At 40.8% G+C, this 252,422-nt stretch overlaps 4 protein-coding genes across 7 annotated transcripts; 3 read left to right on the top strand and 1 right to left on the bottom strand.

Moving 5' to 3' along the window:
• The first annotated feature begins 16,082 nt into the window (after nucleotides 1–16,082).
• Nucleotides 16,083–29,479, top strand: c4h16orf87 (chromosome 4 C16orf87 homolog). Of its 2 annotated transcripts, XM_080186949.1 has the most exons (5): nucleotides 16,083–16,319; nucleotides 17,538–17,637; nucleotides 23,266–23,448; nucleotides 24,605–24,715; nucleotides 25,936–26,023. In XM_080186949.1, the coding sequence occupies exons 1-4, from the start codon at nucleotides 16,251–16,253 to the stop codon at nucleotides 24,679–24,681; spliced, it is 429 nt and encodes a 142-aa protein (XP_080043075.1). In that variant the 5' UTR covers nucleotides 16,083–16,250; the 3' UTR covers nucleotides 24,682–24,715; nucleotides 25,936–26,023. The 2 variants fall into 2 exon arrangements, with proteins under 2 accessions (XP_080043075.1, XP_080043074.1); XM_080186948.1 differs by lacking the exon at nucleotides 24,605–24,715 and having other exon boundaries at nucleotides 16,084–16,319; nucleotides 25,936–29,479.
• A 72,114-nt stretch (nucleotides 29,480–101,593) lies between these two features.
• Nucleotides 101,594–145,523, top strand: mylk3 (myosin light chain kinase 3). 2 transcript variants are annotated; one of them, XM_080186946.1, is made up of 13 exons: nucleotides 101,594–102,391; nucleotides 108,269–108,362; nucleotides 112,864–113,347; nucleotides 120,698–121,170; nucleotides 121,288–121,393; nucleotides 122,841–122,934; nucleotides 124,862–124,971; nucleotides 126,467–126,608; nucleotides 131,788–131,858; nucleotides 136,314–136,442; nucleotides 139,942–140,094; nucleotides 141,483–141,615; nucleotides 143,827–145,523. In XM_080186946.1, exons 1-13 carry the CDS (start codon nucleotides 101,813–101,815, stop codon nucleotides 143,890–143,892), a joined length of 2,634 nt encoding a protein of 877 aa, XP_080043072.1. In that variant the 5' UTR covers nucleotides 101,594–101,812; the 3' UTR covers nucleotides 143,893–145,523. The 2 variants fall into 2 exon arrangements, with proteins under 2 accessions (XP_080043072.1, XP_080043073.1); XM_080186947.1 differs by having other exon boundaries at nucleotides 102,073–102,391; nucleotides 141,486–141,615.
• Nucleotides 145,524–150,857: 5,334 nt separating this feature from the next.
• orc6 (origin recognition complex, subunit 6) lies at nucleotides 150,858–186,770 on the bottom strand. Of its 2 annotated transcripts, none has more exons than XM_080188101.1 (7): nucleotides 186,613–186,770; nucleotides 179,199–179,328; nucleotides 176,379–176,542; nucleotides 160,653–160,742; nucleotides 154,590–154,702; nucleotides 154,416–154,487; nucleotides 150,858–151,427 (listed from the first exon to the last, which is right to left on the bottom strand). In XM_080188101.1, the coding sequence occupies exons 1-7, from the start codon at nucleotides 186,675–186,677 to the stop codon at nucleotides 151,300–151,302; spliced, it is 762 nt and encodes a 253-aa protein (XP_080044227.1). In that variant the 5' UTR covers nucleotides 186,678–186,770; the 3' UTR covers nucleotides 150,858–151,299. The 2 variants fall into 2 exon arrangements, with proteins under 2 accessions (XP_080044227.1, XP_080044226.1); XM_080188100.1 differs by having other exon boundaries at nucleotides 150,859–151,430.
• Nucleotides 186,771–187,012: 242 nt separating this feature from the next.
• vps35 (VPS35 retromer complex component) lies at nucleotides 187,013–244,602 on the top strand. Its single transcript, XM_080186945.1, has 17 exons — nucleotides 187,013–187,116; nucleotides 194,790–194,888; nucleotides 204,451–204,547; nucleotides 208,918–209,041; nucleotides 209,682–209,864; nucleotides 215,832–216,045; nucleotides 217,317–217,400; nucleotides 221,950–222,059; nucleotides 222,207–222,303; nucleotides 225,451–225,599; nucleotides 225,761–225,968; nucleotides 228,573–228,728; nucleotides 234,112–234,234; nucleotides 236,618–236,797; nucleotides 237,116–237,355; nucleotides 238,097–238,240; nucleotides 241,374–244,602. Exons 1-17 carry the CDS (start codon nucleotides 187,114–187,116, stop codon nucleotides 241,551–241,553), a joined length of 2,391 nt encoding a protein of 796 aa, XP_080043071.1. The 5' UTR covers nucleotides 187,013–187,113; the 3' UTR covers nucleotides 241,554–244,602.
• The last annotated feature ends 7,820 nt before the right edge of the window (nucleotides 244,603–252,422 follow it).

The following is a 252,422-nucleotide window of genomic DNA, read 5'->3' as shown; positions in this document are numbered from 1 at the left end:
CAGAAGAGATTTACTGGAGTGCTAAAAGCAAAATATTGTGGATGTTGCAAATTTGAAATAAAAACTGAAAATGCTGAAAAATTTCAGCAGGTCTGGCAGTATCCATAGAGGGAGAAAGAGAGTTAACGTTTTATTTAACGATAATTATGTGGGAGATGAGCAATTTCAGTTGTGTAGAGAGACTGGAGCAGCAGGTTGTTTTCTTTGGTAAGAAGTCTCACGATACCAAGTTAAAGTACAACAGGCTTATTTGGCAGCACAAGCTTTTGGCGTCTCAGGTGAGTGAAAAGCTGTGTTCATAAACAGGGCATATACAGACACAAACCCAATTTACAAGATAATGGTTGGAATGCGAGTCTTTACAGGTAATCAAGTCTTAAAGGTACAGACAATGTGTGTGGAGGGAGGGCCAAGCACAGGTTAAAGAGATGTGTATTGTCCCCAGCCAGGGCAGTTAGTGAGATTTTGCAAGCCCAGGCAAGTCATGGGGGTTTCAGATAGCGCGACATGAACCCAAGATCTCGGTTGAGGCCATCCTCATTTGTGCGGAACTTGACTATCAGTTTCTGCTCAGCGATTCTTCTTTGTCGTGAAGGCTGCCTTGGAGAACACTTACCCGAAGATCAGAGGCTGAATGCCCCTGACCACTGAAGTGTTTCCCAACTGGGGACTGCTGTCGTAGCATCTGCATGGCCTCCCCAATGTACCATGCCTTGGGACATCCTCTCCTGCAGCATATCTGGTAGATAACATTGGCCGAGTTACAAGAGTATGTACCGTGTACCTGGTGGATAGTGTTCTCACGTGAGATGATGGCATCCATGTCAATGATCCCGCACGACTTGCAGAGGTTGCTGTGGCAGGGTTGTGTGGTGTCATGGTCACTGTTCTCCTGAAGGCTGGGTAGTTTGCCGCAGACAGTGGTCTGTTTGAGGTTGTGCGGTTGTTTGAAGGCAAGAAGTGGGGGTATGGGTTGGCCTTGGCAAGATGTTTGTCTTCATCGATGACATGTTGAAGGCTCCAGAGATGGTGTCGTAGCTGTCATCAAGTACTTCCCCAGAGCGCAGAAGTTATGACATCTTCTCCAGAGTCTTCAACATGTCACGATGAAGACCAACATCTCGTCAAGGCCATTCCCATACCCCAACTTCCTGCCTTCAAACAACCGCACAACCTCAAACAGACCATTGTCCACAGCAAACTACCCAGCCTTCAGGGGAACAGTGACCACAACACCACACAACCCTGCCACAGCAACTTCTGCAAGACATGCTGGATCATCGACACGGATGCCATCATCTCACATGAGAACGCCATCCACCAGGTACACGGTACATACTCTCGCGACTCGGCCAACGTTGTCTACCTGATACGCTGCAGGAAAGGATGCCCCGAGGCATGGTACATTGGGGAGACTATGCAGGCACTATGACAACAGAAGAATGAACACAGCTCAACAATCACCAGGCAGGAGTGTTCCCTCCCAGTCGGGGAACACTTCAGCAGTCATGGGCATTCACCTCTGATCTTCGAGTAACGCTATCCAAGGCAGTCTTCACAACACACAACAACGCAGAATCGCTGAGCAGAAATTGATAGCCAAGTTCCGCACACATGAGGATGGCCTCAACTGGGACCTTGGGTTCATGTCACATTATCTGTAACTCCCACGACTTGCCTGGGCTTGCAAAATCTCACAAACTGTCCTGGTTGGAGACAATACACACCTCTTTAACCTGTGCTTGTCTCTCTCTCCACTCACATTATCAGTACCTTTAAGACTTGATTACCTGTAAAGATTTGCATTTCAACCATTATCTTGTAAATTGAGTTCTATGCCTTGTTTGTGAATACAGCCCTTCGTTCACCTGATGACTCCGAAAGCTAATGCTGCCAAATAAACCTGTTGGACTTTAACCTGGTGTTGTGAGACTTCGTACCGTACTTACCCCAGTCCAACACGGGCATCTCCACATCATGTTTTCTTTAGAGCAGAGAAGTTTAAGAGAAGGTTTGGTATTAGTGTTCAAAATCATGAACAGTTTTGTCAGGTACATCTGAAGAAATTGCTTCCAATGTCAGAAGTACACAGATTTAAAGCGCCAGGCCTTCATTTAACATCTCAACTGTCATTGGAAAGACAGCACTTTTATTTATTTATTGACCAGCTGTTATTTATTGTACAGCTTTTGGCAGTGGTCGTTCTTTCTAGTTGGTGCCCTCTATTGCTCACTAACAGCATAGCAATCTAAAAAGTCAAGATACAATATAGGCAGTCCTTGGATTTATGACACAACTGGCTCCTGATAACCACATCATAAGTCAAAATATCAAGTCGGAACTGATTTTTCTGTAGGTATAGGTTAAAAATGGTGATTGGTTTGTGAAGACATTAATGTCCTGTTCTTCAGGTTTTGCTGTGTATCCGCTTGGCGGTGATGGTAAGCCACTTGTCTAAAGCTATTTGTCAGCCAACTGCAAGAGATTAAATCACATGGATATCCTAGGAAATAAGCCTAGCGCAGTGTTTGATATTTACTATGTTTCTGGTGTAAGTGTCTGTCTAAACTAGGCACACAAAACCAAGACGGGTGGCTCTACTGCTCCCACTCACTTCTCCCTGTCCATTTATCATCCTGTCTGTCTTTGTCCCCATACCTCTGTGCTGTAAGGCCACAATTTTTACCGGAAAACCGAAGGGAGGTTTCACTACTTTCAAGGCCTTTTTTGGAGTCAGTGAGCTAAAAATTTAAAAGATGGGCAGCACAGAATGCCATAACACATTGTAAAACCGAAACATGGTAAAAATTTATAAATGTCATAACTCAAACATCATAAAGTCATGGATTGCCTATACAGTAAAGATATTGACCAGAGTTTGTTTATAAAATGTAACCATTCCACCATACGTTCATAAAATCACAAGATAAATAAAAGCAAGGAAAACAGTGAAAGCAAGAAAAAGAGTTGTATTTTATTTAACAAAATTCTAATTTTATTGCATCATCTAACTATATATTTTTATATTCATTCATGGGACATGAGCATTTTGTGCATTTGCATTGTTCCACCTGAGGAAAGTGAAGATGCACAAAAAATGCAGTCTAAATTACTTGAACCCTCTAAGCAGCTATTGTCCTCTCTCCGCCCCAGCCTACTTCTGTTTAAGTTGATCATTCATGTTTAAGTGAAGTCTAATCGTCTCTTGGGTTCCCTATATGTGAACCGATGCAGTAAGTATTAATGTAATGTTCAATTGTACGTTGAATTACAGCTAAACTCAATCCTGGCTGGCCAGCATTAATTGCTCATCCCTACTTGCCTTTGTTCAGAGCGCAGTTGAGAGTCAAGCATATCATTGTGGATCTGTAGTAACATGTAGACCAGACCAAGTGAGGATGGCAGATGCGCTTCCCTAAAGGACGTTATTGAACCAAGTCAGTTTTTCTGAAAATGGTTTCATAGTCATCAGTAGATTCTTAAATCCAGATATGTTTTATTGAATTCAAATTCCACCATCTGCTGTGGCAGGATTTGAACCCAGGTCACCAGAACATTAACTGAGTTTCTGGATTAGTAGTCTGTTGTCTAGCGATAATACCATGAGGCCATTGCCTTCTTTACTGAAGAAGGTACAGTAGATGGGTGCACTTTCACTGCCTTTTACCTCCACGCTAAACATGTTACGCACCCCCTAGTTCGGGGCTTGCTTATTGTTTGTAACCATCTGCTCTTTAAATTTCCCCAAATAGGCATGAAGGAGAATAAGGAAGGAAAATAAATGACCACTCTTGAGCTTTCAACATCAAATGTCAAAGCCTGTGCTGAGAACCCCCAAAAATAAAGCAAACCCAAAACACACAAACTCAATCATTGTCTCTCCCCCGCCAGGAAAAATTATGCATATAAAATACAAGAGTAGATTCACTATTGCACCCCTGTTTATTTCCAGATAAATATTGGACAGCTGAGTTCAACTTCTATAAATGTAAAACATTCAAATTCCTGAGAGTGATATGTGGAAGTGTCTACATCAGACCCAAATTCTGGAGATTAATTTCCTGGCTCCTCCAAATTGCATCATTGCTTGAAATACTCATTGAAATAAGATGATTTCTTATTTACTGGAATTTTGAAGCTTGTTAGTCATTTTATCTTTGGTCATGCAGAATACAAAAATTGCATTTGCGTTGTTCCACCTGAGGAAAGTGAAGATGCACAAAAAATCCAATCGAAATTACTTGAACCCTCTAAGCACCTATTGTCCTCTCTCCACCTCAGCCTACTTCTGTTCAAGCTGATCATTCATGTTTAAGTGAAGTCTAACAGTCTCTTGGGTTCCCTATATGTGAGCCGATGCAGTAAGTATTAATGTAATGTTCAATTGTACATTAAATTACAGCTAAACTCAATCCTGTTCTCACTCAGCGAGTTGATAATGCTATCCTCAGTGCACTTAACACTGCTCAACGAAATATAGAGGTTTACAGCACAAGAGGCATTCAGTCAGTCCTGATGGTGCTATTTCTTTGATAGAGCAGTTGTGATTAGTCCATAACCCTGCTTTTTGTTCATAATCCTTTAAGTTATTCATCCTCAAATACCTGCTTAACTTGCTTTTTAAATTATTTAAAGAACCAGCTTCCACCACCTTTTCAAGTTGAGCATGCTAGCTCCTCACAACACTGAATGAAAAATTATCTCCTCATCTCCCCTCTAGGTCATCTGCCAATAATTCTAAATCTAAGACTTTGGTTAGTGACCTGTTTGTGAGAATGAATTTTTTTTCTCTATCTACTCTATTGGCCCATCTCATCATTCTGAAAGACTTTACTCGGACAACGTTTACCTTTTTTTGCCTCTCCCTGTAACTAAAGTCCCTCATCCCTGGCAACATTTTCATAAACCTCCTTTGTTCCCTTTCTAAGGTCTTTACATCTCTCCTAAAGTGGCCAGATTCATATATTTGACTGCCAACACTTTGCAGTATGAGACACAGAAGTCTGTCACTTACAGAGTTTCTGATGTACTTAACGTTCAGTTACCCCAAGTACTTGGCACCTGTGTATACTTACATGGCAGACTCATTAAAATCTTAGTTTTGTTGCAAATGGAGCGCTGGACAGTGATAAGCAGATGTAAGTTAAAGTTAAAATGCTCATATAAACAGAGGTAGCCCCCTTGTCTTCAGTTGGGTTCTTGCTCTGAAAAGTACATTGTTGTTACTGGCATATCTGTGTTCAATGCTGTCATTAAAAAGATAATAAAATTTATTGAAACTTTGCTGGTCATGCTAACCCTGTTTCCGAAGTTATTGTGCTGACTTGTAAAGAAGCTTTGGCTATTCCTTAGGGAATATCTCTCTATTTATAGGTTCTGGAACTGGAGGAGGAAGGCATGCCAGACAGGTGTGATTGTTCCTTAAATATTTAATTAAGACTTGTACTTACATCATCATTGTTGTGTACAAGCTCAGGCTATTGTTGCTGAACATGTCTGAAGACAAATCATACCTAGAATAAGATTCCCAGAGAAACTGTGCAGCTTGAACTGGACAACACTTTTATGATAAAGACAGCTCACAGTGGTTGTGAAGGTTACAACTGTGTTTTATTGAACAGGTTTTTTTTCCCCAAAGAACCATAGAAAATCTAACACATCTCCCTTAACTCTCCGAGCATAGTTGCATCATGCAGCAACTCGTCAAGCCTCCTTTGACGGCACCTTCCAAACTTGTGACGTCTACCATTAGAAGGACAAGGGCGGCAGATGCATGGGAACAGCACCACCTGCAAGTCATATCTCTCAAGGCTACGGGCTAAATGCTAGTAAATGTGATTGGGTGGGAGGTCAAGTGTTTTACATGTGTCAGCGCAGACTTGGTGGGCTGAAGGGCCTCTTTTGCAGTGAGTGATTCTATGATTCTAAGCCACATACCATCCTAACTTGGAACTACATCATTGTTCTTTCATTGTCACTGGGGCAAAATCCAGGAACTCCCTTCCTTCCTAACAGCACTGTATGTGTATTTGCACCGGTTGGACTGAAGCAGTTCAAGAAAGTGGTTCACCATTACTTTTTTAAGGGGAATTAGGTAACAGCTTCGAGCCTTGCCAGGAAGCACAAGTCCAAGAAAGAATTGAAAAAGCTAATTCACAATATTTACCAGAGCCAGTGAAAAGAAACAGCAGGGAAGAGTGCTCAATTCCCATTAGGAACATAGACATAGGGGTAGGAGTATGCCATTCAACCCTTCAAACCTGGTCCACTAGTCAATCAGATCTTGGCTGATCTGGTTGCAGTCTCAACTTCACTTTGCCGCCTGCCTCCCATAACTTTTGACTCTCTTATCTGTCCAACGCTGCCTTCAATAAATTCAATGACCCAGCTTCTACTGTTCTCTGAGAAAATGAATGCCACAGTCTAAAAGCCCTCTGAGAGAAAAAAAAATTCATCATCTCAGTCTTAAAAGGGAAACCTCTTATTCTTAAACTGTATCTAATAGTTCTAGTCTCTCCCATAAATGGAAACATCATCCTGGTATCTACTCGAGGAATCCCTCTCAGGATCTGATATGTTTCAATAAGATCACCTCTCATTCTTCTAAACTTCAATAGGTATGGGCTCAACCTGCCCAACCTTTCTTCATAAAATAAGCCCCCAATTCCAGGAACAAGTCAGATGTACCTTCCCTGAATGCAATAATATATTTTTTACAATTAAGGAGACCAAAACTGTCCATAGTATTCTAGATGTCATCTCAGCAAGGCCTTAAACAGCTGCAGTAAAACTTTCCTACTATTTTTATATTCCATCACTCTTCCACTAAATGCCAAGATTTAATTTGCCTTCTTAATCACCTGCTGTGTCTTTGTGATTCATGTACCAGCATACACAGGTCCCTCTGAACCACCAAATCTACAATTCTTTCTCAATTTAAATAGTCTATTGCTTTTCTATTCTTGCTGCCTTGTCAGACCCTTGACCAAGCTGATTCCGTGGAATGGCAAGGTGGTAGAGTTCCAGCCATAGAGTGCAAAAAAGGCCATGCAGCTCATCAAGTCTGCTCCAACAATAATTACCACTAAAGTCGTGCTAATCCCATTTTCCAGTACTTCTCCTATATCTTTGAACATTTCAAGTAATCATCCAAGTACTTTTTAAAGGTTGTAAGGTTTCTGGCCTCCAACAGTTCAAAGTCTGACAACACCAGGTTTTAGTCCAACCTATTTATTTGATAATATACTCACAAGCTTTCGAGGGACACCCTCTTCGTCAGGTGAATGGAGAGTTCTGGCCTCAGACAGAGCATATAAAGCACAGACAGTTTAGAGATTACTGATTAGAATGCGAATCTTTACACCTAACCTGCTGTTCAAGACCTGAAGTGGCTGATAATGTGAGTGGAAGGAGCACTGATCACAGTTTAAAGAGGTGTGTATTGTCTCCAGACAGTACAGTAAGTGAGGTTTTGCAAACCCAGGCAAGTCACGGGGGTTACAGATAGTGCGACATGAACCCAACATGAACTCCAACAGTTCACCAATTTTAGAATCCTATTTAACCTTGAGGCGAGATTTAGATTACATATTTCTCGCATCATGAGGACTGCCTATTTCCGCCTCTGTCGCATCACCCAACACTACCTCTGCCTCAGCTCATTTGCTTCTGAAACCCTCACCTATGCATTCCTTACCTCTAGACCTGACTATTTCAACCCACTCCTGCCAGGCATCATTCCTTTCACCCTCCATTAACTTGAGATCATCCAAAACTCTACTTCCATATATTTACATGCACCTGTTCATCTATCACCCTCTGCTTGTTGACCTACATTGACTCCCAGTCAGGCAACAACTAAATTTTAAAAATTTCATCCTTGTTTTCAAGTCTTTCCATGGTCATTCTATGTCTCTGTAATTTCTAGCCTCATAACCCTCTGAAATATTTTTATCTTTGCTCATCTAGTTCTGTGACATCCCTGATTTTAATTGCTCCACTGTGGTGTCAGTGCTTTAACCTCCTCACACCTACATCTTTGAATTCCTCTTGCTCAGTCTCGCTACCTCTCTACCTCTTTTTTTCTTCTTTAAGACATATCTTAAAACCTAGTTATTTAACTGCTCTAATATTATGTTATGTGGTTTAGTGTCAAATGTCACTGTGAAGCACTTTTGGATATTTTATTATGTTAAGTGAGCCATATAAATATACGTTTTTTTTGTAATGAACAGGCTCTATCATAGCATACTGCATTACCTGCTGCTACAAAGTCATGCACCATGACAGATATGGCCGCAGCGAAGGAGTCAGTTATCGAAATGCAAGAAAGTCAGCTATCAGGGGCAAAATTATAGGAATTATTACAGAACAGTTGAATGTTGTGATGGTGGAACCATAGGTTTCTATAGCAAATCAAGTTAAACGTGATGAACATCCATCACCAATGTATGAACATTTTTTAAAATTTGCAGCATGCACCATTTTATCCATTAAAACTTAAAACTGAGAAATTGCGTAGACCATGAATTGGGCCAGATGCTGTCAGTGCCTTAATTCCTGAATCATATTCTCATGCCGTAAAACTTTGCCTCAGAGCTACTAAACTGTAAAATTTATCTCATATCCTAGTTAAAAGCAGAAGTGGATATTTTTTTCTACAGGAATTTATCTCAAGAGAATGAATAATTTAGTTTTTCTGGGCTTTTGCAGAAACTGCATTAAATGTTTACTGCGTACTACCTATTAAAATTAAATTAATAATGTACATTTTATACTGCACCATTACCACAAAATGTCCTAAAGCACTTCAGAAACAATGAATTATTAACCTAAGTTGCACTGATTGTTATGAAGACAAACGGCATGGTGGTACAGTGGTTAGCACTGCTGCTTCACAGTGCCAGGGACCCGGGTTCAGTTCTTTGCCTGGGTCACTGTCGATGTGGATTCTGCACAATCTCCTCTTGTCTGTGCGGGTTTCCTCCAGGTTCTCCGGTCTCCTCCCACAGTTCAAAAGATGTGTTGGTTAGGTGCATTAGCCATGCTAAATTCTCCCTCAGTTTACCTGAACAGGCTCCAGAATGTGACGACTAGGGGATTTTCACAGTAACTTCATTGCAGTTTTAATGTAAACCTACTTGTGACACTAATAAACTTTAAACTTTTATATTCAATGTGTTCATGGTAACCAGATGATTTTGGTAAAACATTGGGTCAAATTAGAATGGTTGATTTAGTATATGTGGGTTTAAATGTGTATGTTTAAAACTACATTAACATTAATTAAATAAAAGCATAAGCTTGTTTAGAGTCATAGAGGTTCACAACATGGAAACAAGCCCTTCGTCCCAACTTGTCCATGCCACCCCATTTTTTTAAACTCCTAAGCAAGTCCCAATTGCCCGTGTTTGGCCCATATCACTCCATATCATCTTACCCATGTAACTGTCTAAACGCTTTTTTAAAAGACAAAATTGTATCCACCTCTATTACTACCTCTGGCATCTTGTTCCAGACACCACCCTCCATGTGAAAAGATTGCCCCTCTGGACCCTTTTGTATCTCTCCTCTCTCACCTTAAACCTATGCCTCTAGTTTTAGACTCCCCTACCTTTGGGAAAAGATATTGACTATCTAGCTGATCTATGCCCCTCATTATTTTATAGACCTCTATAAGATAACCTCTAAGCCTCCTACACGCCAAAGAGTTCCAGTGTACCGAGCCTGTCCTTATAACTCAAGCCATCAATTCCTGTTAGCATCCTAGTAAATCTTTTCTGCACTCTTTCTAGTTTAATAATATACTTTTTCTAATAGGATGATCAGAACTGTACACAGTATTCCAAAAGTGGCCTTACCAATGTCTTGCACAACTTTAGCAAGACATTCCAACTCCCGTAGTCAATGTTCTGACCAACGAAATCAAGCGTGCCGAATGCCTTCTTCACCACTCTGTGACTCCACTTTCAAGGAACTATGAGCCTGAACCCCTAGATTCTTTGTTCTATAACTCTCCCCAATATCATACCATTAACTGAGTAAGTCCTGCCCTAGTTCGATTGACCAAAATGCATCACCTCGCATTTATCTAAATTAAACTCCGTCTGCCATTTGTCAGCCCACTGGCCCAATTGATCAAGATCCCGTTGTAATCCTAAGTAACCTTCTTCACTGTCCACTATGCCACCAATCTTGATGTCATCTGCAAACTTACTACTAAATGCCTACTAAATTCTCATCCAAATCATTAATATAAATGACAAATAACAGTGGACCCAGCACCGATCCCTGAGGCATACCACTGGTCATGATGTGGACATGCCGGTGTTGGACTGCGGTAAACACAGTAAGAAGTCTCACAACACCAGGTTAAAGTCCAACCAGTTTAGTTGATAGTAAACCCACGAGCTTTTGGAAACGCTGTTCCTTCGTCATGTGTGTGGAAGAAGATGCAATCATTTTCAGATAGAAGTGCCAACTGGATGATGTTTCTCAGCATCCTTATGAGGTCCTCGGCATCACAGAATCCAGTCTTCAGTCAATCTGATTCACACTACATGATATAAAGAAATGGCAGAACACATTGGATACAACAAAGGCTTTGGGCCCTGAACACCATCCTAGCTGTTGTACTGGAGACTTGTGCTCCAGAAGTACCTGTGCCCTAACCAAGCTGTTCCAGTACAACTGCAACACAGGCACCTGCCTGATATTGTGGAAAATTGCCTTAGTATATCCTGTCCCCTGAAAGCAAGACAAATCCAATCCAGCTAATTACTGCCTACTTGCCTGGAAGAGTACAGTGCCAATTCCACACAAAAAGCTCAACACTTTCCAGATCAAAGCAGTCCACTTGATTGACAACCCCTTTACCACCTGAAGTATTCACTCCCTCAACCACCTGCACACAAGTGGGACAGTGTGCACCATTATACAAGATGCAATGCAGCAACTCACCAAGACTTCTTGCAACTCACTGAGACTGGCAAAGTGCCAGTGCCCAGGGGGCACCTTGGCATAACCCATTGGGCATTTGGCAGTGCCAAGGGGGTGGGGCATATGGGGGCAGGGCATATGGGGGCAGAGAATAGCAGGTGCCTGATGGGGATGGGGCCTAGAGGGCGATTGGTGGAGTTGGGGGGTCCTGCTGTCACTCTGTATTGGGGTCGGTCGGGGCAGGAGAGAGGCTAATGATTGAGCAGGGAGTTGGGGGGTGTGTGCTGGGCAGGGCAGGGTGGTCAGTCTCATGGGGTGGATTTGCACTGCAGGGGGTGGTGATCATTACTCACAGGGGGGAGGGGGCTGGAGATCGGGGCAGGCTGGAATGGGGGGGCAGGCTGTTGGGGGAGGCTGGTTGTTGAGGTTGGTCTAGGAATGGTTAGGGGACTATGATAGGGCTGTGGGGGAGTTGGGAGAGCAGCATTGTGCGGATCCCAGGCTGGCCAGTGATCTGAAGGCTGATGGTTCAGACAGTTTAGAGCCACTGCGCATGCTCAGAGGCCCGCTGGTTTCAGCCTCCTGAGAATAGGCCTCACCCCCTGAAATCTAATGATATTCACGTTGGTGGCCGCTGCATTGCACGGAGTATGGGAGATTCTGGTGTGAATTCCCACTAAAAAGCAAATCGTGAATTTTTCCAGTTTTCCCACAGATTCAACAATTAGAATTTTTTTGGGAGAATTCTGCCCAAGATGTTTCCCTTAGTTGGAGTCCCAAACCAGGAAAGATCATTTTAAAATAAAGGGGAAGTCACTTAGGATGAAGATGAGGAGAATTTCTTTCCTCAGTGCGCTGTGAATCTTTGAAATTCACTACTCCTGAAGCTCAGCCGTTGAGTATGTTTAAAGCAGAAATTGGCAAATTTCTAAAAGCCAATGACATCAATGGGTGTGGGGAAAGAAACATTGAAGTGGATGATCAGTCATGATTGTATTGAATGGTGGAGCAGGCTCGATAGACTTAATGGCCTCCTCCTGCTCCTATATTCCTATGATGATTTTTGTCTTATGTTTCATCAATTTATTTGAAGAGTTGAGATGGAAAATTGGATGGGACCTATTCCATTGGGTCCCTTATCTTCCTGACAGCTAGTGATCTTTCAGCATCATCAAATATAAAAGCAGTAATGAGTGACACTTGCTGCCATTACCATTTTAGCAACATCAGGCATCGATAACATTAAAATTTTACAGGTAGCCTGTTATGTAACCCAATTGAATGATCTGCTTTCTGCATGTTAAAACTGAAGTCTTTTGTTATAAATACAGTACGTGCGTGAACTTGAGAAGCACTATAGCAACACAAATGCAAAATATATGTAACCGTCTCTATTTGAAGGATGCCAAGTGTATATACTGAATAACTGGCAATTAGTTGCAACCATTGTGTTGCTGCTTATCAGAATCAGCTGTCATGACTCTTATTGTATGATTCTCAAACCTTACTTGAAAGTTCTCACCATCAAATTGTACTGCTGTCAATATAAATGTTAATTTTTGAATACAAATGTAACCTGGTTAAAATTGTGCATTTTCTAAGAATAGCTACATAAGTGTCAACGTTTTTAATTGTTGAGCTAAAATATTTGTTTTTCTTGTTCTCATTAGATCATTGAAGCCTATGCTGCATGTTAGCATTCTGTACATTGCAGAGTTTTACCATAATGCATACCTGAGCAGTGATCCTAATGCTGTTGTTACCGAATATCTTCCAATACCAGTGCATAAGATACACTACCTACCCTTTGACCTATTCCTTTCCTATTGTTCAGGCCCTAAATTCCCTTTCCAAGTGAAACAGCAGTTTATTTAGGGTACTAAGTGTAAATGGTGGTCTATGGGTCTACCTACTGCTCTACTGCCAAGTTCTTGCCATGTGGATGCTTTCTTTTTGGCAAATTTTGCATTCTTCACTCCTCCATCTTGCCATCATTATCCTTGCACAACCATCTTTTGTCTTTGTCTTGAATCAATATCACCTCCTTTTGGGAGTATTACATTTGTCACTCCTGTCTTCCTCCACCCTCTTTCACAGTTCTTATCGTTTTTGCCCACTTTAAACTGCCTTTGCACTTGTCTAATAACTGTTCTGCATCTTTAACAAAGTGACTGACCTGAAACATTCATAATAAAAACAGAAAATGCTGAAACTGTGACTCAAAACATTAACATAGTTTCCCTCTTCACCATTGCTACCTGACCAATTGAGTGTTTCCAGTACTTCCTCCTTTTATTTCATATTCGAGTGTCCACAGTAGTTTGCAACTTTTTCTTGTGTGGCTGCTTTTGTTTTCTCCTCCCATTTTTTTGCTGTTCCTTTTCAAATTATATCCATCTATAATATCTTGTCTGTCCAATGAAGGATCAAAGTCTGAATCCTTAAACTTGTTTCCTCCAACTGCCACCTGAATGTTGACAACATTTTCTGTTTCTTACAGTTCTGATGCAAGGTCACCTGAAACTCGCCTCATACACGCTGTCTGACCTGCAGAGAAACTCTAGCTATTTCCTGGTTTGATTTTCTGATTTAATTGCATGAATTTTCAGCAAATGCAGTTTTCTCTGTTGATTTTGAACTCGGAGAACAAAGATGTGAGAGTTAGGTTGATTGGCTGCATTACATTTCCCCTTAGTACCAGGAGGATTAGCTAGGGTAAACACGTCAGGTTCTGAGAAAATGGGCTGGGTGGGATTGTGTTCAGTGCAGGCTTGTTGGGCTGAATCCCCTTTTTCTGCACTGTATGGATTCTATAATTCTCTCAATCACTGGTGGCAGCACCTGAGCATGAATGCAATACCTATACAGCAGAATACTGCAGTACAATAGATAGAATCAGACACTTGAAAGAAGATGTAGCAAAAAGGGGGCAAATCTAATACGTGTAATATGATAATATGTGGCATCTTACATTAGCATATTAGAACATAGAACATAGAACATTACAGCGCAGAACAGGCCCTTCGGCCCACGATGTTGCGCCGACCAGTTAAAAAACAATGACCCACTAACCTAAACCAATCCCTTTTCATCCATAAACCTATCCACGGATCTCTTAAACGCCCCCAAACTAGGCGCATTTACAACCGCAGCAGGCAGGGCATTCCAATCCCTCACCACCCTCTGGGTAAAGAACCTACCTCTGACATCCGTCCTATAACTACCCCCCCTTAATTTAAAGCCATGCCCCCTCGTGCTAGCTTTCTCCATCCGAGGAAAAAGGCTATCACTGTCCACCCTATCTAAACCTCTAATCATCTTATATGTTTCAATAAGATCCCCTCTTAGCTGCCTTCTTTCCAGCGAAAACAACCCCAAATCCCTCAGTCTCTCCTCATAGGACCTCCCCTCCATACCAGGCAACATCCTGGTAAACCTCCTCTGCACCGTCTCCAAAGCCTCCACGTCCTTCCTGTAATGTGGGGACCAGAGCTGCACACAGTACTCCAAGTGCGGCCGCACCAGAGTTGTGTACAGTTGCAACATGACGCTGCGACTCCTAAATTCAATCCCCCTACCAATAAACGCCAAGACACCGTATGCCTTCTTAACAACCCTATCTACTTGATTCCCAACTTTCAGGGATCTATGTACACATACACCTAGATCCCTCTGTTCATCCACACTATTCAAAGTCCTCCCGTTAGCCCTATACTCAACACATCTGTTATTCCTACCAAAGTGAATTATCTCACACTTCTCCGCATTAAACTCCAATTATACATATTATACATAATATGTATACATATTATACGTAAGTATAATATATGTATTATATGTAAGTGTATACATATACACTTATTATACATAATAAAAACAGAAAATACTTGGAAAACTCAGCAGATCTGGCAGCATCAGCAGAGAGGGAAACAAAGTAATCAAGGACCCTACGCACCCCAGACGTACCCTCTTCCACCTTCTTCATCAAGAAAAAGATATGAAAGTCTGAGATCATGTAGCAATCGACTCAAGAACAGCTTGTTCCTTGCTGCCATCAGATTTTTGAATGGACAATCTTATATTAAGCTGATCTTTCTCTACACCATAGATACAACTATAACTGACTATGATCAGAATTTTCCTGTCCCGCCTGCCATTGGAATCGTAGCAGGCCGGGGTGGTGGGGGTGGGGGAGGGGTGGGGGGACCTCAGGTGGGAATTTCCGGTTTTGGGGCGAGCGCCACTGGAAAATCCTGCCCTGCATTCTCCTTTCCTTCTCTCCTGTGTACTCTATAAATGATATGTTTTATCTGTATAGTGTGCAAGAAACAATACTTCTCACTGTACTCCAATACATGTGACAATAATAAATCAACTCATATTCAAATCATATTTTAAGGGAAGGCAATGGCCTAGTGGTATTGTCACTCAACTATTAATCTAGAAACTCAGCTAATGTTCTGGGAACCCAGGTTGGAATCCCAGCACAGCTGATGGTGGAATTCAATAAAAAATGTTTGGAAGTAAGAATCTACTGATGACCATGAAACCATTATCGATTGTCGGGAAAAACCTATCTGGTTCACTCACATCCTTTAGGAAGGAAATCTGTCTTTATCTGATCTGGCCTACAAATAACTCCAGAGCCACAGCTAATATTATGCAATATTCCCCATGCCTAAAGCTTGCTAAAGATCCAATAGCAATCCGAGGTGTAGATTTTAAAAAAAACTAATTCGTGTCAGCAGCGAGGCCACAAGGCAAAACAAAAATCAAAAATGTGAGGCCAGTGTTTCTGAAGGATGCTCAACTGCCCTTGGTCAATTGGGCAATAAATGCTGGCCAGCCAGTGTCGCCCACGGTCTCACCAATGAATAAATCTCAGTATCCCAGTGACAGTAATCAATCAAATCATGTTCAGGTGAAGGTTGCGAGTCTGTGTGGCTCTTTTTCAGGGTTTTAATCTGAGCATGTTACACACAATTAGAATTAACCTCTCATCCTGCAAACTGGAGAGATAACGCAGCGGGTCTCAGTGAAACAGAAGGTGCTGCAAGAGGTTTCCGGGTCTGGGATAGGATGTGTGCGCGCGCGGGTGCGGAGGCGGGGACGGGACGCGCGCGCGTGCTGGCGGCCCCGGGGGCGGCGCTGCGTGCTGGAGCGCGCTGTGGGGCGGGCCGCCGCTGCTGGTGCTGGGCTGGCGGGCCATGGCAGCCGGATACATTGTTACTGTGGAGTTGTAATGAAGTTCCAGTGGAAGTTTTTATCGCGGACAGCCCCGGTGGATCCCAGCCCGCCGTCAGAGCCCGAAAATGGCTACAAATAAGGCCAAGAAAGTTACAAAAATGGCAACGAAAGCATGTCCGGAATGCGACCAACAGGTGGGATAGCTCAGACCGGGAAACATTTGGATATGTTTCTCATTCAGTTCGCGTTTATCGCTCAGGATTCCAGGCTTTCTTTGTGCGAGGCTTGCATTATTGAGGTTGTCTCTTTTAATTTTGAAGCATCCTTCAGAAACACCGGCCTCACATTTTCGATTTTTTTTTTGCCTTGTGGCCTCGCTGCTGACACGAATTAGTTTTAATTTTAATTTTTTTAAAAAAATCTACACCTTGGATTGCTATTGGATCTTAAGCAAGCTTTAGGCATGGGGAATATTGCATAATATTAGCTTCTTTTTCTCTTTCCCCCCCCCTCCGTTTTTATATGGTCACGTATTCTATGTGGAAAATGTAAGACAATAAAAGGATGGCATTTGAGCTGGAAGTGATTCAGCCATGAGCAAACGTCTTTCATCTGAAAGTGATTAAAATGTTTCGGCGTCAGCCGAATACCAGATTTGCAAAATTACATATTACTTCCACGTTGATAAATAGCCTAAGTCGCGGAGCCGTAAATAAACTTTGAATTGAGGGGGGGGGAGACATGAGGTATTTTCAGACTTTCTTCCACATTGAATTTAATCTTTACTATCGTGGCATATCCAGTGCAGGCAGTTTCTCTTAAACATCAATACGGCTAAAGTGCTGACGAGTTGCCAAAAGGCTTAATCACAACGGAGACATTCATAGGTTTAAGCCCAGACTTTCCAAATACACATATATGTATACAGAGAAAGAGCGTTTGAGTTTAAATTGTGCCGCTGTCTTGTATTCACGATCCTGTCGATTTAAGTCTAATGAGTTCGGTGGTGTTAATGTAGTTTTAGATTATGTCGGCGCCCTGCAGTAATTGTTTTAATGTAGGAAGGACGCCAATTCTTAGAAACATTTGCGTAAAGAGATGTCAGCCCGTCATCAAAAGGAAAATGCAAAAGACTGCATTCTTGGCAAACTGCCTTGCCCAGTATATAATCTTTCTATCGTTGGAAATTGCCTTTTTTTTAACAAAAATGAATCGGTTATATCGTAATCTTTTTAATGAGTTAGCTATTAAAAAGTACAGGAATTGTTGAGCGGTTTTTTTCAAATCAGGTTGCATGAAAAGGAAAATGAAACGTCCACATACGTGAACGTGGTCCTATCCTTGTGATTAAACTGTTTACTGCCTTGGACTGCAGAACAACGTCATCTAATTTCAACTCTTTAATTTTTCAGATTCCCGTTGCCTGTAAGTCCTGCCCCTGTGGATTCATTTTTATAAGTAGAAGACTACTGAATGCGAAACAGTCTGAGAAATCCCCGCCACCTAATTTAGGTAAATGCTGATTTTAAACTTGTCAGTCTGCTGAGCTGAATAACCAGGCGGGGTTATGGAAGCATAGGAATGAGTGAGCTGCACAAATTTATCATCCCTCTGTCCTTCGATTACACATTGACTTCTAACAAGGAGACAAAAACCCCTTTAGTAAAGGTTTGATCAAAGCACAATGTGCCCTTCTGGTAAGGTGCAGTTATCCTCCCTTAATGTTCCTGAGTCTAATTGTGAACTAAATGAACATTTAAGTTTTAGTTATTGTTTGATTAGGAAACTGCACCATATATGTCAGTTCCCAGCTGAGAGTTTGAAGTGCAGTTCAGAAAAGCCCAGTCATTATATGATCATCTTGCATCACCAGCTACCATACTACTGGAATTCTCGTACTGCTGCTTATGGCTAATTGATGATTTGTACCATAATTGTGTGAGTAATATAGCATGTAATGAATGTGTTCTCCTACCAAAGGACATTTAAAGTAACGAAAGTGTGATTATTAAATAAGCACAATCTTGATCGTTCACCCTTTGGTGCCCATCTACAAGTTGTTCCTTGGCAACATCAAACACAATGAGTGAGCTTGTACATATGCACTGACAATACCTATCTCTGTCTCCATGACCTCTTTCAACTGCTTCACTGCCTCTGCTTTCAGACTACTTATTCAATATCCAGGCCTGGATCAGACACTGTTTCCTCAAGCCAAACATCAGAAGGATCAAAACCATCGCCATTGGCTTTCACTATAGTCTCCGAATCCTTGCCACATATTTCACCTCTCACATTGGCTACTACCTCAAACTGTTTGCGAACTTGCCTTGTTTTTAGTCATGAACTACGTTTTCTCTGTCACAAAGACCCCAATCCTGCCTCTGCTGTCGAAGCCAACATTCATGCTTTTTCATCTCCAGACTCAGCTATTTCAATCTGCTAATGGACTGCCATGTTTCACCCTCCAAAGCTACGGCAAATCCAAAACTCTGCTTCCTGTTTTCTATCTTGTGCCAGATCTTCCTTGTTCATCAATCTGGTGTACGCTGACCTAATTTCTTCTGGGTGCTAAACTTTGCCAACTTAAATTCTTGTCCTGATGTTTAAATCTCTTCAAATAAATCGCCCCTCACTATCTCTATAAAATGACTTCAGCCCTACAGTCATTTGAGAATTTTTCATTCCTCCAACTCTAAACTCGTGCATTCCATCCTATTGTCTCAATATTGGAATCCATATCTTTAGTCAGCGAGATACTACATTCTGGAATATTTCCTGAAAATTTCCTCTCCTCCATCTTCTTCCTGTTCTTTTAAGATCTTCTTTAAATTTACCTGTTGACCAGATTTTTAGACTGACTTAATATCTCCTTTAGATTAGTGTCTGATTTTGCTCTGGGTGATTGTTTATGTTTTATGTTAAAGATGCAAGTTATTATTACCAGGGAATATTAAGTTTTGAAATGTTCGAAGGTTTCACTTGCAAGTCAATGTGTTCAGCACTGAGCTCGCACCAGGATTTTGTATCGGTTATTGTAAAGTATGTTAGCAGTATGCTGTATGCACACTTGTTCTGAAAAAATAATAATGGATCTCCTACAGTGTTGTAAATTTGGTGATGCCCTGTATTAAAATGATGTCATATGATGTGGTATGTATTGTTCTTTTACTGAGATGGAAGTGCTTCAAATGGCTCGTTTCTTTACAACCAGAAATGCTAATTCTTTTAAATCATGCTTACTCGGCTTTTGTTGCCCAATCATGTAACTTTGCAAATTGTGAAGAACTGGTAATTTTCAGTTCCAAACCAGATGAGCTCCACCATAAAAGTAAATAATATTCTCCAGAACAAAGTGCCGCATCTTGCATTCACTGATGCAGTCTGTCTCTCACTTTTTCATTCAGTTATGCTTGCATTTTCTTTCCCTCATCAGTTCAGTCATGTTAATTCTCCTTATCTCTAGTCATGAATGGAAAGTAAGGCAGGTGGTATGCAAGACTGATCAGCTACACGTCAGAATGTAATTGTTCCAATTTGCCTTGGCCTGGCGCTAGTGGAGACCCATTTTCACCCCTACCTCTGTACTTTGTAATGCTCTTATCCATTTATGGGATGTGGGCTTCACTGGCTAGGCCAGCATTCATTACAGCCCCGCCCCCCCGCTGCTAATTGCTCTTGAGTGATCTACTGCCTTGAACTGCTACAGTCCCTGAGGTGTAAGTACACTCAGTAAGAAGTCTCACAACGCCAGGTTAAAGTCCAACAGATTTATTTGGTAGCACAAGCCACAAGCTTTCAGAGCACTGCCCTTTCATTAGGTGGAGGGGCAGTGCTCCCAAGCTTTCAGAGCACTGCCCCTTCATTAGGTGAAGGGGCAGTGCTCCCAAAGCTTGTGGCTTATGCTACCAAATAAACCTGATGGACTTTAACCTGGTGTTGTGAGACTTCTTACCCCATTCCAACGCCGGCATATCCACATTGTGTAAGTACACTAACAGTGCTGTTAGGGAAAGAATCCAGGGTTTTGACTCAGTGATAGTGAAAGAGTGGCAATATATTTTCAAGTTAGGATGGTGAGTGAATTGGAGTGAAACTTTCAGGTGGTGGGATGCCCATGTATCAGTTGCCCTTGATAGGTGGTAGAGGTCATGGATTTGGAAGGTGCTATCTAGAGATACACTTAAGGAACTCACCAAGTATCTTATAGATGGTACACTATTCTGTTGCATACAGTAAGCACCAGATGTAAAAGTAAATGGTTAAAGATGGTAGTGGAAGACCAATGCAGCACTTTTGTCTGTTAATCAGTGCAACAAATTTAAATAAACATTTAGTTTAATTTAAGGACTGAAAAAAAGGATAGAATAAAATAAGCCTTTTGACCCAACCAGCCCCTGTTTCTCATCTTCCATGCGGGCAGTAATCCTTACCTTGTGTCTCCACTCATTCTTCTTTCCCTCAGCTACCTATGTACCTTACTAGTTGAGCATGTCTCAACTTCAGTTATTAAGACTAGCAGTGCGTTCTCTCATTTCACTATCCTCTGTAAAAGAAAAAAACTCTGTTCTTGCCCTTAAATCTCTCACCTCAGATTCATCTGCCTTTATTATAGATCCCTCTCAATTACTGGAAACAACTTTGGTTACTCTGTCCTGTCCCTTCATACCTCTAAATACATTTATTTACCTGCCTCTTCTAACAAAAATAGCTTTAATTTTTCAAATCTTAATTCATATTTGTACTTTTCTCATCTTAGTCTTTATCCTAGTATACCTGTGCTTTCTCCTCTCTCACTGCTTTTCTGCCTCTGTTTCTCTTCTGCCTCATTACCAAATTTCAATGCTAGTAAGTGAAAGAGGGTGAAGAAATTCAGTTATTACTCATTACATCCTTTTCCTCCTCTGGAAGTGCTCCTGTGTCATGACCATGCTTGAATGGCCTTGCAACGGTTTAATGTACATTCACCATTATGTTGCTACTCTTATCTTGTATCTGAAGGATGGAAGGCCAGTCTAGGTACTTCACATTAATAAGTCATCAGGTGACATAGGCACGAATGAAGATTTTAGCTGCAGGATGGCTAAGGTTGCCAAAAGCTACATAACTGATATCTCTTTGATCAGAAAGATACAAAGGATGATTTTTGGGTTGATGATTTTCATTCTTTCATTACTGGGTTCAGAAGGATGTATGTTTAATGTTATTTGGTTTGGTAGCCTCTGATGGTGTCCCTATATATTGGGATGACATCATAATGAAAATCATCCAATGACTTTTGGTAAATACTTGAATGGTAACATGATATGACAGAAAGCGCTAGTGTTTACTGAGTTATTAGTGATCTCTACATGTCCAATTGCTTCATATATGACCTACTACCGAAGGCCTTACTATTTATTAAAACTGTGTCAGAAGGTCCCAGTGCTTCAAACTCATTAGGATTAATTACTTATGGTGAACTGGAAGGATGGATGTTTGGTCCTGCCTTTGGTTTAAACACGAAAGATAATGTGGTGGTTCCTGGGGTCTCATTTTCACAGCCTTATTCTCAAAATGGTCTTGGCTGCTTCTTTTTCTTTTGAGTCCCATTCTTCAATATATTTGCCATCCTTTCTCAAATATCTTTACTTGAAGATAGAGGTATGCCTGTTTACCTATTATTAGTGAGCAGCAATGTAATGTTATCACGGTATTAGGATTAGTCTCATTAAGTGCCATAAAATATGACATACACACCTTTTAAACTGCCATTGGCTACCTGTAGATTATTATTGGGTTGATTGTCTCTATTTGCAAAAGCACAAGCAGACACTTATGGTGTTTATCTATTTAGCATTTATGTCAATTGAACACAATGTAGATAACACTAAATTCTGGAGTAACCTGCCCTTTGTATTGTTCACTTTTTTGGAGCAGAATGTTGCTGCCTTCAGGTGGTCCTTCGAGAACTATAAACAATGACACATGCAATTCTTTTTGGAGTTGTTTACTTGGATGACCTAATTCACGTTGATTGCTAAATGCAACTTGTTTAGTATTTAAAAACCTAGGACACTGCACAACTCTCTTGAGCAGTAGTATTTTTACTGGAATCCTTTCTTATTAGGATCTTTACAATGCAGTTCCTTGAATGTTGCAGTTATTCCAAACTTCAAATGGTGGCTGTTTAGTTCTTTTTTTAATCTGTCATGCACCACCATTCAGTTGCATACCTTTGTAAACATTGCTGAATTATGATGTGAGCATTGATGCACTCCTGGGAAGTTGAAATTATTTTTGTGCAGGAGTTGAGCTCTCAAGGCATAGCACAAGACAAGACTTATGTGCGTTCTTCAGGTGAGGTTAGAAGACAAGATAACTAGATCAGGGTGTGCAGATGTTATTGCATCATGGATTATTTTTAAAATTTGCATTTTAAATTTGTGTCCACATCATATGATGGAGCTATGTAGCTTGACATGTAATTACAACCTCCTGCCAGTGTTGGTGCTTCTCATCGAGGAGAGGTGACGTTTACAGTGTGACAAGTTTATAAAGGCAGTATCCATTACATATGTAAGTAAAGGCATCTATAATGGAAGTATGGCAGGAGATATACATGGCTGTAAGATTTTAAGATATATAGATTATCAAATGTATTTTTAAATTACTGTAGTAACACTGCTCTAGTAAATATGTCATGCAAAAGGGCAGGATTGGCAGCATTAATCAATCACTTCAAATTTGGATTTTTTGGGAATGGGCCAAAAATCTGTGTGGTTTAAATAATTATATCATCTTCTGTTCCTTTACTTCCTTTTATAGTCCTATTTTTAACAAGATTATGGTAAGTGAGATTCTAATCTAGCGTTTGAAATTTGAAACCAAATTCTGAAATTCTAAAGGGAATTTGCTGCATTAGCAACTAGCTTCAAATAATTATTGCTGCCACCATGGTTGTGTTTACATGCTATAGGCAGAGATGGCATCTGAATTCAAGACTGATCGTAACAGGGCAGCTTTGGTTTTGGAAAGGACTTGAAGCTATTATGTGACTGAATGTCACCTTACATGCTTCATTTTAATGGAATGTAAACGTTAGATTATTTGCTATACAACGGGTCTGATAGGATTTAACAAACCTTTATTTTGTGATAGATAACAAAGCAGCAGCTAAGAGAAGGAGAACAGAAAGGGCACGGCGAGAGAAAGCAAATTCTCCACTTACCAAAGATTTGGAAAACAGGAAACGTCCCAGATCAGACAGTCAATCTGAGCAGAGTCGGCGGCGACGAGGGCGACCCAAGACCACCCCTAGCAAAAAACACGATGATGAGAAAGGTGAAAATACTTGTGATTCTGGGTGTGATGGGAGGTGTTGAAGTTTGCAGACAGTTCAATTCTCTACTGTTGGATATGTGTGGACATGCTACAATTGGTCTTGGTTAGGGGAGGAGAGGGGCTTTAAAGAAAATCTCACCAGGTTCTGCCAGTCTCTCATAAAGAATCAGTTGTGTGAAAACCTGTGTTGCTGTAGGAATTGTGAGACAGCAGCTCAGGGAGCAGTGTTAGAGGATGGGTGGGAGGGGGGGATTTTTTTCCCCCTTTTGTGAGTAGTGTTGTTTAACCTTTTCCTTGTTTAGCTGTTATTTTCTGAAGTTGTTGGATTGTATGTGCATGAAGCAGTTGCATCCCAGTATCATTATCATTCATTAATGGGCCTGGGAATTAAGTGCCAGCAGGTAATTTGAGTAGGTAAGGTGGGAAAAATCAGAGGTGAGCTGATCTGTCTTGAGATGCCCACAGAAATGCAATTTCCATCAGGATAGTATCATTGGATAGTAATAATGAGCGAGAGCCTTGGCTGATATTTTCTTTGTATCTATCACTAGAATTTTGAGGCCAATTATAACATGTTTTTGTTTCCCTTATAAAGGCTGGCCAACTGGGAATTAAATCATTGGATCATTGTTCTGTTAAGTTTCTGTGTTGGTAATTCAGGGGGTTCAGTGTAACTCTTTTCATAATTAATAAATATGCAGTGATGAGAATTGGATGTAAAAGTTATCTAATCTGAAAGACTGGCAAAAGCCACTTTTTGTTTATCAGAATTTTCTACTAATTCCGAGACTGCCCCGTGTGTTTTGCCAAAATAAATATTGAGTTGCACTTGTATCAGTGAAAACTGCTGAAAATGTGCTGGCAGTTCAACTGCTTTGTATGGAAGCCATCGTTATTAATAACTAATCTCTTCAAGTTTCTTGTGAAAATGACTGTGATGCATTTCAGTTTTTAATGTTTTTCACCTCCAACAAAAATGAAGACCAAGTGAGTTGGAAATTTTGAAAACGCTTAATGTCCTTCATTTTGTTTTCCATTCTTCCAAACTGTGTTTATAGAAATTAATGTGTACTAATTACATTTGGCTTCCTTTTTCCACTAATAAGTGGTTTGTAAAAATCCAAACTTTGTGACAACACTTTTCCTTTTGTGAAAGGGCCCATGATGACTCTGCAGCCATTCACCTTTCTTCTCTCTATCTCTGTGGAGAAACACTTGGTCTCTGCTTGGTGACGCTCACTGATCCGTTGTGTGGAGAATTACAGGTGTATGTCTGTATCTTTTTTTAAAATTGCAAAACAGATTTGCAGTAAAAGATATACACTTCTCATTACTATAAAACAATTTGAATACGTAACCACTGGGCCAAGCAGTAACTGACGAAAAATCCATAGGAATGTTGTTGAGAAGCTCTGTAAAAGTAATGGATCTTTGGAATTCTTTGGGAAGTGCTGATGAATAGTCAAATATCATCAATATCTCCAGCACCCTGTCGTCAATATTAACTTTTTTGTCATTAATTTCATTGTATACTACATAAATTAGCATGAATACAGTGTCATTCCCCCCCCCCCCCCCCCAAAAGGGAACTGCACGTGTGTATATTTTCACATCTGGGATATAAACTTTCTAAATATGTTTGCCCCCCATTTTGTCTGAATCACTGTTCTGACATCCAGCGGGTATTTTTGCATAATGTAACAGTGAGCCATCTCCTTTTGGCTTGCCCGGCAAAAATATCACGCTAAAGTCATACGTCAAATAGTTAAAAATGTTAATAAATCCTAAAATAGAATTGGTGGTTTTATTTTTGGTATATATTCATGACATGCAATTGCATGTTTTCTGTCTAAAAATGTTTGGTTTTCACATGAATTTCTAAAAAGGTTCAGCTGTTTTTAGTAACATTTATAAAGATGCGATTAGAATGGAAAACATCTAGGCCTGATGTTGCCAAACATTAGTCATTCTTTAATACTGATTCTTGAGTACAATTTTGTAACTGGAGTATAAAGGAAACATCATACTCAAACAAAAATTGAAGCCCAGAATTCCACCACTATTAATGAATGTGCAAACCCTTGAGTTGTGTAATGCTGCATAAAAGTATTGTTTTTCCTTGAGCAGTGCCAGGGGAATGTATAATCCTAACCACATACTAGCCCAGGTTTTTTTGTTTTTTTTATTTCCTTTTAATGAAACCAGAGAACTTTTTTTCAGTTACAGATGGAAAAGAAAGAGAGCAATTATTTAGGAAGTTTCCCACACTGATTGAATTCACAATTGGCCTTCTTTCCTCCCCCACATAGTTGATGGAAGTGCTTTGAGCTCTGGCAATCTGGTTATTAATAATGTGATTCCGCACCATTTCTTTTTTTTTGAAGGGTGGGGTTAGATGAAGTTGATAATGTAAGATTTAGATTGTTGGAAAAAAACTGCATTCCTTTGGACTTGATCATTATTTACTGTATTTTTTTTCTTTTGCAGAAAGACAAGAAAAAGAAGGTGATGTATATGCCAGTCTTTCAGATGAAAGGGCCTTTGTATTTTCAGTGGCGTTGGCAGAAATAAACAGAAAAATAATCAATCAAAAATTAATTCTTTGACAAACTACGCTAAAGTGAAATACAACCACAACTCAGGACTCAACTCTTGCACAGTTGTTTCACCAAAATGGATCTCATACTGTGACATTTTGCAGCATTATTGTGGATGCCTGAACCACCATTTTATCAGACTCCTCTACCCTGCTGAATTGCCAGATGACCATTTCTTACAGCAAAACTTTTTGCGGTGATGCTTGTGGACAAGTGGTGGCTTAAATGTGTACACCAAAGTGGAAGAAGACAGTTCTTTCTTTAAATTCCAATCTCAGATATTTTGTTTGTATAGAAATAATTGTTATGTTGAACAAAGGAGTGACATATAGATCAACGTATTGTTCAAAAAGCAGGGGAAAATGTGTGCAACACTTGGTTTACCAATCAACTTCAACAAACGAGCAGGTTATGCCAGGGAAGGGAATGAAACAGTTCCTGTGGTGTATTTGGAAGGACTAGAAATGATTAATTCCTGATCCAAATGCAAGTTTCATTCTGCATTTCACCTTATTTATGACATTGATTGCATACAGGTATTATCTATTCTGGTCTTTGTAATTAGTCTAAACACTGCAAATAATGATCATAAAATACAACAATAAAAGTGTTAAGTTTCATAAACCTTGTTCCATTCCCAATTTTCAGTATAAATTATATGTTTTAAATGTATAATTTGACATCTTTTTAGCAAAATCCCAGAATGATTTTACATGTGGTCTGTGAATTTTTGGAGATATTTTCATGTAATAAATAGATAACATTTACGTATAATGTAAGTGAGCGTGGCATCATTAGACTATTTGCAAGAGCACTGATATGGGAATCTCCTTTTGCTGACTTGTGAATCACTTTCAGTTCCTACTTGTCATACTTGTATCATAGGAAGGTATATTATTAGTGAAATAAGTAGATACGTTATGGGACTGTGGTGATGTAATAGTTTAAGTTTATTTATTAGTGTCATAAGTAGGCTTACATTAACATAGCAATGAAGTTACTGTGAAAAGCCCCTAGTCACCACACTCCAGTGCCTGTTTGGGTACACTGAGGAGGATTTAGCATGGCCAATGCACCTAAACAGCACTTCCTTCAGAGTGTGGGAAGAAACCGCAGCACCTGGAGGAGATCAACACAGACATGGGGAGAATGTGCACACTTCGCACTGACAGTGACCCAAGCTGGGAATTGAAGCCAGGTCCCTGAGGCAGCAGTACTACTACTGTGCCACTGTTAGTTGCAATAGGACATCACCAGATGGTGTCACATGCTTCATATATTGTTAAAAATATTGCACTTATCTGGCCCATGTTTTATATTTATGGTTAAGACTATATTAATTTGTGTTTTACCTGAAAGCTACACAGAGGTCATTATGAACTTTGATCAAGTTGCATTTCAAAGCTGATTTTTGTGATTCTCAAACTTATAATTTTAGTGGGAAGAGTGCATTAGTTCTTTGTGCAGATGAACATTTGAGAGTACAGTGACACATGTTTGTTTTGTTCCTGGAATAGTTTAATATTATCAGATGAGAATATAAAATGTGGAATAAAATAAATTCATTTAGCTCGAAGTGCAGTCCTTCTGTGGATCAGTTTCACCTGATCATCAACTTTTTTGCAACTATTCAGTGTCAGTCTTGGCTCAGTGGTAGAGCTCCTTCCTCTGAGTCAAAAGACCCAGGTTTTAGTTCAGAGTAAAATTCCCCCAACCCAACCCTTCATTGAAAGATGTGCTGGTTAGGTGCATCAACCCAAACAGCCATTGGAGTGTGGTGACTAGGGGAATTTCACAATAATTTCGTTGCAGTGCTCATGTAAGCCTTACTTGTGACTAATAAATTAACTTTAACTTTAACTTTAATCATCTCTGCTTGAGCCCCACACAATTTAAATCGGATTCTCAATGTCTTATGTCCACAATGGATTCAATTGTGGGGCATCATAGGCAAAATTGTTTGGTTTGTTTTTATCTTTCCAAGGGGTGGCTCTAGCGAGAAAACCAGCGTGCAGCGCCCTGGCAGTACAGCTGACCCTGCTCACCAGATACTGCAGCACTTGGAGGAAAAACATGGTACAGGTGTCTCTGATGCCAGGGCTTGATGAAGCTGGCAACGTTGTCTCCACAGAGCTTGGATCACCCATTAAGGATATACTTCCCCCAACACACATACGGGACAAGGCCCCACTCCCTCGCCATTAAGGAAATATCCTCCATGTAAGCAACAGGGGTGAACTCCTTGTGCACATAAGGGGACTCTCCCTAATTATGGGAACCTTGTGGTATCACTGGTGAGGTGTGGGTAAAATCGTGAGGCAAAATCTTGCTGGTGAGGATCTAATTTTCCAAATCTTGGGAGATTTCGAGCAGCATGGTGGCACAGTGATTAGTACTGCTGCCTCACAACATCAGGGACCCAGGTTCGATTCCTGGTTTTTGGTCACTGTCTTTGTGGAGTCTGCAAGTTCTTCCCATGTCTGCATGGGTTTCCTCCCACAGTCTGAAAGACATGCTGGTTAGGTGGATTGGCCATGCTAAATTCTCCCTTAGTGTACACTGGAGTGTGACAATTAAGGGATTTTCACAATAACTTCATTGCAGTGTTAATGTAGGCCTACTTGTGACACTAATAAATAAACTTTAATTTTGTGTTCATGGCAAATGAGGTGTAAAATTTCCCCCATAAGTAAGCTGCTGCTTTTCTTAGAGGGCCATGTATGCATAATTTCCAGCAGGGGTCTCTCTACAGTGGCAATTTGGTACAAATACAAATTATTTTTTGTTTTTCTAGCTAGAAGCTACTTGGATTAATTATAATCATAAGATAGTAGAACCAGAAGGAGGCTATTCAGCCCACTGGATTTGCATCAGCTATTATGAAGAGCAATTCACTTAATCCCACTTCCTAGCTTTTCCCCAATACCACTGTAATTTCTCTAAGTACCTTCTGAAAACCACTTTTGAATCTGTTTCCACCATCAAGTCAGGATATACTCCAGATCCTAATCAATCATTGCATTAAAAATGGACAAACTACTCACCCTAGGCTCGGGTTTCACTTCAAAGATTCTTCATGCAGCCTCCCATCCATTGACTCTTGTCTACACTTTCTGCTGCCTCGGCAAAGCAGCCAGCATAATTAAGGACCCATGCATCCCGGCCATCTTCTCTCCCACCTCCTTCTTTCAGGAAAAAGATATGAAAGTCTGAGGTCACATACCAACCAACAGTTTCTTCCCTACGGCTGTCAGACTTTTGAATGGACTTATCTTGCATTAAATTGATCTTTCTCTACACGCTACCTATGACTGTAACACTACATTCTGCACTCTCTCATTTGTTCTCTATGAATGGTATGTTTTGTCTGTATAGCACGCAAGAAACAACTTTCACTGTTAATACATGTGACAATAATAAATCAAATCAAATCACCTGGTCTCCAATGCTCCCCTCATTCTAACATTGATATTCCAGTGGAAGGGACTGTTTGATAATAAAGGCTGGAATTTTCTGGCCATTCGCGCTAACAGGATTGTCTGATTCAGCTGCAACAAACAGAGCTTTGGCTGAGCATTAAATTGTCCATTCATGGTTGCAGTAGCAGCAACAAGGCATCAACAGCTGGAAAATTCCAGCCAAAGTGTGGAACTCAGGCTGATCTTTCCCCTTTAGGTCTGAGGGGCTGTGAGCAACTGTGGAGAACCTTTTCCCTGGCTAAGGTGAACTCATGGTAAAATTTTTGGGGAACCTGGGTCCTTTCTATTCAGTTCAAAGAATTACAGTAATTGTTTGTTGCTACTCCAGCTGCGATTGGCTCATTGGATGAATCGTGCCTGGAATTTAATTAGTTGTATGCCTGCCTATGTCATTCTGTTTAAACCCTTGAATCATTAGAGTAGTTTCTTCAATTAATATTTGATTTTCATGTGAACTCAGGTTTACTAGGCTGTATTCCAGGGTGTGGAAAAAGGTTAATTACTGAGTAAATTCCATATTCCTCAGTGATGTATCAAACACATCTCATTCGTGGTAAAGTATAGGCATCTGTATGACTGATCATGGAAGATTTATGTAATTGCATCCATCTGACATGTTTTAAAAGCCCATGATGTTGAAGTGTATGATTTTCAATCAGATTACATTGAATTGTACACTGAGTCTCATTTGGGCTTCCCTAAAACTTTTGCAATTTAAGAGATTGTGTTCTTGAGCACATTTGATGGGTTGAATTGATAATGTACAATAGGATATGCGCAGAAGATGGTGTTGAACATTGTGGTGAAACAGGGATTACTTTACAAAATCACACTTCATTTTCAAAACTCTTAAGTTTTCCATTCCATGCATTCCACTCAAAACTGGGCTTTCCAGAACTATGTATGCTGTTTTGTACTTTATTAATTGAAATTAAGCCAGGTGACTCAAGTTATTCCAGGAAGGTGAGCACATTGGCCTTTATTTCCTGGCAATAATTACTATTTTCTGTGGAGCAATTGGAACTACTGGGCTGCCACTTGGCAATGAGTGAAACATCCCTGATTGCATTAGCCTTTTTTTGATCTGTTAAAATGTATTTTATTAATTGTCATTTGAAAGAGCTGCATATTTAATAGAGAAAACTTTTTTTAATTTTAACTTGGTTGATTCAAAAGCACTGAACAGTGCCCTGTACACCGGAATGCCTTGCAGCCTTGAGACTCGACTTTTGGCAAATTGGTTGAGAATTAAGCATATTATTATTTCAATTTGATAAGTCAGGAAAAATAGGGGATCTTAGTAAATTACCAAGAGTAGACCTAGACTGGATGTTAGGCTGCTACTTTTCCAGAGAATAGTAGACATGGCTAGTCCACGTGATGAACACAAATTTGTTGTACATATTCAAGGAAGAGATGAAACTCATTCTGGGTGGGCTGGAGATCATATTGTGTAAGAAGCAGATATCCTGTAATATGAGAGTCAATGTAGTCTCCTGGACTAATTTTGATCGTCTAAAGAGGGTGAAGAGTAATTTTCCAGATCTTTCTTTCCCTAAATGATATGGATTTTTAAAAGAAAGTCTACCTCTCCAATGGGATTGCATGGTCTGGGTGGAGCGGGGAGTGGAGGTTGGGGATGATGTTCTGTATGATGATACATGGGACCATGGCTGTTTGAGAGCAGCTGGTCTTTTCCTATTTAATATTACTGTATGTTTGTACTCTTCCTAAAATAATATGCGCAGAGCTGGATATTGTATTCTAACTGTGCCTTAAAGGATTTATGTAGGCTTAGCATTAACTCTTTGATTTTGCATTCTCTGCAGTGGTGTAGTGGTATTGTCATTGGTCTAGTGATCTAGGGTAATGCTCTGGGGACCTGGGTTTGAATCCCACCACTGAAAATGGTGAAATTGGAATTCACCAAAAATCAGGAATTAAAAGTCTGATGATGACCTTGAACCAATTGTCGATTGTCATAAAACCCATCTGGTTCATCAATGTCCTTTTAGGGAAGGAAATCTGCTGTCCTTACCTGGTCTAACCTACATGTGACCCCAGACCCACAGCAATGTAGTTGACGGGATGGGCAATAAATGCTGGCCCAGCCAGCAATGCCCACATCCCATGAACAAATAAAGAAAATAGAATCTCAGTTTTTTTTAATTTGTGAAGCATTGTGAGTGGATTTTAAAAGACTCCCCATGTGCCCTTCCAGCACCCATCTCAAACATGTGTGAGTTGTTCAAACAGAGGAGCAAAAAGATGTTCTCACTTCGACAGTGAATGGTTGGCAACTATGAAACACACTTCTAATTCTTTCACTATTTCAAATACCGAAAGCCAGTCAAGTCAGATTTATTCTTACTTTTCTATTCCTTTGTATGTACTTACTTTCAAATATCTCTTGGGTATTTCTGCCTATTTTTGTACAGCCATTAGACACTTGAAAGTATCCAGATACTGCATCACTCAATAATAAAGATTTCAGAGTGATCTGAGAAAGGAATGTTCTGTAAAATGGAATGAAACAGTTGAACACACTGTCTCTGCTGCAGGGTTGACACAGCTCTTCTGCAGCAGGTTATAATAGATTCTAATTTAGCATAAGCTTTTTTTTTGCCACTGCCAATTAGGCCTTTACAGTGTGTAACACTACCATAGGTTAATAATTATATTCATTTCATTGATCAAGTGAAATCATTTCACACTGGAATGATTTTATAAGGAATAACAACTGAGTGATTATGGTTTGTACCACTAGGGAAAGGGGATTTTGCATTAAAATTGCTGGCCTCATTATGGGGGCCTAATCCTTGCAAACAGATTAGAGGATGAAAGTGCTGGAGGAGGTATTGTTGCTGTGTCCTGTGCAACAAAGCCCTGCAGTGTTTGTATTCAATTCACATGTCTGGACTCCTCTTACATTCACTGTAAATTAGGAAACTTTCAATGAAAATGTTCCATTGCAGCAAGTTGTCTACTTAATGAACACACGAAAAGGGCAGAAAATGGAAAGAGTGCTATTCAAAAAGAAATTGTCTTTTTTTTAGAAGGCATGTAATGTATTGGATCTCAGCTGGTAATTCTAACTATGTGGTTTTGCTGTAGAAGTGAATGTATATTGATGGGAAGTTATGAAATCCTTGTTAATGATATGCAAAGTAACTCAGATTGTGGCTTCAGGAAAATTGTGTACTTGTAGCTGCCTGATATTGCTTTTTCTGAACCACAAAGTTATTAATTATTTTCAATCAGGAATTGTTGATCCTTATTAAATATAATTGGCTTGCTGAGATAAGTGATTTAAAGGACTGGCTCATTGAGTTGTTGAACTATAGTGGTATAAGAGACTAACAGTAAATCTACGGACACAACGTTAAACTTTGATACAGTACTTGGATTCATAGGCATTTACAGTACCAAAGGAGGCCATTTGGTCCATCATGTCCATGCCAGTCAACGAAGATCTGGCTACATTAATCCCTTTTCTAGCACTTGACCCATAGGAGGTTATGGCAGTGTAAGTGAATTCCTAAATACTTCTTCAGTTACGAGATTTCTGAATTAACCACCCTTTCATATGGAGAATTGCAGACTCCTACCATCCTCTGGGTGAAAAGGTTTCTCCTTAATTCTCTTATGCCCCATGCTTAATGACCTCTCCATAACGGAAAAAGTGCGTTCCTACCTATGCTGCTCTTAACCTTCGCTGTTCCTAGGACATCAGTCCCAGCCTCTATAATCTTTCCTCATTGCTTAGATCATCCAGCCCAGGCAGACCCTGGTAAATCTCCTCTGCACCCTCTCCAATGCAATCACATTTTCCTATAATGTGGTGAGTGTAACTGCACACAGTACGCCTGTTGTGGCCTTCCCAGCATCTTATACAATTCCAGCATGACCTCCCTGCTCTTGTATTCTATGCCTCAGCTAACAAAGGGTTATTCATGAAGGCCTGTCTTCTTAACCTTTCCCCTCATCTGAGGTGTGATGATCATCAGGTTAAATCATCACCAGTCAGCACTCCTTCCTAAAGGGAAGAGCAGCCTGTGGTCATCTGGGATTATGGTGGCTTTACATTAATAAAGATAAGTATCCTATCTGCTTTCTTAAACACCTGCCTGCCCTGCCACCTTCAGGTATTGATGGGATATGAACTCCAAGGTCTCTCTGACCTGCAATATTTTCCAGGGACCTATCATCAATATTGTAATCCTTTGCCTTGTTAGCCTTCCCTAACACTTTTCCAGGTTAAGGAATAACAACTGAGTGATTGTGATTTGTACCACCAGGGAAAGGGGATGCTGCATTCCCAGATTAACATTTGTCACTGTTCTGCCCACTGGGCCAGTCCATTGATCTCCTCCTGCAATCTGTGGCTATCCTCAGTATTTGCCACCCTACCAATTTTTAAGTCCAATCGTCAATGTGCACCACAAATAGCAAGGGTCTTAGCACCGAGCTCAGTGGAACCCCACTGGAAACAGACTTCCAGTTACAGAAACATCTCTCTATCATCGTCCTTTACTTTCTGCTTCAATATAAGACACAATATAAATTAAAGGGTACAATAATTCAAGTGGTGCAGGAGTGGAGGGACCTGGGTGTACCTGTGCATAAGTCATTGAAGGTGGCAGGGCAGGTGGTGAGAGCAGTTAATAAAACACATAGTATTCTGGGCTTTATTAATAATGAAATAGAGTACAAGAGCAAGGAGGTTATACAAGACACTAGTTTGACCTCAGCTGGAGTATTGTGTACAGTTCTGGACCCCACCATATGAAAGATGCAAACATATTGAAGTGTGTGCAGAAGAGATTTACAAGAATGATTCCAAAGATGATCAACTTCGGTTATGAAGATAGATTGGAAAAGTTGTGACTGTTCTTCTTGGAGAGAAGGCCAACAGGAGATTTGACAGAGATGTATAAAATCATGAAGGGGCTGTATAGAGTAGATAGGGAAAAAATGTTTCCACTCGTAAAAGGATTAAGAACAAGAGGGCACTGATTTAAAATGATTTGCAACAGAAGCAAATGTGATGTGAGAAAAAACTTTTACACACAGCGAGTGATTTAGGGCTGAATTGCACTGCCTGGAAGCGTGGTAGAGGCAGGGTCAACCAAGGTTTCCAAGTTGATTATTTGAATAGAAACAATGTGCAGGAGTACGAGGAAAAGACAGAAGAATGGCACAGAATCAAAATGCTCATCTGGTGCAGATTTGATGTGTTCTGCACCATAGCAATTCTGAATACCAGTTGGAATTTGGAAATATTTCAATCTGAGGCTGAAACAGCCTTTTTTCTCCTTTGCTTGAATTAATAACCAATTTATAGTTTTCGTTTATGGTGAAGCGATGAGAAACGGTAGTTACGTAGCATATTAAAACTGCACCTTATTTTTTTTAAAAGCAATTGATGACCACAGATTCTTAAAGAGAATACAATAGCATCCTTCAGTTCTACCAAGTAACATAGATTAGTGATACCAAAGCTTAGCAATCCATTGACATGCATTCATACTAGGAACCTGTTCTCGTCACTCATTCCCAAAACAGAGCTGAACTCAGTATTCAGTGCTCTGCATTTGCAAACTACCCATTCCTTCTCTGTCAGCATAAAATGTCACCCAGAAGATGCATTTGTGACATAGGGTGCTGAAAATCAATTAGAAGTGTGGCATCTCATTCCTTCAGACTTTAATTAGATATTTTAAAAATCCATTAAAAATAATCTGTCTCATTTTTCTCTCTCAATCAATTCCCTCATTTCATTTTTGTTTCTATACCTGATTTAATATTGAATGCACTCACTGTAATTTACACTTCCTTCTAATCCTTGCGCTGGTTATTTCACAATTCTTCAGTCTGGTTGCTGCCATCAAACTTTTGAATGGACCTACCAGCTATTAAGACAATCTTTTTCTACTCACAATGACTGTAACACCTTTTTCTGCACACACTCCTTTACTTCTCCCCTACGTACTCGACAAACGGTATGTTTTGTCTGCACAGTGCACAAGAAACAATACTTTTCACTGTATCCCAATACATGTGATAATAATAAATCAAATCAAATCAAGTTAAGGAGACACATGATTGCTTACCTGTTTGCTCAGGCCCTATTTCCTTTGCTGCAATGTTGCCAACTCATGCTCTCAGCAACTTGCTATGCAAAAAAACTTTTTAAATCTAAGCATGCAAGGACATGTCTAACCGATGGAAGACATTATTAGTGATCTTATGACAGCAAATTAAGGTCTAATATATTTTTGACGGAGCAGCTCTTTGAACCCTCTTTAAAATGGTGAGTTACTAAATTCAGTCATAGTCTGGGGAGATTCTGAGTGGAGGTACATGTAACAAGAGGGCAAGAAAGAAAATCATAAGAAAGCACTACACTGTGCTGGCTGCCTTGTGACACTGGTCCAGGCCCATCAACCAGAGTAGGAAGCTCATTGCCCAGTGAGGGGATTAAATGTTATCCTTTACTGCATAAGTAGGAGCTGATTGCTTGACATCATTTATATCAATAATTATCCAGGTTGAGTTAATTAAAATATTTCTAACTTCTTCAAGAATATTTTTTCTCTCCTTTTCCTGTTTTTTTTCTGTCAGATTTGCGCAGGCTCATGTATTTCATATGATTGTGAAGTGGGCTTGTTGTAGTTTTGACTGTATGCGAATGTAAACTCTGTGATAATGACTTGGCAGCTCATTTTGCATCTCTTCTGATTTTATTTTTCTTTGCTTAATTCACCACACACACAGTCAAAATTAGCCTCAGCTCCAATATGAATTTTATTTTTAGCCAGCAGTTACTCAAAGGAGTTCAATGAACTACCTTATTTCATCATTCCTTCTTGTGGATGGCAATAGATAATATTTGCTCAACATTTCCCTGCAGAGAGGGTAAAACTGTGATCTCAGCATTGCTTTTGCACATGGTGTTATATACTGGGGCACAAACAATGTCCTTCTTGTTCTCAAGCATTTTCTCAATGTTATAATTAGTGGTGTGCTGAAGTACATAGCAAATTAAAAAAAGGAGAAATATTTTGAGCTAGTCAGAACCCTCCTCATTCCTAGCAATTTTATATGGATTTTTAATAGTATGGGGGGGCGGGGAATGTGGTTAATGTCATTGCAAGCTTGATGAGCCAAATGGCCTCCTTCTGCACTGAAGAGGTTCCATGATTCTATGATTCTATTTCTTTCATGTCTTAGTAGGTAAGGTCAAGAAGGTAAGGGGTACTTTCTTTTCTTGGCCAAGGCCTAGAGTGCAAGAGAAAGGGGGCTATGCTGTCTAAAAGACTAGTTAATCCACAGCCAGAGTACCATGAACAGTTTTAGTCATCACTTAGAGAGGTTACAGTGCAGATTTATGAGGCTATTGTCAGGAATGAGAATTTTAGCTGAGAGGAAAAATGGCGTTGTTTTCTTTGAAACAGAAGAGGGGTTTAATTGTGGCATAAAATGATGAAGGGCTTAAATAGAGTGGATAGAAAGGATCTATTTCCCTTAAGAGAGGTCAGTAACAGGAGCCAAAGATTTGAAGTAATTATTAGAAGGATTTGAGGGGATTTGAGCCGACTTTTTTTTCATCCAGAGGGTGACAGGGATCTGGAACGCACTATCTAAAAGGGTGGTAGGTGCAGATATCATGATTGCATTTGAAAAAAAGACACTCAGGCCAGAATCTTACCACCGCTCACACTGGTGGGGATTTCCCATCCAGGCACAGAGAACAGAGACATAGAGCACAGGGATCTCGCTGCAGCAGGAGCATGGCATGAATGGCAGGCAGGTAAGATTTGCGCCCCTTGAATTACTATAATCTACATGGCCATGAACCAAAAGCTGGAAGGTGGGATTAGGTAGCATGACATTTTCTTGGCCAGTGCCAACCAGACGATGGGCCGAATGGCCTATTTCTGTCGATGTTTCTTGATAATAATATTAGTCTTTCCATTTAGTAATGTGCTTGGCAAATCCCTGCTTCACAATAAAATGTTTTTCTTAGTATTAATTCTTTTGAGTTGGAAGACCCTCTGTGTCCAATTTTTAATTGAAATGAAAATACACAGTATCTCGAGCAATGTTTAATTTTAAATGTTCAGTACGAAAGAAAGGATTACAAGAGAGAGGCCTTGTAAAGGGGATAGAGAAAAGGAGAATGAATGTAAGCAGCTTGCCCTGATGTGACAAATTGTCTGTCTTTCATACAAAAATTAATCAAATAACTGACCATGTGATAGGGCATATCACATTTATTATGAAGTGTAAACATAGTTGTACTCTCTTTCTCCCATTCCCTCCGACCAGTAAGATGATTGCAAACCAAAATGATTATTACATTTAGTGAAGTAATGGGAACTTACACTAAGGAAACAATATTTTAACTTGAGCCGAGAGCTATTTAAGTGAAGTGCCAGTTTGATTGATGTAGCAACAAATTTAGATTATTAAGAACCTGAGATCTTTTAAAGTGCTATAACACTGGAAAATGATGGTTGTTGTATTATTAAAATGCAGACTTTGATCATTAAAGTGTTGCGTTGCATCTTGGTATTGTTATGCATCTGAATTTAGTGGAAAGAGTGGGAGTAAGGTAGTGGGCAGTGACATTTTACAGCAAAACAACACTCTCACTTAACGTACATTGCCTTTTGTAGTGTTAATTAGTCTTGTTTTCACTTACATTGGCATTACTAACTGGTTTTACAGTAGAATAAAGCTCTTCATATGCAATATTAATAAGGGAAAAAAATGGAAGAGGAAAGTGCCCAGCAAGAATGCAAAAGGATATAACGAAGCGTGATAGGCAGACGGACCCAAATTATTATGTTTGTAGCACAGAACCGATTTTCACTGAATCATAGAATCCCTTCAGTGCAGAAGGAAACCATTCAGCCCATCAAGTCTGCACCGACTCTTTGACATAGCATCTTACCCAGGCTCTAACCCCATGTATTTACCCCACTAATACCCCTGAGCCTACACATTTTGTGACTCTAAGGGGCAATTTACTATGGCCAATCTACCTAACCTGCACATCTTTGGATTGTGGGAGGAAATGCAAACTTCACACATACAGTTACCAGAATTGAACCCAGGTCCCTAGCGCTGTGAGGCAGCAGTGCTAAACACTGCTGCCCTGTAAGATACAAGTGAAATTGCCACTGGTAAAGCCCCCTCCTCTTTCCCCACGCAGAATAGGATAACCCCTAGTAAACAAGATCACTAGCCCAATGTGAGTACCGCAAACTCCTGAACACCACATGCTCTCTTTCTAAGTAACAAGCCAAGGCGCAGGTCATTGCTGATTTCACTGTTGCCATTACCACAAAAAAGAGAACTGAGTAGAAAAATAAGCTGAGGAAGTGTACTGTGGTATTTTCTTTTCCTTCCTCCTCCAAAGATGCTGGCTCATTAAAGGCTATAGTTTAATGGGTTCAAGTTGTTCCTCCAGTACTTTAACAAAATGGCAGTCTCTACATGTGCACCCAGATAATGACTGTCAACAATTTGTCCTATCATTTGAGGCTTCTTTGCTAAGCATGGTTCTGCCCTTGTCATCATAGGAACACTTTCCAGCAGCAGCCACTTGCTAGCAATTGAAAACAAAGCCCTGGCTCACAATCTCTCCTCCATAGACCAAAGCCAGTGAGGTTAATTGTACAATCCCCAAGTTGTCCTAGTTGAGATTTGTTAACTCTCAGTACAGGGGGTCGGAGGATTTATATATCTGGATTTGTAAATCTGGCTCACCAATTCCATTTATAAATTGAGCCTGCAGGGAAAACAATCTCGGCTTCTATTTAGATTGCAGCATATGAAGCAAAGTCAGAAACGTTTTACAAAGTTGAAGGGAAAGATCCTTTGAACATGGTTTTGCTGATCTAAACACCTCATTTGGATTATTCTCCAAAATCTATACAACAGGACTGACACAAAATATTTTTCTAATTATAACCATGACATCCAAAAATGAGGGGAGAGATCTCTCCCCTCTATTCTGTTACATCTTTAAAGAACTCCTGCTTCACACAGCAGCTTGCTGTTTGTTTTGTAGCAGCTTATATTATCATAGAGTCCCTACAGTGCAGAAGGAGGCCATTTGGCCCATCAAGTCTGCATCAACTGCAATCCCACCCCGGCCCTATCTCCGTAACACCATCATTTACACTTGCTAGTCCTCCTTACACTAAGGGGCAATTTAGCATGGCTAATCAGCCTAACCCACACATCTTTGGAGGGTGGGAGGAAACTAGAGCACCTGGAGGAAACCCACACAGACACGGGGAGAATGTGCAAACTCCATACAGACAGTGATCAGAGCTGGGAATCAAACCTGGGTCCCTGGTGCTGCAAGGCAGCAGTGCTAACCACTGTGGCACCATGTTGCACCATTGGTAGCCTCAAGAGGGCAACATTTAAAATACTGCAGTTCAGGTCTGCAGGAGAGTCTACTGAAACCTATCACTGGAAACTGATGCTGGAAATAATCACTGTATTTTTACTAACACAAGAAACATGGTTGAGGGGAGCCAAATGGTCCATTTTAATTCATTCATCCAGAGCAATCTCATCAATGGACTCTGGGGTGGTTCTGGCAGATTGGAAAACAGCAAATGTGATGCCACCGTTTGAAAAAGGAGGTAGACAAAAGGCAGATAACAATACACTGGTTAGCTTAACTTCTGTAGTAGGGAAAATGCTTGAATCTATCATCAAGGAAGAAATAGTGAAACATTTGGTTATAAATTGTCCCACTGGTAAGACACGGCATGGATTCATGAAGGGAAGGTCATGTTTGACTAATTTGGTGGAATTCTTTGAGAACATTACATGTGCAGTGGACAATGGGGACCCTGTGGATGTGATATTTCTGGATTTCTAGAAGGCATTTGACAAGGTGGAGCACCAGACTGCTGCATAAGATAAAGGTGCACAGTGTTACAGGTAATGTATTAGCACGGATAGAGGATTGGTTAACTAACAAAAAGCAAAGAGTGGGGGTAAATGGGGATTTTTCTGGTTGGCAATCAGTGACTAGTGATGTGCTCCAGGGATCAATACTGAAATCAACTTCAAGTCAGACTGATGCTTTAGACATATCAAAGCTTTGAAAGACGTGCTGGTTAGGTGCATTGGCCATGTTAAATTTTCTCTCAGTGTATCCGAACAGGCGCTGGAGTGTGGCGACTAGGGGATTTTCACAGTAACTTCATTTCAGTGTTAATGTAAGCCTACTTGTGACACGAATAAATAAAATTTATATCAAAGCAGTCACTTTAAAGTGTATTTACCTGCTATAGTTTCAATAATTTCATAATGCACCAATGCATTCCTTGCATAAACATTATGAAATAAAATGTACTATGGGATCTAATATATATTTGAATGCATATGACCTAAAGTAATGCGTAAATGCATTTATAATATGTGTGTATTAATACATTTACAAAATATGTCTATATACATGTACATTCATGAAATAAATGTGAATGTACACTTACATACTAAACAGATGAATTTCATAAAAGTTATATCTGAATCTATGAATAATCCACTTTCATAAAGTAACTACAAAGGTATACATTCATATTTTTGAACTGATTTTCACTGCACTAGTAATCTAAATATCAAGGCTAATGTCCCAGACACAAGACAGCACCATCAGTATCCCTGAGATGGCAGCACAATAAGATGCAGTCTGGAGAGAGTTGCCCTGGGAGTCCTCAATGATGATTCTGAACCCCATAAAGTCTCATGGCATCAAATCCAAAATGGACAAGAAAGCCTCCTGTTTGTTACCACCTATTGTCCCCCCACACCCCAGCCCCAACCCCTTCAATTGATAGATCAATATTCCTTCATGTTGAACGCCACTCAGAGGAAGCACTAAGAGTGGCAAGGGCACAGGATGTACTTTGGCTGAGGGGCTTCAATGTCCATTACCAAGAGTGACTCAATAGCACCTCAACTTACTCAGTGTCATAGAGTGGGATTTTACAGTCTCTTCGACCCAAGATTGGAAAATCCCACCAAAGACCAATGTCCGCCCCGATTCCCATGGTGGGTGGGATGGTAGAATTGAAGCGACAAAGTTTTGCAGCATGGAAAGAGGCCCTTTGGCTCATTGTGTCTGCATCAGCCAACAAGCATCTATCTATTCTAATCCCGTTTTCTAATACTTGGTCTGTAGTCTTCTTTACTATGGTACGTCACGTGCTCATCTAAATGCTTCATAAATATTGTTAGGTTTCCTGCCTTTACTACTCTTTAGTCAGTGAATTCCAGATTCCCACCACCCTCAGGATGAAAATGTTTTTTCTCACATCTCCTATAAATCTCCTGCCCTTTAATTTAAAGCTTTATTCATAGTTATTGAACCCTTTGCTAGGGGGAAAAGTTCCTTCTGTCCCTCCTAATATCATATACCTCAATTAGGTCCCCTCTTAGCCTTCACTGCTCTAAGGAAAACAACCTCAGCCTATCCAGCCTCTCTTGATAGCTGAAATACTCCAGCCCAGGCAACATCCTGGTGAATCTTCTCTACACCTTCTCTAGTGCAATGATTTCCTTTCTAAAGTTTGGGACCAGAACTGCACGCAATATTACTGTTATGGCCTAACCAGCATTTTATATAGCTGTATCATAATCCCCTGCTCTTATATTCCATGCCTCAGTTAAAAAAGGCAAGTATCCCATATGCCTTCTTAATCACCTTATCTACCTGTCTTGCTGTTTTCAGAGATCTATGGAAGTGTACACCAAGGTCCCTCAGATCCTCTGTCCTTTCTAGGGTCTGACTGTTCATTGTATATTCCTTTGCCTTATTAATCCTCCCGAAATGCATCACCTCACACTTTTCAGGCTAAAATTCCATTTGTCACTGTTCTGCCCTCTTACCAGCCCACCTTTATCACCCTGTAATCTAAGGCTTTTTCCTCACTATTTACCACACCACCAATTTTTGTGTCACCTGAGAATTTACTGATCACCATCTAGATCATTAATATGCACTACAAACAACAAGGGACCCAGCACTGATCACTATGGGAGACGACTTCCAGTCACAAAAACAAACCTTCGACCAACACTTTCTGCTTCCTGCCACTAAATCAATTTTGGATTCAATTTGCCAAATTGCCCTGCATCCCATGGGCTCTTATCTTCTTCATCAGCCTCCCAAGTGGGACCTTGTCAAAAGCCTTACTGAAGTTCATGTAGACCACATCAACTGCACTGCCCTCATTTACACACCTAGTTACCTCCTCGGAAAATTCAATCAAATTTGTAAATTTGATTTACCTTTGACGAAACCATGCGGACAATCCTTAATTAATCCTTGCTTCCCCAAGTGGAGATTAATTCTGTTCCTCAGAATTTTTTCCAATGGTTTTCACTGAAGTTAGACTCACTGGCCTGTAATTAGTTGGTTTTCCCCTACTTCCCTTCTTGAATAGTGGTATCAAACTAGCTGTTCTCCAGTTCTCTGGCACCTCTCCTGTGGCTAGAGAAGATTTGAAAATTAGTGTCAGAGGCTCTGCAATCTCCTCACTTGACACACACAGCAGCCTAGGATACATACTGAGCTGGTCAAATCCTAAAGGATGCAAAAAGGTACAGTGGCATCATAAAATATATATGCAAATGCAATTTCATAAAATAAATATGTGAATGTATATATTTATAACATATGGAAATGTTTGTGTGCTTATACATTCATAAGCATTTGCAGCCATCTTCAGTGACAGGACTGAGGAGGTACAATTTACTTTTTCACAACAGACAACAGGTAATGGCAGGGCAATCTCTTTATAAGTTACAAGTCGCTGCAAGATCTCCTAATACATTGCTGACAGACATGGGGTCAGTTTATAAGGTGACACAAGTTCTACCTCTCCACCACCTCTCTGAACCCCTCTGAACCCTCTCTGTGTTCTCTGATATCCAATCATGGACGTGATTTATTTTCTCCCATTGAAACGGTAGGAAAATGAAAATCATCATCCTCTGGCCAACCACCTGCTGCACACATGTTGCATCCTTGTTATCAACTAAATCCTCCTCCCTGACACTGTCATGGATTATTTGCAAACTCGCTTCTGCTGCCACAGCAGGTTATATGTTGTACAAGTACATCCAATGCTTATAGTACATCACCACCAGAATCAATTATTCCAGTGTTTATCTGTCTGGTCTCCCATTATCCACCACCATAAACTGCAAATCATCTTAATTCTGCTGTCTGTACCCTATCACTTTGACTTCTGCCCTGGTCAACTGATAATGGCTCTTTCAAATTTAAGATTCTCATCACTGTGTTTTAATCATTCCATAAACTTGCCTCTCTTTGTGTAATCCTTGTACAATGCTGCCTCTGACAAACTCTCATGTCCCCGACTGCAACTTCTTGCGTATCCCCCACAATTCTCTTTGCTCTTCTATGTGCAGCCATGATTTCAGTGGCCTTGGCATTGCATTCTGGAATTTTCTCCTAAATTCCTCTGTCTCTCCATTGACCATCTCCTGAAAGACACCTTGACTAATCTTTTGGTTGCGCTGCCCAATCTTTCCTTTTGTGCTACTGTCCCTATACCACTATAAGCATTTTAGAAAGTCTAGTGGCATCAAAGGCAGTGTATAAATTCAAAGCTGTAAGGGCTTGTCTACTGTTTCAAGTTGGGCAGAATGAATGTTGTTCCTTCATTTTCAGACCACTAGGTGGTGCATATTGTACTATTAAACCAGGGAAGAATCAATCTCATTCTTTAATTAGATGTTTAATGGAAATTAAATGTACAGTTTATTAGCTTTAAACTCCTTTGATTCTTAAGGGGTTTATTTTGTAGCAGTTAACTAAAAATTCCATGCTATTTTACCAATGTCATTTTCTTCTCTCAATTGTATTAATTGAAATCCACAAATTGCAGTGAAGACTAGGCTCAACACAAGAACATTATAAAGAATTTAAATAACAATGGTTCACATAAAGCAACAAATAATGAGAAATAACAAGTTGAATGGGAATTTGCAAGCAAGCAAGAATTTGCAGGAATATTCTTAAGGAGAGCAGGTCTGAATATTTGCAACAGGCAATGCTGCCACAAATTACTTGTGCAAGCTAGGTGATTTATTTTTAATTTTTTGCAACTAGGGCGAAAATGTGCTGAATTTGAGTTTTGGCGCAACAGATTTTTCAGGCTCATCCTGTCAGTTCTGTTTCAAATTCTCGCAAGTGAAAGGAGAAATGCTGTAGTTGTGTTTTTCAGAAAGCAAAATGTCACTTTATGGTATTTGTGCCAGAATATTTCTCATGGGAGGCATGCCAACTCCATGTGAAGGAATTTGAGCTTTGATTGCAATACTAAACAATTGTAGAAAATGATAAAAGTTTTATTTTGTTTTTTGATGATTTGTTATTCCTGTGCCAATGCTCATTAACGCTGGAACGAAGCATATTTGACATGAAATCATGCTGTTTGTTTAAATCAGGAAAGTGTAGCTGGAAGGTGATTCATTGACTATTTCTCTAAAGAGATAAATCACATCCATGCCAATTGTACATTTCTGATAAAACCCACAAACTGACCCTTCCATTCAGTAAAAGAATTAACTTTAATTATTTCACTGACAGTGAATGACAACTTCAACATGTTGCAGAGCAAATCTGATGACCAATTTCGTACTCCTGTAATGTCACAGACCCTAGGCCAGCTGGTCGAATAAAGCCAGCAGACAAGGAGAGAACGTGCAAACTCCACACAGATAGTGACCCAAGCTGGGATGTGCAGCCCACGGTTTCTCAATAACTAACTGTGATGTTCTCTGAGTTAGTTAAACTCCTCACTATGATTTCACATTCCTACAATCAGTCTTTAAAAGTGAGTTAAAAAATACTGAATCAGCAGATTGCTAACATGATAATCAGAAGAATGGTACATTAGAATGGAGACTTTGCCTCATATCTACTCAAACCATCTCAGTTATCTGCTAGATATTGTATATCTGATCACTTGTACATGTAAGGCAGCTCAATGATATAAGAGGAATCACACAAACAACTGCATAGAAATTCTAACATGGCGTTAAGTCATTTGGCATGACTAATGTTGGTGTTTATCCTGTAGATAAACCATAGTCTTAATAGTATTTGTCCATCCTGTTTTCAATTCCTTTATTCTCTGTTCCTTTAACCATGTAAGAAATCATTGTATTGCTATAGTTCCAAATCAATTAAGTAAATTAAACAAAATTGAAAAATGAGAGAGCATTTGCAATAAACACATATGATTTTTTTTTATTTTCCTCATGCTTCCTCCTGAAGGCAGTTATCCAGCCTCATCCAAGTGTCAGTTTATCACATATAATTGCCATTAGATGTTCACCAAATTAAGCCATCACAAGCAAGTCAATCACCTCAGTTCCTCAGGGTCATGTTCTAAGCCCAACTATCTTCAGCTGCTTCATCAATGACCTTCCTTCCATCATAAGATCAGAAGTGGGAATGCTCACTGATAATTACACAATGTTCAGCACCATTTGTAACTCCTCAGAGACTGAAGCAGTCCATGTCCAAATGCAGCAAGACCTGGACAAAAAACAAGTGACAAGTAACATTCATGCCACACAAGCAATGACCATCCCCAACAAGAGGAAATGTAACTATTGCCGCTTGACATTCAATAGCATTACTAACCTGAACTCCTTATTACCAACAACCTAAGGGTTATAATTGACCAGAAAATGAACTGAACTAACCATATAAGCACTGTGGTTACAAGAGCAGATAAGAGGCTAGGAATCCTGCAGTGAGTAACTCACCTCCTGACTTCTCAAAGCCTGTCCACCATCTACAAGACACAAATCAGAAGTGTGATGCAATACTCTCCAGTTGCCTAGATGAGCACAACTCCAACAACACTTAGAAAGCTTGACCCTGTTGCAGGACGAAGCAGCCCACTTGATTAGCACCCCATCCATACACATTTATTTCTCCGCCACGACACACATGGCAATAACGTACATTATTTATAAGATGCACCACTGCAACTCACCAAGGCTCTCAGGCAGCACCTCCCAAACACACGAAGGACAAGGGCGATAGACAGATTGGAGTACCACCATTGGAAGTTCCCCTCCAAGTCACTCACCGTGCTGCCTTGGAAATATATTGCCAGTTCTTCACTGTCACTGGGCTAAAATCTTTGAATTCCTTAACATGTGCCTAGACCACATGGTCTGCAGCAGTTCAAGAAGGCAGCTCAGCACCACTTTTTCAAGGGCAGTTAGGAGTGGACAATAAATGCTGGCCTAGTCAGCATGCCCCACATGCCTTGACTGGCGAGCATAAGGTGTTTCTTCCCAGATATGATTCAATTGACCCACCAAGAATCTTTTGTTGAAATAAACTTTATTTAACAACAATTAAAGTATAACAAAAAGAATTAGCAAACTTTTACCAATTTAAATACTTAAACATGATAAGGTATAATTATTAACAGCTATCTATATCTATAGTTCCAATTTAAGCAATATCCCCACAGACATAAACCTTTCTTCAGAATCAATTATCTCAAAAACTGATATGCTCACGTGGATGCTAGATTTCCAAGATTTTAACACCTTGGACAGAAACAGAAAGACACCTGTCTTCTAACTCCCTTCTCACAGTTTCCAGAGGAAGTTTTAGTTTCAAGCAGCAGAACTTCAGAGAAATAGGCCTATTTACTGGCAGATTCCAGGCTCCAAAACCAAAGAGAGAAAGAGACAGACAGAGAGCAATGTCTTCTCTCTACAGAGCCCGAACAGCAATTAGTCCACATTAAAACAAACGTTTTAGCAATTAAGATCAATTATGCTGCAGTAGTGACAACAAGGACTACAGGTACAGATAAACTGTCACCGATAATAAAATAAACAGCTGAAACAAATCCTGCACACAACATAAGATCCAAATACATTTCTTAAAGGAACTTTATCATCATAAAATACACATTAAGAAAATGACTTTCTATAAGTTGGTAACATTTCTAAAGACCGGCACTTTGTATCACTTGGCACGGCAAATATATAAAAATATGTAAAATTTCTCACTTTACAATAATGTCAGATTGAATAAAACACTTATAGTTTGATTTAAATTACATATGTGTAAAAAAATACATCAATAGGATTTAGTAAATAAATAGTTTCTTTAATATTGGGACTGAATTGGCATGAAACAAGAGAGGCGGTAGGCTTTTCACCACCAATAAACTGCTTTTCATTCAGCTTTTATAACCAGTTCTATCTTGGGAATCTTTAGAATTGTTATTGCAGGGTTTTTTGAAACTGTAGCCTTAGGTGCATACAATTAGTGAACATACTGCACCATATAAATGACCATGGGCCTTTTTTTAAAATCTAAATTTAAAGTTAGTATGTAAATTGATTTATGAAACACATGAAAAGCAAGTTAGGATATCACTTGTTATAATGAAGGGTACAGAAACTAACTGTGGCAAGATACAACTTAAAATATAACATCACTCATCCAGGAGGGACATCTATCAAATCTCCCATCAACTTTGTTTGTTCCCAGGAGAACAACCCCAGCTTCTCCAATCTGACTTCATAGCTAAAGTCTCTCATGCTTGGAATTATTCTGGTAAATTTCCTCAGTACCTGTCAAGGACCCTCACCTTCCTAAAGTGTGGTGATTGGAACTGGATGCAGTATTCCAGTGTTGGTCTAAGTAGAGTTTTATAAAAGTTCAGAATAACTCCTTTGCATTTGTACTCAACACCTTTATTCATCAGGCCCAAGATTCTACGTGCAATGTTAATTTATCTCTCAATAAGGCCTAAAGCCTACAAAATTCTATGCACATGAACCCCCAAGTCTCTGCACACTCTTTAGAAATGTATAAAATACTTGTTAGGCTACAGCCAGAGTACCGTGTGCAGTTCTGATCGTCACACTGTAGAAATGATGCGATTGCACTAGAGAGCGTGCAGAGGAGATTAACCTGGATGTTGCCTGAGATGGAACATTTTAGGCTGGGGCTGTTCTCGTTAGAGCAGAGAAGGCTGAGGGTGGACCTGATCAAGATGTACAAAATTATGAGGGAGATAGGAAGGGTAGATAGTAAGAATCTTTTCTCTTTAGTAAAGGGGTCAGTAACCCGGGGGCGTAGATTTAAGATGAAGGGTGGGAGATTTAGTGGGGACTTGAGGAAAAGCTTTTTCAACCAGAGCATGGTGGAAATCTGGAACTCACATCCTGAAAGGGTGGTAGAAGTCGGAACCTTCACAACATTTAAGACATGTTTAGATGAGCACTTGAAACGATATTGCATTCACTGACTACAGGCCACACGCTGGGAAATATGTTTAGAATAGATTGGTGTTTGATGTCTGGCACTGACATGATGGGTTGACGGCCTCTTTCTGTGCTGTAAAACTCTATGACTCTAAATGTGAAGTTACTTTTATATTCTCTCTCCATATGCTTTCTGCCAAAATGCACATCTTCACATTTCTCTTAGTAAATTCCACCTGCCACTGTCTGCTCACTTTGCTTGTCTATCAGTTTCCTTTTGTAATTAATGGTATCATCCTCACTATTTGTCACATCTTCAAGTTTGGTATCATCAGCAAATTTTGAAATTTTACTTTATATTCTTATATCAAAGTCATTTGTATGTATAAGTGGTCATATAATTGACCCTTGGGGAATCATACTGCATCCCATCTTAATAAGAACATAAGAACATAAGAAATAGGAGCAGGAGTAGGCCATCTGGCCCTTCGAGCCTGCCCCGCCATTCAATAAGATCATGGCTGATCTGTCGTGGCTCAGTTCCACTTTCCCGCCCTCTCCCCATAACCCTTAATCCCCTCTCTTATCAAAAACCCATCAACCCGCTTCTTAAAAATATTTAGCGAGGCAGCCTCCACCACTTCAACGGGCAGAGAATTCCAGAGATTCACCACCCTTTGAGTGAAGAAGTTCCTCCTCAACTCCGTTCTGAACCGCCCCCCCTTTATCTTGAGGCTGTGCCCCCTAGTCCTACTGTCTTTTTTGAGCGGGAAGAGTCTTTCCACCTCTATCCTATCCATCCCATTCATCATCTTATACGTCTCAATGAGATCTCCCCTCATTCTTCTAAACTCTTCCACTCTGAAAAACAACTAAGACTCATTATTCTGCCCTTAAACCATTTTTTTGTCTAAGTTTGTGCAGATCCTCCTACCCCATGAGCTTCAGTTTTGTTAGCCAACCTTTCTGTGGCACTTTGTCATACACTTTCTAAATTCCATATAGACAACCTCCATTTCATTCTCTTCACCACCCACCCTGCCATGTTACTTTGTTTAAAAAACTAATTATATTCATCAAGTACCCACCTTGTACAAATCTGTGCTGGCTTTCCTTAATTGATCCTTAATTGTTTAATTTCTTAATTAATCTCTCCAAGTGCCTGTTAACCAATTCCCTTGTTCTTGTTTCCAAAATCATTTATGTTAAACAAACTGGTGTGTTGTCACTAGGAATGTCCTCATAGCTATCCATAACCACTACCATCTCTGCTTCTACTAATACTTTAGACAGCATCTTCTTCCTTAGTAAACAGCAATACAAACTACTCATTAACTATTCTAACCTTTCCCTGCACCTCTGATTATGTGACACTCACTTTACCCCTAATGACATCTTCCCCACTACCCCTACCCCCTTTACTACCTACGTGCTGTTTACATGCCAGTCAAAGATTTCACAACTTTTATTTATACTTGCATTTACAAAGATAAAAAATTTAAAATGGAGGCATTGCTTAATAGGAGCCTATGTAGGTCAGCGAGCACAGCTCTTGGGTGAGCAGATTGACTCCAAGTTTACAGAGGGTAGAAGATGGGGGGGCTGACCAGGACTGTGTTGAAATAATCACATCTCGAGGTAACGGAAGCAGAAATGAGAATTTCAGCAGCAGATGAGTTGAAGGTCAGAGGTGGATAATTTACAAAGGTGAAAATAGGTGCTCTCAGTGATGGCACTAATTCAAAAACATAAAAACATAATAAGTAGAAGTAGGGAGTAAACTAAATGGTTCTTTGAACCTGCTCTACCATTTAGTACAATCATAGTTGATCATCTACTTCAACTTCACTTTCCTGCCCACTCCTCATATCCCTTGATTCCTCGAGAAATCGAGAATCTATTGATTTCAGTCTTGAATATGTCTCAATGTCAAATCATCCACAAACCTCTCAGGTGGATAATTCCAAAGATTCACAACTCTCTGAAGAAATTTCTTCTCATTTCAAAATGGCTTGGCCACTCAACCTGGCTCTTAAGGAGTGAAAGCAAACCATGGTCCAGAGCAGAGGAAGAAGTCTCACAAAACCAGGTTAAAGTCCTACAGGTTTATTTGGTAGGACAAGCTTTCAGAGTGTCACTCCTTCTTCAGGTGGGAGCACAGGAGCAGGGACACTAGGGGCCAAGGGAAGCAATACCCTAACCGACCACCAGATGGTGGGCAACCATGCCAGCAGTGTGGAGTCAAGCGACCTCACAAGTGTGATCAACGTCTGCCAGTTTCAGCACAGTGTTTTATTTGCAACTGCATAGGGCACTTCAGAAAGCTATACAAAGCTAACACAACCAGACACACAGACGACTCCAAGGTGACTTATGAGGTTGCGAAACCACACCAAGAAGAAGTGAGGTCAAAGATCAGGGGCTTTTGTTCTGGAATGTGGACATCTCCATTAATAGTCCTCTCACACACTTTAAATTGGACGAGGGAGCCAGTGATAAGATCCTCTAGGACAAGGAACCCTGGCTGATGACACAAAGCTTAATGCCACTCACAACATAGCTGTACAGAGGAAGCGGCATCAAACTCTTGATGCTCGGCAGGCGATACTCAGGTACAAAGACAAAAGAGAGTGTTCGCTGTTCACACAGTTCACTGAGTGCAGCCAAGAATGTTCCTTTTCAAGCTGAAAAGTCTATGTTGACTTGAACCTCCTGCAGAAAATTGATGCATCAACCAGCAAGGGCCTGGGTCCAAATTTAAAAGGAAGTTCCTGAAACCATTTATCAGATTCAACAACTGAAGATCAAATCAAATCAAATCAAAAAAGATCATATATAGGTCTACATTGAGGGACGATGCTAAGACTGTGTGCCTGTTGATGCCATGAAAAATAGTCAGTTCACTCATGAAGCAAGCGCAGCAACAGCTGGATGAGATGACAAAAATGGAGTCACTCCTCCATCACTTAGCCAAATGAATGATGTCCCAGGATGGTTCCAGTCCCAAAACCAAACAGGTCAATTAAAAAAAATTAAAGTTTATTTATTATTGTCACAAATAGGCTTACATTAACACTGCAATGAAATTACTGTGAAAATCCCGTAGTCGCCACACTCCTGCGCCCATTCGGGTACATTGAGGGAGAATTTAGCATGACCAATGCACTGAACCTGCGCGTCTTTGGACTGTGGGTGGAAATCAGAGCACCCAGAGGAAACCCACACAGACACAGGGAGAATGTGCAAACTCCGCACAGACAGTGACGCAAGCTGGGAATCAAACTTAGGTCCCTGGTGCTGTGAGGTAGCAGTGCTAACCACTGTGCCACTGTGCCGCCCTTTATCTGTGTCAAGTTGACACAGCTCAATAAATTTGTGACAAAACAACTCCACCTGATGTCCTTGGTAGATGACAGTATGATCAAATTCCCTAAAAGCATAATGTTTTCAAAGTTAACAACAGCTTTTGGCAACTTCCACTGGATGGAAAGTCCAGATTGCAGACCACATTTATCATCCCTGTAGCAGATTTTGCTTCAACCCCCTACCGTTTGGATCATGTCCACACTGGAAATCTTTCAACACATGTTATTTGCCATTTTACATGGTTTGGAAGATGTCATTCTCCCATATAGATGATGTTTGGTCGATGGCATGACAAAAGGCTCACAGCAGTCTGGGAATGTTTGCAGGGCTGACACTGAATGAGAAATACAAATTCTCCAAGCCCTCTATTCGGTTCTTTGGACACATTGTCAACAACAATGGCATCATGGCTGATAACAAAAGCTATCAGCGGTTTCCCAACCCTTTCCTCGAATCCAGAACTCTGGAGATTCTAGAGAACAGTGATTCAGCTGTTAAAAAAATTACCCAAAACAGGTCACAGAATCCTTGCAACACCTTCTGAACAAAGATCAGACATGATGCTAGGATACGCACAAAGAGACAATGTTTGGTGGCATCATAGCCATGCTGTTCTCAACTGACATCCTGACGCACTATCATCCATCCTTGCCCACCACCATAGCAGCAGATGCTTCATCACAGGCCTTGGAGCAGTCTTATTTCAGGAACAACTGGACGGATGTCAGTGGCCAATGCGGCATCCAGAAAACTGTCAGACACAAAGACAAGATACATTGTGATTGATAAAGAAACTCTCACAGTCTTGTGGATGTGTGAGATTTTTTGAACTACATTATCAGCCTGAAGGTCACCATTGGAGCAGACCATGAGCCACTGGTTTCACTACTAGTGAGAAGGAGTTGGTAAAGGTGTCACCCCGGAATCCAGAGATCCCGCCTACACCTCATGAGGTTTGTTTACAAGATGGTATGCACTCAGTGAAAATAAAACAAGGGCAGACACACTTTCCAAGTCCACAGTGTGCCTTCCAACTAAACATGGAAGAAGCTCAAATCATACCCCCAGTTAGTGAGGAGACACCTCCGGCTATCACAGGAAAACTTCAGCTATTCCATCAGGAACAAATGCAAGATGAGGAGTGGACCCTCTTCCGCTGTTACTGTCAATAAGCATGGTCATGGCAGAGGCACAGCGATGAAGACTTGTTTTGAACAGTGGAAGCTGTCACTGACGATCCACTGGTACACAACCAGTGGTTGGTTATTCCATCCTCCCTTTTCCTGGATATCCTCAAAGAAATGCACCCCAGATACCTGGGCATTACCAGATGCAGGACACAGGCTAAATACACAGTGTGATGGCCAAGCATTTCAAGATGTGGAGATGCCGCTGTTAGACTGGGGTAAGCACAGTAAGAAGTCTCACAGCACCAGGTTAAAGTCCAACAGGTTTATTTGGTAGCAAAAGCCACAAGCTTTCAGAGTGCTGTTCCTTCATCAGGTGAGTAGGAATTCTGTTCACAAACAGGGCATACAAAGGCACAAACTCAATTTACAAAATAATGGTTGGAATGCGAGTCTTTCCAGGTAGTCAAGTCTTAAAGGTACAGATAATGTGAGTGGAGAGAGGGTTAAGCACAGGTTAAAGAGATGTGTATTGTCTCCAGCCAGGACAGTTAGTGAGATTTTGTAAATCCAGGCAAGTCGTGGGGGTTTACAGATAATGTAATATGAGCTCAAGATCCTGGTTGAGGTTGTCCTCATGTGTGTGGAACTTGGCTATCAGTTTCTGCTCAGTGATTCTGCGTTGTGTGTTGTGAAGGCTACCTTGGAGAACGCTTACCCGAAGATCAGAGGCTGAATGCCCGTGACTGCTGAAGTGTTCCCCGACAGGAAGACAACACTTCTGCCTGGTGATTGTCGAGCAGTGTTCATTCATCTGTTGTCGTAGCGTTTGCATGGTCTCCCCAATGAACCATGCCTCGGGACATCCTTTCCTGCAGCGTATCAGGTAGACGACGTTGGTCGAGTTGCAAGATTATGTACTGTGTACCTGGCGGATGGTGTTCTCATGTGAGATGATGGCATCCGTGTCGATGATCTGGCACGTCTTGCAGAGGTTGCTGTGGCAGGGTTGTGTGGTGTCGTGATCACTGTTCTCCTGAAGGCTGGGTAGTTTGCTGTGGACAATGGTCTGTTTGAGGCTGTGCTATTGTTTGAAGGCAAGAAGTGGGGTGTGGGCATGGCCTTCGCATTTCAAGACATTGAAGAAATGATAGTGACCCGCCAGGTGTGTGCACAACACAGGCAGGAACATAGGGAGTTCTTTATTTCCAAAAAGTTCCCACCCAGGCTTGGGGTGTGGTTAGGCACTAATTTATTGTCTTCAATGGCAAATCTTACATTCTTCTGATGGATTCTGATGAAGCAATTGCACACAGCAATCACAGAGGCAGTGCTGAGAGGCAAGCATAGAGACAGCTCCTAGTTTAGAGTTGACACTATATATATGTACATAATTATGAGTAGTTAATAAACACGTACTGTTAAACTGTGCTTCAAAGATGTCCAAATTAGGTTGACAGGCCATGCTAAATTGACTGTTAATGTCAAAGGGATTAGCAGGGTCAATATGTGGGGTTACAGGAATAGGGCCTCGGTGGGATTGCTGTTGGTGCAGGCTCGAATGGCCAAATGGCTTCATTCTGCACTGTAGGGATACTCTGATTCTATGATATACAAGACTCAGAACCCTGAATCATGAGACCTACTGAACTACCCACATCTTACAGCAAGAGCTGGGAAGGCAAATTGCGTGGTCAGCACTTGTATAATGAAACATCTTCCATTTGTTAAAAGTTGTTGAATCTTAAGATGTTATTCTCTTAGTAATTATCCAGGATTTCAATTTCCTTCCACAACAAAAGTTACATGTTTCTAACTGGATGATAATGAAACTTGGGGTGTGGTCTGTGATAGTAACATTATCAAATGTTGTATATGTAAAGGCAAGCAACTGCATTTTGGTTCAAATATTGCTTCTGCCTTTATAAAGTTACAGAATTCATTTGAACTATTTGTCAGATTTTCCAGAGTAGGCAGAAAGGAGAGTGTGAGAATGAGGAGCCATGCAAAACACCATGAAATACAATGAAACTCAATGCAGAGACAAGTGATAAGCTTGGTGCAGCATCTGACCCCATTCAATTGTTAGCCAAATGGATGTGCAGTATATGAGGTGCATGGTCTTTTGGGGCAGCCTTCTCATCATTGCTCATTCCCATGGAAGCACAGCAAGCTCATTTGGCAAGAAATAATGTGTCCAAGGATCCCGAGGGATATCTGTGGACAACATGCTTACACTCTATTGAATAAGGATCAGACTTTCCTCAGCTCATTCCTTCCCCTTCTACTATAACTCCATGAAGGCGGGAGGAATTCTCCAGAGGAATATCCATTGTATCGGGTTCAATTGTAATGGGAAGTGAAACTCCCTTGATGTTTATTCTTTGTCATTTGTTTGTGGTGAAAAGAAAGAAAGTAAAATGTGCAATTTATTTTTAGAACATCAGCGGTACATTGAACATAATAGCTTGTTAGCCAAACATAAAGTAATCTAAATGGCAATAAAGCCCAATGTACCTTCCCAAACACCAGGGACATTTCATAAAACGTTGGCTTAAATTGCTATCAAGAGCAGCGGGGAACATAAAAGGAAGTTATAAATGAATAAGTAGAAAAACATATAATGCACATCAGTGACATTGGTGCTGCAGCAGTCCCACCCAAATGCAAGCACTAAGAAGGTGACACAAGGGACACTGTGAAGTCAGCAGTCTTTTAAAGTTATATTCCATTACTCAGAAAGAAATGAAGTTGATGCTAATTTGGCAGAAGAAATAAGGTCGAAAATAACATGCAGAAGAAAACCATCTGATACCTTCCAGACCTTTATCTTCAGTGATAATTATAGCTACGGCAAAGTAACTAAACTCAAGTGCATACCGTTTAATGTCAAGAGAGGGCACATTGCAAGAATCACCATGACAAGTTCTGTGATGTGACTGTGTACTGCAAATTCATTATTTAATTTTGCACCTTCAGACTGAAATCATTTCTTCAGTTGTGACTTTGAGCAAGTTTAATTAGTTTCCAATTACAAGTTGCATAGAACATATATCGAATCTACATCATAGGAAGGCATCGTTCCAATGATCTGAAAAATGAGCAAATCACCCAGTAGAATGTTTTGAGCAAGTGGCGTATTGGTAACATCATTGAGTTAGTAATCTAGAAGCTCCAGGCTAACGCTCTGGGGTCATGGGTTCAAATCCCACAGTGGTATCTGGAGGAATTTAAACTCCAATGGCTCTTAGAGTCTGCTATACCCAAAAAGGAATGGAATTTGGTGAGAATATTGCACGCATTTTGTGGGCATAACAATGACAAATGACAAATTTAGCAATCACAGCTCACACCCAATTTGCACATGTATTTAGTTGTCAGCACCATACTTAAGACAGTCCCAACAGTTGCCTAAAATAGACACTGGGCTTCTTGCAGACATCATTGAGAGGCCTAATGCCTCCTCAGGAACCCCAGGAGAAAATTGACACACAAATTTCCATAAGCTTGCCGTTGCCCAACCAGCCATCACCAGGAGGTAATTTTGATCAGTTTTAATGGAGCCAGAACAGCACCAAGAACCCCCAATAAAACTCATGTGAGGAATCAGAGGGAAAGCTCTCTCAGCATTGAAGTCGCACCTGGCTCAAAAGAAGATGGCAGTTGTTGTCAGAGATGCATCACCTCTGTTCCTGGTCTTCACTGCAGGAGTTTCTCTAGGCAAAGTCCTAGACCAGGGATCTCCATCAATGGCCTTCCCTGCACCATGAGATTAGAAACAGGAGCTTTCAGTGATGATTGGACCACATTTGGTCTCAAGGCTGGATTCCACTGGATTCAGCAGGTTGCACCCAAGCACGATCTCAGCTCTCTGGTTGTTCTGAGCAGAACGCTTCTCCTGGGCTTTCCTGAAGCCAAATCTCAGCTTGCTCCCAGAGCTTCTCTGAGCCTGTACTGCCTTTAAAGGGACCATCACCACAGAGCCACACACCCCTGAGCAGCACAGAACTAATGGCCACACTTCAAATACATGGAGCCAACCCTCTAGCTCCTGCTGGGCTTCCCTAACCCAGCTGCACAGAACTAGTAACCTTCTGCTGCCACTTCAGCTCCAGGCTAAAACTTGTCATGTGGGCTCATTTTTTTGCCATATCCTATTTACCTGGTTGTTGTTTTTGCTTCATCTTTCACAGATGTGCAGTCTGTCCCCTTCTGCACTTGTGTCAATGTTGGCCCCAATCTCCATTGAAACATGCCAATCACTGACAACAGGAGATACTCTTGCTGTTGCCCCCACCCCCCCCAACTCCATTCTCTCCACCTGTGCTGGAGTCTTGGGTATGTGGAGAGTTGTTGCCCTTGGTGTCCTTCCCAAGAACCCACAACACTACAATACACACTCCCACACAAAAGGCTGTGAAATTCCAAGCATTTTGCTTTAAACTAACTCCCTTCATTTGTTGGTAGCCTTTTGCTTGGTGCTGGAACATTAATCCATGGGCAGTGAGTTCATAATGACAGCATCACATCATACTGTGCCACTGAATTCAGCAAATCTGATAAACTGTGGCCTATCACCAGAGTGTAAGAATAAGCTTGTGGGGAATATCAAAACTGACTGTAAAAGTTTCTATATGTATGTGAAGAGAAAAAGATTGATGAAGACAAATGTAGGTCCCTTACAGTCAGAAACAGGGAAAGTTATAATGGGGAAGAAAGAAATGGCTGACCAACTGAATACATACTTCTGTCTTCAGAAAGGAGGATACAAAAACATATCAGAAATGTTGGAGAACACAGGGTTTAGTGAGAGAGAGGAACTGAAGAAAATCAGTATTAGTAGAGAAATGGTGTTGGGGAAATTGATAGGATTGAAGGCTGATAGATCCCCAGGGCCTGATAATCTACATCCCAGAGTACTTAAGGAAATGGCCGTAGAAGTAATGGTGCATCGGTGGTCATCTTCCAAGATTCTATAGACTCTCAAACAGTTCCTACAGATTGGAGGGTAGCTAATGTAACCCCCTTATTTAAAAAGGGAGGTAGCGAGAAAACAGGAAATTATAGGTCAGTCAGACTGACGTTGTCAGTGGGGAAAATTTGTGAGTCAATTATCAAAGGTTTTAAAGCAGGGCACTTGGTATACAGCGGTAGAATCAGGCAGAGTCAGGATGGATTTATGAAAGGGAAATCATACTTGACAAATCTATCGGAATTCTTTGAGGATGTAATCAGTAGGCTTGATAAGGGTGAGCTTGTGGGCTTTCAGAAGATTTTTGGCAAAGTTCCACATCAATCAGTGTGTAAAATTAAAGCACATAAAATTGGGGAAAGTTTATTGAGATGGTTAGAAAACTGGCTGGCAGGCAGGAAACAAACAGTAGGAATAAACGGGTCATTTTGGAACAGCAGGCAGCGACTCATGGGTACTACAGGGATCAGTGCTAGGATCCCAGCTATTCACAATATATATTAAAGATTTAGATGAGGCAACTAAATGTCATATCTCCAAACTTGCAGATGATACAAAGCTGAGTGGGAGGTTGAGCTGTGAGGAGGATGCAGACCTGTTTTAGTATAATTTGGACAAGCTCAGCGATTAGGCAAATGTATGGCAGATGCAATATATTGTGAATAAATGTGAGGTTATCTACTTTAGTTGCAAAAACGATAAAATGGATTATTGTCCGAAAGGCTATAGATTGGAAGATGGGAATGTGCAACGAGGCCTGTGTGTCCTCATACAATGAAAGTAAGCATGCAGGTGCAGCAGGTGGTAAAGAAGGCAATTGGTATATTGGCCTTCATAGTGCGAGGCCAATATGAAGGCCATATTAGGAGCAGGGATATCATTCTGCAATTATACAGACCACACCTGGAATATTGTGTGCAATTTTGGTCTTCTTATCTGAGGAAGGATGTTCTTGCTATAGAGGGAGTGTGGAGAAGATTTACCAAACTGATTCCCGACGTATGAGGAGAGATTGAGTCAGTTAGGATTATTTTAACTAGAGTTTAGAAGAATGAGGGGAATCTCATGGAAACCTATAAAATTCTAACAGGACGAGATCCCCAGGGTAGATGCAGAAAGGATGTTCCTGATGGAGGGATGTCCAGAATCCGAGGTTACAGTCGAAGGATATAGGGTAAACCTTTTAGGATTGAGATGAGGAAAACTTTCTTCAGTCGAAGAGTGGTCAGCCTGTGGAATTTGCTACCACTGGAAGCAAATGAGGCCAAAACATTGTATGTTTTCAAGAAGGAATTAGAGCTCTTGGGACAAAGGGGATCAAAGGATATGGGAGGAGGGAGGAATCAGGCGATGTAATTGGATGATCAGTCATGATCATACTAAATAGTGGAGCAGGCTTGAAGGGCTGAATGGCCTACTCCTGCTCCTATTTTCTATGTTTCTGTGAAAGACTATTACCATGCTCTGGACATTCGCAACAATCGTTTAGAAAAATTCTGTGGATTAATTAAGGAAAGCCAGCACAAATTTGAGAATTGATTACAAGAGTAAGGACGTTATGCTTCAGTTTTACAGGGCATTGGTAAGACCGCATCTGAAGTACTTTGTATATCATTGGTCTCCTTATTTAACAAAGGATATAAATACTTTGGAAGCAGTTCAGAGGTTTGCTGGGTTAATACCTGTAACAAAGAGTAGTCTAATGGGGAAAGGCTTCGACAAGCTAGGTTTATATTTACTGGAGTTTGAAAGAGTCAGAGATGACTTAATTGAAACATATAAGATACTGAGGGTTCTTGACAGGCTGGATATGAAGGGGATGATTTCTCTTGTAGAAAAATCTAGAACTCGGGGCTACTGTTTAAAGATAAGGATGGCATGGTGGTACAGTAGTTAGCACTCCTGCCTCACAGCTCCAGAGACCTGGGTTTGATTCCTGGCTCATTAAGAGAGAGCATTAACAGCTTTGCCTGCTGTGAATAAGGGAGGTGACCCCTCTAAGTGGACTAGTGGACAGTCATCTCGGAAAAGATTGGGACCTGACCAATTAGGACCATAGTTTGCAATGAAACTGAATTGCAGAAGTGCTGTTGCATTCCAGTGGAAGCCATTGGCACAATATTGTGTTCAACCCTTGGCAAGAGGAAGGAACCTGAAGAATACTAAAATATAACAGCAACAGCCTAGTGATTAACAGACTTATTCTGGTGCCAAGGTAATTAAACTTCACTCATGTGCAATGTGTTTGAAGTTTTCTACTTGTTACAGAGAACAAATAATATTTACTTTGCTTTTGCCGAGTTGAGTTTTCACAGCCATTTGTTTTTGTACATCTTAACCTTTTGTAGTTGAAATGAGGTTTATCAGGTTGAATTGCAACTAGTTTGGTGTATTATATATGAATTATTTTTCTTCTCCATGATTGCTGTCAGACCAACTTTGGGAGCTGCTACTGTGAATATCAGGCGTGTTCCTACAAGAATTGCAGATTGGTTTCTTACAATCAAGTTTTGTAGTTGTGTGTACATCCCATTAAACTTGTTGACGCGTGCCTCTAAAAATGAACAATTTCAGTGTTAACTGTTGCCAGTTCTTACTGACTGTGTTATCAAGCCCAACCTGGCATCAGCTCCCTGGCTTCTCATTCCTATTGCAATGGTTTTGTTGACACGTTGATTGTTCTATATATAAAATGGTATTAGATTACACAGACCTTCTGGTTTCTATTTCCTCCCAGTACTGAAATGTGTTCTGCCTGCAAAGCAGTATATGAATGCTTGCTTGCTCACTATTTCATGACCTTATGGAGGACACTGAGGCTTTGATATTAACAGAGAGGATGGTGGTGGAGGGAGCCTGACCCCAGCCAGAATACCCTGGTGAGTTCAGAGACAGAGTGCAGGGATTCTGGCAATTTTAATGGATGGACCACACGCTTATTATTTTCCTGTTTCCTCAATGGCAGCCAGTCACGTTGACATGTTGGCTGCTGGCCACTAAGATGCACCAGTAACAGGAGGCTGCTACTGGAGACCCATGAGATAGTCCTCGGCGATTACATGAGGTGGAAGTTCGATTGGTGGGACTGAGAGGAGTAGGGGAGGAGGGAATCTCTGATCATGACAGGGAGGAAGAGAGGGAAATCATAATCAACAGAGGCAACAGGGGGGACCATGCCTGAGGAGTTGGAGGAGCATTTTCCCATCTGTTGGTAGAAGGACAGGGTCTGGGGCAATAAATAATGAAGGAATGAAGTTCACGTCTTGGTGTCGCTGAGAGTTGAAGCTAATGTCCTAAATTTAAAAATAAATGGAATTGGTTTTTTTTATTGAAAATTTTTGGGCAAACTTTAATGTCCTTCCTCATGGCAAGTTTGGAGTTGGGGGAGACATGTAATCAGGTGGGAGGATGACAGTTCCTATCTCTGCCCTGATTAAGTCTGTGCTTAGAAAGTTCGAGATGGACTTCCACTGCCAATAAAAATTCTTAACTTCAAATCTTTAACCCACTGCCACTGATATTCATCCACCGGCAGGTGGGGACTGGCCATGCAGGACAGAAAGCAAACCTTATTGGATTGCTTGAGGGCTTTCATGTCATTCTCCCCACACTTAAAGATATTTTAAATGTGCCTGATCAAGGGATCTGGTATTGGGAAGGGGGTCACCCCTTGAGAGCCACTTTCCCAGAAGCTTGCTGCCGACTGCCCTCAATCCTCACTCCCTGGTGATCCTCAGCCCTATAATCCCCCTCCCACCATCACTCCCCTGTGCTTGGGTCCTTCATGATCCTGAGCCACAGGATGGTGCAATACCAGAAGCAGCCAGTGCCTTGGCTGGCAGTGCTCGGCGGGCAGGACTTTGGCCCTCTGGGGTCCTTGGTTGCAGGGAAGGCCTGCCACTGCCCAGCTAAGTTCCTGTTGGTGTTGAATGTAGCTGGGGCCTTCCCAAAAAGTGGCTGGAGAACTGTCGAGTAAGTTCTGCCCTTTGCCTGTGTCTTTGTGCTATGAATTTTTGACCCTGAATACTGCCTATGAGAACAGGCTGGCACTTTGGCCATCGCTGTAGTTTTTGCTACTAATACACCATGTCCAGTTGGAAGGAGATGCAACCTCATGTAGCCCATCTCTTTCTGATTTTTGGTATTTTGTGTTGGTACTGCATTCACCAAATCTGTGCCTACTTCACAACCACAATTGTCTAATTGGATAAGTGAGAAGTCAATCAAAATGATATTTAATTTATGGTTTTATTTATACTTGAATTCTGATTCTCCTTTACCAACTCCTCAGCTGAATGCGCTAACTCACAATGACATAGTCCCACAGCCACCACTCCCCTATGACATCTTTGATCATGTGGCCAATCTTCACTTTTGAATCAAGGTAATGGAAGCATCACATCCATGCCCAAATCCACCCTCCTGTAACTTGCATGTAGAGGTCGGTTGGCTTGGTTGGTTAGATGGCTAGAGAATGGTTCAGTGTTGTGCCCAGTAGAGGCATTTGCGGAATCATTCATCTTATTGTTTAAGGATGGTCCAATACTCAACTAAGAAGTTCCCAGACTGGCCATCTCCAAATTTCATGCTGGGGCAAAGGAAAGATTGAAAACCAATAGTCACTATCAATTTCCCATTGTATCCCGATAGCCTCCACCATCAACTAGACTGAGTGGGTTTCAGATGTGTTAACTCAGAGGTCATGTGATAGAAGCTGGTTTCAGGAACTGCATTCTTTTTATCCCAGATCCGTCAGAGACATCAACCAGTTTGAGAACCAGACTCTGAAACTAGGTGTAAATCATCAAGCAGCTGACATACTTAACTTCTTCTAGTTCCAAAGTTCACCTGAGAATCAACCTCCCAGATATTCGATGACAATAAACCTCACAATTTGTTGTGTATCCTTTGCTTTTCAAGACCTCACTTTAACTTTAAATCATCAAGCGACAGGACTGCCATGTGGTGTGCATGTGTGTGTGTGTGTGTGTGTGTGTGTGTGTGTGTGTGTGTGTGTCTGTGTGCGTGTATGTGTATGTGCTCATGAGACTGTGTGTAATGTTGCATTAATTTGGAGTGTGTGTGAATAAATAACCTTCTTTAGTTTAAACTTACAAAAGCTTGCTGTTGAATTATTTAATTGGAACACACACACCATTTTCACGCTTGTTTGGCACTTTTGGTAAGATAGCCCATTGATCTTAACCAAAAGACATCTTAATCTTTTAAAAAACTTTTTTACTCCATCCTTAAAGTTACTCTGCGTGGACCAGGCAAACCCAAATCTATTCCTTGCTTACTCCAAAAACCAAACTCAAATTTCAGTTGAAGCCAATTCATGGTCCCCATAAGAAAGAAAAACAAAATCCAAGCTATCAAGATAAGGCATTGTATCCTATCTTTGGCTTGATCTGATACTTGATCTTAGCCAAAAGGCTGTGAGTTTGAGGCCTATAGAGCCCTTACTAAAAAGGTAATTCAGCATAAATAGGAATTTCCTCCTTTGTGTGGCCATGACACTTTTGAGCCATTGTGGGAGCTTAAGTCACATTTCAATTGTTAAGGCTTTTGTTGTTTGAAGCAAAAGACAAACATGGTAATCACATGGCATGTAGAATCTGCACAAAGTTAAAGGCTATGTATCAGATTAGACATTTGCATTGCCAACATTTGCCATGATTCAGGCAACTGGCTATTTAGTGGATAATGGAATTTAGCAGATAATTGGCAATCTTCAAATTCAGTTATACATATGATTCAGCAACATCTTAGATAGGAACAAAGACAAATTTGATAACAATACCACAGATTATTTTTTCTTCATCTGTTGGATAGATTAATGACAGGAACAGTAGGATGGTGTTACTGGACTTAAGACTTTGTTCTGCAAAAGTTCCTGTGGTAATCAATGATATATGTCCTAATGACCTGTCTTTCTGATACTAGAACAAAGCCTCAAGTCCCCTCTCATCAAATCCCTTCGTATGAATTTTTAAAATATTAACTCCCGGAATTTACTTTGGCAATTTGGTTTTATGATGATGTTGCAGAGAAACTGAAAGAGTCAAAGGCCAGGTTTTCTAAAAAAAAGTGGTGCTGGGAGGAATAAATTCCACTGAAAATAAATGTATTATTTACCAGCTGAATAATGTCCACAGTATTAATCAACATTAATTCATCATAAATCCTTTTGTTCTGTAGGATTGCATGTTAGAAACTTTGGATGTTTTTGTCTAACTGATGGCCTGGGCAATTCATTTAAATTACTGGAATGACATACACCCACCCAGTTGGTGGCTCATATTACAGTCATTCCTAGGGCAAGAATACCTCAATTCAAATATTCGCATTTCACTGTTCTCTCCTTCAAATGTCACAGACACGTTCACTTTGAGTATTGTCCATATACCAGTGCCTGTTGCATTCATCGTTGGAGTGGATTTACTTGCTTAAATCAGAGTTTTGTTCAGCAGTTTATAATTTCTAGACCTAATGTATATCTTTGATTGTGCTGTGTGTTCAATTTGTTCTGTTGGATAATAAGTTCCATATCATTATTTGCAAGCACTAGCAGTTTAAGCCCTCCATTTTAAATTTCATTGACAACATCAGGGTTAAGTTCCATTCTTTCCCCTAAATTGTTGAACTGCAATAAATGGCTGAGGCAATGGGGTAGGTTTTAACCATCGACTGGTTAACTGGTGATCTGTTGCCAAGTTGCCACTGGGTGGCTTGGTACATTTTGTGGGTTAAGCCTCATTAACATTTATGTTTTATAGATATATTTATTACTTAATCAAATTTTAATTTTCCCAGTTGCCGAGATGGGATATAAATTCATGTCTTCAGAGCAGTCGTCCAGATGTCTGGGTTACTAGTCCAGTAACAATGCACTATGTTACTGTCCCCATAATCAGTTGAAACATACATGGGGCAGAGTTTTACCTTCCCCTGTCAGTGGGTTTGTAGTATGGGTCGCCGTCAAATTTCTTGTATGATCTTCCCACTGGGTACCCGCTGACCCTGACCTCACTGAAATTTCAGGCTGGGAGGACGAGGCCTGGGCCAACTCACCCATTCTTACCCCAAATGAGGCCCTTAAGTGGCCATTTATTGACCACTTAAGGGCTGTGTCATAATTCTGCCAAGGCCAGCCTTCCATCACCAAAAACCCTTTAATGATAACACAAGAAAGAGTCACACTCGATATTTACAGCACGCAAGTCAATACCCGGGGATCAACAGAATACTGGTCTGGATTGAAGCAGCGGGTTTTAACTCTCCTGCTGTTCACTTTCCTTTGGGCAAGCCTCCCTCCTCCATGGCCTCTCTGCAACAACCCCCCAAATCACCTTCTGCACTGCCCCCCCAACTGCCGCCTCCCCCCCCACCCCCCACCCTCCCAAGCTTCATCTTTCCATCCAACCTGAGAACCCCCCTATCCCCAGAACTAACTGGTACTAGACTCCTAGGATTTAGGCTTGTAGTCCCAGTCCTGTTCTGCAACAACTGCTGCTGTAGGGATTAGGGAGCCTCTCACCATTCTGATTGTCTGGCAGCTCCAGATAGGACTTCCTCCTGAGTGAGGGGTGGAGGTTCTGCCTCCCGCCAATAATTAATGCACGTTGGAGTGTTAAATGGCAGCGGGGTAGGCAGTATCAGCAGGGATGTGTTCTCTGCCAACTCCCCTCCGTTGATGGATAGAGCCACCATCCAAAAAATCCTGGCCGTGATCCATTTAGGTGGTGAAACTTTCAACATTTTTCAATCACCAGTTGTAATCTGGATGTTTTTAGTGTGCTGTGCATTACTGCAAAATTGCACATGGAGGTACTAGCACCCTATATTCAGGCAGAATAGCTTCACTGGGAACATAAGAACATAAGAAATAGGAGCAGGAGTAGGCCATCTAGTCCTTCGAGCCTGCCCCGCCATTCAATAAGATCATGGCTGATCTGTCGTGGCTCAGTTCCACATTCCTGCCCTCTCCCCATAACCCTTAATCCCCTCGCTTTATCAAAAACCCATCAACCCGCGTCTTAAAAATATTTAGCGAGGCAGCCTCCACCACTTCAACAGGCAGAGAATTCCAGAGATTCACCACCCTTTGAGTGAAGAAGTTCCTCCTCAACTCCGTTCTAAACCGCCCCCCACTTTATCTTGAGGCTGTGCCCCCTAGTCCTACTGTCCTTTCTGAGCGGGAAGAGTCTCTCCACCTCTATCTTATCCATCCCATTCATCATCTTATATGTCTCAATGAGATCTCCCCTCATTCTTCTAAACTCTAACGAGTACAAGCCTAGTTTATTCAGCCTCTCCTCATAGCTCAACCCCCTCAACTCCGGTATCAGCCTAGTAAACCTCCTCTGCACTCCCTCCAAGGCCAAAATATCCTTGCGTAAGTGCGGCGACCAAAACTGCACACAGTACTCCAGCTGCGGCCTCACCAATGCCCTATACAGCCGCAGCAAGACCTCCCTACTTTTATATTCAATCCCCCTCGCTATGAAGGCCAGCATCCCATTCGCCTTCCTGACCACCTGCTGCACCTGCAGGCTGGGTTTTTGCGACTCATGCACAAGGACCCCGAGGTCCTTCTGCACCGTCGCCTGCTGTAGTTTTTCGCCACGTAAGTAATAGTCCTTCCTACCATTATTCCTACCAAAGTGGACCACCTCGCACTTGCCAACATTAAATTCCATTTGCCAGTTCCTGGCCCATTCGCCCAGCCTATCTAGATCCTTCTGCAGACTCTCCACACCCTCCGCGCAATTTGCCATTCCACCAATCTTGGTGTCATCAGCAAATTTCGACACAATACACTCGGTTCCCTCCTCCAGATCATAAAAGAGTCATCTGATGCTGAAACAGAGAGACAGCTTGTTTTATAGGGCTGTCAGCATGATAAAATGGAGAAACTCTCGAGTAAAATTGTTCAGAATTCCTGGCCTTAGGCTTTGTTTTGGAAAACTGGTTTGGAAGATAAGGAGGGGGCCAGCCTTGACGACAGCTAATGAATGAAAACTAAAAAGTCAGGATAAGTGGATCATTGTTCCAAAATACACAGGATGATTTACTGAAGAGGATCTGCCAAAAACAATTTTAGGATTGCAATGTGACTTACTAACAGGATGGAATACAACGATAAATTCTCTGTCCTGGCCACTATGTGGTAAATCCCCTTGTGGGGCAAGTGGCTACTCACTAATATCTAAGCAAGGCCTAATTTCTCTATTATGACCAGAAAGGAAGGATCTTTCAGTTATCACACATTTAAGATCAGGAATTAACCCAAACAAATTATTTGTACTTAAATTCCTTCATGTGCTTTCTGATGGTGAAAGCAAGCTTAGATCAGTCTCACAGGAAAGAAACATCAGAGCTGTAGATATGAGTTGATGCACTTAAGCCATGCAACGTTTAGACAGAATTTTTGAAATGCCAAATGAAGTGCCTGATAAGATGAAATACTTGATGCGTCACATTAGCACCAATCTAGTAAACATCCATCATGAACTCGAAGAGAGTGGCTTTGTTATAGTTTGCTGTCTGCCTGTAAAAGCTTATGAATACAAAAGGAATAATGGAAATGCTGTATAAAGACTCACAGTTGTACAGATCTATTCGACTCAGTACAGGAGGATTTAATGTCTCTGATTATATAAAGAGATTTGCGGTAAGATTTTCAAAGTTTACACTTAATTAAAAAGAAATAGGATCAAGTAAGTAAGCCTGTGAAAGAGAATCAAATGTCTTATGCTGAATGAAAACCATTTAGAAGTGTAGAATGATACAATCATAAATCTGATGATTTAGCTTGTACTATTTTCTTTAACTTTATTTGATAAAAGAGCCTCTGATCAGCAATGCAGGTCAGGATTATCCGATGGCGTTGTTATATTGCATTAATAAAATACATTCACATATTGATTTAAAATAGAAATGGTCAAGACCGAAAGAAAACATGTTTCAAGTTTCAATCAATGAAACCTAATTAATGCAAACTAGACAAAGATTATGGATTTAGTGCGAACTTTGTGAAAACCCAGCAACTGCTAAATTGGTCATGAGACTTGTAGAACGTACAACACTGATTTAAATATTAAAATGAGGGTTGTTTTCCTTTTTATCTGACTAAGGACCTGTTTGCTAAGTTAGTGTTTAGAAGCTCCAGATTCTCTGGATTTTAACCTCAACAGGAAATTAGTGCTTTACCAGTCTGGAAAAAATGCGTCAGAAGAACAATTTAAAGGGATATTCATCTCCATGACCCTCTGTATGAACCTGATAAGCCAGTAGAGAATGTGTTGATGACTTCTGATTAACATCTGCATCTTACAAATAGCCAATATCACTCTCATGGGGCTGTCTCTCTGCACCCTTATTCTGGATAAGCATATGAAAGTGAGGAGATGCTCCCTGCCAATACTCTCCTTCATGCTTTGTAAGTTGGAGGACAACCTAGCACCCAGAGTCAAGTCTGGAGTTCTGTCAAAGCTTTTAAAGTTGCCATCAAAGGTGCTATCAATGTGAGTTCACATGCAGCGTAGATAGAGTTGGATATTCACTCTGTGGTGAACTGTAAGGTCTGATTGCCATGCATGAAGCCTTCAGTTGGAGTTGGATTTCTCCATTATCTCTATCATTGTGTGGAAGCTGAGAAGCAGGCTGTCCAGTTCACTTAAACATTTTTGCTTTATAGCCAATAGCTCCTTTCTGTAGTTTGGATCCTTGAGGTGATCATCCCTGCTTTCTGCTGAAGGACTAGATTGAGAGGTTTCTCTCCAGCAAGTTGTTTCCTAGAATGTCCTAGCTACTTCTTCAATCTCCTGCACACTTCTGCTCAGTAGTCTTGATTTTCAGAGCTGTCCATGCTAACCTGTTTATGCTAACCTCTTAACTTGCAAGGTTCCACTTTCTGAACCGCTGCTTGTTTCAGTATAGTTAACTAACACAGGATCCTCTGGAGACATATGGAGAAGTAGCACTGATTAGGGATGTGATTTATGCGTGGAAGTTGTGGTCATAGCTGAAGCATTAAATGAATACTTTGCATCTGTCTTCACCAAGGATGAAGATGCTTTGCATCTGATAAAAGAAGAGGTAATTCACACACTGGAAGGATTTAGGAACACGGGGGCAGTTTTAAAATTGTTAAGAGGGGGGTTTTGGATAGGCTGCCTCTACTTAAAGCTCCAATGACACCAGGACTGAGTGAGATGAATACAAGGATACTGAGGGCACTGAGAGTGAAAATTGCATAGGCATTGGATCTTCCTTAGACTCGGGGCTGATGCCAGAGGACTGGGGAATTGCAAATGCGACACCTTTGTTCAAATAAAGGTGTAAAGTTAAGCCCAGCAACTACAGGCCAGTTAGCTTAAACTCAGTGGCAGGGAAATCTAGAAACGATCGTACAGAACAAAATTAATGGTCACCTGGGCAAACGTGGGTTATTTAAAGAAAGTTAGCAAAGATTTGTTACAGGAAAATCATGTGTAACTAACCTGCTGCCTCTCTTTTGAGGCATCTTTTGTAGTCGGATGCTCCTGGAAAGGGGACATGCTGTGTGCTTGAGACCTCCGGTGGCTGGTGGGTTCCGTAGGGGCACATATATTATGAGCCTCGGTAATGATATTCCGATTGAATATATTACATTTTCTTTGAAAGTTGTGTGTTTTGTTGCAGCATCATTTAATTAGTTAATTAGATTATATTTGCTTATTTCTCAGAAGAGCATATAATGAAATACTTACTGACACTGGTGTTGTGTTGAAGAGTTAAGAGCTTTACAGGGGTGGCATGGTAGGACAGTGGTTAGCACTGCTGCCTCACAGCACTAGGGACCTGGTTTTGATTCCTGGCTTGGGTCACTGTGTAGAATCTGCATGTTCTCCTTGTGTCTGTGTCGGTTTCTTCTGGGTGCTCCAGTTTCCTCCCACAGTCTGAAAGATATGCTAGTTATGTGCATTAGCCATGCTAAATTCTCCCTCAGTGTATGTGAACAAGTGCTGGAATGTGTGACTCTGAGATTTTCACAGTAACTTCAATGCAATGTTAATGTAGACCTGTTTGTGACTAATAAATAAACTTTATTTATAATGTCTCACTTTATGAAGAAATCTCAAACTGAGTAACGATTGACTTCTGGTCTTCTCCTTCTTTGACTGGCTGTGAAAAACAACAAGGGTCCCTGAATCTACATGATCAAGCATATCATTGGATTGCGCTAACCATTTTGCCTTGGGATTCAGCCAACTACAAATTCAGGCCCCAGTGTATCCTGCCAATGTAGTGCAGCAATCAACAAAGCCAATAAAATGGTGAATCACTTAGCCAAAACAATGTTTTGGGAGGAATGATGACTAAAATGTTGGTGCATTGGTCAGACTGCACCTTGAGTATTGTGTCCAGTTCAGCTTGTTGTGAAACAAAGGAGACATGATATAATGTCTTCAATTTAGAAAAAACATCTCCAAGTATTTTACAACGTTGTAACCAAAAGATGGCTTTTAGTCTGGAAAGAAAATGCACAATGTATGATTTCATAGATAGTTCATAAGATATAGGAGCAGAATTAGGCCATTCGACACATCATGACTGCTTCGCCATTTGATCATGCTGATATGCTCCTCATTCCCATTCTCCTGCCTGCTTCCCACAACCCTTCAACCCATTACCAATTAAAAATCCATTTAACTCCTCCTTACATGAGGGAAAATTACATTTCCTTCATGTAATTTCCTTTTACATGAGGGAAATGTACTCACTGTCTCAGTGTCCACTGCTCTTTGGGGTAGAGAATTCCACAGATTCATAACCCTTTGGGAGATATAGTTTCTCCTCAACTCTGTTTTAAATTTGCTACCCCTTATCCTAAGACTATGGCCTCTCGTCCTAGAATGCCCTACAAGAGAAAGCACCACTCTACATCTACTTTATCCACACCTTTTATCATCTTATATACTTCAATTTGATCTCCCCTCATTCTTCTAAATTCCAGAGAGTATAGGCCTAACCTGTTCAATCTCTCTTGATACGACAAACTCCTCATCTCTGGAATCAATCTAGTGAACCTCCAATGAACTGCCTCCAATGCCACTACATCTTTCCTCAAATATGGGGACCAAAACTGTGCACAATACTCCAGGTGCAGCCTCACCAATGCCTTGTATAGTTACAACAATACTTCCTTACCTTTATATTTATCCCTTTAGCAATAAATGCCAACATTCCATTCACCTTCTTTATTTTCTGCTGAACCTGCATGCTCGTTTTCTGTGACTCATGAACAAGGACATCCAGATCCCTCAGCACTGGAGTACCCCAAAGTCTCTCCCCATTTAGATAATAAGTCACCATCCCATTTTTCCAACCAAAAGGCATGACCTCACAATTATATGATGTATATAAGATGGTGTCAATCTGAAATATTATTTTAAATCAAATTGTAGGACTAGGATAAAGAGATGGAAATTCACATGCTAACTGTTATCTGTAGGACAGATATCAGAACATTCTTCTTTATGCAGAGAATAATCAAATCTTGGAACAGACTTCCAAGCAGTTACTGCATGCAGTGTGAATGTGGTGAGACAACAGTTTTCAATTGTTTGGTGGAAGATGCTGACTTGCAGTGTGGTTGTGTGCCAAGTTCCTCAAACCTTCTGACAAAGACCTTTGGTAGTGAGCCAAAAGAAAAAACTGCAGAAAATTGTGTAAAATTTCAGGTCTGAGATCACATCGTAACAGAATGTCATTGGGCACAGTAACTGGAAATAAATAATGGTTCGTCCTAGGTTTCGTTACATCGCGAGTAACGTGATGATGAAGTTGGCAGAATTGCTGCTGCTATCTGGAAAAGAAGTACTGCCCAAAGGGACTCAATATATGTCATTTATTTCTCCACATAGGATACACTGGCTCATGTTAAAAATTATTAAAAAAGCTGTGAATGCCAGAAACTTTAAAATAAAAATAAATCTTGTTGGAACTGTACAGCAGTTCTTTGGAAGAGAAAAAGACAGATTCATGGCAGTTAGTTTTAACAAATAGCGCTGTCAGCATATAATGAACATCCAAGTTTCATATATTCAGAATTTTAAACTTGCGTGCACTTCATAGACAAAATCTTGCTGTTGGCAATTTTTTCCATGATTTTCACATTTGTAGTTTTAAAAAATTCTCTAAAACAACCAATGGAAATTTGATTTGCTGTAATTGTCACATGTGAAGGCAGAGAGGCGGTAAATTTAAAACTGAGATGAGAAGGAACCGCTTCTCGCAGAGAGTGGTGAGTTTGTGGAACTCGCTGCCGCATAGCACAGTGGAGTCTGAATCCTTGAATGGTTTCAAGGAGATAAATATATTTCTAATAAAAAAAGGAATAAAGAGATGTAGGGTACAGGTGTGGAGGTAGATTTGAGACCAGGGAAAGATCAGCCATGGTCTGACTGAATAGCTTGAAGGGCTGAATTTGCCTACTTCTGTTCCTATGTAATTACTTGTTCCTTGTAATTACTTCCTATGTTAGGGGAAAGTATTTCACTCAGAGGGTGGTGAGTGAGTGGAATCGGCTGTTGTCGGTGGTGGTAGAGGCGAACTCACTGGGGTCTTTTAAAAGACTTCTGGATGAGTATATGGGATCTAATGGCATTGGGAGTTACAGATAGTTCTTTGGCTTGGTAGGTATAGATGTGATCGGTGCAACTTGTGGGCCGAAGGGCCTGTTTGTGCTGTAGTGTTCTATGTTCTACGTACATTCTCCCATCAATGGGGGTGTTTTAGTCTATCATGAAACTCCTCATGACTTCTCCTGCTCTGCCACTGTTACATTAGTGGAAATGCCACCTATGTACATAAAAGCAGGGGCCAAAATTCTCCCGTCTCACCCGCTGCAAGAATCGTAGCAGGGCAGGACCAGGGTGGACCTACCGGTCTCCCAGCTTGGGTGGCAATTTCTGGTTTTAGGGTGCGCGTGGCTGGAGTCTCTGCTGAGGCTCTGGGAGTGGAGTGGGTGAAGTCTTGAGGCAATTAACCTTCTCATGTTCTCGCCAATTCCATTCCTCAAATTACATTCCATTCTCTCCAAAAATGGTATAAAATCAATCTTAAACAGGAATTGTTTAAAATAATCTGACATTTATAATAGGAACTAAAAGATCTTTGAGTCTCCTGCTTCAGGTATCTCACTCAAAACTTCTTTCACCTCTTCCTTCCCCAGGCACAATGCCTCTCAAAACCTCACAGAGGGCATTCCCTTCCTGTCCACAAATCTTACTTCCTGTTTTTTATGATTTTTATTCATGTTATTGATTCAACATTGACCACTGGAAATTGCTATGTCAGTGTCTTCCATTAAATTTTACAGGATCAACTGCCACAATCTAGCTATAGCATGGTTCCATGGAGGAAGGTTCTTGAAGCCTTCCAACTCTCTCAACATCTTGTATATAAAAAAGACAACATTTAGGTTAGCTCCGTTGGCTGGATGGCTGGTTTGTGATGCAGGGTGATGGCAACAGCATGGGTTCAATTCCTGTACCAGCTGACGTTATTCATGAAGGCCTGCCTCCTCAACTTTGCCTGAGATGTGGTGATCCTCAGGTTTAAATCCTCACCAGTCAGCTCTTCCTCTCAAAGGGGAGAGTGGCCTATGGTGACTTTACCTTTTGCACTTATCTTATAAGCTTTAATCACTTCACCTGCGGGGATCACAATTGTTCCCCACCAATGGGGACCAGGCATCATGGCCTCACTGGTGGAGCCGGAGGTCATTGAGGCCCCCCATTGAGGCTGGGGGGGCAAGTGCCCCTTGAGTAGTTACAGCCTGGCATTGTCAGTCTGGGATTCTGACAGTGCCAGCCTGGCACCCTGGCACTATTCACTAGGCACCGTGGCATTTCCAGCCTGGCACACTGGTAGTACCCATCAGGCACCACCAAGTGAGCAGGGCCCGAGGGGTCAGGACCTCATAATAGCAGGGCTAAGTGAAATACAGCCAGACGGGGGTGGGGGGAGGTGCTGGTTAGGAGCATTGGCCATGCTAACTTCTCTCTCAGTGTACCAGTGACTCGGGGATTTTCACAGTAAGTTTATTGCAGCGTTAATGTAAGCCTACATGTGACACCAATAAATAAACTTTAAAATGTGCTATGCATCATAGATGGCAGGCTGATACAAACTAAATCCACCACTAGTATCCAAAACCATGCTGAGGTAAGTTTTGCATGGATCATCAAATTTCTGACAAAACCCATCTTTAATGTTCTCCAGTTTATAATGTCAACCTTCAAAAGGTCTGCTGTACAATAAAATATGTGGCATAGATCCAAGGCATATGGTATACGTTTTGTACAAATTCATGATGATTTTAATATGTGTGACATAATGTTTCCTCATTAAGCTGATCACTTTTTACTAAGTGCTGTCACGAATAATAAAAAGCTTCAAGAGATTAAACCCTGAAATGGCCATTTTAGAAAATATGTCTTTAAAAACTAAGATCAGATGAAAATGGAAAACAATAATTTGCAGCAGACGTAGCAAACAGAGCAAGGTCCCAAAGGTAATGTGAGGGAATGCCCTGAAATCTGTACCATTTGACAGATATGCATGACATGAACCTCCTGCTGTGGAGGTGTCATTCTGAAACATAACACTTGATGAATGGGTTTCTCCTGTTCTGCTGGAAACATACCATACAATAAAGATGGAAAAGAAAAGGGATAGCGTTTAATGACATATCCCACTATGGAATGATCCAGGCAGGCAACAGACAGCCATGTTGTGAGCAGTAAAATAAACTGGACAGCGGTATATGTGGGTCATGGGTTTCACTTTCCTAAACAAGTAGCACTGTTATAAGAAAAAGTAAACACTCATGAAGAAATTGAGAAATTCAAAAATTACCAAAGAGATGATTCTATTGAGGCCAATTTATACAAAACTATCTCAAAAAAGATCTCAAACTATCTCAATAAGACCCTTGTCAGGCCTCATTTAGAGTATCGTGCGCAGTTCTGGTCGCCTCACTATAGGAAAGATGTAGAAGCTATTGAGAGGGTACAGAGGAGATTTACAAGGATGTTGCCTGGACTGGGAGGCATGCCTTATGAAGTTAGGTTGAGGGAGCTGGGACTCTTTTCCCTGGAGAGACGAAGGTTGAGAGGTGACCTGATAGAAGTTTACAAAATGTTGAGAGGAATAGATAGGGTGGACTCTCAGAGGCTATTTCCCTGGGTTGAAATGGTTGCTACGAGAGGACACAGATTTAAGGTGCAAGGAGGGAAGTTCAGAAGTGATGTTAGGGGTAAGTTTTTCACTCAGAGGGTGGTGAGTGAATGGAATCGGCTGCCGTCAGTGGTGGTGGAGGCGAACTCGCTGGGGTCTTTTAAAAGACTTCTGGATGAGTATGTGGGGTTTAATGAGATTGAGGGTTATAGGTAGGTCTGTAGGTTGGTAGGTGTTGATGTGATCGGCGCAACTCGTGGGCCGAAGGGCCTGTTTGTGCTGTAGTGTTCTATGTTCTATGTTCTATGTTAAAAAAGCCAATCATTCATAACCATTAATTAACTCTTTTGCACTCAAAATTCACAAAAAGATTTTTAAAATTCTTCTTGTGCTATAAGTGAACAGCTTTACTATTCAAGCTTTATTTCGATGAAGTGGAAATATCACTGGATTAGTAATTCAGAGGCCCAGAAAAGTTTTCTGGGGACATGGGTTCAGATTCCACCACAGTGGTGGAATTTGAATTCATAAATAAATCTGGTATTGAAAAACTAGTCTTAGTAATGTTGGAGATGGCCCATGCCAGACACTCAGGTAGTTATAATGTTACTTGTCACTTATCAGAACAAGCGTGAATGTTGCCCAGGGCTTTCTGTATAAGGAAATGGACTGTTTCACATTATAATCTTTGCCCTAATACAATGCTTCAGTCCTGAGCACAGTAAGTGCTGTAATTATTTTCCTGGCAGTGTAATCCTGACTAGTTAATTCTGATATTCGTGATGAAATAATCAAATGGTCTTCAGACGTGTACCCACGCTAAGAAGAGCGTGGAGAGTTTAGCTTTAACTATGTCACACAGAAGGAGGTATGCAAATGATTATCCAAATAAACAGCAAATTCAAGAGGGAACTGGACTGTTTCATTTTACCATACGACGCAGTTAATGAATAAGAAAGAAAATAATACTGATTGAACTTTTGAACTGTGTTTCCCGTCTGCACGTGCAGAGGGACCTCAGGGTCCTTGTGCATGAGTCGCAAAAACCCAGCCTGCAGGTGCAGCAGGTGGTCAGGAAGGCGAATAGGATGCTGGCCTTCATAGCGAGGGGGATTGAATATAAAAGTAGGGAGGTCTTGCTGCAGCTGTATAGGGCATTGGTGAGGCCGCAGCTGGAGTACTGTGTGCAGTTTTGGTCGCCGTACTTACGCAAGGATATTTTGGCCTTGGAGGGAGTACAGAGGAGGTTTACTAGGCTGATACCGGAGTTGAGGGGGTTGAGCTATGAGGAGAGGCTGAATAAACTAGGCTTGTACTCGTTAGAGTTTAGAAGAATGAGGGGAGATCTCATTGAGACGTATAAGATGATGAATGGGATGGATAGGATAGAGGTGGAGAGGCTCTTCCCGCTCAGAAAGGACAGTAGGATTAGGGGGCACAGCCTCAAGATAAAGGGGGGGTGGTTTAGAACGGAATTGAGGAGGAACTTCTTCACTCAAAGGGTGGTGAATCTCTGGAACTCTCTGCCCGTTGAGGTAGTGGAGGCTGCCTCGCTAAATATTTTTAAGACGCGGGTTGATGGGTTTTTGATAAGCAAGGGGATTAAGGGTTATGGGGAGAGGGCGGGAATGTCGAACTGAGACATGACAGATCAGCCATGATCTTATTGAATGGCGGGGCAGGCTCGAAGGGCTGGATGGCCTGCTCCTGCTCCTATTTCTTATGTTCTTATGTTCCTTTAGGTAAGTAGGAATACTTGTCAAGTGCTCAATCAGCTGAAATGTTCTGGTATTTTGGCTTTTGACATAAACCTAGGGCACTCCATTCAGAATATAAAGGAGCAAAACTGGTGCAAATAAAAATCTGTGGTCTTCCATATGCTGGGGTTAAATGGCACTGTATGATTAGGAATATTTTTAGGTGTCAGAAAACAATGACATGTTCGTGAATGAAAATTCCATTTTCAGATGTGACACGCTCAGACCTACGGCTGATTAATTGCCAGATGAGAACACAACAGCAACTGAAAAATACAAACATGATTTTAGTTTTTATTTTGCAACCTAAAGCACTACCACCTTATTTTACTGCATACTTGGGGTGGTACAGACTCTTTATCTCAGCTGGATGACTATATGACTATATCCAGCTATCATCACTCTCCCTGGCAATTATCTGTGGCTGAGTTTGTTTTTTTGCCACCTTGTTGTCATATTTGACCCCAGGATGATCTTCCAACCACAGATCCGCACCCAGCATCAAGATCACCTATTTCCATCTACTTTTGACTTCCATCCCTGTCTCAACTTATCTCTAGCTGAAACTATCATCCTTTTCAATCTCTCGCCTTCACTTTTCCAATGCATTCCTGGCTAACCTGCCACATTCTACAATTCATAAACTTGAAGACATCCAACGCTCTGCTACCAGTGTTCAAACCAAGTCCTGTTTATCTGTCATGTATATTTGATATCTGCTTGCTGACCTACATTGGTTCCTGATTATGTAATACCTCAATTTTAAAATTCTCACCCTCGTTACCAAATCCCTCCATCGTCTCACCCTTCCCTCTCTCTGTCATCTGCTCCAGTCCTGTAATGTCCAAGATATATCTGCTCCCCATATTCTTTCCTCCTGAGCATTCCCAATTTCAATCTTTCTGCCATTGATGGATGTGCCACTTCATCCAGAAGTCCTTCACTAAAACTCTCCACCTCTCTACTTCACTTCCCTTTTTTGAGCCACAACTTAAAACATACCTCTTTTGCCAAGTATCTGGTCATCAGCCCTAGTATTTTCTTTGTGCCACCTTCAGCCTTATAACATTCCTGTGAAATGCCATGGGATGTTTTGCTATGTTAGATTTGCTTTAATTTAAATTTTCTGAGGACATGGGTTCAGATCCCACCACAGCAGCTGGTGGAATTTGAATTCATAAATAAATCTGGAATTGAAAAGCTAGTCTTAGCAATGTTGGAAATGGCCCATGCCAGACACTCAGGTGGTTTATAATGTTACTTGCCACTCATCAGCACAAGCATAAATGTTGCCCAGGGCTTTGTCTATGTGGAAATGGATTGTTTCACATTACAGTCTTTGCCCTCACACAATGCTTCAGTTCTGAGCACAGTAAATGCTGTAAAAGATGGCAGTAACTACATGTGCAGTAATTATTTTCCTGGTAGTGTAATCCATTAATTAATCTTGATATTTGTAATGAAATAATCAAATGATCTTAAGACGTGTACCCACACTAAGAAGGGAAAAGAGAAAAGAAAACAAGCTGCAGCAAACGGAGAATTATGTAAGTAAAAATGATCTAATTCAAACAGAATATGAAACTTCTCATGTACTACTTCTGCATCCATATTTCACTTTTACATTTGTGGAAGTTCAAGTTTTGGACCAAGCTCTTTAAAAAATTATAAAAAGGGGAAGAATTTCTCTTCAATTTCACTTAGAATCTTAAAGGTATTTATTTTGATGAGTGTTTAGTAATTTGATTTGATTTGATTTATTATTGTCACGTGTATTAGTATACAGTGAAAAGTATTGTTTCTTGCATGCTATACTGACAAAGTATACCATTCAGAGAGAAGGAAAGGATAGGGTGCAGAATGTAGTGTTACAAGCATAGCTAGAGTGCAGAGAAAGATCAACTTAATGCAAGGTAGGTCCATTCAAAAGTCTGATGGGAGCAGGAAAGAAGCTGTTCTTGAATCAGTTGGTACGTGATTTCAGGTTTTTGTATCTTTTTCCTGACTAATGAAGGTGGAAGAGACTACGTCTGGGGTGCGTGGGGTCCTTGATTATGCTGAGTGCTTTTCCGAGGCAGCGGGAAGCATAGACAGAGTCAATTGATGGGAGACTGGTTTGCATGATGGACTGGGCTTCGCTCACGACTCTTTGTAGTGTCTTGCATCTTGTCAGAGCAGGAGCCGTACCAAGCTGTGATATATCCAAAAAAAAATGCTTTCTATGGGGCATCCGTAAAAGTTGGTGAGAGTTGTAGCAGACACGAATCTCCTTAGCCTCCTGAGAAAGTCGAGGTGTTGGTGGGCTTTCTTAACTATAGCGTTGGCATGGAGGGACCAGGACAGGTTGTTCGTGATCTGGACACTTAGAAACTTGAAGCTGTCGGCCATTTCCACTTCATCACTGTTGATGTAGTCAGAGACATGCCCCCTGCTGCGCTGCCTGAAGTTGATGATGATCTCCTTCGTTTTGCTGACATTGAGGAAGAGATTATTGTTGTTGCACCAGCTCATCAGATTCTCTATCTTTTTTCTGTATTCCATCTCATCTTTGTTTGAGATCTGACGCACTACGGTGGCATCATTAGCAAACTTGAAAGTCGAGTTGGAGAAAGATTTGGCCACAAGGAATCTATTCTAGACCTTCATATTGACCAGTGAGGTTAGCTTGCTCAGTGAATGTAAAATATCCCATGGCACTATTTTGAAGAAGTGTAGGGGAATTATCTCAGTGTCTTAGCCAATATTTTACCAACATCACAGAAACAGCTTATCACCACTATTACCACTCATATTTGCTGTTTGGGAGGTTGCTGTATGAAAATTGGCTGTCAAGTTTCCTACATTAAAACAGTGACTATGCTTTAAAAGTAGTTCATTTGTTGTAAAATACTTTGAGATGTTAGGGAATATGAAAATGGGATATAATTTCAAGTCTTTTTCTTTAGCAAAGTGAACCCCTTGCTTGGGTGAGTAAATGACAGTGATGAAGTTCCTCAGGCAGTTATTCAGACATGTATGGACTTCAATGATTAAGTTAAAGTTTATTTATTTGTCACAAATAGACTTACGTCAACTTTGCAATGAAGTTACAGTGAAAATCCCCCAGTTGCTACATTCCAGCGCCTATTTGGGTACACTGAGGGAGAATTTAGCATAGCCAATGCACTTAACCAGCATATCTTTGGAGTGTTGGAAGAAACCGGAGCACCCGGAGAAAACCCACAGACACGGGGAGAAGGTGCAAACTCCGCACAGGCAGTGACCCAAGCTGGGAATTGAACCCAGGTCCCTGGTGCTGTAAGACAGCAGCGCTAATCACTGTGCTATCGTCCCATCCTACAATAAAATGTAAGCTTTTTTGGTGGGGGTGGAAAGGGGTGCAATTAGGAACTCCCCATTTGATTCCTCATCTAAATACTAATTATTCACTTCCATAGTGTAGCAATAATAAAAATCTCCAAGATGGGCTGTTGAAAATCAGTAGGAACTTTTGTGAATAATTTTGAAATAAACTGCAATAGTAAATAAAATGCGGTTATATTTGGATTTCTAAGATTTTGTTCACATTCTATGTCTTCATTATTGTGTTAACCCCAGTACATTTGAATTTGTTAATGTTGTTATAATGTGCTATACCATATATGTATGGCTAAGGTGCTATGTAGAACTTCAAACCTCCACACAGTGTGCACTTTACAAATGCCAGTTGCTGCTGGCAATCTTTTTCAAACTGTAAGAGGAAGTAGTTTTCAGTTTCCATTATGTACATTGTCAGCAATGACTTAGTCCTCCAGACCCTGGCAATTAGGCAAACTGAGTCAGAGAAGGATACAGGACAGGTTATTTTAAAGGTAATTAATTTTTAGTTACATATTACCAGGAATCTCAAGAGTTTTCATCCTTAAGCTGGATTGATTTTATTTTTGAATGAAGGATGAATGAAGTACATTTATATTTCTTTCTCAACACAAGAAAATCATGGGAAATGAGTCTAAGATTTACAATAGTTCACTCTGTATCAGGAAGGTAATCTTTCAAATTTCAAGAGTCAGAAAAGAAACTTCTATTTGACAAAGAACAGCAGATGATTTGGTTCCTTTATGTCACAGCTTAAATTCAGGCAGAGCAATAAGCACAAGCGGAACTAAAGTAACTTTGGCTCCATATAGGTCAGGGGTTGTGTGTTCAGGGGAACATCCTCATGTTCAAGAATCATGGACTTAAAGTAAATAGTGTTCTATGATAATACTGTGCCTTAAGAAATGTATGCATATCATGTTTCTTGTAAGGGATAAATTTAGAATTCAGATCTGTTTTTCAGGGTGCTGATTTGTCTAGCAAAATCTTTGAAGTATAGCTGGGACTGCAGGATAAGTATTCATTTTGGATCTAGAGTGTTTGTTTTAAGCTGAGATAATGCATTTGTGCTTACTTGGGTCTTCCTGGGAGTTTCAGTGTAGAGTTTTGATTAGGTTGATTGACAGGGTCAGAGTCATGTTCTTAATGGGATGAGCTAAGCTTGCAGGGAAGAAATACTGCTGCAATTCTCCCATTGCGACTCACAACTTTCCTGGCAGGTGGTGGTGGGAGATGCGCATTACCGGCCTTGTACCGGGATTTGCGCATGCGCCTGGAATGTATGCACATCTCCCAGAGCTGGCGAACGGTCATTGGTCAGACCACGCTGGAAACCGGTGGGAAGGCAGGTAAGTAATTTGAATCTTTTTAAAATGTATTTTAAATATGTTTGAAATATGATTATTGGGAACATCTGGGTCCTGATTGAATCTCCCACTCTGCCAGGAGTACTTCATTTCTGTGGGGTTTACACTAGCTCCCCACGTTCGGGAAACTAGCAGGAGACCCATCTGAAATGAAGGGGGGAGTAATCAGGGCCCCTCAGGAGTGGATGGCATGGTGCCCCCTAGCCTTGGCACCCTGGCAATGCCAGCCTATGCCTTTTGGCACTGCCTAAAGGGCAAAGTGCCCATGTCCAGGGGGCAACTTGCACTGTCCATTAAGCATCAGGCAGTACGAAGGGGGCAGGGCCTATTGTAGACAGGGCCTAGGGGTGATTGGTCGGGGTGGTGGTGGGGGTTCCCGCTGTCACTCTGCAGACAGGATTGGTCTGGGATGGAGGGAGGGCAGCGATTGGGATGGTCTGCTGGGGAGGCCTGACTTCGTGGGGGGAGTCTGACCCTGGGGGTTCAGCGGGGTCAGGGGCGATTGCCACTGCTGGGGGAGATGGGCTGTGCATCAGGGCACTCCAGGACAGGGGGATCAGAGCTAGCCCGGGAATTGCTATGGAAGCCATGATTGGGCTGTGCGGGGATGGGGGGGGTGGGTTTGGTGCTGGAGGGTCAGCACTGTGGGGGTCCCAAGCTGGCCAGTGATCGAGCTGGCCAGTAAATGGGGAGTCTGACAGATTGGGTCCACTGCGCATGCACAGAGTGCCAGAACTGTCAGATGCTGGCGCAAATAAGCCACGCCCCCAGGTTTTTAATGAGATTCATGACTGGGACCTCTGCAGTGCACAGAGTGGGGAGGTTTGGTTGAGAAGCTGAACTTAGAAAACAGTTGGGATTTAGAACAGTTTTCCTGTCAATTCAGCACTTTTGGGAGGATCACGTCCACTGTTTCAGTTTCATTTTAAAATATAAGCAGTTGCTACTTGGGCTACCAGTTGAAAACAGGGGTGGGACCTTCTGTCTGCACTGGTCCCAAAGCTGGAAAGTTCCACCCAAGATCAATGGAACTTTGTATAGTCCCTTCCTCACCCACTACAAATCTCATGGTGGGGACAGGTGGGTGGGGGGGGAAGGTTGGAAAACTCCCCCCTCAGGTGTCTCTCTGTCTCTCCACAGGGATTCTGGGAGCTCCAGGGATGTTAATCTAAGCCAAGCAAGTATACCTCTGTTTTGCTAACTAATTTTAAAGAGGAGATTAAATCTTTAAGAGGACTATTGTTAGAAGTGGAACACCTAGTGATAGGTTAGCAGTTAGGACTTGTATCTTGTCACGTTTAAGTATTGCTTGATTTTTAAGGGTTAATATAATTAATTTGTTATATTTAAACTGTGTAGTTCAATAAAATTTGTTTTGATAAATCTTCCTCGTGTGTCAGTAGAATTGCACCTGGAGTGAAACATTTTATCTTCAGGCTAATGCCAAAATAGTTGGGGTTTAGTCTGGCTTCATAATATACCTTGGGGTGTCTGACTGATATCCTAACAATTCTGGGAAGATGCTTTAAATTAGAAATATCACTGTCTATAATAAGATGGATATTTTCATGTATATTTATGATATTTTCTTCATTGAGGCAGCAAATTCATTTTTTTGAAACTGTGAAAATTATTAGATTCCAATAATTGCAATACTCAGATCCACCAAAAATTAAAAGTAGAATTCAATAATTTCTGCTAAATAATGAGATTTTTGCTGGTGAAATAATGCTCTTACTGTATCTGCTTCCCCCAAGCACAAACTGTAATGTTAAAGAGTTTAAGGAATTTATAGTTGCTCATTGATTTTCTCCAAAGGAAAACCACAGCCAATCAGAGTCAGCCTGCCAACCAATCTGAGTATAAATTGTTGTGATCATTTGAAATTTGGCATCTTTAGGAGGTGATGGTGAAGGTGAGGGTGGTGCAGTGGTTTCACCACTCAACTAGTAAACCAGAGACACAGGATAATGCTCTGGGGGCCCAGGCTCAAATCACACCATGGCAAATGATGGAATTTAAATTCAATAAAGCATCTGGAATTAAAAGTCTAATGATGTCCATGCAACCATTGTTGAATATGTTAAAACCTTACATTGTCCAAATTATAGACTTCTGAGTTTTGAATGTTCCTATCACATATTAAGCTGATCTTTCTTTTCACCCTATTGGTAACTGCAACATATATTCTGCATCCTATCCTTTTCTTCTCCATGTACTCTATGAACGGTATGCTGTCTGTATAGCTCACAAGAAACAATACTTTTTACTGTATCCCAATACATGTGGCAATAATAAATCAATTCAATTCAATTCAATGATGTCCTTTAGGGAAGGAAATTTACCAACCTTACCTGGCCTGACTTACATGTGACTCCAATCCACAGCAATGTGGTTGACTCCAAAATGCCATTTAAAATGGCCTAGTGAGCCACTCAATTGTATTCAACTGCTCCAAAGAAATCAAAAGGAATGAAACTGGATAGACTACGAGGCATGGACCGAGGCACATGAAATGACAACAGTAAACCCAGCCCTGTTGTCCCTGAAAAGTTCTTCTTACTGCCATTTGGGTATGTCCCACTGACACTGGCACAATGGGTATATAGTCAGGAGGAAATTGCACTGGGAGTCTTCAACATTGACTCTGGACCCATAAAGTCTCATGACATCAGGTCAAACATGGAAAGGAAACCTCCTGCTGATTACTACATATCATCTCATATACCCTCAGCCAAATAATCAGTACACCTCCATATTGAACACCACTTGGAGGAAGGACTGAGGATGCCAAAAGTGCAGAATTTTCTCCGGGTGGGGGATTTCAATGTTCATTACCAAGAGTGGCTTGATAACTCTCTCAATTTACACCCATTACTTGAGAGAGTGTAAATTGAGAGAGGTAGATACTCAGTGAGACTTTGGTGTCCTGATGCATCAGTCACTGAAAGTAAGCATGCAGGTACAGTAGGCAGTAAGGAAGGCAAATGGTACGTTGGCCTTCATAGCGAGAGGATATGAGTATAGGGATAGGGACGTTTTGCTGCAATTGTATAAGATGCTGGTGAGGCCACACTTGGAATACTGTGCATTGTCTTGGCGTCCTTATCTGAGGATGTCCTTGCTATAAAGGAGTACAGCAAAGGTTTACCAAGCTAATTCCTGGGATGGCAGGTCTGTCATATGAGGTGAGGTTAGTCCATTGGGACTATATTCACTGGAGTTTAGAAGAGTGAGGGGGGGGGGGTCTCATAGAACTTTATGAAATTCTAAAATTCAGAAAGAATGTTCACAATGGTGGGAGAGCCCAGAACTAGGGATCATAGTTTGAGGATAAGGGATAAATCATTTAGAACTGAGGTGAGGAGAAATTTATTACCCAGAGAGCGGTGAATGTATGGAATTCACGAATACAGGATGTAGCTGAGGCCAAAACATTGTGTGATTTCAAGAAGAAATTAGACATAGCTCTTGGGGCTAAAGGGATGAAGGGATATAGGGGATCAGGATATTGAATTTGATGATCAAAATGAATAGTGAAGTAGGCTCAAAGGGCTGAATGGCCTACTCCTGCTTCAAGTTTCTATGTTTCAAAGATAGTACCACCACAGATCGAGCTGGCTGGGTCCTAACTGGCATTGCTGTCAGGGATGGAACTGTGACAGGTGGTGTGGGAACCCACAAGAGGGAAAAACATATGACTCCATCCTCATCAACCTGCCTGTTGCAGATGCATCTGTCCATGACAGTGTCAGTATGAGTGACTACAGTCCTTGTAGAGGTAAAGTCCAGTCTTCATGTTGAAGATGCCCTCCATTGCGTTGTGTGGCACTACCACCATGCTAAATGGGATAGATTTTGACCAGATCTAGCAACTGAAGACTGGGCATCCATGAGGAGATATGGGCCATCAGCTGGAGTAGAACTGTACTCAACCACAATCTGTAACATCATGGCCCAGCACATTCCCAACTCTACTGTTACCACCAAGCCAGAGAATCAACACTAGTTCAATGAAGAGCACAGGAGGGCATGCCAGGAGCAACACCAAGCTTACCTAAAAATGATGAGTAAAGCTGGTGAAGCTACAGCACAGGATCACTTGCATGCCAAACAGCATAAGTAGCAAGTAATAGACTGATAAGCAATTCCACAACGAATGGATCAGATCTAAGTGCTGCCATGGTGGTAGACAATTAAACAACATACTTTGGAGGAGGAGGTTTCACAACTATTCCCATCCTCAAAGATGGAGGAGCCCAGCACATCTGCGCAAAAGGTGAGGTTGAAGAATTAGCAACAATCTTCAACCAGAAATTCCGAGTGGATGATCCATCTTGGCATCCTCCGGGGGTCCCCAGCATCACAGATGGCCCCAGCCACGTATTGCCCCATCAGTGTACTCTTGATCATTAGTAAAGTGATGGAAGAGGTCATCAACAGTGCTTTCAAGCAACACATACTCAGCAATAACCTGCCCACTGATGTTCAGTTTAGGTTTTGCCAGGATCACTGGATTACTTGAAAGCACTGACTTCCCTTGTCAGCCATGATTGCCGCATCCAACCCTTAGCATGCTTCCTCTTCCTTGGAATAAATTTATGTTGTACAGTCTGAATTATCCCAAAAACACCTGCCACTGTGGTTCCACAGTCTTTCCTGCTAGGCTCCCTTTCTAATCAAATCTGGCCAGCTTCTCGCTCATGGCCTTGAAGTTTCCTTTATTCAATTGCAGCGCCGTTATATCCGTTATATGTATTTTATACATTGCAGGGGGTCTGATAAGTGGATGGGGCTCAGACATCACGATGAGCGATGGTACTTCCTGGAGGTGGAATTGCACATATGGCGAGGGTGGTCAGCCAATTGCGAGGGACTGATCACATGGTAGTTAGCTGGTTGGTCTGGAGAAATCATTCCCTGGTGCCCCAGCCCTCAAGCAATGGAATTAATATATTTATCTCATGGAATTAGACTTTTTCGTCTCCCATTTACCTGCCAGGTTCCCGAGGCCTGAAAATCTAGGTCCCCATTGATTAAAAATAAAATTAAAAATAAAATTGCAGATAAAAGGATTTTAGTGATGCTTGCCTGTACTAGTACCCCACACCACCTCTGTTATATCTAGAAATGGTTGAGTTGGAAATGAGTAGGTGTCAGGTTTATGATTTTAAAAGTTTTTAACCTCACCACCTTCTTCAATCTTCCTGATGTTGGCGGTTAAAAATCTCCTGCAAGTAATTTTAACCCAGCCTTTCCGGTGACCAGCCCAGAGGACCAGATGGAATGCCAGTTTTGTACTCAGCCCAATGTTATTCTCCACTGAGTTCAATGGAAAATTAGATCAGATGCATGTGCAGAGCTTTATAAGATTTTGTCAGTTTCTTGGCTGGTGGGTTAGGTTCAAATTGTTCTGTCTGTCTTCCCCTTAGTCAAGGAAGTCTCAGGGTCTCTGTATGTTATGACTTCTGGTTCCCACAAGCTATAATTAATCACACTTCAGACTCAAACTTCTGAAACTTCATTTAGTGTATGTCTTGCTGCTCTCCATGTGACTAATAGGCATATAATTGCAGTGCAATAGTCAATGTGGCACTCCAGATTTTGTATTCACATAACAATTAGTTCCTAGCTCTTTATGAATACTAGTAGGTGTTAAGTTTGATCTAAGTGCTGGGGCAATGTGAAACCTCCTCTTTCCTAAAAACATAATTTACAGCGGATTGAAATGATATCCATTAATCCATGGAAAGAGTGCACGGAATCACATTGGCTAGAAACAGAATTGGTAGAATTATCAGGTGCTCACACGGTGAAGCCTTCCATTGTTTGCTGGAGCAGACGAGTGAAGGAGCAGAGAGACAGATAAGAAATTACCTGTTAAAAACCTGTTTAAATAAGTTTAAAGCACTTTCGTAGTAAGAACTTACCTTGTAGAACTGTTTAAATCATTTAAAAGCATTTTTGCGGGCTTTCTGTATTTACCGCTTTAAGAATTCTAAGGGAGTGGATAGCAGGGAGTTGTGGGGGAGCAGGCTTTAAAACAGCGCCAGGTTTAAAAGGAGGCCTGGTGTAGACAGCGGGCAGTGTCGGAGCGGGCAGCGGAGTGAGTGGGAAGCAGAGTGAGCTATTAGGGCTTAGGATCAAAAGGGCTGTGGAGAAAAAGGGCCTGGTAAGTTCGTGTGGAAATTTTCAATATTACTACAGTGAATAATGGTGGGGCATGTGATATGTTGTTTCTGTATGATGTGGGAGCTGGTGGACCCCAGGGTCCTTCCCAGTGACCATGTCTGCAGTAAGTGCAGGTTGCTGGAGGAGCTCCAGCTCAAGGTAGATGAGCTGGCCTCTGAGCTACAGACACTGAAGCTCATCAGGGGGAGAGAGGGTGCCATTGTCAATGGGGTGCAAGTGACATCCACCCCTCCTAGACTGGCTAACTCTAAGGGTCAGGAACAAGAGGGGGCTGCTGAGAGGAGGAAGGGGGGTGGGGAGAGGAGGAAGCGGGGTGGGGAGCGGAGGAAGGGGGTGGGGAGCGGAGGAAGAGGGGTGGGGAGCGGATGCCTCAGCCTCTCAATCTGCATAACAGGTTTGAGATTCTTGCTTCCAGTCTGGACGAGAACGAGGGAGGTGAGGTCAGTGAGCAAACTGCACACAGTACAGTGATGCAGCAGGACATAGGCAAAGAGAAGGTGAAAAGGAACGTAGTAGTAATTGGGGATAGTGGGGTTAAGGGTATTGAAACTGTCCTTTGTCACAATGACAAAGTGCACAGAAGGGTGTGTTGTCTGCCTGGTGCTCGGGTCCAGGATGTCGCATCTGGGCTGCAGAGGAACCTGGAGTGGGAGGGTGAGAATCCGGTTGTTGTGGTACATGTGGGTGCCAACGACGTAGGCAAAATGCAAACTGAGGATCTGGGGAGGGAGTATGAAAAGCTGGAAATGGAATTAAAAAGTAGAACCGACAAGGTGGTTATCTCTGGGCTACTGCCTGAACCGAGTGCAGACGGGCGTAAGGTTGATAAGATTAAGGAAGTGAATGGGTGGCTCAGGGCATGGTGTGGGAGGAATGGGTTTGAATTTATGGGGCATTGGCATCAGTATTGGGGTAGGTGGGACCTGTTCGGGCGGGATGGGGTTGGTCTGAAATGTGCTGGGACCAGAGTCCTGGCGAATCGTGTAAATAGGACTGTAGACAGGGCTTTAAACTAATTAGTGGGGGGGGAGGGTGCGAGGGTAGGTGACAATACGGGGTCTAAAGTTAAGGAGAGGGTACAGGTAAGGGAAGAGGCCGAGGATGTCCCAATAATAAAGGGAGTAGGGGGCGTGAGTATGGTCGGTGGCATTCTGGCAAATAGGGTCCAGGTGAAGGCTGGGATGAAGGCACTTTATCTAAATGCACAAAGCATTCGGAATAAAGTGGATGAGCTGGTGGTGCAGATCAGCACAAATGGATATGATCTGGTGGCCATTACAGAGACGTGGCTGCAAGGTGACAGGGACTGGGAGCTGAATGTCCAGGGGTATCAAGTGTTTAGGAAGGATAGGCAGGAGGAAAGAGGGGGTGGCGTAGCTCTGCTGATTAAGGACAGCATCAAGGTGGTAGCAAGGGATGATATAGGAACCAAAGAGCAGAACGTGGAATCGTTGTGGGTGGAGATTAGGAACAGCAAAGGGAGGAAGACGCTGGTGGGTGTCGTCTATAGGCCCCCGAATAATGATCTGGAGGTGGGGCGGGCTGTTAACGCGCAAATAAGTGCGGCGTGCAGGAATGGAACGGCCATAATTATGGGAGATTTCAATCTATATATTGATTGGTCGAACCATGTTGGACGCGGTGGGCTCAAGGAGGAGCTCTTGGAATGCTGCCGGGATAGTTTCCTTGAACAGTGTGTGTTGGAGCCGACGAGGGAGCGAGCTATCTTGGATCTGGTGTTATGTAATGAGGCGGGTAGAATTAGGGACCTTGCGGTGAAGGATCCTCTTGGAGAGAGTGATCATTGTATGGTGGAGTTTCTGGTGCAGATGGAGGAGGAGAAAGTGGGTTCCCGGACACGCGTCCTTTGTTTGAACAGAGGGGAGTACGGTAGGATGAGAGAAGAATTGGCGAATGTTGACTGGGGGAGCGCGTTGGAAGGTAGGTCTGCTGAGGAGCAGTGGAGGATCTTTAAGGAGATCTTTCTTGGTGCTCAGCAGAAATTTATTCCGATGGTCAAAAAGGGCCGTAGGAAGAGGAGATAATAAGCCGTGGATAACGAAGGAGGTGAAGGAAAGTGTTAAATTAAAAGCGGAGGCATTTAGAGTAGCTAAGAGTAGTGGGTGAGAAGAGGATTGGGAGAGGTTTAAATGTCAACAAAGATTGACAAAGAAGTTGATAAAGAAGCGTAGGAGAAACTATGAAGCTGGGCTAGCGCTTAATATAAAAAAGGATAGCAAGAGCTTTTATAAATATATAAAAAGGAAGAGGCTGGCTAGGGTGAACGTTGGACCCTTAGAGGATGAGAGGGGGGACTTAGTGGTAGGGGATGGGGAAATGGCTGAGGTCTTGAATAACTTATTTGTTTCGGTCTTCACGGAGGAAGACGTGAATAATTTGCCGGGTGTTAGCGATGGAAAGGTGGTAGGACTGGAGGGTCTCAATGACATTATTGTTACTAGAGAGGCGGTGCTTGACAGACTGGAGGGACCGATTGTGGACAAGTCCCCAGGACCGGATGGAATGCATCCGAGGGTTCTGAAAGAAATGGCGGAGGTGATAGTGGATGCCTTGGTGGTTATTTTCCAAACGTCGCTGGATTCCGGGGAAGTGCCGGAAGATTGGAAAACGGCTAATGTTACGCCGTTGTTTAAGAAGGGTGGCAGGGAAAAGGCAGGGAATTATAGGCCGGTTAGTTTAACGTCTGTTGTAGGTAAAATGTTAGAATCCGTCATCAAGGAGGAAATAGCGAGGCATCTTGAGGGGAATTGCTTGATAGAGCAGATGCAGCACGGTTTCGTTCAGGGGAAGTTGTGTCTGACAAATTTATTGGAGTTCTATGAGGATGTGTCTAGGGCGGTGGATAGAGGAGATCTGGTGGATGTGGTCTTTCTTGATTTTCAGAAGGCGTTTGACAAGGTACCTCACAAGAGGTTATTGCAGAAGGTAAGGGGGCATGGAGTTGGGGGTAGGGTGTTAGCGTGGATAGAGGATTGGTTGTCAAATAGGAGGCAGAGAGTGGGGGTTAATGGGTGCTATTTGGATTGGCGGTTGGTGACTAGTGGAGTGCCCCAGGGGTCAGTGCTGGGGCCTCAGCTATTTACCATTTATATAGATGATCTGGAGGAGGGAACCGAGTGTATGGTGTCGAAATTTGCTGATGACACCAAGATTGGTGGAACGGCAAATTGCGCGGAGGGTGTGGAGAGTCTGCAGAAGGATCTAGATAGGCTGGGCGAATGGGCCAGGAACTGGCAAATGGAATTTAATGTTGGCAAGTGCGAGGTGGTCCACTTTGGTAGGAAGAATGGTAGGAAGGACTATTACTTACGTGGCGAAAAACTGCAGCAGGTGACGGTGCAGAGGGACCTCGGGGTCCTTGTGCATGAGTCGCAAAAACCCAGACTGCAGGTGCAGCAGGTGGTCAGGAAGGCTAATGGGATGCTGGCCTTCATAGCGAGGGGGATTGAATATAAAAGTAGGGAGGTCTTGCTGCGGCTGTATAGGGCATTGGTGAGGCTGCAGCTGGAGTACTGTGTGCAGTTTTGGTCGCCGTACTTACGCAAGGATATTTTGGCCTTGGAGGGAGTGCAGAGGAGGTTTACTAGGCTGATACCGGAGTTGAGGGGGTTGAGCTATGAGGAGAGGCTGAATAAACTAGGCTTGTACTCGTTAGAGTTTAGAAGAATGAGGGGAGATCTCATTGAGACATATAAGATGATGAATGGGATGGATAGGATAGAGGTGGAGAGGCTCTTCCCGCTCAGAAAGGACAGTAGGACTAGGGGGCACAGCCTCAAGATAAAGGGGGGGCAGTTTAGAACGGAGTTGAGGAGGAACTTCTTCACTCAAAGGGTGGTGAATCTCTGGAATTCTCTGCCCGTTGAGGTGGTGGAGGCTGCCTCGCTAAATATTTTTAAGACGCGGGTTGATGGGTTTTTGATAAGCGAGGGGATTAAGGGTTATGGGGAGAGGGCGGGAAAGTGGAACTGAGCCACGACAGATCAGCCATGATCTTATTGTATGGTGGGGCAGGCTCGAAGGGCTAGATGGCCTACTCCTGCTCCTATTTCTTATGTTCTTATGTTGCAGCTGTGATGTTCTCCATAGCCAAATAGTCTACCAATGTTCACTGTCTAGCTAGAAGGGGAAAGACGGAGGATGGATTACTCAGTTAGAAATGTACCAGTAGTTTTTTTTATTTGATTTTTTTTGATTTGATTTATTATTGTCACATGTATTAGTATATAGTGAAAAGTATTGTTTCTTACGCGCTATACAGACCAATCATACCATTCATAGAGAAGGAGATGATAGTGTACAGAATGTAGTGTTACAGTTATATCTCGGGTGTAGAGAAAGATTAACTTAATGCAAGATAAGTCCAATCAAAAGTCTGACAGCAGCAGGGAAGAAGCTATTCTTGGGTCAGTTGGTACGTGACCTCAGACTTTTGTATCTTTTTCCTGACGGAAGAAGGTGGAAGGGAGAATGTCCAGGGTGTGTGGGGTCCTTAATTATGCTGGCTACTTTGCCAAGGCAGTCGGAAGTGTAGACAGAGTCAATGGATGAGAGGCTGGTTTCATTTGAGATATTGTCTAAGCTCAGTTAACAGTTTGATGAATTAACTCTAATGATCTCTGCTGTTGTGTAAGTCTATGTAAATACCAGTGGACACAGCAGGTCACTCATACAGAGGACTGAAACCTAATGGCTCCTCTTAATCGCCTGGGACCTTTCAAAGGATTTGCTTCCAGTGTGAACATTCCGATCACTCAAGCTGGAATGCAGGAGTCACGTCAACGCAAGTGATTCAGATTCTGCATTCTCAAAGTATTTTCTAAGATAAGAATGTGTGGCTAATTAAGGAACTGCATATATAGAATAGTCCCATCTGAACATGCTCACAATGTTGTTTTGCTGCAGTTAGGTGTGAAATTCTTTTACACCAATGATACTCTGTTTGGTTTCTGATGTCTGTGTTGACTGTTATATAAAAGTTACTGGAGAAATACTTGAGAATGCAGAGACCAAAACACTTAATTTTACTGTGTCTTTTGCAAATGAGACGGATTGATCTGTAATGTTGTCCAACAGTATTTCTTTTCATGGAAGGTTGTTATTATCAGAGTGAGAACATTGAGACGTAAGCCAGGCCAGGTCAGGCTAATCGCTTTTGAGTAAGTTGAGCAAAACAAAACAGTTCCATTCCACTGAGCAATGGTGTGTGTGTGTGTGTGTGTGTGTGTGTGTGTGAGGGGGTGGGCAGTGGGGGAGGTGTGCACACGTGTGTCAGTGAACATTCTTGGTCACTTCAGTAAAATATGTTTCTAATGACAGCAAGGCACAGCGTATGTCATGAACCATAATTCGTAATAGTTTAGAGGGAGATAATCTAGTACAGAACGCTCCTGCATCAGCATGATTCTTTCTGTTTTACTGAGTTCTGAGTACCAGTGTACTCCTTTGTGGCTCTGCCATCCATTATTATGAAGTGCTTCGAAAGGTTAGTTATAGCACAAATCAATTCCTGCCTTCCAGACTGCCTGGATCCACTACAGTTCGCCTATAGCTGCAACAGGTCCACAGCACATGCCATCTTTCTGGCTGCACACTCAACCCTGGAACATCTAGGTAACAAAGACATCTATCTCAGACTTCTATTTATTGACTACAGCTCAGCCTTTAACACCATTATTCCCACGAGACTCATCTCCAAACTTTGTGGCCTGGGGCTCGGCTCCTCCCATCATAACTAGATCCTAGACTTTCTAACCCACAGACCGTACGTAGTCAGTAAAGATAGGCAACAACACCTTCTCCACGATCATTTTCAACACTGGTGCTCCACAAAGCTGTGTCCTAAGCCCCTATACTCCTTATACACCTTTGACTGTATGGCCAAATTCCCCTCCAACTCGATTTTCAAATTTGCTGATGACACCACCGTTCTGGGTCAGATCTCAAACAATGATGAGACATAGTACAGGAATGAGATATGATGAATTGATGTGACAACAATAATGAAGGAAATAATCATGGACTTCAGGAAGCATAGTGTAGAGCATGTCCCTGTTTACATCAGTGGGGATGAAGTAGAAATGGTTGTGAACTTCAAGTTATTAGATGTCCAACAACCTGTCCTGGTCCCTCCATGCAGATGCTATAGTTAAGCAAGCCCACTAATACCTCTACTTTCTTAGGAGACTAAGGAAATAATGGCATGTCTGCTAAAATTCTCACCAACATTTACAGATGCATCATAGAAAGCATTCTTTCTGGTTTCTCATAGCTACGTATGACTCCTGCTCTGTCCAAGACTGCAAGAAACTTCTGAAGGTTGTGAATGAAGCCCTCTTTTTTTATTCATTCATGGGATATGGACGTTGCTGGATGGCCAGCATTTGTAGCCCATCCCTAGTTGCCCTTGAACTAAGTGGCTTGCTCGGCCATTTCAGAGGGCAGGTGAGAGCCACATTGCTGTGGCTCTGAAGCCACATGTAGGCCAGACCAGGTAAGGAAAGCAGACTTCCTTCCCTAAAGGACATTAGTGAACCAGATGGATTTTTCCAACAGTCAACAATGGTTTCTTTGTCATCAGTGGATCCTTGATTCCTGAATTTTTATTCTTGAATTCAAATTCCACCATCTGCCATGGTAGAATTTGAACCCATGCCTCCAGAACATTAGCTGAGTTTCTGGACTAATAGTCTAGCAATAATACCATATCGCCTCAAACCAGCCTTCCATCCATTGACACTCTCTACACTTCCTGCTGCCTCGGAAAAGCAGCCCATGCACCCCGTACATTCTCTCTTCCACCTTCATCTGTCAGGAAAAAGATACAAAAGTCTAAGGTCACATACCAACCGAGTCAAAAACAGCTCCTTCCCTGCAGCCCTCAGACTTTTGAATGGATCTACTTTGCATTAATTCGATCTTTCTCTACATCCTAGCTATGACTGTGACACTATGTTCTGCACTCTCTCCTTTCCTTCCCTATGTACAGCATGCAAGGAACAATACTTTTAAGGTGTACTAATACATGTGACAATAATTAATCAAATCACATCAAATCAAATCCTCTCTCATAAGTTTACTCCTCATCTAGAAGGCTTTTCTTGATAAACTGAGACTGGGAAGCAAGTGTTAGGGATGAAGTAATGCAGAAAATCATAGTAGCGGTGCCCCAATAATATCGTCACCCAAAGGTTACACGGCACTCCTCCTACAGTACTTTCAACTTGTTGATCAGGAACTGTGGCCATTCATAATGCTGATAGTAGTAAAAATTAATGATCATCAACGTGATTCTGCCTGGGCTATGTCCTTCTTGTGTGTGACTCAGAGGGTGAGATTTTCTGGCCACGTTCGTCCCAAAACTGGAAAATCCCACCTGAGGTCAATGGGCTTTTCCATGGTCTGCCCCTCACCCACTATGACTTCCGTGGCCGGCAGAATGGGAAATTGGCTCCAGAGTGTTAAATACATTTCTCCATCACCAGCCTGGCTCTTTGACACATTTTTTTAGAATCATAGAATCATACAGTGCAGGAAAGGCTCATTGCCCATTGAGTCTGCACCAACATGTGAGAAAGTTTATTTATTAGTGTCACAAGTAGGCTGACGTTATCACTGCAACAAAGTTACTGCGAAAATCTCTGAGTCGCCACACTCCAGCACCTGTTCCGGTACACATTAGCATGGCCAAAGCACCTAACCAGCGTGTCTTTCGGACTGTAGGAGGAAACCAGAGCACCTGAAGGAAGCCCATGCAGACACAGGGAGAGTGTGCAGAGTCCATACAGGCAGTGACCCAAATCAGGAATTGAACCCACGTCCCTGCTGCTGTGAGGCAGTAGCACTAACCACTGTACCACCATGCCATCTGCCAAAACATCTGACCTCCCAACTAATCCCATTTACCAGAAATCTATGGACAAACACACGAAAGTCCCTTTGTTCCACAGAACTTCCTGGTGTCATGTCATTCATTGGATACTTCCTTGTCAAATTACTCCTTACAAAATGTATCACCTCACACTTTCCATCTTAAATTCCATCTGCTGCTTATCTGTCCATTTGACCATCCCGCCTTCTTGTAGCCTGAGACACTCAGCCTCACTATTAACCACCCAGCTAATCTATGTGTCATCTGCAAACTTACTAATCCTACGCCCCACATAGTCATCTACGTTATTTATATGAATGATGAATAATAGAGGGCCCAGCACTGATCCCTGTGGTATGGCACTGGACACTGGCTTCCAATCACTAAAGCAGCCTTTTGTCATCACCGTTTCTCTCCCATAATTGAGCCAATTTTGAATCAACTTTATCAAATTACCCTGTATTCCATGTGCATTTACTTTCTTTGTAAGTCTCCTATGTAGGACCTTGTCAAAAGCTTTGCTGAAATCCATATAGACTACATCATCTGCAATACCCTCATCTACACACTTGGTCATCTCCTCAAAAAATTCAATCAAATTTGTTAGACATGACCTCCACCTGACAAAGCCATGCTGACTATCCCTGATCGAGTCTTGCCTCTCCAAGTGGAGATAAATGCTCTCTTTCAGAATTTTCTCCAATAGCTTCCCTATCACTGACATGAAACTCACTGGTCTGTAGATTGCTTATTTATCTCTTCTTACCCATCCTTAAATAGTGGAACCAGATTATTTGTTCTCCAGTCCTCTGGCAGCTCCCCCGTTAGGTGGATGGGATTCCACCTGACGAAGGAACAGCCAGTTCCGAAAGCTAGGGGCGTTTGCTACAAATAAACCTGTTGGACTTTAACCTGGTGTTGTGAAATTTCATACTGTGTTTACCCCAGTCCAGTGCCAGCATCTCCACAACATGACCTCCCCCATGGCCAGAGAGGAATTAATAATCTGAGTCAGAGTCCCTGTAAACCCGTCCCTTGCCTCCCACAGCAACCTGGGACACAATTCATCTGGAGCCTGTAAATGCCTCCAATACCTTGTTCTTCCATGTCAATTTGCTCAAGAATCTCACAGTCTCTCTCCCTGAATTCCACACCTAAATCCTCATTCTCTTGGGAAGAATTGCAAGAGTGCTCTAGCAATGTCTTCTGTGGACAGAGTGCTCCCTTGGTCCCTAATGGGCCCTACTTTTTTCCTGGTTACCCTCTTCCCATTGATATATTTATAGAATATCTTGCGATTTTAAGGCCCTTAATAATATTACATATCGAGGTAAACATGGGTTTGGCCATGAAAGCAATAAAAGAGAGTGAAAGTCTATTGGTTATGATGTGCTTTGGGATGTCCTGTGGTCATGCATTTTGATTTGATTTGATTTATTGTCACATATATTAGTATTAAGTGAAAAGTGTTGTTTCTTGCATGCTACATGGACAAAGCATACCATTCATAGAGAAGGGAACAAGAGAGTGCAAAATGTAGTGTTACAGTCATTGCTAGTGTGTGCAGAAAGATCAACTTAATATGAGTAGGTCAGCAGGGAAGAAACTGTTCTTGAGTCGATTGGCACGTGACCTCAGACTTTTGTACCTTTTTTTCCGATGGAAAAAGATGGAAGAGAGTGTGTCCAGGGTGGCTGCTTTGCCGAGGTAGCAGGAAGTGTAGACAGAGTCAATGGATGAGAGGCTGGTTTGCATGATGGATTGGACTACATTCACGACCTTTTGTAGTTTCTTGCGGTCTTGGGAGGAGCAGGAAACGTATCAAGCTGTGATACAACCAGAAATATTGCTTTCTATGGTGCAACTGTAAAAGTTGGTGAGAGTCGTAGCGGACATGCCAAATTTCCTTAGTCTTCTGAGAAATTAGAGGCGTTGGTGGTACTATATAAATATAATTTATTTCCCTTAATCAATCAAACTATTCACACTCATTGCATTGGAAGCTTTTTCCTTGATCCAATACAATAGTAATAGATAAAAAAGCAGACACAGGAGACTATGCAGACAGAATTTAGAAACAGAAAGCTATGCAGCAGTCAGGACCCAGGAATGGTTGCAAGGATAGTGTGCATGGGTAATTAGAAATTAGTTCACTTAAATTAAGCATGACAATCAAGTAATGTGACAAAGCATTGTGTTCATTACTTTTGTTTTATTCATAGGGAGCAAGTTGCACCTCCTGAACAAAGTAATTTGATCATAATTGCTGCTCTACATATTTACTCACGATGAAATAAAGCAGCTTAACTTGTAAACAGCTTTGCCTCACCAAATGTTTGTTGGCTCTGCCTTTAGGAAAGTTAGAGAAGTACTTGAGTGAAAGACATGAATGACTGGTGCAGGTCACAGGGGAATACTATTGTTACACTCTGCTCTGCTATTATGCAATAGAATTAGGACAGTGTGATCCAACTCCCATGAAACAAAGATGCTCTGAACACATATGAGAGTGATTGACAGATGGTACATCCAGCAGATCTGAATTTATAACAGTTTCTACCTCTGGTTAGCTTATAGAATCTGGAGTGGTGTTTGTAGATCATCCTTATGCATTTCTCATACTCAAAGCTACCATGAGTCAAGAGGCCAAACAGAAATCTTTGTGGCTGCATTTAGCTTACCAGAGAAATCACAAGCTCCCTGTGACCTCCTAAACTTTGGAAAACAGAATACATACTGTGTTAGAATATAGTTCAGCAATAACCCATGGTTTAAGAAAGATAACAAATAAGCAGTAGCAATATACAATAATGCAGATTGCTATAATTTACTGGAACCTCTGCTTGAACATGGAAGATAATAAAAGATGCAGCATTCACTAATGTTCTTACTAATATTGGAACTATGAAAGCATTTCTTAACAGTAATGCTATATGGATTAATTGTGTTTTTCCCATGCTTTTCATCGGCCTCAGGAGAGTTGGTGAACTGAGACCATAGTATATTTCCCACTAATTTCTGAATTTGGCCCAAAAAAGAAGGAACTTAAATTTGTATGGTCTCTTTCACAACCTCAGGATGTCACAGAGGACTTTGCAGCCAATTAATTACTTCTTAAGTATAGTCACTATTGTAATGTAGGAAACATGGCAGCCAATTTGCACACAGTAGTGAGATAATGACAAGATGATACATTGTCCACTCTTAAGCCCACCAAATACCTCCAATACCTTGTCACACCCTATGACAGTTTGCTCTACGACTTCAGACTCTCTCCCCAATTTCCATAACTACCTACTCATTCTCGTGGGTGAAGACAGATACAAAATTTTTGTTTAACACCCTACCAGCGTCCTCTGCCTCCATCCACAGATTTCTCCCTTGGTTCTTAATGGGCCCTACTCTTTCCCTGGGTGCCTCTTCCCAATAATATACTTATAAAATATCTTAGGATTTTCCCTGCTTCTACCAGCGAGAGCTTTCTCATATCCCCTCTTTGCTCTCCTAATTGATTTCTTAAGCTCCATCCTGTACTTTCTGTACTCCACTAATGCCTCCACAGACTTACTCCCCTTATACTTGTTAAAAGCCTCTCTTTTCCTTCTTATTATATCCTGAATTTCTCTGGTCACGCATGGTTCTCTGGGTTGTTACACCTTCCTATTATCTAAGAGGGACTAAGATAGTTGGGCCTGTACCCTCGCCATTTCATCTTTGAGCAACCCCCACTGCTCTTCTGTAGATTTCTCCACAAGTAACTTATTCCAGTTTACCTTGGCCAGGTGGCTCAGAACTCCCACCCACCTGACGAACAAACAACCAGTTCCAAGAGCTAGTAGCTTTTGTTACAAATAAACCTGTTGGACTTTAACCTGGTGTTGTGAGACTTCTTACTGTGTTTACACCATGTCACCACCAGGTAGTTGCTGATAGGGGCTATCATTGCTTAATGCGGTCTATGTTCCATCTTAATGTTTTTCTTTCTGTTCCCATAAACAAAGATTGGCAATGCTGCTCCATTATTTACATTGTAGTTCAAACTGAGAGCACAAAATGGCTGGTGTATTTTGTTATAAATCAGCAGGAGTTGATGTATTATCATTGCAGCATAAACCTTCAATGTGTTGCTTTGTGGACCATATCTCTCCATGTCTTGTGGACCTCAGATCATCTCACAGCCTCATAGACCCCCATATTCTGGGACCTGAGGTCACCTGTCATGATCAAGATCCTTCCAAGTGGGCATTTCCAGGTCTTTGGAGGATAAGCTCAGTGATTTGGATATGTTGTGTGCTTGGTCAAAACTTGCTATGTTCCCAAACAGTGACAAATATCTTTTAGTGACACTTAAGAGAGGTTGGGAATGTAGGTGACATGCTAATGCTATCAAATGATAGCTGATAGGGCAGAGACATCATTGGTCTGCTGCACCAATTTTTGCCAGCGTTTACTTGTGAGTCTGTCCAAGTTTCTGATGCATACAGGAGAATTAGATTAATGATAGTATTGGACAATGGGAAATGGGAGAAATGATGACCAAATGTGGTTGCCACGATTTTGTGCCCTGCACACGATTTTAATGTGCCACAGTTTTGCCAGCTCTCCTTTCACAGATATAACCAGATCATGGGAATGTAGGAAGTAGGTGCTAACAAACAGAACCTTTCTGAGGTGCAAAACCATTGAGGGATTTTATTGGACTCAAGTATACATCATTGATACCCATCTTAGTCTTGGATAGTACTTTTGTACTCATATAGCAGATTCTAATTATTAGCACTGTCACTGGAAGTGCAGTGGAAGAATTGGAAGAATGTTTCAAGATCAACTGCGAAATATGTATAATTCAAATTACAACAGTGTTTTGGAGAGTGTGTAAGTGGTTAATCTTTCTTCAGAAATAGGCAATCATGACTGACTTCAAAAGAGCTCTGAAAATAAATTGTCCAAGGTTATATTCAAATGTGAGATTGATATCTGTGTGCCATGAGGACCCTAATGGCAATGTTTAGAATTCTGTTATAATATAACATTATCCTATAACAGAGTTTGAACTGCTAAAGGCATGTGCAAGAAAAAAAAAATTGATGCTATTGTCATCACAGTCTATTTTTGTCTCATCTGACAGCTGGTAGCAGTCCATTCGATGCATTACCATTTGAGAACATATATTCTCTACCAGTTGTAAATAGCTGCATATATGAGTCAACTAATCCTTTGTACTCCAAGTTCTAAGCTTACAGTTGTGGTTAATGGAATATTTTACAATACATTATTTTATATGTGGAATGAATTTATAACATTAATAAATGTAAATGCCCTGCTTTGTCACTTTCACAAGTAGCTTGTTTATCATCCGATTCTGAAGTAAAGTATGCTAATCACCCAGAAACATTTCAGTGACGTCAAAGGGCAAAGAAGAATTCAGATTACATCAAACAGGATGGCTTACTTAAAAATCTGTGAGAGGCAACAGTGACAGGAGAATGTGAAACTCAGATAGGATGACAGAACTAAAGCAGATACACAGTTCCTCTTTACTATTACAGTCGTGCAAAGAGATTCTTCAACAAAACATATCCAGATGAACTGAATGGACATTTTTTTTGTTTGAGAAACTGTTCAAGAGGGAGGAAGTGATATCACAAGCTCTGAGCCAATTTCATTTAGATCAGCTATTTTCTTTTGTATTCAATTTTGAGAGACAATGAGTAAGCCGGTTTCCTTGGCCACTTGTTTGGCCAGAATGTATGAAGGAGGTAGTCTTGAATCTCAGAATAAAAGTGGGTCTGTTGGCCAAGCGAAGAAGCCGTCTGGAGCAAATCAAAGCAGTGTCACCAATAACATAAGTACAATGGACAATAAACTCAACCTTCTTAATGAAAAAGTCGATTGGATTGTAAACTTTCAAGGGCAAGTTCTCAAGAAATTGGATGACATGTCTCAAGAAATGGGAGACTTGAATATTGAAATACTGAAAATGCTAAAAGACACCAATGGAGTAGTGGATCAGAAGAAAAGTGATGTTAAATTCTCACCCCATACTGATTGCTGTGGCCATGCTGAGATGAAACCTTTATTCGTGGAACTGCTCAAATTGGTGACATCTGTACATCAAGACACAACAAAGCAAAAAGAGAAATTAGATGGCATAGAAAAAAAGGTGTCAGCTCTGGATAAAGCCATACACTTTGTGGGTGAAACCTTCAAAAATTCCCACATAGTACAGTTCATTCTTAAAGGAATTGTGCCTTGGAAAAAGGGAAATCTAATAGACTCTTCAGAGGTCAGTCATATCAACTCAACCAAAATTTTAAAACAAGTTAGAGTTACAACGGGATTATAGTTTTAATTATGACCTAACATATGCTGCTTGGAATGAAAGTCTATGTTAATAATTACCCAATCATCCTCTGCTTGTTAATCTTTGAAAAAATGTAGTTTTAATCAAAGAGTACATACTTTACATGTAAAGGCACAGCAGAATCAATCTGACTTTGTTCAATTGTGCAAAATGGGACCCATTTTACACTTTTATTTCTGCAACACACATGCAAGAACCAAAGGGCGTTTCTTACATGAAGTGAAATGGCATTACCCATACTGTAGTATGAAAGGTTTTTGCAATAAAAATCATTTCATGAGTGTACAATTTACATATTCCATTGATCCCTGCTTAATTCTCCAGACAATTGCAAGAGTGAAGATTGAGGATGTAGTCTGCCCTTAATATTCAAGCATTTAAAACAACCCCTACTATAAAATGGCTTTCCAAAGGAAAAATGTTTTTTGTTGGGTTAAGATCATTTTTGCCTGTTTCTATGTTAGGTAAGTGTTGTGACAGGACAATTGTGGGTTTGTGTATCCTAGTTACACCCTTGGGTGATGCAAGAGCTTGGTGATGGTATTGCAATGAATGTGATTAATTTCTTTGTTAATTTTGTTTGTCTGAGTTCTCCAACAGCTATTTAAGACACTTTTCTTTTGATTTTGCGCTGTAATTGAATACTTCTTCAAGTAAAATATAACCTGAAATTAACGAGCCATTCGTGGCTGGTTGTTTGTTTTGTACATTGGGAAAGGGGTTGTAATTCCTCTTCCATTTGTCTGTTGTGTTAGCATGTGGCATGTACAGTCAAGAGGGTAAGTATAGTATGGAAACCTGGATTTTTCATTTTGCATCAACCCTGTTTTTATTTTCCAATGGTGCCATGCTGGGACACAGGAAGCTTGCACTTCTCTCCAGTTTGAGGAAAGATAACTGTCGTGTCGTTGAAGTTCTAGGAGCTATAAGATGCTTCAATTTTGGCAAGGTGGTGGGGGATAGCTGTGAGTCTTAAACAGCAGGGCAAAGCATACTCTAGCATGCACCTTTGGATGTATAATAAAAATGCACAAACTCATGATTACATTGCTCCTTCCTTTTTTTGTTATTTTTGGTTTCTCAACCTTGTGCCACTGCTCATTTCTTTGCAGTGGCTATCGCTGGTGGACAATGTTCAAAACAGCAGGCTATCCTCCCAATATTAACTGTCTCCTGTCCCCACCTTAGCACAACACCACAACAGAAAATACATAAACAGTAACTCAGCAGCCAGAAAGAAATGCAGGTGCCAAAAGCTTCACCAATAGATTTACTGCCAATAAAATCTTGAACCTCTGTTCTGCCTAGTGTTAAAAGTACATTGTACTGGGAGCAGAAAATCAGTTTGAATGAGGGAAGTAGCAGCAAACCCAAAGAAGTCTTCCCTGTGCACTGTCGTAATATACAATAGAAAGTATTGTACATCCAATACATCCAGAGTGGAACTGTCATGGCTAAATGCTGTGGTAGTTTTCATGACATCGGCGTACAAAATTGGTGGTGGTAACTCAACCTCGATAAGTAGAAACTGCTATTCATTCATTTACTTAAATTGCTTATCTTTGTGTAGCTATATATAAATACGGGTCAATAGATATGTGGAGGAATAAAGTTGCAGCAACCAGTCATCAGAAGTCTCTACATTAAATTACTAAGAATTCCACTGTTACAATTTTAAGGTCGTATTTTCTTAGTTATCATGGTGCCCTTTACTTCTGTTGTGATTTCAGCATTTTAGATTTAGGGTATGCCCAAACTCCTCCATCTGCACATTATTATAATCCAGGGATGTTAAAATAGTGTCTCTATGTGATATGGAGCAGGTATTTGTGTGCTTTGCACATTTCCCCATGTGATTTCTTGAAAATGGTTTAAATAAACACATGGTAAGACAAAGCCAGAAACAAATAGCAAGTGAACATACAAAGTAACAGCGAAGGGTCGGACTCACTTAATTCAAGCAATAGTTGTTTTCACATAATACAAAATATACAATGCTTCCTCACATCTGTGGACTATCTTACGCAACTCCTAACTGCCCCTCTGCATGCCAATCTTCTGTACATGATCAACACTTTCCCTCATAGCTGCCTGTCGTAAAAGCTTGACCAACCCTACCTGTATTTTTATCCTATATGGACAACCAGGAGGGCTGACATGCAAAACAATCATTGCCAAGGAGCTGGGTCCAAAGATCTCCCAATAAAATAGGTGTGTGGTGCTTATCAGTTATCAAAACAAGTTAATAAATACTTATTATTTAGTCTTTGGGATAAATTAGTATATTGTTATGAAAGTGCGTGTAAAAAAATGAATACAATTCGTTTTTAAAAAGTGTAAGTTTCTGTTCCAAATCCTTTCTGTGGTAAACCAGTCAAAAATTATCCAAATAAATAGTTTCTGATAACCTGAGAAGCTTGGGTGTAAGCTGGAAAGGTCCTTACATATATCCTGAAATCTACTTACCAACATACAAACTAGGAGCAGGAGTAGGCCATCTGGCCCTTCGAGCCTGCTCCACCATTCAATAAAATCATGGCTGAACTTTTTGTGGACTCAGCTCCACTTACCTGCCCACTCACCATAACCCTTAATTCCTTTCCTGTTTAAAAATTTATCTATCCTTGCCTTAAAAACATTCAATGAGGTAGCTTCACTGGGCAGGGAATTCTACAGATTCATAACCATTTGAGTGAAGACATTCCTCCTTAATTCAGTCATAAATCTGCTTCCCCTTATTTTGAGGCCATGCCCCCAGTTCTAGTTTCACCCGCCAGTAGAAACAACCTCTGGGCTTCTATCTTATCTATTCTCTTCATAGTCTTATATGTTTCTATAAGATCTCCCCTCATTCTTCTGAATTCCAATGAGTATAGCCCCAGTTTACTCAGTCTCTCCTTTTAAGCCAACCCTCTCAACTCTGAAATCATCCTAGTCTGTACTCTCTCCAGTGCCAGTATATCCTTTCTCAAGTAAAGAGACCAAAACTGTACTTCACCAGCACCTTATACCAGCTAAATCCATGCATGGAACTTTGTTAAAATTTCTGCTGTTTGTCCAAACAGTGACAATTTTACCAAAGCTCCATGTTACTTTTACCAAGGTTAGATGTTTAGCGGTTTGGTTCAAAGGGTAATGTGCAGCTGAGAGGGGATTATCCTAAACTCCAGTGACAGTCTAACTCTCCAGAATCCATTAGTGAGTCAGGCTGGATAGTCAATTTCCAACAATTGCCATGAAGTGCTGCAATCCTGTCTGGTTCTAATACCAGACTAGTGAGTGCACCATAGGGTTTTCTTTTTCCAATCTACCATTGGTGAGTATGTTGTTGAGGAGCCTACCATAGCATAAAGAGAAGGGACAGGATTTTCCAGCCTTACTTGCCCTGAAACTGAAAAATCCCACCCGAGGTCAATGGACCTTTCCATGTTCCGCCCCTCACCTGCTCTGATTCTGATGGCAAGTGGGACAGTAAAATTACAGCCAATATGTTTGTTGTACTATACGTAGAATGGAAATATCAATAACTTAAATAATCTATTGATAATGAGGGCAAAACCTTGATATTAACCACTGCCCTGATGGAGGGCCCTATCCAGATTTGTTTTCCTCTTTCAAATACTAACTGACCTGTGTATTCTACAGAATCCCTATGATGTAAAAGGAGGCCATTCAGCCCATCGAGTCTGCACCGACCACAATCCCACCTAGGCCCTATTCACATAACCCCACTTTATTACCTTGCTAATCCCCCTGACACTAGGGTCAATTTAGCATGGCCAATCAACCCAACCTGTACATCTTTTTAGACTGTGGGAGGAAACTGGAGCACCCGGAGGAAACCCACACAGACACGGGGAGTACGTGTAAACGCCACACAAACAGTGACCCAAATCTGGGAATTGAACCCAGGTTCCTGGCGCTGAGAGGCAGCAGTGTTAACCACTGCGCCACTGTGCCGTAGTTATGGAGTTTTGTTTAATATATGATAAAACCTTTGGTAGGCTGAGAATATGGAGATTGGATGTTCCACTCAATTTGTATTTTCAATATTGAGTTGTCTGGGGATATAAAATGGGTGATAGCCCATACTTTACCTAACTTAGAAATACATTAGCATCTAAATTGTTGCTGTAATTCATTATGACTTACAAATTGCAACACCTTCCCATGGCTTCAGTATTGAGCTATAATAGGTAGGGAACTACCTTAAATATGAGCTGGTTCACAGTGAAATATAGCAGTTTGTCCAGCCGTTTTTGAGTAGGTACAGCACTGGATTACCTGGATTGTATCAATAAAAGCGATTGTGTATGTTCCCCATACTGGGTGAACATTTTCAAAAAGCAGAAAAACAGATTCATTGTCCTTCTGTGGCCTGAATACCGAGTGCAATTATGAGTTATTTTCTGGAAAAGTAAGTTACAGAGACTAGAACAGAGGATGCTGGAAAAACTCAGCAGGCCTGGAAGCATCTGCAAGGAGAGGAACCAGAGTTAATGGATGGGATTTTCCAGCTGTGCTCACCTCTAGATTAGGAAATCTTGCCCAAGGTCAATGGGTGTTTACATGATCCGTCCCCACCCTCTACAATTCCTGTGGCGGGTGTGATGGCAAAATTCCGTCCAATGTTTCGGGTTCGTTTGGCTCTACATCAGAATTACAGGGAATTATGATTCTATATTATACCTGTTGGTTTTAGCAGGCAATAAACCAGGAACACAGTGACATTTTCCAAATTTCCAGGACTTTTAGTAATGACAAACTTGTTATTGGTGCAAATTTGGAGCCAATATTCAATCTGTGGATACTTCACGTGTGCATATACACAATAGAAGAGTATTCAAAAGCATATTGCTGAAAAGAGAGACATGTAACTGAAGCTGTTGCACATATGATCATAACTTATTATCTTAGTGGACCACGTGCCATGCAGTTTTATTATCAAATTAGTGTTCCCATTAATTCGTACACATTTCAGTCAGACAAGAACCAATCTTGGTATTCTTCTTTAGGATTTAACTATCAATCAAACAACTCTTTCCAGAGTTTCAGGTCTATAAAGTTAAAATGAGATCGAGCTGCAAGTGACAAATTATAGAACTAAGCTTAATAGCTAGGTTGCCAGAATTCAGGCCACATGGGCTGCAGATTGGACAACATTGTTTACCACACACAACACTGTACGTATCTAATAGAGAGATTGGATAGTACATTTAGTATTTGAAAGATGTGGAAAGCTCTTTGTCATCTTGTTGTAAATATGTAAATTTATAATGACAGGAGTTTTGAGTAGGTACAGCACTGGATTACCTGGATTGTATCAATAAAAGCGATTGTGTATGTTCCCCATACTGGGTGAACATTTTCAAAAAGCAGAAAAACAGATTCATTGTCCTTCTGTGGCCTGAATACCGAGTGCAATTATGAGTTATTTTCTGGAAAAGTAAGTTACAGAGACTAGAACAGAGGATGCTGGAAAAACTCAGCAGGCCTGGAAGCATCTGCAAGGAGAGGAACCAGAGCTAATGGATGGGATTTTCCAGCTGTGCTCACCTCTAGACTAGGAAATCCTGCCCAAGGTCAATGGGTGTTTACATGATCCGTCCCCACCCTCTACAATTCCTGTGGCGGGTGTGATGGAAAAATTCCGTCCAAGCTTCCCACAACAATCAATAAACACTGATAAATTGACGTTCACAGGATACTTATTTGTGTATTACTCTGCATCAATTACATGTCTGTTTATTATTACTTTTTATGGCCATTTAAAATTTTGCAAAATTTTTTTGTTAACAGGCAAATAATAAAGCTGAAGAGAAAGGCGCCAAACCAAAGCATGGATTTAGCAGCAGAGGGGTTCAAGTACAAATAAACAGAGACTTATTTGAAGGTACAGAAAAAGTACACACTTTCTGAGCAGAGGCAGGCATTCATGAATATGAGGATGAGTGTGACTTGGCGATATGTTTGCAGAGTTACACCCCAATATATGTACCTATCTGGTTTATATCAAATCAGAGTTACTATATGTGCTAGAGTTGTCTCATTATACAAAATCAGACCCATGTCATTACATACACCAGATCTGTTACTGTGTACAGCAATCTTGCTCTGAACTGATTTGTTTATTAAAGTAGATCCATTACATTTACTAACTTGTCTTATTAACATGACCAAGCCCATATTACAACTTTGTCAAGAAATAAGAGGCATGGGTTTAACCAGTGAAGCCTTTAAATTGTGCTTTTAGATTTTTGTATTTCTTTGAAAAACAGAATGCCTGCACTGTTTTTGTACTTGTGCATATTAAAATATGGATTTAAGGTCGATGCTACAACATAAATTCCGACTATGTTATTTACATCTTTATATGATGACTGCTTCCTAACTTTGTTACCAACAGATTTTGTACAATTTAAATGTTCATAATTATAGCAGTAAGGTGATTGCACCCAATGAAGCAACTGATGCTTCATTGTCTTAAAGAAAATTGTTAAGAAAAATCTTACATTTATATAAAACATTTCACAGCTCTAGGTAATACTTGAAAATTCAACATATGTTTTCATCTTAAAATGGCAAGCCAAACCTTGGCTATCTCCAGCAACCACGCTCTTTTAATATTCAATAGCATTATCATTGCTGGAGTCTGAATCATTGAATGGTTTCAAGAGGGAGATAAATATATTTCAAATAAAAAAAGAGAAAGAAGGATATGGAGAACAGGTGAGGAGGTGGATTTGAGAGCAGGGAGAGATCAGCCATGATCTGACTGAATGGCAGAGCAGCCTCAAAGGGCTGAATTTGCCTACTTCTGCTCCAATTCCTTTGTTCCTATTGCTCTTCATCCCACTATCAATGTCCTGTGGTTCACAATTGAGCAGAAACTCAACTTACCAGCTATCTCAAGGCTATGGCTATAACAGCATGTCAGAAGCTGGATAGTCTGCAGTCAAATCCGACTCTCCAAAGCCTTTCCATCATCTACAAATTTACTGGAGTTCTATGAGGATGTGTCTAGGGTGGCGGATAGAGAAGAGCCGGTGGATGTGGTCTTTCTAGATTTTCAGAAGGCGTTTGACAAAGTACCTCACAAGAGGTTATTGCAGAAGGTCGAGGGACATGGAATTGGGGGTAGGGTGTTAGCGTGGATAGAGGATTGGTTGTCAAATAGGAGGCAGAGAGTGGGGGTCAACGGATGCTATTTGGATTGGCGGATGGTGACTAGTGGAGTGCCCCAGGGGTCGGTGCTGGGGCCTCAGCTTTTTACCATTTATATAGATAATCTGGAGGAGGGAACCGAGTGTAGGGTGTCGAAATTTGCTGATGACACCAAGATTGGGGGAACGGCAAATTGTGCGGAGGGTGTGGAGAGTCTGCAGAAGGATCTAGATAGGCTGGGCGAATGGGCCAGGAAATGGCAAATGGAATTTAATGTTGGCAAGTGTGAGGTGGTCCACTTTGGTAGGAAGAATGGTAGGAAGGACTATTACTTACATGGCGAAAAACTGCAGCAGGCGACGGTGCAGAGGGACCTCGGGGTCCTTGTGCATGAGTCGCAAAAACCCAGCTTGCAGGTGCAGCAGGTGGTCAGGGAGGCGAATGGGATGCTGGCCTTCATAGCGAGGGGGATTGAATATAAAAGTAGGGAGGTCTTGCTGCAGCTGTATAGGGCATTGGTGAGGCCACAGCTGGTGTACTGTGTGCAGTTTTGGGCGCTGCACCTGCGCAAAGATATTTTGGCCTTGGAGGGAGTGCAGAGGAGGTTTACTAGGCTGATACCGGAGTTGAGGGGGTTGAGCTATGAGGAGAGGCTGAATAAACTGGGCTTGTACTCGTTAGAGTTTAGAAGAATGAGGGGAGATCTCATTGAGACATATAAGATGATGAATGGGATGGATAGGATAGAGGTGGAGAGACTCTTCCCGCTCAAAAAAGACAGTAGGACTAGGGGGCACAGCCTCAAGATAAAAGGGGGGCGGTTTAGAACGGAGTTGAGGAGGAACTTCTTCACTCAAAGGGTGGTGAATCTCTGGAATTCTCTGCCCGTTGAAGTGGTGGAGGCTGCCTCGCTAAATATTTTTAAGACGCGGGTTGATGGGTTTTTGATAAGAGAGGGGATTAAGGGTTATGGGGAGAAAGCGGGAAAGTGGAACTGAGCAGCAACAGATCAGCCATGATCTTATTGAATGGCGGGGCAGGCTCGAAGGGCTAGATGGCCTACTCCTGCTCCTATTTCTTATGTTCTTATGTACATGAGCAGTGGAATTCTCTTCACTGGAGCTATTGTATCATCATTTCCTTTTAAGCAAGAACATTTCATATTGTGTCCTTGATTCAATGTTACACACTTAGGTTACTGTTACTAGAGAGGCGGTGCTCGACAGACTGGAGGGACTGATTGTGGACAAGTCCCCAGGACCGGATGGATTCTGAAAGAACCCTGAGGGTTCTGAAAGAAATGGCGGAGGTGATAGTGGATGCCTTGGTGGTTATTTTCCAAACATCGCTGGAATCCGGGGAAGTGCCGGGAGATTGGAAAATGGCTAATGTTATGCCGTTGTTTAAGAAGGGTGGCAGGCAAAAGGCAGGGAATTATAGGCCGGTTAGTTTAACGTCTGTTGTAGGTAAAATGTTAGAATCCGTCATCAAGGAGGAAATAGCAAGGCATCTTGAGGGGAATTGCTTGATAGAGCAGACGCAGCACGGTTTCGTTAAGGGGAAGTCGTGTCTGACAAATTTATTGGAGTTCTATGAGGATGTGTCTAGGGCGGTGGATAAAGGAGATCCGGTGGATGTGGTCTTTCTTGATTTTCAGAAGGCGTTTGACAAGGTACCTCACAAGAGGTTATTGCAGAAGGTAAGGGGGCATGGAGTTGGGGGTAGGGTGTTAGCGTGGATAGAGGATTGGTTGTCAAATAGGAGGCAGAGAGTGGGGGTCAACGGATGCTATTTGGATTGGCGGTTGGTGACTAGTGGAGTGCCCCAGGGGTCGGTGCTGGGGCCTCAGCTATTTACCATTTATATAGATGATCTGGAGGAGGGAACCGAGTGTATGGTGTCGAAATTTGCTGATGACACCAAGATTGGTGGAACGGCAAATTGCGCGGAGGGTGTGGAGAGTCTGCAGAAGGATCTAGATAGGCTGGACGAATGGGCCAGGAACTGGCAAATTGAATTTAATGTTGGCAAGTGCGAGGTAGTCCACTTTGGTAGGAATAATGGTAGGAAGGACTATTACTTATGTGGCGAAAAACTGCAGCAGGCGACGGTGCAGAGGGACCTCGGGGTCCTTGTGCATGAGTCACAAAAACCCAGCCTGCAAGTGCAGCAGGTGGTCAGGAAGGCGAATGGGGTGCTGGCCTTCATAGTGAGGGGGATTGAATATAAAAGTAGGGAGGTCTTGCTGCAGCTGTATAGGGCATTGGGGAGGCCGCAGCTGGAGTACTGTGTGCAGTTTTGGTCGCTGCACTTACGCAAGGATATTTTGGCCTTGGAGGGAGCGCAGAGGAGGTTTACTAGGCTGATACTGGAGTTGAGGGGGTTGACCTATGAGGAGAGGCTGAATAAACTAGGCTTGTACTCATTAGAGTTTAGAAGAATGAGGGGAGATCTCATTGAGACATATAAGATGATGAATGGGATGGATAGGATAGAGGTGGAGGGACTCTTCCCGCTCAGAAAGGACAGTAGGACTAGGGGGCACAGCCTCAAGATAAAGGGGGGGCGGTTTAGAACGGAGTTGAGGAGGAACTTCTTCACTCAAAGGGTGGTGAATCTCTGGAATTCTCTGCCCGTTGAAGTGGTGGAGGCTGCCTCGCTAAATATTTTTAAGATGCGGGTTGATGGGTTTTTGATAAGCGAGGGGATTAAGGGTTATAGGGAGAGGGCAGGAATGTGGAACTGAGCCACGACAGATCAGCCATGATCTTATTGAATGGCGGGGCAGGCTCGAAGGGCTAGATGGCCTACTCCTGCTCCTATTTCCTATGTTCTTATGTAACAGTTAAAAGAGGCTTGGCTATTTCAATATAAACTCATGTCCTACCAAGATACAACCTGTTAGAACATTAATGTGTTATACTCCACTGCTGTCCTTTTCTTATTTACTTAATTTACATGTTATTTTGCTTCCCTCTATTTTTTATTCATTCTTGTTACATTTGTGATGATAAGTGGTGCACTATATATAGATTTCCACTCAGGAAAACAAATCCAAGATTGTAATCTTTACTATAGCTTGGTAACTGTAACAGAGTCAATATAATTGAGTTTTAGATGGGATTTTACAACATTAATGTTTATTAACACACACACACACGCATATATATTTATTATATATGTATAAATGCATGAATTTATATTTTTCTTTGCTGAACATCTTCCCTCAGAGGATAATGATTGCAAAGGCACCCAGACCTGCAGAATTGTCCAGCAAGATAAAGATGAGCACACAAAGGCAGAAAGCATCATTCAAATTGAACGACAGGCAGCATTTCATTCTGAAGGAGGAACTTTACTGGATCAGTCCCCAGAGACAGCTAACAAACACAAGGACCCCCAGGGGGCTTTGGTAACAACAAATAAATCTGGTGGTGCCAGCAAAACAGAGATCTCAGCTGTAACAAGAAAGTTGAAAGAAGTTTCACAGGAAAATACAGAAAACACACAGAGTCAGAACTCATTAGAAGACAACCTGAAAGAAATGACTAAAACCAGCACAGACAATGAGGCATATAATGCACAAGAAGTTGAAAGAAGTCAGGGGAAAGAGACTGACAAGATGAAACTGAGTGTCACAACTGGAGTCCCTGAAGTCAGTGTGGCTGCAACTCAGTCAAACCTTGATGGAAACTCCACGTTACTTCCTGAGAGGTAATGTATAAACTTCAATAACTCAGCAATCTCTGCTTTATTCATAACTTTCAAACTAATGCTTTCTTCCCATTGTTATATCATTGATGAACCCTGGTTTAAATAGAAAATATCCATCAACAAATTTTAGAAAACTGACCACATGAATTAAGAATACAAAGTTTGAGCCAGTTACTGAAAAGGAATTGAATAACTAGGCATCTTATTACAATTACGTTAGTTGCCATAAATAAAAATATATCATTTAGCTTTTATGTTTTTACTTTATATGTTTTTAGATAGGTAAGATCTCACAAAACTAATAATCTATTTTTATCTGATTTGAAACTAAAACAGTGCTGACCTTGTTTATCGTAAAGTAAATACAGATAACAATTTCCATTTGGTCCAACCTTTTTCATCTACCCTCAAAGATTCCAATATTGTCCCATTTTATTACCCAATTGTTTCCACTAAATTTCTGGAATCCTATTCCAAACATGGATCATTCTTTCATGTCAAGATGGCATTATTCATTATTTATCTTTTGTTAGTCTGTCACCTTGCCCATCTTTCTTTTCATTGATAATTCATGGCACATGGGAGTTGCTGGTAAGGCCAGTATTTATTATCCAGCCCCAATTGCTCTTAATCAGATATTGTTGAGTCACCATCTTGAACAGCCATGTGTGGTAAAGATGCTCCTGGAGACATTAGGGAGGTAGTTCCAGGATTTTGATCCAGGCAACAGTGAAGGATGGTGTGTGAGCTTGCATGGAATATGGAGGTGGGGATGTTCCTCTGCACATTTTGCCCCAGGTTTTCTAGGCGGTAGGATTCATGGGTTTGGAGGTTCTATCAAAGAAACCTTGGTCTTTTAGATGTGCACATTGAAGCCAGGTTGAGCCAATGTAGAATGAGTGAAATTTGAAGGGAGTGGATGAGAGGCCAATAAAGCAGGCCGCTTTGTCCTGCATGGTGTTGAGCTTCCTGAGTGTTGTGCGAGCAGCACTCAACAAGGCAAGTGGCAAGTATCCTACATTCTGTCTTGTTGATGTAGAAAGACTTTAGGACATCAGGAGATGAGTCACAGTATACCCAGCCTCTGACCTGCTCAGGTAGTTGCTGTATTTAAGTGGCTGGTCAATCTCTGGTCAATGATGATTTTCCAGGATGTTGATGGTGGAAGATTCAGTGAGTGCAATGTTTGGGAGATGGTTAGATTCTCTCTTGTTGGACATGGTTATTGTCAGGCACTTGTGTTACACGTCACTTGTCAACCCAAGTCTGAATAATATCCATGTGTGGGCTGACGGCGCCTCATTATTTAAGGAGTTGCAATTTGATCTGAACACTGATCAAATTGCAACTCATTAGTGAGAAACCCCCATTCTGACCTTACAAAGAAGTGAAGGACATTGACAAAACAACTGAAGGTGACTGGTCATTACCCTGGGAACTCATGCAGCAATGTCCTGGGGATTGGCCTTCAATGACTACAACTTTGTTAAAAAATACTGTCTAAGCTTATCGTTTTGCAATCAACAGGACAGATCGTAGGATTACCAACAGTCAAGGGAACAATAATTCATATTGCATGAGAAGAGAGTACTGATTGGTTGGCAAATGGATTCTGATTGGTAGAGGCATTGTCATGAAGAGTGCAGCATGAAAAGTTAACTCATAGAAATCATAGAAACCTTACAGTGCAGAAGGAAGCCTTTCAGCCCATCAGATCTGCACTGACAACGATCACAACCCCACACATTTACCCTGCTAATCCCTCTAACCTACACATCCCGTGATACTAAGGGGCAATTTAGCATGGCCAATGCACCTAACCCGCACATTTTTGGACTGTGGGAGGAAACTGGAGCACCCGGAGGAAACCCACACAGACACAGGGAGAATGTGCAAACTCTGCTTTTGTTCAAGTTCAGGCAGGTTGACTCTGGTCAAGACATTGCAATGGGAAATGAACTAGGAAATAGTTGTCCCCTCATGCTTCTGATTAGTTGAAAGAAGTGCAATCTGTGGAAAATTTCCTTTTGTCCACAAAGGATGGGGCTGTTTGTGTGAATAGATATAGCTTCTAGCATGCATAATTGAGTCACCCTATGAGCCTGACTGATAATCTTAAAATGGTTTTCAGTGTACTTCTTAGTACGACCAGGATTGTTTACCAAGTGATGTCCAGTTACTGGATCACATCTACAATTGTACATCATGTTTTGGGTTTTGCAAGTTTGGGCTGATTGGGCACTATCAGTATTTTGCCCGTTGTGAATGATGAAGATACATACTTTTTGATTATCTTTGGAATGTACTGTCATCACACTGGCACTGAAATTCATACACCACAGTTCACATTTGTGTGATAGGCAGAACATCATTTTGGCTTGATGGCAGCACATCCCATTAGTGGAGAATATCATTCATATTGCTATTGCATAGTAACAGCATGAAATAGATAGCTTCATCTGTTGGTAACACTTTGACACTTTACCCTTTCAGACTTGGCTGACTTTCACATACAACACAAAAGTTTGGTAATGCTGTGAGGCCTCAAGGCCAAACCAGACATATATATCTGTACACTCGACGAAGGGACTGGAATAGTCATGCTCAATAAATGTGACAGATCAACAAAATACGCACATCCTTAATGATGTGTCCAAATTCATATCCATTGGATCTGCTGCTAAGCATGATTGGGCAGTTCTGCTTTAAAACAAGTTGCAAAATGCTTGTTGGACTAAGAGCTGTCAGATGGTATATACGATATATATATATATCACAGTTCACTGCATCTATGTATGCATGGATTGCCTAAGACACACAAAAGTATGGCGAGAATTTCTGGCTGCACACTGTCCCCCCGCCACCGTTGGACCTTTAAATGCTACGCCAAATTTTCTGTCCTGCCTGCTACGATTACTGCCATGGGCGAGATGGGAAATTTCCAGCTGTGATGTCCCTTTGCATCTTATCTTATCTATGAATAGTCCTGCACAACATGAATTTGCCAAATGGTTGGGTGAGTTGTTACAATCAGTTCTGAGCAAGTTTTTCACACATGTAATAAAGGTGACCTTCACCTTTGCAAAAACCATATAGGAGTTGCATATTAATAGCAATGCTGTGTCCATATGTTCATTCAACATTGTTAGCCTATTCAGTAATGTACTGCTCAAGGAAGCTATTGACATTTGCACAATATCACAATATCGTGGTGATCTAGATGTACCACCATTGTCTGATTCATTTAGCTTATGAACTCAGCAACCTGTGCAGTTGAGTCCAGTTTTAACAACACCATGTATGCCCAAATAGATGGAGCTGCCATGGAATCCCCTCTAGGCCCAGCTCTTGCAAGAATCTTTAATGGTTTCTACGAAAAACATGTTTTTGATGGAATGACACCAAATCTCCTACTCCTATTTCTGATCTTTAGATGATATATTTGTTATATTTGAATCCACAACTGTATGTAAGCTGCTTATACATCTTAATGGACTTCATCCTGTGCTCAAATTCACCTTTGAAATGAAGCAGTCAAATAAGCTCCCTTTCGTTGATGTGCTAGTTGAGAAATCTGCCAATGGCTTCTATCCTAATGCCTACTGCAAGCCTACCTTCACTGGTCAACATATGCATTGGGATTTCTACAGTTCTCATCGGGAACTCTGTAAATAGAACCTGAGCCATATGCTCAATATACAAGCTTGATGCTGAAAAAGGACACAGCAAAGCCATCCTGTGAGTTAATGACTATCTGGATTAGATCTTTGCTTGCTATACATCGTATAAACTCATGGGTCTAAGGCCACTACTTTCAGTCCTGAAAAGTGCACAGTATATTTCAAATTACCCTGGCAAGATAAGGTGTCTCAAGAATTTGAGCAACAGCTGAAGCTAGCCATTGGACACAGCTACTCTGCAGTAGTAACACAAGCCAAAAAGACTTTCTGCCTATCACACAAATGAATAATGTGGTATATGAATTTCAGAGCTGGTGTTATGCCAGGTAAGTAGGCTGTATGTCCCAATGACTGAGAATTATATCAAAGAGCATGTACCTTTAGCTGTTCATAGCAGGCAAAGTATTGACCATCACTAGTCAACCTAAATGTGCAAAACTCAAAACACAGTGTCCAACATTAGATGTGATTTAGTGATTTGTTAAACAATCCTGATTGTGCTAAGAGTTATACTGAAAACCAATTTAAGATTAACAGTTGGGCTTATAGTGTGGCTCACTTATATGTGCTAAAAGTTACATATATTCATACAAAGGGCCTGTCTTTTGTAGACAGTGGGAGCACTTCCACACATTTCACCCTTTTCAATTAAAAAAAAGCTTTGCAGACAGACATTCTGTGGTTCATTCACGATGGCAATGCCGCAACCAATCAGAATTAACTTGCCTGGCTTGAGTTTGAGCCAATCAGAATCCACTTGTCAATAATCAGCACTCTCTTCTCATGCAATATAAATTGTTGGCCATGCTTGTCTTGGTCACATGGGATCCAGGTTCATAAGTCGAGGATTCCCAAGGCCACTTCTTCCAAAATGTATTCTGCTTTGCTGTACCTTGAAAGTTTTGCCCTGCTACTAGTACAAGATTTACCAGGGATGGTGATGGCAAAGTCTGGGACATTGGCCCTAAGGCATGATTCATTGACTCTGACTATGGCAGGCCATTACTTGGCCGAACTGTGGGAGAACTGTCCCAATTTTGGCACAAGTCCCCACATGTTAGTGAGGTGGGCTTTACAGAGTTGACTGGACAAAATATGCCTTTGTCGTGTTCAGCACGATGTCCATGTCTGTTCAATTTTATTCTTATAACTGTTTTTCATAGCAATGAAACACAGCTAAATGGTTTGCTAGGCCTTCAGAGGATAGTTAAGAACCAACCAGGTTGCTTTGGTCAAGATTAGGTAGGGGGGCAGAAAATTTTCTTCTCTAAAGGAAATGAGTAAGCAAAATGCTTTTTTTAAATCACAATCCAGTAGTTTCATGGTATCAATTACTGAGACTAGTTTCTATTTTAGATTTATTTAATTAATTGAATTTAAATTTTCCAACCACCATGTTGGGTTTTGAACTCATGTTTCCAGATCATTGTTCCAGATCACTGGATTATGAGTCCAATAATATAACTACAATGATACCATATCCACTTAAATTTTCACTATTTAACTTAAATGTTCTGGTTCATCTGTTCCATGTCCTCACCTATGTTATAAACCTCTGCATGTTCTGGTTCATCTGTTCCATGCACTCACCTGTGTTATAAACTTCTGCAAGATAACTTTTTTAATGTTTATTTATTAGTGTCACAAGTAGGCTCAGATTAACATTGCAATGAAGTTACTGTGAAAATCCCCTAGTCGCTACACTCCGGTGTCTGTTCAGATACACTGAGGGTGGATTTAGCATGGCCAATGCACCTAATTAGCACGTCTTTCAGACTGTGGAAGGAAACCAAAGCACCTGGAGGAAATCCACACAGACACAGGAAGAACATGCAGATTCCGCATAGGCAGTTACCCAAGACAGGAATGGAATGTGGGTCCATGGCTTGTGAGGTAGCAATGCTAATCACTGCCACCATGGACCTCAATTTACCGAATACTTGCACCACCTATGGCAACATTATTATTATAGTGCAGAATTCCAGTATTCCAAAATTGTCAGGACTTTACTCCACAGTGGCCCTTAAAACAAATATTTTTTAAAGTAATTATCACAGCTTAATTCCCTCTGCCTTTCTACTTTTAAAATCAGTGGTGAGATTAAGTTACTGATTAAAAATTTCAGTATGATTGCAACAAGCAATTAGAGCATCACAAAATGGTGCTGATGGTCTCCGAATCAGTGCTTAGTGCTCAACAAATTATCAGAGGATAACATATTTTATTGATCAAGGAATTTCATTGAAACCTGAATCCTTAATTAAGTAATAAAATAAAGTTTCAACATTCTGAGATTCTGCTGACTGCTACTGTTTATATGTTAACATGTATTGAACTTGTTTGTCTGCATAGACACCTATTGTTAATCAAATATCTGAGAGATTGCATGCAGTTCAAGAGACAGCCCCATATATCTAAATTCTCTCTTAATGATCAGTACATTCTGTGCGTACAGTGACCCATTCACACATCATCAAACTGTGACTATTTCCCCTAAATGTGTCATTGAATAACCCATTGTTCCATTCTGTGTTAGGTCTCATGCCCTTGCTTGTGTATCAGAGATAGGTGGCACTGTTCCTGACATGCAGTGTCGTATTCTTATTATATTCTAGATAACTGTGGCATGGATTTGATGTTGGAGGGTCAAGGATCACAAGTGTTCATTGACAATATTACCACTGCAGCACATTCTGGCAAATGCTCTCCCTTTTCCATTCTGACAACATTATGGTTCTCCTGCCTTTCATCATAACGGAAATTTTCAGCCTAGGGATCAACTTTGTGACTCTTTTTCTGTATTACCTCCAGTGTTAAATGTCCCCCTTCTGTCTCAGTGACCAGAACTAATATGGTCAGACCAGGGCACTTACATAGCCGAACCACTATTTCCCCTGGCTGGTAATTCTATTGCTTTAGGTATGTAATTTACACTCCTCAATATAAAAAGGCTGAAATGGGACAGATTCTCTGAAATGAAATTGGATTATGTTGCAGAAACATTGCTAATGCCATATAAATCAGATAATACAGTGATTAACAAGGGAACTTTCATTCTATGAGCTAAGTTATATTGAAATTTAGGTCCCAAGAGCAAATTATAGCACCACCGAGTCTTCATACATACATTCTTATATTGATTGCAGTGATTGATAAACCTTACCTTTTTTAATAGTGATTTAAATAAACTATGTTGTTTGTTCTAAAGCTACCATTTCCTCATCTGCTAACTGATGATATTTAGGGATTAAGAAGATCTTTTTCAGGAATGTGATGGCACAGTGGTTAGCACTGCTGCCTCACAGTGCCAGGGACCCGGGTTCAGTTCCAGCCTTCGTTGACTGTCTGTGTGACACGTTCTCCCTGTATCTGCATGGATTTCCTCAAGGTGCCCCGGTTTCCTCCAACAGTTCAAAGATGTACTGATTAGGCAGATTGGCCGTGCTAAATTGTCCATAGTGTTAGGGGGATTAGCAGGGTAAATGTGTGGAGTCACAGGATTTGGGGCCTGGATGGGATTGTGGTTGGTGTAGGCTTGATGGGCCAAATGGCCTCCTCCTGAACTGTACGGATTCTATGAAAACTCACTAATAAAGGATTTACATTTATATTAATTGAGTGATCACTCAAAAAAAGCTGCTGTTTAATTAATGCTGTAATTATTTTACAGGCCTTCTGAATTAATAAAGGGAACACCATCCAGTCCTACAGAGAAAGCTGACAAGGAGCTTGTGTCTGCAACATGTGAAGGGCTGAAAGAAACCCATAAAAATCACAAAGCACTGCAAAAACCCAAAGAAGATACTGTACTGAAGAAAATAGCAAAGGAAAAGGAACCCAGCACAGCATCAGATGAAAGAGTCAGCAAATTATCCAAACCAGCTGTAAAAAGCATCAAAACCCAAACAGGCCAGAAAAGTGAGAAAAATGCTCAGAGCTGTCAGAAGAAAGTGGAAAACGAGTACAAATCCAACAATGAATCAAACGATCTGAAAGCACTTCAGGAAGCAAACAAAGAACCTGGGAAAATCACAGAAGTGAGCAATTTGGCAAAGAGGGAAACTGATTCTACGGAAATCACAAACAAGGCACAAGAAAATGAAGGAGATGTTGAAAAGGCAGATGATCCCAACATCATTATTGGTGAGTTAATATCGTATAATCCTATTATTAGTTCCAGCATAAAATATTTCACTTTCAACCACTATTTGTAAAACTGTAAGGTGATGGCAATTGTAAAGCTTTGATTTTCTTTTTCAGATGATGGTCCATCACCTCCTGCTCCCTTTTGTCATCGCGTAGTAACCACTAAGCAAATTCTTGTAACCTCTTCATACACGGTTCACCACGATGAGGTGCTGGGAGGGTAGGTCATTCTTCAGATCTTTTGATCATTTTGATCAACTACTGACCAATAGTAGTCTGTGAAAAGGAGATAACTATGAATTTTTAAAATTATTATGCAAATATTCACTGTATACCGTTAATGAGTACAATCTCAAATTTCAGCTTAAGAACATAAATTAAAATGAAAGCAACAATTATTTAAAGAAGTACCAAGTAGTTCAAACCCAGAATGCTAAGTATAAGGCTATTAAATCATGTTTGCTATAGTTAGAATGCGCTGGGCTAGAACAGCCGCCAGTCAATCCTGTTCAGGTAATGACCCCATTATACATCTATTCTCTTCTCAGGAGCTCACACTGAAAGACTAATAATAATTTTTGACTGTATAGTTACAACTTGAATGTTTCAGATTTCTGGTACTTTAAAATTGCCATAATTTCATAATCTTTATTAATTATATGAAGATAAGTTTACTGAAGAGCACAGTGTTTACACACAGTTGCTTCTCTAGTACCTTACTGGGTAAATTGACTATATGTTGTCATGTTGAAGAACGCATAACAGTCTAACAATCTGACCTGTGCTGACTGACCTGATATCAGCATAGAAACCGGGAGATGGTGGATTGCTATATTTGACCTTTTCATTATCCGTGGGCTAAGATGGAGACAAAAGGATCGAAGTTCCATCTGTAAACCCTGTTGGATGTAGATGTCAGTGAAGAGAAAATCATACTGGGCTGTTTTGTGTCCACTCCCCCATCCACACTCCAATCTCAAAGTAGCTTACTGCTGTTACCTTTGGATAAGGCATTGGGGGAGCGGGGTGGGGGGCAACAGTACCTATGGCACTTCACTTCACTAAGAACAGGTTCCTCTGATGACAAGGATAGAAAAGTGGAGAAACCTATTCTTTTTTATTTTGTTTTGTTATTGGGCACTGAACAGTACATAGTACTGTTTGAAAGAGTTTTAAGTACATTTTTTTACTCTGTGCTTAAAACTACAAAACCAATGCACAGTGTGAACCAGGCAAATCCAAATCCATTCCTCGGTTGCTTCAAAAAATAAATTTAAAATCGAACTGAATCCAATTCAAGGTCCCCATAAGAAAGACAACCTAGATCTAAGCTGACAAGATGAGGCACTGCATCCTATTTTATCCTTGATCTGACGCTTGATCTTAGCCAACAGGTCGAGAAAGAATTGGCGTTTTCTGAAACATGTTTAAAAAAGCAGCTGATTGTGTTCCACTGCTTGTATTAATGATCTATTAGAAGGAATCATTTCATACCATACTCCTGATAAATATCATATGATATAGAGACTACAATTGCTTCCCTTAACTTAGTAAATTAGAAACATGTAGCAATTAGGTGGACAATAAAGATTATGCATTAATCACGTTTGATGATTTCCTGTAGTATGTAAATTAATGTCTTATTCTTGTACTTTTTTTAAATGCAGGGGTCGGTTTGGCCAAGTCCTTAAATGTGCAGAAAAATCAACAGGTCTCGAACTCGCTGCCAAAATAATTAAAGTAAAAGGACCAAAGGACAGGGTAAATTCCTTGCTTAAAATAACGGTTAAAATAGCTTGTCACTTGCTTGATTTTGATTAACTGCAGTCACCTGGGGAGCGTTTCATGTCGACAGCCAAGTGAATGACGTAGATGTTGCAGTGATTTACAACTTTGTTTTTTTTAACGTTACTTTCTTAGCCTTCCTTAATTGACCACAGCCAGCACAACTGCAATCAGGATTGCAATCTGTAACAATCAATATCTGAATATTTACCCAGACTTTTCTGTATGCACCTTAATGTCTTTAAAACACAAAGTGAATGTTAGTGAACTTTTTAGAAAATTCTGTGCTCTGTACATGTCAATGTTAATTTAAAAAAGAAATATTTTTATTAAAGTTTATTTATTAGTGTCACAAGTCAGCTTACATTAACACTGCAATGAAGTTACTGTGAAAATCCCCTAGTCACCACACTCTGGCACCTGTTCGGGTACACTGAGGGAGAATTTAGCATAGCTAATGCACCTAACCAGCAGGTCTTTTAGATTGTGCAAGAAAACTGGAGCACTCACAGGAAACCCACGCAGACACTGGGAGAACAAGCAGACTTCTCATAGACTGTGAACCAAGCAGGGAATCGAATCCAAGTCCCTAATGCTGTGCAGCAGCAGTGCTAACCATTGTGCCACCATGCCACCCTGATGTGCCACTGTGATTATTACGAAATGTTCACATTTAGAATTTCTTAGAGTTTTGCAGAATGGGCACATACAATATCAGTTCCAATATCATAATCACCCTGTCATTCCATATTTGGTTACAAGTAGGTGTATGAAAGTAATATGGATAGATTCTTTGATCATTGTCCATTCCTTGGGGGAACTTCTTAACTGCATTTGATGACGTGGCCGAGATAAACAAATTGGCATCTGAAGGGTGAATCCATTTTACCTGCGAATAGTGTTAGTGTGATACCACCAATGCCACAGTACAGTCATGCCCAACACAGTCTTTTTTAAGGACCCTGAACGAAAACTGGTGTATTTCTGTTTGCAGAATGACAGTACCTGACTTTACCAACTTATACAGGTTCTATGAAAAGTGAACAGAGGGGATGAAAGGACATCGAATGATTTTATTTTTAAGTATATTTTTTCCCCCTATTTTCTCTTCTTTCTTGGATGTGATGTTTGGTTTCACAGATTCTGCCTGTCTTTCACTATCTTACACAAATGAGTGATCCTAGATAGATCTAGGATGTTTCCTGTGAGACGACTAAATTAACAACCAAATTGACAATCTCTATCCTCACTTTTTGTCCTTGCAAACATATTTTCCACATCCTTTTAGCTTAGGGATTCGTATAAGTGATCCCACTGTTGGCCAGGCAGAGATCAAATAGCTTTACACAGGTGAAGAACTAAATTTGAAAAGTTGCTGGTCTCCATCTATCCATTTCACACAACACGATGTATTTTTGTAATTTAATTTGAATGTTGACACAGCTAATACATTGTCAAATCCTGCAAGCAAACATTTTCTTTTTATGATTCAGTTGATTAGTGTTACTAGTATGGAAATTACTAGCACGGAATTAAGTAATATGAAGGTGCCAGGTATAGATTTTGGTCTAGGTTTAGTTAATTGGTTTAGTGGTGACAGGGGTCAGGGCACTATCATTGTTTGGGTACCTGTGTCCTGGAAGGGAAAGGTCAGCCAAGATGGCACTTCTAATCATTACCCAGTCTCTCCTCGGACACACTGGCACACACTGTAGAATGTTGGAAACTGAGTAATGACAATGGAACTAAACCCCAACATGAATCAGTATCTTCAGGAAAGAAAGGAGGAAAATAAGCTGAAAGTAAATATTCCTGTCTCTAAATAGAATATCCTAATGTACCTCATGAATAAGAGCTCACCAGTGATTAAATAGCTTTTTCTTTGAATTCCCTTCTGATTTAGGAGGAAGTGAAAAATGAAATAACTGTCATGAATCAGTTAAGTCATGTCAACCTGATCCAGCTTTACGACGCCTTTGAAGCCAAGAACAACTTCACCTTGATTATGGAATAGTAAGTGGTTTTGAAAGCTCCACAGAAAAATAGATGGCAATATCCTTCAAAATTCTGAGACTCTGCGCTACACTTTGAAGGCATTTGAACCTTAGATTAAATAACTCATTGCTCCCTATAATTACTTACAATTCTGATACATTACCCGTGGCATCATTCAGACACAAACAAAAACATTGAATCAAGTACAGTTTAGCAGCTGACACAACAATCTTAATGAAGTCAGGCCCTTAGATTCCAAGTGATATGTGGGAGGGAGTGTGGAACTTCCAGAATGTTCTAGGAGTTCTTAAGAATCCTCACTGGTTTCAATACTAGGAATTTGAGGCTGCAACTTCTTAAAAACTAATTTCTTGCTACCTGAAATCTGTTAGCTGCTGTTACTGTGGATTGCTTAATTGGAAAGAATGTAGCGTAATCCTTATTGATTGAACCACTGTCGAATCACCCGTGTTTGGTAAATAGCTCTGTCAATGAAGCAACCCAAAACCAATCAGAAAGCTCAGGAATTACCCTACATATTGATTAACTTAGCTGCAAAAACAAAAACTAAATGATCTGATAAGTAGGTAAGGGTGAATTTTGCATGGCTCTGTTCCCAGCACTTAGTCTGGTTCGATGGCAGGATGAATTGCAGAACTGGGTGTGAAGGTCAGTGTGTTCAGTTCTGCATACTTCATGTGTGATTCTCCAGTCTTTAGCTCCTGATTCAATTTGCCTTATTTTTACTTCATGTGTAGATTTTAAGGATATTCAATTAGATGACAGATTGGAGATTTAATTCCAATTTGCAAATCATACTCTGTGTCACCTTTAGCAAGATCTGCCCAATGCTGTTGGAGAACTTATTTTTAAACATTTGAGTGATAAGAACATTTAGAAATAATGCTCCAAGCTTAAATCCCCCAGATTATTTGACACTCAGATCTCTGAGTTCTAGGTCACAGCACTCCATGAACAAGAGTGTCCCTTCAGTACCCCATTGTTTGGGAAGAATACAAATTTGAGATTTCTGAACTTATGGTGTTTCAGATGTACTCGTAGCCATGAAGGAGTACTGATGGTGACTGTAAATACAGTTATATCTCAGGCATGTCTTCACTCAGGTATCAGTGTTAGCATAGTTGGTGCACTTCTCTATCTAAGTCAGTAGGTTATATGTTCAATTCTCAATCCAGAGGCTTGACCACAAAGTTTAAACTGATATTTTGTGAGGCACCGAGGGACTGTGGCACCGAGAGAAGTGAGATTCCTTTAATGAAACCAAGGCTCCATTTTCCCTCTTAGATGGATGTAACATTCCCACAGCACCAAATAAAGCATCAGTTGTCAGGGAAAGTATTCAGTGATTTCCTTTGCTATACTGTGCTCACAACACACCTAAAGGCCAAACGCTGGGAATAAATCTCTTGCGAAAATACCTGTTTAAGAAAGGAGAAAGATAATTGAAGATGCTGTTCATTTAAATTACATCAGAACATTATGTTCATTGCAGTATCGGAGGTGGAGAATTGTTTGACCGAATCATTGATGAAAACTATAATCTGACAGAATTGGATACAATCATCTTTGTCAAGCAGATCTGTGAAGGTGTTCAATACTTACATCAACAGTATGTTCTCCATTTAGACCTTAAGGTACGTTTATATCCATAGACACTTCTCCATTCTAAACTCACTATTGAATGATACTTTATTTAACTATCATTGATTATATATAAATTCACATTTAGTCAACTTGAATTTTATTTTTAATTATCTAACTTTTGTATGTAGTTCATAGAAATGTAGTTGGCTCTCAACTGCCCTCTGAAATGCCCGAGCAAGACATTCAGTTGTACAAAACTGCCACAGAAGATTCAAAAAGTAATAAAACTAAGGCATTGACTTAAGCACTGAAAATGACAACAGCATACCCTGCCAATCCTGCAAAGTCTTCCTTATTAATATTTGTATCAAAATTGGGAGAGCTGTCCCATAGGCTAGTCAAACCATAATCCGACATGGGCATACTCATACGTATCTTACAGCCAGTCTCCCAGTTACAAACATTACCTTTCCTGAGTATGTCCTGCTGGTGGGACAGCAGAGGAACTGACATAGAAATAGATGTCGGAAGGAGTTGCCCTGGGAGTCCTCAATATTGATTACTGACCCCACAAAGTCTCATGGCATTAGATCAAACATGAGCAAGGAAACTTTCTACTAATGTGCACCTACTGCATCCCCTCAGTTGATGGGTCAGTAATCCTCCATGTTGAACACTATTTGGAGGAAGCACTGAAGGTAGCAAAGACACAGAATATGCTTTGGATGGGAGATTTTAATGTCTATCACCAAAAGTGACATCATTACTGGCTAAAGCACTGAAGTAAGAAGTCTCACAACACTAGGTTAAAGTCTTGTGAGACTTCTTATTGTGTTTACCCCAGTCCAATGCCTGCATCTCCACATCATAAGTATTGAAGGACATATCTGCCAGACAGGATCTGTAGCAGGTGGTGAATGAACAAACAAAAGGGAAAAACTCACGTGACCTCAGTCTTACCAATCTATCTATTGCAGAATCCATCAATCCATGACAGCATTGGTACGAATGACCAACACTCAGCCTTTGTGAAGATGAAGTTCCATCTTCATATTGAGCATATCCCCCCATCATACTGTGTGCAACCACCATTGTACTAAATGGAATAGATTCAGAACAGATTTAGTAACATTGTTTCTTGGCCTCCATCACACTCTCAGGCAGCACATTCCAGATCCTAACCACTCACTACATTGTGGGCTACTAACAGTAGCAGAATTAGATTCAGCCACAGTCTGTAACCAGCATATGGCCCAGCATATCCCCACTCTACCATTACTAACAAGCCAAGGAATCAACCTGGATCAATAAAGAGTGCAGGAGAGCATGCTAGGAGCAGCACAAGACATAGCTAAACGTGAAGTGCCAACCTGGGTGGAGCTACATCACAGGACTACTGCCAAACAGCAGAAGCAGCATACAACCATCTTCAATCAGAGGTGCCAAGTGGATGATCCATCTCAGCCTCCTTTTGAAGTCCTTAGCATTACAGATGACCATCTTCAGCCAATTTAATTCACTGTACATGATATCAAGAAACAAATGAAGGCACTGGTAACTGCAAAGGTTATGGGCTCTAACCTCACAGCAATAGTGAAAACTTGTGCTCCATAATGATCCATATCCCGAGCCAAGCTGTCCTGTACTGCTACAACACTCGCATCTACCAGACAATGTGGAAAGTTGCCCAGGTAGGTCCTGTTCACAAAAATCAGGACAAATCCAGTCAATCACTGCCCAATCACAAAGTGATGGAAGATGTCACAGACAGTGCTAACAAGAGGCTCTACAATGCAATAACTTGCTCATTGATGATCAGTTTGGCTTACGCCAGGGTCATTCAGCTCCTAATACAATCCAACCTTGGTCCAAACATGGACGAAATAGTTTAACTCAAGCACTTGAGTGACTGCCCTTGACATCAAGGTAGCATTTGACCAAGTGTGATATCAACGATCCTTGGCAAAATTTAAATCAATGCAAATCTGTGGGAAAACTCTCCACTGATTGGAATCTGACCTGGCACAAAGGAAGATGTTTGTGGTTGTTGAATGTCAATCATCTCAGTTCCGAGCATCACTTCAGGAGTTCTGCAAGGTAGTATTTAAGACCCAACAATCTTCAGCTGCTTCATCAGTAACCTTCCCTCGACCATAAGATCAGAAATGGGAATGATTGCTGATGATTGCACAATGCTCAGTGCAATCTGCAATTCCTCAGGTTCTAACGCATGATCAAATGCAGCAAGACCTGGACAACATTCAGGTTTGGGCTGACAAGTGACATCCACAGCATACTTGTGCCAGGCAATGCCCATCTCCATCAAGACTGAATCTATCCATCTCTCCTTGACATTCTTCTGGTGGGGGATCACTATTGACCAGAAACTGAATAGGACTAACCATATAAATACTGTGGCTATAAGAGTAGGATAGAGGCTGAGAATTCTGTGGAAAGTAAAGCAACTCCTGCCTCATCAAAGTCTGTCCACCAAAATGCAAGTCAGGAGTGTGATGGAATACCCTCCACTTGCATCAATGAGTGCAGCTCCAACAACACTAAAGAAGCTCAACATGTTTCAGGAGAAAGCAGCCCACTTGATTAGCACCCTGTTTGCCACCCATCCACAACGTCAAACACTTACTTCCTCCACCAGTGATGCACAGTGGCAGCGGTGTGTACCATATACAAGAAGCAATGCAGCAACTCACGAGATTCCTCCGACAGCAACTTCCAAATGCATAACCATTACCACTTAGAAGGACAAGGGCAGCAGAGCATGGAAACACCATCATCTGCAAGTTCCCCTCCAATCCACACACCATACTAACTGGGAGCTAAGCCATAGCTACTTCACTGTTGCTGGATCAAAATGCTGAAACTCCCTTCCTAAGAGCACTGTGGGTGCACCAGAACAAATGCAGTTGTTTAAGAAAGTGGCTTCCCACCACCACCTTTACAAGGGCAAGTAGGGATGAGCAACAAATGTTGACCTTGCCTGTAGGAATTTAAAAAAAAACCCTCTCTAATGCCTTCTATTCTTCCTATGAGTGCAATACTCAGAACTGGACATAATGCTCCAATTGAGGCCATAGTGGCTGATACAGGTTCACCATAGCTTCCTTGCTTCTTTACTCTACACTGCTATTTCTAATCCAGAAATCAAGTGCTTCTCTCTCAACCTGTCCTGCCATTTACAATGATTTGTGCACACAGACTCCCTGCTACTGCAACCCTTTCAAATTATATCCTTTATGTTGTCTCTCCTTGCTGTTATTAAATTGAATCACTTCACTCTTCCTGCATTAAATTTCATCTGCAATGTTCGCTCTTTTCACTGGCCTGTGTGTGTGTTTCACTATCCGCCTCACAGTTCACAGTACTTTCACTTTTCTGTCAGGCAGAGATTTTTAACTTGTACCCCGCACACCCAAGTCTCAACTATTAATGTAGAGCAAGAAAAGCCGATCTCTGGGGAAACTCCACTTTATGCCTTCCTCCAGTCCATAGAACAATTGTTCACCACTGCTCTGTTTCCTGACAGTCAGCCTATTTGGTATCCATACTGTTATTGTTCCTTTTATTACATGCGTTTCAACTTAGCTGACAAGCCTGTGGGAGTTTATTGAACGCCTTTTGGAAGTCCATGCATACCAAATTATTCTCCATTAACCAATACTCTCTGTCTCACTCAGCCCCTTTCATAATCAATACTGTCTCTTTTTCCCATGAGTTATGATTGCGTTCACCAGTCTGTTGTGTAGTTCTTTATTAAATGTCTTTTGGAAGTTCAGGCACACCATCACATCAACAGCTTACCACTCCTCTCCTTACCACTCCTCTCCGTTACCTCATCAAAAAACCCAAGCCAATTAGTTAAATATGACTTGCTCTTAATAAACCTTTGCTGGCTTTAATTAATTAACACTTGTCCAAGTGACTGATAATTTTTCTTGAATTATTGTTTCTGGAAGCTTTCATGCCAATGGGATGCAACAATTGGCCTGTAGTTCTTGGGATTATCCTTTCGCTTTTATTTGAACAATGGTGTAGCAAATTTGCAATGTTATGGTTGAAGAGCAATTTTTATAATTGAAACTGTCTTGCACTATGTAAAGTAAGATCGGCTTTTCTCATAAGAACTTTTCCGGATAAGCTTCATGTTTAAAAATGTAATTGACATTAAAATTGAGTCAGTTTAGCTGTCAGTGTTATTGACAAAAGATCATTTTGTGAAAGGTAGATACTTCCTTTAAAAAAGTGTCATTTAGCACAGCTGAGTTCGTGGATTTCACAAAGAATTGTGTGTGGGTAACATGCTTTCTGAGATGGGGAAAACCAACATTTAGGTCATTCCATGTCACTTGCAACTTGTTATAAAGCAGCAAGAGTTTGGACTCTTGGCTGGGAAAATGGGACAGGAAGTCACGTAACATAGAGTCTTGAAGGTTTACAGCATGGAAACAGGCTCTTCGGCCAACTTGTCCATGCCACCTTTTTTTTAACCCCCTAAGCTAATCCCAATTGCCCGCATTTGGCCCATATCCCTCTATACCCATCTTACCCATGTAACTATCTAAATGTTTTGTAAAAGACAAAATTGTACCCGCCTCTGCTACTACCTCTGGCAGCTTGTTCCAGACACTCATCACCCTCTGCGTGAAAAAATTGCCCCTCTGGACACTTTCGTATCTCTCCTCTCTCACCTTAAACATATACCCTCTAAATTTAGCCTCCCCTATCTTTGGGAAAAGATGTTGACTATCTAGCTGATCTATGCCCCTCATTGTTTTATAGACCTCTATAAGATCACCCCTCAGCCTCCTACACCCCAGAGGAAAAAGACCCAGTCTATTCAGTCTCTCCTTATAACTCAATCCATCAAGTCCCAGTAGCATCCTAGTAAATCTTTCTAGTTTAATAATATCCTTTCTATAATAGGGTGACCAGAATTGCACACAATATTCCAAGTGTGGCCTTACCAATGTCTTGTACAACTTCAACAAGACATTCCAACTCCTGTAATCAATGTTCTGACCAACAAAATAACAACAAAATGAAGAATTACAAATTTATTAGTTTTAGAAAGCAGTTAAAAGTTTCTTGTATAAGATCAGCATTGGATTGCGCTTTTTTTGAGTAGTCATGTAATGTGTGAACAAAGATCGTGGTTTGAAACTTCTGCTTTTATCTGTGTTTTCATGAAAGTGCTTTTGTTGTGTCCTGCAGCCAGAAAACATTTTATGTGTAAACAACACTGGAAATCAGATCAAAATTATTGACTTTGGTCTGGCTAGAAGGTAAGAACTACATCAGTTTAACTATCAGTTATTTGATTCAAGCATTCTAAAATGGAATAAATCTAACTGCCACCAGCAGCTTGGTTCACTGATAAATCATTGTCAGAATGGCAAACAAAAAAATCAATATTTTAGATTTTACAAACATCTACGAGGCCCACAATTCCGTTTATGGAACTGAGGTTTACAGACTGAAATGGTCCCATGTTTGAACCTTGCTCCGTACTAAAAGAAAGCAGCTAACAGAAAGTTTTTAAAGTTGGCATCAGTGCTTCTCAGAAAGACAGAAAGAAAACAAGGCAGGGTTCCTTGTACTGGTCGCCATCTAGTGACTAATACTGGAAAATGGATTTATATAGATGACAACAGCATTAGGATTAACAGTGATGCCCCTGCTGTCAGATGATAACCCACATTGTGAAGTCGGCTGAATAGCTATCGAGGAGGGGAGAAATAAAATAACATTTTATTGTTAATTGGGCGGCACGATAGCACAGTGGTTAGCTCTGCTGCTTCACAGCTCCAGGGACTTGGGTTTGATTCCCGGCTCAGGTCACTGTCTGTGTGGAGTTTGCACATTCTCCTCATGTCTGCATGGGTTTCCTCCAGGTGCTCCGGTTTCCTCCCACAGTCCAAAGGTTGATTGGCCATGCTAAAATTGCCCCTCAGTGTCCTGGGATGCTTAGGTTGGAGGGATTAGTGGGCAAAATATGTGGGGATATGGGGTAGGGCCTGAGTGGGATTGTGGTCGGTGCAGACTTGATGGGCCGAAGAGCCTCTTTCTGCACTGTAGGGTTCTACGATGATGAACATTTTCTGTGCACTATGTAATGACTGGAGCTGCATGTTTGAAATTTCCATTGGATGGAGTGTCATTCTGCTAAAATCCATTTTCACTCTCTCCCTCTGATCGAACTACCCAGCCATAGAATCATAGAATGCTGAAGAAGACCATTTGGTCCCTCAAGTCTGCACCAACTCTTCAACAGAGCATCTCACCCAGGCCCACCCTATCCCCATAACCTCATGTATTTATCCCGCTAATTCCCCAAACCTTGCACATCTTGAGACACTAAGGGCTCGATTTTACCATCAAGTTGTGCCCGTTTTTGGACACGGAAACTTGGTAAAGTCGGGTGTGAGGCAAGCAGCGCGATCCACACCCGCCTCTGTGCCAGTTCTCCCTTTGCCAAGGCCCAAATATGGCCGTGAACAGGCCCATGTCCATAACAGGCACAACAACCATTTAAATGCATTAGCATGCATTTAAATTGACTTAATGGGCTGCACGCCCAACCTTACTGGCACTTCGCCCTTTACCACTACATTCGCCCATCCAAAATTGGCACAAAACAGACATGCTCTACAAAAGTCCAATTCGGGCACTCCAGCTAGTGAAGAGGTAAGTGCCGAGTGTCTGATGGTGCTCTACTTGAGACCAGTGTTGCGCACGGCGGGGAGGAGGAGGAGGGAGAGGTGAAGCTGTGTCCAATGGGTCTCTGCTTGAGATTAGTGGGGGGAGGCCCACTGCACTCTGCCTGTGATCAGTGAGGGGGAAGAGGGTGTCTGCTGCCACTCTGCCTGTGATCAGTGAGGGGGAAGAGGGTGTCTGCTGCCACTCTGCCTGTGATCAGTGAGGGGAAGGGGGGTCCGCTATCACTCTGTCTGTGATCAGTGAGGGGTATTGGGGAAGGGCCCATGACCAGTCCAGAGGGTGGGGGAGATAAGAGGGTCATGAATGATGTGGGGGTGAGACGATGTCTGTAGGGACGGGGGGGAGGCATTGTCTGGCCTAGGAATGATGTGGCAGGAGAGTTGCATCCTATCAATTTTTTTTCTGCACGTGTGCAGTTGAAGGCGCTGATCGGAGCTGAAGGATTTCGGGCACATTAAGCCCCACCCTCAGGCATCCGCAGTATGATTCAGAATTACTGATATTTTTTCAGGCAGAGTGCACCTGAGAACAGGTCTAAAAGTCAGATCTGAAACACTCCTAGTTTCAAGTCTGCCCAGCACTTAGAATCAAAATGGTAAAATAGAACCCTAGAGACCAATTTATCATGGTCACCCAACCTAACCTGTATATTTTTGGACTGTGAGAGGCAACCAGAGTACCTGGAATAAACTCACATAGGCATGGGGAGAATGTGCAAACTCCACACAGTTACCTAAAGCTGGAATCAAACCCAGGTCTCTAGGGCTATGAGGCAGTAGTGATAACCACTGTGCTGTCACGGCAAATATAAACAGCCTTCGACAGCACAATTTCATATCAGGATTACCACTTTGGGACTGGCTGTGGGCGGATGGAATTCTTGTAAAAGCACTTTCAGAATTGTTGATTGGTATAGGTCTTCCCTGACAAATGGTCAAAAGTCTCTACTTCAGTTCACCTATGCACTATATTATTAAAGTCATGACTGGAACTTGGGAGCAAACATTTTAACTTGTTGCTGAACCTGTTCCACAGCATCAAAGTGATGATTTAGTAAAATGGAATTTTCTATAAAAGACTAGATTGCTTCCAAGGACCCGATTCAGGAATATAAAATAGACATATATGTCAGATCCATCATATTATGAATATCTTTATGAAAACATGTTTATCAAACTTTTCTTCAGAACCATAATGTTAAATATATAAGTAACAGAAAAGCACAGCAGTCAAGTAGTTACAATGTTGATGATTATGACTCCTCAGGCCCTTTTTTTAGCACACAAAATATATTCTGACACGTTACCATGAAGCACTATCCCTTTACATCTCATAAGCATTATAGAATAACAAGGAATTGAAACAGGGTACTGGTGAGGCCACAGCTGGAGTATTGTGGGCCGTTTTGGTTGCCGCACTTGCACAAGGATATTTTGGCCTTGGAGGGAGTGCAGAGGAGGTTCACTAGGCTGATACCGGAGATGAGGGGGTTGGACTATGAAGAGAGACTAAATAGACTGGGTCTGTACTACCGGAGTTGAGGGGATTGAGCTATGAGGAGAGGCTGAATAAACTAGGCTTGTACTCGTTAGAGTTTAGAAGAATGAGGGGAGATCTCATTGAGACGTATAAGATGATGAATGGGATGGATAGGATAGAGGTGGAGAGACTCTTCCCGCTCAAAAAAGACAGTAGGACTAGGGGGCACAGCCTCAAGATAAAGGGGAGACGGTTTAGAACGGAGTTGAGGAGGAACTTCTTCACTCAAAGGGTGGTGAATCTCTGGAATTCTCTGCCCGTTGAAGTGGTGGAGGCTGCCTCGCTAAATATTTTTAAGAAGCGGGTTGATGGGTTCTTGATAAGAGAGGGGATTAAGGGTTATGGGGAGAGGGCGGGAAAGTGGAACTGAGCCACAACAGATCAGCCATGATCTTATTGAATGGCGGGGCAGGCTCGAAGGGCTAGATGGCCTACTCCTGCTCCTATTTCTTATGTTCTTATGTACTCGTGTCTGTACTCGTTGGAGTTTAGAAGGATGAGGGGGGATCTTATAGTGACATATAAGATAATGAAAGGGATGGATAGGGTATAGGTAGAGAGATTCTTCCCGCTTAGAAAGGATAGCAGGACTAGAGAGCACAGCCTCACGATAAGGGGGGAGCAGTTTAGAACGGAGTTGAGGAGGAACTTCTTCACTCAAAGGATGGTGAATCTCTGGAATTCTCTGCCCATTGAAGTGGTGGAGGCTACCTCGCTAAATATATTTAAGTCACGGGTAGATAGGTTTTTGATAGACGGGAATTAAGGGTTATGGGGAGAGAGCGGGAAAGTGGGCCTGATCCATTTCAGATCAGCCACGATCTTATTGAATGGCGGGGCAGGCTCGAAGGGCTAGATGGCCTACTCCTGCTCCTATTTCTTATGTTCTTATGAATCATGAAATATTAGAAAATGTTATAGGAATTGTTCAATTTAACATAATAGAACAAGTGGTTCTATGTCAGGGAGTATTATTATTTCAACATCTATGACAGGCAAGGGTAAGATTTGTTAATTGTACTTCTGACAATTGGCTGATTACTTGAAGTTGAAATTCTATTGATCAAAACAGGATTGCTATAACTGAAACTAGTGTGTTTAAAGGACAAACCGAAAAAAACGCTATTTGTAATGTGTTTCCTTCTTTGTGTAACTTAACTCACTCTTCTCCAGCTGATTCGTAGAAGTCAAGGCCTCTCTGTGTCAGTCTGTAAGCATGTTGCAGCAATACTTACTTTCTAATTTTTCCTGTTTGGCTTTAATCAGTTACAATGTGGTGATTTGTGGGGAAGAGGGGCAGCAGCCTGGACCCTGTCACCTTAGCGGTGCGACAGCAAAGCACCAAGGTGCTTTTCTGCTTTCTTCAAATCCACTTCAATATCATAACATTGGGCTGCTTAGTGAGCAGTAATAGGAATTATAAAATACACAGAGCAGGTCTGACTTTAAATGGTCACTTAAACAAATCTTTTCTTTTTTAGGTATAAGCCAAGGGAGAAGCTGAAAATTAATTTTGGTACCCCAGAATTCCTTGCTCCAGAAGTGGTGAATTATGATTATGTTTCATTCCCCACAGACATGTGGAGCGTGGGTGTCATTACCTACATGTTGTAAGTATCCAGCACTTCGCAGAGAATCTTCTATCTCCAGTAGCTTACAGCAAGCATGTTTAGAAGTGACTTAAGATCAAAATTGGTGAACCAGTCAATTTAACAGTAAAGATGGGAGGACTATTGCACCCACAATGATGTCAGAACTGATAAATATGTACTTTACTATTGGTACCCCAGCAGATAAGCAGCATCAGGAATCCTAGCCATACAAAGACTTTCTTTGACATGATAAGCTCCAAGATCCCCATGATGGATGAGCTCACTGAACTAGGTCATGCACAAGAAGAATGAGGCAGCGTTGCTTACTGTCAGTCATCTTATTCAATGTTTTCACCTATGATGTATTGGATAAGGAACAGCATTGGATCATCTATTCCAGTTTTTTTGAAAGAATTGCAGTACTCCTTTTCACAGAATTATCTGGACTGCATTCTATTAACCACCTTCATGCTGACCTTTCTTTATAGCCTAGCTAAAACTATCACACTATATCCTGCACCCTCACCTTTCACCCTCCCCTATGTACTCTTTGAATGGTATGTTTTGTCTGTATAGTATGCAAGAAACAATACTTTTCACTGTATCCCAATACATGTGACAATAATAAATCAAATAAATAAATTAAATTTTAGCTTCTAACTTAATCCAATAATAAGCATTGATTTCTGCATCCAAAATGTTAAGTTAAAAGTGAAGGACATTAAGTGCTTTTAACTTTCTGGTTTGCTGTATGTGAGTACTTCAGTATAATTGGTTCCTTGTCTGTTTGCTGATATCACTGCTGCTGAAATCCCCTTGACCTGATGCCAGATTTAACCTGCTGGCAGGAAGGAGAAAACCACACCACAGACATCACGAGATCTTGTGGGTAGCTTTCTTTGATTTAGCACTGATCACAAAATGTAGTCCTCGGACTTTTCACTCAGTGGCAGGATTAATTGGAACAATGGGGTGGAGAAACACTGAAGTCACTGGAAAAGAAATTCATGCATTTGCAAAGGAGAACTAAAAGACAGCAGTAAATGGTGCCATATAAATTCCTCATTTTGTAATGTCGAGGGGTATAGCACAATTCAGTAGAACACAGAAATGTTACTATTCCACTGAGATGGAAGTCAGTTTCAGTTCTCTGCAGTTTGTGTACTGACACCCTTAATAGCATGTTTGCCATGGGTTCTTATTTTCAAATAAGGAGATAACTCTTACTGATATCTTTATGTGAATGGGTGATACTAAGATTATAGTTGGGTGGAAACTGTTATTTTGTGATCCAACATGGCTGCCACAAAGTGAAAGCCCCCTCAGTATAGTTTGGGCTGTGTTGCATACAACTGCAGCTTAAGTACAACAATAATACACAACAGAGCCAGGAACACAGTCCCTCTTCAGTTATTTCATGCACTTGGGCACAAATAAAGTTGTTTTGCTTGCTAATAATTAAGCAGCTATTAATTCACTCACATGCTAGCGAAAGCAGAGGACCACTCAGTGGACCTACATGTCATGTGACTTTACCATGCAGTGTCTAGTTGTAATGGTTGTTGAACAACAGGAGAGCTCCTTGGGCAATGCAGCCACATATTATGGGGGGCTGGTTTCAGACCTTTGCAGCCTATTATACAAATGCTAGCATCCAATCCAGATCAGTGGGTGGCAGCAATCAGATTAATGACTCCTGTATGTTTACTTAAAGACAAAAGCAGAAAATAAAAAGGAGATGAGGGGAAGAGAGTTAAGAACAGAAAAATGCAAAGGATGGGGGGGTAACCTGAAATAAGTATTGAAAAATGCTAAGAATACTCTGTAGATCTGTCAGCACGGAATGGAATTTTATGGCCCTTCCTGCTGACAGGATTTTTCTATTCCGCCAAAGTCAATGGATTTTTGAACTGCTCACTGCAGTTTATGCCCCAACTTTGCTGCAAACAAACATAAAATTCTGCCCCATAGGCAAAGAAAAAAAAAGATTTCAGGTCAATGGCCTTTCAGCAGAACTAGAAGACATGGGGTGTAATGGATTTTAAGGAAGCAAAGGAAGAATGTGAGAAATGGGTGGAACACACAATAGGGAAGGTCTGTGTTATAATGGAAGACAGGGAAGATTAAATGACAAAAGGGATGGTGGTGTAAAGCAAAATAAAAAGGTAATGGGAACCACAAAAGTTGAGTCTCACTGAGGTAAAAATGGGAAAAGTAAGATTATTACGAACAGTTGTCATCTGGAAACCAAACTAAAAAAAAATCCTCCTATCACTGCCAATCCACTAGTTCTTCTTTGCTGTTGCCTATCAGCCAGTCAGTCTAGATTGCTGGGATTCATATTGAAAGGTTGCAGTCTATAACCGGTCTTTATTGGTATATATCTGTTTGACATCATTTATTTAACAAAGTCAGATGCAGCCTGCTCCACTGTAAGGTATTAGCCTTCCACCAGCCATGCTGCTGTCACTGATGTAATACTGTTTAGTAACACTAAGTCAAAGCTCAGTGCTCACTTCATTGCTTCTGTCTAGCAGGAGAGACTGAAACATTGCTATCATTGAATGCTAAGGTTCAGTGACTTTCCATATTCAACAATGGACAGCAAAATGCAAGACGTTGAAATATCTGCACCCATAGTCTGGAAGCAATCAAATGCGTCAATGTTCGTCACCACAGTTACTGGCAAAGCAACTACAGAGGTTGCAGTTGCTGCAGCAGGTGACAAATTTCATTGAGGGCATTCTTACTGAAGTGCAAACATCTCACACATTGTTGCTCAGAGATTCAAGCAGGAGAATTTCTGCCTCTACACCTTGGTGGATTTGGCTGCCTGCTGGAACTCTTAATCCCTCTTTCCCTGATCCTGTAGCTTGTCCTACTTTGTGCGGTCTCTGTTCATTCTTTCAAGTCATGCTGTATTCTAAGGGGAATGGCTACTAATGCACCCATATCTGGATGCAATTGATTGGGCAGAAGCCTTGAAGGAAGCAAAAACTCCTTGAGAACCTGTCACACTAGTCCCTGTACAAGTTTACAACTTAAACCAATTATGTAAAGCACTTGTGGAGTTGCACCAACAGACAGGATAAATCAATCAGCAAGCAACATATAATCAAGAATGATCCCTTTAAATAATACTGGTGTAGGGGATCCTTCCTGATTCTGAAAATATGTTTGACTGAGCAATGTTAAAGAAGGTGGGACTTGATTGTTAAGTTCCAAAATGGCACCGTCAGTGTCACATCAGTACTGCACACTGATTGACATCATGATTTGTGTGCTCTGCATATGTCTTGTGACCATTCACTGCATGCACACTAAGTCCCTCAGCAGTATGGTGTTCAGTGAAATTTGCCCTAAAGTATGTGTACACACCATTTTGATCCCCAAATAGCAATCAGAGTGGCCAGATAACTGGTGCTGCTGATCACACAAAACCATTTTTCTGAGCTGTTGAAATGAATAAAACTGTTGATTCTCTGCACATATGGGTGATGAATGTCTACTTTTCTAGGGTGAGCGGCCTGTCCCCTTTCCTAGGTGATCATGACACTGAAACCATGAACAATGTCATTAATGCAAACTGGGACTTTGATGCAGAAGGATTTGAAAGTGTGTCTGAAGAAGCAAAAGAATTTGTTTCGAACCTCCTTGTGAAAGAAAAGAGGTATGACAAATAAAACATAACTATCCTGAATTTAAATTCAAGTCAGTGCTGTGTTTGAGTCAATGATGAGGTATTTCAGATTACGTCAGTTCAATTGCCTCCAAGATCAATTTCTCCAGTTTCCTAAGTCAACAAGTTAACTGTGTATAGCTGCTCCTAAAAATGAGGTACACAAACAAATTCTACCAAAAAAAATAGATGAATGTCTGCATACAAAGAACTGTTCTTCATTTTGGAAGTTTGCCAATGATCCGAGGAATAGGCCTTTCTTTTGAATGCTGCTATGAAAACCAAACAACTTATTAAATGGGAATCCTGTGAGCAAAGCAAGTTTCCCTCTGGATAACAAGAAAAATATAAACTGGTAGAAACTAGTGATTTATGTTCAAAACATAAAAGGACTGGGTGTTTTTCCCTTTGCTTTTCTTATAATGGAATCAATTCGTCCTCCACAAAAGGGTACCTATAACTAAAAACAAATTATTTCATTGGAACATGACCATTGGAGTTTGTTTTATCTGTTCATTATTTCGGAAATTGCAATTTTCCATTTGTGCATCCGATAGGTGATATGTTTGTTAAAGAATCCTTTCAGAATTGCCGATATTGTTCAGCACCAAAGCCAGACTTATAAAAGAGGAATTTTAACATGTTCCCTTGTTGGTTTGGAAGGAATGAACAAACAGTTCAAATATAGCTGTTCCATTTTGCACTCCACAGCAATGACCTATTTTAATGCCTTCGATTTTGGTGACAAATGAGGTTCTTACTAGCCTCTGGCAGGAGCCTTAATAATAAATGCAAATTAGGATCCCATGCTGGACATGGTACACTGATGGCATTTTAATATCTCTGAAGCAGTAGAGTTAGTGCAGTTGCCTAGCCAGAGCTGCTTTGAAACCAGCAAGGTCACTCAATGTAAAATAATCTTTCCTCAGTGGGGCCAAAAGCAGGCATTCTCCTGAGCACCTGGACAAGAACTTCAATTCAACCCTACCTACTCCTGGAGTTACCTGGCTGTCAAAAACCATTTCCTGATACAGACCAGAGGATTTTGGACCATCCATTCGTTATCCCTCTGCAGGCTGCTACCCAAAATGGAATTCAATCCAACATTTAAAACCTGTCGTTCGTCCAGATAGATCTCTCCCCCAGGATTGCTGACTGTTCTTGCTGGGAGTTAAAATTGTTGCTCTGAGTGTAGCACCACTACAAATAGTTGCATCTCCATTTTACTGACTTTGACTCAAGCTGGACGAGAACATGTTAATGCCAAAGCCAAAGGAAGGGCGTGTTAAACAAATTTCAATTTAATTCTGTTCTATATTATCAAGTGGCTAGTATATATTTGCCTCCAATGCTAATATGCATATTTTCAACATTACCAGTAGCAGATTCAGTGCTGCACAGTGTCTGAAACACAGCTGGCTTAACAATTTACCAGAAAAAGCAAAGAAGTGCAAGGTTCGACTCAAATCCCAAGTTTTACTGCGAAAGTACATCACACAGCGCTTATGGAAGGTAGCACATTGATTTGCTTTCATTTGAGTAATTTTGATTACGTGAGCAATATTTAATAAATGCTGTGAAACATGCCTACACGATTGACAAACGGTCCACTCATGTTTCCAATCTGCAGCTACTGTGAGATTCCCTATCTACAAGAACCACCTAAAGCCAAAATTAGATATGCTCCTTTTACAGGTGGGCCTGGGTTAATCTTCCACATTTTAAAACTGTCAGTAATTATTTAGGATGTAAGTCACCTTTGGAAATGTAATACAAAGGGCAGAATTTTCTAGCCCTCAGCAATAGGCATTATCACATGCAGGGCTGGAAACTTTGAAGAGCCTGCCCCTGATGATGCCTGTCATAGGCAGGGCCTGAAAGTCCCGTCCAAAGTAAGTAACAATAAAGAGCTCCTTTTACTTTAAAAACAATTATATAGTAAAAGAAGCGGGGAGACATGGGGAGAAACTTTTTCACACAGTGAGCAGTTGGGATTTGGAATGCCTGAGGCATAGGAATGTAGAATCTCGGAAATTGGAGCATGAGTATGCCAATCGGTCTTTCAAGCATGCTCTGTCTTCAAACTGATCATGGTTGATAATCTACCTCTTACGCCATTTTTTCTTTACTACCTCCATATTCTCTGATTTTTTTAGTATCCAGAAATTTATCTGTCTTGAACGTGCTCAAGGAATAAATTCAGTTCCTCATATCAGACTTAAATGGTCATCACCTTATTCTGAGACTATTTCCTTGGTCTAGACTCACAAGCCAGGGAAAATATCCCATCCATATCGACCTTGTTATCCCCTGTAAGAACTTTATAATTTTCAATCATCTCAACTCCAGGATATCACTGCAGGAATTTCTCAGGATAGTGTTCTAGGCCCAACCATCTTCAACTGCTTTATCAATCACCTTCCTTTGATCAAAGGTCATGAGTAGGGATGTTTGCTGAAGGTGGCCTACTCTTGCTTCTGTTTCTTGAGATTGCACAATATTCGGCATCATTTGCAACTCCTCGAGTTTGAAATAGTCCTTGTCCAAATGCAACAAATTCTGGTTAATATCTAGACTTTGGCTGACAAGTGACAAGTAACATACATGCTGCACAAGTGCCAGGCAATGACCACCTTCATCAAGAGAATCTAACAATTGCCCCTTGACATTCAACAGCATTACCATTGAATTCCTCTCTATCAATATCCTTAGGAGTTACCACTGATTAGAAACTGAACTGGGCTAGCCATATAAATATTGTGGCTAAAAGAGCAGGTCAGAGGCTAGGAACCCTGCCGTGAGTAACTCACCTCCTGATTCCCCAAAACCTGTCTATATTTTAAAAGGCACAAGTCAGGAGTGTGATAGAATACTCTTCACTTGCCTGGATGAGTGCAGCTCCAACAACACTCTCAAGTCGCTTGACACCATCCAGGTTGAAGCAGTCTTAGGTGGCATCCCATCCACAAAAAATCAATACTGCCACCACTAAAGCACTGTAGCAGCAGTGTGTATCATCTTCAAGGTGTACTGCAATAATTTACCACGCTTCCTTAAACAGCACCTTCCACCACCATCGAGAAGGACAAGGGCAGCAGAAGTATGTGAACACCACCATCTGGAAGTTCCCCTCCAAGTCATTCACCATATTGATTTGGAAATATATTGCCATTCCTTCACTGTCATTTGGTCAAAATTCTGCAATGCTCTCCCTGACAGCACTGTGGGTGTACCTACACCACATGGGACTGCAGCACACCACCATCTTCTCAAGGGCAAGGATGGGCAATAAAAGCTGGCATAGCCAGCGATGCCCACATCCCATGAATGATTTTTGAAAAACAGCATTCTAATAGTAAATTCACATCATACAATTTTATAATGTGGATCTCATTGGAACTCCTTACATAGTTTCAAAATCAGGAATTTGTGAAAATGTCTACTATTTTCAAAACAAAATCTTAAAACTGAAAGCAGACCATTTCAGAATTATTAAAACATCTGTGATGTGTAATTTCTCATCCAATTTGCATGGCAATACTACAGTGAAAAGAAACTAAGAGACTAGCTACCTACCCATTTGGAGATTAAATTGTAGAGCGTATTGTCATCAGATAAGTAAGGGATCATGGTAAAAAAGAAGGTGGGGAGAGATGGGGGGGTGGGGTTAGTGATAAAAATTAATGATCCTGCAAGCTAATTGCTATATCTTCATCTTTGCAGAAAAACTATTATGCAGTTGCTGCTGTGAACAGGCTCAGGAAGTTCAACCAGCAGAAAAATGCTTAGCCTTTGACTGAGATCCAAATACTGAAGAAATTGAGTCAACTGATAATTGAAAAATCAGCACATCATCATTAGAGAAGTGGAGGGTCAATGAATTTACTGTTGCCTGCATCCAAATGCTGCACTTTAAACATTTGATACTGTTCTTAATATTACAGGATTGATAGAAGTAACAAATGTTACCCGTAAATTGCAGAAACATGGCAGGAGTTTTTCCCTTCAGAGACTTGGCAGTGGTATTTTGACCACTCGAATGAAAAACATACTATACTAACACTCTATACTAATTCTTTAATTTCTACACAAAATTATATTAGTCAATTACATAAATGAAAATTTAACTGCTGAAAAAATACATATTTGACATGTCGATAAAATGCAAATCTGATTAGATTGCTTTCCAAAAAGTATGTTTCATTCTACAATCTAGCAAGATGCAAATTGTTATAAATACATTTCTAGCAAATAGCAACAGATTCCAAGTGGTGTAACGTGAAATGAAATCCCTTAAAGGACGAATCACAAGCAAATTAATTCTGCATTAATGTTTTTGATTTAAACAATTTAAATTGTTAAATATTTATGTTAATAAATATATAGGGAGTCTTATACCTGATAATCAAAAATAATACCACTGTGAATATCAAGCCATAGAGCTCTCTGAGATCCTTTTGCATTAGATCAGTGAGTGTAAAGGACTGCTAGTGACAAGTTTTTAAGAAGCTTTTTTTTCTTTAGGTGCTAATTTTACAACATGCAACAACATTTCAGAAAATGTATTTCTGACGGTGTGTAAGGAATCTTCAAATGAAATTGCCAATAACTTTGCATTTGCGATCAGTAGGATGATCTGACCACAACATCATAAGATCACTTTGTCAATTTGTTTCATTGCTGCATTTTCAATAGTATCATTGCAATAATCGCCAAATGATAAGGGTTAAACAATGCAGACTTCATTAACACTGTTCCCCTCCCCAGTTTTCCAGCTTGTTCTTCAGCCAGCCTGAAGTCAGTGCTGTGGACTCATAGCAATCAGCCATCTAGAATAGTCTTTGTTAAAAGCCATGCGGTCAACAGTATTTTGCTCCTTGTTCAGCATTGATATTATAGATTTTAAAAATGCAACAATCGGAGAGAAAAATAGCAGTGTGTGATTACAGTTACAAACTTATTCAAGCATAAAACCAAATATGCATAAGAAAATTCCATGTCGTCACTTTGGTCACAAAAGATTCATCTTACCGTAAATAAAGCACAAAAAGTAGCATAATACTGAATTAGACTAGTACAGTATATAAGGACTCAGCATTGATGATGTTTGGCTGGGTTTGTACACACTTGTAATGTAGAATATAGAGATAGGCTCCTGCCCTTTGTGACATTACAACTCAACTTGGGAATAGGATGCATTAAAATTTCTATCCTCATCACCCCCATTGCATTCTATATTACTTAGGAAGGTATGACAGAGGCACTTTGGCTTGCCAGGCTTCATTACTCCCAATGAAAATATTTAATTTAAAAGACCTAAGCTTGGAGATATTTTGCTGTTTGCCAAAATGGCAGAATGAAACGAACTTTAGTTACCTACAACTTTTTGATTTTTACTGAAACTAAAGTACACAAATCAGTGCCAATATCATACTGACACTATAGAACTTCCAAATGCAGTTCAGGAGTGTCAGTTCAGCATAGGAAAAAGTAATGGCCAGCCCACCCAAACTCTCCTTTAATCTTATCTGTAGGTTTGAGTGTTTACAAAAGGCATAGGTGACTTTATGCATTTCCAGAGACTTAAGAATCGCTGTGGCGGTCCTGGATGATGTATGGCAGCTTCTGCACCCAACTTTCAGCCACCAGAATTGTAACAGGGGTTCCGAAGACGAGAGGTCCATTGAAACCGATGCAGTATGGGAGTTCCATGGCTGCTTGCTGTGTTCTGTACAACATAATTCAAAAGAAGTGGAACTCAAATTTCTGAGATTGGAGGCAGAAACCCCTATAATGCAACATCTGGAGGCTCTTGATTCAGCATCCTAGCTGCCAGGGAAATACAGGGACAGATTTTCTGTAGATGAACATCCATGTTCTCAATACACATCCACCACAACATCTCCCCAGCATTTACAACCACCGATATCTTCAAAGGAAAATGGTCATTTTTGGGTTTAAGAAACCAACCATACCACTTCACTTTAAACTGTTTTCAGGGTAACTAAATGAGCTCAGTGCTGTTTGAGTAGACCTTTCAGGGGCTGCATGCGAGTGCTGGTATGTGTTATTATTCTGAGAGAACAAGCTAACTGGTACTACCAGGCCTCTCTAGACAGCAGCTTCCAAACCCACGACCACAATCATCTAGAATGACAAGGGCAACAGACACATGGGAACACCATAATATGGAAGTTTCCCTCCCAGCCACTCATCTCCTGACTTGGAGATATGTCACTGTTCTTTGACTGTTGCTGGGTCAAAATCATGGAATACCCTCCTGAACAGCATTGTGGGTGTATCTACACACTATGATATGAAGAGGTTCCAGAAAGCAAATTACCATCACTTTCTCAAGGGCAATTACGGTTGGACAATAAATGTTGACTTAGCTTGCAATGCCCTTATCCCATGAATGTATATTTTAAAAAATGTGGGCTCTTGGTGGCCACTTATCAATGGGAGGGTTGATTTAATGGACTTCTCAAGATCCTGATAGTCCCAAAAGACCACCTTTTAGAATAAAAACAAAAAACGTTGGAAAACAGCAGTCTGGCTGTATCCTTGGGGAGAAACAAAGTTAACATTTTGAGTCCAATATGGCTTATATGGAACAAGAGTGACTTTAGGAAACTGGCCTGAACTGTTCAAAATATGGAATTAAATATTCTTTCAGCTCTGTTCCGAAGAGTTGGCACTAATACGTCCTAAGCCATGTCTGCAAGGAAAAGACAACCTAGGCATACAACAAAGTTGCCACATGCTGTACTGGCATCTATGGAGGTGAAAAATGCTTCTCAATGTTGTTGCATGAAGGCAATGGATTGTCATTTTTATCAACTGATGTACATTTTAGCACCTCAGTGCCTAAATAAACATGTGATGCTCATCACCTTTCTTTACATAACATGGACGCAAGTCTGCTAGTTCCTGAGCCAAGGACAGCATTCTTCCATTAAAAAGAATATGCCTTTGCTCAGCAAGGGCAGTGTCCTCTTATACCTCCTGGACTCCGTATGCTATAATTTTCCTAGTGCTAATTCTTGATCAATGGAATGAAACTCTCAGCTGCTGAGTAGGAAATAGGGTGAGCAATGCTGGAAATACCCTGTTCACTATGCTCTGAAAGGAGACCAAAGGAACTAACAGTAGGTCAGATCCAAAATATGCGTACTGGATTAAGTACTGTAACAAATGCTGGCTGCACTTTATACTTCCAGCTCTCATATCCAACATCACACCAGAGTGTGTTGCGGATGGTTGCAGTCCTTGTACTTTGCCTGCCCTCAACTGGTGTTTGATCTTACTCTAGTATTGGTTTTCCACCTCAAGAGCAAACAAGTGGCACTCAGCCAGTACTTTTCTCCCTATTTTTTCATGACTCTGTTCACTGGCTTCCTCTCTTGCAAGTTGCTTCCTATGCGCATGTGTTCCAACAGAATCTTTGTAAAAGCTCCAAAATTTGATCTTTTTGCTGCCAGAGACTGCTGATTCTAGGAGTTGTGCTACATCACCCACAGTTATGATAATTAGCTAAGCCTGACCATGCCAGCAGGGTCAATACATCACTGCCAGGTGGAAGACCTGTCCTGCCCTCATTTAATCCCTCCACAGCCCCGAGGAAATTTGGTGCACATGAAATTTTGTGATTTTGAAGTAGGAATAATTGTACTCATTGGCAGTTGCATTAGATCGTTCACATTCATTGGATAGGCCCTGATTGCAGAAGAGTTGCTTACCTTACAACTGCAAGTGCTCAATATTTCTATACTGCAAATTGATAATATTTTCTCTTTCGTCAGGCCAGTACACAAGTACTTTGTGTCATAATATTCAGGAAGAGCATTTGTTGAAGTGACATTTGTATACAACGTACAGTACTTTTCAAAATGTTCAGATTAATGCTGTATTTAAAATTTTGAAGCAGAAAGACAATATTATTTTACCCTCCCAACTACAATAGCACAACTGAACATTCGAGATTGTGATTGCGGAAGTTTTTGTGAAATGCACACAGTATAATGGCCATACACAATGATTTACAAAATGGCACTCTCCTATAAACTTGGGTTTCCCATTCATTTACATTATCATGACTGGTTACTATAGTTCTCATTACAACTATCCATACAATTTCAGTAAATTTATCAGCTGCAACAGGAGGAAATAGAACTTTTTTCCCTTCTCTCCTACTAAATTTCAGAATAGAACCAAAGTTATGTATAGAAAGAAGGGATAACACGGTAACTTCTTCTGATACAGAGAAGCAAGTTTATGTTTTACATTTAATTTTTTCCCATGCACATTTAACAAATTAACTTAAAATTTGTAAGGTTCTGTATGAATGGCTGTTCTAATTTTGAAAATCAATGTGAACTGCATGAAATTTATGCTTTGTAACTGAAAAATGGAACATGTGTTTTCAGCCTTCACTGTCTCCATGCTACAGTACAAAACATAGTGCTTATATGACCTTCCATGAAGGTAAACTTAAATCCCAAGAAATAGTGAAACCTGTTTTATTGGTAAATATGTGCTGAGACATTACTGCACTCTCGCTTTGAAATGTAACAAAATTCACAAATAAATTATATGTCACACACTGTATAGTTTTTTTTTAAAATTCAGGCCATAAAGTCTTTGGAAAGAGCAGTGAAAGGAAGAGCAGCAATATTTCAAAAATACAATACTACAGCAGTTGAAAGAATGGCAGTAAGGATTTACAGACAATGGACACTGAACCACAAGAAGGTTATACTGATCTTGGAAGGAGAGTTCTGCAAATGTACAGAATAGTACCAAGACTTAAAGGGTTAAATTGCATAATCTTGTATTGTATTCTCCAGAATATACAAGATTGTTTGGTGATCCAACAGAGGTGTTACTACGAAGAGATAAGTAGATACAGAGAAACTATTTCCTCTGGAACAAAAGAGGCATAATCTCAAAATTAGAGCTAGGCCATTCAAAAAAGAAACCAGGAAGCATGTTTTTCACATAACAGGTAACAGAACTTTTGAACTCTCTCCCCCAAAAGTCTGCAGATCCTGGGATAATTATGCTTTCAACGTTCAGATTGATTGTTAGACAAGGGCATCAAGGAGTATGCTGTAAAGGTAGACAAATGGAGTTGAGTTATAGACCAGCTATAGTCCAACTGAGCAGTGAATTGGGGAACACAGGCCTGCAAAATACTGAGTCAAAGTTTATTCTGGTTCTTACAACAAGGCAAAGCTTTCCATGAAACTTGGAATATTTTAAAAAATAAAAATATATTAAAAAGGTACTTGATAAAAACATGCTGCATTTAGACATTACTCCGTGGCTTTCAAGGCTACATTTGATGGCGACAATAAACTGGGAATTAAACTCTGCTTTCTGATCCATCTGCTTGAGACAGCATTCATCTGTAAGCACGTGGATCTGAATGTCAGTCTATGGTAAGTTAATTAACCTCGGCTGATAGTGATACAGACTGTAGGCAAATTTTCAAGGCAAAGACAAGGAACAAAAAGACAGTAAAACTTTGGCTTCTGACTCCTTCATGTGAATATCATGCAGTAGCAGCTTATTAGTGACATCTACTTACTGATACGATTTATACATATTCTTCCTAGCAAAGTATGTTACCTCATCCTTAGAGCACTAGGCAACAAGAAAGAAAATACAATCAGAAAAGTTTCTCCTTATAGCTACAAATTTAGAGTTCTGTCAACTACTGACGAAATCAGCTTTGTGAACTATCATTTAAAAAAAAATCAACTTTATGCAATGCTTTTCACAACTTGCATTTGATGGAAATTTAAACAGCAATAATCATTTTTCTAGTGGCAATGTTAAATTACCACAGAACCATAGAATCCCTACAGTGCTGGTGGTCATTTGGATTGCAATAGTCTATTTTAGAGAGTTTTCACATATGGCAAGATGGCCAACCTGCCTTGAGCACACAGAATTACAGGTCCATAATGTTCTGATACATGGTCAGTGGGCAAAATACATTATTTGTGCATGAGAAATGGAAAACCTACCCTCTTACAATTGTTTCCACCAGACTTCGGTATCTTTTGGTAGTGCTGTGATTTTTGATTTGATTTATTATTGTCACATGTATTAACATGCAGTGAAAAATATTGTCTCTTGCATGCTACACAGACAAAACATACTGTTCATAGAGAAGGAAACAAGTGCAAAATGTAGTGTTATAGTCATAGCTAGGGTGTAGAGAAAGATCAACTTAATGCACGGCAAGTCCATTCAACAGTCTAAAGGCAGCAGGGAAGAAACTGTTCTTGAGTCGGTTGGTATGTGATCTCAGACTTTTGTATTTTTTTCCTGAGGAAGGTGGTGGAAGGGAGAATGTCCGGAGCGCAAGGAGTCCTTAATTATACTGATGCTTTGCCGAGGCAGCAGGAAGTGTAGACAGAGTCAATGAGTGGGAGGCTGGTTTGCGAGATGGATTCACGACCTTTTGTAGTTCCTTGTGGTCTTGAGCAGAGCAGGAGCCATACGAAGCTGTGATACACCCAGGAAGAATGATTTCTATGATGCACTTGTAAAAGTTGGTGACAGTCGTAGCTGGCATGCCTAATTTCCTTACTCTTCTGAGAAAGTAAAGGCATTGGTGAGCTTTCTTAAGTATTGTGTCAGCATGGGGGGGACCAGTACACGTGAAACAGGGTTCTAAGTACTGCAAGGACAAACTTCAGACATTAATATTTTTGAATTTTTAAAAAGTTATATGAATTTTACTTCAAATAATATACACTAAAAGTAACAATTTAAAAGACATTTCCCAAAATGTACACAAAATGAACTAAATTTTGTAGCGTTGTTTTACAAATAATTGGTTTGAGGTCTTTTCATATATTATTCTGCTTCAGTTTCTTCAGTAGCCACAAATTCTTCATGCTTGGGAGGGCAGTAAAATCAATGTTTGTTGCAATATTTATTTATGTATTCCAATAGTCTATGTAACCAAAGTCAGGCTTCACATTTACAGGCCGAGACACATATATCGTGGAGGTCAAAGTTCGAAAGCTGGTTTTCTACAAAGTCAATCAGAATTCTAATGTAAAATCAATCCATAGTTCAAGAGACATGGCATTAAGATTTCAATACATCTTTCTCTCTATCCCAAAGAAGGTATATCCTTTGAATGGATGTTGCAGGTTAAAATAAAACAAACAGAATAAATTAAGAATTCATCTGCTTGACTTTGGCTGCATTTTCAAGAATTTGCCTTTTCCAATCTTCATAATCCTGTTCTTTTGTTGCTTTAGATGCAGGCTTTTCTCGTTTGGGTTTTAACGAAGTCTCTTCATCTGCTAATAATTAGAACAGCTTTAATTTCTTTGAACAAAATAAGATTTAATTCAATTAGGTCAGCACCCTAACCAGATTCAATACAATGCTGCACAACAGACTTGTGAGAAAAGTTATAGTTCATGGAATATAAGGGACAATGGCCACTTGGATACAAAACTGGCTGAGTAATAGGAAACAGCAAGTAATGATTAATGGACATTTTTCAGGCTGGAGGAGGATCTAGATCTTAGTGTGTAGGGCACAATTTAAATGTGGAAGCTTTGTAAACTGTGAAAAGGACAGTGTAGAACTTCAAAAGGATATAGACTACTTGGTGGAATGGGCACATAGGTGCCAGCTGAAGTTAAATGTGGAGAAACGTGAGGTGATTTGCTTTGGTAGGAAGTGCATGTAGGGGCACCATAAAATAAGGGAACAATTCTAAAGCTCATGCAGGAGCAGAAAGATCTGGGTGTATTTGTGCATAAGTCATTAAAAGTGGCAGGACAGGTGGAGACAGCAGTTAGTAAAGCAATATAGTATTCTGGGCTTTATTAATTGGCATGACGAGGAGATGCCGGCGTTGGACTGGGGTAAGCACAGTAAGACATCAGGTTAAAATCCAACAGGTTTATTTGGTAGCACAAGCCACAAGCTTTCGGAGCACTGCTTCTTCATCAGGTGAGTGGGAATCGTGTTCACAAACAGGGCATATAAAAACACGTGTCTTTATATGCCCTGTTTGTGATCATCACTCCCACTCACCTGATGAAGGAGCAATGCTCCAAAAGCTTGTGGCTTGTGCTACCAAATAAACCTGTTGGACTTTAACCTGGTGTTGTGAGACTTCTTACTTTATTAATAGGGGCAGAGCGTATCAGAGCAAGGTTATGCTGAACTTGTATGGGACACTAATTAGATCTCAGATGGAATATTATGTACAGTTCTGGGCCAAACACTTCAGAAAGAATGTGAACAGACTGGACTGAGTGCAGGAGAGGTTTATAAGAATGGTTCCAGGAATGAGAAACTTCAGTCATAAAAACAGATGGAATGAATTGGGATTGCTCTTCTTAGAGAAGGCTAAAAGGAGATTTGATGCAAATATTCAGAATCATGAGGGGACTGGATAGAAGAAATAGGAAGAAACTATTCCCACTCGTTAAAAGGATCGAGGATGAGGCACAGATTTAAAGTGGTTTGCTTCTTTTGCAAATGTGATGAGAGAAAAATCTTTTTCACACAGTGAATTATTTAGATTTGGAATGCATGAGAGGCAGGTTCAATCCGGCATTCAAGAGAGAATTAGATGATTATATGAATAGAAACAATTTGCAGTGTTACAGGAAAAAGGTACAAGAATGGTACTAAGTCATTATATGCACATTTGCAGAGCCAGTGCAGACACAATAGGCTGAATGGCTTCTTTGTGCAACATAACAATTCTGAATTGCCACTCTGTTGCAATTTATCTACAATGAAATTCCAAAGCTCCTGTCACACCTAATCTTCCTCACTCAGGTTGGTGAGATTGGTACAGCAAAGCAACTGTAGTTGCAGCAGAGGGGTGTAAATGGAGAGCAGCGAAGGAGGACACACTTCCTTTTTACAGCACTAGCTGCCATAGAGAAGGTAAGTTTCAAGAGCAAGCAAACTGGACATGAGCATTCAGACATCAGACACGTTGGGTGGTATGTGTGCATGATGTCCGGGGAGTGCCTGGGGTGCATGTGTGTCCCGGGCTTGGTCTGTGTCTTTAAAATAATTCTGAATTTAAGTACTTTACTTCCAACTTTTCCAGAGTAATTATGCAGGTAAAACTGGCAGAATCATTCAAAGTTAGTGATTTAAAATCACTTTTGTCGGATGGTTCCCAGCCCAGCACAATTGTCCAAGGGGAGTTAGCATTTCTGGGCAACTGCTAGGTAAACCCTTATGTGGTAACATCGAAGAGGGATTCTCCAACACAATATAAAGTTATGGGCCACATGGTGGCAATGGGCAGCACGGTGGCACAGTGGTTAGCATTGCTGCCTCACAATACCACGTTTGATTCCAGCCTTGGGTGACTCTCTGTGCAGTTTGACTGTTCTCTTCGCATCTGGGTGGGTTTCCTCCCAGTGCTCCGGTTTTCTCCAAGAGAGCTAAAATGTGCAGATTACTTATTATTGTCACAAGTAGGCTTACATTAACACTGCAATGAAGTTACTGCAAAAATCTCCTAGTTGCCACACTCCAGCATCTGTTCAGGTACACTGGGAGAGAATTTAGCATGGCCAATCCACCTAACCAGCAAACCTTTTGCACCGTGGGAGAAAACCCATGCTGATAAGGGGACTTGGAAGTGGTGATCCAAGCTGGGAATTGAACCCGGGCCCCTGGTGCCGTGAGACAGCTGTGCTAAAAGCTGTGTCACTATGCCTCCCCAATTTGTGCTAAATTGGAGATGGTACAGGCTCAATTGCATTCTTCTGCATTGTAGGGATTCTATGGTTAATATTGCCTGTATTAACAAATAATTCAATACAATCGTAATTTAGTAACTTGGCAAATTTGTTTGAAAAAATAAGTAATAGACCTGAAGTGAATAACTCCTTGACAAGAATTTTTCTTAGGCTTAAGCCCCCATTTGAACTTGACTGGATTAGTAAACTCAGTTGCTCATAGATATACATACAATAGACCAAAAACCTTATTAGTAGATACCTATGTAGTACAACACAACAACAGAACTCAAGTTTTAAACACATTTAAAGTAAATATTTATAAACAGATGGTTGTATTATGAATAATTCTTATGGTGATGAAATGTCTTATATATGTACATTTGAGAAAAGTTTTTTTAGGGGGCGTGAAGTTTAAATAACAGAAAATATTAAATTAAAGAGAAATTACGTTAGGGCTTTAATTCCAATATAAACAGCAATAAAAAATAATTGTATTTAAAAATCCAATCCATTAAGTAACTTTTACATAACTTAAGACAACTCTAAGCAAGTTCATACCTTCCTCCTTTTCTAATACTTCCTGCAACGTCCTCTGTCTCTTGTTTTGTTTAGGTTGTTCAGCAGATTCACCTTTGAAAGTAATTCAGCCAAGAATAGTTATTGAAACACATTTGATGGTTGTGTCTTCATTTACCTTCAAATTAAATGGACAAAGCATAGTTTGAAACTTACTGCAAATAAGTTGTCCAAACATTTCCATCTGAGAGCAAAGTCGGTCAAAGATAGTCTTTTTCACACCAGATGAGGCAGCAAGCTTGGACTTCTCAATCTTTATTTTCAAGCACCTAAAGGGCATCAGAACAAAACATAATGTGTTTAGTTATCAATGATGAAACAACCATATTTCTATTACTGAAAATCACAATAGATTTTTTCAATGGTCTCAAATTTGAAGGAATTAAGACATTTTGCTTTTGGAATTGTTGTTTTAGGCTGGGGTGTTCTGTTCCCATCTGTGGTGTGCGCCATGGTAGGCAGGAGTGGAAAATACTGAGAAGGCTACAAATCGGTTTCAGTCATGAGACCAGCTCATGATTGTATGCTAAAAGCTTCAATAATAGGCCCCTTTTCTCCACTGTGGCACGTCAGGAATGTCATTTCAATGCATTCATCTCTCACTATAAGGACTCTTCACTGGAATCATCCCCCCACCTCTCCCCCAACACTGGATCATCATGGCACATCAGCACGCAATCAGAACATGTTTCACAACAGTATATAAATTACATGCACCAGGTAACCTGCACTCCACTCGTGACTTCGAGTTTAATTGAGCTGCACTGCATCACACAGCACTTGTCATAATTACTGCTAGACTTTGCTGAAAGCATCACGTTGCTTTCAGGGCATTGTCTGCTAAATGGAGATTTGCCTATGACAAACAGTAAGATGGGAGTGGCTTTTAATAAGCTGCAGGTCCAGGGCTCCACTGGAGAGAGGGGAAATTGGTCTGAGGCATGGGACGGGGCTCCAAAGATAGAGTTCATCTGGAAGTAAGAATGAGGAAGGTTGCACAGTGTGGTGAGGAATGTCCTCAAAGCCAGCATGTTGAGAGAGTTACAGAATGACGCAAGTCACTTGGGGCCAGGACAGGAGGATTGCTGAGTGAAGAAGACCTCAGCTTACCATGTTGAGTCAAGAAAGACCACTCTTGCTTCAATCCAGGGAGTGGGAGGGCACATCAGGCCAGTGTCAGTCATGCCAAGCATGTTATGCACAAGGCATTGTTGTAACATCATGTGCCAAGGGATTTCTGGTGCAGTCAGAGGAGACATCTGCTGCCTCCAGATGGGGAAAACAAGCATTGTGGGGCATTTAAGAGTGTGCATGGTGGTGGTGGGAGGGAAGAGCTATACAAATGGTCTCAAGACGATGTTGTCCACATGAGGCATAGGCACATCCACTTCAAAATGTTCAGGGGCTAACAAACAGATACTCACCACAGTTAGTGAATCTTTGGAATTCTCTGTCCAATGAAGCAGTAGAGGCTATCTCGTTAAATGTACTTAAGTCACAGATAGATAGATTTTTAACTAATAAGGGAATTAAGGGTTGTGGGGAGCGGGTGGGTAAGTGGAACTGAACCCACTATCAGATCAGCCATGATCTTATTGAATGGTGGAGCAGGCTCGAGGGCTAGATGGCCTAGCTCCTGCTCCGATTTCTTATGTTCTTATGATCAAGGATTTAGATGTCTTGGAGGGAGGGAAACCTGAACATTCAGATCTTCCAGGATGATGGCAGGGGTTTCTCACCACAGGGAGGATCCAAGCTGGTCTGGCAGTGAGGTTCAACACCACCATCTTCCAACCTGCAGCAATGGCACAGTACAAAATTAAAATGAGGAGAAGCTCTGTTGGTGAGGTTTTGGACAGTCTGCATGGAACAGGTACATGCACTGGGACAGGGGAGATGGGAGGGAACAATTTGAAGGGCATCTAACTGAATTATGTGTTACAAATTAGGAGAGATGCACAGCTGAGACATTATAGGAGTCTTTCAATTACAATGCAAGGAATCAGGAAAGTGAACCAATAATGAGCACTCATATGAGACTGATCCTGAAAAGTGGCACGAATCAACCTCTTTGAACTAATCCCCTTGTTTGCAGCATAGGAATTCCCCAGAGCAATAAGAAACTCCGGAACAATTTGGTGACTGGACACGCTTTAGAGAGAAGAATCATGCCAGTAGCGGGTTCACAGAAGAGAAGCTTCAGATCTCTTCAAATAATCTAATTTCCTGACTAAACATTTTCCCTCAAGTTTATTCCCAGGAGTGTAGTATTTGAGTGCAGTGAATGAGGATCCCAATGCTTAGGCTGACAACAGCACATTTAAGCAACTGGCAAATCAATGCCATAGTAATCAGTCATGTAAAAGGCGGGGGAGGTGCGTGTGTGGGGTTTGGTGAGAAAGCACATAAAATGCACCCCACAATGGAGAGCATTTCAGGGGCAAATTGTTACCAACACTGGAACAAAGCTTTTGAACAAAGAGGATCTTTAAAGACTTGCCTCTTGTCTGTCTCTCGCTGATATTGCAGAGAGGAGAACGTCAGGATGTTGGAGTCTGGATTTATCACTGCCTGCATTAATCGTATACAGGCAGGAAAGAAGGAGATTGCAATGTAGACACCTGGTTCACCAAAGGAAGGAGAAAAAACCCTCAAGACCAAGTGGCAGCAGAGCCCCCTCTGCACTCAGAGGATGAGGCTCGCTGAAATGTTGTGCGTAGGCAGCGTGCAAGACCAAGGGTGTGCAGAATTTGTATTTCTTATCTAGTGTTGCATATTCAGGGATCTGGGTGACTTAGATTTGTCACATTCTCAAGTAATTGGTACCACGGCAATTGCAAGGGCATCCAGTGCCAATGGTTCTGAAAATAACAGCCGTGTTCTACTTCACCGCCAGTAACTCATTCCTTGGTTCCACTTGCAACTTCTTCAGGATCTCTCAAGCATCCATGCATGAAAGTATACATGAGGTCATAGGCACCCTTTTCACCAAGGCCTACAATTATGTCAACTTCAACAGAAATAAGCAAGCCACTATGTCAGAGAACTGGGCTTTGCTGAGACTTCCAGATTCTCACAGGTGGAAAGTACTACTGACTGCACTCATGTGGCTAGAAAAGTTCCCTGGCAACAGGAAAGATTACCACTTGCTCGATGTATTGCAAGTCTGCGACCTTAAGAAATTTATCATGCGGGTTTGTCCACAACTCCGACATCTTGAGTATGTTGCTGATCCCAGATGTCACCAATGGACTCACACAGGTTCCAGGCTGGCTCAAGTGTGGTAGTGTAAAATCCAGCAGTGGGAAGCAGACAAAGGCATCTTAAAGATGTGATTCCAATGCCTGGATGGATCTGGTACAACACTACGGTACACTTTCCAGAAGGTCTTGTGGATGATCGTGCCTGCTATATGCTACACAACCTAGTGTTACAAAGGGAGGAGAACTTGCAAAGCTGCATGTATCCTCCAATGAAGAGGACAAAGAGGATGAGGGTGTTGAGTTAAAGTTGTGGGTAACGTACTAGTATGGATAGAGGATCGGTTAACTAACAAAGCAAAGAGTGGGTGTAAATGGGTGTTTTTCTGGTTGGCAATCGCTGACTAGTGGTATGCCTCAGGGATCAATGTTGGGACTACAATTGTTTACGACTTACATAGATGATTTGGAGTTGGGGATCAAGTGTAGTGTGTCAAAATTTGCAGATGAGACTAAGATGAGTGGGACAGCGAAGTGTGCAGAGGACGCTGGAAGTCTGCAAAGGGATATAGTCTAAGTGAGTGGGCAAGGGTCTGGCAGATGGAGTACAATGTTGGAACATGTGAGGTCATCCATTTTGGTAGGAATAACAGCAAAATGGATTATTATTTAAATGGTAAACAATTGCAGCATGGGTGTCCTTGTGCAAGAATCTCAAGGAGTTGGTTTGCAGGTACAGCAGGTAATTAAGAAGGCAAATGGAACTTTGTCCTTCATTGCTAGAGGGATGGAGTTTAAAAACAGCAAGGTTATGTTACTGTTATATAAAGGTGCTGGTGAGGCCACACCTAGAGTACTGTGCACAGTTTTGGTCTCCTTACTTGAGAAAGGATATACTGGCACTGGAGGAGGTGCAGAGGAGATTCAACAGATTGATTCTGGAGTTAAGAGGATTGGCTTATGAGGAGAGACTGAGTATACTGGGGTTATACTTACTGGAATTCAGAAGAATGAGGGGAGATCTTATAGAAACATAAGGTAATGAAGTGAATAGGTAAGATAGAAGCAAGGAAGTTGTTTCCACTGGCGGGTGAAACTAGAACTAGGGGGCATAGCTTCAAAATAAGAAGCAGATTTAGGACAGAGTTGAAGAGGAACTTCTTCACACAAAGGGTTGTGATCTGTGGAATTCCCTGCCCAATGAAACAGTTGAAGCTACCTCATTAAATGCTTTTAAGGCAAGGATAGATAAATTTTTGAACAGTAAAGGAACTAAGAGTTATGGTGAGCAGGTGGGTAAATGGAGCTCAGTCCATAGAAAGATCAGCCATGATCTTACTGAATGGCGGAGCAGGCTCAAGGGGCCAGATGGCCTTCTTATGTTCACTATGCCAGGGACCCGGGTTCAATTTCCTGGGTCACTGTCTATGTGGAGTTTGCACATTTTCCCTGTGTCCGCGTGGGTTTCCTCCAGGTGCTCTGGTTTCTCCCACATTCTGAAAGATGTGCTGGTTAGGTGCATTGACCTGAACAAACGCCAGACTGTGGCGACTAGGGGAATTTCATAGTAACTTCATTGCAGTATTAATCTAAGCCTTACTTGTGACTAATAAATAAACCTTTTTAAAAAAAGCAAAAATCGGGGGTGATTAAGAGGCATTGTACCAAGTAGAAGTGTAGCAGATAGCAATCCAAAAATGGTGGAAAATGACTCCCCATTAACTGTGTGGTTGTCTTCATCTTCCCCACGGCCTACTATCAAGTCAGGTATTAGATATTTTAAATATGAAAACCAAAGTCCACCATTCATGGAACCCCTCTTATTAGAATTCTAACACACAGGAAGCCATTCAGCCCTTCTGAGTCCATACCACATTCTGTGGAGCAATGCAGTCAATCTAATTTTCTTGCTCTTTCCCAGTAGTTGTGCTAAGTTTATTTCCCTCAAGTGCCTATCAAATTTCCTTTTGAAATCATTGATTGTCTCTGCTTCACGACGCTTATGTGCACTATGACCTTTCTTCCAGCCCAGAGCATTCTTGGCTTAATGGTCACACAGAAGCTGCTTGTACTATGTCATATCCAAAATGGATCAGTGCTTTCTTTCATGCTGTTAGCCATCCAGCATGGACAATCCACTGAACACCATTGAGGAAAACCCTCCCAAACTGGAGAGATTGACACTTTGTGTAAAGGAACCAAGTAATGTGGAACAATAAAATTGATAATACTGATCATAGTTTGATTGCACTAATGTAGGTAGAATACTTTATGAATAGATCATAATTCAAAGGTAGACAAAAAATTAAAACACAAGATCTTAAGGGGACATGGTAGGGTGGATACCAGGCTGATATTCCCATGCTCTGACAAAGGGTCATCCAGACTCGAAAAATTTGGCTCTATTCTCTCTTCACAAATGCTGTCAGACCTGCTGAGTTTCTCCAGCATTTTTTGTTTTTGTTTCAGATTGCAGCATCCAAAGTATTCTGCCTTTATCTTGATGTTTCCACTTGTTGGGAAGACTAGAACTAGGGGACGCAATAAAATAGCAAAAGTCTGCCTTTTAAGATGGAGATGAGGGGAATTATTTTCATTTGGAGGGTTGTTGGTCTGTGGAGTTCTCTTCCGCGGAAGACAATTTATTCAAGGTTTATTCAGCTATAAGGATGTAAAGAGTTATTTGAACAGACAGGAAGGTGCTGTTGACATCATAACCAGATCAACCATGATCTGAATGATTGACACAGCACGCCATAAGGGCCAAAGACCTACACTTGCTCCCAAGTCCTATGTTCCTATGCACAAGACAGATTAGTGTCCATAAAACACATCACATCCTTCCAGTAACTATGGAAGCCATGCAAAATGTTAATGAGATAATTTTAAACCGTAGTTCATCCTTGCAATAAATTTCCCCCATAGCAACCAAACAATATCAGAGAAAAGGCTTTTAAAAATCTGAACTCCACATGTAATAGGCACATTAAGAAGGTGGTATTATCTATATTCGACTCACTTGCATGCACTATATAAAGCTGCAGTGGTGAAGAGAGGCTTTGAAAAATCAAGATCATCTTGTTGTGCTTCTGGCAAACTGGCTTCATATCTGGAGGAGGAAAATACATTTTAATTACTTACACAACACAACAGAAATAAGCAACAGTAAATCAACAGTCAAACCAGCAGAAACACATTGGTTGGAATTTGGCAGTACCAGAAGTTCTCACCCTAATTCAATGAACCATGGAATCCCTGCAGTGCAGAAGGAGGCTATTCAGCCCATTAAGTCTGCACCGACCCCTAAAAGAACATCTTAACCCAGGTCCACACCCCCTGCCCTATCCCCATAACCCTGTGCATTTACCACTAATCCACCTAACCTGCACATCTTTGATGCGTCCCCCCACCACCATCCCCTGCAGCGATTCACACTGCTGGAGGGACTGGAAAATCTCAGCCATTGCTTTGAATAACAATAAAAATGAGATACAGAGAAAGGCAAGCTTTTGGAGCAATCAAAATGGGTGTAAATTAGTTTATTAATCAAAGCAACTGAAATAATTTAGTCAGACTTGAGACAAATAACTGGCACCTGATAACTTAGACTTAAGTATCCCGAGAAGCCAAGGAAGAATAGCTGAGGAAGTTAATAGCTCTGTAAAATCTAAAGGGAAAAAATACTGTACCAGACTGGAAAGTAGCAAATAAAACACAGCTTTTTGTTTTAAATAAAAAAAACAAATAAGTCAGCAAATAGAAAGACCAGTTAGTCTGAATTTAAGAGTGTTAGCAAACTACTAAAATCTATATAATGGTGCATAATTAACAAATAATTGAAGAAGCCTATCTTAATTAGGATTAGTTCACATGATTTCTAATGTATGCTGAGCCTGATGAACCTTACAGAATTATTTGAAAAGGTAACAGGATAAGTTTCCAAAATAATTTGATAAGGTACCTGATGTAGGGGGGCTGGAATAGGCTAATAAAACACATAACCATAGGCTTGAGAACACTAACACTAAGAATGAAGGATCTTAGACTATTGGAATGCTGGCAAGGGCTGTAGAAGATAGCTCTATATGACTAACAAGTATTTTTCATTTAAAAACATGTATTTTTAATTTATGACATGAATGTAGTTTGCTTTTAGGATTTTGTGAAGCTTCAGTCAATGACATGTTGCAGTAGGGCTTGATGGGAGGAGGTAGTAGACAGAGCCTGCATTCCAAAGGACAATGATTACCAGCAGCTGTCAGGAACAAGATGGCTGCCAATGCAAATTTGATGAATAGAATTATACAGTTCCGAGCTGCTAACACAGATGCAAGGCAGACATAAGGGATTTCTCAGGGTCAGATGTGTCTCAAGTGGGTTCAAGTCAGTGGGAGTTATTCTCCCATCTCACTGTCCAGCATCCTGTATCGCTGGGCAACAGAAAGGAAGTAATGGCAGTAATTAATGAGAAATGAAATCCCATGATGAGGTCAAGATGTGTATTGTTATTGGCTGGAGTTAACAACAGGATGATTATTAACTGATTTGTATTAACATTTACTGGATTATGACCAATGGAAAGGTGGGAGAAATGATTTTGTAAATGTATAATTACCCTTGCAGAGGCTTTGTATCTCAGAGTGATATTGGGTGGCCTGCATCCTCTACCTGCAGTGCTGGACTACTTTATACCATTCGATTGTTTGGTTAATAAAGCCACGTTGTAAAATCAGTAGTGTGCTTCATGAGCCTTTGTATTGGTTTAACTTTAGCAATATATAGCCTTGAGAAAAAACCCCCATCAACAGTATCATTTCAATGTAATCATGGCATATGGAATTAAGAAGAATTCATTTCCTTTTTATCCAAACTCCATTTGGTTAGAGAGGGGGAAAGCAAAATGGTTAAAAGAAAGATTTTAGACTGGGAAGGTGTGGTGAGTGATGTCCCACAAAATGTCTCAAGTTGGGATGTTTATTCACTTAAAACATAAATGAACTGAACATAAGAACTGAAGGAACAATGTTGAAATTTGTGGGTGACATGAACTTGGGGTAATATAGGCATTTACAAAAAAGATCGTGACACACATTTTCCTTCATTGAACCGTATGGCACCACTTACACATTAAGCAAGAGTAGGAAAAGAAACATACCTTAAATGGCCAGATTTAAATGGAATTGAGCAACACTAAAATTAATAACATAAAAGATTTACTAAGGACGAGTGGATAGTTGTGAACAGGATCACGAAGCAGGCTCTATAACAATGGAGACAGTTAAGGCATCATCTAATGGAACTCCCCAAGATTATGAAGAGATTATATAGTGGAATCAGACAAGAGGGCAAAAATCTATCATAAAAATGGGGCACTTTTTTTTATTAGTTCATGACGGCAAATTCATGTAAAAACTGGACTAAATCCTGCTTTTTTTTAGCTGGAGTTTTAAAATGAATCTCCTATATTCTGTGCACTTCAGAGTATCTCAGTGTTAATCATGCTAAAAATCAGAGAACGGGCCTATTCCCACTGAACAGGCTGGCAGTAGAATGCTGAGTGGGCCACTGCGCATGCGCCGATAACGGCGCACGTGCAGTGACCCTGCACTGCCAACCTCCCAACTGCTGGCCAGCCCTGCAATTCATTTTAAACTGCCGAAAAAAAGTGGGGTTTACTCCAGTTTTCATGTGATTTCACCCTCGTGAGCTAATATTAAAAAACTGCTCTATTTTTATGATAGATTTATGCTTTCTTGTCTTATTCCACTATATAATCTCTTCATAATCTTGGGGAGTTCCATTCGATGATGCCTGCATTGCCAGCCCCCCATCACCACCAATGGCCCAATCGCTGGCTCCCCAAACATGCCCAGGCCAGTCTCAACACCCTCCCACCTTAATGGCTAGCCATGATCATGGCCTCCCTGCCTCTGTCATTCAGCCTGAGTGCAGAGTGGCAGCAGGAACCACGCCCGCCCCCCCCACCCCCAAAGGCCCTGCCCCCATTAGGCCCCACACTTGGCACAACTCGATGCCCAGTGTCAATGCCAAGATTTCCCCTGGGCAGTGCCGGGGGCCCCAGCTGGCACTGCCAAGGTGGCAATGCTCAGGAGCACCCCCCAGTGCCCAACCCTCTGGGGGGCATCAATTGCCCCTTCACTCCAGTGGGGTTGGGCTGCCAGCTGCCTGCAAATGGGGAACAATACTAAACACCACTGGAGTGAAACACTCCTGGCGGGGTAGGGGGAGGGGAGGGGTGCGAGGCTCGTAGGCCCAGAGATTTCAGTCCCGAGCCCATTAATGAAATGTAAAATAGATTTAAATTAACATTAACATAATTTCTTCAGCTACCGTACCGATTTCTGGTATGGAGCTGAAAGTGCTGGAATACAGCTGTCTGAGACACGCAGAGGCCATGACACCCAGCAGTCAGCCTGCTAAATGACCTCTGCTTCTCTCAGGGCCCACTTTACAAAAGCAGTGCAGTGGGATGGGAGAATTGCCCTTCATATCTTTTCACAATCATTGATTATTTTTGAAATATGGTGAGTTACTTTATAATTATATGCAGTCACCAATTTATTTATAATGTTCCATGAAAAAGAGCAAAAGAGAATAAATAATATTAGCAAATGGATAAATGTTGGCTGAGACACCAGAAAAAGATTGCCTTGGCTTCCTCAGGTGATGCCCTAGAATCTTTTATGCCACCTCACTAGAGAAATGAGATTTTGCTTGAATGTCTCATCTGAATGACAATAGCTCAGACAAACGAAATGTCCCCCAACACTGCAATGAAACATAAGCATTTATTACATGTTCAAGTCCTGCATCAAGTTATCAAGCCACAGGGCTGCGACCACTGAGACAAAGACTTAAGGGGGACAACTGAAAAGAATTATACTGCCTGGCTAAAATGTGGAATTTGTTGCCAAAACTATTGTTGAAATAATCTGTTAATTCTTTAAAGATCTGACTACACTAACCCCATTTTCATGCACTTGGCCCGTAGCCCTGGAGGTTATGGCAGTGCAATTGAATACTTAAATATCTCTTAAAAGTTACAAGACTTTTTGATTCAACCACCCCTTCAGGCAGTGAATTCCAGATTCTGACCATCTTCTGAATGGAAAGATTTCTCCTCGACTCTCCTCTTAAACCTATAACCCTTGGTTATTTACCCCTTTACTAATCGAGAAAGTGCCAGGAGTAATCTGCTCATAGACACTCAGTTTAGGTTCCACCAAGGTCACTCAGCTCCTGACCTTGGTTCAAGATGGACAAGAGAATTGATGCCAGAGGTGGGGCGTGAGTGACTGCCCTTGACATCAAGACAGCATTTCACAGAAGGTAGCATCAAGGAACCCTAGCAAAACTGGGATCAATGGAAATCAGCAGGAAACCCTCCACTGGTTGGATCATACCTGGCGCAAAGGAAGATAGTCATGGTAGTTGGGAAGTCAGAAGTCAAGAAAAGGAGGATCGAACCAACGCCCTTTGACATGTTATTTATTACCACTGCTGAATATACCACCATCAACATATAAAGGATTACCATTAACCAGAGACTGAACTGGACTAGATAAACAAAATACTGTGGCTACCAGAGCAGTCAAAGGCTAGGAATCCTACAGTGAATAAGTCATCTCATGACTCGCCATACCTGGTCCCCCATCCACAAGGCACACAAGGAGTGTAATGAATACTCTCCACTTGTCTGCATGAGTGCAGTTCCAACAACACTCAAGAAGCTTGACACCATCCAGGACAAAGCAGCCTGCTTGATTGTTATCCCTTCCACAAACATTCAATCACTCCACCACATGCAAACAGTGGCATGCACTGCAGGAACTCACCCATGTTGCTTAGGCAGCACCTTCCAAACCCATGACCACTATCTAGAAGGACAATAGCAGCAAAAACTGGGAACACCTGGAGGTTCCCTTTCAAGTCATTCACCATCCTGATTTGGAAATATATTGTCATTCCTTCATTGTCACTGGGTCAACATCCTGGAATTCCTTCTCTAACAGCACTCTGGGCGTACCTATAACTCAAGGACTGAAGGAGTTCAAGAAGACAGCTCACCACTACCTTTTGAAGGGCAACTAAGGATGGGTAAAAAATGCTGGCCGAGTCAGCGACAGCCAAATCCTGTAAATGAAAAAAACTCACCGACTTGCTCGGTGCGAGACCTGCCAGTTTCTTTGAAAACTGTTACTCTCAAATGTAACACTGAAATGTGTAGATCAGGGGGACTAGTGAGGGTTAATTCAAAGGGTTAGGGGAGTAGGGCCTGGGTGGTATTGTGGTTGGTGCAAACTCAATGCGTCAAATGGCCTCCTTCTGTACTGTAGGATTCTATAATTCTATGAGTATCACTGCATGTGCTGACAAAGTGGTCTATGAATTCTGTAGGCTGTTGTCGACATGACATGAACACTAATCAGGTTAGGCTTCCATATTCACCGACCATTGGAATCAGGCTTCCAATAGTAGTCAAATTTCTGGGGAATCCGTTAGCAATTCTTCTGTTAATTCTGATATGTCAACATGTGCAGATCTTCATTCCTAAATGCAAGGCAAACTTTTATGACTTGCTTGTCTGGTTCAAACTTGCCTGAATCAAGAAACCATAGCTCTGTATGCTGTTTAAACATTTTGAATTTGAATTGTAGGTTCACACCTGGTAACACACCTTTCCCAACTGAGCTAACCTGATGCTGGTCCTCTCGATGCACTGTCCACTCATGGAACTGAGTGGTGATGCACTGCAATCTCATCATGAGGGGTCCATCTGCTTACCAACTCCCGTGAGCTTGGCGCTTGTCACTCCAAAGTTGTGCTCAACTATTTTCAACATTCTCCAATGCTGAGACTTCATTGTGGTCTGATAAGGCTAGTCCTCATGTATTTAATCTCGTTGCCATCTGTCTTACCACCACTGATCACCATGTCATGTGACTATAAGGACATACTATCTTATTTACTGTATAAGACATAGGGCACTGACTGCTCATAAGGGACTGGGTAAACACATTGTGGATTCATTTAAATGAACAGTTATACATCGATATAAAGCTTGAAAGCATTAGTGCAGTGTGCTCTGCTCAAAGCCAAAGTAAAACCAAGACTAGATAACATAATACATTTCCCTTCTAATGCTGTTGTGTTTATACCCCTTAAAAAGCATATTACAACACTTACCACTGGGTGAGCACCCCCCCACCACACCCACCCCGATCTTACCAAGTCCTGGAATGGGCTATCCAAGTTAGTGCCAGCAGGGAGTTGGAGATGAAGAAGACAAGATGAAGGCATGTAAAATCGCCCGGCTCCAATGCACCCTTCTCTGATGAGCTCAGTGCATTCTACGCCCATTTTGAGCAAGAGGTCAGTGAGAGCATGCCCTCCCCCCCAAAAGCCCTGGATGAACCTGTATCTGGAGTCACCACTGCGAATGTCAGAGCAGCTTTCTCAAAGGTCAACCCACGGACAGCAACTGGCCTGGATGCGGTACCCGGACGAGCACTCAGACCCTGCATGGATCAGCTGGCAAGGGTATTCACAGACATCTTCAACCTCTCTTTACAACAATCTGAGGTCCCTATCTGCTTCATCCCGGTGTCTAAGAGAAACCAAGCAGCATGCCTCAATGACTATCGGCTGATGGCTCTGGCATCCATCATTATGAAGTGCTTCGAAAGGCTAGTCATGGCACTAATCAGTTCCAGCTTCCCAGACTACTTGGATCCACTACAGTTTGCCTACCGCCGCAACAGGTCCACAGCAAGCACCATTTCCCTGGCCTGTACTCACCTGGATCACCCAGATAACAAGGACACCTATGTCAGGCTCCTATTTACTGACTGTAGCTCAGCCTTCAACACTACTATTCCTACGAAACTCATCTCCAAATTCCGTGGCTTGGGCCTTTGCACCTCCCTCTGCGAATGGATCCTGAACTTCCTAACTCACAGTCCACAATCAGTAAAGACAGACAACAACTCCTCCACAATCATCCTCAACACCGGTGCCCCACAAGGCTGTGTTCTCAGCCCGCTACTATACTCCTTATACACTTTCAACTGTATAGCCAAATTCCCCTCCAATTCGATTTTCAAGTTTGCTGACGACACCACCGTAGTGGGTCAGATCTCAAACAATGATGAGACAGAGTACAGGAATGAGATAGACAATCTGGTGAATCATGCGGCAACAATAATCTCGCCCTCAATGTCAACAAAACGAAGGAGATTATCTTCGACTTTACGAAGTGTAAAGGAGAACATGCCCCTGTCTACATCAATGGGGACGAAGTAGAAAGGGTCGAGAGATTCAAGTTTTTAGGTGTCCAGATCACCAACAATCTGTCAAGAGGTCAGTGAGAGCATGCCCTCCACCCTGAAAGCCCTGGATGAACCTGTATCTGGAGTCACCACTGTGGATGTCAGAGCAGATTTCTCGAAGGTCAACCCACAGAGAGCGACTGGCCCGGATGTGGTACCCAGACGAGCACTCAGACCCTACACAGATCAGCTGGCAAGGGTATTCACAGACATCTTCAACCTCTCTTTACAACAATCTGAGGTCCCTATCTGCTTCAAGAAGACGACCATCACCCCGGTATCTAAGAAAAACCAAGCAGTATGCCTCAATGACTATCGGCTGATGGCTCTGGCATCCATCATTATGAAGTCCGTCCCGGTCCCCCCATGCCAACACTATAGTTAAAAAAGCCCACCAACGCCTCTACTTTCTCAGAAGATAAGGAAATTTGGCATGTCAGCTACAATTCTCACCAACCTTTTCAGATGCATTTCAGAAAGCATTCCTTCTGGTTGTTTCACAGCTTGCTATGGCTCCTGCCCTTCCCGAGACAGCAAGGAACTACAAAAGGTTGTGAATGTAACCCAATCCACCACGCAAACCAGCCTCCCAACCATTGACTCTGTCTACACTTCCCGCTGCCTTGGCAAAGCAGCCAGCGTAACTAAGGATCCTGAACATTCTCTCTTCCACCTTCTACCTTCGGGAAAATCTGAGGTCATGTACCAACCAACTGAAGAACAGCTTCTTAAGAACATAAGATGCTGCTCTCAGAATTTTGAATGGACTTACCTTGCATTAGGTTGATCTTTCCCTACACCCTAGTTATGACGGTAACACTACATTCTGCGCTCTCTCATTTCCTTCTCTACGAATGGTATGTTTTGTCTGTATAGCGTGCAAGAAAAATATTTTTCACTGTATGTTAATACACATGACAATAATAAGTCAAATCAAAACAAGAAAGCGCCATTTTAAAAAGGGAGTTTGCAGCCTTCATACCAGTTGCATAGAGAAAATTGTCGAGAAGTGCAGTGGAAAGTAGTGAGTCGGACAATGTTTGGAGTGCAAGGAAGGGTGCTCCACACAGGCAGTACAGGAGACAGGCACTATTCCCAGAAATGGGAGGAAAAGGAAACCAGTCAGCTTCACAAAAAGGCCTGGCTGAGGTGTCCGAACAATTGAGCAGCTACGGTACCACAGGCGCAAATTTTGGACGCAGTGTTGGAAGGATTTCAATGACTCATTTAGGGGTGGGCAAGGCAAGGGGCATACACAATGGCACGATAAAACATGGATGAACATGCAACAGGCCTCCCCTACAGTGGTGCAATGGTGACCTTGACTGGGGCAAACTTATAAGCAGAGTATTGGCAGCATTGTGGTGTTTCAGTAAAAAGCTCATAATGCAAGCATATGGAGATAAAGAGTGGTGGGATAACCTTTCTTGTTATGGTAACATAGACAGAGGAGGCAACATTAAAGACTGATAACAGACCATACTCCTGCAAAGAGTGAGGCAGGTATGGACCCCAGGGAGAATGAGATATGATTGCAGCAAATGCAAATCCTTCTCATTTGTCATTTCTATGTGGCCTCGCAGCCCATTATATCCATATCAAGCTCAAATGCACCTACAGCCAGGATGAAGTGATTGCAAAGGAATGTCATTAACAGCGATTGCATTTCCTGCAGAGCCTTAGGTAGAGGTGGCATTGTAGAGGTCATCGATGCCAGCAAGAAGCTGAGGAAATGACAACACCTGAGGATGCAATGCCATATTAATCCACTGCATTCTTCACTCTCGCCGATACTGTCATAATCTCTGAGGCATGAAGCTTGATTAGAAAGTAGGGCACCAGCTGGTGAGCACAGCACATCCATGTAGAAGGTGACATAAGCATGACAACTGTGCCCAGTCTCCGTCAAAGGAGTAAGGGCAGGACCAGCAATGCGCAGCTCCATGCAGATGCTGAGCCACAGCGATCACGAGTGAAGCGAGTGCTTATAAATCAGCGAAGGAAAATGTGTGCGCATCTTTCAGGGTTCCCAGAGCGTGTGCAGGATGTAGGAGTCCATCCTAAGTAGTGTCAAGTCTCTGGCTTATGAACGTATTGTCTCCTCCATTAACACAGTGGCAACCTTCACGAAAAGATACATATCCAGGTTACAGAGTATGTGTAGAAGCCATGCAATGGCCTCCAAATTATCACAACCTTGAGTGCATTGAGCAATGGGCAAGTATTATGGCTCAGATGTATGGACCTGTTGCCAGGTGGCCAAGAGCAAAGCAAAGGTGAGCCAAGAAAATGTTGTGGAGCAGTTGGCTGAAGGCAAGGGGAGGCCCTGCTCAAGGTGTCCTGGATTTGACAGAGGCCTTTTGGTCCCTCTGCTGCTTCCTGCAAAGATAGGGGTGACACAATGATTAGCACTGTTGCCTCACAGAGCCAGGGCGCCGGGGTCGATTCTGGCCTCAGGTGACTGTCTGTGTGGAGCTTGCATGTTTTCCCCGTATTTGCGTGGGTTTCATCTGGGTGCTCTGGTTTTCTCCTACACTACAAACATGGGCAGGTTAGATTGAGTGGCCATGCTAAATTGATCCTTAGTGTCAGGGGTACTAGCAGGGTAAATGCATGGGTTATGGGGATAGGACCTGGGTGGAATTGTTGTCAGTGCAAGATCAATGGACCAAATGGCCTCCTCCTGCTTTGTAGGGATTCTATTCTATTCCATGACAGAGGCTTTCACTGCACAAATATAGGTGGTGTAGTCTGTATAATCCAGAGATCTTCTTTCATAGCCAACTATTGCACCAACACAGCAAGGCCAACAGACTGCCCCCACATCACTAACCGGCACAGAGGGGGTCACAACATAGCAGCACTTGAAACTTAAGGCTTGAACTCGTGTACCGGCACAATGGATATTGCAGTTTTGTCTTTATTTCATATATGGTGTTATGTGCTTTATTATGTACTCAAATTTATGTTTGATGCCATACATTAAACCCCAGTCACCCCAGGGAAATTTGAATGGTGACATGAAAATGTTGGTAGAGCAAACTCAAAATATTCTCCCACTATTTTCCTGCTATTCTCAACAATGTCTCCACAGGGCTGGGAAAATTCAGCCTTTGCATCTGTGTTCATGATAGAACACACAGAAATGGTGGATGCATTAGTTTTGATCTTCCAGAAAATTCTCTAGATTCTAGAATAGTCCCCATGGATTGCAAATTAACAGGGAATCACAAACCAGTTAGCCTAATATCAGTAGTAAACAAAATGGTAGTTACCATTGTTAGGGACAGAACAGGACACTTATATGTAACTGGGTAAGGATCTGTGTTTGCATCTTCATTATTTCTAATCTATATCAATAACTTAGATGACACTGCCTAGCACAATATGTACAAATTTACTGAATACAAAGGTAGATGAGAAAGTATGCTATTTGGGGGATGCTTGAAGGCTGCAAAAGGTTTGGATAGGTTAAATGAATGAGCAAGTATTTATCAGATAAATATGTGAAGTTACCTATTTTGTATGAAGTAGAAAAACAGAACTTTTAAAAAATGTTGTGAGATTAGGAAATATTATTCAGAGGCATTGTAATGTCCTTGCACACAAATCGCACAAGGTTGACATGAAGGCACAGCAAGCTATTAGGAAAGTAATTTGGAATGTCAGCCTTTATTACAAAGGGGTTGGAATGAAATAGTAAAGAGGCTTTATTACAATTATGTGGGGTTTTAGCAAGACAATAGTGTACAGTTTTGACCTCCTTACCCAGGGGAATATATACTTGCCTTGGAGGGAGTGCAATTACTCACTAGATTGAATTCTAAAAGGAAGAGACTGTTTTAAGAGAAGTGGTTGAATAGACTAGGATTATATTCCCGGGAATTTAGAAGAATGGAAGGTGATCTCATTAAAAAAGATTAAGGAGCTTCATAGATGCTAAGGCTAAGGTTTCACTAGCTGGTGAATCTAAAACTAGCCTTAGAATAAGTGATCAGCTACAGAGTAGAAAGATATGACTTCAATTTTCCAAGCAATCTTTAATTGCAACAAACATACATTAAGTAAAACTTATGAATTAAGTTTCATCTAACCATCATGGAATCTCCAGCCTCCATTTCCAACGTTCAGATGGATTAAAAAACTGGGAGTAGGCTGTCATATTTATCTTCAGGATTGGAATCTCTGAGCTACAGAACTATTCATCAGTGACTTTCCAAGCACAGTGCACTCTCCTCAAAAACCTATTTAAGCTATTCTTAAGCATAAGAAACATAAGAAATAGGAGCAGGAGTAGGCCATCCAGCCCTTCGAGCCTGCCCCGCCATTCAATAAGATCATGGCTGATCTGTCGTGGCTCAGTTCCACATTCCCGCCTCCTCCCCATAACCCTTAGTCCCCTTGCCTATCAAAAACCTATCTACCCGTGTCTTAAATATATTTAGCAAGGCAGCCTCCACCACTTCAACGGGCAGAGAATTCCAGAGATTCACCACCCTTTGAGTGAAGAAGTTCCTCCTCAACTCCGTTCCAAACTGCCCCACCCTTATCTTGAGGCTGTGCCCCCTAGTCCTACTGTCCTTTCTGAGCGGGAAGAGCCTTTCCACCTCTATCCTATCCATCCCATTCATCATCTTATATGTCTCAATGAGATCTCCCCTCATTCTTCTAAACTCTAACGAGTACAAGCCTAGTTTATTCAGCCTCTCCTCATAGTTCAACCTCCTCAACTCTGGTATCAGCCTAGTAAACCTCCTCTGCACTCCCTCCAAGGCCAAAATATCCTTGCGTAAGTGCGGCGACCAAAACTGCACACAGTACTCCAGCTGCGGCCTCACCAGTGCCCTGTACAGCTGCAGCAAGACCTCCCCACTTTTATATTCAATCCCCCTCGCTATGAAGGCCAGCATCCCATTCGCCTTCCTGACCACCTGCTGCACCTGCAGGCTGGGTTTTTGCGACTCATGCACAAGGACCCCGAGGTCCCTCTGCACCATAGCATGCTGCAGTTTTTCGCCACGTAAGTAATAGTTCTTCCTACCATTACTCCTACCAAAGTGGACAACTTCACACTTGCCAACACTAAATTCCATTTGCCAGTTCCTGGCCCATTCGCCCAGCCTATCTAGATCCCTGTGCAGACTTTCCACACCCTCCGCACAATTTGCCGTTCCACCGATCTTGGTGTCATCAGCAAATTTCGACACCATACACTCGGTTCCCTCCTCCAGATCATCTATATAAATGGTAAATAGCTGAGGCCCCAGCACTGATCCCTGGGGCACTCCACTAGTCACCAACCGCCAATCTGAATAGCACCCATTGACCCCCACTCTCTGCCTCCTATTTGACAGCCAATCCCCTATCCACGCTAACACCCTACCCGCAACTCCATGCCCCCTAACCTTCTGTAACAACCTCTTGCGCGGCACCTTATCAAACGCCTTCTGAAAATCAAGAAACACATCTACCGGCTCTCCTCTATCCACCGCCCTAGACACATCCTCATAGAACTCCAATAAATTCGTCAGACACGACTTCCCCTTAACAAAACCATGCTGTGTCTGCTCTATCAAACAATTCTCCTCAAGATGCCTCGCTATTTTCTCCTTGATTACGGATTTGAGCATTTTACCTACAACAGACGTTAAACTAACTGGCCTATAATTCCCTGCCTTTTGCCTGCTACCCTTCTTAAGCAACAGTGTAACATGAGCCGTTTTCCAATCTTCCGGCACTTCCCCGGAATCCAGCGACGTTTGGAAAATAATCATCAAGGCATCCACTATCACCTCCGCCATTTCTTTCAGAACCCTTGGATGCATTCCATCCGGTCCTGGGGACTTGTCCACAATCAGTCCCTCCAGTCTGTCAAGCACTGCCTCTCTAGTAACAACAATGTCATTCAGGCCCTCCACTCCTACCATCTTTCCATCACTAACACCCAGAAAACTATTCACGTCCTCCTCCGTGAAGACCGAAACAGAAAAGTTATTCAAGGCCTCAGCCATTTCCCCACCCCCTACCATTAACTCCCCCCTCTCATTCTCTAAGGGTCCAACGTTCACCCTAGTCAGCCTCTTCCTTTTTATATATTTATAAAAACTCTTACTATCCTTTTTTATATTGAGCGCTAGCCCAGCTTCATAGTTTATCCTACCTTTCTTTATCAACTTCTTCGTCATTCTTTGTTGATATTTAAACCTCTCCCATTCCTCTTCTCGCCCACTACTCTTAGCTACTCTAAACGCATCCGCTTTTAATTTAATACTCTCCTTTACCTCCTTCATTATCCACGGCTGATTATCTCTCCTCCTACGATCCTTTTTAACCATCGGAATAAATTTCTGCTGAGCACCAAGAAAGATCTCCTTAAAGATCCTCCACTGTTCCTCAGCAGACTTACCTTCCAACGTGCTCCCCCAATCAACATTCGCCAATTCCTCTCTCATCCTATCGTACTCCCCTCTGTTCAAACAAAGGACACAGGTCTGGGAACCCACTTTCTCCTCCTCCATCTGCACCAGAAACTCCACCATACAATGATCACTCTTCCCAAGAGGATCCTTCACCACAAGGTCCCTAATACTACCCGCCTCATTACATGACACCAGATCCAAGATAGCTCACTCCCTCGTCGGCTCCAACACACACTGTTCAAGGAAACTATCCCGGCAGCATTCCAAGAACTCTTCCTCGAGCCCACCGCGTCCAACATGGGTCGACCAATCAATATGTAGATTGAAATCCCCCATAATTATCGCCGTTCCATTCCTGCATGCCGCATTTATTTGCGTGTTAATAGCCGGCCCCACCTCCAGATCATTATTTGGGGGCCTATAGACGACACCCACCAGCGTCCTCCTCCCTTTGCTGCTCCTAATCTCCACCCATAACGATTCCACTTTCTGCTCTTTGGCTCCTATATCTTCCCTTACTACTACCCTGATGCTATCCTTAATCAGCAGAGCTGCGCCCCACCCCCCCTCCTTTTTCCTCCCGCCTATCCTTCCTAAACACTTGATACCCCTGTACATTCAGCTCCCAGTCCCTGTCACCCTGCAGCCACGTCTCTGTAATGGCCACCAGATCATATCCATTTGTGCTGATCTGCGCCACCAGCTCATCCACTTTATTCCGAATGCTTCGTGCATTCAGATAAAGTGCCTTCATCCCAGCCTTCACCCGTGCCCTATTTGCAGGAACACCACCAACCTTACTCACGCACCCTACTCCCTTTATTATCGGGACATCGTTGGCCTCTTCCCGTACCTGTACCCTCTCCTGTACTTTAGGCCCTGTAATTGCACCTACCCTTGCCCCCCCCCCCCCCCCCCCCAAAATTAGTTTAAAGCCCTATCTACAGACCTATCTACACGATTCGCCAGGACTCTGGCCCCAGCACAGTTCAGACCAACCCCATCCCACCTGAACAGGTCCCGCCTACCCCAATACTGATGCCAAAGCCCCATAAATTCAAACCCATTCCTCCCACACCAATCCCTGAGCCACCCATTCACTTCCTTAATCTTATCAACCCTATGCCCGTCTGCATACGGTTCAGGCAGCAATCCAGAGATAACCACCTTGTCGGTTCTACATTTTAATTCCATTCCCAGCTTTTCATACTCCCTCCCCAGATCCTCAGTTTGCATTTTGCGTACGTCGTTGGCACCCACACGTACCACAACGACCAGATTCTCACCCTCCCACTCCAGGTTCCTCTGCAGCCCAGATGCGACATCCTGGACCCGAGCACCAGGCAGACAACACACCCTTCTGTGCTCTTTGTCATTCTGACAAAGGACAGGGTCAATATCCTTAACCACACTATCCCCAATTACCACTACATTCCTTTTCATCTTCTCTTTGTCAATGCTCTGTGTCTGCATCACTGTACCGTGTGCAGTTTGCTCACCAACCTCACAGCCCTCGTTCTCGTCCACACTGGAAGCAAGACCTCAAAACTGTTATGCAGATTGAGACGAAGTAAAATTAAGACAAAGTAAAATTTTTAGTCTTGGTATGAGGGCTTCATGACTTAACAATTCAATATAATTTAGCTTTGGTTCCTGGCTCCTGTGGCTAGGTAAACAATATTAAGTGATTTTTACCCACGTGAAATGAGTAAATAATCTCCGTTATGTTTTCTACCTAAATGGTAACGATTTATTACTTTACACATCAGATGACGATGTGTATTTTCTTCAGAGAAAGTAAGTCAGCAGAGAGAATCTCAGCAAGATTAACTTTAAAGTGACCGAACATATCTTGAGTAGGTATTACTGTATGATTGAAATATCTATATGAAGGAAACACAGTATCAATTAAAAGACCAACAACCAGTTGGTTTCAGGAAACAGTATAAAATGATTTTAAAAGGAAAATACATTTACCTCTGCAGAATCTTGACTGATGTGTCTACTGCCTCTGTGCAGCCATATTGAACTGCCAGGTCATGAATTCCTAGCTGAGAATGCAGACCAAGGATACTCTCCATAGCTTTCAAATGGAGCTGGTAAACCTTCTTTTGCAATCCAGATAATCTTAGAACAAGCTCCTTAAAATAATGTAAAAATTTAAATGACCAAAAGTCATCCTCACAGCCACAGAGGGAAAATTAGACATGCACTTATGTTGTGCTTTTCACTACCACTAGACATTTCAAAGCTGTTTTAGACAATGATATACTCTGAGGTGTAGACACTGTTGCAGTAGGCAACTTATTTGCTCTCAGCAAACTCGCACAAACAAGGCTGTTATAATGACCATAATCTCTTTCTTCAGTGTTGATTGAAGGGTAAATATTAGCCAGGACACCGGGATAACACACCTGTTCTTCTCAGAGATAATACCACGAGATCTTTAATACTCACCATTCGAAAGACAATCATGCACTGGAATGCCAGCCTCAATTTTTGTGCTCCAGTCCTGCAGTAGGACTTGAACCCAGAACTTGGTTTTTTGCCTTTGAATCACAAACACACAGCTCTATGTAATCTACCCACCAAATTTGACAAAAGCAGAATTGGAGGCTAATTTAATTAAAATGATTAGTCATACATTCATTGTAATATCTATGTTGTAAAGTCCCATTTGATTCCATAGCATTGTTCAAAGTGGAGCACAGAAGTTACTCTGATACCCCAGCCAATATTCATTCTTCAACCAACACTCAAAATATCTAATCTGGCCATTTATTTCACTGATGTCTGTGGGAGCTTACTGTGCACAAATTGAATGACAGGGTTCCATTATTATAACAGATGCAACACTTCAAAAGTACTTGCATTAATTTCAGAATGTTTGGGAAGTTCTAAAGTCATGACACTGCTATATAAATGCAGGTCATTATTTTAGTCTCAGGAAGAGGCCAGTTAGCTCAGTTGGGTAGCATGGGTAGAATGCCAACACTATGGGTTTAATTCCTATTCCAGCTGACAGACTTGTGACCTGCCTCATGCTTGATGCAGAATGATGTCTCTCAACCTATGTAAATCAACTGTCTCTCTCTAATAGAGACACTATGAACCCTAATGGACAATGGTTAATTATCCACCGACCTTTTAGTCTCCAGTAAAGCATATTCTTGAGAAATCACAAACAGCAATCTTTCTGTTAATTGCAGAATACTGAAGCATAATCCCAAAATGTCAGATCTGCACAAGGTGCCAAAGTTGGTACCTCAGACATCAGAGGTTTATAGGGTCGGAGAGGTTTAGAGATTGAGATTAGCAAGACCATTGAGGAATTTAAAAATAAGAGGAAGAATTTAAAAATCAAAATATTGTTTTACTAGGAGTCAACGTAGGTCAGTGAGCACAGTGTGGTGGGTGAATAGAGTGAGTTAGGATACAGGAAGCTGAGTTTTGGATGGTTTAATGTTTACGAAAAGAGCAAATTGGAAAGTCAGCCATGAGTGCACTGGGATAGTCAAGTCCAGAAGTAACATATGCAGGTATAAGGGTTTCAGCAACAGGTAAGTTGAGCAGGAGCAGAGGTGGGGCAAAGGTACAGAGGTGGAAAGAACAATCTTACTGATGCTGTGGATATATGTTCAGAAGCTCATCTCAGGGTCAAGTATGACACCAAGCTTGCCATGAGTTCAGCCTCACACAGTTGCCAGGCAGAAGGATAGTCAGGTGACGATTCTCCCATACCGCACCTTTTTTAGCACGGCGGGATGGGAGAATCGCATGTCGGCCATTTGTGCATGCGTTCCCAATGTGCGGGCACCTCCCAGAACCGGATATTTAGCACCCTCTGAACCACACTAGAAACCAGCAGGAACATCAGGTAAGTCATTTTAATTTATTTTACACCATTTCTTAATGTGACTGGTGGACTCAGGACTGAATTCTCTGGGCCTGCTAGCATCTCCCAGCCCATCAGGAGTATTTCACTCCAGCGAGGTTCAGACTAACTCCCCACTTTTGGGGAATTAGCAGGACGACTCTGCTGAAGTGAAGGAGGGGCAAGCAGGGGCCCGGGCTGTGGGGAGGTGGTGCCAGGTGGTCCCAAGGGCATGGGCACTCTGGTAGTGCCAGCCTGTGTCCCCAGCATTGCCCATGCCAAAGGGCACCTTGGCACCACCCACTGGGCATCTGGCAGTGCCATGGGTAGGGCCTGGTGGGGGTCCCGCTACCACTCTGCATGAGTATTGGACGGGGCTGGAGGAATGCCAGTGATCTGGCAGATTAAGGGGATTGGGGCTGCTGGGGATGGGATCGGGATGGGGAGGGGACGGGACGGTCAGGGCTGGCCTGCGATGAGGCTGGCCAGCAAACTGCAGACTGACAAATAGCAGCAACTGCGTATGTGCAGAGGCATGGAACTGTCAGACTCCGGTGTGAATAGGTCCCCCCACCCCTTCCTTCCCGAGCTTTTAATTATGTTCATGATTGTGACCTCTGCATTGCACAGTGTGGGAGATTTTAGTGTGAACTCCCACTGAAAAAAAATTGTGATTTACCAGTTTTCCCAGGAATTCAGCACTTTTGGGAGAATTGTGGCATCAATGTCTAGGTCACAGAGTTTGACAATGGTTTAGGTTATTTCTTTGGAAGATGTTTCTGTTCATACTGGACTGGTTGTCAAAATAGTCTGATGATGTAGGGACATGGAGCAAGGTCACAGTTGTTGTAGTCCAAATCCCTCAATGCACAGCTCCTAATACAATCTGCAATATCCCAACTACTTTATCCTTTTCGGCCTACCTTGTCAAGTGGATGTTTAAGAGAAGCTGCTGCAAGGTCAAGGCACATTACTGCACGGCTGGTTGCTGTCATGTGTGCAGAAAATCCTGTGCATTTCACCTCTGACAGGCGCAAGTATTCTTCCGCTTTCCTGAAACATAAGACAAGGCATCTAAAATATTCCCTTGCACCAGATGGATAAAAGGGCAGCAAAACACCTCATATCAAAGTTTGACACATACCTACTTTTCAAAAGGGAACGTATGCATTTTCGTTCATTATAAAAACAGACAAAGAACTTCAAAGACACTTAAATTTCACTTCACAGGTGTAAAAAACAAAAGCACTTCAGGCTTATAAATGAAATTAAAGCCAATCTTTCAAATTAAAAGGTACACAGCCTAAAACAATTTGTGTTCAACTTCCTGAAAATACAAACACCAAAAGATGCAGCCTATTCAGATTCAGAATGTTACTACACAAGGGGCCATTCAGCCCAGCATGTTTGTGTCTCCTGAGTATTCAAATTTCAGACACAATTTGCTTAATTTTTAAATTTCATGCAACTCAGACAGAAATGTGAATGCATATTTAAACATCTTGTTTAACCAAACAGATTACAGAAGACTGCGCTTTGCAAGTGTATTTATTTATTTTGGGAAAATGGCCTTAAGTGCCCATTAAGTGTTTAGATAACACCTGGCATCATGTAACAAGAAAGCTACAGCATTATCACCCATGAATGGAACACAACTGAAACTCGGTGACAATAGGATATTCACTCAGGTTCCTTCGGCTAAAAAAGGCATGTTCATTAAATTCAATCATATGCAGTACTGAACCTGTTAACATTGTTGTAGGTCTAAGCTGAAGTTGTCCTTGGTTAGGATTGATAGAGGTTGCTGGAGGTAAGGCTGTTGGTAAACTAATTTTTATTAAACATTCTTCTAACTATGCATAGAATAAGGTTTAGGACAAAGCTTCATTTTCTCTCAGCACATTCTGCTGTCACTGATAAACTATTTACATAAGTCACTGCCTCCATGAAGCAACTTATTTCATTATTCTGCATCTCCCTTCAAAGTCTCTGTCTTCATTCCTGGTTCACAAGGTACAATCCCAGTTGATGTTAAATACTGTTCAGACCTAAGCGAAACCTGGCTTGATAGGTAGATCCTAACTTTGTTTTATTTTCGAAATTCATATTCTACAAAGTCCATTCTGATCACAGCATCCCTATTTCACCATATTTACTCTTGATAAAATATTTGCCATGACATGGTCTCTTGCCACAACATGAATGATTTTCAAATTATGTGGTTAGGCTCCAATGAAATAGTCCCAGACTCTTGGCATGAAACTTTGCTAAAAAGGATGGAAGATTGTGGTCCATATAAAGGTATCTGCATAGTTGATAGATAAGTAGATTTCCAAAATGTTTTCCACAGTTGATTATTTCTGCTGGCAAAAATTTAACTTTTGAGAAAACTAACTGACTGACCATTCAAACCCTAGCCCATCCTCCAACATCTATGTCACTGATGTCAACAGCCAGTTTAAATTGCTTAGCATGTTGCTAAAATCAATGTCGTAGTCAGTACAGTTTGAGCAGGCAAAGGCACTCTGACATTCCTTTATCCATTCAAACGTCTTGCCTTTCTTTAAGAAGCTTGTCAGAGGACTACAGTGCTGAGGTTCGGAATGAGCTTCCAATAGAATCCACCGTGCTGATGTACTGCAGAAACTCTTCTTTCATCTTGGGCACTGGAAAATCCAAGAGAAATTTTCCTTCTCCAAGTGCTATTTGGCCTTATCCCAGTGTAGTTCAAATTCATTTTTTGCCAAGTTTATGATCAATTTGGCTTTTCTATGCGATCAAACAATTTGTTCATGCATTGTAAGTATTTCTCTCAGGTTTGGCTAAACACAACAAAATCATCAAGGATCAGTACTGGGACCACAATTGTTTACAATTTATATAAATGATTTGGAGTTGGGGACTAAGTGTAGTGTGTCAAAATTCAAGATGACACTAAGATGGGTGGCAGAGCAAAGCATGCAGAGGATGCTAAAAGTCTACAAAGTGACATATATAGTCTAAGTGAGTGGGTGAGGGTCTGACAGATGGAGTACAATGTTGGTAAATGTGAGGTCATCCATTTTGTTAGGAATAACAGCAAAATGGACTATTATTTAAATGGTAAAAAAAATTGCAGCATGCTGCTGTGAAGAGGGACCTGGGTGTCCTTGTGCAAGAATCTTAAGGAGTTGGTTTGCAGTGCAGCAGGTAATTAAGAAGGCAAATGGGTATGCCCCTAGTTCTAGTTTCACATGCCAGGGAATTCCACAGAATCACAACCCTTTGCTAGAGGGATGGAGTTTAAAAACAGCGAGGTTATGTTGCAGCTGTATAAGGTGCTGGTGAGGCCACACCGGGAGTACTGTGTACAGTTTTGGTCTCCTTACTTGAGAAAGGATATACTGGCACTGGAAAGCATGCAGAGGAGATTCACTAGATTGATTTCAGACTTGAGAAGGTTGGCTTATGAGGAGAGACTGACTAGACTGGGGCTATATTCATTGGAATTCAGAAGAATGAGGGGAAATCTTATAGAAACATATAAGATTATGAAGGAAATTGATAAGATAGAGACATGGAAATTGTTTCCACTGGCATGTGAAACTAGAACTAGGGGGCATACCCTCAAAGTAAGGGAAAGCAGATTTAGGACTGAGTTAAGGAGGAACTTCTTCACACAAAGGGTTGTGAATCTGTGGAATTCCCTGCCCAATGAAGCAGTTGAGGCTACCTCATTGAATGTTTTTAAGGCAAAGACAGATAAATTTTTGAACAGTAAAGGAATTAACGGTTATGGTCAGAGGGTGGGTAAGTGGAGCTGAGTCCACAAAAAGATCAGATATGATCTTGTTGAATGGCGGAGCAGGCTCGAGCAGCCAGATGGCCTACTACCCCTCCTAGTTCTTATCAATATACACCATTCAGTTGCATAATTCTTCAACAATCTTGTTCGTTTGTCTTTGAACTGTTGCTGGTGTATTTATCAATGCCTTTGTGAAATGGAAAAGTCCATCTGGGATTACGAAAGCTTCTTCTGATATAGCAAAAGGACTGATAGTTCTTTTGCTATATCAGTTGATTAAACTCACCCATAACCCTTCAGTAAATCATTTAAAAAAAAACATTACCTGTCCAGTCTTCTCAATATAATCTTCTAATCGGGGAATTGGATATGAATCTCCTTTGTTATCACATTAACTTTGTCATAATCTGGAAAGAACTGCTATGTCCCATTCCAGTTTTAATACCATTACAATAGGCAAACTCAAGTTAGTGTGGCTCGGTTCAATAATATCATTTTCCATTATGAACATGACCTCTTCCCTCACTTGGGCTAACTTCTCTGCATTGTGACTGTAAGGATGTTGCTTTATGAGTAATGCATCCACTACATTATCATCAGGTATGGCCAAAGATATTTTCCCTAACCTGGTCATACAAATCAATTGGTGAGTTTATAATAGGTTTTACAAATCATCCGGAAATTTTCTGGAAGACAACTTAATATTACTCTAAATATTTAAGCGCATCTGTCTTATCCAATCTGATTACAGGAGGGTCAACTTCAGAATTTTCGACTTCTGATTCTTTCTCAGTGTTCTGATGTTTTGTTTCACACCCTACATCTTTCACCACTTCGAATCTACTGCTATCCTGACCATCATCTCTGTTATAACATTGCTTTAACACATTAATGCAAAACACTTGATGACCATTCCTCCTGTCTGCAGGTTACATTATGTTGTTAACATCATCGAGTTTATGTTTGATTTGATACGGTCCACGGACCTAGCTTTTAATGGTTTGCCAGAGACATAAAATTAGCACCTTGTCTCGAGGGACAAAATTTAAAACTCTAGCTTTTATTGTTTGTTGAACGATTATCAAATGCTCTTTGGCCAACTCACACACTTTGGTTAATCTTTCCCAGAAATTCGACACACAAGTCAAAATGGTCAGAGCTTTGGTTAATAAATTGTTATTCAATTAAGAGATCCTCCCATCTCATGCCCTATATCAGTTCTAAAGGACTGCATTCGGTTGACTATTGCCCCCAATCAGTAAAAATGGAATTTCTTTATCCCAATCATTAGGAATTTCCTGAGGATAGGTTCTAACTACGTTCCTTGAAAGTTTGATCATTTATTTTTCATGCTCATTGTGATTTTGGATGATGAGTTTAAGACTTAAATTGTTTTATTTCCAAACTGTTTTGTATTTCCGAATATTTCTACATAAAATTTGAGTCTTAATCGGAATATATTTCCTTAGGTAATCCACATTTTGTAAAATATTGAACTAACTTTTCCACTACCACTTTTGATGTAATTTTTCCCAAAGCACTGCCTCAGGAAATCTTGTCAAAACATCTATAATTGTTAAAAAGATAGCAATTCCCACTTCTAGTCTTAGGTAAAGTCCTACACAATCTATAAGACGACTGATAATTGGTTCTTCAAAAGCTGGTATCAGAATTAAGGGTGCAGGTTTAATAGATGATTGGGGTTTCTGCACTATGAATGACATGTCTGGCAGAATTTAATCCCATCTTTATGCAATACTGGCCAATAAAAATCTTCTAATATTTTAGCCTGTGTTTTTCTAATACCCAAATGAGCTGCCATTGGAACTTTGTGAGCCTTTCATAAAATTTCAGAACTACCACTTGATTAACGATGGGCCACTCATTTCTGGTATTTGAGGTGGCTTCCATTTTTCCATTAGCACTTCGTGTTTTAAATAATAATGCTCGTGTGTTAGTTCTGATTCAGGCTGGGAGTAGGCTGTTTGATACTCAGGATCAGCCTCTTGCATTTCTAATAAAGAAGATGAGCTAAACATGTCATTCTCATTAACTTTAATTTCAAGTTTTTGAAAATTTTGTCAGATAATTGAAATTCTGTCTTTTTTTGGTATAGATTTGTTTCTGGAATAGTATGTGCAGTTTTGGTATCCTTATCTGCAAAAAGATGCCCTTGCTATAGAGGGAGAATAGCAAAGGTTTACCAACCTGATTCCTGGGTTAGCAGATATGTCATATGAGGAGAAACTAAGTCAGTTAAGATTATATTATATTCAGATTAAGATTATATGCCCGTTGAAGTGGTGGAGGCTGCCTTGCTAAATATTTTTAAGAAGCGGGTTGATAGGTTTTTGATAAGAGAGGGGATTAAGGGTTATGGGGAGAGGGCGGGAAAGTGGAACTGAGCCACGACAGATCAGCCATGATCTTATTGAATGGCGGGGCAGGCTCGAAGGGCCAGATGGCCTACTCCTGCTCCTATTTCTTATGTTCTTATATTCACTAGAGTTAGAAGAATGAGGGGATTTCATAGAAACTTATAGAATTCTAACAGGGTTAGACAGGGTAGATTCAGAAAGGATACTCCCAATGGTGGTGGAGTCCAGAACTAGGGTCATAGCTTGAGGATAAGGGATAAACATTGTAGAACTGAGGTGACAAGAATTACTTCACCCAGTGGGTGGTGAATATGTGGAATTCACTACCACGAAAAGGTAGTTTAGGTCAAAATGTTGTCTGATTTCAAGAAATTAGAAAGGAATCAAGGAAAGCTAAAGGAATCAAAGGGTGGGGGGAGGGAGGGCATCAGGATATTGAATTTGATGATCAGCCATGATCAAAATGAATGGTGGAGCAGACTCAAAGGGCCAAATAGCTTACTCCTGCTTCGAGTTTCTATGTTTCCCTTTCAGTATGTTTTTTGGGCCGGAGATCAAGTCACAACAGTCAGGAAACAACTACCTGTTGTGTCTCAGATTCTTTCACTTTCATTGCTTGTTCGAACACACTGTGAAGTTAACATATCTCAGCTTACCTTATTATTCCCCAAGATAAAATCAAATCCTGCTATGGAAATTTGATGCACTACTCCAACTGCAACCTCTCTAGTTACTAAATCGCTTTTTAATCCAACTCGATATAATGGATATTGAGTTTCCGTTATATGTGGCTACCTCCAATTAATTTTTTTCCCTTCATTAGCCTACCTAGAAGACAAATTGTCTCATTAACCACCAATGACTGACTTGCTTAAGCATCTCTCTATATTATCTTTTTTCATTTGTGCCCTTTCTGATCATTATGTTTTCTGTGTCACTGCCTATGGCTTCTTCAGGGGTACAGACCAGTTCATGTTAGGCTTCTCTGCTAGTCCCAAAGCCTGCTCAACTTATGACACCAGTTCTGCCACTTTTCTGCTTGATCCCTTCCACCTGTTTAAAGCGCTCTGGTAAGGATAGGATTTTCTACATGACATTGACTAACTCTCAGCATATTTTGTGATCACTGATGACATGGAGTACCTACTTGCTCTTCAAAGAGTCATACAGACTTCAAGTATCAACTCCATTTTTCTCTCCACAGATGCTGCCAGATCTGCTGAGTTTTTCCAACATTTTCTGTTTTTATTTAAATTAGTCATCAATTCAAGTACACCCACTGACAGCCTTGGTAATTTTGATTTGGCACAACCTTTTGCAAACCATTGAGTAATCATGGGAAAAGAAGATAAACACAATCTCAACAAGGTGCACTCCATGAACCACCACGTATGTGTGGACATACTGTCAGTTAAAGAATCTGATTGAGTTGCGTCAACAAGGATACCAATCACAGAATTCCTACAGTGCAGATTGAGGACACTCAGCCCAAAGTTCCAATGACTCTCCAAAAGAGCATCCTACCCAGATCCTCCCCTCTGCCCCACACATCTACCATGACTAATTCACCTGACCTGCACACTCTTGGGATACTAAAGGGCAATTTAGCAAGGCTAGTCCACCTAACCTGCACATCTTTGGACTGTGGAGGAAACCGGAACACCCAAAAGAACCCTACAGAAACACAGGGAAAACATGCAAACTCGAGTGTTAGAATGAACCTGGTTTCCTGGCCCTGTGATGTAGCAGTGTTCACCACTGTCACCATGCCATCCCAATAATAAACCAGCTGTCACCCTGACCCGAAACACTGGCTCTGTTTTCTCTCCACAGATGCTGTCAGACCTGATGAAAATTTCCAGTATTCCAGTTTTTATTTCAGATGTCAGCATCGATAGTATTTCGCCTTCACCAATAATAAACCAAACTGACTCTTCTACTCTGCAGTCATACTGAGCCCGAAACAGATGCTACCATTTTAATTTTAATTTCGGATTTGCAACATCCGCGGTATTTTGATTTTGACGGGCAGCAGGAGGCCGGGTTTAATACTCACATCCCGGGGAGAGGTCTAGCCGGGGGAGGAGGGGGGGCGGCGGAGGGAAAGAGCATGACGGCAAGGCTCCAAAGCAGAGGCTTGACAGGAGTTACCAGGCCAGCTTCCCTCACACTCACCGGATAACTTTCCTTGATTCGATCCTGAGTTTAACAGACAGCCTCGCGACGACCTCGCGGTCCATTTTCAAATCACAGCGCGCGCTAAACGCCGCTTAACGCTCCAAACACCGCGCGCTCGCTAGGACTCATGCGCCTGATCCCGCTCACATTCAGCAGCTAGCATTGGCGAGCGGACCGAAGCCACGCCGGCCGCTGATTGAACAGTTTGCATGGCAATCATTCAGCCAGCTGCCTTCATTGGTTCAAAACCGCTGCCTCCAGAACGTCTTGCTCAGGTCATCCAATCAGAGCCGCGGTTAGTTTTCCCGCCCCCAATTCTGCTGACGCATGGACAGTGAGCCGCCTGTGTTTGGTCCGTCCGGCCTTCAATCAGGCGAGGTGGTGGAGCGTGTGGCGAGGGCGCTCGGTTAATTATTCAGGTTGTTGAAGGAGGGGGAGGGTTGAGTGAGCCGTCAGGTGACCTCAGGGCCGTGATCGCTGGATTGAGCCACGATAATCATGGTGAGTGTTGTCTGCATCTCGGGATTTTGGAACCGGGTTTCACTCGGTCTTTCACCAACACGGCATCCCATCCCACCCCCCGCCCCATCCCCCGCTGCTGGGAGCGGCGGCGCTGGTGGTCAGATTTCGGCCTTACACAGACACAGACACATACAGAGAGAGCGAGTGTTGTGAATGGGCGTTGTTAGGCTTGGCTTTGGCCTGCTGCAGGGACAGCCTGATTTCCCCCTGACAGAAGCTGGTGATGGGTGGCGGGGGAAGCTGGTCATCGTTGTATCGAAGGTTTATAGATGAGGAAGGGGAGATTTGAGTGCAGAGAGACAGTTTTCAAAGGCCTCAGCGGCGGAGATATTGAAGGCCTGGAGGTTGTGACTGTCTTATTTCTTGTTTTAATGTCGAATCTCTAAAGAGGAATTTTGTTTTTAGTTTAATTTTTACGGGATATCACTTATGCAGTTTTCGTTTCTCCTCCCTTCAGATCCAATAAATTCGTCAACAATTATAACGAGTTTTGTTGAGAAAGTGACCTGCAAATCGTCTTCACTCATCAAAAATGTCTCCTTCCCCGCCCCAGTTCACGACAACATGTAATTCGGCACAGTGTTGAGTCAGAGTGCAATGGATCCAAAATGATCAATTACTTTATTTTAACTTGTATCCATTCGGTCTGTCCATTGATGTGAGTCATTGGCACAACTGCGTAAAGCTGTCTTGATTGCTGATGAGTCTTATCACATGAGTACTGTGCCACTTCTAGCAAGTGATCAAAGCCAGCTACAAACTAATAGTACCCATTGAGCCCATCACATTGGGATGATTTTGTAATGAGGTGATTAACATCTCCCATTTTCCTATTGTTTTTATATGCGTATTTAGAATGTAAGTGTACACAAGAATGCTTGTTCAGATTTGAGTATAATCTAACAGATAGATACAGGAGTAGACTGTACAGCTCTTTGAGATGTTCTGTAACTCATTGTGATCATAGCTGGTCTTCTGCCTCAAACCTGCTTTATTGCCCTCTCTCCATAAACATATAATAGTCACAGAGGATAGTGTATTTCTGACTCAGTCTCATACAATTCAACAGAGCATTCAACAATGGATGTGATCAATAGAAAATTATGCTAGATCTGACCTACGTTGAAAGCTGAATATTCAGTTTGTCTTGCAAATCACAGAATTGTTACGGCACAGAAGGTGACCAACTGACTGACTCTCAAAGTTTATTTCTTAATGTCACAAGTAGGGTAACACTGCAATGAAGTTATGGTAAAAATCCAAGCGAGCATCAAGACTTTGCCTTCCCCATCCCCTACACTTTGTCTCTGTTCAAGTAATCACCTACTGCCCTCTTGAATGCTTCAATTGAACCAGTCTCCACCACATTTGCAGACTGTGCGCTCTAGACCCAAACAACTCATTGTGTGGAAAAGTTTTTTTTTGTGTCTCATTTGCTTCTTTTACAAATCACTTTAAACCTATGATGTGTTCTTAATCTATTTATAAGCAGGAATAGTTTCTCACTGTCCCTTGTGTCCAGCTATCCTCGTGGCTTTGAATAGGTCTATCAAATCTCTCTTTGGCTGCCACCTTCTCTCCATGGAGAACAGTTATAACCTCTCCAATCTATCCTCATAACTGAGGTTTCTCATCCCTGGAACTGTTCTTGTAAGCCTCTGGGGCATCCTCTCCAGTATGTTCTCATCTTTCCTGTAGTGTAACGCTGAAAACTATACAAAATATTCCAGCTGAGGACAAGCTACTGTCTTGTATAAGTTCAGCATAACTGCCTTGCTCTTATATTGTGTGCCCCTATTAATAAACACTAGATACCACATACTTTATTCACTGCTGTCTCTGTACTGCCACCTTAATTGATCTATGCACATAGACACCCAGGTCCCTCTGCATCCCTTTAAGAATTTTACCCCTGATTTTCTTTTGTTTCTATGTTCTTAACAAAATGCAACATCTTACTCTTTTCTGCAATTAACTTTATCTGCCATCTATCTACCTACTGCTCCAACTTATCTGTTCCTTTGAAGGTCTGCACTGTCCTTTTCACAGTTAATAGGACTTCCAAATTCTATCATCCACAAACATTGAAATTATCCCTTGCACACCAAGATTTAGGTCATTAATAGATATCAGGAAAGCAAGATCCCAATACCGATCCCTGGGGAACACCATTACAAACCTTCTTCCAGCGTGAAAATCCTATTCAGCCAATTTTATATCCTCATGGCTACTGTCCATTTTATTCCTTGAGTGTTATAATTTATTCTCAAGCATTTCATTTCTATCAATCATAACAAGCATTTTATCTGTCACGTTTCAGGTATTGTCATTGGTGCATGTTGGTACTACAAACTTGAAAGCAAGCATTACTTCCTTAAAAAATTGAGTGCGTGTGTTCTGAGGTTATAATGCTGATTTGGAAGGTTTTTGATATGATTTAGAGAAAAACTGTCCCTTGTTTGCATGATCTTGGGCTGTGAGATTGACTGCAACCAGAGCACCTGCGCTTTATCATTGTTTATTCTCATTATTTCATAAAGGTTTGCTTAAATATATAGTAGTGATGGAAGCAGTAATTTTAGAAGAAGTGGTCGCAGCACAGTTTTTCTGTCTTTAGACAAAATCTAAGTTACTTTCTTCCTATATTCTTTAGCCTTTTTCTTGCATTCCTACTATAAACAATCTGCACAGCATCTCATTACAGATTTTTTTTTAAAGCAGTGTTCTACCTGAATGCTGGATGCTTTGGCCTAATGAAGGAAATCAAAAAATATTTTTTGATCCACCCTGTTCCCCCAACAATGAACCTTTGTTTAAAATTTGTGGTTTTATTCTTAAAACAGAAGCTACTGTAACATATTCTCCATTGCTCTTCATACAATTCCTGTAAATTATCCTACTTACATCAATCAGTGTCCACACTTGAATTTACTGTCCATACTTGAATTTCTGTTACATTTCAAAGTAGTAAGAAGGAGCACTACTGCTTGGAGCCAGAATTTCTGCAGCCTCTTTGACCTGGATGAATTCAATATTAGACATTTTAACTCCAAAGAGATATTACATAAGAACATAAGAAATAGGAGCAGGAGTAGGCCAACTAGCCCTTCGAGCCTGCCAGACCAAACCAAATAATATGTTGTGTTTTGTGTCGCTTGTTCTTGTCTTTAGGAAATTACGCATCATCAGACATATCAGCAGTGTCAAAAATCAACGGCCCTTTTTTTTTATCGCCCGCTCAAAATTTAAACATCTAATGTAAGAGTCTGCATTTGTAACTCTGTCAAGCTAAATGTTGGATGGAATCTGCTCAAACTGAAGACTTATTAGACTCATTCTTGTTTTGTTCTATTATTTCTTCAGTCAAAAACCCTGAACTCTTAGGTTAACCTATATTGCAGTGAGAATAAATGGGCCTTTTTCCAAGTGACAGGCAGTGACTAGTGGGATACTGCAAGGATCAGTGCTTGGGCCTTATATAAATGACCTGGATGAGGGAAGCAAATGTAACATTAGCAAGTTTGCTGATGACACAACTGGGTGGGATTGTGAGTTGCAAGGAGGGCGCGAGAAGACTTCAAGATGATTTAGACAAGCGAGTGAGCAAACACTTGGCAGATGCAGCACAATGTTGCTAATTGTGAAGTTATACATTTAGTGTAGAAAAACAGAAAGGAAGAGTGTTACTCAAATAATATATTGGGAAGTGTGAATGTACGAAGGGATCTGGGTGTCCTTGTGCACCAGTCAATGAAAATGAAAAAGCAGGTGCAGCAAGCAATTAGGAAGGCAAAAGGTATGTTGGCTTTCATTGCAAGAGGATTTACGTTCAGAAGTAAGGATGTCTTACTGACGTTATACAGGGCCGTAGTGAAACCACACCTGAAGTATTGTATGCAGTTTTGATCTTCCCACCTCAGAAATGATACACGTGTCATAGAGAGTGCAGCATGTATTTGGGTTAGGGGGATTGTCCTAATGAGGTGATATTGGTTCTGGACCATTCAAGTATGGACAGTAAATTCAAGTGTGGACACTGATGCAAGTAGGATAATTTATAGAAATTGTATGAAGTGCAATGGAGAATATGTTACAGCAGCTTCTGTTTAAAGAATAAAACCACAAATTTTAAACAAAGGTTCATTGTTGGGGGAACAGGGTGGATCAAAAAATACTAGATGCAGGGAGGATGTTTTCCCTGGTAGAGGAATCTAGAACAAAGAGGATGCATTTGAGTGATATTTAATCCATTAATTTTACTTGCCCCTCAGCCTGTAAAATTTTAAGTGCTCGCAGTTGGCATATTACAAATGTGGATTTGAAGCTTGCATTTTCAAGAAAATCGACCTGCATTTCACACACAGCTCTCAAAGTAGAAAATCACAAATTGGCAAAAATGATCACTGGGCCAAAGTGGTGGTAATAGGAGAAGTGAAAAAAACTTGGTTGAGGTGGATTTTAAGGAGAGCTGTAATGGAGGGAGGCAGAGAGGCCTCCAGTGGGATAGACCTAGGTGGCTGAAAGCGCAGCCATTAAAGGAATAGGATTGCACAAGCAATTTGAATCAAAGCACGGAGTTTTGGGTGGGGTTGTAGGTTAGAGGTAGGGATGGACAGAGCCATGAAGGGATTTAAACTCAGGCATGAATATTTTAAGTTGTGCCACCTATCACCATTATAGGTGAGCGATGTTGGATTTGAAAGTTTATAACAGGGATTAACTCAGCTGACTGGCCGGGGAAGTATTGAATTGATAAATACATAGATGACAATTTCATTAATAGGCCATCTGAGGTAAGGATGGATGCAGACATAAAAGTAGGTCTTTGTGATGGGGAGAATATGGAAGTTAAAGTCAGATAGGATACCAGTGTTGCAAATTGTCTCATTTCAGGCTCTGAGTGGTAAGGGAGTGTTGGCATGGGTGACGGAGGGCCTCAAAGAATGATTTAAGTGTTTCCGATGTTCAGCTCAAGGAAATTGGAACTGTTTGAAAAGTAACGTGACAGCACAGATAATATGGCGGAGGGGTCAGAGCAGTGGTGGTTAGGTCATCAGCATACATCTGGAAGTTGATCCCATTTCTGCAGAAGGTTTTGCAGAGAAGTTGAGATGGGTGGAGGAAGAGTAGGGTGTGGTGGTAGTTTATTCGAGGGGTGCTCTGCTGATAAAGACATTAGGACAGGCAAAGAGGCCTTTCCAACAAATGGTCTGGCTATTGATTTAGTAGGTAAGAAAGAGTGAGGACAATCCAACAGACATTGGAGGAATCCGGTATGACTGACCACGTCAAATGACAGTAGGAAGTCTCACAACACCAGGTTAAAGTCCAGCCCGTTTATTTGATAAACGCACAACCTTTCAGAAACGCTGCTCCTTCGTCAGGTGTGTGGACGGTTCTGATCAAAGAAGGGCGTATGTCCAATGCCGGCATCTCCAAATCATTTCAAATGGTGCAGAGAGGACATGGAGAAACAATATAATCATGGTTACTGTCAGTGTTGTTTGTGACTTTGGTTACGACCATTTCAGTGCTGCAGCAGGGGTGCAATCCTTTTTTATTCATCTGTCGGACATGGGTGTCACCGGCTGGCCAGCATTTATTGCCCATCCCTGGTTGTCCTTGAGGAAGTGGTGGTAGTGTGTTCCTGAAATGTTGCAGTCCTTAGAGATTTACAGCAAAGAAAACTCAAATTTTGGAGCACATCCAGAGATGTTGGAAAGAGAAGGGAGTTTGGGGATGGAGTGGTATTTTAGAAGATCGCAGGGTGGATTTTTGTGAGGTGTTCATGGTGGTAGTTTTGAAAGGGAAGGGGATATTGCCCATATAAAGGGAAACATTCGCAGGATTACCTAGCATGAAGACCAAGAAGGCAGGTTGGATGATCAGTTCAGTGGGAATAGGGGTTTAATGGAGTAGAAATTAAATAGATTAGATGAGCTTAAAGGGCATGAGGGAAATTTGGAGTGAAACTAGGGTTGCAAGTTTAGGATTGGGCAAATGTGGTTGGCTTTGACAAATGAAAAGAAAGAGACATCTGAATGGATGGCTTCAAACTTGCTGAGAAGATCCTTGCACCTGGTTAGAGAATAAGAGTTTAAGGAGATGGTTGATGGTGGGTAAAAGAAGCCAGGGATTTGCTCCACAGTATGATAGGTAGCAGGGTTTAATTTTTTGCAGAGGAGAGTGAAACATTAACTCCTAACTCTCCAAAGCCTGTCCACCATCCACAGGGCACAATCCAGGAGTGTGGAATATTTTCCACTTGCCTGGATCAATGCCGTTCCAATAACACCTGAAGTTGATACCATCCAGGGCAAAGCAGCTCACTTGATTGACACCCAATTCATTTATTCCCTCCACCATTGAAGCACAGTGGCAGCAGTGTACCACCTGTAAAATGCACTGCAAGAACTCAGCAAGTCTACTCAGACTGCACCTTTGAAACCCTTCGACATAAAGAATGACAAAGGCACATGTGAACAAACCACCTGGATGTTCCCCTCCAATCCACCTATCCCACCCTGATTTGGAAATTGCCAGTTCTTCACTGTTAGGTCGAAATCTTGCAACTTCCCCTCTAACAACTGTGGGTATATCTACACCACATGGACGACGTTCGTTCAAGAAGGCAGCTCACCACCATCTTCTCCAGGCATTAAAGGAACGAGCAATAAATGCTGGTCTAGTCAGCGACATCCAAACCCCAAGAATGATTTTAAAGAAACATGTATCAAAAAAGACTTTTATTTATTCTTCTGATTGCCTTTTCTAAATATGACCTTATGAATATGCCATGTTATTCACAATTCATTGTTCTTGGTACTAATGTGCCACAGTAGAAATTTGCAGCACACTGAATGTCTATTTGGACAGTTTGCCTGGTGTAGCTCTTTGAAAATGAAATGCTTCTTCTCACAACTCTGCCTTTTGACTGCAATCCTGTAAGTTCCTCATCTTTGATTACTTGTCCAATTCCTTTCTAAAATGTATAGAATTTGTTTCTGTCATCTTTTTTCTGGTGTTGCTTGCTGTTCCCTATATTTAGTTGCTCAGAATTCACACCAACCTTTGTGCAGCAACGTATGGTTATTTTGAATTTAATACTTTGCAGGGGATCTGGAGTTTTGTGTACAGGACAAGCAACTGTTGTTTCTTGAACCAGATAGATTTAAGAATCCCTACTGAGGCATGCAGAGCCAAAACCCATATAATCAATTACAAAAGTGATGAGACAAATGAAAAGTGACTTTTAATATTTAAAAGGTTTCTAACAATTACAATCTGACGGAATGAGACTCCACATATGCCAGAGATAGCTGACTTTAATTAAGAGTTATGTTGTAAAAAATTAACTTGCGCCTCAGTGGACATTTTTTGGTGATTTTAGTCAATAAATCCATAAGATTTGATACCAGTGTGTCTGTTGAAAATATTTTATAACATTGACTTTTAAAATTTTAAAATGATAGATTTTTAAACATTCTTTGTTCATCTGTTACAATAACTAGAGGTGTTTGCTATGCTCTCATCTCAGAGGGGACTCTTGGAACATATTTGGAAAGTAGCAATTGCAAAGGGAAGCATATTATTCCACCCAACCAGTCCTCCAAGTAAATACCGTTCATCTTAAATATTTATTTTTTTTTTAGCCGACAACTCAACAGTCACCTCAGGATGAGCAGGAAAAGCTTCTTGATGAAGCTGTTCAGACTGTGAAGGTCCAGTCGTTCCAAATGAAGCGATGTTTGGTAAGAATTCTGCGGTGTAACTTGTACAATAATAAATGTTGTTGCAAGATGAGAAAAGAAAATATGTGGCCTTGCCCAATTGCTCACTGTTTATCCAAAGTATAGGTATACCAAGCAAAGCAGTAATTTCTGCGGAGTTAGCTGGTCTCAGTTGAGTTGACAGTACTACATTATAATTGACATTAATGTCTGGCCAGCTTTCTCTGACATAATCTATTCTTCAAAGTCTGATTATCTAGTGACTCCACTGCAGATATTTGAGGCTAGTGTCAAGCCCAATAATTACCAAATTTGATGCATTTGAATCTTCTCCCAAAATTCAGTGAGAATTATGCAAGAGATTATGAAGTGCTGTCTAAGCTCTGTTCATGTCTGTGGACTCAACACAATGGAATGCAAAGAAAACTTCAGGCTTCATTTCTTTCACAAACTATACAATTCATTTAAAAGAAAATCTTCACAGATCTATCTACTTTTGAAATGCTTTATCTACATGAAGTATGAACAAAGATTGAAAAAATTTAACATTCCATTGTATAGCATGAATTAGTTTCAGATTTTATTACTCAGATCTATTCTTGGCTAATTGTGTAAATGTTATGTTGAATCACTGGCTGTAATTAAAAATAAACTTCATTTTATAGGTCAATTTAATAAGATATCTTAAATCTTGGGTATGTTTTTAATCTAAAAAAAATTGGTGACAGAGTGAGCTGATTAATTTGCATACGCTAGTGATTAATGCATAAGTTTCACTGTAATGGAGCAAAGAAATCAGAATGGCTGCAGCACTAGAGAAGACCATTGGGCCTGTCATGTCTGTGTGGGCTCCCTGCAAAAGCTCAGCTCAATTAGTCTCACTCCCTCACCTTTTACCTGGAAGCCTGAATTTTTTCCTCTTTAGGAAAAGGGAATTATCCAATTTCCTTTTGAAAGTTGATATTGAATCTGCCTCTACACTCTTCAGGCGATGCATTCCAAATCCAAACCACTTGCTATGTAGCCACATTTTTCCTCATGTTGTTTTCAGCAGTTTTGCCAGTCACTTCAAATCAGTAATCCAGTTTCTCAACTCATCTGCTAATGGGAGCTCGTTATCTACTCTGTCCTAACCTCTTGTGATTTTTGAGCACCTCTATAAAATCTCTCAACCTTTCTTCTCTCAGGAGAATATCTCAAGCTTCTCAAATCTGTTCACGTAACTGAAGGCCCTCATCCCTGGAACCATTCTAATAAATCTTATCTATGTTCTCTAATGCCTCACACACTTCCAGTATGGTTTCCAGAATTAGACTCTTGTTGAGGCCAAACCAGTGTTTATAAAAGTTCACCAGTTTAATTGAAACTTATTGGCTTCACAGAACAAGATCCTTTACTCGAAATTCAGCAAAACAGAACCTGATGAAGGATAACATCATTCAGGAACTCTGAGATCAGTATCCTATTGTATAAGTGAAATTATTGAACAGAATAATTGAATTGAGTGCTTCGGTTAATGCAATTTTTGGCGTGGGTAAAAGCCAATGTACTTTATATCAATTGTTTAAATGATTCTTCTTTCCATCCTCTATTTGGATGGTCATGCCTGGGAGCAACTTTGAAGATATGATTGCTTTTCTTGTGGCTGTTGTCCAGGTGTGAGATCTTGCTATTTCTGGTAGTTCTAAAGGGATATAATCTCTTTTGAATGAAAATTAATATTTTTGTAATGGATAATGCAGAAAGAAATGTTCTTCAATAAACAAGCATATCACAGTTTCACTTTAATTGAGTCCTCAGTTCCATTTGTCTTATTTATCACTATCCTGTAATTTCTAATTGGCATTACGTTACTCTTTCCTCTACAAATTTTTTGGAATGAAGATCCTCAATAGCATTAGTGTGGCTATTGTTGACACACTGAGAAGAACAAGAGAACAGCTCTTGCATTGACCAGATCTTTACATAATACCATCCAGAAAAGCAAATGATTAGTTCTCAGTGGTGCTGAACTAAATGGAGCCTTTTAATATGCCAGTGTAAGTTTTTTTTTGAGTCTGTGAATTCTGTGGTTACATTCTATAATGTTAGGAAATAACCTATTTGTATTGTGTTAGAACTAATTTAATTTTGTTTCTGTATTTATGTACTAAGGGTTAAAAAATCAGTTTAGCTTCTTGTTAAATATAGCTGCTGGCAAGTTTTTGGCTTTTAGTTTCACCTTAAACCTTGCCCGATTTGTAATTAGGAGCTTACAATGTAAAGATGATTGCAGGGTTTTTTCAAAAAACTAAGCTGTTGAATAGTACCAGAGGCCTATACTGAAAAGCAGAAGCATTTCAATTCAGCTGGAACCTGTAGCCAAGGAGCAAGAAGCTTTCCACAGAAATTGTCACTATAGGCAGGACAGTAGAGGGACATAAGCAAGTCTGAGAAGTTGAAGAACAGTCAGAAATTGAGGGATGTGACTTCCAGGAAGTTAGGAACCAAGAACAGAAATCAGGTGAAGGTAGATTTTTTTTTTCAGCAAAGTCTGAAACGGAGAAGGAGGCTCCCAGTTAAAGACCAAGGTACAAACCTAGAAAGGTTAGCTAGTGAGAGCCCAGACGTCCAAAGTAATCCTAAGATTGGTGATACCTTAATGCAGCCTGTGAAGCAGTGGTATTATGGTGTAGCTGGGTACCTAAGAGATTGTGTGGAAACTTGAAAATATGGTGAATTAGAGCAGAGAAATACCAAAAGAAGCTGAAACCTTGATGTGGATCCAAGAGAGAGCCTTGCACGGGGGAAAATTTTGAAGTGTATCCTTCAAGAGTGGTAATTAGAAACCTTCATGTAAAAATCAGAGTTCCAGTGCGACCAGTTGGCTTGGAGTGTAACATCCACCGGAGGGAGATTTGAGAAGAAATCCACAGAAGTTTTGGGTGGCTTCAGTTTGGTTTCAGTGTACCATGTCTGACTATTTTGTCTACTGGTTTACATGGGCTGTATATTTATTGTGTGTTAGAGTACAAGTTAGATTTTGTAACTTGTGTTCTTACAAATCTGCGTGTACCTGTAAAGATGTAGCTGGGGTGAAAGAGTAGTATATTATAGTTAATATTTCTTTGATAAATGTTTTATTCTTTTGTTATAAGTTAGTTGACAGTCCTATGACTTTTCATCCACATCTCTAAACAAAAAATAAAAGCTACGATCTATTGAGCTAAAGCTCTGGGGTCTGAATATTCAGTAGTAACATCAGCTGGGATTGTAACAAAGCAGTACGTTTTATGTGAATGAAGTTTTAACAGCTCTTGTTTATATCTCAGTGGTTTGTTTGTGCTTCTGTGGTCTGGTTTGGACTCACAATCAAGTTTCAGAAATGAGCCCCTTAAGCTTGTTCCACAATTCAGTTAGATCAATCTTGGTCTTCAAAGGCCTGTAACTTCCTGACTGCCCATCATCGGATTTGGGGGTTGCCTCAATGTACCTGGGAATCCCAGTAAAGACTTACCAACTATTCAGAAAGGTTAACTTCCCAGGGACGATTGACCACCTGAAACAATTTAAATTACGAATTTCAGATTGTTCTGCCAGTTTTACACTCCGAGTTATTCAGAAGAAATAAAAGCACTTCTAATTCAGTATTGAGTCAGGAAGGTCAGGCAAGACAGACACTTTGGAATTTAAGTGCAGGTGAATCAATATGAGTCACCGTCACACTCTGAGGAAGTTGCAGCCAGAAATTTCGATTGATTGTGTAACCACAGTCATTTAGAGATGTGAGTTTCAGATTTTTATTAACTTTTTATACTGAGAAATGTTTCCCAATCTCATTCCAAATTGGCCAAACTCTAATTTAAAGATTATGCTTTATGGTTCAGGATTCCTTGGGGGATTTTCACAGTAACTTCATTGCAGTGTTAATGTAAGCTGACTTATGACACTAATAAATAAACTTAAAACCTAAACTTCAACAGAAGAAATAATTTCTATATATAAAATCAAATCTGTTATTCTAAATAGCTCAATTTGATAACCTTTCAACTTTCTAAACTTAAGGAAATGTGAGCCAATTTTATGTAACTGCGCTCATGACTTATTCTACGTGATTTTTCTCATTAACTTTATTGCAGTGTTAATGTAAGCCTGCTTGTAACTAATAAATAAAGTTTAACTTTAAACTTTTCCTTTAGGTCTGAGAGAAGGGTGCAAGTGTGCCACGGATTGTTGCATCTTTGCATCAAGCCAATTGACAAGCCCCAATCTTTCTTTCCGCAACTGCCTGGCTCCTGCAATGGCTGCCGCTTAAATGCTGCCTTCAAAATCCATTCTCTTCACAACTCGCCTTTGTTATAATTGAGAATGGAACTGTACATGATTATTGAAATAACAAAGTGTTTTCCTCCGGCCCACTAAATAACGTTGTGTTAGGGCTGCAGTTTTAGAAGAAAATTTTTGGGGATGATTGAAGGTGGTGATTGCATTTGAGTGAATGCACATGACCCTCTCCCCATGATCCAAGGAGCAAAGCATTTCAAAATATCTCTCTTGCTTTCTCTCTCTCTCTGATTTCTTGTAACTAATCTTTAGCCATGATATCCCCCAGCTTAGCAACCTTCTATTCTCCCACCAGGGGCGCAGTTGCTGATTTTGTGCTAGGCTTCCAGCCTGTCATGTTCAGCACTATCTGTATCGTCAGCACCAGTCTGGTGTTGATTGGTGCCCTGTGCTAGCTCTTTCCAAAAAGGAGACTGGCTACCAAAGATTCATCCCGTACTCTTGCAGAAACCTTCAGCGTCCTCTGGGATCCTGTGATTCAGTACCTGTGACAATGTAGGCTATATAAGGTGGCACAGGATTTTTAAAATTTGTTTTCTAAGTTGAATAAAATATTACATCTGTGTTATTGACTAATACCTATAGTGAATCTGATTTGCAGGAAAGTATTACTGTTTTATTCGTGATGCACAACTTGCGATTTGTGCAAGATGTCTTTTTAACAATCGGGGTTGGGTCATACAAAAAATACTGCAGTTGCTGGAAATTTGAAACAAAAAAACTCAAAATGCTGCCAATACTCAGGTTAGATGACATCTATGGACGGAGAGTATGGGCAAGATCAGATTGATTTTTAACTTTGAAATGGGTTGGGCATTGCGTAGAATCGACAGAATACCAAGGTGGTGAGAATTCCCCCCCACCACCACCACCACCACACCGGATAATTCACAATTATTCCATCACACATCATATTTGACAAGGCCATCCCTTGCTCAAAACTTATGTGGGAACCCGAGGGTTGCCAAATTCCTAAGGGAACATTCTCCGGAATAAAATTAGTATTGGGTGTGGGTGGTTAGTGTTGCAGGAAAAAGCTGAAAATAAACAATCTCAGATTTACAAATAGGGCATGGGTGAGCATTCCATCTCCTGGCTCAGGTAGATCAATCAGACTGGTTAAATATAAGTGTTAATAATTGTTTAGTATTGCTGATGGAGATGTGCTAGCAATTTTTTTTATCTTGCTTATGTTTTTTCTTATCTTCTGGGAGTACGGTTAATCCACCTAACCTGCACGTTTTTTGACTGTGGGAGGAAACCAGCGCATCTGGAGGAAACTCACACAAACATGGGGAGAACATGCAAATTCCTCACACAGTCTCAAGGCTGGAATCGAATCCAGTCTCTGATGCTGTGAGACAGCAGTGCTAACCACTGTGCCACCATGCTGCCCCAGTTGATTGGTTTACCTTCAGGTCTGATACTTTAGCTGGATTTATTGTTGCATTGACTGTGTTGGTTTGAATTAAACTGAAGTTCAGTCCATATGCTGATTTTTAAACTGAGCACACAGGATGAATGGCTGTGCAATGAGGAAGCACTATTGCTGAATTGTGATGCACCTGTGATTGGATACTACTATGTGACCGGCTCACTACTACATTGTGAGGTGTTTATAAGCAATTGGTTCAGCTGAAAAAAAAGTGGGTGTACTCTGGGATTGTCTCATTGAAGTGAGCCATGTTGCCAAAAATAGTTGCGAACCAAAGCTTTGAGCCAGTGAATCATTCTGGTTAACTACTCTGTACCCCTTCCAAGGGCAAAATATCTTTCTTAACATTTAATGCTCAAAGCTGAATTCTGTACACCAGTTCAGGTTTAACCCTGGCTTCCTCACTTGTATATTCTAACCTCCTTGAGATAGAATTCAGCATCCAGTAACCTCTTTTTTTTGTAGTAACTCTTGTTATTTGAGTGGCACAATGGTTAGCAATGCTGCCTCACAGCACCAGGGACCCAGGTTTCATTCCTGGCTTAGGTCACGCCTGTGCAGAGTCTGCACATTCTCCCTGTGTCTGTGGGTTTCCTCTGGGTGCTCCAGTTTCTTCTGCAATCCAAACGACATGCAGATTAGATGTATTGGCCATGCTAAATTCTTCCTCAATGTACCCGAATGGGTTCTGGAGTGGATTTTCACAATAACTTAATTGCAGTGTTAATGTAAGCCTACTTATGACTACTAAACTTCATGTACTTTAAAGCTGACCTGTTAAACTTCGCTCCTTCTTAGCACCTAGTCTCTCTCTATGAAGAAAATATTCTAAATTGTCTGGCTTGGATCCCACGTAGTTGATCTTGTAATACCCCACATTGAAATTCATCTATCATGGTTTCGTCCACTTATTTACTTCATCCAAGGTTCCCTTGCTCCAATTCTGCCTCCTAACTTGATGCTCCCTGCACATTGGATGAAGTATTAGAAATTTGTATCTCGATTTGTTAATGATAATGGTGAAAAGCTGAGGCCCAAGTACAGATCCCAGAGGGCCATCGTTGTCCAATTTCATCAGTCAGAGAATGAACCTGTTATCCCTGCACTGTCTCCTCCTGCTTCCACACCGTTACCAACTTGTGTCGTAACATTACCTTCAATTGTGTGCATTCTCCTTTTTAGAAATCTAATGTGGAATAATATGATGTTCATACATAATTTCATGTCTAACCCGTTAGTGAGCTCCTCAAAAACATTCAGTTAAGTTAATCAGACGTGATTTTCCATGATAAATCCATGTTGACTCTCTCGTCAGCTCATCCTTGACCCAGTGCTGTGTCTCAGTCTCAGTTTAAAATAATTTACCCACAACATACTTTAAATTTACATCTGTAGTTATCTTTTTTCTCTCCCATCTTAAATCTTTCACCCAAATAATCCAAACCTTTCCACTCCAGAGGTGTAATCCTTAATCTGGATACTTTTGGAAAATAACTACTGCATTTGTAACTTTCTCTCCTTTTTTCTTTAGATGGTCTGGAATGAATCACACAGGTCCTCGATACTGATATTTCTCAAATCACATTATTGTTCTTCATTTTTCATTAAGTCTTCATTTATTATCTTTATTTAATTCTGTTGGGTCTTTCCAGTCATCATTTATTTTTAGTTTCCACATGTGCCTGTAGTAATTTTTTCCTTTAGCATCACTGGAAATGGAGACAGAATCCTAATTGAATAAGTTTGTCATACTTTCATTGAACATTATAGTCTCACCTGTCACTCTTTAATAGGTATACTTTCCCCTTGTTCTCTTAACATCATTAAAAACTTTTGTGGTTAGCTTGGGTATCTGTTGCAAGCCTTTTCTCATATTCATTTCTGCAGTTCTTAATTATAGAAGGGTGATTTGAGAGCTTAGGGTAGTTTTCCTTGCCCTTTTCCTCCAGTTAAGGGTTCTATGCTCAAGATTATAAGGCATGACCAATGGCTGAACCTGCAACTTTTAATGGTGATGGTGGATGAGCTAGAAGCAGAAACAATGGCTGCTTACAGATGGAGAAGGATCCTTTGCGAAAAGGATTCATTTTGTTTGAGCACGTATGAGGAAATCACTTTTTATCCCTAGTCACATCACTCATTGAAATTGAAAGTGGGAACCTCCTACAAACAATTGACAATGTAAGACCTCAAGTTATGGGCAATGGGCAGAGGACCTGCCCTTGGGCAGATTGGCATATTTTACTTGCTTTGTATTCATTTTGTGCTTTCTATTGGATTTATGGTCTGTATTACCTAATCGCATGTGAAAATACAAATGATACATTTAAGGACTCTTCACCATTTTGTTTGTTTCTCTAAACTGGTGAAGATTTGTAATTCTAGATCATTGATGCAGGACCAACAACCCTGGACAAGCTATATTAAATAAATGACAGCTACAAGATTTTTAAAAACTATCTGGATTGCTTTAAATGGTTCTGTGATGTTTCCCCGTTTTTAATTGTTCACCTTTTCTGCTTCTCTTGGCATTTCTTTAGATTTAGATATGAAGTTCCCTTGCCTGAATGTGTCTGTACTGGTATATCGGGCTACTTTAGTTCTGATTCTTGGACTAATTTATTTCTCGATACCTTTGGGGGAGTCAGACTTCAAGTCTTTGGATATTTTAAAGATTGAGTGTCCTCATTTTTATTCCAAAGCAATACTACATTACCTGAGTAAAATCTACTTTATCATGGGCTGCAGCATAACTTTAACATTTGCAAATAAAATTTATGGATGCCACATTCTTGCTCACAAAATGGTTTTTTTCGTTTTTGCTCTTTTCCCCTCATTAAGCCACTAGCATATACCAATGTATAATTCCATCGGCACCAGTGATCCCCTGGTATCACAAATGCTTATTGGTAATGTCTGCTCTTAATGTTGGTAGGTTACTATTTGGGCCTCATAACCAAATTTGATCCTGCCATATTTTTCCAACAGAATTTGAGAAGGGGAAATCATTTTTTTTTGCTGTTTCTCACCTTGGCATGTTTTACTATTTGCATACAAAGGCTTGGAACCAGGTTTTTCCAGTTTTTAAGTTGAGTACAGGAGGAGGTCCATTACTTTTTGAGTATTTGGGAATTTTTAACAAATCTGACATTGAATTCAGAGGAAAAACTATGCCACCCAGATGAGCAAAATCTTGTGTTTCATCGTTTTAGACATACTAGAAACAGTTTGATAAGTCTATTCTGATAAATTCTGAATTCAGAGATAAAACATTTTACTTCAGATGTACTTTATTAATAATCTTGTAATGCATTAAAGTAGAGATTCTTCAGTGAACAAACTTGACTGGCAATATGGGCAAAAGTTCAATCTAAAATCTGTTCAGGCATATCATTGGTATATTCTCTCTACATATAAAATGGAAAAGAAAAAGGTGACAATTATGAAAAACTCAAAAATAATATTATCTCTGCATGATATCAATTGTAGGTGTGACTCAGACCACAAGATTCATTACGGTTTTAATTTAATGGTATCATCAGTTATAGTGATTGGAATTGCTTTCAAATTGATTTGAGATTGTTAAGTGCATTGCAATTTTGAACTTGCATAGTTAAAGAAATCTACGTTGAACTTAAATATATTGGCATATGGTTTTCAATTATAAACAATATTTTAAAATCTCTCTCACTCTAGGGACAGGTAATAGCTATAGCAAAATCTAGACATTCTCAAGCTTGTTCATTTTAATTAAAGAAAATATTTATTTTAAAAAATTATGATTCATTATTTGTTCAATTGCTGATAAATCTGTTTTATGTTAAGGACAAGAATAAATTGATGGATGCATTAAAACATGCTTCGAATATGCTTGGTGAGCTGCGGACTTCCATGCTATCGCCGAAGAGTTACTATGAACTCTGTATCCTTTCAGTACTTTGTGCCGGTAACATCTTATATTTACATGGATCCTTTAAAATACTAAAACATCACAAAGTTCTTAACAGGAATGTTATGAAGCAGAATTAGATATCAAGCCGTTGGAGGTGATACTCGGGCAGATGGCCAAAAACTTGGTCAAAGAGGTTTTAAGAAGGAGTTTCATAAAGAATGATAGAGATAAAATTTGAAGAGGTTTAGGGAGAGAATTATACAGCTTGGGCCTTCGGCAATTGAAGCATAACTGCCAGTAGTGAAACGGTTAAAATTGAGGATATTTAAGAAGCTAGAATTAGATAAGCATAGATATCTGAGGGCTGTGATGAAGGAGGAGATTGCAGAGATCAGTAAGGGGCAAATCATGTGTAAAAATGGGGGATGAGAATTTTAAAATCAATGTTTTACATGACTGGTAGACAATGTCAGTTGCAAGAGTAATAGGTAAATGGGATTTGATGCGAATAAGGTCAGAAACTGTAGTTTTTGGATAACCACAATTTTTATGGAAGGTCGAAGGTGGGAGGCCGGTCAGAAATGCATTGGAATAGTCATATCTAAAAGGAGGAACATAAGGATTTCAACAGCAGATGAGCTCAGGTAGGGACAAAGTTGTAATGTTAGGAAGAAATAGACCATCTTAGTTTTGGCCCAGCTTTTTGTTTGGAAGCTGATGTCAAGTAAAATTCCAAGATCTTGAGCAGTTTGACTTGGTCTCAAAAACAGTTGCCAGGGAGAGGCATTGGATTATGGACTAAAGATAATGGCTTCAGTCATCCAAAATTTAATTAGAGAAAAGTTCTGGATGTCAAATAAACAGGAACAAAGGATTGGAGAGCTATGGTGGTGAGGTAGAACTGGATGTCCTTGGCTTTAATGTGAAAACTAGCACTGCCTTCAGATGATATTGCTGAGGGTAGCGCATGGGTGTGGAATAGGAGGGGGCCACAGATTCTAAGCAACACTAATGTGTGGGAGTAGGAAGAGAAACCATTGCAAGTGATACTTTGGCTACAATTCATAGATAAAATGGAGCCGGATGATTGCAGTCCCACCAAGCTGGATGCCATTGGAAAGGCATTAGAGGAGAATGGCAAGGTCAACTATGTCATAGGCCATGCAGCGGTCCAAGGTGCGTGGAGAGGTTGAGAACGAGGAACATAGTTTACGTTTTTCACAGCCACATAGAATGTCATTTATGATTTTCATGAGCTGTTTAGGTACATGAAGTGGAAACTTGATTGACATTTCCAACATGGAGTTCTGGGGCAGTTGAGCATGGATTTGGAAGGCATCACTGTGTTCAAGGAGTTTTGAGGAGAAAGAGACATTAGGTTGAGGTAGTTGTTTACAAAGAGTGGGGTCAAGGATCATCTTTTTTGAAGAGAAGATTGGTAGATTAAAGGAGAAGAAAGCACCTGAAGAGAGCCATGAAGATCAGCTAACATGGGTATCAGGAGTGGAAGTTCAGTGGTCAACAATTTAGTTGAAACAGTCGAGAGAGCAGGAGTTGGGCGTCATGTATGAGATGAGCTTAAAGGCTATAAGGGGAGATGAGAGAGAAGTGAATTCAAGGCTGGGGCAAGTTTTATCCATGGGGGAATTGGCAGAGGCATATTTTTGATCTCGATGACAAAGAAGTATTGGAAGTGAGGATGGAGAAGGTGGGATAAAGCGTTTAACAAGACGGTTTGCAATAAAGAATATAACTTGCATTTCATGATGATCCAGGAACAATGGTTTTAGCAGGACCAGTCATTTATGTGGACTTGCTAGATCTGATAGTGAATGGCTGAACTAGTTGTCCACCATTTTCTTTCTTGATTGTGTCCCTCCCCTTTAAGGAAGCGGTGGTGAGGACTGTACTGGGGAAATGGCTAGGAAGTGAATTGGGTCTTGGGCATCAAGGATGGAGGTAGCTTTGTTAGCACAAGTAGCTGTAGAAATGTCATGACAGATGGAGGATCAAAGGCTAGATATTGAAACTGGTTATAAACAAAATAGAGGATAATTTTTTTCAGTGACTGACAGGAGTCATGTTGGAGCTTGGAACGGAATTAGTGGAGAGTGATATGAGAAAGTGATCTATGGTGGTTGTTTGTTTAGTTTCGTTTTTAGTGTGTATAGTGAACTTAACTAGGTGAGATCATGGGCAGCAGGGTAGCACAGTGATTAGCATTGTTGCCTCACAGTGCCATGGACCTTGGTTTGATTCTGGCCTTGGGTGACCGTCTGTATGGAATTTGCATGTTCTCCCCAAGCCCACATGAGTTCCCTTTGTGAGGTATACCTATATTAATTTACTTAGTCAATTCCCTTCTTCTATAAAAGAAATTATTGCACAGTCAGATTTAATTTAATATCCCTAAATATAATTCTAACATAACTGATGACCAGTCTAGATTGTTGAAATGAGGATTCAGTCCAGACTAGATTCTTTACCCCCATCCCATTGCAGAAGAGCCCAATTTTTCAAAGAATCTATACATTTAAGGGTAGTGCAGGGGTTAGCACTGCTGCCTCATAGTACCAAGACCTGAGTTTGATTCCTGGCTTGGGCCACTGTCTGAGCGGAGCTTGCACATTCTCCCTGCCTCTGCATGGTTTCCTCTGGGTGCTCTGGTTTCCTCCCACAGTCCAAGGATGTGCGAGTTAGGTGGATTTGACATCCTAAATTGCCTCTTATTGCCAGGGAGACTAGCTAAGGCAAATGCCTGAGGTTATGGGAACAGGGCCTGGATGAAATTGTGATCAGTGCAGACTTGATGGGCCGAATGGTCTCTTTCTGCACTGTAGGGTTCCACAATTTAATTTAAGAATTGCAGCAGTTTGATAATTCCTTTTTCCAAATATGCTCATTTAGAATTATTGATGTTTTCAGACAATTAAGTAAAGTATATCTTACACCTAGGTGTACACCTAAAATGTTTTGTATATGTAGTGACTTATAGGCCGGTTAGTTTAACGTCTGTGGTAGGTAAAATGTTAGAATCCGTCATTAAGGAGGAAATTGCGAGGCATCTTGAAGGGAATTGCTTGATAGGGCGGACGCAACACGGTTTCATTAAAGGGAAGTCGTGTCTGACAAATTTACTGGAGTTCTATGAGGATGTGTCTAGGGCAGTGGATAGAGGAGAGCCGGTGGATGTGGTCTTTCTGGATTTTCAGAAGGCGTTTGACAAGGTACGTCACAAGAGGTTATTGCAGAAGGTCAGGGGATATGGAGTTGGGGGTAGGGTGTTAGCGTGGATAGAGGATTGGTTGTCAAATAGGAGGCAGAGAGTAGGGGTCAATGGGTGCTATTCGGATTGGCGGTTGGTGACTAGTGGGGTGCCCCAGGGGTCGGTGCTGGGGCCTCAGCTATTTACCATTTATATAGATGATCTGGAGGAGGGAACCGAGTGCAGGGTGTCGAAATTTGCTGATGACACCAAGATTGGGGGAACGGCAAATTGTGCGGAGGGTGTGGAGAGTCTGCAGAAGGATCTAGATAGGCTGGGCGAATGGGCCAGGAAATGGCAAATGGAATTTAATGTTGGCAAGTGTGAGGTGGTCCACTTTGGTAGGAAGGACTATTACTTACGGGGCGAAAAACTGCAGCAGGCGACGGTGCAGAGGGACCTCGGGGTCCTTGTGCATGAGTCGCAAAAACCCAGCTTGCAGGTGCAGCAGGTGGTCAGGAAGGCGAATGGGATGCTGGCCTTCATAGCGAGGGGGATTGAATATAAAAGTAGGGAGGTCTTGCTGCAGCTGTATAGGGCATTGGTGAGGCCGCAGCTGGAGTACTGTGTGCAGTTTTGGGCGCCGCACCTGCGCAAGGATATTTTGGCCCTGGAGGGAGTGCAGAGGAGGTTTACTAGGCTGATACCGGAGTTGAGGGGGTTGAGCTATGAGGAGAGGCTGAATAAACTAGGCTTGTACTCGCTAGAGTTTAGAAGAATGAGGGGAGATCTCATTGAGACGTATAAGATGATGAATGGGATGGATAGGATAGAGGTGGAGAGACTCTTCCCGCTCAAAAAAGACAGTAGGACTAGGGGGCACAGCCTCAAGATAAAGGGGAGGCGGTTTAGAACGGAGTTGAGGAGGAACTTCTTCACTCAAAGGGTGGTGAATCTCTGGAATTCTCTGCCCGTTGAAGTGGTGGAGGCTGCCTCGCTAAATATTTTTAAGAAGCGGGTTGATGGGTTTTTGATAAGAGAGGGGATTAAGGGTTATGGGGAGAGGGCGGGAAAGTGGAACTGAGCCACAACAGATCAGCCATGATCTTATTGAATGGCGGGGCAGGCTCGAAGGGCTAGATGGCCTACTCCTGCTCCTATTTCTTATGTTCTTATGTTCTTAACTTGGAAATAGACATGGCCATTTCAGATGAATTACATTACCTGGAAGTTTATCTGACTGATGAGTTTGCCAAAGGGAGAAAGGTGGCTGATCTGTATGAGCTTGTTCAGTATGCTGGCAATATTATCCCAAGACTGTAAGTATCTTTTGTTCTCCAAATAATGGGCAATGGATTGTAAACTTCACATGTAATATATGTGCCAGTCTACAATCTTAAGACTGCATTGTTTTTTGGGAGATGGTTTTAACCTAATTTAATGTGCAACATGTCCATCCATTTATACTAAATTTTGTACTTGGTTGAAATTCCCATTATTACAAGATTGAAAGGAGGTTTTCGTAAGATTGATTCTTGGGACTTCTTAAAAAAAGAAAACATCATTACTCTGTTTCAATGGAAGAGCAATGATCTTCACTTGAGCAAGTGGGTCTGATGGACTAAGTTGTCTTGATCTCGTTACCAGATGTAATGCATTTTATTTACTTTTGTTTTTGGTTTACTAATAACATTCAGGTAGTCAATCCATTATTAAATTAAACCCTGTATTAAGACATTCCCAGTGATTAGAAATTGATTAAGATTAAAATGCTGAAAATCACTGATTACAATTGTTCAGTTTACAGTGTAGATTGCTTTTTAATTTCTTTTAAAAACTACAGTTTTTTTAACATTTCGTAAGTAAAACTTTGAAGTACTTGGCCCCAAATTGTTGTGAGGTAGAATGTTAAATTATATCTAACTAAACAGTGTGTTTGTTTTTTCTTCAAATGTTCAGCTACTTACTCATCACTGTTGGAGTTGTCTACATTAAGTCATTTTCCCAGTCCAGGAAGGATATTCTTAAGGATCTGGTGGAAATGTGTCGTGGGGTGCAGCACCCATTACGAGGGCTTTTCCTCAGAAACTATTTGCTTCAATGTACAAGAAATATTTTGCCAGATGAAGGGGAGGAGTCAGAGTAAGTCTTACTTTTTCTTGACATTAATACCAGACCTGTTATGACCTGTAAAGCTGTAAAAATTATGGTGATAAATCACTTATTGCTTAATGTTGTGTTTCTGTAAAGTGCAACTTTAATTTTTCAGAAGTTAAGTAAATCAGATTTTCCTGTTACAACCAATCTGTAGTTAGGTTCTGTGAACTTTCTCAGCAGAAACAAAACTTTAAAATATTGCACCCCGTGAGCTGAAATACTGTATGTACTTAAAATCTTGTATTTGTAAATGAAATAGAAGTATGCTAACTCTTTCTACTTGACTCCTGCTCGCTGACTGACTTCTAAGGAGCTGAGAGTCGGAGGGTCAAGGAAGAAGCTGGGGAGTGGGTGAGGCCGCTCCAAAATGAGACCATTCAGGTCACAAGATATGTTGGTCTGGTGCAAGACAATGCTGAAACTGAAATCTCAATGCAAAGTGTGCATACTGGTCTTATTAAATGCATGGCACTAGAGCGGAAAAGACATAATAAGGGCTTGCTGTATTATATTTTAATTTGGCTTGTCTTCACTTCGCATGGGTTACATTTGGAAAGACAATTGATATAACCAACAGGTTTTTGCAGTTATGTGTATATACACGTATTAATGTGATATATTGTTCCTTTTTGGCTTTGAGACTTTTAGTAGAATTCCTTGATTGGACTCTTTTCTCTTGAAGCATCCTTTGGGGTCTGCTGGGAGGATCATTAACTTCCTCAGGCAAGCCAGGGTACTGGCAAGAAACATGGCATAAGTGCTGATCTATTGTTCCTCACTGGATCATCAGCCCTGCCCCCTTTGACATTGCAGAACTAAAAGTCCTACAGGGCTTGGAAATGTGGCAAAGCAACATGATATGACAATGTCATGTCAGAAATTATGAAACACCTGAGGCCTCACGTTCTGGCTTGGCTGACCTGACTTTACACAATCGTCATAAATTCCAACATTATTACAAAGAAATAGTGGAGAGCAGAAGTTACCACCATATCAAAACCCTGAAAAGACCCCATATGTGCAGCTAACTCCTGTCAATCCCATGCAAAATCCTTGAATGCCTCGTCCTTCAGCACACATCCACAATCATAGAAGAAGACGTTAGCATTGACCAAGCTGGTTTCTGCAAGGACCCCAGCATAGGAGAACAGGTACTATCCCTCATCACTTGCATTGAAAACAGCTTTAAGAAAAGTTGAAGACATGCTGTGTACCTCAACCTTACCGCTGCCTATGATATCATTTAACACACTGGCTTCCTCATGAAGCTGTTATGGGTCCTCCCTCCTGGGCAACTTAATGCATTGAAATACTGTTGAACAATTGAAGGCCATGATGTGGAGATGCCAGCATTGGACTCGGGTAAACACAGTAAGCAGTCTCATAACACCAGGTTAAAGTCTAACAGGATTATTTGGTAGCAAAAACCACTAACTTTCAGAGCGCTGCTCCTTCGTCAGGCAAGTGGGAGGTCTGTTCACAAACAGGGCATGTAAAGACACAAACTCAATTTACAAAATAATGGTTGGAATGCGAGTCTTAAAGGTACAGACGATGTGAGTGGAGAGAGGGGGTTAAACACAGGTTAAAGAGATGTGTATTGTCTCCAGCCAGGACAGTTAGTGAGATTTTGCAAGCCATGAGGGTTACAGATAGTGTGACGTGAACCCAAGATCCCAGTTGAGGCCGTCCTCGTGTGCGGATCTTGGCTATCAGTCTGCGCTCAACGATTCTGTGTTGTGTGTCGTGAAGGCCGCCTTGGAGAATGTTTACACGAAGATCAGAGGCCAAATGCCTGTGACTGCTGAAGTGTTCCCCAACAAGAAGAGAATGCTGTTGTCTGGTGATTGCCGAGCGGTGTTCATTCATCCGCTGTCAGTGTTTGCATGGTCTCCAATGTTTCCTGCAGCATATCAGGTAGACAACATTGGCCAAGTTGCAAGAGTATGTACCATGTACCTGGTGGGTGGAGTTCTCATATGAGATGATGGCATCCATGTCAGTGATCCAGCATGTCTTGCAGAGGTTGCTGTGGCAGAGTTGTGTGGTGTTGTGGTCACTGTTCTGAAGGCTGGGTAGTATGCTGCGGACAATGATCTGTTTGAGGTTGTGCGCTTGTTTTGAAGGCAAGAAGTGGGGTTGTGGGGATGGCCTTGGCGAGATGTTCGTCTTCATCGATGACACATTGAGGGCTCCGGAGGAGATGCCATAGCTTCTCCACTCCGGGGAAGTACTGGACAACGAAGGGTACTCTGTCCGCTGCATCCCATGTTTGTCTTCTGAGGAGGTCGGTGCAGTTTTTCGCTGTGGTGCATTGGAACTGTCGATGAATTAAGTGCCATTTCCTGTTTTCATGAGGGCATCTTTCAATGTCTGGAAGTGTCTGTTGTGATCCTCCTCATCTGAGCAGATCCTGTGTATACAGACGGCTTGTCCGTAGGAGACAAAACCCCCAGCATTTGTTGCAACACAACTCAACACACATGGAGCAGTTAAACCAGGAGCACTCCTCATCACAATGGATTTTGCAGCATCCTACACTAGGATCCCCACAACAATGGCATTGCTGCAACTGCCTCCATACTCAACGCTGACAACTGCCAGTCTGCAGATGCAATTTTACAACTTATCCGCTTCATCCTGGACCACAACGTCTTCACCTTCAACAACCAGTTCTTCATCCAGACACATGGGACCAAATTTGCATGTCAATACGCCAGCATCTTCATGCATAGGTTCGAATAAGACCTCTTCTCCACACAGGACCTTCAACCAATGCTATACACAAGATACATTGATGACATTTTCTTCCTTTGGACTCATGGTGAACAATCACTGAAACAACTAATATGATAACATCAACAAGCTCCATCCACCATCAGATTCAGCATGGACTACTCTTTGGAATCAGTTGCATTCTTGGACACACGCATCTCCATCAAGGACAGTCACCTCAGCACTTCACTGTACCGCAAGCCCACAGATAACCTCATGATGCTCCACTTCTCTAGCTTCCATCCTAAACATGTAAAAGAAGCCATCCCCTACGGACAAGCCCTCCATATGCACAGGACCTGCTCAGATGAGGAGGATCGCAACAGACATCTCCAGATGCTGAAAGATACCCTCATTAAAAAAAAAGGATATGGTGCTCAACTCATCAATCAACAGTTCCGACGTGCCACAGCGAAAAACCGCACTGTCCACCTCAGAAGACAAACACGAGACACGGCGGCGGACAGAGTAGCCTTCGTCATGTAGTACTTCCCTACAGCAGAAAAGCTACGATACCTTCTCCAGAGCCTTCAACATTTCATTGAAGACGTACACCTCGCCAAGGCCATCCCCACACCCCCACTTCTTGCCTTCAACAACCGCAGAACCTCAAACACTGTTGTCTGCAACAAACTACCCAGCCTTCAGGAGAACAGTGACCATGACACTGCACAACCCTGCCACAGCAACTTCTGCAGGATGTACCGGATCATCAACACAGATGCCATCATCTCATGTGAGAACACCATCCAGCACGTACACAGTTCCTGCTCTTGCAACACAACCAACGTTGTCTACCTGTTACGCTGCAGGAAAGGACATCCCGAGATATGGTACATTGGGGAGACCATGCAGACGCTACAACAACAGATGAATGAACACCACTTGACAATCACCAGGCAGGAGTGTTCTCTTCCTGTTGTGAAACACCTCAGCGGTCACGGGCATTCGGCCTCTGATCTTTGGGTAAGCGTTCTCCAAGGCGGCCTTCACAACACACGACAACGCAGAATCGCAGACAAGAGAGTAGCCAAGTATCGCACATGAGAATGATCTCAACTGGGATCTTGGGCTCATGTGACACTACCTGTAACCCCCCACGACTTGCCTGGGCTTGCAAAATCTCACAATTCTCCACTACAATATTTTGGCGCTGCAAGAGCAGAAACCAGTATCCTGGGTGGATTCTGTGGGGGACTGAAGAAGTGATCGAGTCACGACCCGGAGGGAAGAGATGGATGCCGGCACAAGGTAAGATTCACCTTGGTGTCGCTCTCTCTCTCTCTTGGATCGGTGCTGCGACCCCTCATCCCTTATGGAGGACACTGACAGGTGATGGTGTTCGAACCTAAATTATACTCTGCATAGTGGTTTGGGCCAGGGACCCCTCAATCTCGTGTGGATCCAAATCAAGGTTACATAGGTTTAGTTTGGGCCAGGGACCCCTTGATCTCATGTGGATCTGGATCAGGGTTATACAGGCTTAGTTAGGATCAGGGACCCTATGGTTTGATTCTGGTACTACTTTGGGTCAGGGACCCTGCGATTTGATTTCAGTACCAGGTATTTTTTATTACCGTGCCCCTGGCAAAAACGGTATACTGACGTTATGGGACAGACTTCAGACAAGACGTAGGTGTTATACCTGGGGCATGACTACATGACTGTTTGGGGGAGAAGGGGAATTTGTCACAACAGGAGGCACCCGAATCAAACATGGCCAGATTTCAGTGAGTTTGCACATTTTCCTTGTGTCTGTGTGGGCTTCCTCTGGATGCTCCGGTTTCCTGCCACAGTCCAAAGATGTGCACGTTAGGTTGACAGGCCATGCTAAAATTGCCCCTTAGTGTCCTGAGATGTGTAGATTAGAGGGATTAGTGGGTAAATATGAGGGATATAGGGGCAGGGCCTGGGTGGGATTGTGGTTGGTGCAGACTTGATGGACCGAATGGCCTCTTTCTGTACTGTAGGATTTCTATGATTCTATGAATATTGAGTTATATCATGGCAGAGGTATGCTTGTTTGATTAGAATGTTTGCCAAAATGCATGTAGAAAAGATGTGCACACAAATGTAGGTTATAAATAGAAGATAGTTATGAATAACTTCTATGGTGAACTCATGAGGAAACTTATTTACTAAAATACTAGTAATACATTTTAACAAAGAGCAGATGAGCCGAGTAGCCTCATTTAAGGGAAAGTTAGATAAGCAGGAGGGAGAAAGAAATAGAAGGATAGTTAGATAAAATAGGATGGGTGGAGGCTCATTAGAGTTACAGTCAGCTTAGATCAGTTGAGCTGAATAATTTTTTTGTCTCTGTATGCTTGAAGTAATGTGTTTACATCTACAACACTGATAACGATTCTGCATTCTATACTCAGACTAATTGCCAAATGGAACAATCCAACAACAAAGCGCTTTAGCAAACTCTGAATAGTGTGCAGTTTTGGTCGCTGCACTTGCGCAAGGATATTTTGGCCTTGGAGGGAGTGCAGAGGAGGTTTACTAGGCTGATACTGGAGTTGAGGGGGTTGAACTATGAGGAGAGGCTGAATAAACTAGGCTTGTACTCGTTAGAGTTTAGAAGAATGAGGGGAGATCTCATTGAGATGTATAAGATGATGAATGGGATGGATAGGATAGAGATGGAGAGACTCTTCCCGCTCAGAAAGGACAGTAGGACTAGAGGGCACAGCCTCAAGATAAAGGGGGGGTGGTTTAGAACGGAGTTGAGGAGGAACTTCTTCACTCAAAGGGTGGTGAATCTTTGGAATTCTCTGCCCGTTGAAGTGGTGGAGGCTGCCTCACTAAATATATTTAAGATGTGAGTTGATAGGTTTTTGATAGGCAAGGGGATTAAGGGTTATGGGGAGAGGGCGGGAATGTGGAACTGAGACACGACAGATCAGCCATGATCTTATTGAATGGCAGGGCAGGCTCGAAGGGCTAGATGGCCTACTCCTGCTCCTATTTCTTATGTTCTTATGAATAGCATTACAAGATGTACAAGGATATTTCCTTCTGAGATTTAGTTTGGGATTTTTTTTAAGTATCTATTAATGATGAAAATCACAGGAATGTACTTGTAACTAAGCAAGATTTATAATGCAAAATGTATTCTAGTGTCTGATGTATCACATCCTTTAACTCCCTTTTTATGTTTTTAAATTTCAGAGAAGTTGTAACTGGTGACATCAATGATTCCATGGACTTTGTGCTGCTGAACTTTGCAGAAATGAACAAACTCTGGGTACGAATGCAGCACCAAGGCCACAGTAGAGACCGTGAAAAACGGGAACGTGAACGTCAAGAATTGCGAATCCTTGTTGGTACAAACCTAGTTCGACTTAGTCAGTTGGAAGGGGTGAATGTAGAAAGGTACAAACAGGTGAGAATTCTGCTTCATATTTCAAATAATCTTAAAAATCTTTCCAAAGAAATACTCATGATTTAGTTTGAGATTGTATAGCTAAGTGATCTATTTTTAATGCAGCCGTATGGAAAAATGTGTATCCTTTAATATTCAAAATAACTAGTTTAATTATTCAGAATGAACAGATTAATAACTATTTGGATCTGAATTTATACTTGAATTCTTTTTCAAAGCCAGTGTTGCCTGTAAATTTAAATCATAAAACCAAACACGATAAGACAGTTTGCCAACACATTGTAATGCATGCCAACACTTGTACGATACAGGTAGTATAATGGTCAACTTACCTTTGCAGTACAGTACATACATCTACAGTATAATGCAGCATCTAATGCTGAAATTTGAAGATGTCAAACATTTTACACTTGCAGAATGTCACCAGTTCCTCAGTTGACTTTCCCCAATCGTCTCAAGCTCCAAGGAGGAATATTCTTTGGCTTGCAAAACCGACACCAGAGCACAAACAATCTGCAGGAGGAAATTTTACTTTCATCCTCAAAAGAGGGACACCGACCATGGGAGATGTGTGCATTTTGCAAAATGGCCTTTCCCAATCCATGAAAAAGCCACACTAAAATAGGTTGAGCATGGTTAGGAATGCCAGAAAAGTAGTTTCGTTTTTGTAGGAAAACTGCATTCTCCATTTTTTTTTGAGCTAATTCCTCCCTCCCATCAAGAGACAAAGGTCCACTCCATAGTCTCAGATTAGTGGTACTAGCATTTTAAATGGCTACCTTGACACACATTTTCTTCTTTCTCATCTTCCACCTCTGTTTTAATGTATTTCAAGCTGCAGTAGACTGAAGAATTTTAATTATAGCTGATGTATATGTTTGACATTGGGGCTGTCTGAGGAAATGTGGTGAGAGGAAGCTGCTCATTAGAGCAGTGGCTATTTTGATAGGATTTAAAATTATATAGCATATTACAATCTTTTGACCTCAAATGTCTTGATGACTTGTGTAAGAAAATATGGTAGCTATTTTGCATTGTGAAATTCCACAAAAAACACATTAAACATTTTTTTGGTGGCAATGATTGAGGGGGGAATATTACCTGGAGCATTAGAACAATTCCCAGACCTATCAGAATAGGCACTTTCTCGTTTAACATCTCGCCCATCTCTCTCAATGCGAAACTTTCTTTAGCATGTCAGCAGTTAGCCTCAAGCAACCTTTGTCCAGAGAATGCTTCTGACTCTTATTTTCAATTTTGTTTCCCCCTAGATTGTATTAACAGGAATATTGGAGCAGGTTGTAAACTGCAGAGATGGCTTGGCTCAAGAATATCTCATGGAATGTATTATTCAGGTAAAGTTTTATTTACTTTGGTCCCAGATACTTGTTTTGCAAATAATGAGTTGATTTTGGGTGTAAGAAAGTTTTTTTTCCAGAAGAAACCAGTAGGGAACAAAGTTTTCAATGTAATGTGCTGTCAAGTATAAAACAGACTGATAATGTGCTAATAAAATGGAAGTACTGTGTCTTGTTGTACTGCACCTGAACAAGTATATAAGGAAATAGGCTCTTGAGACATAAATTAAAGCAATGAAAACTGACAGTAAGAACGGCCTAAGAGAAAGCTGGTCCGAGTGGAAATTCAGGAGTGAGTTAAATACTTTTGCTTTAAGATTGCTGAGGAAAAAGGGACCAACTAAAACCAGCACTTATTTGTGAAGTATTAATTAGTTTTAGCTGACCAAGCTGTGAGAAAGACAAGTAAAACTTAGGTATTTTTGATGCAGTATTTAAGGAAATAATTAACCACTTTTGGTAATAAAAGGGAATTTATCCATTATCTGATGAACTGAGAGGCATGGCAACTCCCAAAAAATGGCACAAGGCATAAATTAGTTGAATGTGAAGTTTATTAGTCACAAGTGGGCTTGCATTCACACTGCAATGAAGTTACTGGGTGAGATGATGACAGATGCTGTATAGTAGTAGGTTTGATCTAAGTATTCAGAAGGGAATTGAACTGCTATCTGAAAATAATGTACAAGGTAATGGGGATAAGGCAGGGGAGGTAGAATACTCTTTCAGTGAGCCAGTGCAGACTTGATGAGCTGAATGGCTTCTTTCTGCACCGTAAAGTGCACTTGGTATCAGTGGGTGCTATTCTGGTTGGCATTTGGTGACTAGTGGAGTGCCGCAGGGATCAGTGCTGGGGCCTCATCTGTTTACCATTTTTATATAGATTATCTGGAGGAGGGGGCTGAGTGTAGGACGACAAAATTTGCTGATGACACGAAGATGAATGGAAAAGTAAATTGCGTGGAGGGTTTGGAAAGTCTGCAGAGAGATCTGGATAGGCTGAGCGAGTGGGCAAGGACCTGGCAGATGGAGTATAATGTTAGCAAGTGTGAGGTTATCCACTTTGGCAGAAATAAAAGTAGGAGGGATTATTATTTAAAAGGCGAAAAGCTGCTGCATGCTACGGTGCAGAGGGACCTGGGGGTCCTTGTGCGCGAGTCGCAAAAACCCAGTCTGCAGGTGCAGCAGGTGATCAAGAAGGCAAATGGAATGTTGGCCTTTATAGCGAGGGGGATAGAATATAAAAGGGAGGTCTTGCTGCAACTGTACAGGGTACTGGTGAGGCCGCAGCTGGAGTACTGTGTGCAGTTTTGGTCACCGCACTTGCAGAAGGATATATTGGCCTTGGAGTGCAGAGAAGGTTCACTATGCTGATACCGGAGATGAGGGGGTTAGCCTATGAAGAGAGACTAAATAGACTGGGCCTGTACTCGTTGAAGTTTAGAAGGCTGAGGGAGGATCTTGTAGAGACGTATAAGATAATGAAGGGGATAGATAGGGTAGAGGTAGAGAGATTCTTCCTGCTTAGAAAGGATAGCAGGACTAGAGGGCACAGCCTCAAGAATAGGGTGGGGGGGTGCAGTTTAGATCAGAGTTGAGGAGGAACTTCTTCACTCAAATTCTGGAATTCTCTGCCCGTTGAAGTGGTGGAGGCTACCTCGCTGAATATATTTAAGTCACGGGTGGATAGGTTTCTGATAGACAAGGGAATTTAAGGGTTATGGGGAGAAAGTGGGAAAGTGGAACTGATCCACTTCAGATCAGCCATGATCTTATTGAATAGTGGGGCAGGCTTGAAGGGCTAGATGGCCTACTCCAGCTCCTATTTCTTATGTTCTTAAAGATTCTGTGATCGTGCACTTTGGACACTTGAAAATAATAACATGGCAGGGAGGGTTCTGGTGAAAATAGCGTCATCAGAGGATGAAAAAATAGAAGATGTGTAAAGGCCAAGAAGAAGGGTAATTAATGGCCAGGAAACATGTATGTAAGTTAAATAGCAGAAGTATAAAAATACTCTAAAAGAAAAGGTAACGGGAGAACTATTAAAAGTCTCATTGGACAACCTGTTCAGAAATGTACACGCAAACAAAATAGAACTGGAGGCAATAATTCGTAAGGGAGAATTAGATGTAATAGGAATTGCTGAAATGTGACTGCAGTTACAGGACCAGCAGCTAAATTTTGCAATATATAATCAGAATAGGGAAGAGAGGGAAGGTTAGCTATATAAATTAGAGAACATTGGCAATAGAAAAAGGACATAACTAGCAAAATGTTAGAACCAGAATCCACAAATGATAAGGGATCAGTCACACTAACCAGCTGCCTAATTGTGGAAAGATGGTGGAGGAAAAAGTACTATGTAAGCAAAAAATGTGAAATGAATAAAGAACATTGATTAATATTCTCTGGGAATTTTAACTATTCCCAAAAAAGACGAGATACAGAAAATGTGGCTATACAATATGTGCAGTATTCCTTTCTTAACCAATATCACGTGTGTGCTCACTGCACTACATTGGCGCCCAGTCAAACAGCAAAGTCCTGTTCCCTTATCACCCGTATTTACTGTCTTACATTGATGCCCAGTTTAAAAAAAAGTCTTAATATTCAAATCCCTTTGTTTTCCAATAGAGGAGGGAGTACCAAGACACAAATTACAAGAAGTGCAACAGGTTAAAACTATTAGTGGACTTCATTTTTGGAGGGATAGAGTTGAATGTTAAGTGTATATAGAACCTTGGTTAGACTACAGTTGGGAGTAATGAAATCTGTTCTGGAGTCCATATTATAAAATGACAATAATACAAAACAGATTTGATAGAATGATATCCGAACTGAAAGATTATACCTATTATGAAAGCTTAAACTACTGGGAACTAGAAAAGAGAAAACTGAAGAGTGGCCTGATAAAGGGCTTTAAGATTATGAATGGGTTAAATATGGTAAACACAGTAAGACGTCTCACAACACCAGGTTAAAGTCCAGCAGGTTTATTTGGTAGCAAAAGCCACTAGCTTTCGGAGCACTCACTGTTCTTTTGTCAGGTAAGTGGGATTTCAGTTCACAAACGGGGTATATAAAGACACAAACTCAGTTGACAAAATAATGGTTGGAATGCGAATCTTTACAGGTAATCAAGTCTTAAATGTACAGACAATGTGAGTGGAGAGAGGATTAAGCACAGGTTAAAGAGATGTGTATTGTCTCCAGCCAGGACAGCTAGTGAGATTTTGCAAGCCCAGGCAAGTCGTGGGGGTTACATGATAGTGTGACATGTGACATGCAGGAAATGGCCTCTCCTCTACCTTTTTGTTTTGGCAGAGTTTGATGGCAGCTGGTTTTGACATCACAGGCACTGCAACTAAATGTGTGAACCCTCTGTAATTGGTGTAATCGGTAAACTCAGACTTTTGAAACAATGATCAGTATATTCATGCTCGAGACAAGATCATTGAATGTCTTTAAGACAGAGGTTATTGATCAATAAGGGGATCACATATTATGGAAATGAGAATCATATCAGCCATGATTGAGTCTGCTCCACCATTCAATGGGCTGAATAGCCTAATTCTGCTCCAGTATTTTATGGTCCTATGGTAAAATTAAGCTGGCTAAAAAAATCAAATACAAAGCTTGACTTATTAGGTTTTGACCAATTGTAGTAATCCAATTCAGAAGGCCATGGTTGCAAAATCATTTGAGATTCTTCCCAAGCTACTAATAATTATAGGGAATGCAAAGAAATGGGGTTAATGAAGAGAGCTGCATTAGAGCACAATGGCAGAACAGGCTTGGTGACTCTTGGTTGTTTTTTTTATTCTCAATGTGGGACTGAAGTCTTGTAGTTTTCTCTGTCACTGTAGCCCTAACTCTTGAATTTAAAGAATGAATTAAGCTATGCTCCATTTATTAGAAAATATAGGAAGTGATCAAAACTTTGTTTAGAAAGTTGATAACTCAGTCAATACGATGGATGTCTGTTTTCAGGCAACATTAACTACATGTTTCCATTTTGTCCGTAAATCCTGTTGAGTGGTACTTCATTAATAATATGGTTCCCAAACCTTTTTATTTGGGAGACTCCTGGCCAATACTGGCATATAGACTAACAGAAGTTTAATACGATAAACTTGCCAAGATTTCTTCAGACTTTTAAATTCTGAACTTAATGTTAAACACCAGAAGTTACACAGAGTGCAGTATCCTTGATCGTATGAAACATGTATGCTGACTTTCAGCTGAAAGAGTGGTGCATGTCTGGAATCCAAGACATTGATCTTACTATAAGCATTGGGGCTGTGAATTATTTTTCATGAGAGCTAAGCTAAAGACTGTATCTTGAAGAACGTGGAAATAGTACAGCTTCCATGTCCTTTTGAATAACAATCACAAGGATTTCTCAGCTATACTGTAAATGCACTGCATCTTTTGCAATTAAACTACCATCTTGTACTGGATCCATGAGCATCCTATGCATTTTGTGTCAAATATCTAACAACCATTGTAAAACTTTTCAAGTAATGAGGTTATCTATTTACAGGTATTCCCTGATGAGTTTCATCTGCAGACGCTGAATCCATTCCTTCGTTCTTGTGCGGAGCTCCACCAAAGTGTTAATGTGAAAAACATTATCATTGCATTAATTGATCGGTAAGACTGCTTACAGGAATTGGATCCCAGTGATTTCTTTGTAGTTATGAATTGGATCCCAGTAGGTTTCCTTGTAGTTTCATTAAATAAACAATGAGATTTTACTTGATTTGAATTGCTTTCAGTGGTCATTTTTGCAATTTTTAGGTTGGCTTTGTTTGCACATCGTGAAGATGGCCCTGGGATCCCTGCTGATATAAAACTGTTTGACATCTTTTCCCAACAAGTAGCAACAGTTATACAGGTAAAATTGTTTTTATTGTCAAAGACCTCTTTCTTGATCCATGGCTTTTTATTTATGAATACCAGTAATTCGTGTGTCTCAGATGCTTTCACAATTTTACCATTCCCTAAACTTAGTTGTTTGCTATTTCACTAACGAAATTGCACAAGGTCTGTTTGAAATTTAAACCCGTGAGAATGTTTCCCTAGTCAATAAATTGGCATTCCACTAAAATGTGGAATTTACTTGAACTGGAAAAGTATTTATAACTCGTGTTTTTACTTGAGGTGAGCTAATAACTAGACTTTAGCAAATTATGTCTTCAGCAGCAACTGAACAACAGTATATACTTGCAGATTTCAAAGATACAGGCAAGAAGTTAAACTTGAAGGCATCTAACAATGTTAGATGCCTTCAAGACTTCCCCTGTTAGACTTCCCCTGCATCCTTCAACTCAAAAATATATTTTGATTCCAAATTTGTTGAAAATACAAGCTGATAACAGGGCATCTGGGATCCATGTGAACAGGACAGCGAACAGAATCTCTCCTAAATCCAATGAAATGTAAGGATTAGGGAATAAACACAGGAAAGCCTCAGAAGACAAATGAATAAAATGGGTAAATTCAATATTAAATCAGGTACAGGAAGAGGAACATAAAGACTGGATTAAGGAGAGGTGGGGAAGAGACAAGGAAAAAAGAGAATTTTTTACAATTTGATATTTTTAAAACTCCCTAAAGGAATGCGACTGTACATTGTAGAGGTGCTGATTGGCAGTTAATACTTAGCATTTCATTAAACAAGGGGTTTGCACTTGTAATGTCAGGACAACTTTCTGTGAGTTTAATGAACAATTAATAAATAAATAAATAGAAGAAATTCCTGAAAAGAGAGGCTAAGGTTGTAACAGTGTTTTTTGAGAATCTAATGGCAGCATGCCACAATTCAGGCAGCAACTTTTGGGATTTCATGTTTTAAACTGCTGGTCTGCAAGATTTGCTTATAAATAACAGTGATATTATTAGTTTGATTGCAAATGCTAGACCATTAATTATTCTGAGTCCATGCCATTACTTCTGCATGAAAGGACAGGCTTATGGGATGTATAATTTCACTATCTATCGATGGCCTCCTGAGATGGCAAAGAGAAAGCAGCAGCTGTAATTAATTTGGATTTTAAGAAGGCATTTATAGAGCATACAATTTATTCACTTATTTAATAGTAGCCATGATGTGGAGATGCTGGCATTGGACTGGGGTGGGCACAGTAAGAAGTCTCAACACCAAGTTTTAGTCCAACAAGTTTATTTGGAATCGTACCTTTCGGAATGTTTGAGGGAGCAGTGCTTCAAAAACTATGATTCCAAATAAACTTGTCGGACTTCAACGTGGTGTTGAGACTTCTTACTTATTAAATACATCTCTTGAAAGTCTCGTAGATTGAAAGGTTGATAATAGTATACTTCAGGAGTGAGTTCTATGTCCATCTTTGTCCTGTCCCTGGAGGTTTTGTCGAGGATACAGGAAACCTGGCCTCACGATTTATTGGTGAAACAAGCAAGAAGTTTAGCAATAAGATGATCTGTTCAAAAAAAACACTTGGACAAAGGATCATGAAGTGGGTACATGGGCGATGCAGTTTGATAAGAAACATGGGGTAATGTATTTTATGGAAGGAAATTAAGTGAATAATGAAAGACTGTTATTTTTGGTTGAGAGTTGGTGGCTAGGGATCTTCAGTTGAACATCAGATTGAGGGGAAGTTTCTGTACGTGTTGTTGTTGCCTTAATTTAAAACTTCTCATCCTTCAAACTTCTATCACCACACTGTACTGGTGTAATTTCTCCAGTTCTCCAATTCTGGCCTTTGAGCAATCCCCACTTCTCTTACAGGTGACAACTATGCTTTCAGTCACCAAGACCCTAAACGCAAGAGCTCTCTCCTTCTCTCTTTTGGTTTAAGATGCTCTTTAAAACCTACTTTTCTCCTAGCTTTTAGGCATCTATCCTAATAGTCTTTTTTTGATTTATTGTCAGTTTTTGGCTTGGAATATTTTATTATGTTAAAGGTGCTATACAAATTCAAGTTATTGCTGGCGCTTCCCATGGTAAATAATGGATATAATGGCAGAAGCCATTACACCTTGTTTGAACAAATCTGAAGAATGTTTGAAGCACTTGATAAAGATTGTAAAGAAACAGGTGTAATGAGAGTTGCTCTGACAAACAGCTGGTATGGACTCACTGGACCTGATTTTCTGATTCTGAAATGATTTCCATTGTTCAGTTGTACTGGAGGTAGAATGCTTTCCTGATTGACACTTGGTGCTAATGCCGTCTTGTTACCAACCCTTGCAGCATAAAATGGACAAATATCAAGTTAAATTCCCCTTGTGCCTGAGTAACCTCAGAAGAGCATTGAATGTACTGAGAGCCTTGTCTTGACACAAGTCCTTACGAAGTCTTTTTATTTTGCCATGATAGACATTATTCTTCAACTGTCAGATTCAGGCATACTTTATTGGAATGTTGTACCAGTTGCTTAGGAGTGACTTTAAGAATAGTAATGTTGCATTATTTCTAAATGTGTAATCCCACACTTTTTTTTAAACTAATTGCCTTGTTGTTTCTATTTCTGCACCGTGGCACACAAGGCTGACTTTCATCTGTTCCCATAGCAAGTTTTGTCTGGAACAAGTTGCTAGACTGTTGCCACTGTCTTGTAGATTGAGGGGTGTTATTCTACACCAAGCATGGCTGACCAGGAGAGTCTCCAGCTCTTACCACCTGCCCTTGGCATATTGGAAGGATTTTGTAGGTTGATACTCAACATGTTGGCCACATTAGGAATGCCCCTTCTTTGGCTGTGAAATCCTGGGATGACAGACGAACCTGGAGCTTCTGGCTCAGACAGGGTCTCAACCCACTACGCCACAAGACCTCTTCACCAATTGCCTTGTGCAGTTGTATTAAAAGTAGCAAGGGAAATTTGACAATTTGTCAGAAGCTTGACATTTTGCATGATCACAGTAACCTATCAGATTGTCATTTTAAACTTTCCTTAGTCTAACGTGCTCTACAGTTGCTGTGCCATTTATTAAAAATGCTGTCTAAAATTGTTTTAAAAAGGACAAAATTCTCTTTTTATTTTGGTTATATTTGCAGTCGAGACAAGATATGCCATCTGAAGATGTGGTATCTTTACAAGTATCTCTTATCAACTTGGCCATGAAGTGTTACCCTGAACGGGTGGACTATGTTGATAAAGTTCTTGAAACAACTGTGGAGATCTTTAACAAACTCAATCTTGAACAGTATGTACTTTCATTTTTAAGTATACTTTTATCATAGGAATTTTAAGATTGCTGTGTCACATTTTTGTATCTTAATCTGTTCAGTTAAACAAATGTTGGCTTTCAATAGCCATGAAAGAGCTTGTTATCAAATTCTTGTTTTCTTTCCTTGCCACATTTAGTATTGCTACTAGCAGCGCAGTTTCCAAAGAATTAACACGACTTCTAAAGATTCCCATTGACACCTACAACAACATCCTGACTGTATTGAAGTTGAAACACTTCCATCCTTTATTTGAATACTTCGATTATGAGTCACGCAAAAATATGAGCTGTTACATACTAAGCAACGCGCTTGAGTACAACACAGAGATAATTGGACAAGAACAGGTAATATTTAATGCATGTGTCTTAAGCAGAGCTGCATAACTTATTTTAACAGTATGATGGGTCAAAATGATGGCAAAAGCAGGTAATGCAAAAACAAACTGACTTAAAAATGTATATTGACTGTTATAAATGGATTTTAGGATATATTTAAGAAATTGACTGGAAATTAGTGTTGTATAATGAGAGATATGTTTTGAAGAGAAAAACCTGTGAACAAGGTTTTAAAGTACAACTTTTCCAAAACTGATAACTTTTTACAACGCAAGTTGAATTTGTTGGAAAATCAGTAATTTGAAAGAAAAATATATATCATATTAATTTTAAGAATTCCTAATATCAGTGTTATTTTTGAAAATTGGTTGTCTAAAAAAGCATCAACTTCAAAATCTTCTGCGGGAGGATTTGTCTTTCCAAATTAATTCAAAAGCAAGAATTTTGACCCTCTTGAGGGGAAACAAGATGGGAGGGCAAGACTGTAGAGAATGTCAGTAAAGGGCTGGTGAAACTAAATTACGTTGGATTATCCTGCGTCTGTTGATTTAGTCTAATCACTTCCTTTCTGTAACCCTGAAGTAGACACACGAGAATGCTTTGTAAAGTTAACATGAAATTATTTAAGATGAACAAATGAAAGTGCATTGTTTTCCTTCTGAGTGTCATAGTATTTGAACATCTTTTCCTTGATTTTAAATGTTGAATGTAGTATTGAATGTAAGATTCCATTTACAAAGTTACAGTATTCATTAATATTTGCTATTTAGAAAGTTATCAGCCAGTTGTGTTTAACAAAACTGGATATAAATTTTAAAATTTCCTGTTATCTATAACAATATTTGAACAGTACAATAAAGTTATTTGCCTAGCCAACTATATATCAACCTGAAAATAATTATCTGTTACTGGCAAATGTGAAATTTGTCTTGGCAATAAGTAGCATGCAGTGCTGTTCATCCAGCAAAATGTAATGTTGCATATATTTTCAAAGTAAAATTTGATTGCATTGTGCAGGAAATATATCTTCATCAGTTGCTGTTATGATTTGGTCCCTGTGTGACGACTTTTTTCCACCTGTAAGAATTATGGCCATAATGAATAGTTTCATGTTATCTTTTCATATTAATCAGTAAAGCTCTCACTGCCTTGAGCTGAAATCTCTAAGTTCAGGAACCACACTAGCGACTCGATCGCAAAAACTTATGCTGTCACTTCATTGCAGTATTCGGGGTGCCATCTTTTAGATAAAATACTAATCCTAGGATTCATCTCAAATGGGCATAAATTATCTCATGATATTGTAAAGAAGGGCAGGAGAGTTCTTCCCAGTGTGCTGTCCAATATTTATCCTACATTAAGAATAACAAAGACAGCAGATCAAATTGCTGTTTGAGGGAGCTTGTCTGCAAGTTGAATGCAACATTCCCGACAGTACAGAGGATGATGGGAAAGGGATGTTTCTGTGATTGGAAATCTGTTTCTAATTGGAAGTCTGTTTCTGTGCTGAGGTTGTTGCCATTTGTGATGTACATTAATGATTTGGACTCGCATGTAATGGCAATGAACAAGAAGTTCACAGATGGCATGAAAATATATTGGGGTGGCAAATAGTGAGGACGATAGCTGTAGACTGCAGAAAGATATCAATGCACTGGTCATATGGGTAGAGCAGTGGCAAATGGAATTTAACCTGGGAAAATTGAGGGAAAACACTTGGGGAGGGCTAACAAGGCAAAGGATTACACTATGAATGGAAGGACCCTGAATACTACTGAAGATCAGAGACCTTGGAGTCCATACCTACAGATTCCTGAAGGTGATAGGGCAGGTAGATGAGGTGGCTAAGAAAACACATTGGGATACTTGCCTTTATTAGCCGAGGCATTGAATTCAAAAACAGGGAGGTATACAGGAACTGTACAAAACACTGGTTAGACCACGACTGAAGTACTTCATGCAGTTCTGGTCACCACATTATAGGAATGATGTGATTGCACTGGAGAGGGTGCAGATGAGATTTACCAGGATATTACCAGGGCTGGAGAGTCTTGGCAAAGAGGAGAGATTAGATAGGCTGGAACTGTTTTCCTTAGAGCTGTGAAAGCTAAGAGGGGACCTGAAAGAGGTGAATAAGATCAAAGGGCATAGATAGGGTAGATGGGCACTTTTTCCAGTGGTAGATGGGTCAATAACAAGGGGGCATAGATTTCAGGTAAGAGGTAGGCAGGTTGTTGGGTGAAAAAAGCTTTTCCTCAGAGGGTAGTGGAAGTCTGGAACTCACTGCCTAAAAGGTGTTTGAGTCAGAAACTCTGGTAGCATTTTAAGTATTTAGACATTTGCTTGCGCTGCCAGGCTATGGGCCAAGCACTGGAAAATAGGATTAGTGTAGTCAGATCTTTGACTGGTGTGGATGTGATGGGCTGAATAGCCTCCTTCTGAGCTGTAAATGTCTATGAATCTAATTGTTTCTCTCCCAGATGATGTCTGATTTCAATATTTCCAGCTTTTTTGTTTATTTCTGGATAGTGATTGTGTTGCATATTAAGTGGTTGTTGTGTGAAATTTTAGAATCACCTGAGCTGTTAAACAGTTGTCTGCTTCTTTCCACAGGTGGATGCTATACTGAACCTGGTGTCAACATTGATTCAGGATCAGCCGGATCAGCCAGCAGAGGATCCTGACCCAGAAGATTTTGCTGAGGAGCAAAGTCTTGTTGGTAGATTTATCCATTTATTTCAATCTGAAGATCCTGACCAACAGTATCTGGTATGTTAACATGCTAAATTTAGGTGTTGTATCTTTCTTTTCCTTTAACAGATGAATGGAGTTGTTTACATTATGCCTAGTAATTTTGGCTAGTGATCGTACGTGAGACTTTCGTGTTGAGCATTTTCCTTTCTTTACTCAAAAGTAAAACCACGCTTGGGTTTTTTTACCACAAAATTTTCTTTTGCTGCTGTCTGAACTATCTTGAATTCCAACTAACCAATTTTAATGCTAGTGTTTGGTGGAGAAACTTTGAGCCATGCTTATATGATAACATCTCTTTTCTCAAGGCAGTGCAGGCTAATGCAGTTGAACTGCTGAAGATTATCTATTAAAAGTAATGAAGTATAAATGCCAATCAACACTGCAGCTTTTGTTTCACATTTAAAATGTATGGGCCAAGCAATTTGATTCAAGTTAGTGCACCCCCAAAATGTCTGCATAGTTTTCCTTTTCTCCTATCACACCCCCATAATTTATTTCAATAATTCTAGGATTTTCACCTAGTAAGTATATTTTGTGCATTGATTGTTCTAGAAAAATATCCCAACATTAGTCTTGAATAAGCATTTTATTAACTTGAACCAAATGTCTCCTTGGCCTATATTTATAGTTTGGTTTGAACGACCTATCTTTTAGGCCTCACAAGATTCACTGCCCTGGGTTAGCCAGGCAGTTTAACTTTAGCTCAACATTCTAATTGTTTAATCGCAGATTTATATTATGGAAGAATTGTCCAGGAGTATTATAATGTGGAATATGAAATCCTAAACTGAGTTATTGTTATATGCACAAAGATAATGATGCCTGACTTCTCAGTGTTCGTTCAAAAATATTGCACATGTCGCCCACTGGCTAAATAAAATAAGCAAAATTTCACTTCACTGGGAATGTCATACAGTTGTGAAAACTTGTATGCTTAAAATTGACACTTGTAGGAATGGAAAATCTTTTTCCAAAGGTGAAACAATTTTAATAAAGCAATTTCCTCCCATTTCTTAAGACTCATTGAACCAAAGCCTATCTATGGCCTAACATAAGAACATAAGAAATAGGAGCAGGAGTAGGCCATCTAGCCCTTCGAGCCTGCCCCGCCATTCAATAAGATCATGGCTGATCTGTCGTGGCTCAGTTCCACATTCCCGCCCTCTCCCCATAATCCTTAATCCCCTCTCTTATCAAAAACCCATCAACCCGCGTCTTAAAAATATTTAGCGAGGTAGCCTCCACCACTTCAACGGGCAGAGAATTCCAGAGATTCACCACCCTTTGAGTGAAGAAGTTCCTCCTCAACTCTGTTCTAAACCGCCCCCCCTTTATCTTGAGGCTGTGCCCCCTAGTCCTACTATCCTTTCTGAGCGGGAAGAGTCCCTCCACCTCTATCCTATCCATCCCATTCATCATCTTATACGTCTCAATGAGATCTCCCCTCATTCTTCTAAACTCTAATGAGTACAAGCCTAGTTTATTCAGCCTCTCCTCATAGCTCAACCCCCTCAACTCTGGCATCCGCCTAGTAAACCTCCTCTGCACTCCCTCCAAGGCCAAAATATCCTTGCGTAAGTACGGCGCCCAAAACTGCACACAGTACTCCAGCTGCGGCCTCACCAATGCCCTATACAGCTGCAGCAAGACCTCCCTACTTTTATATTCAATCCCCCTCGCGATGAAGGCCAGCATCCCATTCGCCTTCCTGACCGCCTGCTGCACCTGCAAGCTGGGTTTTTGCGACTCATGCACAAGGACCCCGAGGTCCCTCTGCACCGTCGCCTGCTGCAGTTTTTCGCCACATAAGTAATAATCCTTCCTATTGTTATTCCTACCAAAGTGGACCACCTCGCACTTGCCAACATTAAATTCCATTTGCCATTTCCTGGCCCATTCGCCCAGCCTATCTAGATCCTTCTGTAGACTCTCCACACCCTCCGCGCAATTTGCCGTTCCACCAATCTTGGTGTCATCAGCAAATTTCGACACCCTACACTCGGTTCCCTCCTCCAGATCATCTATATAAATGGTAAAAAGCTGAGGCCCCAGCACCGACCCCTGGGGCACTCCACTAGTCACCATCCGCCAATCCAAATAGCACCCATTGACCCCCACTCTCTGTCTCCTATTTGACAACCAATCCTCTATCCACGCTAACACCCTACCCCCAACTCCATGTCCCCTGACCTTCTGCAATAGCCTCTTGTGAGGTAGCTTGTCAAATGCCTTCTGAAAATCAAGAAAGACCACATCCACTGGCTCTCCTCTATCCACCGCCCTAGACACATCCTCAGAGAACGCCAGAATTTTTTTGAGCACCCAATAATGTCTGGGATATGTAAAAGGCGTCTGAGCTATTTCTCCCCTGGTCCATAGTTTTCTGGCCAGTGTTCAGTGCTTGATCAAAAAAGTTGAATGGGGAAATCACATGGTGGAAGATCATGACGGCAGCCTACTCTTGGATACTTGTGCTGTGTAAAGTGGTTTTCATATGCTATGCTTGCTGAACTCCTGAAAGAAATAGGAAATAAATATGCTCAGATCTGAATTAGCGTGTTGCTGTGGTTGGCTGTGTCAGTGCATGTGATAATTTTGTCCTCTGATACTTAGTGGGATTTCTTTTCTCTTTAATGCCTGAGCATTGAGCAGCCCTAGGGTGGAGCCCAGAGAAAAAAGTACTTGAAGAGGGGCTGGGAAAATTGCATACCTGTTGCCAAGGAAACTCTCTACATTCCCCATTAGTTTAAATGGAAGGAACATTAGATGGGTTTTCTTAGAGCAGGCTTGTCCAACCTTCTCGTTCTGTGGGGCCATATTTGTGTATTTTTCTCATTGAAGGGGCTGATGAGCAAATTTTGGAAAAATAAGGGTAGGCAGAACAATCAACTGAATTTTAAAAAAAGTTGAGGTTTTAAGCAAAGAAACAATCGCTTGCCTTCATCCACCCAGTCGTTTGCTTGTTTGCATACAGCCCACATACATTGGATAAGTCTATGGTAGAGATGTTTATAGTCCTTCCCTTTCAGATTTCCCTCAGCCTAACACTTGGACAACGACTAACGTAAAATCCAATTAAACTTTAAGCCTATTCATATATCTTTTGAGAAATGTTTCATTTGAGTTTTGATATAAAGTAAATGCAGTACGCTGGACTAAACTGAAGTTATACATAGCATGGCACAGTGCATCTAAAGGAACAAGTCATCTTGTTATTTGACTTGCCTAATTGTTTTTCAGTTATAGCCATACTGTAGGTAGATTATTCCAAATATAAAATATTGAGACACTTCCATCAAATTTCAAGCCCAAACAATTTATGCAGGCAGATCCTGGGTAATCAGATTGCACCCCATAGTTATTCATATAACAATGACATTTTTGAATGCGCATTGCAAATAGTTGATTTCCTAAACATAAAGATTTGCTGGATCAACAGATTTTTCCTAAACTGCAATTTATTTTTATAAATATTCTAATTAGAATTTTATAAATTGGATCAGTTATTGCATTTCATTGTGACTCATTGTTAGTTTTTTTGCATGTTTCAATCATTCCACTGTATCAAAGTTCATACTGATCAAGTAACACTTTTTTATTAATCATAAGGGGTTCTCAACAAATATGTTCAATACAAGGCAAAAAAAAACATGTGGCGTAAGTGATGTGACATTCACTCATTGAAAAATATGGAAATTGTAGAAATCAATAGTAGCAAACCTGAAAATGTACACATTAAAACTACAAAGTCATATGTTTCTCTTTAACTTTGTTTATAGAATTTTAACAGAAAATAATCCTAATGTACTGTTTGCACTGCATGAAGGTGACAATCACATTTTAAATGTTTTTATATGTCAGATGTAACTTAAGTAATGTTACAGCAATAGCTATTTGCAAATATTTATTAGTAGACACTAAGTGGGAGTTGATGTGAATATAACAAGTGAAATTGTTTTGCTCCCCATTATGCCACTGGTGCATTTGTGCCTGAATTTGTTCAAAAAAGAAATTGAAGGACGCAATGATCAGGATCAGAACAAAATGAACACAAGTTATGATATGATGATGCTCTGGCCTGAATGCTTTTAAAATAGATATTTGAGGTTCAACACGAGCACAACCTCCAAATATAGGGAGCTGATTTAACTTGAGGATTATTTTGTTTTGCTATTCGATGGAACAGAGCCATTGCCTTCCTCTTGAGTTTGACAAAGAAATCTGGGGCTTTTGGTGTTCAATAAAAATAGGAAATGCTGGAAGTATATTCCATATTAACAATCTTACATCAGGGTATTTAATCTGAGCATGAGTTTTGATGAAAGGTCATTAACTATCACGTTAATTCTTTTCTCTCCTAAATGTTACCTCCTCTGTTTAGCATTTTCTGTATTTTTGTCAAATTTCCAGCATCTCCAGTACTTTGGGTTTGCTTCTTGACTTTAGTTGATCAAGCAGATTGGAATCCTAGTTTTATTTTTGATTTACTGCTTGGATTTTAATAAGGTGTAAGGTGTACATAATATATAGGGTTGAAAATCTGAATCACAGAAGATAGTTCCCTTGGCATGATTTGTTATAACATGAAATTTGCAAATTATTCCTACCAGACATACAAATCTTTTGTCTACATACACTTTTCCAATGATTTTGTCAGAAATACATAACTAAATAAAGCATCTAATGAGGGCAATACAGTTACTGAATTTAAGCAATATCGCTGTTACAATTGCAACAAACGTACTGAATGCACAGCACCATTCTGCAATTGTCCAAGTAACTGGAATGGAATCTCGCCACTGATCTGAATGCAGAGCTAAAATAATTTAACTTTGGTGGAGAAAGTTTCTGAGGAAGAGCATAGAAGTCCCTGCAGATTATGGCTTATCATACGTAATTATAAGTCATTCGCCATAATTGCATGGAATTTCTGCACCATAATGAGGGAATAGCTGCATTATAAATGTTACAAGCTTCCAGGAAATTCTGATTCCATGTCCTTTAATTTCCTGATTAAAGGAAAAATGAAGGCAAAGTGAGTTTCAAAGTAAATGCAAGCAGAAAAAAAAATTTCTATCACCAAATGGGCTGCTATAGAATTTAAGAGATATTTTAAAATGTCAATACAGTTCTTTGCAAATAGGAATACTTTTGAGTAGATCAGTAATAAATCTGAAATGTTGGGACATGTTTAAACAAAATTTTAAAACTGACAAGTGGCCTTTAGTCACCATTGGAGTGCCTATCGCAGAAACGTAATGAAATTTGCACTTGTTCGCAAACTTGAATGCAAACGTGTAGTATCAGATCAAATGGTAGTATGTGAAGGCTGTATTTGTTCCAAAGGAAATGATGTTTCTTGTTGACTTTCTGTTTAACATCATCCTTCTTTGCACAGATTTTAAATACTGCCAGAAAACACTTCGGTGCTGGTGGAAATCAAAGGATTCGTTTCACTTTACCACCACTGGTCTTTTCTGCTTACCAGCTGGCCTTCTGCTACAAAGAGAATTCAAAAGTGGTAAGATGGAAGTTTTAATAGATGTAAAACTTTTAATGGGCAAAGATGGCATTTGTCCCACTGTTAAATTGTCAAACCTCAAGTAGAGAATAAGCTCTTCATGCGTAGCTAGACCAGGACCTGTGCCACCTTGATATTTTTGAGCAGTTTATTACACTAATATGTTCAGGAAGTCTACATATTTAGGTGATTTGGACTTGGTTACAGGGAACATTCACTTCAAAATTTGCAGTAAGCATAAAACTAAGATGTGACAAACAAGAGGAGGGCTGCAAAACCAATTAGAAAGACACATGGCAGGTGAAATGTAATCGTGAGGTGGTATATATTGGGGGGGGTGGGAAAGCAAGGGAATGGTGTATGTGCTTAAAAGGAACTGAGAAGTGTTGATGAATCGAGTGAAAGCAAATGCAGTTGGACAGTGCCATACAAAAGTCAACAGGATATTATGAATTTAGGTCCTGAATAGTAAAGTTAGAAATTCCATTGTAAAAAAGTTGATTTTAAAATAGTGAATTGGATACTTGCTCTTGAATTGGTATTTCTATCTGTTTTGCTTTACAGCCTACAATTAACTTTATCTTTTCTGAGTAGACTTCATTCAGTTAGGTTATCAGTGGTTCATTGGTTACAAATAGAACCTTTTCTTATTGTTAAGAATGCATTGTTTTACCTTTGCATGACTGATTAGCAAGTAGCCCTTAACAATAGGTTTAATGTGTAATATAAGTTTTCCCGAATCAGCTAAAAGTTGAGGAACAAACTGAAAGCTGCTGTCTTGCAAGAATTTGTCCCACAGCATAATTTTTCCCCATGAATAAGATGATGAATGTAAGTGGTTTCTAATTGAAACAAATTAATTCAATTTATAGGTTAACGTGGAAATTAATTTTACATTTGGTGTTGGTGTGAGTGGGAGCCATTGATGTTATGCCAGGTTGCACTTGCTTGGTGTACCTGGGTGGCATTCTTTTTTAAGCTTTGGAGTGTCCAGTCTAATTTGCATGATGGCATGTTCTGAATCTAGCAGTCTAAGTTCATTAGACAATGGTCTGGTGTGACTTGCACTTGTAGTTTGACCAATTCATAGTCCACACATTGCTTTGGTACCAGTTATTCTATGCAAGTTAATGTAATAGGAAATATGTTGTTGACCTCGATTTGAAACTTGATCTGAAGCAATTACAGTGGTAAAGCCACCATTTTAAATTGGTATATCTAAACTTGTAACACAGTCCCAGTGTGCCTTATTACGTAGAACATTTTTCCTTGTCTTCCTGGTGACTGTCCCTGTCTTAACCAGACTATTGGTTTCTGCCCATATATCCTCGTGATCACAAAAATAATATAACTTAACCATTATTATGTTATGTTTATCCCTTTCAAGTTCCTTTGCTCCAGAAACACTCATCAGTCCTTTACACCCCCAGGCCAAATTACTTAATGCTTTCCTGGCCTTCATTGAATATTCTTAAGTTGTTCAAAACTCAGCTGCACGTATTCCTGGCGTGCTTATCTTGTATTTCAGCATTTGTTCTGCGTTGGCTCAGCATCCATCAATATATTGCATTTAGAATCTTTATCTTTCGATCTTAAAGAACTCATCCATCGCTCAGAATGAACTCAGCGTACTCTATCTAAATGATGTACCCTATCCTGTACCCAAAATTTTCATTCTTTCAACACTTGACCTGTAGCGTATGCTTCTGATCCAATTTATGGCAATAATGTCAGCTGTGAAATTCCATGGCTTTATTTTCTCTGAACAATTCATTTGTATTCTCAAAGCTTCCTGTAAGATTTCAGTCTTTCCTTCTAACCTATGTTTCTGTCTTGTATACCTAATGAAGCTTATTGCATGAAGGTAATTTAATTTCAACAGTGATTAATGCTTTTGAAGGATATAGGTCAGATCCTAATCGAGCAAGTTATTATGTACATAGAAATGTTAGGATTTCGTGACATACAGGACCATAACACTTAAATGTTGGCTTTTTGAGAGAACTTGAGTGAAAAGATTACGTATGGACCATAGCATGCATATTTTGTTTCAGTATTATCATCAGTTGCCTTTGTATGTTTTTAAGCCTAATAAAATAAAGATTAGATGTATTCATTGTAGGAAAATCAGTTTGTAGCCTGTCTTGTCTAGCAATGCTCAGAGATTGAAACTGAACATTCGTGACTTTGGTTGTTTTGAACCAGGTACTTGAGCAAAAAGAGCAGATTAATAAACCAGTGATGTCAGAATTATCGCCACATGGTAGTTCATTTCATAGCGTTTTCATGTGCTGCAAGCTGCATAAAGGCACAAAGTAATTTTAAAAAGTGGCTGCTGAATTCTTCATAATTGGAGCTTTTATTTAGTTATCTAATTTTACAGGATGAAAAATGGGAAAAGAAGTGCCAGAAGATATTTTCCTTTGCCCACCAGACCATCAGTGCCCTGATTAAAGCAGAGCTTGCAGAGTTACCACTGCGCCTATTTCTGCAGGGAGCACTTGCAGCTGGGGATATTGGATTTGAGAATCATGAAACTGTGGCTTATGAGTTTATGTCACAGGTAAGGATAAACACCAATTCATGTTTGTGACAGGAATTTTACAAGTATGGGAGTGGGTGGGTGGTGGGGGGAGGGAGGTACAGAGGTGTTTGACAGATTTGAAAGCAAGATAACTGGTTAATACTTGGCAGGTCTTTCCTTCCTGTAGGTCTCTTAAGGACTCCTAACAAAATAAGATGTTGCATTTGCACATTATTGCCAGCACGCAAGATTTTTGCCAGAATCATTGTTGTCTAATTTTGTACTGAAGCCAGCATTCTGAATGTGCCATACAAAGCCTTGTATGGATGACATTTAACAAAAAATACTGTTTTCTAGGCATTCTCTTTATATGAAGATGAAATCAGTGATTCAAAGGCACAGCTGGCAGCAATCACTTTGATAATTGGAACATTTGAGCGCATGAAATGCTTCAGTGAAGAGAACCATGAGCCTTTGAGGACACAGTGTGCGTTGGCTGCTTCAAAGTTACTTAAAAAGCCAGATCAGTGCCGTGCAGTTAGCATCTGTGCTCATTTATTTTGGTCTGGGCGGAACACAGATAAGAATGGAGAGGAGGTAAGAAAATAAGCATCAATTACTCTTCCATACCATTGAAATACTCAATGTAGCTTGATCATGATATTCGTATTTTAGAGTTTGCTGTAGAATTGTAAACGTTGGAGAGCATTATTTGAATTCCGTCTCAACTTGTACATAGCTGCATTGATCGTCTCCATTTAATTTTTACAAAATGTAATCACTGAACAGTGAAAGAATATTCCATTCAACTGCATACTCCAGAATGTTCAAATTTTTGTGCTCAAGGTATGTCCACATAACAAACAGAAATTTCAGGTTGTATTCATATTCAAGGAGAATAGTTGATGGAAGTGCTATACCTCACTCTCTTTTCCATACACTTTAGGTGGTATAACACCATTTTATATGTTGAAATACAAAACTGGAGCCCTGTGTTACACTTTTGAGGGAACCTTGCACTTTGGGCCTAATTGTCATTCAACTTGTGTCTGGCTGCCTGTAGAGAATTTTTTTTGCCCTTTTTATTGGCAGTGTGCTTGCTTGCCAGTGTGGTAATTGTGACATGTCTATAGTCTTAACAAGTGATACTTTATAAAACCTATATCTTGGAGATAAATGAGAAAACATGCTTCTTGTATTGGAATATTCCTTCTGAAGTAGTTGTGTATATTGGATAACTGAAGGATGTGCAAGCTACTGATACTGCATACTAATGAATTCCTTTTGTTTTGGTTATGTTTAATTTGAGCATGTTTAATTTCCATTTTTCTTTCTAAGATTCATGATGGCAAGAGAGTAATGGAATGCCTTAAGAAGGCTTTGAAGATAGCCAATCAGTGCATGGATCCATCACTACAAGTACAGCTCTTCACTGAAATCCTTAATCGATACATCTATTTTTATGAGAAAGAAAATGAGGCGGTAAGCTTAAACTAGTGATTGTTACATTGTAACTTGCATTGCACTTGCCTCATCAATAGAGGTAATTTTGCTGATATGTATAATCTTTCTAAAATGAGTACCTGCATTGCCTTTTGTAATGGGTCAAGCAGACGAGGTGAGTTCTATTTAAAAGTTTGCGCTCAACTGGTATCATCCATCATGAGAAAGAGCGTTGCACGTTTGGAACACCTTAAGTCGCTGGCAACTTCACATATCCATCGGTATTTGGAAAGAGAACATGCTAATGTTTAAGTAGAAATCATTACAATTGAAGCAGAAGGAGGCAGGCCTCTCAATAACTGTAATGGAGAAGCTAGGAAAGCTCACTGGTCAACTGCATACTTGCAAAGAAGCAGTGAATGGGTTTAATAACTTAGGCACTGTTTCTGAATTAGTACAGGAAGAATTATAGGCAAGAGTCATGAGCTTTGTAAATCTCTCAAGTAGTAATTCAGGAACAGTGTTTTCATGCTTATGGCAATCCTACGGAACCCTGGCTGCGACTCTGCCAAAAGTGCTGAATTGGCAGGAAAGCTTTCTAAATGCCGACTGTTTTGACAATTCTGCATCTTACCTGAATCTCTGCAATCTGTACATTGCAGAGATCCCAGACTTGAATCTCATTTAAAAACCTAGCTGGGGATTTGGGAGGGGGCATGCTATTTGCGCCAGAGTTTGACAGTTATGGTTTGGAACCCCTCCATCCCGCCCCGCCACCGGATCGATCGTAGCACACACACTTCCCGGGCCTGTCCTGATGCATAGCCCCTCCCTCTCCCACCCCCAAGCAGTGGTGATCTGACACCCCCTCCACCTGGCAGACCACACCCTCCTCCCCCAGCCTTCACCAATCGCCTCCCTCCCTCCATCCCCGACTGATCCTCATGCAGAGCAGCAGCAGGGACCTGCCCTGCCCTGCCCCCTTGGCACTGCCTGGTGGACAGTGCCAAGGTGCCCCCTGGGCATGACCACTTTGACCCCTGGCACTGTGCAAGGGACATAGGCTGGCACTGCCAGAAAGGCCATGCCTGGGGGCACCACCCCCAACAACCTGCCCCCCTTTATTCCAGTGGGGTGTCTCGCTAGTTCCCCAAACATGGGGAGCTACTCTGAACCCCGCCAGAATGAAGTACACCTGGCAGGGTGGGTTCTACTGGGACCTGAAAGTTCCCCGTAATGACCTGCTAAACATATTTAAAATACATTTAAAGATTCAAATTACTTACTGCTTTCCTGCCAGTTTCCAGCGTGGTCTGACCGACAATTGTTCACACAGTAAAAAGTCTGACAACACCAGGTTTTAGTCCAACCGATTTATTTGATAATAGACTCACAAGCTTTTGGGTTAGTCCCTTTGTCAGGTGAATGGAGAGTTCTGGCCTCAGACAGAGCATATAAAGCACAGACAGTTTAGAGATTACTGATTAGAATGCGAATCCTTACACCTAACCTGCTGTTCAAGACCTGAAGTGGCTGACAATGTGAGTGGAAGGAGCACTGATCACAGGTTACAGAGATGTGTATTGTCTCCAGACCTCACTCACTGTACTGTCTGGAGACAATACACATCTCTGTAACCTGTGATCAGTGCTCCTTCCACTCACATTGTCAGCCACTTCAGGTCTTGAACAGCAGGTTAGGTGTAAGGATTCGCATTCTAATCAGTAATCTCTAAACTGTCTGTGCTTTATATGCTCTGTCTGAGGCCAGAACTCTCCATTCACCTGACGAAGGGACTAACCCAAAAGCTTGTGAGTCTATTATCAAATAAATCGGTTGGACTAAAACCTGGTGTTGTCAGACTTTTTACTGTGTTTACGCCAGTCCAACGCCGGCATACCCACATCACGACAATTGTTCGCCAGCTCTGGGAAATGCACATGCATTCCTGGCGCACGCGTAAGTCCTAGTACAAGGCTGGCGATGTGCATCTCTCACCCACCAGAAAAGTTGCAGGTCGAAATGGGAGAATCGCAGCCCACGTTTCCCAAATATATCAACTCTTCTCTTAACAGATGATAGCATACTTGTTGCATTAGTGTGCGTGGCATGGTGGCACAGTGATTAACACTGCTGCCTCACAGCGCCAGGGTCCTGGGTTCTTTCTTGGCTTGGGTCACTATCTTGCAGAGTCTGCACGGGTTTCTTCTGGGTGCTCCTGTTTCATCCCATAGTCTGAACGACATGCTGGTTTGGTGCATTGGCCATGCTAAATTCTCCCTAGTGCACCCAAACAGGCACCGTAGTGTGGTGACTAAGGGTTTTTCACAGTAACTTAATTTCAGTAAGCTTACTTGTGAAGCAATAAATAAATTTTTTAAGACCTTAAAATATTAGTTGTGATTATCTCAGTCCCCATAGAAAATATAATTTCATGCATGAATGATAGATGTCTGAGAAAGGTAATATGAGACATTACATTCCTCTAATTCTTGTACCAATTCTCCCCATCTCTAAGCCCTTTAAGATTTGAGTGTGGACAGCAAGTTGAAAATGTGTGGTGTTTTTAACTTTAGAAAAAAATCTTATTTATAAATAAGTTTATTGAAAATGGGCACCATAAAGGAAGAGGTTATGAGGTGATTAACGATGTGGTCACAGTGATTTTGAAAAGACCTTGCAGAGTCATTGCCAAGAAGTGGGATTTGAACTTGACCAATCTGGTTTCTGACCCACTGATGCACCAAAACTGTTCCAAAGTCAAATATGACATTCTGTCTATACTCTCTTCTTCATCCCTTCCTTGATCTCTTTGCAACCTTTGAGAGAGTTGAGGATGGTTCTCCTTCATTGTCCAACTCAGTGAGACTGTCCTTGTTTTGACCTATACAATCATAGCTAAAGCATCTCCAACAATGGCTTCTATTCTCAAGCGTACAGTATATATTACTTCTGGAATACCAAGAATCAAATTCTGGCTCTATTCTCCTTTCTCATTTACCTGTTGCCCTTGGTGAGATCATCCATGCGTAATGCCCTTATTTAAATATGGCTGATGTTTTTCAATAGAATGTTCTGTTTAGTCTTTTCTGTAACATCATACCGACTTTTAAAAAATGATATTTCAAACTGATTAATGTAGATACCGCAAACAATTCATTTTATTTTTCAGGTGACTATTCAAGTCTTAAATCAGCTTATTCAAAAAATAAGAGAGGATCTCCCAAACTTAGAATCCAGTGAAGAAACTGAGCAAATTAACAAACACTTTCACAACACACTGGAGCATCTGCGTCTGCGGAGAGAATCACCTGAAGCTGATGGACCTATTTATGAAGGTCTTGTCTTGTAACCTAGCACCGCACAGATTATAAAGATTCCAGAAAACAATTTAAAATCACTATCACACCTCCTTCTCTGTAGTAGATGGTTACAGAATGTGCCTTTTAGACATGCCAGGACAATAGGATTGCCATTGAATTGTACCATATATATTATATTCTATCTAATGACCAATACTTCTTTCAAGGAAGACATTCCTTTGAATTTAGCCAGTGAAACTAAAAATCTTTCAGGATGTGATTATGGGAGATTTTGTTCATCTTCCACAGCATGACTTGTATTTACCTTATTCACGTGCATTTCAACTTGAGCAAAAATGAATCAAGGTGACTATGTTGATTTGTTTTTTAAAACTAAATTGTCTGTGTTGCAGTTTAATTGTAAAATCTCTACAGCTGAATGCCTAAAAGTGCTTAACAGTTCACTGTTTCAGTTAACTTCGTTGTGGTTCAACAAGTTTTTTGTAGGAGCCACTTTATTTCAAAGACAGCGGTTTATTTAAACTACATGTTTGCACATGTGGAAGTCTTCTTGCCCAAGATAGAAGTTATGAAATATCCTGCTAGATAGAACAGTAATTATTTGAAGGAAGTGAATAAGCAGATTAGATTGTGTGGGTGTGGTTAACGAGTCCAGTTACCTCTAAAAATTACACTATAACAATTGTAATGTATCTGACATTACAATTCAAATATATCAATTCTACTAATTGTAAGCAAGAAATTACATGGGCACAGTTAACGTGCAAGGAAAAACGGTATCAGAATTTGTATTTAATGAGTGTAATACAAGTAACTTTTCTATACAGGCTATTAATTACACTCCTCAGTCCTTCAAAATAACTGATCTCTTTAGAATCCAGAGATTTATAATTGCACCACACTAAGCTAGAATGGAAGAAGTGCTGATGCTCCGTGGTTGTGATCTTTCATTTGCTGTAACATTTCTCCTATTTTACACAATATATTGTAATATGTGGAACAAATTAGCTAATTGGGATTAGTGTACTTGAACTCGGGACAAAATTCTCAATTATCATTTGTAAAACCAGCTGAAGTTTGTCTCTGAGATAACGAAGAGTGATCTAGTATTTTGCTTCTCTATTGGATATGTGTATGATATCTGAAGAAGACTTCAGTGAATGTTTCATCTTTTTGTCCAGAAAACAAAAGTAATTTTTAAAATATTGAAATTGCAGGAAGTTGAACTTGACTAAATTTCAAGAATGGTTCATTGTATATCACTTTTCTTCATCTCAATCTTTACAGTATTTTGTGCATAACAAAAAACGTGCAGAATCCCAAAACTCAGCAAGTATTTCCGGTGAATAGCTTAGCTATATAGACCAGGAACATTCATGGTTTGTTGAGTCACTTTCCTCATTGGAACAGTGGTCAAGTTCTACTGTTAACCATGGCTAACTCGATTGGGGAAAAGAAAATAGGGCATTGTGTTTTTCTTTAAGTAGCTATCCACATTCTCTGGATATGGAGTGCAACGATCAGGTTTGACTAATGCTTATGTGGTCACATAGCCAGCTAAACAATTTTTCATTTGCTCACATATAATCAATGAACACTTGGTTGAGTTATTGGAAGACAACTGGACTCACTAAATTGATGAACCTCAACTCCTAAGGAGTAACTGCTTAAGAATTGGAGAAAAGTTGGGAACGGCAAACCCGAAAGTGCACCCTATTGTTATGCGAAAAATAGAAGTCATAATATTGTATAAAATTACAACATGTCAATTTGACTATGCATGGAATTGAATGAAACTAATTTCCATTTTTGTTTCTTGAACATCCTCTAAAAAGAAAATACAATATTCAAACTATACAAGAGTTATATCAATCTTGTCCTTCTCCAATCTCGATTACAAAAGTGTTACATGTATGTAACAGAAGTTCAGTTTTCTTCGTGATTGACCAATTTATCAGTGTTGTCTTCCAAGTTATGAATTGTACCAGCACAAGTGAGATTCTCTTTGTGGTGACTTATAACAGGCAATTTTTTTTTGTTTACTGTTATTTCTTGTAAATCTGTATGTATTATCTCACCTGACAGTTCATAACCAGTAGCTTGTTTCGACCTGCCCTAGTTTTTAGTTTGCCACCTGAGAGATTTTGCTTCATAGTAGTTATTTTGACAGTATATCAAGTTGCATATAACTGAAATATGCAATCTTGTAGTTTGGAATTAGAAAATATGACAAATTTACCCAATTGAATGTTAATTTGTACTAGTCTTAGAATGATTTAACTCGTTTGCACATTTTAGATCAGCGACACACATTGTTCTCTATCTTTTTCACCTGATGACATTTCTTTCAAAGTCACCTCAAATTGCTCAGTGAGAATCATTTGCGAAGATTGGAAGCTAGGTTCTTAATCCAAAGCAAATTTATAAGTTTGACCTGAGAACAACTTTTGTTTAAAACTTTCCAATTGTCTATGTCAAATGGCACACTTTCAGTATCTGCCTTGTACTCTACAGCAGTTAAGCAGGTGAGCTAGGTTGAGAGACTTCTCACATATTAAGAGTAGGGAAGTTTTAATTAGCAGGATGATGAAAATTAGTCAACATGAATTACACTGCTTTCGGTGAGTTAATGCCCTAATTTGTGTTTTTCTTCCTAAGTTTATTAGTAATTTTCCTTAATCTATGATGAAAGCTATTGCATTGTCTATTTTAGATATTGGTATTGCTTCTTCCCTTGAATGCTTACTCTTTATTATCCTGTAGGTGTAGTAGTAATGTTGAATTCTATAGTAGCTGTAAAGACTTTATTCTAAAAGTAGGCACATCACGTACTTAATGTAAAATCTTGAGCTGCTAAGTTGATAAAAGGGTGGTGTTTGCTGTATTCAGAGGTTTATGATGTATTTGTATACATGTATCCTTGCAACCAAGCATGTATTCATTTCCCAATTTGAGAAATGAATTATACTTTTTGAAATCACTGTAACATACTTGTAAGCTTTATAATTCCTTTGTAAATTAACTGGAGTATTATGGTCAATGTATTCAACAAAAAGCCTATTAAAATGCTTGACCAAGTGCTGGCAGTGTTCATTGTTTTAAAAAGCATAACCATTAGTGAAATCTTGCTAATTGGAATATTTCCAAAAAAGCTACTCTTGATGGCGTAGGACAAGGTTGAGTAAGCTAGTGTTAAATTAGGATGCAAGAAGGGTGCATAAGGCTAGGATCTAGTCAACAATTTTTGGAGTTGAGAGAGATCATGATTAAAAATGACGGAGTGTTTGCTGAGTATTTTTGGAATGTACTGCCTCTGGATTGTTCAGTAATACCTTGGCAAGATAGTATCTGCAGGAAGTAGTGAGAATTAATGTTATAGCGATATCATCAAATCGTATATACTATGTAGCTGATCGGTATACTGTTGTCAGTCCAATAAGAAAATCTGTAATAAAAATTTAAAACTAAAATGGTGAGGCCAAAAATGAAAATATGAATGGAAAACGCATGAGAAAGATAGCTAAAAGAACAGGTGGTGGAGTGTATGATGGAAGGAAGTTGAGTTAATGTCTTGTCTGGTTATAATCAGTGTTCCCTGTGTCCCTTCTATATTTTGTCTTCACTTAGTGTTTTGTGTGCAAATGCCTATTTGAGACGCAAATGTAATTTAACAATTAACTAACATTTGGACAACCACTAGGATTTCTGTCCAATGGATTGGAGCCATTCCAAAATAAAATGTGTCCAAGTGCAAATGTAGGCACACTCTTCCGTATTCTAAAAGCAAGTAATAAGAATCATTTTGACCAAGTGTCTCATAACCAATGAGTAGAAGAATCAACAAGGTGTGTTTAACTTGTTGCTTCCGTTACTCTTGCTACAGCTGATGAGGTGATGTAACCTTCCACCCACCTGAAGATACCTTGCCTAACTATACCTTTCCACATTTTGCCTTGTCTGTGCTGTCACCGTAATGATGTGGCTGTTATAGCCAAATTTCAAGTGATTGCACTTCTTAATAACTCTGTTCAGCCCTTTGCATCTTGCATTTAAAATCCTGCTATCACTCATTACTATGCAAGTTTTCTCAATAAGCTATCTTCACACCATTCCTCCATCTATATTGGGAAGCTTCTCACATGGGGTACAATACTTGAGTCATGTTTTCTTTTCTCTCCCCCCACCTCAAACTTGATTTACTGGCTTCCTATCTCCCTTATCTCATCCTCTATGTAAACCTGTAACACAAAACCATTCATTCTTATCTATCTAATCATAGCCAGAGAATTGGCATCAAGGCTTCTTCGCTCATTTATGCATAGTTCCCTCTAGTATCCTCCAACGTTCATCCTTTGACCCTCGTCTGTTTCTCCTCTAGAAGCTGCCTCCATGATGACATTTTCTGAAAACAATGTCAGTTTCCACACATGACACCAGATCTACTTCACCAGCATTTCTAAAAGTTTCCACTGTCTCTAAGTTGTCAGACTGTTTAATTAATGTCCAGTACTAGTTGAACAAAAAATTTCCTTTGGTTAAATATTTGGAAGACTGAAACTATTGTCTTGCTGCTGATGCATTCTACTCTCTATCACTGATTCCATCCTCCACCCTAGAAACTGAGGCTGAACCAGATTGTGTTTGAGACCTGTCATATTTCACCAAGATGAACTTTCAACCACATTCACGGTGCCACTAAGATTGTCTATTTCCACCAGTACAACATTGCTTGCCTCTGCCTCAGCAGTTCTGTTGCTGAAACTCTTACCCACATCTTTGTTACCTTTTATATTTGACTATTCCAACAGTCCTGTCTGCACATTCTATACGTCTTCCAAACTCTGTTGAAGTATTCTAACTTGTACCAAATGTCATTTGCCCATCACAGCAAAAATAGAAAATGCTGGAGAAACTGAACAGGTCTGAAAGCATCATTGGAGAGAGAATAGAGCCAGCACTGAGTCTGAATGATCTTATATCAAGGCTCCCCATAACCCCTGCTTATTTCTCATCTTTTCCAGCCCTACAATCTTCTGTGATTGCACTCCTCTAATTTTGGTCTGTTGTGTGTTCCCATGTTAATTATTGCACCAATGGTGCCAAATAGATCCTAAGCTATGTAATTCCTTCTAAATCTCAGCTACTGCCTGGTTTTCCTGCTTTGAGATTTTCCTTAAAATCTTTGTCCAAGGTTTTGGTGATCTGTCTAAATGTCTCCTTTGGTGGGTTGGTGTCATTTTTGTTTTACACTACTTCTGAAGCATCTTGGGATGTTTTATTTTAAAGATGCTTTATAAATACAGGTCCTGAGGTTGTGGAAGATACTTGTATAAGCCTAGGTCCTTTTTTATGGTGAGCAATTTCACAGAAGCTTGGTTTTTCATGAATTATACTGTTAGTGCAATACAGTATGATGTTTAAATGTTAATTTGCTTCAACTGAATAAAATGTCAGTTATTGTAAATATCACTGTGAAACCTATCTATAAATTCTTTGCAGCTTCTGTAACACATGAATATAATTAAAAATGATTTTACTGAGGAGCAGGGTGATGCTGTACTTCTCCCAGCAGGTTGTCAGTTTGTTCTGTTGTGATCAACAGGCTGTAGACCTCATTACAACCTTTGTCCAAACATGGTAAAGTAAACTGAATTCCAGTGTTGAGGTGAGAGTGATCACTGTGACATCAAGGCACCATCTGACTGATGATGGCTTCAAGAACCTAGTGAAAGTGAAATTTGTGGGAAACTGGGAAGCCTCTCTGCTAGCTAGAGTCATACCTGGCACAGGGGAAAGATTGTGCTTCTTTGAGGCAATTCATTTCATGCCATGATCTTATTGAATGGCGGGGCAGGCTCGAAGGGCTAGATGGCCTACTCCTATTTCTTACGTTCATTTCAATTTTGGGATGTTGCTGCTGCAGTTTCTCAGGGCAGTGTCCTAGCCCTAAATATATTCAGCTGTTTGATCAATAGCCTTACCTTCATCATAAGATCAGAAATGGAGATGTGCATTATTGTTGTGTTACGAAGCAGTCCATGCCATGATGCAAAAAGACCTGGACAGTATTTGGGTTTTGGACTCAAGGCAGGTGCACCTGAACACGACCATGAACAAGTTTTCTCTGTCATGCCCATTCTGACTTTAAACTTTGTTCCCCCTATTTCCCAGGGCCAAATCTCTGCAATTGTCTCTTAACAGCACAATGGTTTTACCTACAGACATGAATTGTAATGGATTAAAAAGGTAGCTCACTACCATCTTGAGGTCTTTCGAGATGGGCAATTAATTCTGGCCTTGCCAGCAATGCACACATCCCATGAATGAATAAAGAGAAACAAACTTGTGAAACCTGTTGGTCCAGCAAGGCATGACATGCCACTGGTTCTCAACATCAATGTAAACAAAATTTTTATGCCACTTTTTTCCAGCCAACCTGAAAGAAATATCTTCATCTCTCCTTGGCTGCAGTTCACAACTACATGAAGCTTGCACCGCTTTTACTGAATGAGTAATGCATCACCTTCCCTAGCAGTTAACTTGTGAATTGAAGTTGTGAATTTTGCTTTAAAGTTTAATTTTATTATTGTCACAAGTAGGCTAACATTAACACTGCAATGAAGTCACTTGAAAATACTGACTTTCTGCAAATGTAGTGCATGACTTATTGCACATACAATATGTTTAAATGGGTCTGGATACAATGCTGTCAGTCTACAGTTAATACATCATTACAGAATCGTTATACAGCTCTGCAAGATATCCATGCAGCTATCACAAATGATTTTACATTCAAGTCAGTGTTGTCTTTTCTATCTGTTGTTATCTCATGAGAACTATTGAGGATGGCTGCTGGGGGGCAGGAGACACATGACTGAATTGTGCAACCCAATACGCTGAAGCAGCAATTTTTTTTCCAAAGTAAGAAGACAACTTAGATCCTTTAGGAATATTCAGGCTGAGATTTAGATGTTAGGATTACTTTCTGGTGGATGGGGGAATCCTGTTTCCTGTACTGTGCTCCAGCTTGAGTTAGGCAGTGTTTTGGTCTGTTTATTGCAAGATACGTTCTTATACATCCAGGTAAGTCAAGGACCAGCTCCTAGCTGAGACCTCAATATAAGGGTGCTCTGCATTTCTATTACGTTCTCCTCTACTCCCTTCATCTTCAATAGAACAACATTCAAACTATATAGGTAACTTATAATGACATTCCTATGTTGTACACTGTGAAACTATAATTAAATGGCACTGCAGATCAAAGTATCAAATTTGCATCATTTAATACCAAATAATAAAAGCCTTCCACTTATTTCCCACTCAGATTATGAATCCCCAGGGCATTACTTTAAACAAGATTCAGGAGCAGAGTAATATTGAGTACGTGAGCAGAGACATTATAAAGCTCTAAGTATGCTACAGCTGAAGTATTGCTTCCAAATTTGGCCATCCTACTTTAGGATGTGTGGCTTCTTGAGGGAGTGCGTAAGAGATTTGCCAGAATGGTTGTGAGGGTGAGGTGTTATAGTTACAAGGATAGTTTGGAAAAGTTGGGATTGTTCTCCTTGAATCGATGATTATTGAGGGAAGATTTGATAAGAACAGGCAAAGAAATGCAGTTGCTATTACCCAATAGATTTACAGCTTTGGACAAGACATGCAAGGGGAATGTAAGGAAGAACCTTTTTTTTTGTGCAAAGAATGGTAATGACTTTGATGTGCTGTCTATGAGGGAATTGAAGATTAATGATTTCAAAAGAAAGTTGGATGGATGCTTGGAAATAAACTTATAGTAGAGTGGGATCGAGTGGAGGAATAGCACTGACCTGAATGCTCTACAGAGAGCTGGCATAGACTAGATGAGTTGAATGCTCTCCTCCTGTGTCATACTGATTATGACTCCTAAATTTACTGCTATTACAAGATGCTCCCCTGGAGGCTGCAATACAGTTGGTGGAAGGCTGCTATTATTGTAATGGCTGAAGACCTCTCGGTGCACAAATCTGAGAGGTCTAGGTGCTGGTTGTTGCAATCTTTCCCAGTTGACTTGGTTATGGGGGAATGAATACACAGAACTATTGACCTTCTGAGAGCAGTCACAATGTATGTTTCTGTTATGACCCCACCAGTCTCCAGGCACTGAGGTTCATCACTTACAATAATTATTTGGGATAGCAGATTCCAGATGTCGACTAATCTCTTCAAAATATCACTATCATAAATATCCCCATTGTGGAGCTCAGAGTCAGCATAGCTACTGTTCCAGCTTTAAATAAATACAAATATTGCAGCTGCAGGAACCAGGCTAGAGTCCTTGGAGTTGATGTCAGTGTACAGGGTAGACTCCAGGGGGTGAAAAATGACATCATGGTGACTAGATGCAAACTCCTCTATATTCTCAACCATTCACATTTTAAATAGTGTGTGGGGCTAGCAGTGTTATCCTCATGTCTGGACTGGAATTCCCATCAGTCAGAGCAGGACTGAGAGAAAGTTTCGTTCTCCAGCTAGATTTGTACATTGCAGATTTCCTTTTGTGACCAGGGGCTGATGCTGCTCACAGGTGCTGGATATTTCATCACCTGCAGATCCCTCTAGTTCACTATTAAACCCACGTGGAGTGCCAGTGTCCTAGTGCCTAGGTGGTGAGGAGTGCCTGGCATTGCAGTACCAAGGGATTGTTCACCTCTGCGGTCTGGTCTTCTGCAGATGTCTCCTGGTGTTGAAAAAGCTAGGGAGAAGTTTCATCTGACCAAATAACAGACTAGAGAATGCAGATTGAAGTTACTAAGCTGAATGAAGGGATACAAACAATATGCAAGTACCCTGCTGCTGTGTACTACAGTCTCTGTGCCTGAATTCACTAAGAACATGTGTGGGAAAGTTGTTGCAGACTGAGTGGTGAAATGAGCGTGGCATCCTAGTGTAGAACACTAATACGTAAAATGCAAAACTTTTATTGCATCTTATTTCAAATCACTGGCTCTTTTAGATTGGAATCCCTACAGTGCAGAAGGAAGCCTTTCGACCCACTGAGTGTGCACCGACCCTCTGAAAGAACATCTTACCCAGGCCCACTCCCCCCGTCCTACCCCATAACTCCATGCATTTACAATGGCTAATCCACCCAATCTACACATCTTTAGACCCTAAGAACAATTTAATTTGACCAATCCACCTAACTGGCACATCTTTAGACTGGGGAGGAAACCGGAAGAAACCCATGCTGACACAGAGGATGTGCAAACTCCACACGGACAATCATCTAAGGCTAGAATTGAAGCTGGGTTCCTAGCTCTGTGAGGCAGCAGTGCTAATACTGTGCCATTGTGCCACCTATTGTACACGGTTTATTATTTTGCCATGGAACTGTGATATGTCTTGTTCATGGTGTTATTGTAGTACAAAGAGACAATTTGATAGTCTTTCAGTCTTAGCTGAAATACTTCCATAACATCAAGCCTGATAGGAGGTAATACATCATGTCATAGTGTGACCCTCTGCAGTATCATTGTCCATCATTTTAATCAGCCATTTTAAATAATTTGTTTGAATACTGGCATCTATTAAGTAGCATTGCCTTGTTTCTTTTCTCAGCCTGTCTTGACAGTGTCACTTTTTTGGTTGAACAGTTTTTAAGTTTAGGAAAAAAGTTTAGTCAGAGATGATAAAATATAGATAGAATTGAATGCTTGAACTTTATCCTTTCCATGAATATATACCTGATTATAATATTCATTCAATTCTATACATCAGACAATCGAATCACCAAATAACCTATCAGTGGAAATCCATGTGGAAGTTGACATTAGCACAGCCTGTGAAGTAGCTTTTTATAATTGGAATGTGAATAGCGATGAATATACATTAGATCGGTGAAATGAGTCTTAGCATTTAAGATTTTGAAAGTGAAGCAGCGTCAATACTTAGCTTAATTAAATGGCTTCATTTTATTCATGAGTTTTGATTCATAGGGAATTAGAGGTGGATAAATGTTCTGTAGTTTCGATTAATTTTGAAGAAGACATATAGAACATTTCCTCCAAATTGGAGAAGTGGGTTTAGATCTTCAAAAGGGTAGATTGTACACTGTTTGTAAAGGGAACTGTATTACTTAATGGCCTTTTTATTGTTCTATATTTTTATTCTGCAGATATTTTAATTACAACAGCATTTTTGAAAACATGGACCTATGTCTAGGTCTCAAATGAATGGGTCAAATGTTGCATTTGGACAGGGAGTCCCCAACAGCTGCTGAACAAAATCTTCCTGCTGTGGACTCTAATTGAAAAGAAATAAATGCAAGTCTTTTCTATTACACTTTTCAAAATCTCAATATTCCACAGTGCTTTATAGCCAATTAAGTATTTTTCAAATGTTTTCACCACAGTACTGTACAGAAACACAGTAGGGTCCTACAAACAGCAATGAGAAACAGGATCAGATAATCGTTTTTCTAATGTTGGTTGAGGGATGAATATTAGCCAGGAACTCTTCAGTTCTTCTTCAAATAATCTTGTGAATTCTCATGTTAGTCTTTTTTTTATTCATTCGTGGGCTGTGGGCATTTCTGGTTAGGCCAGCATTTGTTGTCCATACCTAATTGCACTCGTAACTGCTGGTGAACTAGATTTTGACCAGTTGGACAATGCTCCCTCTGTTTAATGTATCATCCAAAAGACAATGAAACCTATAAATTTCTAACAGGATTAGACAGGATAGATGCAGGAAGGATGCTCCTGATGTTGAGTTGTCCAAAACCAGGGGTCATAGTGTAAAGATATGGGGTAAACCTTTTGGGACTAAGATGAGGAGAAATTTCTTCATCAGAGTGGTAAGCCACAGAAAGCAATTGAGGCCTAATTGCCCTAAACTACACATCTTGGGACACTAAGGTG

The sequence above is a fragment of the Carcharhinus amblyrhynchos genome, chromosome 4 (assembly GCF_965287045.1).
Source record: "Carcharhinus amblyrhynchos chromosome 4, sCarAmb.v2.hapA, whole genome shotgun sequence".
NCBI lineage: Eukaryota > Metazoa > Chordata > Chondrichthyes > Carcharhiniformes > Carcharhinidae > Carcharhinus > Carcharhinus amblyrhynchos.
This window is presented reverse-complemented; position numbering and strand designations above follow the sequence as displayed.

What these genes read in the sequence shown, in the direction of transcription:
- vps35 (XM_080186945.1), top strand. An exon ending in GATGAAGGGGAGGAGTCAGA is followed by an intron (nt 209,865 to 215,831) that starts GTAAGTCTTACT and finishes TTTAAATTTCAG; the next exon opens with AGAAGTTGTAACTGGTGACA. An exon ending in TCATGGAATGTATTATTCAG is followed by an intron (nt 217,401 to 221,949) that starts GTAAAGTTTTAT and finishes ATCTATTTACAG; the next exon opens with GTATTCCCTGATGAGTTTCA.
- c4h16orf87 (XM_080186948.1), top strand. Translation starts at nt 16,251, where the DNA reads ATGGCTACAAATAAGGCCAAGAAAGTTACAAAAATGGCAACGAAAGCA. An exon ending in GTCCGGAATGCGACCAACAG is followed by an intron (nt 16,320 to 17,537) that starts GTGGGATAGCTC and finishes TTAATTTTTCAG; the next exon opens with ATTCCCGTTGCCTGTAAGTC. An exon ending in ATCCCCGCCACCTAATTTAG is followed by an intron (nt 17,638 to 23,265) that starts GTAAATGCTGAT and finishes ATTTTGTGATAG; the next exon opens with ATAACAAAGCAGCAGCTAAG.
- mylk3 (XM_080186946.1), top strand. Translation starts at nt 101,813, where the DNA reads ATGAGTAAGCCGGTTTCCTTGGCCACTTGTTTGGCCAGAATGTATGAA. An exon ending in TTCTCCATTTAGACCTTAAG is followed by an intron (nt 126,609 to 131,787) that starts GTACGTTTATAT and finishes TGTGTCCTGCAG; the next exon opens with CCAGAAAACATTTTATGTGT. An exon ending in TCACACAGCGCTTATGGAAG is followed by an intron (nt 141,616 to 143,826) that starts GTAGCACATTGA and finishes TCATCTTTGCAG; the next exon opens with AAAAACTATTATGCAGTTGC.
- orc6 (XM_080188100.1), bottom strand. Translation starts at nt 186,677, where the DNA reads ATGGACCGCGAGGTCGTCGCGAGGCTGTCTGTTAAACTCAGGATCGAA. An exon ending in GAATCAAGGAAAGTTATCCG is followed by an intron (nt 179,329 to 186,612) that starts GTGAGTGTGAGG and finishes CTTATGTTTCAG; the next exon opens with GAAAGCGGAAGAATACTTGC. An exon ending in GTTTGGACAACTTATTTGCA is followed by an intron (nt 154,488 to 154,589) that starts GTAAGTTTCAAA and finishes TTACTTTCAAAG; the next exon opens with GTGAATCTGCTGAACAACCT.